Source organism: Puma concolor, chromosome E1 (genome assembly GCF_028749965.1).
Source record: "Puma concolor isolate L17-30 chromosome E1, mPumCon1.1.hap2, whole genome shotgun sequence".
In the NCBI taxonomy this organism is placed as follows: Eukaryota; Metazoa; Chordata; class Mammalia; order Carnivora; family Felidae; genus Puma; species Puma concolor.
In genome coordinates, this window is record NC_141680.1 from 9493447 (window position 1) to 9737239 (window position 243793).

The 243793-nt window shown below is 46.7% G+C and overlaps 5 protein-coding genes, 3 long non-coding RNA genes, 4 other non-coding genes and 1 pseudogene across 28 annotated transcripts; 7 read left to right on the forward strand and 6 right to left on the reverse strand.

Annotated features, from left to right (window-relative positions):
• The first annotated feature begins 15667 nt into the window (after positions 1 to 15667).
• On the forward strand, positions 15668 to 45391 carry ZNF286A (zinc finger protein 286A). Of its 2 annotated transcripts, XR_015243875.1 has the most exons (8): positions 15668 to 15764; positions 16163 to 16383; positions 17313 to 17401; positions 21457 to 21571; positions 22939 to 23031; positions 31318 to 32572; positions 42149 to 42324; positions 42800 to 45391. XR_015243875.1 is itself a non-coding variant. In XM_086686101.1 (6 exons), the coding sequence occupies exons 2-6, from the start codon at positions 16356 to 16358 to the stop codon at positions 32547 to 32549; spliced, it is 1557 nt and encodes a 518-aa protein (XP_086542227.1). In that variant the 5' UTR covers positions 15668 to 15764; positions 16163 to 16355; the 3' UTR covers positions 32550 to 34096. The 2 variants fall into 2 exon arrangements, 1 of the variants encoding a protein (XP_086542227.1); XM_086686101.1 differs by lacking the exons at positions 42149 to 42324; positions 42800 to 45391 and having other exon boundaries at positions 31318 to 34096.
• Positions 45392 to 48771: 3380 nt separating this feature from the next.
• On the forward strand, positions 48772 to 84800 carry ZNF624 (zinc finger protein 624). 9 transcript variants are annotated; one of them, XM_086686092.1, is made up of 8 exons: positions 48866 to 48887; positions 59636 to 59724; positions 60190 to 60277; positions 61747 to 61808; positions 61989 to 62054; positions 69961 to 70087; positions 70833 to 70928; positions 80201 to 84800. In XM_086686092.1, exons 4-8 carry the CDS (start codon positions 61785 to 61787, stop codon positions 82417 to 82419), a joined length of 2532 nt encoding a protein of 843 aa, XP_086542218.1. In that variant the 5' UTR covers positions 48866 to 48887; positions 59636 to 59724; positions 60190 to 60277; positions 61747 to 61784; the 3' UTR covers positions 82420 to 84800. The 9 variants fall into 9 exon arrangements, with proteins under 9 accessions (XP_086542215.1, XP_086542219.1, XP_086542216.1 ...); XM_086686091.1 differs by lacking the exons at positions 60190 to 60277; positions 61747 to 61808 and adding an exon at positions 49617 to 49742 and having other exon boundaries at positions 48806 to 48887; XM_086686095.1 differs by lacking the exon at positions 61747 to 61808 and having other exon boundaries at positions 48867 to 48887.
• Positions 84801 to 95660: 10860 nt separating this feature from the next.
• On the forward strand, positions 95661 to 110302 carry LOC147574054 (mesoderm-specific transcript homolog protein-like; annotated as a pseudogene).
• TRNAW-CCA (transfer RNA tryptophan (anticodon CCA)) lies at positions 97286 to 97357 on the forward strand. Its single transcript has one exon. It is a non-coding gene; the product is annotated as a tRNA-Trp (tRNA).
• Positions 110303 to 119049: 8747 nt separating the features above from the next.
• ZNF287 (zinc finger protein 287) lies at positions 119050 to 139315 on the forward strand. Of its 3 annotated transcripts, none has more exons than XM_086686098.1 (6): positions 119050 to 119205; positions 120486 to 121086; positions 121718 to 121818; positions 123636 to 123762; positions 124248 to 124334; positions 133172 to 139315. In XM_086686098.1, exons 2-6 carry the CDS (start codon positions 120684 to 120686, stop codon positions 134737 to 134739), a joined length of 2286 nt encoding a protein of 761 aa, XP_086542224.1. In that variant the 5' UTR covers positions 119050 to 119205; positions 120486 to 120683; the 3' UTR covers positions 134740 to 139315. The 3 variants fall into 3 exon arrangements, with proteins under 3 accessions (XP_086542224.1, XP_086542226.1, XP_086542225.1); XM_086686100.1 differs by lacking the exon at positions 119050 to 119205 and adding an exon at positions 119265 to 119445; XM_086686099.1 differs by lacking the exon at positions 119050 to 119205 and adding an exon at positions 119793 to 119845.
• A 7304-nt stretch (positions 139316 to 146619) lies between these two features.
• LOC147574056 (uncharacterized) lies at positions 146620 to 170555 on the reverse strand. 4 transcript variants are annotated; one of them, XR_015243878.1, is made up of 5 exons: positions 170301 to 170555; positions 167475 to 167635; positions 166901 to 167059; positions 152449 to 152584; positions 146620 to 146982 (listed from the first exon to the last, which is right to left on the reverse strand). It is a non-coding gene; the product is annotated as an uncharacterized LOC147574056 (long non-coding RNA). The 4 variants fall into 4 exon arrangements; XR_015243880.1 differs by lacking the exon at positions 152449 to 152584; XR_015243879.1 differs by lacking the exons at positions 146620 to 146982; positions 152449 to 152584 and adding an exon at positions 159286 to 160685.
• A 149-nt stretch (positions 170556 to 170704) lies between these two features.
• Positions 170705 to 217927, forward strand: LRRC75A (leucine rich repeat containing 75A). Its single transcript, XM_086686102.1, has 4 exons — positions 170705 to 171146; positions 202226 to 202354; positions 212692 to 212807; positions 215853 to 217927. The coding sequence occupies exons 1-4, from the start codon at positions 170895 to 170897 to the stop codon at positions 216391 to 216393; spliced, it is 1038 nt and encodes a 345-aa protein (XP_086542228.1). The 5' UTR covers positions 170705 to 170894; the 3' UTR covers positions 216394 to 217927.
• Positions 217928 to 217930: 3 nt separating this feature from the next.
• LOC112857113 (uncharacterized) lies at positions 217931 to 220663 on the reverse strand. 2 transcript variants are annotated; one of them, XR_003223296.2, is made up of 6 exons: positions 220600 to 220663; positions 220298 to 220390; positions 220041 to 220142; positions 219591 to 219652; positions 218512 to 218614; positions 217931 to 218275 (listed from the first exon to the last, which is right to left on the reverse strand). It is a non-coding gene; the product is annotated as an uncharacterized LOC112857113 (long non-coding RNA). The 2 variants fall into 2 exon arrangements; XR_015243881.1 differs by lacking the exon at positions 217931 to 218275 and having other exon boundaries at positions 218297 to 218614.
• On the reverse strand, positions 218346 to 218419 carry LOC112857171 (small nucleolar RNA SNORD65). The gene has a single exon (XR_003223309.2). It is a non-coding gene; the product is annotated as a small nucleolar RNA SNORD65 (small nucleolar RNA).
• On the reverse strand, positions 219736 to 219806 carry LOC112857166 (small nucleolar RNA SNORD49). The gene has a single exon (XR_003223304.1). It is a non-coding gene; the product is annotated as a small nucleolar RNA SNORD49 (small nucleolar RNA).
• On the reverse strand, positions 220147 to 220217 carry LOC112857167 (small nucleolar RNA SNORD49). Its single transcript, XR_003223305.1, has one exon. It is a non-coding gene; the product is annotated as a small nucleolar RNA SNORD49 (small nucleolar RNA).
• An 854-nt stretch (positions 220664 to 221517) lies between the features above and the next one.
• LOC147574057 (uncharacterized) lies at positions 221518 to 227727 on the forward strand. The gene is made up of 2 exons (XR_015243882.1): positions 221518 to 221951; positions 226760 to 227727. It is a non-coding gene; the product is annotated as an uncharacterized LOC147574057 (long non-coding RNA).
• On the reverse strand, positions 222084 to 240709 carry TRPV2 (transient receptor potential cation channel subfamily V member 2). Of its 2 annotated transcripts, XM_086686104.1 has the most exons (16): positions 240691 to 240709; positions 240057 to 240120; positions 238004 to 238321; positions 235513 to 235646; positions 234017 to 234310; positions 233098 to 233396; positions 231396 to 231569; positions 230869 to 231024; positions 230159 to 230254; positions 229207 to 229277; positions 228560 to 228725; positions 226481 to 226547; positions 226034 to 226371; positions 224979 to 225106; positions 224135 to 224214; positions 222084 to 222291 (listed from the first exon to the last, which is right to left on the reverse strand). In XM_086686104.1, exons 3-16 carry the CDS (start codon positions 238201 to 238203, stop codon positions 222197 to 222199), a joined length of 2298 nt encoding a protein of 765 aa, XP_086542230.1. In that variant the 5' UTR covers positions 238204 to 238321; positions 240057 to 240120; positions 240691 to 240709; the 3' UTR covers positions 222084 to 222196. The 2 variants fall into 2 exon arrangements, with proteins under 2 accessions (XP_086542230.1, XP_086542229.1); XM_086686103.1 differs by lacking the exon at positions 240691 to 240709 and having other exon boundaries at positions 240057 to 240587.
• Positions 240710 to 243793: the final 3084 nt, after the last annotated feature.

The window sequence follows — 243793 nt, forward strand, 5'->3', positions numbered from 1 at the left end:
CCTACTGTAAAAAAAGCAAACCATGACATACTTGTGCTGGGATTTCAGAAGAAATGCTGAGGCCTCTGTTATTTTGGGGGAGGGGTGTTTTTTTAATGTTGGTTTACTTTGAGAGAAAGACAGGGAGAGAGCAGGGGAGGGGCAGAGAGAGAGAGAGAAAGAGAGAATCCCAAGCAGGCTTAGCACTGTCAGCACAGAGCCGGACGTGGGGCTCAAACCCATGAACCGTGAGATCATGACCTGTGCCAAAACCAAGAGTCAGATGCTTTACCAACTGAGCTACCCAGGCACCCCTACAATTTGGGATTCAGTAGGGAGATCCCACAGAACATTCTACCAGCTGGACTCTCCCATCCCCACACTATCTCCACCCCCAAATCCCAAAGCCCCCGGTTGTCTAATGGTCCGTTTTAAACGTGTGAGCTGATGGATGCAACAAGAATGGAAAATTGTTGAAAATTGTTGGCAGTGGATGACAGATAAATGAGGGCTTATTAAGCTATTGCCTCAACTTTCGTGTGTTTGAAATTTCCATAAATTTTAACAGTATAAATTAAGTTAAAAAATAAAGCAGGTTTGATCATATCTCTCCTATACTCAGAGAATTTTTAGTTGGCTTCCCATTGCAGAATAAAATCCAAAGTTCATACTGCTAAGGGTTCTTGTAATCAGTTTAGTGCCACACCACCAGCATTTTTAGAGAGTGATATAGAACACAAAAGAAGAAAAACACTAGAGTGCATTACATGTAGTAAGAATATGTCTTGTTCGATGCAGTGTTCTGTGTATGTGCGTATTTGATTATGATGGGGTGTGTGTGTGTGTGTGTGTGTGTGTATGTTCTGTGGGTCATATCAATAAAGTTTCAAATTATTGCTGTAGTGATCCAATCTCCAACCTCAAAGCTTGCGTGGGGGAGGGGCAGAGAGAGAGAATCCCAAGTAGGCTCCCTGCCACCAGCACAGAGCCCGACTCAGGGCTGGAACTCACAAACTTTGAGCTCATGACCTGAGCTGAAATCAAGTCGGTCGCTCAACCAACTGAGCCACCCAGGTGCCCCTGCTCCCGCCTTTATACTTTCGTAATGATACTTATCTCTATTTGACATACATTTATGGTTATCTGTTTACTACCTTCCTCTCTCCTCTCCAAAGGGAAGCTCCTCTGTTTTGACCAATGTTGTATCTGAAGTAGACACTTAAGAAATATCTGTATTGTCCTGGGCATTCTTTATTAGGTTGACACCTAGGTATTTTTGTTGAGCTTGTGACCGGCGTCGTACAACATTGGCCCCTTCCACCATGTGAGGACACAGCAAGAAGTCCACAGTCTGCAGCCTGGAAGAGGACTGTCACCAGAACTCAACCACACCAGCACCCTGATCATGAACTTTCAGCCTCCAGAACCGTGAGAAATCAATTTCTATTGTCTGTAAGTGACCTGTTGTATCCTGTTACAGCAAAACAGGCTAAGACATGTTTTTTTTATTCTTAGAATTTGAGAAGTAGGCATTATATCAAACATTTAAAAATGATACTTGGTGGCGGGGGGGGGGGGGGAGGCGCAGTGCACCTGGGTGGTTCATTCGGTTAAGCGTCCGACTTTGGCTCAGGTCATGATCTCACAGTTTGTGGGTTCAAGCCCCATGTTGGGCTCTGTGCTGACAGCTCAGAGCCTGGAGCCTGCTTCAAATTCTGTGTCTCCCTCTCACCCACTAGTGTGCTCTCTCTCTCTCTCTCTCTCTCTCTCTGTCTTTCAAAAATAAATGTTAAAAAAATTCTTTTAAATGATATTTGGGAGTGCCTGGGTGGTTCAGTCAGTTAAACATCTGACTCTTGATTTCAGCTCAGGTCGTGATCTCACGGTCATGAAATCAAGCCCCATGTTGGGCTCCACGCTGGGCATGGAGGCTGCTGAAGATTCTCTCTCTTCCTCTCCCTCTCCGATACTCGGAGAATTTTTAGTTGGCTTCCCATTGCAGAATAAAATCCAGAGTTCATACCACTAAGGGTTCTTGTAATCAGTTTAGTGCCACCCCGCCAGCCTTTTTAGAGAGTGATATAGAACACAAAAAAAGAAAAACACTAGAGTGCGTTACGTGTAGTAAGAATCTGTCCTGTTCTCTCCCTTCTCAAAAAGAAAAATATTTCAAATATGGTCATGGTACGAATATTATTAAGAAAATATAATATATTTTAATACAGCTACACAAAAATCATTACATAAATTATAGAGCCCTGGGCAGCAGCTTTTAGTATTTTCCCAAAGGGAAGTATTGTATTTCATTGTAGATTATTTTTGTGTTCTACAGAGCATCTGTGCATACACACTCCAGGAGGAAAAACAATCCGTATTGCAAGTTGCAACTAGCATAGCATGGAATTGTTTTTTTTTTAATTTTCACTGGTAGTTTACAGCCGAAAATCGTTTCATTAGGAACAACATACAGAGTCTTGAGTAAGACCATCTTCATCATCCTGAGTTCTATTTTACAAAAGAAATCTATCTGGAAGAAATATAGTGACGTATAGTAGCTTATGGTTTACTTATTTCCCAGATAGGAAAAAAAGAAAGAAATTAATACTTAATGGCTGCTTTCCAAGTGCTCAGTACACCATGCTTTATATGTATATTATCTTATTGCTCTCTCTCTCTCTCTCTATATATATATATATATATATAGTCTTATTTACTCTAAGAAGAATGTTCCTTTTTTTGTTAAGTTTTATTTATTTGAATAATCTCTACACCCTATATGGGGCTCAAAGTCACAACCCTGAGATTAAGAGTCACATGCTCTTCCAACCAAGCCAGCTGAGTGCCCCAGAATGTTCCCATTTTAAAGATGGGGCTGAGGTACCTGGGTGGCTCAGTCAGTTAAGTGCCTAATTTGGCTCAGGTCAAGATCTCACAGTTTGTGGACTCGAGCCGGTATCGGGCTCCGTGCTGACAGCTCAGAGCCTGGAGCCTGCTTCGGATTCTGTGTCTCCCTCTCTCTCTGCCCCTTCCCCACTAGTACTCTGTCTCTCTTTCTCTCAAAAATAAATAAACATTACAAAATTTTAAAAAATAAAGATAGGAAATATTTCCTTTTTTTTTTAATGTTTATTTGTGAGAGAGAGAGCACAAGCAAGGGAGGGGCAGAGGAACAGGGGGACAGGGGATCTGAAGCTGGCTCCATGCTACAAGACAGCCCATTATGGGGCTCGGACTCCAGAACCATGAGATCATGAAATCAAGAGTCAGACACTTAACTGACTGAGCCACCCAGGGGCCCCTCATCATCTCCTTTTAAAGACAAAAAAGTGGAGGCTCAGGGAGTTACAGTAAATAGTCCAAAGTCACACCAGTGGAAAAAGACATTCAAGCCAAGAACCAGGTACCATTTAATCCACAAATCCTGTGATATGTTCACTATGTTCTGCCTAACTGAGAAGAGATTATCATTTTCTGATGAAGATATAATTATATAGACTATTAAAATATCAAAGCACTTGGTCTGGTTGAGCGAGAGCTCATGTAGAGTCCCCTTCAGCTGCCTCCCAGAGACTATTTTTGGGAATAGAGGCACTACTGAGTGTTTAAGAGCCGGGGTTGTAGAATCTGAAAGCTTGCATTTGAATGTGGGCCGCTACCATTAATAAATCTTTCTACGTCTGGGTTTTCTCATCTGTAAGATGGAGATAATAGCATCCAACTTAGGAGTTTGTTATTAGGAATGAATGCAATAATACAGAGTTCTTAGCATGATTCCTGGCGTGTAAAAAATGTTCAGTAAATATTAGCTAAATTGATTTTTGTAGGAAATTTTATTTTCCAACAGTAAAGGGAAGGAAAAAGCTTTGGGAAGAGAGGAACCTGAATAAAATGCAGTGGGATAGAATGGTCCCTGGGATTTAGTGATTAGATGGTAAAGGCCAGCAGTCAAAATGCTGTTATGGGCACCTGGGTGGCTTAATCAGTTAGGCATCTGACTCTTAATTTCAGGGCAGGTGAAGATTTCACAGGCGTGAGATCAAGCCCTGCATCAGGCTCTGTGCTGGCAGGGAGCCTGCTTGGGACTCTCTCTCTCTCTCTCTCTCTCTCTCCCTCCCCCTTCCCAGCTTATGCTCATGCACTCTCTTTCTCTCTCAAAATAAATATATATGGGGGAAAAAAAAGATTTCTCTATCTTAAAAAAAAAAAGACAACCTGTCTTGTTGAGAGGCTTTATATAAAATCAATCAGTAGGAGAACCCCTCCACATCCAGCTGACCGGCAAAGAAAAAGCCATCCTTCCCCACCTCTTCATGAACTTAGTACCTTCTAAACACTGTGAAGATTGGCAACTTGGGAGTACCAAGAGGTAGAATAGTAGAATAGTCCGTGGTTTTCTTTACTACTGCCAATAATGAGTCTCCTTCAACATTTGAGCAGGCCGTGAAATGTTCTCCAGGGGAGCCAGAGCATGAACAGGAGAATGAGGTGAACCCCCAAGTCTGGTTTATGTCCGTGTAGCTTCTAGAACCTCACTGTGCACTCCCAGAGATGCCTGGGGTGACCTTGAAGGAGGGAATACAAGAACAGAAGGCAAGAGCAGCAATTCGGGATTATCAATTGTAACATGGTATAATAGCATATCTTCACGGTGTAAGATCTGACACTTTTGGTAGATTTTAATATTTATATTATATACACACATAGGTTTATATAGATGGATATATTGGCATCATGATCTCTTTCTTCTGCAAATTCATTAATTAGCCCCCCCCACCAAATAAATGTAATATAAATGTATAATGCGTTGGGAAAGCGAATTTTGTAGAGCAAAGATTTATCTAAATGACAGAACCCCTGACTTCCACAAATTATCTTTAGGTTGTTAGAAAATAGGAGAAAAAAAGAACTCCCTTTAAAAAAAATTTTTTTTAATGTTTTTATTTATTTTTGCGACAGAGAGAGACAGAGCATGAGCAGGGGAGGGACAGAGAGAGAGGGAGACACAGAATCGGAAGCAGGCTCCAGGCTCTGAGCTGTCAGCACAGAGCCCGATGCAGGGCTTGAACCCACAGACTGTGAGATCATGACCTGAGCCGAAGTCGGACGCTTAACCGACTGAGCCACCCAGGCGCCCCAAGAACTCCCTTTTAAAAGCTTATGATATAAATATGACACATGCACATGAATGCATACTGCTTCAAATAATAGTAAAACATGCCCGTGTACCTACTACCCAGCTTGACATTCTGTGACCAGTATGTTACTTTCTGTGACAGTTGGTGTAGAGGAATGTTACTGGTATCAGTAAACCAACTGAATCTAGAAACTTGGCTAACCGATTTTTTACGGTTTTAAGGATTTGTTGCTTCTTTCAGGTTTTCTCTGTAGATATTCGTATCCTACTACATCATCCGCAAAGAACTAAATAAAATACATATGAACCCATTTAACCCTCACCTGTATAACTCATTTATCTTCACAACCATCAGGGAAATAGGTATTACTTATTGTCCTCACTTTACAAAAAGAGAAATGAGGTATAGAGAGGTTAAGTAACGTGCCTAAGGTCAGACAGTATGCAGCAGAGTCAAGATTTTAAATTTAAAACCTGGCAGTCTGGCTCTAGGGTCTGTGATTTCAACTTCTTTTTTTTTTTTTTTTATTTAAAAAAATTTTTTTTAACGTTTATTTATTTTTGAGACAAAGAGAGACACAGCATGAACGGGGGAGGGGCAGAGAGAGAGGGAGACACAGAATCGGAAGCAGGCTCCAGGCTCCGAGCTATCAGCACAGAGCCCAACGCGGGGCTCGAACTCACGGACCGCAAGATCGTGACCTGAGCTGAAGTCGGACGCTTAACCGACTGAGCCACCCAGGCGCCCCTCAACTTCTATGTATATAAGTAATTGCCATTCAAATTTTGTCTCTTCCAGCATCCTAACCAGCCCCTCCTCCCTTGCCCCCCCCCCTTCCTATACTGGAGAGTACTGTACTCCCTCTTCTGTATTTAACATCAACAGTGCTAACATTCTCGTCTCATTCCCTCCCAGGCTGAAGGGACTACTCCTAAGCATCTGTGTTAAATTCACATTTGCTCTGGGCTTTTGGTAAATAGATTGTACCAAGTTAAGGAAGCTTATCTGAGTTTTTAACCTAATCATTTATAGATAATGAACTTCGCCAAATGAAGTTTCGGCTTCTATTGATGTCATCATTTTATTTAATCATGTCATCATTTTATTCTTATCCTTTAGAGTCCATTAATGTAGCAAATTGCACAGCTAGATTTCCTGATGTTAAACTCTATTTGATCATGGTACCAGCTAAATTCAGTTGCCTTAAGATACTGTAGATATAGGATTTTTGCATCTCTATCGAAAAGTTGAATTAGTTTATAATTTTTGTGTTCCACATAGTGTCCTTATCCATTTTAAGAACGAAGGTGATCCTGAGTCACTAAAACAAATGCAGCAGCTTTGTCTCTTTGTTTTCCTGTTTTTAGAACATCTTGTACAAGATAGAGATTTGTTCCTTGAAAGTTGGGTAGAATTTGCAGTATGGTCTCTTATTTCAATTTCTTTTATGGTAATTGATTTCCTAAAGTTTCCAATTTAATTGTGTACCAATATTTTTTCATTTTATATTTTCCTAAATTTATCTACTTTATGTTTTCAAATGTATCGTTTAATAATTTCTGTTGTGTCTCTATTTCTGCTGCTTATTTCATCTGTCTGCTTTCTTTTTTATTCCTTTTTTTAAAGTTTGTTTATTTAGAGAGACAGAGCATGTGCACAAAACCGGGGGAGGGGCAGAGAGAGAATCCCAAGCAGGCTCCCCATTGTCAGCTCTGAGCCCCTACACAGGGCTCAATCTCACAATGAGATCATGACTCAGCTGAAATAGAGGTGGACGTTTAACAGATTGAACCACCCAGGCACCCCCGCTTTCTTTTTTATTTTTAAAAAAAATTTTTTTAACGTTTATTTATCTTTGGGACAGAGAGAGACAGAGCATGAACGGGGTAGGGTCAGAGAGAGGGAGACACAGAATCCGAAACAGGCTCCAGGCTCTGAGCTGTCAACACAGAGCCCGACACGGGGCTTGAACTCACGGACCGTGAGATCATGACCTGAGGTGAAGTCGGCCGCCTAACCGATTGAGCCACCCAGGCGCCCCTCCCGCTTTCTTTTTTTTTTCTTTTAATTTTTTTTTTTTTAACGTTTTATTTATTTTTGAGACAGAGAGAGACAGAGCATGAACAGGGGAGGGGCAGAGAGAGAGAGGGAGACACAGAATCTGAAACAGGCTCCAGGCTCTGAGCTGTCAGCACAGAGCCCCACGCGGGGCTGGAACTCACGGACCGCGAGATCGTGACCTGAGCCGAAGTCGGACGCTTAACCGACTGAGCCACCCAGGCGCCCCCCGCTTTCTTTTTTAGATTCATCGTTCTCTCTGGAGATTTGTGTAACTTATTAATGTATTCACCAAACCAGTTTTAGGTTTGTTTTTTTTTTTAATTAATTAATTGTTTTTAAGTAATCGCTACAGCCAACATGGGGCCATAATTCACAACCCTGAGATCAAGAGTTGCACACTCTTTGAACTGAGTCAGGTAGGCACCCTACCAGCTTTAGGTTTTGATAATTTTCACTACTGGTTTTGGGGTCTAGTAGTTCATTTATTTTAACTCTTTATTATTTCTATATTTCTTATTTCTTTGGCTTAATCCATCCTTCTTTTTAGCTCCTTGAACACACTCCTTAGCCCACTTGTTTCTAATTTTTCTAAAATGTGTTTCAAATTACATGTGTATCTCTGGGGGTTCCTGACTGACTCAGTTGGTAGAGCTTGCAACTCTCGGTCTCGGGTTTGTGAGTTCAAACCCCACGTTGGGTGTAGAGATTACTTTAAAAAAAATCTCTAGGGGCGCCTGGGTGGCGCAGTCGGTTAAGCGTCCGACTTCAGCCAGGTCACGATCTCGCGGTTCGTGAGTTCGAGCCCCACGTTGGGCTCAGGGCTGATGGCTCGGAGCCTGGAGCCTGTTTCCGATTCTGTGTCTCCCTCTCTCTCTGCCCCTCCCCCGTTCATGCTCTGTCTCTCTCTATCCCAAAAATAAATAAAAAACGTTGAAAAAAAAATATCTAAAAAAATTATATGTGTATCCTTTCAAGTATCCTTCTAGTTATGTCCTCCAATATTTGAATGAAAATTTTCAGTGTGGTTCAGTTCTATGTATTTCTTTATTTTTTTTTCATTATTTTCTCTTTAACCCAAAATTTATTAGTAGTATATTTTATTTTGCTCTTAATATTCAGAAGTAGAGAATTTTTAGCTCCCTTTTCAATTTTTATTTCTATTTTATCACATACAAAGAAGATAGATCTGTGCTATCCAATATGATAGCCAACAGCCACATGTGGGTAAGGAGAACTTAAAATGTGCTTAATCTAAATTGAGGCGTGCTCTCAGCATACAATACACAACAGATTTAGAAGCCTTAGGACAAAAATGTGAAGTGTCTTATTAATAAGTTTGATACTGATTAAAAGTTAAATATATTGGATTTGTTGAATTATTTAAAAAAAATTTTTTTATTTATGTTTTGAGAGAGAGAGCGTAAGTGGGGAAAGGGCAGAGAGAGAGGGGAACAGATGATCCAAAGCAGGCTCTGCGCTGACAGGCCGACAGTAGCAAGCCCAATGTGGGGCATGAATTCATGAACCGCGAGACCATGACCTGAGTTGAAGTCGGATGCTCAACCCACTGAGCCACCCAGGTGCCCCTGGATATATTGAATTAAATAAGTATATTTATTTAATGCATTTTGCCTCTTAAAAAAAACCTTAAAAAATATGGCTATTAGAAAATTTTCAATTACATATGTGTCTTGCATTCTATTTCAATTATCTATAATATATGTAGTAACATAGATATCTGATACTCATTTTGTTTATTTATTTTGAATTTTTTTTTTTTTTTTAAGGAGACTCCACACCCAGCATGGAGCCCAATTCAGGGCTTGAACTCATGAGTCTGAGATCAAAACCTGAGTTGAGATCAAGAGTCAGGTGCTTGGGGCAGCTGGGTGGCTCAGTTGGTTAAGCATCTGACTCTTGGTTTTGGCTCAGGTCATGATCTCACGGTTTCATGAGTTTGAACCCCGCATCCGGCTCCATGCTGATGGTGCAGAGCCTGCTTGGGATTCTCTCTCTCTCTGCCCCTCTCCCACTCACGCTATCTCTGTCTCTCTCAAAACAAATAAACTTAAAAATGTATATATTAAAAAAAAAAAAAGAGCCAGATGCTTAACTGACTGAGCCACCCAGGCATCCCTGATACCTAATTTAATTGAGGCATCTTCTGTATTTGAGCATATAGTCAGTTTTTCTGAATAATGCATGTATGCTAGAATAGAATGTGTATCTGTTTGTTGCATGACAAGTTGCTGTAAATCTATTATCTTGTGCTTCTTAATCCTGTTATTAAAACTATAGCTCTCCTTCCTCTTGTCTGCTTGGTGTATAATTTCTCAGGGGTTATGTAAACTTTCCTACTACCATTACTGACTTTTCTGTCAGTCATTCTATCTACTTGATCTCTCATTCATTTTTTTATAAGTATATAATGGGTTCAGACAAGAGGATACGTAGACTGATTTCTCCCTGATCCTTCCTGCTGAGTTCATTGTAAGTGCTAGAAATAACAAACGAGAGCTCTGATAGGTAGAAAGAGGAGGGTGGACTGGGTAGAGAGACAGACCTCAGGACTAGAGGAACCCCACGGTGGCAGAGCAACTCACAACCCAAACCTAGCATGAGAAGGTGGCCCAGGTAGGCTCATTCTTCTCCCAGATCAAATAGAGGCCCTACCTACAGTACCAGAGGAGCCTGATAGCACTGGAGGGGGAACTTATTGGAAGGCCCACTGACCATAAGAACCAGGGAAAGCATTCTCTTTCCCTACAAGCCTGACTCTCCTCACCCATCCAGAACACCAGCTGTATGGGGAGCACCTGCAAGTGGGGAGGGGGGAGGCCTGTCACAATCACACAGCCAGGAAGCCTCTTTGTCCCTTGGACCTGAAACTCCCCTCCCCCGCCTAGAGCTGAAGTAGGAGGGCAGTGTCACTTAGAAGAAATGGCACTGACAAGGGGGATCCCACCACTACAACTGATTGAGAAGCTTCCATGTTCCCCCAAGCCTGAGACCCCTCTCATGCACAGAGAGAAAACAGGCTTTAATCTGCACATACTGAGGGATCTGACCAAGACAATCAGCTGGCCCAGAAAGCACTCTCTGTCCCAGCCACCCCTGGGAATCTCCACCTCCACACCCAACACACATCCACACTCACATCTGGAGACACCAGGTGGTTGGACCACCAGGGGAATGCCACCACATGAAGGGCCCAAACTAGGAAGCACTCTTTTCCCCCATGAGCTGGAGACCCATTTCCCCACCTTAGCCCAGCCTGCGGAAGCTCTTTCTACCCACTCGGGCAGGACCAGCAAGGACCAGTGGGAGCCCCAGCCAGATCCGATAAACCAAGCAGACCAAAATAGTATCACAAAGGCTCTGAATGTTAAATGCTTATTGAAATTACAGCCCACAAAAGTAGGCCAAGACTTGTATGCTAAACCTAAACAGGGTGACAGCGGTCTAAAACAGAAGATTTAAATAGGACCCAGAATCTCCTAACATAATCGACAGAATATCCAGGAATCAATACAAAATCACTCATCATACCAAGAACCAGGACAATCACAACCTGAAGGAGAAGAGACAGTTGACAATGTCAGCACTGAGAAGAATCAGATGTTTGATCCATCCAACAGGGATTTAAAGGAGCCATCATTTGAAAAAAAATATTTCAGTAAGAATTTACAAATTCTCTCAAAACAAATTTAAAAATTTTAAATCATAGCAAAGAAAAGAAGTTATACAGAAACAAATGAACATTATAAAACTAAAAAATACAAATACTGAAATAAAAACCTCACTGGATAGGCTCAATAGTAGAGTAGAGATGACAGCTAATAGGATCTATGAACTTAGGTACAGATCAATAGAATGAACTCAATCTGAAAAACAGAAAAATACACTGACAAAAAAAAAAAATGAACAGAGCCTCAGGGACCTGTTGGGACAATGACAAAAGATTAAGCAATGTTAACATGAGTCCCAAAAGAAGAGGAAAGACAGAGTGAAGCTGAAAGAGTATTTAAGGAAATAATGGCAGATAAGTTCCAAAACTTGGTAAAAGACATAAATTTACAGATTCAAGGAGCTGAACAAATCCCGAATAAATAAACATAAATAAATCTTGAACAAGACACATCATAATTAGAATTCTGCAAACTAAATGCACAGAAGAAATCTTGAAAGCAGCAGAGAAATGTCACATTACCTATAGGGGCACACCACTGAATGACAGCAGGTTTCTCATATTTGAAACCATAAAAGCCAGAAGGAAATGGTACATTTTCAAGTGTGTCAATTTGAAGGGAAAGAATCGCCGACCATGAATTGAATACCCAAAGAAACTATCCTTCAGGAATGAAGAGGCATTCCAGACATTCTCAGATGAATGGTAACAATGAGAATTTGTCACTTAGCAGACCTACCCTTAAAGAATGGCTAAGAGAATTTCTAACAACAACAACAACAACAACAACAACAACAACAACAACAAAAGACATGATAAAGGAAGGACTCATGGAGCATCAGAAAAGAAGAAAGAACAATGGAAAGAGTAGAAATATAGGCCAATACAATAGATTATACTTCTCATGAGCTTTATAAGTATATAGGGTCCCTCTTTTGTCCATTATGTTGTTTTTATCTTGAGTCTAATTTTATTAATAATAACATTTTATCTGGGTATTCTTTTAGTTCTTTGCCTGGTATATCCTTTGCCATCACTTTGTTTTTAATACTTCTCTGTTGTTTAGTTTCCAGTGTATCTTTTGTAAAAAATATATTGCTGCATCTTGGGGTTCATGTTAGTTTTTTGTTTGTTTTTAATTCAGAGATTCTCTGCCTTTTGACGGATGGGTGTGACTCATTTACATTTATTGTGATAAATTCTATAATAAGTCTCATTCAATGTTTTCCCTTGATCATACTTTATTGTTGTTTCTTGTTTTCCTGTTGTCTGGGTTCATTAAATAATCAATTATTTTCTTCTGGTTTGAATGTTACATCTACTTTTACTCTCATGGTACTTGTACCTAACTTATTAAAACTCACACCTATGTTTTTCCCCCAATTCCATCCATTTATTAAGCTTGTGAATATGTGTATTCTCCCTGTAATCAAGACAAGTAACTTAATTACCTCACTTTTGCATTTCTACTTCCCACCCTCATCCCCAATGGTATTAAAATTTTAGTACTGGATCGTTGGGTACACGTAGTTGGTGTCACCCTGTCTTACTACCTCTGTTCCTTCGTTATGATGATAAACTCTTTACTAAATTCTTTCCAAGATGATGATAAACTCTTGGCTAATTATTTCTCTTTATTTATATCTTGAAGCATCTTCTTGAATTTTTTCTTCTTGCAGAAATACTTCGTCCAAGAATATTTTCAAGGTCTTGTATGCATAAGAGCGTCTTTATTTTGCCTCAATTACATGGTACTTAACTAAAATTCTAAGTTTTATCTTTTCCAATTTGAAAACACCATTACACTTTCTTCTGCAGTCAGTACTACGATTGAACAATCAGATTTATTTTTGCGATTATTATTTACTGAAGGGCCACACAATTCCAGGTGCTGTTTTTGACACTGGGGATTTAGCATTGAACTTTGTTTTGTAGGTGATCTGTTTTGTTTCTGGGAGTTTTTAGAGTTTCTTGTTATTTATTGTGGAAGAGATAATCAAGAGTGACTGCCAGTTGAGCTGTGAGTTAGACCCAAACAATGGGAAGCTCCTTGCCCCATCCCTTGTCCTTGGAAATATATATTCTGCCCACCGTTGCCACAGTAAGGGTCATTTTGGGGATGCAGCCTTTAGAGAGTAATGTGTTATTGAGACCATGTGGACTGAATATGTGACTGAACCCAGTTAAGGCCTCTTTATAAACTTTAAAGATTCTGGTGGGTGGGTGCAGAGATAAACTTATCTTGCAGCACTCAAGACAAGCTGGTATATAATTTCCTTTGCTTATTAAAATTGCTGCTTATTGGGGCACCTGGGTGGTTGTCGGTTAAGCATCCAACTCTTGATTTCTGCTTTAAATTTTTTTTTTTTTCAACGTTTATTTATTTTGGGGACAGAGAGAGACAGAGCATGAACGGGGGAGGGGCAGAGAGAGAGGGAGACACAGAATCAGAAACAGGCTCCAGGCTCTGAGCCATCAGCCCAGAGCCCGACGCGGGGCTCGAACTCACGGACCGCGAGATCGTGACCTGGCTGAAGTCGGACGCTTAACCGACTGCGCCACCCAGGCGCCCCTTGATTTCTGCTTTATATGTTATAAATTGTTCAGTTTATTTTCTTTTTATAGCAATAAAATTCTTCAGATATCTCCCCCCCCCCCCCCCCCCGTGGGCCCAACAGGTTATAAGCCGATAATAATAGGGAGGGAAGAGAACCAAGCCCTGGAGTGTTTCCTTTATCCTCTTCAACTTACCAGGAAGGGCACAAGCTGTAGATCATATGTTTGTCTGTGGAGATGGCAAGGGGCACTTAGGGGGATCTGAGTTATTTTTAAAGCAGAGAATCTATTGCGGTAACATTTGGGCAAGGTCACTCCCCATATACCACCCTCTCCCTAACAGATTACCTTTTCCCTCAGAGGACCTATCTCTACCTCTTTTTTTACAATAATCAGCTGGCTCACTGTGTGTGTGTGTGTGTGTGTGTGTGTGTGTGTGTGTGTGTGTGTGTGTGTGTCGGGGTGGGAGAAAGCTGAATAAAATCCTTTTGAGATGAATATACTTGCATCTATCAGTATCCACTCTTCTCCCAGCTCAGCTCTAAGGCTACCCTGTGAAATGGTGAAGGAGTAGGCAAGGAATTACCCAGCTCAATGTCAGAGTAGATGGAAAGGACCAGAAAAAACAAAAAACAAAAAAAAAACTAAAAAGCAGCCCCACTCCCTATAGCACCTACCTGCAGTCTCCTTTTGGCATCTGTCTTCCACTGCTGCTGCCATTCTGTCCCCACCTACACACACACACACACCCTAGGACCAGCCGTAGCCATTAGTGTTCCAGAGGGTTTCCAATCAATTTTTCAGTAGTCCCTCAATCCAACAACCTCCCCCCTGCCACAGGATATCCAGGTTGGGTTTGGGTAAAGGAGCTAGACATTTAAGTTAGGATGCTGTATTAGTTAGCTTTTCTTTGCATGACATTGCTATACATTTAGTGGCTCAAAACAGCATGCATTTATCATCTCATACTGTCTTCAGGTGAGGTCTGAGCACAGCTTAACTGGGTCCTCAGCAGCCAGCTATTAAGCTGTCAGCCAGGGCTAGGTTCTCGTGTGAAGATTATCCTAGAAATGATCCACTTCCAAGCACCAGGGGGTTGTTGGCAGCGTTTGGGTTCTTGCTGGCCACCCACAGTTCCTTGTCATGTGGGTCCCCCCCCCCCAACACCAACCCTTTTTATATCAAAGCCAGCAAGGAGTCTCCTAGCAAGAAGCATTAGAATCACGTGACCTTTGTCGTGTGCAATTGTTTAACAGTGAGTCACCGGTCCTACCCACGCTCAAGACGGATTACACAAGGGTGTGAATGATGGGAGCTACGCCGGATAACGGGGGCCAGAGAAGGGGTGCCTTCTTGTGGGGACTAAAAATCATTTTTCCCCAAAGTTTTTGAAAACCATTTCAAAAGATTTTGGCAGTAAAGTAACGTTATATTCTTGCTTTAGAATGATCCCTGACCAGAAAGTGAGCAGAATACACTGGTGGGAAAGAAAACTTGACTTAGGGACTTGGAGATAGACCGTGAAAAAGAAGAGTTGAGCATATTCTGGTTCTGGCTTTTGCAGAGGGGTTTGTGGGCAAACGACGAATGAAAGTCATTCGTCGAGATGAGGAAAGGCAGTTTAGAGGTTTTAGAGTTTGGTTAGTTAGAGGTTAGTGAAAGAATACAATAAAAGACTAACCACTCTCCCTTGGGCAAACAACCTCTTTTGATAAATTTCAATTAATTGTTATGGCTGCAAAGAATCTGCTGCTCCCACTTGTTGAAACTGGCCGAGTCTTTTCAACTCATCTATCTCACAGAAGTCAGTGTTCTGCATCACAAGCAGTCTATGGATGCAACGAACAGCGGTTTGGGGATACAACCCGCTGTTCCCCAAAATACACCTTTCACATTGTTTGAAGGCAAAGGGGGAGTTTGGGAGGACAAAAATACGGGGAAAGCCACATGCCCTCATATAATCTGACAGCTGAGTCGTCAGGGTTGAAGTCCTCAGCGGCCCTAAGCACTGCGCGGCGCTCCCACGAGGAGACAAAGCGCGGGTACCCGCCGACACGGCTCAGTCTCTCGGCGTCCGCGGTCTCCCCGGGGTGAATCCGACACGAGCGTTGCGGCCCGATACTCTCGCGAGAGGAAAGGAGACCACAGCTCCTTCGAGTCTCCCAGCCGCGCCACGTGTGCTCCCACCTGCTGAGAAAAGGAGTCCGGCAGCGCCCAGAGGCTTCTGGGATTCGTAGTTCCGGGGCTGGCTGAGGCCTGCCAGCCTTGCCCCGCTCCTTCTTACGCATGCGCGACTCCGAGCTGGCCCAAGAAGTTCGTAGCCTTTGTCAGGCCCGGGATGGGAGGTGAGTTGGACGCTCGCCTGCCGCTCTTCTCCGCCCAGCCTAGATGGTGGCCCCTGGGGCATCCTTTCGTGCCGAGTCGGGGCTGGAGTGCGCGTTTGTGGAAGGGGCCTCGAGGGAGGACCATGAGCCCCATCCCTTCGCGCTCCGGCCCGAATCCCTCCCGCGGTGCCGCCTCCCCGGGACGCGGGTGCGAGCGCGGTGCAGGCGGGGGCGCGACGGGCGGGGCGCGGGGCAGTCGCGGGGCTTCGGGGAGAGGTCGGAGCGCGGCGGGGTTTGTCTGCGCGCCTGCTACCTTGGCTGGACCCGTGCAGCCGCTCGGTGCCCCCAGGGACAGCTGCGAGCTGCAGGGACAGGCACCTGGCACCCAGCCTCAGGGATGCTCTCCCCGGGGTTTCCAGGTTCCAGCCTCGCGGCACCGAGCCAGGCTCGAGAGTGAGGAAGAAACCCGACCCGACCAGATCGAAACCTTTCAGCGGAGCCCCCCGAGGGAAGGCAGGAGGGAGGACGACGAGGCCACGGAGGCTTCTCACTGTTCGGCCCGGAGAAGTCTGAACTGGCGGGGGAGATCGGAACCGGGAGCAGGTGGTGATCATGGAGACCGATGTGCACGAGAAGAGAGGTGAGAGTTGCAGAAGTATTGAATTTGTGTTGTGGAAGGGCCAAATTCCTTCCTCCTGAAGGGAAATCAGTTGGCCTCACAGGAGGTGGCTCTTGGTTGAGAGTGCTGTCCGTCTCCTTTGTCTGGGGGACGGATGGCCTCTTTGAGTGAGCAGGGAGGGCTTGGTGTGGGATCCATCCCCCTTTCCTCTCCAGCTGGGCGCACAATGGACCCTTCAAAGCCACCCCCAAAGTCCGAACGGAATGTTAGCTTCTAAGGCGTGAACATAGCCTCGATTACTTTTTCTCCCACCTTCTTCTTCCCAGATGATTATGCCATCCTAGCCTCAATCATCGGTCTGAGAACTTAGCTTTTTGCTTGGCAAAAGTATTTCCCATACCTTTGATGCCTTTTTGTCTGGACAACAGCCCTATGATTTCAAAAAGCAAGTGATTTTTGTGTTACACAGGAGAAAACAGGCCTAGAAGTCCGTGACCGACTTCCAGTGCTACTAGAACAGTCTTTGTTGAAGTTTGGCTTCCTACATCAGAATTACATGCCCGGGTGCTTGTTAGATTTCTAGATCGCACCGCAGACTCAACTAACGATAATTATTTGGAGATGGGATACAGCAGTCTCCGGTTTTCGGTAAGCTTGCAGGATGCTTTTTGAAAACCGGTTGAGTCTGTTTTTCTGATAGGGACGTTCGGCTCAGGGATCAAACGGACTTATTTTGCTTCCGAGATCAGAGAGTGCCATCTTCCAGAATGTGTTATAATTGTAGCAATGCTTCTGGACGTTGGCCGTGACGCTGGAATCCTGGGTTGTTTGGGGCTCCCTTCTGTTACGGTGCTGGTAGGGAGCTTCATTCGTATGGTGGGGGGGGAATTTGGCTGATCGGAGTCACAAGATGGATCCAGGCCCCATCATCACTGCTTTCTTGCCCTTAGCTCTGTCTTCCCATGATGCTCCCCTTTCCCAAGAGCGGAGCACAGAAGAGGGGGAAGTGGCAGCTCTGCGACTCACAGCTAGATCCCAGGTGAGTGGGAGTCCCTCCCGATTATTGAAAACGCCGCCTAAAAAAAAAAAAAAAGAAAAGAAAAGGCCGCCTGATTTCTCAGAGTACACACGTACCCCCTTGTTTTTAGGGTGGGCTTTCGTTTTCCGCTAGAGCTCAAGTAGAGAGCTGGGTTCCAGTTCTAAGAGACTGCTTGGGTATCTAATGCACTCCATAGAAAATGTCTTCTACTTACCCCGGGTACCCTCTCCAGCTAGTATTTATTGTCATTCAACAGGCATAGGAGGAGCATTGTCCTTCTTGGACTGTTTATGCTCTTTCTGTGCTTGGTAACTTAGGGAACTTATTTATTTATTTTTTTAAATTTTTTTTTTAAGGTTTTATTTATTTTTGAGACAGAGAGAGACAGAGCATGAACGGGGGAGGGGCAGAGAGAGAGGGAGACACAGAATCGGAAGCAGGCTCCAGGCTCTGAGCCATCAGCCCAGAGCCCGACACGGGGCTCGAACTCACGGACCGCGAGATCGTGACCTGAGCTGAAGTCGACACTTAACCGACTGAGCCACCCAGGCGCCCCGGGAACTTATTTTATTTTTAAACGTTTATTTATATCTGAGAGAGAGAGAGAGACAAAGTGTGAGCGGGGTAGGGGCAGAGAGAGAGAGAGGGAGACAGAGAATCCGAAACAGGCTCCAGGCTCCGAGCTGACAGCACAGAGCCCCACCGTGAGATCATGACCTGAGTCAAGGTCGGTTGCTCAACGGACTGAGCCACCCAGGCACCCCCTGAAGGCTTAATTTATTTTTTATTTTTTTTTAATTTTTTTTTTAATTTTTTTTTTTTAACATTTTATTTATTTTTGAGACAGAGAGAGACAGAGCATGAACGGGGGAGGGGCAGAGAGAGAGGGAGACACAGAATCGGAAGCAGGCTCCAGGCTCTGAGCCATCAGCCCAGAGCCCGACGCGGGGCTCAAACTCACGGACCGTGAGATCGTGACCTGAGCTGAAGTCGGCTGCTTAACCGACTGAGCCACCCAGGCGCCCCTAATTTTTTTAACGTTTATTTATTTTTGAGACAGAGACAGAACATGAACAGGGGAGGGTCAGAGAGAGAGGGAGACACAGAATCTGAAACAGGCTCCAGGCTCTGAGCCGTCAGCACAGAGCTCGACGCGGGGCTCGAACTCACGGACCGCGAGATCATGACCTGAGCCGAAGTCGGACGCTTAACCGACTGAGCCACCCAGGCGCCCCTGAAGGCTTAATTTAAAGAATTAGAATCCAGCCCTCCAAATTGATGAATGTTGAAGTATTTTAGAGGTGAAGTGTTACGTCTGCAGCTTACTTCCCGATTCGCCCCCCTTCCCGAGGGAAAATACTAAGAATTGTTGAATTCGAGTGGTGGTTGGACTGTGTGGGCAAACAGTGTCTTAGTCTCTTAACTATTTGTATTTTGAAAAGTTGGGGAGAAGACAGAGCTCCCCATGATGTGTGTGGTATACCTCAATTAGCCTTTCTTTTTGCTACTATAATCCGAAGCGAGAAAGTAGACACTGGCACATTCGTACTGTTTGAAAAGTGACTTCTCAGGATCCTTTTTTTTTTTCTTTAAGTTTTTTAGTTTTTTATTTATCTAAGCAATCTCTACACCAAACATGGGTCTCGAAGTCACTACCCCGAGATCAACAGTCACACGCTCTTTGGGCTGAGCACCCCTTCTCACGATCCTTCTATATACTTGCTTGTCTCCCTTGGTTTCTCCACTGCGTTACATGAATCTCAAAGCGTGTATTAGTCAAGAAGTTTTTTTTTTTAATTTTTTTTTTTCAACGTTTATTTATTTTTGGGACAGAGAGAGACAGAGCATGAACGGGGGAGGGGCAGAGAGAGAGGGAGACACAGAATCGGAAACAGGCTCCAGGCTCTGAGCCATCAGCCCAGAGCCTGACGTGGGGCTCGAACTCACGGACCGCGAGATCGTGACCTGGTTGAAGTCGGACGCTTAACCGACTGCACCACCCAGGCGCCCCAGTCAAGAAGTTTTAAGATGCAGCTCATGAAAACTCAAAACTGGCTTAAGCAAAAAGAGTTATTGACTAACATAAGTGAAACATCCAAGCGTGGTATGGAGTTCAAACAGTATTATTAGAACTTACTGTATCCATTTCAGTGACCTTTTTTTCCCTCTCTCATTGGGTTTTGCTTTCAAGCAGACTTTTTTTTTCCTAGTGCTGGCTCCTAACATATTTAGGCTTACGTCTTCCCATGTTGAAGACCAGAGGAAAAAAAGGCATTTTCTCTCCTACTGGTTCCAACAAGTCCTGGAATTAACTCTTTAATGGGCACTAGGCACATTCTGGCACCATTATTGGCCAGATCTGTTGGTAATTTTCCAATTGGTTAAACCTAGGGGGTATACCTGCACACACCCTTATAAATATATGTCCCACCCATGAGTCAGGGATGGAATTAATACCACCTGAACTATACTAAAAGTAGCCAAGCATAGCAGCCAGAGGAAAATCGGGGTATAGGTACCAAGGGAAAGGTGAGCGCTTTATATATTTCAACACTTTGATAATGGATTCAGGATTGTTATCGCTTCCGGGTGTATTAAACCTTTTATGGAATTTTTTTTTTTTTTTAATGTCTTTTGCAATGCATTAGATTTTGCTTGATGCCAACTTTGCAACTTTCTTACTAGAATTTTCCTGGGCTATTTTTTGTCTTTAACTTACTAGATTTCTTAAAACATTAAAGTTTTAATTCTTGCTCGCTGTAACCAGGTGAACAGCACAGACATTTATAAAGATAAAGGTAATATTACTTCCTCCCATTCAGTCCCCCACTTCTCCCTACTGAGGATAACAGTGTGATGTATATTTCACTTCCCTCTCATCCCAACTTTGGATTTTTTTTTTTTTGAGAGCCCTTTCTGTAAAGAGGATGCAACATTTAAAAAAAACAAAAACAAAAAAACCCCACCTTTTTATGAGATAAATTAAGTAATTCATATTAATTACTTGTTATGTTTCAGATTTTTACCACGTGATTTTTATAATTCTGTTTGCTATGCTTTGTTCTTTTGTATTGTTTCCTGCCTTTTGTGCAATAGTTGGCATTTTTCTGGGTTTTTTTTTCTTTTAATCTGGAAATTAATTCCCGTCGAGTGTCATTTCAGCTATAGATATGCAGATTATAGGACCAAGTTCATTTTTTACTCATAATATCTTGTCTGTTTAGTGGCTACTTAATGATTTTTTTTATATTTCATTTTATTTTTCAAGGACGATTCTTGTTGTTTTTTTTAATTCTTGTTATTTAAATCTCAGATCATTTCCACTTTGGAAATGTTATTTTGAAATAATTTTAGACTTAAGGAAATGTTGTAAATAAGAGTTTTCATATACTCTCCATTCAGATTCTCTGAAAGTTAACATTAATCTCACTTATAATAATTCATTACAGCTTTTATATATTTTGTGTTATATAAACTTAATCCTATGATATTTACAACGTTTATAAGTTATATCTGTGCCTTCAGTTTGTTGCTGGTAGTTTCCAATTTAATGCTTTTTGCCTTGAATTCCATGCCTACCTGGATTTGGTGCCTTTTGCCAATCTTTCATTCCATAACTTCTTCCTTTGCAAGTTTTGCATTTCAATTCATCTTCTGATTGGCTAGGTTAATTGAGTTTTTATTGAGGACTCACCAGGAGAATTATGCAGACATGCATCATTTTTCCTCTGCTCTTTTTTTGTTTACTTTGCCAAATTGCATTGTTGACTCACTGGTTCATGTTTCAGCTCTTCATTTCCCAGAAGAACTGTGGTCTCAATGGAAAAACCACAGTCTGTCTTCTTTCGGTTCTCATATTGAATCCAGGACATAGGTGATACCCAGTGACTTTGGAGTATTCCGAATTTGAATACATGACAAGGCTTGTCATTTATCACAACCATTCCCCTCATGCATGTATTTTACACATCTACTCTAGGGCCATCAGAAATTGGGGGAGGTGAAATTGAGTCTGTTGAGTGAAAGATGTGAACAAAAGTATGTTTGTGTCTTAGGCATCAGTGACATTCAAGGATGTGGCCATGGACTTTACCCCAGAGGAGTGGGGGAAGCTGGATCCTGCCCAAAGGGAGGTGATGCTGGAGAACTATAGGAACCTGGTGTCGCTTTGTAAGGATGGGTTCTCATTGTGACTCGAATCTGCTTTGGGGACGTCATTACTTTATTGAAAGTGAAATAGCTTAACAAAGCATTCACTTTTGCATTCAGAAATCATGAAGTATTGATCCCTTTGGGCCCAGAGAAAATCTATTTCTGCCCTTGGTTCTTGGTAAAATGTCTGTGCTTGTTTTACATCAAAATTCTTTGGATTCAAATGACAGAAACCTATTTCACACTAACTTAAAGGGCATAAGAATGTTGGTTCAGGAAATTATAAATATTGTCAGATATCTCCTTTATTTTGTTTTAATCACGTGGCTTGGCTTTGCCCTATATTAGCTTTATTCTCAGGCTCTCCCCATGTGGCAAAGATGGCCATCGGCAGCTCTAAGGTGGCATAAGTCTCTCAGAGAGAGAAATTACTCTCTGGCCAGTGTGGATCTTACGCTCACTTCCGTGAAGGGTGTGTGGGTGTGGGAATGTGCGAATGGGTACTCCCACATGTATGTGTTCTTTCGGGGGTAGAAGGAACTATGTTATCTTCTCCCAGTGATATTTACACATGAACATTCAGAAGTTCTATTTGTATCAGTAATTTGTTGCCATCATTTTCTAATTTAGTACTTTTTGCCTTGAATTAATTTTATGCTTGTGTAATAAATTCCGTAAGAAAGTGGGTTCTGATAAATGAAGAAGGAAGAAAGGGGAAAACTATTAAAAAGGAGACAAAAACTCTAGTCGCCACAGGGCACAACTTTTTGGTGCTGCCACTGAGGTCCCACTTTCTCTACCTCTTCCCTAAGCTAAGGACTCACCTGCGGTGTCTCTCTGGAACTTCCTCAATAGAAAAATAAAGAGAAATTGTCTTCTTCCTTTTTAAGTAAGCACTACACCCAACGTGGGGCTTGAACTCATGACCCTCAGATCAAGAGTCATGTGCTCTCCCCACTGAGCCAGCCAGCCAGGTGCCCTGAGAAATTCTCTTCTTTTTGACCGGCAGATACATTTGCCTTTTCCAGTGCATGTAAACTCCTTACCAGACCCAGACTCTTGCTGCAGATATTTTGAGTTCCATTCAAGGTCCATCCTCCCTTATTTCTGATCTTCTTTTAATATCCTATCCTTGTAGATCAAGGGGTTGGGACTGTGCTCTAGAATAGACCTTTGTGCCCATCACAAATAGTTAAGTCCTGTTTCTTTTTGTTGTTGTTCTTTCCTTTCCTTTCCTTTCCTTTCCTTTCCTTTCCTTTCCTTTCCTTTCCTTTCCCTTCCTTTCCCTTTCTTTCCTTCCTTCCTTCCTTCCTTCCTTCCTTCCTTCCTTCCTTCCTTCCTTCCTTCCTCCCTCTTGTTCTCTCTCTCTTTCTTTCTGTGAGCAGGGCTTCCAGTTTCCAAATCTGAGAACTACAGTTTGGAGAGCGGAAAAGAACCACTGATGCTTGAGAGAAAAGCCCCCAAAAGCAGCTATTCAGGTGAGTCAGATGCATGGGAATCTTCAGAAACAGTAACGCCACAGGACGGCGAAAAAGTGACACTTTTCCGTGCTTAAAAAAGAATACTAGCAATACCTACGCGCTTTTATTTTTTAATATCTTATTTTAAATTGTACAGCTTTTTAAATAATATAAAAGTTGAGAAAATAAAATAACACATGTGTTCACTGTCAAAACCAGACATATGCCAGTACTTCGCTTCTTTTGCCTTTGTTTCTTTATTTTGCAATGCAAAATAAAAATATCATAACTGTACAGTTCTTCGAATTTTCGCAAATGAACACGTTCATGTAACTACTGCCCAGATCAAGAAGCAACCTCACCAGCCCGGAAGCACCCTTGTCCCTTCATTCCTTCCAAGGGTGACCTTATCCCAACTTCTAACACCATAGAACTTGTTCTTAAACTTCATTTAGACAGAATCCTATTGTATATTCCAATGTCCGGCTTTCTTCACTGAATATGACTGTGAGATACATCCATGTTCCCGCATGTACTTATAGTTCATTGTCTTTGTTGTGCCATCTTTCATTATGTCAATATACCAGTTTATCCGTTCTCTTGAGATGGGCGTATGGGTAGTTTCTAGGTTGGGGCTAAATGAAGAAGACTGCCCTGTATATTCTTTTACATATCTTCTGGTGAACCCATGCAGGCATGCCTTGGAGATACTGTGCGTTTGGTTCCAGACCACCAGAGTAAAGCAAGTGTTGCAGTAGAGGAAGTGAAATGAATTTTTGGGTTTCCCGTTGCATGTAAAAGCTATGTTTATATTACGCTACAGGGTACAATAGCATTATGTCTAAAAACCAAACGACACGCATACCTTAATTAAAAAATGTTGTCTAAAACTCCTGTCATATGAGCCTTCAGCAAACCGTAATCACTGATCGCAGATCGCCATAACAAATACAATACTAATGAGAAAGTTTGAAATACCGCAAGAATTACCAAAATGTGACCCAGAGGCACCAAGTGGGCAAATGCTGCTGGAAAAATGGCGTTGATGTACTTGTTTGATGCAGGGTTGCTACAAACCTTCCATCTGTAAAAAGCAAAACACAAGGCAGTATCTGCGAAGCACAATTAAGTGGGATGAAACAAGGTATGTCGGTATATGCATTTCTGTTGGACAAACACACAGGGAGAATTGTTGGATCCTGGGGCCGGTATTTTGGTAGATGGCACCAAATAGGCTTCCAAAGTCATTGTCTTAATTATAGTTACCCTCCCACTAGCAGAGGATGTGAGTTGCCCCACATCCTCACCAGCACTTAATATTGTCTGCTTCATTTTAGCCATTCTTACAGGTGTGTGATATCTTTTTAAGAAGTAAAAAATGGGACAGATTTAAAATCCTTTTATTTGCTCTGTCCCTAGAAGTAACTAGTTGGGGTGAATCATTCTAGTGTGTGTGTGTGCGTGCGTGTGTGTGTGTGTGTGTGTGTGTAGTTACTCACACATATACATATACACACGTCAAAGAACAATTGTAGGGGTGCCTGGGTGGCTCAGTCAGTTAAGCGTCTCAGTCTCGACTTTGGTTTAGGTCACGATCCCAGGGTCATGGGATCCAGCCCCGTGTCAGGCTCTGTTGAGTGTTTCCTCTCTCCTACTCTGTCCCTCTCCCCCACTCACACTCTTTCTCTCTCTCTAAGATTAAAAACAAAAAAAAATAGTAATAATTATGTGTGCATAGTATTATGTTGTACTTTTTATTTTGTAATCAATTATTTTACAGCTTCACACTGTATTTTGATAGTACCTATGTTAATACATGTGAATTGTGTTCATTTTAACTGCTGTGGAGTAAGTCTATTGTGTAAGTGAACTGAACAGTTTAATTTCTCTGCTGTTACTAAGAGAGTTGCAATGATCATCCTTTTATTGAGTCTTTATATTCGTCTTGAGATTTGGTTTAGGTACGTAACCAGGATAAGATGGACTGAATCTTCAAGTATCACATGTTTGGCTTCGTTAGGAACTGCCAAGGTCCTACCTTCATCCGGGCCAACAGGTGATGCTATGAGATGTAGTAATTTGTGTCAGTCTGATGGGTGTGAAATGAAATTTCATGTTTTTTAATTTATGGTTCTCTGGTTATGAGTTTTAGTAATTCATATGTTTCATTAGCTACTCAGGTTTCCTCTTTTGTAAATTACCTACTTACATTCTTTGCCTTATTTTTTTTTTTGAAATTGGGCCATTCACACCTTTTTCTTGATTTGTTGGAGTTCTTTACATATTTTAGATACTAATATATGACCGGTACCATTACGAATCAGTGAGAAAAAAAATATTGGTTCTTTTTCTCTGCGGCTTATTCTATTTTATGGTGTCTTACGCGTGCAGAATTTTAAAATTTTAATGTTAACAGATTTATCTTTTTTTTTTAAGTTTATTTATTTATTTTGAGGGAGGGGTGCAGAGAGTGAGGGAGAGAAAGGGAATCCCAAGCAGGCTCCACGCTGTCAGCACGGAGCCAGCCGTGGAGCTCAAACTCACAAACCACGAGATCGTAACCTAGGCCGAAATCAAGCCTCAGGCACTTAACCAACTGAGCCACCCAGGTGCCCTGTCTTTTAGTTTTTTTTAATATACTTTATGCTTTTTCTGAGTTGTCTTCTTATTCCAGCGCCAGGAAGATAATCTATACTTTATTCTAAAATGTTCAAGTTTTATCTTGCAGGTAGATACTCGGGGTTTGCATACTGTGTGAAATAGGAACTACTTTTCTCTTTTTCCATGTTTAAAACTGATAATTCAGCATCTTTTTATTGAAAAATCTATATTTTGTCACAGATTTGTAACCCTAACTCTGGTAAACTCTGGTCCCATATATACTTGGGTCTGTTTCTAGGCTCTCTGGTCTTACTTACCTGTCCATGCTGCAATAATATGTTCTAATTATCACAATAATTATTTTAATTATACTTGATAGTGTGTATATCTCCAAAAGGAAATCTTGTCTTAATATCCTTTTTTAAATCCTCTTATTCTTTGGAATACTGAGAGTTCTAAAATCTTCCCCTGTGATTATAGATTCATCTTTTCCCCATGTCGGCATATCACTTTTTGAGCCTTGCTTGTTTGTAACCCTTCTTCCTTTTTTTACAGGAGATTGCCATTTTTCTAAATGAGCTACAAGAACTCTTCATACATGAGGCATTTAATCCTTGTCAGACGTTTTTTCTAGGTTTTGTTCTTCAGTTTTGGGTGCTTTTTAATGTACAAATTTAATGTATTACAATCTTCTAAATATTCCAGTTTTTTTTAAGTTTATTTATCTTTGAGATGGAATAAGCAAGGGAGGGGCAGAGTGAGGGGCGGGGGGGGGGGGGAGACACAGAATGCAAAGCAGGCTCCAGGCTCTGAGCTGTCAGCGCAGAGCCTGATGAGGGGCTCGAACCCACGAGCCTTGAGATCACGACCCGAGCTGAAGTCAGATGTTTGACTGAGCCACCCAGGTGCTCCTAAATTTTCCAGTTTTTGATTTGTGCTTGGAAAGATCTCTCTGGCGTGCTTGGGTGGCTCAGTCGGTTAAAATCAATCCAACTATTGGGGAACCTGGGTGGCTCAGTTGGTTAAGCGTCCGACTTCGGTTCGGGTCATGATCTCGCGATTTGGGAGTTCGAGCCCTGAGTCAAGCTCTGTGCTGACAGCTCAGAGCCTAGACCCTTCTTCAGATTCTGTGTCTCCCTCTCTCTCTGCCCCTCCCCTGCTCTCTCTCTCTCTCTCTCAAAAGTAAATAAAACGTTAAAAAAAAGATCAACTCTTGGGGCACCTAGGTGGCTCGGTTAAACATCTGACTTCAGCTCAGGTCATGATCTCAGGGTTTGTGAGTTCGAGCCCCACGTTGGGCTCTGTGCTGACAGGTCAGAGCCTGGAGCCTGTTGGGAATTCTGTGTCTACCTCTCTCTCTGCCCCTCCCCCGCTCACTTGTGCTCACTCTCTCTCTCTCAAAAGTAAATAAAACATTTAAAAAAAGTCTATCGAACTCTTGGGGCGTCTAGGTGGTTCAGTCGGTTGGTGTTCGACTTTAGCTCAGGTCATGATCTTGTGGTTTACATGTATGAGCCCCATTTTGGGCTCTGTGCTGACAGCTCGGACCCTGGAGCCTGCTTCAGATTCTGTGACTCCCTCTCTCTCTCTCTGTCCTTCCCATGCTTGTGCACTCTCTCTCTCTCTCTCAAAAGTAAATAAAAACATTTAAAAAGAATTTGGAGTCAATCCAACTCTTGATTTTGACTCAAGTCATGATCTTGCAGTTCGTGAGTTCAATCCCCACTTGTTAGGGTCTGTGCTGACGGTCTGGAGCCTGCTTGGGATTCTCTCTGTCTCTCTGTCTTTCTCTCTGCCCCTCCCTCCCACTCTCTCTAAAAATAAATACATAAAACTTAAAAAAATCTGTATAAATAGGGTGGGCCAAATACAGTAAGTCTGAGGGTCAGATTTGTCCCACTGGCCACCTGTTTGCAGCCTCTATTTTCTCCCACAACCAAATGATCATCACTATCTAGATGAATCCCAAATTTGTATTTCCAGCCTAGACCTCTCCTTGGGCCAACTGTTCTAAACATTTGTGTAACTATTTGATGTCTTTATTTGCTTATGTTAAAGACGCCTCAATACAGTATGTTTGAAATTGGTTGCCTGATATATGCCCAAATTCTCCATCCACCCAGGAGAATCCTTTTCCAATCATTGTCTTAACGACACCCGCTGTCTTATCAAATTGCGCAAGCCAGAATTCTGTGAACGGTTTCTACCCTTCCCTCCCTCTCCTTTTCCAATTTGTCACTGCATTGATCTAATTTTATTGTAAATATTTCTTCATTCTTAGTTAGCATCCCTCCATCTCCCTTTTGTTTGCCTGGACTACCCAGATAATCTCAGTTCTACCTTTGCCCCCATAGATTTCCACCATTCTTTATATTACAGTGAGAGTGATGTTTTCAAAATAAAAATCTGATGGTGTCATCTTTTTGCTTGAAACATTGAAGTGTCTTCCTGTTGCTCTTAGAAAACAATCAAAATCCTTGAGGTCGACAAAGTCTTGTAAAGTCTGGCTTTTCGTCATCATTCCAACCTTATCTCACACGTACTCTCCCTGTTTCTGTACTCTTAGCAGTTCTTAGGTACCCTGGTGTGAAAGGATCCAGTTTAAGATTATTGAGGACCCTCACGAGCTTTTGTTTATGTGGTTTATATTTACCAATACTTCCTGTATTAGAAATGAAACTGAAAGCAATTTAAACTATTAAGTTATTCATTTAAAAATAACAAAAATAGGGGCGCCTGGGTGGCGCAGTCGGTTAAGCGTCCGACTTCAGCCAGGTCACGATCTCGCGGTCCGTGAGTTCGAGCCCCGCGTCGGGCTCTGGGCTGATGGCTCAGAGCCTGGAGCCTGTTTCCGATTCTGTGTCTCCCTCTCTCTCTGCCCCTCCCCCGTTCATGCTCTGTCTCTCTCTGTCCCAAAAATAAATAAGCATTGAAAAAAAAAAAAAAATAACAAAAATAGGCGTCAGTTAAGCGTTCGACTTTTGGTTTTGGCTTAGGTCATGATCTCACGGTTTTGTGAGTTCAAGCCCCGCATCAGGCCCTGCGCAGCTGGCAGGGCAGAGCCTGCTTGGGATTCTCTCTCTCTCCTTCTCTCTCTGCCCCTCGCCCACTCACACTGTCTCTGTCTCTCTCAAAATAAATAAACTTTAGGGAAAAAAAATAGGGGCACTTCGGTGGCTCAGTGGGTTAAGCGTCTGACTTCGCTCAGGTCACGATCTCACGGTTTTTGGGTTTGAGCCCCACATCAGGCTCTGTGCTGATAGCTCAGAGCCTGGAGCCTGCTTAAGATTTTGTATCTCCTTCTCTGTCTGCAACCCCTCCCCCCCCCACACACACACACATTCTATCAAAAGTAAATAAACATTACAAAAATAATAATAGAAAAAAATAACAATTACACGGGCACCTGGGGGGCTCAGTCAGTTGACTAGCTCTTGATTTTCCAGGGTCATGCGATTGAGCCCCATGTCGGGCTCTGTGCTGAGCGTGGAGCCTGTTTAAGATTCTCTCTCTCCCTCTGCCCCTCTCCCCCACTCATATGCACTCTCTCTCTCTCTGTCTCTGTCTCTAAAATTAAAAAAAGGGACGCCTGGGTGGCTCTGTTGGTTAAGCATCCGACTCAGCTCAGGTCATGATCTCACAGTTCATGAGTTCAAGCCCCGCATCAGGCTCTGTGGTGACAGCTCGGAGCCTGGAGCCTGCTTCAGATTCTGTGTCTCCCTCTCTTTCTGTCCCTCCCCCGCTCGCACTCGGTCTCTCTCAAAAATAAATACTAAAAAAATTTCTATGTAAAAAAGCACTTATAAACCCATTACATGTTAATGCAAATGATATAATTTTTATGAAAACAACTATTTGCTGCAAAAAAAAAAATGTACTGAAAACACACTGTTTTACATTTTTGTAAATCTGTATTCTCCTGCTTCTGAATGCAGTTTGTTGTGATATGTTGTTCTGGTTGATTTGTGTGAAAGAAATCCAGCCTCACTCCAATATATAGTTGGAAAAGAGAGGAGTATTTTATAGGTGTTTTCAGATAAGTGTGGCTGTTCTGATCCACACTGAAACTGGACGAGCAGTAGTTTCTTAAAGATGAGATACAATGTGGTATCTGAAATCAGATCCATGAATTTTTCGTACTCTTGTTAAAATCTACTGATCTTTTCGAAAATAGTCGTTCATCGAGTTATGCAGATCTTCTGAGTATTGAGACATTACATCATACAATTATTTTTTAAATCATAACTTTAAAAAAAATTTTTTAATGTTTCTTTTTGAGAGAGAAAGCGTAAGCAGGTGAGGAGGGGCAGAGAGAGCGGGAGACAGAATCTGAAGCAGGCTTCAGGCTCTGAGCTGTCAGCACAGAACCTGATGCCGGGCTCAAACCCACGAGCCGTGAGATCACGACCTGAGCCAAAGTCGGACACTTAACCACCTGATCCACCCAGGCGCCCTTAACTTAATTTTCTTCTAAATGTTTAATCAGTTGTCATAGCGCCATTTGTTGGAAAACAAATTACCTTTTACTGACTGACTGAAATATCACCTTTGTATTGTTTTTAGCCGCACATCCTTGACTCTTTCGGAAGTTGCTCTCCTGTTTGATTGACCAATCTATTCCTTTGACACACACTCTTTAAATTATTTTAGCTTTATGAAGTAGTTTTATATTGAATATAAAAATTCTAATATATTTAGAGAGATCGAGCTTCCATCCCTGCCCTCTTCTATTCTGATACTTTCCCCATAGGCAACCATTTTTACTAGTATTTCATTAATCTGTCCTTGGTTTTTGAAGATATAACTAAATATGTATGTATATTTGTATCTCCCTGCCCCCCCCCCCTTTTTTCCTACACAAAAAGTAGCAAACTATACACCCTTACTTGCAGCCTGCTGGTTTTTTTTAAAAATTATTTACTCTATCCTGGAGAGAACTTCACACCTATATATGGAAAACCTTTCTGACTTTTTAAAAAGTTGCCTAGTACTCCATTTTATGTCTACGTCAGAGCGTATTTAATGAGTTCTCTACGGTAGAATATTAAGATTTTCCAGTTGTATGTCTACATCATCATGTGTTTCATGAGTTCTCTGTTGTATAGGTAGGATATTAAGATTTACCAGTCTTTGGCTGTGTCAAGTAGTGTTATAATGAGGAGTCTTGTGTAAGTATAATTTCATATATTTGCCATTATATCTTCGGGCGATCATAGATTTTTGATCAGAGGTGTATATAAAAGCATTGTTAGGGAAGATTAGACTGGAAATGGGACGCATATTTGGACACGAGTGGGACTGGATGTCTGGAAACCTAGACGTCATGACCGTCCTCTACACTAAAGTGATAACCGTGTATTTATTACAGAAGTCGATGTTCAGTAAGAATTCGTTTCTCCCCTCTGCTGATCTAGTGTGCTCAGTACCTGCTCATCCAGTGATGTATTGCTCCATCTGAATCTCTCCTTCTCCTATATTTCTGGTCATCTTTATCCCCTTTTGACTGTCCTGGATAAGGTCTCCTCATTCTCTCCACGTCTGTGCATTTGTTTCCTTTCATTTGCTTCTCTTTGCAAATCATCTTATGAAAGTCAAATCCACCCACTCCTCGAAAGCATGCGTTTCATCTTCATTAGCTGTTACAGAACTGCTTTTTGTTGAGCACTGAAAACGAAGGAAATTTGCATTTCCAATTTCTTTCAGACCTGGAGGCTAAACCCGAGGGCAAAGATTCAACTTCAGTGCAAGATATTTCCAAAGAAGAATCATGCCAAGCCGCAGTAATAGACAGACTGACAGGAAACGGTGTCTATGACTCCAGCTTGGAAACAACTCTTGAATGTGAAAATTGGTTAGAGAATCAGCAAGGAAATCAGGAGAGACCCTTGAGAGAAATGTTCACCCATGTGAATTCACTCCCCGAAGAAGGAGCTCATGAGCATGACGTATATTGGAAAAACTTTGGTCAGAAGTCTGTTCTTCTCACTCAAGACAGAGTTCCCAAAGGATCCTATGCCTTCCATACACTTGGAAAAAGGTTGAAACCGAAATCAAACTTAATGAAAAAGCAAAGAACCTGTAAAGAGAAAAAACCTCATAAATGTAACGATTGCGGGGAGCTCTTCACTTACCATTCAGTGCTTATTCGACACCAGAGAGTCCATACTGGAGAGAAACCCTATAGCTGTAATGAATGTGGGAAATCTTTTAGCCACAGAGCTAATTTAACTAAACATCAGAGAACTCATACCAGAATTCTCTTTGAATGCAGTGAATGCAAGAAGGCCTTCACAGAAAGCTCATCCCTCGCGATACATCAGAGAATTCACATTGGGGAGAGACCGTATGAATGCAATGAATGCGGAAAAGGTTTTAATCGAAGTACACATCTGGTACAGCATCAGTTGATTCATACTGGAGTGAAGCCGTATGAATGTAATGAATGTGATAAAGCTTTCATTCATTCCTCAGCTCTTATTAAACATCAAAGAACTCATACTGGAGAGAAACCCTACAAATGTCAGGAATGTGGGAAAGCCTTTAGCCACTGCTCATCCCTTACTAAACATCAGAGAGTTCATACTGGAGAAAAGCCATATGAATGTAGCGAATGTGGAAAAACCTTTAGTCAGAGCACACATCTTGTTCAGCATCAGAGAATCCATACTGGAGAGAAACCCTATGAGTGTAACGAATGTGGGAAAACCTTCAGCCGGAGCTCAAATTTTGCTAAACATCAAAGAATTCATATTGGAAAGAAACCGTACAAATGTAATGAATGTGGGAAAGCCTTCATTCATTCATCAGCTCTTATTCAACACCAGAGAACTCATACTGGAGAGAAGCCTTACAGATGTGACGAATGTGGGAAAAGCTTTAAGTGCAGTTCATCCCTCATCAGACATCAAAGAATTCATACTGAAGAGCAACTCTGAAAAATTACTGAATGTGAAGAAATGTAAGTTGGTTTATCACTGTGTTAAATACCTGAGCATTTAGGTGGAATACCCATAAAATGCTGCTGGAGGACCAATCGTGTATGCATCTGATTTTACTTGCATAATACATAGTTTTGAGCCATAAACAGAATGTTCCTTCTATCTGCTGATTGAATCAGTATGAAAGCTTCTAGCTAGGGATCTCAAATTTTGATCCCCTTCCCCCCCACCCCCACCAAATACCCTTTCGTGGAAATTCAAGAAATCCTTGGGAGTGGATAGCAATATCATTGTGGTGAGATCTGGGTCCTCCCTCTCTTTGTCACATCAAAGCCCTGTTTATAGCTTCTCATTCTGTATGGAAATTCTTGTTTGTTAACTTCGGCAGAGGACCCATATCTTTATCATCAGGAAGGCACAGAGTTGTTCCTCTTTGGATCCAAAGTAGATCTCCAGATAATACAGGTAGTGTCATTTCTCCAGAGAGGGTCATTTCTTTTATATTAGCTATAAAACTTAAAGGTTAAAAGTTGAAATATGCTTTGGATCCTCTCCTTGCCCCAAAGGCTACTGCCTCATTTGATGCACATAAATAGAATGTATTTACAGCAGGTTCCAAGTCGCATTCATTTAAGATTATGCTGGTCATCAGTTTAGATAATTGTTACCCTCTACTGTGTAGATCTTCTTTTTCTACTTCCTTGGAATTACCCTGAAGTTGAGACTGGGTCAACCTCTTAACTGTAGTTTTCAGTCAAATGCCTCTTTTCTCATCTTTGGCATTGAAGGAATCCTGGTTGGTTTGTTTGTTTGTTTGTTTGTTTGTTTGTTTGTTTTTATACTCACGTAAAGATTTCATTTCTTTACATTATTCTGCTTTCTGTAAACTATGTCGCATTGAGAAAAGGCCCCTGGGATGTTGAGGGTCTGAAAAGTTGATGAGTTCGATGTGTTATTATATTTAGGGTCCCAGTCAAGAGGAATAATTGAAGCAACTGTGAGACACAAGGACACACCTTCCTGTCAGATATGGAAATTAGTTCACAAGGCAGTGACTCATTGGAGGATAAGCAGCCTCCCTCCTTGAAGAAGAGGTTGCCATTTCTCTGGCTCTTAAAAGTCTGTCCACACTTTTTGTTGTTATTACTGTTCTCCCTAGATGTGTGTTGGTCTTTGCTACATCCCAGAGCCCTAAAGAAGGTAGAGGGGTGCCTGAGTGGCTCAGTCGGTTAAGCGTCCGACTTCGGCTCAGGTCACGATCTCACGGTTTGTGAGTTCGAGCCCCGCATTGGGCTCTGGGCTGACAGCTCAGAGCCTGGAACCCACTTCGGATTCTGTGTCTCCCTCTGTCTGCCCCTCTGCTGCTTGCACTCTGTCTCTCGCGTTGTCTCAAAAATAAACATACATTTAAAAAAAAAAATTTTTTTTTTAAGAAGGTAGAAAAGACATGAAACCACAATGATAACATAAGTTACTTGGGTGACCAAAAACCAGCAGTGGGATTGGAAAAGCAAAAGTTGAAATAAATATTTAGCCAAACGCTATGCAAATGTCAGTTTTTATTGTTACTCTATTGTATGACAAGAAAATTATAGAAAAGGTAGAAGGAAAGTAGTGACAGATTTCTTTTCTCTTCTAACTTCTATCCTTTATGAACATTTCAGCAACCAGTCCGTGCTCTTGCCTTCTCCACCCTGTCCTTGTTACTGTAATTCCTTCTCTGTAAACCTTTGTTGTTTTATTGAAAAAAAGTAGAGGAATAGAGTTGAAAGAAGTGATAGTGGAGAGCAAACGAGATGGTTAAGGATGAAGGAGTTAAATCCAGCAGCAATGAAAATCAAAACAATAGGATATGGGGCCAAAAGGGCTAGAAAGAGGTTTTGGAAAGAACTAAAGATACGTTGAAAGGGTGGAGGCTGGTGGGAAGGCTCAGGTCTGAGAGGTCAGAATAGGGGGCTGGCACAGGAACAAGGGAAAGGCGCTTAATCCTTTCACCACCTCAGTGCTCCATACTCATGGTCTAAAGTAGGAACTGACAGACTGTGGCCTGGACCCATGGACCAAGTCCAGCCTTCTGCCTGTTTCTCCAAACACAAGGCTTAGTTGGATCTTGACCACACTCATTTGTTTATGTTTGTTGGTGCTACAACGGCAGAGTCAAGGAGTTGCCGTAGAGATTGTATGTCCCCCACAAGCCTAAAATGCCTAATATTTCTCAGCGTGCCCAACACTTGAGTGAAAATAAGGTCATAATTTGGGGGCCCAAATTTGACTAACAAAATAAGACCCACGTGGGATTTTCAAAGTTGGGATTGAATTCTGCCACCTTCACTTAGCATTTATGTGACCTTACTGAGTCTCAGTGTCTTTATCTGTAAAATGGGAATAAGTCATCCTTCTCTCATAAGATTGTGAGGATTAGATAAGAATGCATGTAAAAGACCTGGCACATGATAAATTATGTGGAAAACCTCTATATGTATATGTATGTTTGTAAATATATATAGACACACGTATGTATATATATGTGCGTGTATATATATATACGCATATGTATATATATATGTGTATATATATATTTACTTTTTTTTTTTTTTTAATGAAATGTCAGTCCATTTGGGCTGCTAACCAAATAACTCGCCGTAGACTGAGTGGCTTATAAACAACATTCTCACAGTCCTGGAGACTGGGAAGTCCAAGATCAAGGCCTCAGCACATTCAATGTCCAGCGAGGGCCTCCTTCCTGGTTCTAGGACAACCATCTTTTTGCTGTGTTTTTTGGTAAAAGGGCAAGAGGGCTCTCTGGGGCCTCTTTTCTAAGGGCACTAACCCTATTCAGAAGAATTCTGCCCTCGTGACCTTCCAAAGACCCCACCTCCTAATACTATCACTCTGGGGATTAGGTTTCAAGATAAATTTGGGGAGATAAAAACTCAGTCTATATAATAAGTGGCTAAGCATCAATCAAGCAGAAATTACTTAAGAATGAATGTATCTGACACCTCTTGTTTACCGGTCAAGAACTGTGACCATCCTACTGTCTAGCTCATCATAGAGAAGGGGCTTCTCTATTCTTCCTTCCATCTGGTGCTGCTCCCTACAGAGCCTCCTTGAGACCTTGGGGAATCTGCTTTTTTCCCTTCTGCATACCACTCTACTGGGAACTATCTGACAGTTCCAAAGACTCAAGTTTGTAATCTATTTACAGTTTCAACAGCATTGAGAGATGTGCTCTAAGTTCGTTTTGCTGAGAACTCTGATCCTTTACATTTCAGTATTTGTTCTGTTTATGCTCGATGTTCGACCTGTGTTGTTTGTACTCCAGTGTGATTGTTGGAAGTTTTAATGTTCCATTTTTCAAGTGTTTTTGGTTACGTATAAAACCAAATTGACTGCTCTTACCAGTCCACTGTCAATAAAGATGTTTATATATATATATTGTCAGAAACTTTTGTAAATTGCTTCTAAGTTTTCCTAATTTAAGCATATTTTAAGAGGCAAAGAAAGACCTACCGTAAAATCCTTCAGGAAACCGATCACGCTTCTAATTGTTCATCTGGGCTCCACCACTTGTCAGACAGGGGATGGGGGAATTCCCTCCACAGCCCATGGATCTGCAAGAAGGTTAAAGAGTAGAGAAAGGTCGTTTCTACCAGCTGGTGTTGAGTCCTCAAGCCAAGTGCAGGCTCCACTCCCTTAGCAGGGGGTAATGGAGAAAAAAGGGACCACTCATTTAGCAAGAGTACCTATAGAAAGTACAGTTACAACTAGACAAGATCAGATAGACCGATTTAGCATAAATCTTAAACTACGTCTGGCTTTTGGGAGGAGAGTGTAACCACCCAAAGAATAAAAACAATAGTACTGTATAAGAACACCAAACAGTACTCATATTCGTTGGCAATTAACCAGTTCAATTGTCTATTGAAAGTTTCTAATAACTTTGTTTTCCTAGGTGAGTTTTTACTTTTTAATATTGCAACAGGACTCAACAGGAAGCTCTTTGTCCCTGCTTTGTCCTTTTCTTTACCTTTTTAGGCCCCAACAGGGCAGTCTTGGAATCCAGAACCACATGAGCTATCTCTCACCATAGGCTTTATTGGCAAGGGGAAAGCGTGTGCCCCTCTGGTAATACATATAAAATGACATCTGTGGATTACCTTCCACTTCCAATTAACGCCCTCAAAAAATCAGATGTTTTCATTGAATTGTTCTTTACATGTTTCACAGTGGTAGCCTCTGTTAGTCCATAAAGCAGATAGTCTGCCCTTAGATTGAGTAGACTGTACATAAAATGTGCATACTTTACTCTCCCCCACTCCTGCCAATTCACCCATAAACGTTACTACCATGTCAGAAAAGTTCACGTGTCTGGGGAATTGAAGGGTTGAAACCAGAGACTCAGGCATTGCTTGGTCAAAGACTCCCATCTCTGCTCTGTTTTTTTTTTTTTTTTTTTTCCTGTGTGGGCTATATTCTATCTTCTCCGGTGATGACAAATACATCTACTGGAAATCCCAAGTTAGTATGGTTCGAAACATTTGCAATCCCAAGAGGAATACTTCTTTCTAAATAGCTCCGGCAAAATCCACAAGGCTGCTTCTCGGCTTTGCTTGAGATCATGCTGATTGATCACCGAGCCATTTGCTGCTTTGAATTGCGATCTTGTCATTGAGCAGGCCGAGTCCCTGTAAAACCGCGGAGCAGTGGAAGGTGAGGCCCATCCCACTCAACTTGCACTGCAGTGGGAAAGGGCTGCTTCCCTAAGAGAAATCCAAGGATGGTAAAACAAACAGGTCCACTGCAGTTGGTAGCAACCTTCAGTATGAACAAGTGTCCATCTGTGTCCCCAAAAGAGCTGTTCTTCAAAGATCAGTGACACACTGATAAAAAAAGGCCAAAACCTAAAAATATTTACAACATTGACTTCATAGGATTTCTGTGAGTGTTGAATATGTGAAAATGCTTTGTAAGCTATAAACGTGTTGCAGAGTTACATTGTTATGAAAATGGTCTATTCTTTGATGTCAGGCTCTGGTATATATACAGTAAGCATGGACTTCTCACCAGAGTGCCAATTCTGGTTTTTTGTTTTGTTTTGTTTTGTTTAATGTTTGTTTATTTTTGAGAGACAGAGACAGAGCATGAGTGGAGGAGGAGCAGAGAGAGAGGGAGACACAGAATCCGAAGCAGGCTTCAGGCTCTGAGCTGTCAGCACCCAGACTGAAGCGGGGCTCAAACCCACAAACTGTGAGATTGTGACCTGAACCGAAGTCAGATGCCCAACCAACTGAGGCACCCAAGTGCCCTGCCAATTCTGTTTAAAAAAAAAAAAAAAAAAAAAAAAAAGTTTATTATTTTGAGATAGAATCCCAAGCAGGCTCCATGGTGTCAGTACAGAGACCTACTTGGGGCTTGATCCCATGAACTATGAGATCATGACCTTAGCTGAAATCAAGAGTCAGATGCTTAACCGACTGAGCCGCCCAGGTGCCCCCAGAGTGCCAGTTCTTTTCTTTTTTTTTTTTTTTTTTAATGTTTATTTATTTTTGAGAGAGAGCACAAGCAGGGGAGGGACAGACAGAGGAAGACAGAGAATCCGAAGCAGGCTCCAGGCTCCGAGCTGTCTGCATGGACCTGAGCCACCCAGGCACCCCCAGAGTGCCAATTTTTAATGCTAACTTGTCCTATCTGTCTATCATGGGTTGGCAAAGAGTCTTTGCTCATCAATAGTTATGTTCCCAAGGTGATATGTTACTTTTGCCATAGCAAAAATGTGGTTATTTTATGTGGAGTTGAACTCAATTCCCAATTTTATTGACCCATGCAACTCATGTTATAGTGACTTAAACCTACTGAACTATCCAGGACTCTAATCAGTGAAAACCCATTTCAAGCAAGCATAAACAAAAGGGCTACCATGATTAACTTAAGATATGACTGCATCCAGGGGTTCAAATATGTCATCAGATCGTGCTCCAGATTCGTTTTATTCTCAGGCAGACAGAATGGCTGAGATGGCCATTGGCAGCTTTTGGCTTGAGTTACCCTGGCAGCTGTTGATGCCAAAGAAAATATTTTATTGTCTATGGGGCCATTCAAAGTTGCAAGGTAGATTATGATTGAATGGCTTGGATCACGAACCCATTGAACCAATCACTATGGCCAAAAGAATTGGGTATTCTGACATGGGGCGAGGTAGGGTGGAATTTAGCCTTATCCAAAATGGTAGCATGGGTTTCCCACAAGGTCTCTGTTACCAGAAGGGGAGAAGGGAATGTGTGCTGAGCAGAAAATAAAATCCACTATCTCAGGATCTAGGCCCACCCAATCCAGGGACATGGGCTTAAATTACTAAGTACAGGATGAGGGCATTATGCCTACTATAGACCTGGAAGGAGGTAGAGCGAGAAAACAAGTAGTGTGAACATGGATCTGTCCTCTTCGGGATCTGTAGTTTCCCTCAAATTTATGGCATCTCAGAAGGGTGGAAGAACTTGGCTTTTTACCTCCAGGGATCTTATTTCAAAGGACCTCATGTACACGTGGACATAAATATTGAAACAAAAATCTTTCATGCCCCCACAGAAAAGGACAGATTTAAGTGGATTTTAGCCTCTTAGTTTGTAAGTCCTTAATTACATCTCCTTTTATATTTAGAGCCATGTATACGTAACAACTCAGCTTAAGTCCCATTCTATCGTATGTGACAGGCACAACCGAGGGAGAGGGAAATCTAAGGTTTACCTGGTGGGGGTGGAGACTGACTACATCTACTTCCAGATACTCTCAAGCAGTAGGAATGCTAAGAAGAGAGAGAGAGGATGTGGAATGTGATATTGTCCCCCTGCATTGAGATCAGAGAAAGCTCTCCCAGATTTCCTCCCCTCCCCATCGCATAACTGGATTGTGAGGTTAGCAAACCACAGCAGTATCATTGTTTTCGCCTACTCACTAGAACACCCATTCTCGATGCTTGCTTGTGTGACCTATTCAGTGTGGGCTGGCAGGAAGGTTCTCCTCATTATAATCATTCAGAAAGCCAAGCTGATGAAGCAGCCATCATCTCAAACACTGCTTTTGCCATGCTAGAAGGAGAGGAAGGATCTAAAGGGTCTTGCACTGACACATTTCATTTCCACTCACGTTTTATTTCCCTGAACAGGTCATGTACCCCAATCCAACCTCAAGTGAGGACCAGGAAAAACTATCTCCTTTGCAACACTTTCCTGGAAAGGAAGCCCACTCTCCTACTCTCCACTCGTTGTAGGATTAGTAGAAGGTGGCATGGCATCCTTGTGTGTTTTAAGCCTTCCTCATCACCCCTCATATGTAAACACCTTCTCTGAGCCTCTGACTATGTAGCATTTCTTACCTTTTGCTGCCATCTCAGACTCCCTGCTCACTTCCCCATGTTCATTGAGCCTTTGGTCTCCTATCTTTTACCATTGCTCCCAATATCTACACCCAGGATTGTTCAGCAAGGACTTTGGAGCGACTGTTCTAGGTGCCAGGCACTATATGCTAGGCCTAGTATGTGCTAGGTGCCAGGGATAAAATGAGGAGTCAGACACAGACTCTGCTTTTAGCTAAGAGACTTGGCCAAGTCAACAAGCGATCACAATGTGGTGTGATAAGAGCTGTCATACAGACGTGTGTAAGAGACCCAGCCTTTCTTGGTCAGAGAAGTTGGCATCCAAAAAGCCAGGAAGATGTCACCGTAGCTGAATCTCAAGGAAAGGGAATCACATGCTGAAGAAGTTAAGTGGGAAGGCATGACGTTGCAGGCAGAGGGAGCCATGTGTGAGGTGGAGAATGGCGTATTTTAGGAACTATGTGTGGTTGAGCACATTGTGCCTAGAGCTTAGAGACGAAGAGTAGCACTGGTGGTAACTGAGGACGTAATGACCATCAACAGGCAGATCTTGAAGGGTCTTGTAAGTTCATTTGGAGTTGATTCTGGAGTATGGATATGGAAGGGAGGGAAGAGGCTTTCAGTTGCTATGTTTAGCAAGTGAGAGTTCGTATGTCAGAGATTCCCATGACTGTGGTGTGGCGAATGCACTGGAGAGGGGTGAAATTGACGGCCAGGAGCAAGTTCAGAGGTTGTGCAGCGGTAATGTGGGAAAGAGACAGTGACTCTAGATTAGCCTTTCTCCCTGTCCCACCCTTCTGAGTAGGGTTATTCATGTTCTTCCATTGCTCGTCTAGGTTTCAAAGCTATGATTAAGGGCTCTTAAAGGTACAGATACACACTCCTTTAGACATTATTTGTATTTTTATTATCCCACTCTTGGAACAAAACCGGTGTACGTTATCCAGTACAGAAACAGAAGCATTACATTTTGCTCTTTTTTTCCGCCTGGGAGACAGGATATGTTAAATTTTTGTTTTTAAGTTAAAAGTATGACTGTTCTATAGTAAGCCTGTGACGAAGATTTATTGGACTCATTAATGAGGGACCTACCTGGCTAATAATGCTCGTTCAAAGATGGATACCAGAGACGGTGTAGAAACGGTCAGCGAAGGAAAGCATGTTGGGATAAGCTTGCTAAATGAGATACAAAACTGGCCAGTGTCGTACAGGGCAATAAAACCACAAACTCTGAGGTCATCTTTTCTACCAAGTAGAAATCCTTTGCAACTTATCAAGGGTTTTGCTTTTGTTTTTAACAGGGCAGCAAATGGCTTCACAGAGTTAGGCCCTAATCAATAGTAAATAGTAAGTCAAACAAAGTTATACTACCCCAAGGAGTCAGATAGCCTTTTCTTTTTTTGAATGTTTATGTATTTTTGAGAGAGAGCGAGCATGAGCAGGTGAGGGAGAGAGAGAAAGGGGGACAGAGGATCTGAAGCGGGCTCTGCACTGACAGCAGTGAGCCCAATGTGCGGCTTGATCTCACCAACCTCAAGATCATGACCTGAGCCAAAGTCAGACATTCAACCGACTGAGCCATCCAGGCGCCCCCTGAAGAGCCAAATCACCTTTCAATGGGCTTTTCAGACAAAGTCGCATCTTGATGTTCACATGTAACCAGACTTTTGCCTTGTTTCCAAGTTTTGGATAAAATTTTCTTAACAGTCTGCCCTGTGTTCATAGATGTTCTCTACAGATTTTTTTTTTATTAAAAAAACAAAACAAAACAGATTCATTGTGGTTTTGTTACTTGGTTTCATTTACATGGTACAGCTATAGGGCACTTTGTTAGGATGCCAGCAAGTCTCAGGCCGTCTGGTTCTGAGCAACTACTAAGGCCAGAAAACACATTTCTCACTGGAGACTTTATAAGGAATTTGGGGTTCCATCCTCAATGGTCCCCATCATCCTAGAGATTTTTCTAATGTTTTTAAATGTTTGTTTATTTTTGAGAGAGAAAGAGAGACAGAGTGAGTAAGAGGGAGGCAGAGAGAGAGGGAGACAGAATCGGAAGCAGGGTCCAGGCTCTGAGCTGTCAGCACAGAGCCCAACGCGGGGCTCGAACCCGCAAACCGTGAGATCATGACCTGAGGCGAAGTCGGACGCTTAACTGACTGAGCCACCCAGGTGCCCCTGGAGATTTTTTTTAAGATTGCTTTTATTTGTTCTTCTGTTCCAGGGCTAGAAAACTAAACCCAATGGATTCATCTCTATCAAGTTCCACCTGTAATACCTGTAAATATGGATGAATTCCTCTCCTTTTGCGGTTCCCCAGATCTGTTACAGCTCCTGTTCTACCGGAGAGTGACCTTCTTTTCGACTTGTAGGGCTGGGATCTTGAAAGCCATAGCATAGGTACCATAGACATTTCCTAGACGGCTTCTCTAGGTATTGATTCTATATATGAAATAAAACATTCTTCCTTGATGGTGGACTGCTCATGGCTGAGCAGGATAGATTCTTAAATATAACTCCAAAGCTGTATTTGCATAATTGATTTGTTCACTTTTATCTTGGTAAAAAGGAGGACGAATGCTTTTTGCAGTTACTCTATACAAATAACTGCATTGTTATGAAAAGAAAATAGACTCCATAAAAGTATATGCTCCTTAATTCTGAGTGATAATGAGAACAAAATCCCATTTAAGCTTTAAATTTTCACACTTTAAGGGATATTTTATTTCCATTTGCAAAGGCACAGTCTACTAAATTGAGCGTTAGAAACAGATCAAGAAGAGAAAGGGCTTCCTCATATGTCTATCAGATAGAATATTTTTTAAATTACCAAAATGCTCTAAACAGATAATCACAAGTATATTTCATCTAACAGGTCGTTCATTCCTCCTCAATTAACTCTTTGTCCTCCACTGAATCGTCGGTTAACAGTCTGATCTCATGAAGTAATCTGCTTCCAGACAAAAAAAACAAAAACAAAACCAAAAAAACAGAATCCCGGAAATCTGACAGTTCTCTAAGCAACGTCAGCTTTGGCTTGGAAGTGTGCACCCTTGAGTCTGTTCTTTGAAGCAGCGGTAGCTGATATCCGGTGAGGTTATTTCCACGGAATGTTTACATCTTCCTTCTTTTTTTAAAGACTCCGTTTCTGGCTTGTAGCTTATAGAAGAACCTTCAGACAAGGAAGAAAGGAAAGCATAAACCACTTATTCAGAATCAGACTGGCTAGCCCTGCTTAATTTATTACAGTAACCAACAATATCTCAATAGAGGAGAATAAAATCCTTTCTTGGTGTATAATACATGAGTCTTTCAAGGAGTTGATTAGTGTTTCCCCAGAGGTTAAGAACATATTAAGGGCCATGAGGACCATCTCCAGGGATTTCAACCATAAATAAAGTGACAACCTCTGAAACATACTTATCTTAATAACATATTTGTATCAAGTCAGTCTCAAGAAGGCTTATATTCTCTTTTATTTGGTATCTCTTCCCATAAGCTGAGCAGCTGTCAACAATAATTCTCAGCTAATTAATAACTATGAAACATACCAAACAAACCTAAATATTTCTTGCATTTCTCCTTTTGTGGGTGCCATATCACAGGCTCCTAGGTAAAGGACTATTTGGGGCCTGTTTATCTTTTTTAAATCAAGAGTATGACAAAGTTAGCACAAAGCACAAAACATAATTCTGGTGAGAGACTGAATCTGTAGTACGTGGACAGATTATGCAGAAAGTTAAGAATGATTTTTCACCTCCTCTTGTTAAGAGCGGACTATCACTGACACAAGGATATAACCAAACTCTGATGTTATATAAACATAATATTTAGAGTTAAAGATTTTGGGGGCACCTGGCTGGTTCGGTCAATGGAGCATGTGACTCTTGATCTCGGGGTCATAACTTTGAGTCCCACATTGGGGGTAGAGTTTACTTAAAAAAATAGAATCAAAGATTTTGCAAACATATAATGAATAAACCCATCAAAATCAAGCCAGTTTTTGTCAAAATTCTAACACATTTTATTGCTTCTTTTCAGTATTTGCAGCCATTATAAAGTACAACAAATAAAGTTCACTTTTCCTCAGACCTTCTAAAACTTACTGTATCCACTCTAATTTTGTCTCTTACTATCTTTTCACATCTTAGAACAACCAGACTCTAAGAAAAAAGTATTTGTGCGGCAGCTGGGTGGCTCAGTCATTTAAGCTTCTGACTTCGGCTCAGGTCATGTTCTTGCGGTTCGTGGGTTCGAGTCAGGCTCTGTACTGACAGGTCAGAGCCCGGATCCTGCTTTGGATTCTGTCTCCCTCTCTGCCCCTCTCGTGCTCACTCTCTCTCCCCCGCTGTCTCTCAAAAATAAATAAGCATTAAACATTTTTTTAAAAGGAAAAATTACTTTTTCTCTTGAAAAACAGAAGCAACATGCCATTCTCTTTTATATATGTCTGGGGGGGGGTCCCCAACATGACCCCCAGCCTCCATGATTGGCTAGAAGGATTAACAGGGTTCAGCATATTGCCATACTTGTGGCTGTGATTTATTACAGTGAAAGGATACAAAGCAAAATTGGTAAAGGGAAAAGGTGCGTGGGACAAAGTCTGGAGAAAACAAGGAATAAGCTTCCAAGAGTTCTCTTGGCACTAGAGTCACACAGGACATGCCCAATACCCCCTGCAGTGAGTCGTGATAACATGTGAAATATCGTTTACCACAGGAGTTCACTAGAATCTCTCTCTCTCTCAGATAGGAAGGAAGGAAGAAAGGAAAGAAGGGAGGGAAGAAGGAAGAAAGAGGTAAATAAACAAGGGAGAGCAGAGGCCCTTGCTTGCAGTAGAATGCCCAGTGCAAACTGGTAAATGTGACACTGGAAAATCATCATTTTGCAGCCATGACGATCAAGATTGGTCAGACAAGAATCATCAATGGATGGTAAATCCAAAAGGGGAAAGTGTGATGAGGAACAGGATATTTACATAGTATTAAAGTATCTTCTCCATAAATTGCTTGTTACAATTGGCAATTGCAAGGGAAAAAATTATATACTCATAATTTTATACTACTATATGGGAAGCACCCTGATTACATGATCAAAATTAATATATTGAACAAGTGGCAGATGGCAATTGTGTGCCTCAGACGTGATACCATGGGGACACAACATAATTTATGTAATATTAGAGAATGCGTAACTGGAATCCAATCATGAGGAAACATTCAACAAACCTCAAAATGAGGACTATTGGCAACAAAAGATTGGGGCACCTGGGTGGCTTAGCCAGTTAAGTGCCCGACTTCAGCTCAGGTCATGATCTCATGGTTTGTGCGTTCAAGCCCCATGTTGGGCTCTGTGGTGACAGCTCAGAGCCTGGAGCCTGCTTCAGATTCTGTCTCCCTCCCTCTCTGCCCCTCTCCCACTCATGCTCTGTCTGTATTTCAAAAATAAATAAAGGTTAAAAAAATTTTTTTAAAGATTGCATTCTTTAAAAATGTTACTGACATAGAAGACAAAGAAAGGTGGAATCCCTGTTCCAGGTTAAGAACTAAAGACGTGATGACTATATACAATATATTATCCTTAACTGGATCCTACGCAGGAGAAAAAATACTACGAAGGACATATTGGTTCCGTTTTTCAAAAGTGCAATACAAGCAGTAGAGTGGATAAAAGTATTACATCCATGTTAAATTTATTGAAGTTGATAACTATACCATGGTTATGTAAAATAATATCCTTATTATTGGGAAATGCACATTGAAGTATGTAGAGGTATAAAAGCATAATGCATGCAATTTGCTCTCAAATGATTCAGAAAAAAAATATGTATATATAGAGAGGGTACATGATAACACAAAAAGAATAAGATGTTAAGAATAAGTGAATCTTGGGGCACCTGGGTGGCTCAGTTGGTTAGGTATCTGACTTTAGCTCAGGTCGTGATCTCGCAGTTTGTGAGTTTGAGCCCCACATCGGGCTCTGTGCTGACAGCTCAGAGCCTGCAGCCTGCTTCGGATTCTATGTCTCCCTCTCTCTCTGCCACTCCCCCACTCATGCTCTGTTTCTCTCTCTCTGAAAAATAAACATTAAAAAATAAATGAATAAAATCATCTTCAGTATTGCTTTCTCTAAGCTCTTAGGAACCATATTAAGTCAATAACTGAACATCGTGGTAATGCCCAGCACATACAAGATTTTTTTTTGCTACATTATGCCTAAAGGCAGCTGTAGTTTGCATTAGGCCAAGAACTAATTTATTTTCTTTTTAATTTTTTTTAACGTTTATTTATTTTTGAGACAGAGAGAGACAGAGCATGAACGGGGGAGGGGCAGAGAGAGAGGGAGACACAGAATCGGAAACAGGCTCCAGGCTCTGAGCCATCAGCCCAGAGCCCAACGCGGGGCTCGAACTCACAGACCGCGAGATTGTGACCTGAGCTGAAGTCAGACGCTGCCTTTGGTCCAAATTTCAGAGTCTTCTTATATTTGTTTTATCTATACAATATCAAGGGTTTTTAGCTATAATTAATGGGGGATACAGGGAGAAGCATGCCTATTCCATCTCAGCCCATTATCTGTTCACCTTCATATATGACACTGTTTTAATGGGTATAAATTTCTGGGCTGACAGGGTTTTGTTTTTTTTTTTCTTTTTCCTTTTTTTTTAATGTTTTTATTTATTTTTGAGAGAGAGAGAGAATGAGTTGGGGAGAGGCAGAGAGAGGGAGAGACACAGAATCTGAAGCAGGCTCCAGGCTCTAGGCTATCAGCACCAAGCCTGACCCAGGGCTCAAACTCATGAACCACAAAGTCAGAAGCTTAATGGACTGAGCCACCCAGGTACCCCTCTGCTTTCTTTCAGTACTTTAAAAGTGCTCCATTGTCCTCTGGCTTGCTTGCTTTTTTTCTTTCTTCCTTTTCTTTTTTTCTTTCTTCCTTTTCTTTTTTTTTTTTTTTTTTTTTTTATCCTGGTGAAAAGTAATTATCTTAGAACCCAGTAAATAAAAGACCTTTTCTCCTCTGTTTTTAAGATTTTCCTTTATTAGTGGTTTGTAACAATTTGATTATGATGTGCCTTGGTGTGATTTTTTCACATCTTTGAACTTCACTGAGCTTCTTGGATGTGTGGGGTTATAATTTTCATCAAACTTTGAAAGTTTCTAGTCATTATTCTAACTAAAATTTAAATTTAAAAAGGGGGGGGGGGCGCCTGGGTGGCGCATTCGGTTAAGCGTCCGACTTCAGCCAGGTCACGATCTGGCGGTCTGTGAGTTCGAGCCCTGCGTCGGGCTCTGGGCTGATGGCTCAGAGCCTGGAGCCTGCTTCGGATTGTGTGTCTCCCTCTCTCTCTGCCCCTCCCCCGTTCATGCTCTGTCTCTCTCTGTCCCAAAAATAAATAAAACGTTGAAAAATAAATAAATAAATAAATTTTAAAAAGGGGGGAAACAAACATATTCAGTCATCCCTCACTCTCTCCTTTCCTTCTAGGATTCTAATTACACTATAACTCTCCGGTGCTCCATTCATTCTCTATTTTCTCTCTGTGTTTCATTCTGGGCAGTTTCTATTTTTATGCCTTTGAATGCGTGATTCTTCTCTTTTGCAGTGTCGAATCTGCTCTTCATCCAATTTTTTTTTTTTTTCATTTCAGCTATCATATTATCTCTAGTAGTTTGATCTCCCGCTTACATTTTTTTCCTTTCACAGTTCAAGAGTCCCTGGGTTATGTCATATTTCCTCCAAAGGTATCCATTGGCTGTTTGCGATCCCAAGAGCCCCCCTTTACAGGGTTGCTTCACGGAGATTTATATTTCCCTGCAGATCCCCATAGGCAGGGGCTCACCATGGTGGGCCTCACACACAAACAAAGCAGCAGAGAATCCAAGTCACAGAGCGTAGGGGCGGGTTAGGAAGGAAACGGTGTCATTGAGGGAAACTGCTCTACAGCCCCAATGGAATCTGTTTCACTATAGAAAATATGGCCTCCTAGTATTAACACCACGGAATTGAGGCAAAGGAAAACACGCCTTATAATATATATATATTATAATCTGAGATATAATAACCTCAATATAAAAACTTGGAAGGGGCGCCTGGGTGGCACAGTCGGTTAAGTGTCCGACTTCAGCCAGGTCACGATCTCGCGGTCCGTGAGTTCGAGCCCCACGTCGGGCTGTGGGCCGGTGGCTCAGAGCCTGGAGCCTGTTTCCGATTCTGTCTCCCTCTCTCTCTGCCCCTCCCCCGTTCATGCTCTGTCTCTATCCCAAAAATAAATAAACGTTGAAAAAAAAAATTAAAAAAAAAACTTGGAAAAATAAATGTCTATTTAGATTAATATCAATCTCAATATTAGTTAAACTTTTGTTTTTATTATTTTACTATTACGATTTGGATGCGCTGAGGAAGGAAGCTCTAGTTCAAAGAACCAGAGATTATAAGGAAGGCATCATGGATTCTTCAGTCAAGAACTTGAAAGACAAGCACAAGGGTGCACACGCGCTCACCAACTCCACCGGCATCCGAGGTTTTCGCTAATTTTCAAAAGGCCCGTATCTTCTATCAATGACTGGGCCTTCAGCCACACTGAAATGGTCAGTGGCAAGAGCTGGCGTCATTCTTTTTTGCGTCGCTCGTACCTGATGGTAGCGCTTGACAGGTAGTCGCGGCCTCTCAATACAAGTTTGTTCGATTTGATCGGATTTTTTTAGGTCACCCAAATTGTCGACAAACACAGCCCATTCCCGCTTAAACGCAGACAAGAGAGAAAAGGGGGGAGGGGGAAAAATGGAAGAAAAAAAAAAAAGCTCTGGCGCTGAGGATTCTGGGCGCTGGAGTTCTGGCGCCCCGGCCGCGCAAGCGCATTGTCTTGCCTGGCGGCCGGCCCCGCCAAGCCGGCGCCATTGCTGGAAGCGTTCCCGCCCTGCTCTGCGAGTGCCCTCAGTTGTCCTCAGTTCGGCAGCCAGGTACTCGTTGCCCCGGGCGCCGGGCCCCGGTTCCCCGCCGCCCCTCCCTCGGCGCTGGGCTCCTGGCGGCGTCCGGGGCGGGGCCGTTCCCTCCAGAGCCCCTGTCCCTGAGCCGACACGCCCACTCGAGAGGCGACTGGGGCTGGGCCTCCTGCCTGGCTGTCGGCGCGGTCTCCCCCAGGCTTGGCTCCGGGGCTGGCGGTGCCCTCGGCGGCGGGCGCGGCGCTGGGGTTGGGGTGCACGGGGCGCGGCCGTAGGCTTAGTAGGGTTCGACTAGGGCCTGCTGGCCTCTGACCTGACTTTCCGCCTCTTCCCAGCCCCGCACCTTTGATGGAGGAAGTGGGGGGACCCCGGATGGGCACTTAGGGAAAAAGGGCGAGGCTGGAGGAAGGACAGTCTCCGTCCTGGCTTCTGAACCCGCAGGGATGGAGCGATTTCACACCTGATGGCCTGACAGGTGGATGAACTCCTGTCCTTTCGGTAACCGAGGCAGCTTCCCCCCCTCCCCCCGCCCCGTCTCATTTTATGGCATTTCACGGAATCACTTTCAAATCACCTGTCTCTCCCAGACCTGATAATGGCATTATTGCTTTGGCTGGGAAATGCTGGATTGGTCCGTGGCGCTGAAGTTCTCAACAAGAACATGGACCCCTTCGTTATTTTAAAATAACAAAGCTAGCTGAGGACCCACAGCAAGTGACATTTTTCAAGTCTTTGATACTTGCGCAGTGCTTGGGAAGACAGACAGGGACACTATCCGGAAAAAAATATCTAGGCAATTACGACTATGGAGAAATGTCGGCCTGGATTAGATATCTTCTGCGTAATGGCAGAGGTGAAAGGAGAAACAGTGCGGTAAGCCTCATTCGCTAATAACGTGTGCTCAAATGATTTTGCCAATGGACACATTTCTACAGTAGCTAAACCAAGGTTAGAACCGGGGGGGAGGTGGACAGCCACTCTGGAACTTTATTACTACACCAGACTCCTATGGATATATACATACCTCTTATTGTCTACTTGGAAAGTGTAGAAAAGTAGGAGTGTAAACATCACAGGCCCAGGTCTCCGAGGTCACAGTGGACTTCCGTTTGTTGACTTGCTGTCTTTTTCTCTATGCGTTCTTTTTTACACAATAGAGATCAAGCTGATCTCGATTAAATAGCGTTGGCTATTCTGATTATAAAATTTAAACAGATGCTTATTGCCCGGTTTGGTATTAAACGTATTTGACTAGCATTATCTATATGGCATATTGCCAAGGAGGCGTTCATTAATCTTTAAAAATCTATGGGATGCCTGGGTGGTTCAGTCGGTTTTGCATCCCACTTCAGGCTCGGGTCATGATCTCACTATTCGTAAATTTGAGCCCCGCAGAGGCCTGCATCGGGCTCTGTGCTGACAACTCAAAGCCTGGAACCTGCTTGGAATTCTGTGTCTCCCTCTCTCTCACTCTGCCCCTCCCCACTCATGCTCTGTCTCTAAATAAAAAACAAACAAACGTTGAAAAAAATTTTTAAAAAGAAGAGTATTTAATTTGGGGTGAGGAATTAGTTTGCTTTAGAACAATATTTATCAAGGTAAATGTTTGAGGTGCTTGTTGACAATGTAGATTTCTGTGTCTCATACCTAGAGATGGTGATCAGATCTTGGATGGAGCTGAGGAATTTCCTTTTTTTTTTTTTTTTAAGATTTTTTTTCAGTGATCTCTACACCCAAGGTGGGGCTTGAACTCTCGACCCTGTGATCAAGAGTCACACACTCTACCGACTGAACCAGCCAGGCGTCCCAGAATTTCCTTTTTTTTCTTCTCTTACTTTGAGAGAGAGCATGAGCAGGGGAGGGGCAGAGAGAGAGGGAGAGCAAGAATCCCAGGCACTGGGAGCACAGAGCCTTATTCGGGGCTCAGTCCTGCAAATCTTGAGATCATGACCTGAACTGAAATCAAGAGTCAGATGCTCAACCAACTGAGCCACCCAGGTGCCCCCAGAATTTCCTTTTTAATGAGCTTTTTGCATCAGATTTAAGATGTGGGAGTTTTCTAATTATATGTAGGAGTTTTCTGGGGAAAAAATCATCTTCATTAGATTTGCAAAGGAACCCATGACCTAAAATAAGGTAGAGAAACACTGAAGTATGGGAAAAGCACTTTTATTAACTCTGAGACTTAACTATAAAAATCAAGAGTCAGGGGCGCCTGGGTGGCTCAGTTGGTCAGGTGACCGACGTCGGCTCAGGTCATGATCTCACAGTTTGTGAGTTTGAACCCCACGTCGGGCTCTGTGCTGACAGCTCATAGCCTAGAGCCTGCTTTGGATTCTATGTCTCCTCCTCTCTCTACCCCTCCCCTGCTCACGCTCTGTGTCTCTCTGTCTCTTAATAATAAATATTAAAAAAAAATTTTTTTTGTTACATCAAGAGTAAGATGTTCAACTGACTGAGCCACCCAGGCACCCCAAGAAAGACTATTTCCTTCTCATAAAAGTCTGAATTTTCAGGTGACTGGCAGTGATAAGGGTGGGTAGGGGTAGGCAGCTCTATGGCATTAGGTCATCTAGAAACCCAGGTTCCATTCCTCTTTTTGCTTCAGCACCTCCTAGGGGCTGTTGTCTTTCCTATGGTAGAAGCTGGCTCACTTTCATACTGTTGCATTGCAAGCCTTTTGCAGGGGTTGGGGGGGTAGGGAACAAAGAACTGGAGGACAGACAGCTCCCTGGTAAAGATGTGATGTCACCTGGGGGCACTTGGGTGGCTCATTTGGTTAAGCGTCAGACTCTTGATTTCGGCTCAAGTCACGATCTCACAGTTCGGGTGTTCGAGCCCTTCATTGTGTTCCGCGTTGGGGGTCCATGTTGGGCTCCTTGCTGGGCTCCATGCTGGTAGTGCAGAGCCTGCTTGGGATTCTCGCTCTCCTTCTCCCTCTGCCCCTCCCCTGCTGACACACGTATGCTCTCTCTCTCTCCAGATAAATAAGTAAACTTTAAAAAAATAAACTAAAACTCCTTTAAAAAAAGAAAAAGATGTGATATCACCCCTTTTATTCAAATCCCGTTTGTTATAATTTACTGACCTGGGCACACCTGCCTGCAAGGTGGCTGGGAAATGTCTGTAGTTGGGTGGCCTTGTGGCCAGCTGAGATTTCAAACCTTTGTCAAGGAGAAGGGGAGACTGGATGTTGAAAGGCAATTAGCAGTCGCTACTGCATTGGCCTGCCTAAAGTTTTCTGCTGCTTGAGTCAGTCTTAGAATATTTTTTAACAAAAATTGTTCTTTGGAAAATTTTATTTTTATTGACCTACAGTTTTAAGATGATTTATATGTTATAGCCCCTTTCTTGTTTCTATTTTTGGTTTATTGGTATTTTTTCTTCTTTAGCCAGTGGCTTATATGTTCATTATTTAGAGAATCACCTCCTTCCGTTCTCAGCTGTTTTGTTTTCTAATTTATTAGTTTCCTTATTATTTCTTCCTTATGGTTTGCTTGTAAATTATTTTTCTTATTTCATTAGATGTTTAATATTTTTATTCTTTAAAAACATGTTAGTTGTGGGGCACCTGGGTCTCTCAGTGAGTTAAGCATCCAACTTCAGCTCAGGTCATGATCTCAAGGTTCGTGAGTTCGAGCCCCACGTCGGGCTCTGTGCTGACAGTGTGGAGCCTGGAGCCTCCTTCAGATTCTGTCTCCATCTCTCTGCCCCTCCCCCGCTCGTGCTGTCTCTGTCTCTGTCTCTCTCTCGCTGTCAAAATATAAATAAACATTAAAAACATTTTTTAATGTTAGTTGAATGTCTTTAGGGATATAAATTTTATCTTTTTAAAGTTTTGGCAGGAATCAATGAGTTTTTAATCTATTATTCTCTCACTTTCTAATTCACTGGCAATTAAAGTTCTCTCTTAGACTTAATAGGTATTCAGGAGGGTTTATTTTATTTTCATTCCCTGGTGATTGAGTTTTTCCCTTCCTCCCTTCAGACTTATGTTTGTAATTCTACCACATCATGGTTAGAGAATGTCATTTATTCAGTTTCTTGTTTTTGATTGAGATTTTCTTTATTGTCAGTAGTCTTTGCAGTATATGATTAATATTAGCAAATGCTCCTTGAATACTTGAAAATAACTTTTGAATATGTTCCAGTATACTCCATATTTATTTTAATTTCATCTCTAGAATTTGTAACAGCCATGCTTTATACAGTTCTTGTTTTTCAGAAGATACTGGTTAATTATTGCAAGTATCATTTCGGATGAGCTGATTGGCACAAACTTTAAGATTAGGTTAATAACGTTCTGCTGTTTATTAAGCCAAAGCTCCTCAATCTTATGTGAAGTAAGGTGTTCATTCAGGACAGGAGGACACTGAGCATGCTTATTAATCATAACAGAGTCCCTAACTGAGGGTCCATGCAACTGCTGGTAACACATTTTGCACAAAGTAGGGTTTCAGAACTTGGTATGTCACTGCCCTTTTTTATACATGAAACTGCTATTACCATGTTGGATGAATTTATATTAACAATCTGTACCATTGGGTGTAAGGAAATCTCATTTATCAGGCACACCTGGTTCTTGAACCAGACTCAGCATCAGCAAGGTCGCATCCTCATTTAAGAAGGGGGCCGGGAAGGGAAACGGTGCCTAGGTGTCTCTACTGGCTTAGTGGATGGTCATATATCTAGCCATCAGGTTGCATATATTTGTTTTTTTGATTCGCTACCGGTCAGCTAAGTCATATTTGTAGATAAGTATTCCCTTACTTTTTATTATTTGTACCTTTCTGTCTCATCATAAACCTGTGGCCTTTCTCTGTTAACCATATTCATTGTTTCTTTTTCTTTTTATTATATTCTGTATGTGTGCTATTCTTCTTCTTTCCACCAACTTTGATGAATGCTATTATATGTTGTCATACCAAACAGTGTGTTTAAATTGCACTGCCAGTCCCAAATTTAGGTGTCTTCATTTTCTTTTTGTTGTTGTTGTGAATTGTGGCTTGAATATTTTGGAATGTATCCTGACATAATGATCTGTTTTAGTGTGTGTGTGTATTTGTAGTGAGAGCTTTCTTTCGTTCTTTTTTTAATCCACAAATATACTTATTACTTCATTTTTTAATTGAGATATAATTGCCATATTATATTAGTTTCAGGCATACAACATGCCATACAGCGTGGTTCAATATGTGTATATATTGCAAAGTGATCACCACAAATCTAGTTAACGTCCATCACCACACCTAGTTACAAATTCTTTTCTTGTGATGAGAACTTTTAAGATTTACTCTCTTATCAACTTAAGATATACAATACAGTATTATTATGAACTTTAGTCACCATTATATATATTACATCTCCAGGACTTGCTTATTTTATAAGTGGAAGTTTATAGCTTTTGACCACCTTCTTGCCACTGTTGATCCCTGCCTCTGGCAACCACCAATCTGTTTTCTGAACCTATGAGTTCAAGTTTAGGTTTTGTTTTGTTTTGTTATATTCCACATAAGAGTGAGGTCATACTTGTTTACATCTGTCTGACTTGTTTCACCTAGCATAATGCTCTCTTGGTGCATCCATGTTTTCACAAATGGCAAGATTTCCTTCTTTTTTTATGGATGAATAATAGTCGTGTATCTGTGTCTCACATTACCCATTCATCTGTCAACAAACACTTCCATTCCTTGGCTTTTGTAATTAATGCTACAGTGAACCCATGGGTGTGGATATCTTTTTGAATTAGTGTTTTTGTTTCCTGTATGTAAATGCCCAGAAGTGAAGTTGCTGGGAAATGTAGTACTATTGTGAGTGTGTGTGTGTGTGTGTGTGTGTGTGTGTGTGTTGGGAAAATGCAGTACTATTTTTGAGAAACATTTAAGGCAATTTTAGGTATTATTCTAGTTTTGTGAAAAATGTTGGTATTTTTATAGGGATTGCATTAAATCTGTAAATTGCTTTGGGTAGTATGAACATTTTAACAATATCGGTTCTTCCAATGCACGAGCACAGAGTATTTTTCCATTTAGTGTCTTATGGTTAAATCTTATGTATAGATCTTTCACCTCCTTGGTTAAATTTATTCCTAGGTATTTTATTCTTTTTTGATACAATTGTAAATGGGATTATTTACTTAATTTCTCTTTCTTACAGTTCATTGTTAGTGTGTAGAAACACAGCTGATTTTTATAAGTTGATTTTGTGTCCTGAAAATTTACTGGATTTGTTTATTCAACAGTTTTTTGGGAGAGTCTTTAGGACTTTCTATATATAATATTATGCCATCTGCAAATAGCGACAGTTCTTTTCCAATTTGGATGCTTTTTATATCTTTTTCTTGCCTAATTTCTCTAGCCAAGACTTCCAATGTCATGCTGAGTATAAATGATGACAATGGACATCCTTGTCTTGCTCTGTTCCTGATCTTAGAAAAAGTTTTATCATTTCACCATTAAGTGTGTTAGCTGTGGGCTTGTCATATATTGCCTTTATTATGTTGCATTATGTCCTCTCTATACCCCCTTTGTTGACAGTTTTTATCATAACAGATGTTGAATTTTGCCAAATGCTTTTTCTGCGTCTGCTGAGATGATCATACGATTTTTATTCTTCATTTTGTTAATGTGGTGTATCACATTGATTGCCTTGCAGATATTGAACCATCCTTGCATCACTGGAATAAATCCCAGTTGGTCATTGTGTATGATCCTTTTGCTATATTGTTGAATTGAGTTTGCTACTATTTTGTTGAGGAATTTTGCATCTGTGTTCAACAGGGCTATTGACCTCTAATTTTCTTTTCTTGTGTGCTTGCCTGGATTTGGAATCCAGGTAATGCTAGCCTTGTAAAATCAGTTTGGAAGTATTCTTTCCTCTGTTTTTTCAAAGAGTTTGAGAACAGTTGGTATTAATTCTTCTTAAATGTTTGATAGAATTCAGCAATGAACCTACCTAGTCCTGGACTTTGTTTTTTGGGGGAGATTTTTTATTATTGATTCCATCTCCTTACTAGTAATCGGCCGTCAGATTTTCTCAGTCTTCACGATTCTGTCTTAGTAGATCACATTTTTTAGGAAATTACTTGTTTCTTCTAGCTTGTCTAATTTGTTGGCATGATCTTTTTTAGATCCATATTGCCTTCAGATTTCATGTGTGGCATATGAATCAACTAGGGATCTTATGAAAAAGCTCATTCTGATTCAGTAGGTTCTGTAGTTGAACCTCAGATTTTGTATCTTTCACAACCTCCCCAGTAATGTTCATGCTGCTGTTCTTCAGACTACGCTTGTGAATACAAACCTCTTGGATGCATATTCTTTTAAAAAAAATTTTTAAGTGTATCTATTCATTTCAAGAGAGACAAAGAGAGCAAACGGCTGAGGGGCAGAGAGAGAGGAAGAGAGAGAGTCCCAAGCAGGCTCTGTGCCATCAGTGCAGAGCTTGATACAGGGCTCAAACTCATGAGCCACAAGATTATGACCTGAGCTGAAATCAAGTGTTGGACACTTAGGCTGATTGAGCCACCCAGGTGCCCCAAAGTGGTTCATTTTTAGATGAGTCGATGATTGTGGCAAAGGAAGATTGAATTATTTTTTTTTTCACATCACACAGCAAATTGATTTAGTGGAAAAGGTGTGAGCATTGGAGTTAGACTGATTTGAGGTCATATATGGCCTCAGGTAAATTGTGTAGTTTTTCTAAGCCTCATTTTCTTCACAGTGGAGTGGAAATATAATTACCATTGGGTTGATGTGAAGTTCTAACAAAAAGGTATTTTTAGGGGAACCTGGCTGGCTCAGTACAGCATGCAACTCTTGATCTCGGGGTCATTGAGTTCAAGCCCAATGTTGGGGGTAGAGTTTACTCAATAAAAAGTAAATAAATTTTTTTTTTAATTTTTTTTTTCAACGTTTATTTTTTTTTGGGACAGAGAGAGACAGAGCATGAACGGGGGAGGGAGACACAGAATCGGAAACAGGCTCCAGGCTCTGAGCCATCAGCCCAGAGCCTGACGCGGGGCTCGAACTCACGGACTGCGAGATCGTGACCTGGCTGAAGTCGGACGCTTAACCGACTGCGCCACCCAGGCGCCCCTAAATATTTTTTTAAAAGAAAAGATATTTTATTATTTTTTTTTTTTATTGTCAAGTTAGCTAACATACAGTGTATACAGCATGCTCTTGGCTTTGGGAGTAGATTTCCATGATTCATCATTTACCTACAATACCCAGTGCTCATCCCAAAAAATGCTCTCCTCAGTCACCCATTTTCCCCACCTCCTGGGTCCCCAACCCCCATCAACCCTCAGGTTGTTCTCTGTATTTAAGAGTCTCTTATGGTTTACGTCCCTCTCTGTAGCTATTTTTTCCTTCCCTTCTCCCATGATCTTCTGTTAAGTTTCTCAACCTCCTCCTATGAGTGAAAGCATATGTTATCTGTCTTTCTCTGACTTATTTCATTTAGCATAATACCCTCCAGTTTCATCCACATTGTTTCAAATGGCAAGATTTCATTCTTTTTTGTTGCCAAGTAGTATTCTATTGTATGTATGTGTGTATACATATATACACCACATCTTCATCCATTCATCAATTGATGGACATGTGGTCTCTTTCCATAATTTGGTTATTGTTGATAGTGCTGCTATAAACACTGGGATACATGTGGCCCTATGAATCATCACTCCTGTATCCTTTGGATAAATTCCTAGTAGTGCATTGCTGGGTTGTAGAGTAATTCTATTTTTAATTTTTTGAGGAACCTGCATGCTGTTTCCCAGAATGGCTGCACTAGTTTGCATTCCCACCAATAATGCAAGAGGGTTCCCCTATTTCCACATCCTCATCAATGTCTGTTGTTTCCTAAGGTTTTAATTTTAGCCACTCTCATTAGTGTGAGGTGGTGTCTCAATGTGATTTTGATTTGCATTTCCCTGATGACGAGTGATGTTGAGCATTTTTTCACGTGTCTGTTGGCCATTTGGATGTCTTCTTTTTAGAAGTGTCTATTCATGTCTTTTGCCCATTTCTTCACTGGATTATTTGTTTTTCGGATGTTGAGTTTGGTAAGTCTTCATAGATTTTGGATACTAACCCTTTATCTGATACGTCATTTACAGATATCTTCTCCCATTCCGTTGGTTGCCTTTAATTTTGTTGATTGTTTCCTTTGCTCTGCAGAAGCTTTTTATCTTGATGAGGTCCCAGTAGTTCAATTTTGCTTTTATTTCCCTTACCTTTGGAGATGTGTCAAGTAAGAAGTTGTTGCGGCTGAGGGCAAAGAGATTGTTGCCTGTTTTCTAGGATTTTGATAGTTTCTTGTCTCGCATTTAGGTCTTTCATCCATTTTGAATTGCAAGAAAGTGGTCCAGTTTCATTCTTCTGCGTGTTGCTGTCCAGTTCTCCCAGCACCATTTGCTAAAGAGACACTTTTTTTCTATTGGATACTCTTTCATGCTTTGTCGAAGATTAGTTGGCCATACATTTGTGGGTCCAATTCTGGGTTCTCTGTTCTATTCCATTGGTCTGTTCTTTTCCATGTGTCTGTTTTTGTGCCAAATACCGTACTGTCTTGATGATTTCACCTTTGTAGTACAGGCTAAGGTCCAGCCAGGATTGTGATGCCTCCAGCTTTAGTTTTCTTTTTCAACATTACGTTGGCTATTTGGGGTCTTCAGTGGTTTCATACATATTTTAGGATTGTTTGTTCTAGCTCTGAGAAGAATGTTGGTGCTATTTTGATTGGGATTGCATTGAATGTGTAGATTGCTTTGGGTAGTGTCAACATTTTAACAATATTTGTTCTTCTAATCCATGACCATGGAATGTTTTCCCATTTCTTTGTGTCTTCAGTTTCTTGCATAAGCTTTCTATAGTTTTCAGTGTACAGATCTTTTACCTCTTTGGTTAGGTTTATTCCTAAGTATTTTATGGTTCTTGGTGCAATTGTAAATGAGATCAGTTCCTTGATATCTCTTTCTGTTGCTTCATTATTGGCAAATAGAAATGCAACTTGATTTCTGTACATCGATTTTATATCTTGTGACTTTGCTGAATTCATGTATTAGTTCTAGCAGTTTTGGGGTGGAGTCTTTCCGGTTTTGCATGAAGAATATCATGTCATCTGCAAAAAGTGAAAGTTTAACTCCTTTGCCAATCTGGATGCCTTTTATTTCATTTTGTTGTCTGATTGCTGAGGCTAGGACTTCCAACACTATGTTAAACAAAAGTGGCAAAAGCGGACATTCCTCTCGTGTTCGTGATCTCAGGGGAAAGCTCTTAGTTTTTCCCCATTAAGGATGATATTAGCTGTGGGTCTTTCATATATGGCTTTTACGATGTTAAGGTATGTTCCTTCTTTCCTGACTTTCTTGAGGGTTTTTATTAGGAAAGGATGCTGTATTTTGTCAAATGCTTTTCCTGCATCTATTGACAGGATCATATGGTTTTTATCCTTTCTTCTGGTAATGTGCTGTATCACATTGATTGATTTGAGAATATTGAACCAGCCCTGCAGCCCAGAAATGAATCCCACTTGTATTTTAAAAGATCCTCGTACAATGTCTGGCCTACTAGTTGTGACTACATTTAATGGTATTAAAAATGTCACAATATCCAGGAGCAAGGATCTTTTTTTTCTCACTGATCTTGGGGGTTAATCTTGTGTCCTTTAGTCATGCTTCCTTGTAATGTCAGGATTCCAATGAGGTAATTCTGAGATTTCCAAGGCAGGATTGATTTTCATTGCTTATTTCTCTTTCTCAGCCATGTCTTTGCAGGACCCCACTCTCGGCAGAGAGGGGAACACAGAGGAAGAGATTATGGCTGCTGTGGTTTTCTCTGTTGGACCTCTGGTAAGTTGGGGTTTCCTCTAGTGCTGACCTGCATCTTGGTTTAAGAGCATGTCTATTTTTCCTGAATTCTGTGACTTCTGTATCTCGCCCAGACCCCTTCTGGTAACTGAATCAGATGGTTTCCCCCATGAAAATTGGGTTTATCATAGTGAAGCTTGTAATCTGTAAGAAGTTTCACTCTACATATGGAACCAAATATCAAGACACATGATCTTTCAAAAAATACTTTTGCTATTTTTTTATAAACAGTCTAGGAAATTTACTTTTGATGTTAAATTTGTATTGTTCCCAGGAAATTTCAGTTATTTGTGGGGTAAAAGAATCAAATATTTTAAATTGGAAATATTGCTTAGGAAATTTTGGGGAAAGTATGTACACACACAGACACACCCACACCCTCTTAATTAAGAGGGACCGTTCCCCTTGTGCCCACTCTCAGTGATCTCCTCTTTTCTACCCATTAAGAAGTGACCAAGTTTAATAGATGACATGGAGAGAAAGAAGATGTTTAAGACACAGAGCTTGGCTGTAGGGTGCTTACAGTCTCATTGAGGTAAGGCCTACAAAAGAAATAGTTACATAATTTGTTTAGGTGAATGATAGTTCCTGCATCTATTGCTAGGAATTTTGCTAATGATGCTTAGCTGTATGATAAACATGATGAGTGCTATGTAAGAAAAGAAATGGGCATTAGTATGGGCAAAACTGGTCACAGAAAGCTCATGAGGACAGTTAGACTTAGGTAGTACTCACAAGTGGGATTTAAGTTGTCGTAAAGTATTTAGAAGGGTACTTCAGGTGAGAAGGGAGTTTAAGGGCAAGAGAACAGTGGGGTGAGCTAGTGATTCCAGCTGGAAAGCATGGAAGATAGTACTGGAAATTAGATATTGAAGCTGAATCTTTTAATGTTTCCCTGAAGACATTTAAGTATATATATATATATGTATGGTGTGTGTGTTTGAGGTGGGTGTCAGTGAGGTACAATCCGTGTCTTAGCAGTGACTTTTTGAAATAGATTCCGAAGAAAGGTAATACCAACAAATACAATTTGTCTAGTCGTGATCTGCGGTAACCTATAGTAGTGACCTTTCACTCTTTATAGCCAGGATGTATAACATGTAAACAGTCCTTAAAACATGCTCTTGAAAAGATAAATAAAAACCAAAATGTTACACTTGATCAGCATATCTGAAATATTTGTCTAGTATTGACATGGTCAGACCCATCCCTAATTACCAGAGGTTGATGTTCACATCATTAATTTTCTGGAAGCTGAATGTTTTTATTTTTTAGATAAGAACTTGGAAGGGCAGAAATAAGATAACAGTTTTTCTCAATGGACTTTCAGTAGTTTTATTATCCATAGTTTTTTTATTTTTTTTTTTTTTAATTTTTTTTTTTCAACGTTTATTTATTTTTGGGACAGAGAGAGACAGAGCATGAACGGGGGAGGGGCAGAGAGAGAGGGAGACACAGAGTCGGAAACAGGCTCCAGGCTCCGAGCCATCAGCCCAGAGCCCGACGCGGGGCTCGAACTCACGGACCGCGAGATCGTGACCTGGCTGAAGTCGGACGCTTAACCGACTGCGCCACCCAGGCGCCCCATATCCATAGTTTTTTTAAATGGCACACACAAAACCTAAAATCATAAGTACTAATCGAAAGAGGTAGTAAAATACCATCTCATTTATAAAATCAGGCCCTCGTAGGGATACAGCTTATAAGGTTAAGAAAATAATGTAGTGAGAAGTCCCTGAAATGCTACCTGAGTAACTACAAGACGTTCCCCCTGACCCCCCACAACACTGAAATGATTTTCAACTGTACAAAGTACATAGTGTTAGTAGGTTTTGAATACTATTCTTAAGATAGATACTTTCTGAGAAATACATTTCAACTCTATATGAAAAGGGAAAATTATGTAGGATCTGAAGGCCTCTTACTATAAATCTATTTTTTTTGTTACAATAGGTTCTTTGTTGGAAGCCTCCTTTAAAAACTATGCGGTTGTATCTTTCTCAGTCTTGTGTTTGTCATTGTCTCAAACAAAGTTGAAGAAGATGACTGGATGTTACTGTGGGACGGTAATTTCAGCACTAAATTAACCAATAAAAGGGGCCACCCTGTTAATTTCAGCCCTAAATCAAACAATAAAAGGGATCATCCCATGTATGCCACATCCACAGTGGACCGTTGGTACTTGAGGCTCTGCTGTGAGTCATCAGCAGCCTATCACTGAGTGATCGTATCCTGTATCCCTTCAGAATCCTGAAGTTTCCAAGCCAGATGAAGACCTTCACCTTCAGGCTGAAGAACCAGAATTGGAAAAGGTAATGCCTAACATGTTACATGAGGGGAATAAAGTGCCTCTTTTACTGTGCCTGGTTCTTAATGTTCCTAGTGCCTTGCAAGTTTGCAGTGAATATCATCTTGCTTGATAGCTGTAGTAACCCCAGGGCTGGCCGCATCAGTTTGACGGATTTCATTTCCCTTGGTGGCAGCCCTAATGTGGCAGGTCACATTGTAAGTACTGATGATAAAGTATCCTATATCACATGCTCTGATTCTTGCTTTGCATCGTGAGACTCACCACCATTAAAAATATCAAGAATACATGAACATCAGTGGAGCTATTTAAGGTGTGTTTAAATTGGTTTAGGTTTTTTAATTCATTATATTAAGCTGACTTTCTTATTCATGAGTATAGAATTCAGCTGATTTTTCCAGAAAATACCAAAGTCAGAAATGTATGAAATAAAAAAAGTTATCTAAAACTTAGAAATAAGGCAAAGGTAAATGTATGCCCTTTCAGTGTCGCATTAAACCATTGTCTAACCAGCCTGTGTAAGAGTCACCTGACATAGCCCGGAGAGTTACGTTGTTTGATGTACTAGTTACTGTTGGTTAATATCCAGAACATTGAAAATTTGCAAGTTATTTTACCTTGGAGAAAAAATAACCCCCAAATTTATGGTTTTATTGTCCTTGTAGGACATTCACCAGGTTTCTAACTAATTTTGCGGTCTTATTCCAGCATTCTTTTTTCTGCAGTCAGTAGACAGCTGTTTTTGTGTCTCCTTTGAACCAGGTTTGTCAGGCAGCTGATCTCTCATTAATGACTTAAGTAAATCTTTGGCATGTGTTGACAATACTTTTAGAATTACAGGGGTTAAATTAAAAAAAAATTTTTTTTTGAAGTATAGTTGACATACAGTATTATATTAGTTTCAGTTGTACAGCATAGTGATTGGATAACTCACACAGTGCTCATGGCAATAAGTGTAGTTACTGTCTGTTACCATACAAAGTTATTACAATGTTATCGACTATACTCTCTGTGCTATACTTTTCATCTCTGTCGTTTATTTTATAACTGGAAGTTTGTACCTCTTAATCCCCTTCACCTATTTCACCCATCCTCTCACACACCCCCCCCAACAACCACCATTTTGTTCTCTGTATTTAGGAGTCTGTTTCTGTTTTTTGTTCTTTTGTTTTCTTTTTTAGATTCCACTTATAAGTGAAATCATATATTTATCTTTGATTTATTTCACTTAGCATAATAACCTCTAGGTCCATCAATGTTGTCAGGAATGACAAGGTTTTGTTTTTGTTTTTTCTTTCTTATGGCTGAGTAGTAGTTCAGTGTGTGTGTGTGTGTGTGTGTGTGTGTGTGTGTGTGTACATGTGTACATACCACATCTTCTTTATCCATTTATCTATCAGTAGACACTTGTGTTGCTTCTATATCTTAGCTATTGTAAATATTGCTACAATAATTATAGGGGTGCGTTTATCTTTTTGAATGAGTGTTTTTATTTTCTTTGGGCAACAACCCAGTGGTGGAATTACTGGATCATATAGTAATTCTAGTTTGAATTTTTTGAGGAACCTCCACACTGTTTTCCATAGCAGCTACACCAGTTTGCATTCCCATCAACAGTATACACAAGTGACTCCTTTTCTCCACACCCTTGCCAATTCTTATTATTTCTTGTCTTTTTTATTTTAAAGCCACTTTGACAGCTGTATCTCATTGTGATTTTGATTTGCATTTTTTTTGTTGACCACATGTTCTCTTTGGGAAAATGTTCATTCAGGTCACCTGCCCTTTTTAATTAGATTATTTGTTTTTTTGTTATTGAGTTGTGTGAATTCTTTCTAGATTTTGGATATTAACCCTTTCTCAGATAAATCATTTGCAGATACCTTCTCCCATTCATTTGGTTGCCTTTTTTCTTTTTTTAATTTTTGCAGGTAAACTCTATGCCCAATCTGGGGCTTGAACTCACGATCTGAAGTCAAGAGTTACAAGCTCCACTGACTGAACCAGGCAGGGCCCCTCAGCAGGTTGCCTTTTTGTGTTGATGGTTTCTTTGGCTATGCAAACACTTTTAGTTTCCTGTAGTCCCAGTTGTTTATTTTTGCTTTGGTTTCTCTTGCCTCAGGAGACAGATCCAGAAAACTGTTGCTAAGCCCTATGTTTTATGGTTTCAGGTCTTACATTTAGGTCTTTAATTCAGTTTTTCTTTATTTTTGTGTATGGTATAAGAAAGTGGTCCAGTTTCATTCTTTCATATGTAGCTGTCCAGTTTTCCCAACACCATTTTTTTTGAAGAGACAGTCTTTTTCCCATTCTTGCCTCCTCTCTTATAGATAATCGTGGTTTTTTGTTTTTTTTTAATTATGTAGAAGTTCAGCTCCTTTTTTTTAGAATTACGTTTTGAAGTTTTTTTAAATTATACTTTGAAAGTTGGTTTTATTCTAAGAATGTTTTGTGTAAAACTGGGCTTTTCTTTTTGCTTTTAGGAGAAAATACATTCTGACACTCAGTCGTACACATAATTTTTACATAGGTTTTTTTTTTTTAATTTAGTACTGGGCCAATCATCCTTAAAATTGTCCTTTAACATATGATAGTTTAGACTTAAAATTTTTAAGGTAAAGGGGCGCCTGGGTGGCGCAGTCGGTTAAGCGTCCGACTTCAGCCAGGTCACGATCTCGCGGTCCGTGAGTTCGAGCCCCGCGTCAGGCTCTGGGCTGATGGCTCGGAGCCTGGAGCCTGTTTCCGATTCTGTGTCTCCCTCTCTCTCTGCCCCTCCCCCGTTCATGCTCTGTCTCTCTCTGTCCCAAAAATAAATAAACGTTGGGGAAAAAAAAAAAATTTAAAAAAAAAAAAATTTTTTTAAGGTAAAAATATTAATAGTTTCAGACTTTGAGTCATGAACTATAGGAAAGTGCCATTATTTTTGACCTGGTGAATAATTCATATAGTTTATTTTTGTTCTTCTGACAGGAAATCCCTGACAGAAGAGTAATTCTGTGTGGCTCTTTCTTAAATTCTACATCCTGTTGATAAGTACTGAACTTAGTTTTATTTAACTTAGTTTTATTTAACTTTAATTCTAGTAAAACCAGTTTTTCAGTGATAATTTTTAACATTCCCATATCTGCAAAAGTTGCAAATAGAATTTTCAGGGGCGCCTGGGTGGCTTCATCGGTTGGGCGTCCCACCTGAGCTTAGGTCATGAACTGATGGTCCGTGGGTTCGAGCCCCGCATCAGGCTCTGTGCTGACAGCTCAGAGCCTGGAACCTCCTTCAGATTCTGTGTCTCCCTCTCTCTCTGCCCCTCCCCACTCGCTCTCTGTGTCTCAAAAATAAATAAGCATTAAAAAAAAGTTTTTTAATTAAAAAAAAAAGAATTTTCATAGCACGTGTATTGAATCTGTTGATCAATTTGGGAAATATTAAAGTCTTAATATTAAGTTTTATAATAAGAATATGGAATGTTTTCCCATTTAGGTATTCTTCAGTTTCTTTCAGTGATGTTTTGTCATTTTCAGTGTATGTGTCGTGCATATCTTTTGTTAAATTCATTCCTAGGTGTTTTATTCTTTTTGCTATTTTAAATGGATTTTTTTCTTAATTTCTTTTTTGGAATGTTCATTGCTAGTGTATAGAAATGGTTGACTTAACGTATATTGATCTTGTGTCCTGAACCTTGCTGAACTAGTTTATTTAGTTCTAGAAGGGTTTTAGTTTTTGTTTTTGTTTTTGTTTTTGCATGGGCATGTGTGTGGATTTTTGTTGGGTTTTCTATATGCAACATAATATCATCTGTAAGTGGAGATTATGTCATTTCCAAATAGAAATTTACTTCTTCCTTTCCAATCTGGATACCTCATATTTCTTTTTCTTCTCTAGTTTCTCTTGCTAAAACTTATAGTATAATGTTGAATAGAAGTGAGGAGAGGGGACATCTTTGTGAGGTTTATGATCACAGAGGGAATGCATATGGCCATTCACTATTATGATGTTTGATTTGGGTTTTCACAAATGGTCTCTATCATGTTGACGAAGTTTGCTTCTATTTCTAGTTTGTTGGGTTTTGTCACATACTTAGTTGGGTCTATTAACATCATTGTGTGGGTTTTCTTTATTAATATGGTGTATTACCTTGACTGACTTTAAGATATTAAATGAACTTTGTACACATGGGATAAATCCCATTTGGCTATGGCATATATTATGTTTTCTTTGTTGCTGTTTTCAAACTGAATCAGACTGAATTAATTCTGTCTCGCTCTTCCTTAAATTCTACATTTGTCTTATTGTGGTAATACTGGCCTTACAGAATGAGTTGAGAATGTTTCCTTGTGTTTTTTGGAAGAGTTAGTGAAAGATTGGTGTTAATTCTTCTTGAAATGTCTGGTGGAATTCACTGAAGCCACTTGAACCTGGGTGTTTATTCGTGGGAAGTTTAATTATAATTTTCATATTTTCTATGTCTTCTTGAGTCACTTTTGGTAGTTTGTGTCTTCCTAGGAATCTGCCCATTTTATCTAGATTTTTCTAATTTGTTGGCATACAGTTGTTCATAGTATATTCTTTTATAATCCTTTTATTTCTGTAAGGTCAGTAGTAATGTCTCCTTTTTCATTCCTGATTTTAGTAATTTGAGTCTTCTCTTTTTTCTTAGTCAGTCTACCTAAGGGCTTTGTAATTGTTATCTTTTCAAAGAACTGACTTTTGCATTAGTTGATTTTCTCTATTGTTTTTCTATTCTCTGTTTGGTTTATCTCGATTCTAATATTTATTATTTCCTTCTGCTTTAAAAAAAATTTTAGTTTGGGGCACCTGGGTGGCTCAGTCGGTTGAGCGCCAACGTGGGTCATGATCTCACGGTTTGTGGGTTTGAGCCCCACATCGGGCTCTGTGCTTACAGCTCGGAGCCTGGAGCCTGCTTTGGATTCTGTGTCTCCTGTCTCTGTCCTTCCCCTGCTCACGCTCTGCTTCTCTCTCTCTCTCTCTCTCTCTCTCTCTCTCTCTCTCTCAAAAATGAAGAAACATTAAAAAAATGAACAGGAGGGTCATTACCTTGGTGAAGTGTCCCTTTAAAAAAAAAAATTAGTTCACTCTTCCTTTTCTAGTTCCCTAAGGTATATATTTAATTTTTTATTAAGTTCTTAATTTGAATTCCAGTAGAGTTAACATACAGTGTTATATTAGTTCATGCCTCACTTTTCTTACTAGCACCTTCCTTATTGTGAGGATTCAGTCATTATGTAACAAGCCCTTATTAGATCAGTACCTGACAAATATTATGCACTATACATATACATGAATCCATTTGCGCCTGTTGCCTGCCTCCCAACAATTATTGGACCATGGATAATAATCATGTTTCATTTGTAATCTTACCCTCTCTCACTAATTATTTTGAAGCATATACAAGACATTATATAATTTATCTATAAATATCTCATTATATATCTATAAAAGATGTGTTTTAATGTTATATATACTATCATGGTTACAGCTAAAAAATCAGCAGAAAGCCTTAATATCAAATGTGGAGTTGGTATTTGTTTCCCCAATTGATTCACATGTTATGATTACTTACTGTTGTCTCTTAGGTCACTTTTAGGCTAGAGGTCCCCCCCCTCTTTTTCCCCCTTGTAATAATTCATTGAAAAACCACGTTATTTCTACTTTAGAACTGTGTTGTCTAATACAGTAGCCACTAGCCACATGTGGCTTTTGAGCACATGAAATGTAACTAATCCAAACTGAGATATGCTGTCAATTTAAGATGCACATCACTTCAAAGACTTAATACAAAAGATAGAATCTCATTAATAATTTTTACATTGATTGCACATTGAAATTATATGTGCACTAGTCTGAATGTATTATTTAAAATAATTTCACTTGTTTTCTTTTATGTTATTTATTTATTTACTTTATTCTGAGAGAGAGAAAGAGAGAGCATGAGCAGGGGAGGGGCAGAGAGAGGGAGAGAGAGAGAGTCCCCAGTGCATGGCTTGAACTCACATACTGTGAGATCGTGACCTGAGCTGAAACCAAAAGTCAGACACTTAACCAGCTGAGCCACCGAGGCGCCCCTCACTTGTTTTCTTCTTAACGGGGCTACTAGAAAACCTTACATTACATATGTGACTTGCAATATACTTCTTTGGACAGCATTGATTTAGAATTTCACACAATTTGGATTTTATTTATTGTGTCTCCATGGGGATATTTAACATGTTCATCTGTTCCCTGTATTGTTAGTCAGATCTAAAGGCTTTATCAGATTCCAGTTTGACTCTTTTAAAAATGTTTTTGACAGTAGTATTTCATGTGTCTGGTGTATACTACCAGAAGGCACCTATGCCTGGTCGAGAGGCCTCTTTGATATATTAGCAGCCACTGATGACCCTTTAATTCGTTAAAAGTTACAAAATGATGATACTCTAATTCTTTTATTTCTTTTCATGTATTAGCTGGAATCCTTCCATAAAGAGAAATCTCTCCTCATCAACAATGTGATCACACTTGATAACCATAAAAATTATAATATTTTACATGGGAAAAGGACAAAAGGTTAATTCTTTCTCTTTATTTGCCAGTTTCAAGGCATCCTCCAAAAATGATCAATGAGTATTTTTATAGTATTATTATGAAATCATGAGCTTAAAGGTATATTTTGAAACCCATTGTAGTTTATTATTCTTACTGATGTTCAAATTGTCCCATTATTAGCTAGAGGGAGACTCTTCAAGTAGTGTTTGATAGCTTGTTTGCATTTTGGTATCACAGAAAGTTCCAGGCCCTGATTCCTTTTAGTGGGAGGTAAAGTCTAGCTTACATAATGTTACTTTATTAGCTATTGTTTTTATTTTTAGGACTTTTCAGTGGATGAAGCTAGGAAAAATATTTTTCTTTCCTAAAAAATAAAATAATTCATGAGTTTATACTGATACTTCCAATTCAAATTTGGATCTATGGAATTACTGTATAATCTCATCAGTATTACATTTATATCTTCTTTCTCCCCTGCCAAATTTATCTCTTCTCAATGACAGCAACGTAATAATTTGTTTTATCAAACACTACACACATAGCAGTTACAAAATACCATTTTCATCATTACCACCAACAATCAGGCTATTTATTGAAAACATACAGTTTTTGCACTTCTTTTTCTTCTTGGGGTATATCTCACAAAGGATGAACAGAAAAATTGCTATGTTTTAAAGTTACTTAAAATAATTTCTCTTTGATGAATGCATATACTTCAAACTGGTTGCATTTTACTTTTAATTTTTAGGAATGACTTTTTAAATTTAAAATTTTTCTTTTATAATAATACATTTACATGTTCAAAAGTAAAATCTAAAAAACAAGGAATATTCAAAAGAGTCTAGCCTCTATTCCAGTCCTTTCCATTTTCATGCTCAAAGTGAGAGCTTACAATATTCTGTATCTGCAATCTGATTGATAAACTGCATCTTTTATGAAGCCATATTCTATAGATTTGGAACTGAAAAAGAGCTGATATTGTAGATACCTATAGATAAGCCAGGGTTTTGAGGGAGAAAAGATTACTTGGGTAGAAACTACTAGCTGTTACCAATATTAAGACTTTCTAGAGAAGGAGGAAACCATGCTGTTTGATTCCAGATAATGTAGTAAGACCAATATTTCAGAGTTAGAGAAAGCCAGATTTGAATTAGTGTGAAAAGAACATTTTCACAGGAGGAGTAAAACTCCTCTTGTGGTTTTAAGTTCTTGTCACTGGAGAGATTCATCCTTTAAGGGCTGAACTGGTTGACTTCAGTGGTCATTTAGTGGCCATGAGTTCCAGAAGTTTCCTCCAGTTTTGTATGTGTTATTCTGCCCAACAGGTCTTATTATATAGTCCCCAGGTGATCGTAGTATATTTATTTTAGGATTCTGTGACATTTAAAGATGTGGCTATAGACTTCTCATTAGAAGAGTGGAGGTTGATGGACCTTTCCCAGAGGAACCTGCACAAGGACGTGATGCTAGAGAATTACAGGAATCTTGTCTCCCTGGGTAAGAATAACTTCTTTGTTCGTTTACTGACCATTTGACCGGGTTTGCTGAAGACAGAGAACCTTCAAAGTACTTAAATGAATTTGGGGTTAGAGCTTAGGCATTAAACTCTTCTATTGTGGGGATGTTGGTGGGAGCCATGCCATCCCTTGTGCTTAACTAAGCGGTCTGCCCATTGTAAAGTAAGAAATACACATTTCGTTGGAGTCTTGGAGATTGTTGACAGTCCCCAGATTTAGGACTAAAGTTTTTTCTGATCACGTTTATAAATGAGGGCTATAGTTATCAGTACCTCCAGGAAGAAAGACACAAATGCATTCATTTTCTTCCTAAACTCAGATTACTCCCATGTTCTATTATCCCAGAAAACCTGGGATCATCGTGTTGAACTCCTTTGAGATAATGTTTGTAATTCTCTATAACTCCAGTGTACAATAGAATGTTCTGCTGTGATGGCAATGTTCTGTATCTGTGCTCTCCAATATGGACACACTAGCCACTTGAAGCTACTAACAGCTTGAAATCTGGCTAGTACAACTGAAGAACTGAATTTTAAATTTTACATAGTTTTAACTAATTCAAATTTAAATAGCCACCTGAGAGTACTGAAAAGTGTATTGGACAGTCCGTCTCTAGAACTTACCATAATAGCCACTCTGCACAGAAGATTAAGAGCTGAGACTGAGTTTGGCAATAGTTCTTACTCCTAAACACAGTCAAATCCTATTCATTCCTCTCTAACAAGGGCTTGCAGTTTCCAAACCAGACATGATATCTCACCTGGAGGATGGCAAAGGACCGTGGGTGGTAGTGAGGGAAATTGCAAGAACCCCCTATCCAGGTGAGTTCAAAAGAACCAGGAGGATTGGATTTATTGCAAGTTAGTAGGTTATGGCTGGAGCAGAACATCTGAAATACTTGGAAGAGTATCATCTCTCCCCCACCTTGCCTGCTCTCTCTTTTTGCCTCTCTCTCTGTTCTCTACTTTTGGTTCCTGTCCCATCCTATGTTGCTGTCTTGAGGACATGATTTTCATAATTATTCCTTCACTCAAACATGCATGAAACCTCCCTTTCAGTTCTATCTTCTCAGTTAACTTTACATTTTTCTCATTTGTTTAACTATTATCTGACCTTTCTTCCTTCATTAATCTTCCTAAAAATGCTTTGTTAAGGGTCACCCCTGATTTTAATGTTTATTTATTTTTGAGAGAGAGAAAACACAAGTGGGGGAAGGGCAGAGAGAGAAGGAGACACAGAATCCAAAGCACGCTTCAAGCTCTGAGCTGATAGCAGAGAGCCCCATGTGGGGCTCAAACCCACGAACCGCGAGATCATGACCTGAGCCAAATTCAGACATTTAACCTACTAAGCCACTCAGACACCCCTCTGCTGATTTTTTTAAAGTTTATTTATTTTGAGAGAAAGAGAGAGAGAAAAAAAAACGAGTCAGGGAGGGGCAGAGAATGAGGGAGAGAGAATCCCAAGCAGGCACTGTCAGCACAGAGCCTGACACAAGGACTAGATCCCACAGACCGTGAGATCATGACCTGAGCTGAAACCAAGAGTCTCATGCTTAACTGACAGAGCCAACCAGATGCCCCACCACTGATTTCGTTTAAGCTAAACCTATTTACTCATTATTTAACTTGCAGGTGAACCTGCAAGCCTGCCAAAACTTTGGGGGAACCCTCCTGTTCTCCTCCAGTTTCTTAACTAATTGAAAATACAAACTAGGTATCAGTTGAGAATTAAATACAGTATTTATTCATATATTTAATTGATATTTATCACACATCTCTTTCCTGCGTACTGGGTTAGGTACTAGGTCTACAACAATGAGTGAGATGGACCAGGTCCCTGCCGTCATGAAGATTATATTGTGAGAAGTTGACAAGTATATAAATAAAAACAAGCTAAATAGCAGATATAACAACCTTCAGTTATGAGATAAACTGGGTGAGCTATGAGATATGAAAGAGTGACTGGGATGGGGATGAGGGTACCTCCCTCAGAGAGTGTGGTCAGAAGGCTTCTGAAGAGGGGCTTTTAAGCTGAGCCTTGAAGATTCAGAAACAACCGGCCAAAGGAAGAGGAAAGGAGAAGCATTCCAGACAGAGGACCTGACACAGAAAAGAATGAAATGTGTTCTAGAACTCGAAAGGAGTCTGCTGTGAGAGGGAGGCTGGTATCAGAGCTAGGCAGCAGCTTGCCCATCCAGGGCTTTGTAGGTGACGATGATGAGTTTGGATTTTAATCAGTGAGTGTGAAGGCATTGACAGACTTTAATCAAGGATTTTAGGAAGTAACTCTGCGGAGACTGAACTTGAGGGCACTAAATCAGGTAATCAGTTAAGAGGTTGTTACAATAGTATGAGCAGAGATGATAACTTTGATTAAAGTAATAGTGGAGATGGAACAAAAGAAATGGATTCTAGTTCACTTGAACATTCATTTTATCATGATGCCGTGCATAACTCACGTATGTGTTACATATATTCTTTTCATATGTCAATATTATGTATTTTTTGTTCAACTATAATATATAGTTTTTTTTTAATTTTTTTATTACGTTTCTTTATTTTTGAGAGGAAGAGAGAGCCAGCACGAATGGGGGAGGGGCAGAGAGAGAGGGAGACACAGAATGGGAAGTAGGCTCCAGGCTCTGAGCTGTCAGCCCAGAACCTGACGCGGGGCTCGAACCCATGAACCGAGATCGTGACCCGAGCCGAAGTCGGACACTCAACCGACTGAGTCACCCAGGCGCCCCAACATATAGTTTTATATGAATTTCAGGTGCACAGTATTATGATTCAGCAATTCTGTACATCTCTTAGTGCTCGTGAAGATAAGTGTATTCATAACCCCCTTTATCTATTTCCTCCATCATCCCACTCACCTACCCTCTAGCAACCACCAGTGTGTTCTCTGGGAGTCTGGGAGTTTTTTGCCTCTTTTTTTCTTTATTCATTTGTTTCTTACATCACACAATGAGTGAAATCATATGGTATATGTCTTCCTCTGACTTATTTCACTTAGCATTATACCCTCTGGGTCCGTCCGCATTGTTGAAAATGGCAAGATTTCACTTTTTTGATCACTGAGTAATATTGCATTCTATATATACACCACATCTTCTTTATCCATTCATCTATTGATGGACCCTTGGGCTACTTCCATATCTTGGTTATTGTAAATAGTGGTGCAATAAACATAGGGGTGCGTGTATCTTTTCAAATTAGTTTTTTTGTTTTATGTGAGTAAATACCTAGTAGTTGAATTACTGGATCATATGGTATTTCTGTTTTTAATTTTTTTGAGGAACCTCCACACTGTTTTCCATATTAGCTGTACCAGTTTGCATTCTCACCAACAGTGTGTGAGGGTTCCTTTTTCTTCACATCCTCACCAACATTTGCTATTTATTGTGTTTTTTTATTTTAGCTGTTCTGACAGGTGTAAAGTGGTATCTCATTGTGGTTTTAATTTGCATTTCCCTGATGAGTAGTGGTGTTGAGCATTTTTTCATGTGTCTGTTGGCCATCTGGATGTCTTTAGAAAAATATCTCTTCATGTTTTCTGCCCATTTTAAATTACATTATTTGTCTTTTGGGTGTTGAGTTGTATAAGTTCTTTATGTATTTTGGATAGTAGCCCCTTATCAGATAATGTCATTTGCGAATAATCTTCCATTCAGTAAGTTGCCTTTCTGTTTTGTTGGTGGTTTCCTTTGCTATGCAGAAGCTTTTTAGTTTGGTGTATTCCCAGTAGTTTAATTTTGCTTAGATACCCTTGCCTGAGGAGACAGATCTAGAAAAATGTTTCTATGCCTGATGTCAGAGAAATCACTGCCTGTATTTTCTTCTAGGAATGTTTCGGTTTCAGGCCTCACATTTAGGTCTTTAATCCATTTTGAATTTATTTTTTGTGCATGGTGTAAGAAAGTGGTCCCGTTTCATTCTTTTGCATGTAGCTGTCCAGTTTTCCCAGCACTGTTTGTTGAAGAGACTGTCTTTTCCCCATTGTATATTCTTGCCTCCTTTGTTATAGATTCATTGACCATACAACCATGGGTTTATTTCTGGACTCTATTCCTGTTCCATTGATCTAGGTCTGTTTATGTGCCAGTGACATACTGTTTTGATTACTGCTGTATCATAATATATTTTGAAATCTGAGATTGAGATACCCCCAGCTCTGTTCTTTTTCAGGATTGCTTTGGCTATTTCTGCTCTTCTGTGGTTCCATACCAATTTTAGGATTATTCTAGTTCTGTGAAATACGTTGTTGGTATTTTGACAGGGATTACATTGAATCTGTAGATTGCTTTGGGTAGTATAGACATTTTAACAATATTGGCTCTTCCAACCCATGTATCATCTTCAGTTCCTTTCATTAACGTTGACTGTTGAAAATACTATATATTTTTAAAAGAGTGAATGAAAAGTAGACATTGGAGACAGTTTTAGGTGACTCTTTAGAGAAGGATTTCCCCCTTCCCCCATCAAGAGGGAAAGAGAGATGGGGCAGTGGCTATAGGAAAGTGTGGAATGAGGGAAAAAACTCTTGTTTTGTATTTAAGATGGGAGTATTTATGGCATGACTGAGTAATAAGAAAGATACCCTGATGGAGAGGGAGAAATTGACTTTGGAAGACCAGTGGGATCACTGAAGAGTTCACATGTCTGAGGAGGTTAAAGAGGATAAACTCAAGAAAGGAAAAGGAAGGAGGGCTTCACCACTGATAGGCAGAGAGGCCACCTTTTCTGTTATAACACTAGGAAAGATGGAGAAGGCAGGCGTAGATAAAAGGTCAAATGGTGGTGAGAAGATCAAGGCATTCGATTTTAATAGGCTCTGAATTTTCAGTAAAATATGAAGCAAGGCCACCAGCTTATAGTGAGGATAAGAAAGAGTTGTAAGAGAGGGAAAGATACATATAAAAAAGCTTAAAATTAAAAACAAAAAGATACATAGATTTCACTAGGGAAGCCACATTGACCTCATGCTTTTATTAGGGAAGGAGTTTAATTATAGTTTCTATTCCTTCTGTAGCTATAGGACTATTAACATTTCCTATTTCTTTCTGTTTTAGTAAATTATATGTATCTGGGAATTGATCCATTTACTCTAAAATTTAAATTTATTGGCATACTGTCCTCTCCTTTAAATGTCTATGTGGATCTGAAGTAATGTTTCCCTTTTCATTCCTGATACTGATTTTTTTTTTTAATCTTCTCTCTGTTTTCTTATTCAGTCTGTGTGGAGCCTGATGTGGGGCTCAAACCCACGAACCAGGAGATCATGACCTAAGCCAAAGTGCCCCAATCTTATTTGGCTTTTAAAATAACTTTTTTGTGTGTTTGATTTCTCTATTATTACTTTCTTCTCTTTATTTTATTATTTTTAACCTTTTTAGCATTTAATTTGCTGATCTTTTTTAACTTCCTAAGTTGGGTACTTATATCGTTGATTTTCAGCCACTCTTTTTTTATAGCTTATTTAAGGCAATCTAGACTGCATCACACCCCATTAAAAGACAAGAGAAAATTCTTCTTGACAACACCAAAAAAAGAAAAGTAGACTACATCACATCTTTTTTTTTTACTGTAGCAACTTCATAATTATTGAGTTCAAAACATTTGATAATTTCCATTGTGATGTCTTTGTCCCTTGTGCTCTTTAGAAGCATTTTTCTTAATCTTGTACCATCTGGGATTTTCTAGTATTCTTTTTTTTTTTTTAGGTTTATTTATTTATTTTGAGAGAGAAAGAATGAGTGGGGGAGGAGCAGAGAGGAAGGGAGAGAGACAGAATCCCGAGCAGGCTCCACACTGTCAGCGAGGAACCCAATGCGGGGCTCGAGCCCACAAACCCGTGAGATCATGACCGGAGGCAAAATCAAGAATCAGGCACTCAACCAACTGAACCACCCAGGTGCCCCAGGAAAACAGATTGTTATGAACTTATGCAAAGAACTATAATTGCTATGAAAGAAAGAATGAATACACACTGAGATATCTGAACTCTGGGGTTCAGGGAGTATTCTTGTTACCTTAATTTTTCCTGTGGTCAGAAAACATGCTATGGATGATTTTAGTCTTTATAAGTTTCTTAAAATTTGCATTACCACACGGCCAATTTTTGAAAACGTTGTATGTGCACTTGGAGAAAATGTGTAGCCTATTGGTATTAAGTGCAGTTTTAGTTATACCAAATATATTATGTTGCTAAAATCTATGTGCTTACTGATTGTCAGCTTATTCTGTCAGTTATTAAGGTTTTTCAAAGTCTCCCAGTAAGACTGTAAACTTGTCTGTTTCTTATTTTAGTTGCTTTAATTATTGCTTTATGTATTTTGAAGCTGTCCTATTAGGTAAATGCAAAGTTATAACTGCTACATCCTTCTGTTAAAATGGACCTTTTATCCTCATGAAGTGTCTTTATCTCTGTACTGGTTTTGCCTCATCCTAATATTATTATAGCATCTTTCTTCTGGTTATTGTTTTATCGTATATCATTTTAATTCTGTTCACGGTCATCTTTTATATATCCTTGTATTTTGTTTCTCTGATAAGTAGCATATTGTTAGATTTTTCTTTTCACCAATCTGACAGTCTGTATCTCTTGGAGTATTTAGTTCCTATACATATAATTCAGTTACGTAATGTTTAAATCTATCATCTAACTGTGCAAGTGTCTTGCACGTTCTGTATTCTTTTTTCCCCCATTCATGCATTTAGATTTATTATCTTATTTTTCTATTTACTTGGTAATTACAAATTTCCAAAATTAGTTGTGTAGTGGTTAACTCTGAGATTAAAGCATGCATCCTTCATTCAGCAGTCTAATGTAAATTGTCCTTCTTCCTAAACAACACAAGAATCTTACAACCACTTATTTCATTTAACCTGATTTATATGTTGTTGAAATTATGTATTTTAACTGTGTCTATATGTCAGATCTCATAAGAGCATTATTAATGTTCTGTTCCGTCAGTGTTCATTTAGATTTGCCTATGTTTTTGCCTATATTTTCTCCTCCTATTTCTCTTCATTTCTGAGCTTGTATCTAGGATTATTTTTCTTCTGTTTAAAGAGTACCCTTTAATATTTTATTTTACCCACATCTTCTAGTGTCCTACTCCCTCCATTTTCTTTTTTGTCTAAAAATATCTTCAGTCTTCATTTTTAGATAATAGGCTTTCTAGGTTGGCATTTACATTCTTTCAGCATTTTGGAAGGTATCATTCCGTTGTTTCCTGTCTTACATCTACTCCCTTGACAAGTCAGTCATCTGTCTAATTCAGGAGTCAGTAAACTTTTTTCTGTAAAAGACAAGACAGTAGATATTTTAGGCTTTGTAGAGACATAATCCCTCTGTTGCAGCTACTCCATTCAGCCATTGTAAGTGCAAAAGCCTCCAGAGACAAAATGTTAACCAAAGAATATGGTTATATTCCACTAAAACTTTATTTAGGGACCCTGAAATTTGAAATTCATAGTTTAATGTGTCATAATATGTTATCCTTTTAATATATTTTTCAACCATTTAAGAATGTATATTCTTATCTCACCGGCCACACGAAAATGTAGTGGGACAGATTTGCTGTAGTTTGCAACCTCTGATCTGTTGGCGCTCCTTGATAGAACTCTTAAAGTTTTTTTTTTTTTTAATGTTTATTCATTTTTGAGAGAGAGAGAGAGAGAGAGCGTGAGAGCGTGAGCAGGGGAGGGGCAGAGAGAGAGGGAGACACAGAATACAAAGCAGGCTCCAGGCTCTGAGCTGTCAGCACAGAGCCTGACACGGGGAACTGCGAGATCTTGACCTGAGCCTAAGTCAGACACTCAACCGGCTGAGCCACCCAAGTGCCCCCAAAATCTCTTAGTTTCCATTATTTTTTCCTTGTATTCCTCCCACTTGGAATTCATTTGGCTTCTTTTTTTTTCTTTTCTTTTATTTATTTATTTTTTTTCAATATATGAAGTTTATTGTCAAATTGGTTTCCATACTTCATTTGGCTTCTAAAATCTATGCCTTGAGGGGCGCCTGGGTGGCGCAGTCGGTTAAGCGTCCAACTTCAGCCAGGTCACGATCTCGCAGTCCGTGAGTTCGAGCCCCGCGTCGGGCTCTGGGCTGATGGCTCAGAGCCTGGAGCCTGTTTCAGATTCTGTGTCTCCCTCTCTCTCTGCCCCTCCCCCGTTCATGCTCTGTCTCTCTCTGTCCCAAAAATAAATAAACGTTGAAAAAAAAAATTTTTTTTTAAATCTATGCCTTGATATTTTTTATTCTGTTTTGGAAAATGCTTCAGCATTATTTCTTTGAATTTGATTTCATCCCATTCTCTCTCACTTCTCTTTCGAGCTTTCTGGGACTCTTTCACATCTGTGATAGACCTTATCACTCTATCCCATGTGTCTCTAATGACTTTTGAAATTAAGTTTTCAAGTTTTTCATCATTCTGTACTTCAATATGCATATTTTCTACTGACCTGTTTCCCATTTTGCTAACACTCATGTGTCAAATCTGTGTTTTTCAGCCTATCCTTTGAGTTATTTTCCAGTTCTAGAATCACCATTTGGTTCTTATTTTATACTTTCCAATTATTTGGTGAAATTACTGGTCTTGTCTTATTTTCTTGAATATACTAATCATGATTATTTTGTAAATTTATGTCTGAGACCTCAACTGTCTGGATTCCTTCTAGATCTGTTTCTTCTCTTGACTTTTTTCTAATTAGACTTTTGTCTCCTTGTATGCCTATTATTTTCCACTGTCAAGCATTGATATGAAAACCTATAACAATAATTTGAGGTTCTGGATTGTGTAAGCTTTTTTCATAGAGGATTGTTTGCTTTTGGCAGGCTGCCAGGATAAAGGTTCTAACAGTCCTCAGTTACCTTAATTCAGTTAGACATTTAAAAGAGCTGGGTTCCAGAGTTGTCCTCTTTGGTGGCCCTAAACTTAAAACTTGGCCTATTTTGAAAAAGATTACACTGCAGGGTGGTGGTCTTACAACTTGTTTGTATATACAGTGTAAAATTTTACTATTATATTTCTTTTAAATTTCTAAACGTGGGTGCCTGCATGTCTTAGTGAGTTAAGCGTCAGACTCTTGGTTTCAGCTCAGGTCATAAACTTGCAGTTCATGAGTTTGAGCCCCACGTTGGGCTCTGTGCTGACAGTGCAGAACCTGCTTGGGATGCTCGCTCTCTCTCTCTCTCTCTCTCTCTCTCTCTCTGCCCCTCCCCCACTCATGCTCTCTCTCAAAATAAACTTAAGAAAAGTTTATAAATTTGCAAACTCTATAAATTTGCAAACTATAAATTTGCAAATTCTATAAATTTGCAAACTCATTTACAGGCAATTTTTTCTCAATGTTTAAAAAAACAAATTGGATCAAAACCTTTTGTGGATAGTTTTTTACTTTAAAACTCAAGGTATAAGTAGTTTTGATCCAGTTTTTGTCAGACATACAGGAATGTTGTTAAGATATAAAAAGGTTGCAAAACTACCTTCGGTGATAATTATTATCACTATTTAGAATATTAATAGCTATAAATACTAATTTTTACTAACTTACTGTTCAGACTACTTTTTGAAGAATCAAAGTGTCTTTTTCCATAAACATTTGATTAATAAGTACATAAAAAGACTTGAATAAGCTGATCTCACATGAAAATTTGAGAAAGCCGTCATACAAAAAAGCTAGCAAACAAAGAATGAAAACAAATAGAAAGTATGGTTGGAAACAACTGCCTGGTTTGTAGAGTAAATGGAAAGAAAGGAAGTAGTCGTGACTATGAAGAATGCTCTATAAATGCTGACTATAAAGGAAATGAGAAAAGAAGTATTTGAGAGGCTTAGATTCTAGGGGGTTACCGTAAATGAATTTGTTTAGTAGGGGAAAAACTCTGAATTTGTTACTTTGGTTCTTGGCTCAACCAGTCTCCCTCAAACCTGTCTCCTCCTTAGAAAATAAGGCCAGTTTGGAAGCAGTTAAAACTTTGTATTCGTTATCAGCTCAGCTTTCCCTTTTCCCTGTTTACTGAGATCTTCCTAACTTAGGAAATAGGAGTCATTTGATTTGATTTTTATCTTTTTTCCCCCCAGAGCTGGAGACCAAACCTGCAGCCAAGAATGTTGTATCAGCAGAAAATACTTCTGAAGATGTATCACAAGAGACCATAATAGATAAACTCACAGAGAACAGTCTGTGGAACCCCAGAATGGGAGGATTATGGAAATGGAATGAAAGGATATTGAGATTGCAAAATAGTCAAGAAAATCATTTGAGTCAAAGAATAGTTACTCACAAGAAAATTTCCACTGGTCAAAGAGGATTTAGATTTGGATCTATTCTTTTTCCAGAAGCGGGAGTTATCACAGAAGGGCCCCACGGCAAATGCCAAACACGTGAAAATTTCACTGAGAATTTAGATTTGATTACAGATACCCATCTAGGAAAGAAAATCTGCAAGGATACAGAAGGCAGCAAAGCTGTAAGGCCTACTTCAGAACTTACTTTAGGAAAAAAAAACAATAATAAAGAAAAACCCTATCAATGTAGTACCTGTGAAAAGTCCTTTCGTTACAGGTCATTACTGATTCAACATCAGAGAACGCACACTAAAGAAAAACCTTATGAATGTAATGAATGTGGGAAAATGTTCAGCCAGCCTTCATATCTCAGTCAACATAAAAAAATTCATACTGGAGAAAAACCCTATAAGTGTAACGAATGTGGAAAGGCCTTCATTGCTTCTTCATCACTTATGGTACATCAGAGAATTCATACTAAGGAGAAACCTTATCAGTGCAATGTCTGTGGAAAATCTTTTAGCCAGTGTGCTCGCCTTAATCAACACCAGAGAATTCAAACTGGAGAGAAGCCCTATAAATGTAGTGAATGTGGGAAAGCTTTCAGTGATAAATCAAAACTCACAAGACATCAGGAGACTCACAATGGAGAGAAACCCTACAAATGCAATGATTGTGGGAAAGCCTTTAGGAATAAGTCCTATCTTAGTGTACATCAGAAGACCCATACTGAAGAGAAACCATATAAATGCAATGAATGTGGGAAATCTTTCAAGAATACCACAATTTTTAATGTTCATCAGAGAATTCATACTGGAGAGAAACCCTTTAGATGTAATGAATGTGGGAAAGCCTATAGAAGTAATTCAAGCCTTATTGTACATATAAGAACTCATACCGGGGAAAAACCTTATGAATGTAATGAATGTGGGAAAGCATTCAATCGTATAGCAAATTTCACAGAACATCAAAGAATTCATACAGGAGAAAAACCCTATAAATGCAACGAATGTGGAAAAGCATTCATTAATTATTCATGCCTTACCGTACACCACAGAATGCATACAGGAGAGAAACCTTATAAATGTAATGAATGTGGAAAGGCCTTCATGCGTTCTTCATCCCTAATTATACATCAGCGGATTCATACTGAAGAAAAACCTTACCTATGTAACGAATGTGGGGAGTCTTTCAGAATAAAATCACACTTAACTGTGCATCAGAGGATTCATACTGGAGAGAAACCATATAAATGTACTGACTGTGAGAGGGCCTTTACCAAAATGGTAAATCTCAAGGAGCATCAGAAAATCCATACTGGAGTGAAACCTTATAAATGCTATGATTGTGAGAAATCTTTCAGGACTAAGTCCTACCTTATCGTACATCAAAGGACCCATACTGGGGAAAAACCATATAAATGTAATGAATGTGAAAAGGCTTTCACTAACACATCGCAACTTACCGTACATCAAAGAAGGCATACTGGAGAAAAACCCTATAAATGTAATGAGTGTGGGAAGGTTTTCACAAGTAACTCAGGCTTTAATACCCATCAGAGAACACATACTGGAGAGAAACCATTTAAATGTAATGACTGTGGGAAAGCATTTAGCCAGATGGTACACGTCACAGAACATCAGAAAATCCATAGTGGAGAGAAACCCTATAAATGTGATGTCTGTGGAAAAGCCTTCAGGAGGGGTTCCTACCTTACAGTGCATTGGAGAACACATACTGGAGAAAAACCCTATACGTGTAAGGAATGTGGAAAAGGTTGTATCACTCTATCACAGCTAACTCTTCATCAGAGAATTCATACTGGGGAAAGGCCCTACAAATGTGAAGAATGTGGAAAAGCCTTCAGAACCAACTCAGATTTTACTGTACATTTGAGGATGCATACTGGAGAAAAACCCTATAAATGTCATGAATGTGGAAAAGCCTTTAGGAGTAGCTCAAGCCTTACTGTACATCAAAGAACCCATCAGAGAGAAACTCAATTAATATAAAAAGTAACAAACCATTCATCCAGATGTCAGCTCTACAAGGAGAATCTTATAAACTGTGTCTTTTATGAATGTGGGAAAACTTTCAGGAGCAATTCACCAGAAAACACACACTTAAGGGATACTTTATAAACATAAAAATGTGGAAAACTCATATTAAATCTTAGAAGTTACAAGCAAATTCACAGTAGAGAAAAATAGTGGACAAATGAAAGCCTTCACCCAGATTTCATACTTTGTTCACTTAAATTATCTTCAATGAATTGCCTATAATTTTTTACCTATTTTTCTATTGGTTTGTCTTTCTTACAAATCTGGAGGTGCTCTTTATATACTTGAAATATTAATCCTTTGTCATGTGTGTTTGAAAATTTTTTAATCTAGCATTTGTTTTTATGCTTTTTTATATGGTAAAAGAAGTTGCCACATTTTAATTTTTCATAGATATTTATTTTCCTTTTTAGATTAATTTACTCTTTTAGTTAAAAGAGTCTCCTTAATCCCTAGGTTATACATAGTGTTCTAAATTTGTTTCTAAGATTTTGTTAATTTTATATTTTATATTAAAGTCTTTAATCTGTCTGAACTAGATGGCTAGTCATAGAAGAGCAAATTGCCATTAATCTCTGAAAATATTATGAACCTAAGGTAGTACTCAGGGAAATGCAAATTAAAACAACCAATGAGATGTCACCTCCACTAAATGGAGTTGACAAAAATTAAGAGATCTTTTGGTAGTGGGATTTGGGAAACCATGTACTCTTAACACAAACGGTTATATATCAACTTCTATTTCCACCAGCAATTAAGCAATATGTATTCAAATATTTTAATAACATTTTAAAATAAAAATACTTTGACCTAGCAGTCTCACTTTGGGGATCTTCCCCACAGAAATAACAGCATCAGTGCATAAGAATACACATAAGTCAGGATTTTTGTTGAAGTATTGTTTGTAGAGGCAAAGTAGAAAACCAAGTGGAGACTAAGTGAATGCCCATTAATTGGGAAATGGTTGAATAAAGTGTGATATAGCCATTCTATGGAACAGCATGAGAGTAATTTTTAAAATTAGTTATATCTACACTAGTTGATCTCAAGGTATTTCCACAATTTTTAATAACTAATTGCTTTATTGCAGAGCTTTATGTGTACAGGATTTCATTTTTTGTTAAATGATCATTCCCATTTATGTATATATGTGTATGTGATGAGCATGGAAACAAGTATATATACTTGGCTGAATATATACCAAGCTGTTAATATTGGTTACCTTGAAGGAAGGGAGAAGAGAAGTAGGGGAAAGGACTAGAAAAAAAAAATTTTTTTTAATGTAAGTGCAGCATGTATGGTATAAAATTCTATATAAAACTGTATTTGTATGAACTTTTGAGAACTACGAATGAAGGATGGTCTCCAAAAAGTTAGATTGTTTTAGAGTTGGGGGAGTATGCAGTACTTTTTGTCCGATTACTGCACTTCTATGTATTTTATAAGCTTTGCTTCCCAACAAGCATGTGATATTTAACATAAACAGGAAACACCTATTTTACTTGTGAAGGTAATTTACTGGACACCTGTTATGTACCAAGAATTACCCTAATATATTGGCATGGTAGGGACAGTCAGGAATCTAAGAGCATGGGAATTTGTTCTGATGCTGCATAGATTCCAAACAAGTTACCCAGCACCTCATTACACCCACCCTCTCGGTTTCATTTAGAAGAGGTAGTAATTTCAGACAAATGAGAAACGTACCCAAGAATATCTGGGACTTGTGTTCAGGCTATAAACCAGAAAACTGCAAGCCTCAAGAGAAGCTCCACCTTTAACATGGCACCAAAGGAAAGGTCACAGTGATGAAAAGTTCCATGTACAGCCTCATAGAACATTACATGATGGAATAGAGAAAGGGAAACAACCAGACACCCAAGTCCATAAAAAAGGAAGTCTTGGGAGTTCTGGAAATACTAAGAGTCCTGGAACAAAGATGAGAACCAAAAGGCTATGGCCCTGATATCAGAAGGCCATAACAAACCATGGACCTGATACCCAAAAAGGACAAGACATGATGAGCTATACTTCAGTGGAGGCTGAAGAAAAGAGAATCCCAGTACTCCTCCCACAATGTTGGAATATGTATATATCCAATATTGGGGAGGAGATATTGGATAAATGATAGGAGCTACCTCCCATTACAAGTAAATAATTTGACACTGGTTAAAATGACCATTTCTGATTGAATTTTAATAATGGAATTTATGAATTGTTACCAAGAGACATACCTCCTTTGGATGTAATGTATGGGTTTCTGATTGGAAAGTTTAGAGTTACACCTTGACATACTATCCTTAAGAAACCTTGCTGTTAAACAGTTGACATGACTTGATGCCTACTCTGTCGGCTGCTTCTTTCTACCTCCTAACCCTCACCACACATAAAACCCTCTGCCCTGCTTTAGAGCCAAACATTTCAAGAAGAGGAGCATCGTCAGCAGGTTCAAATGACATAACTGAAAAGTGTCCACAGGGTTAGGGGACGGAGATGGCACAGGCTACCTTTACAAGAGCAGTTTCGGGGCGCCTGGGTGGCTCAGTCGGTTAAGCGGCCGACTTCGGCTGGGGTCATGATCTCGCGGTCCGTGAGTTCGAGCCCTGCGTCGGGCTCTGCGCTGACAGCTCAGAGCCTGGAGCCTGTTTCAGATTCTGTGTCTCCCTCTCTCTGAACCTCCCCCGTTCATGCTCTGTCTCTCTCTGTCTCAAAAATAAATAAATGTTAAAAAAAAAATTTTAATACAAGAGCAGTTTCAATGGAGAGGTAAGCCTGGTTCTAATGTATGGCAGTATCTCATTATAGGTTGAATTTGCATTTCCTTTATGGCTAATGATGTTGAGTCTCCTTTTAGGTGCTCTTTGAATATCCTCCTTTGAGAAGTGCCTGTTCAAGACTTTTGCCCATTTTGGGAGGCACCTGGGTGGCTCAGTTGGTTAAGCGTCTGAGTTCAACTCAGTTCAATGGAGTGCAGCCTGGAGCCTGCTTTGGATTCTGTGTCTCCCTCTTTCTACCCCACCCCCGTTCGTATGCTGTCTCTCTCAAAAATAAACGTTAAAAAAAACCTTTAAGACTTTTGCCCATGTTTTAAATTGGGAACTCTGTTCATTTGTAGGATTCTTTCTATATTCTGGGTGCAAGGTACCTTTTTTTTAATATTTTTTTTGGGGGGGAGTGCAAGTGGGGGAGGAGTAGAGCGAGGGGGACAGAGGATCTGAAGCAGGCTCCGCGCTGACAGACTGACATCAGTGAGCCCCATGTGGGCTTCAAACTTGCAAACCACAAGGTCATGACCTGAGCCGAAGACAGACACTCAACCAACTGAGCCACGCAGGTGCCCCACAAGGTACTTTTTAGATACTTATATCACAAACATCATCTCCAGCTTGCCTTTTCACTCTCCAAATGATGTCCTTCAATGAACAGATGTTTTTAATTTTAATAAAAAATAATCTGGGGCGCCTGGGTGGCGCAGTCGGTTAAGCGTCCGACTTCAGCCAGGTCACGATCTCGCGGTCCGTGAGTTCGAGCCCCGCGTCAGGCTCTGGGCTGATGGCTCAGAGCCTGGAGCCTGTTTCCGATTCTATGTCTCCCTCTCTCTCTGCCCCTCCCCCGTTCATGCTCTGTCTCTCTCTGTCCCAAAAAAAATAAAAAATAAATAAATAAAAAAAAGTTGAAAAAAAAAAAACTATTAGTGCTTTTTGTGCCTAGTTTAAGAAATCTTTTCATAATCCAAGGTCACAAAAGATATTTTCCTACATTTTCTTCTACATTTCTACTATTTTAATTTTTAGGTCTACAATCCATTTGAAGTTAATTTTTTTTTTTTTAATTTTTTTTTTTTTTTCAACGTTTATTTATTTTTGGGACAGAGAGAGACAGAGCATGAACGGGGGAGGGGCAGAGAGAGAGGGAGACACAGGATCGGAAACAGGCTCCAGGCTCTGAGCCATCAGCCCAGAGCCCGACGCGGGGCTCGAACTCACGGACCGCGAGATCGTGACCTGGCTGAAGTCGGACGCTTAACCGACTGCGCCACCCAGGCGCCCCTGAAGTTAATTTTTATGTGTGGTCTGGGGTAGAGGTCAAATTAATATTTTCCATACAAATATACAACGTATTCAACATCATTTATTGAAAAGACATTCTCTCCTCCCCCTCGGGTTGTAGTGGTATTCTTACGATAAATCAAATGATTATGTTATATGGGGGTCTATTTCTAAATTATTCTGTTACATTCTAAGGAACACCAGATGTTTTTAGTGTAAGCAGATTTATAGCAAGTCTTGGTGTCTGGTGGTGTGTGTCTTCTAATTTTGTTCTTGTTCAAAGTTGCAATTCTAGACCCTTGGCATTTTCATGCATTTTTTAATGATTTTTTTTCAATTGTTCCACACCAAAAAGTTGAGGTTTTAATGAGCATTCCATCAAATACGTAATTGTGGAAGAATGCATACTTTAACAATATTGAGACATCCAGTCTGTGAGCATGCTTTTCATTTATATATGTCTTTTAATCTCAGCAATTTTTGTATTTTTTCAGTGCAGATGTTTTGAACATTTTTATTAAGTTAGTCCTATGTATTTGGGGTTTTGATGTTATAAATGCTATTATTTTAGTTTTCTGATTTTTGCTAATATTTATTAAATACATACAGTTGGTCCTTGAACAATATGGGTTTGAACTGTCCAGGTCCGTGTAATAGATGGGTTTTTTTTTTCCCCAATAAATGTATTGGAAAATTTTTTAAGAGACTTGCAACAATTTAAAAAACTCACAGATGAACCATGTAGCCTAGAAATAATTGAAAATTTAAGAAAAGGGTACAAGTGTACGAAATATATGTAGATAATAGTATTGTATCACTACCATAAAATATACACAAATCTATTGTAAAAAGTTAAAATTTATCAAAACTTCTGCACACAAGCAGACCATACATAGCACCATTTGCATTCAAGACAAATGTCAACAAAAAGACGCAGCAGCAAATGAGAACTGTGTAAAATTAACTGTAGTACATATTTTACTACTGTAATAATTTCGTAGCCACTTCCTGTTGCTGTTGAATTGAGCCCAGTGTAGTGAGTATCCGCTTAAAATGCCTGTGACACTAATCGTCACTGAGCAGTTCATCTCCAATAAGTTGTATATCACCGTAAAAAGTCATCTGTCCTACTTCTCACATATTTTTCAACATGTCTAAGTGAAATACTGTAAACCTGGAGTAATACCAGGGGACCCATAGGGAGCACCACTAATGATGTGGCAGTACTCCCCAAAAGCAAAGAAAGGTTATGAAATTATAAGAAAAAGTTGAATTTCTTGATACGTACCAGTGATTAAGGTCCACAGTTGCAGTTGCCTGCCATTCCAAGACAAATGAATCCAGTATAATCCTCAGGAGGAAGGAAGGAAGGAAGGAAGGAAGGAAGGAAGGAAGGAAGGAAGGAAGGAAGGAAGGAAGGAAGGAAGGAAGGAAGGAAGGAAGGAGAAAAGAAAAAGAAAGGGGGGGGAGGGAGGGAGAGGAAGGAAGGAAGAAAGAAAAAGAAAGAAAGAAAGAAAGAAAAGAAAAAAAAGAAACTTTCATGAAGCCATCACTGCCCCTAAGCCAGCCGGTGTGAGAACCTTGCACTTTTTGTGAAATACGTTTTTATCCTACTGAAAATAAAGCTTTTTTCAAAAAATATTTTGAGAGAGCACAGGGGAGGGGCAGAGAGAGGGAGAGAGAGAATCCCAAGCAAGTTCCGTGCCATCAGCACAGACCCTGATACAGGGCTTAAACTCATGACATCATGACAGCCAAAATCAAGAGTCAGATGCTTAACCGACTGAGCCACCCAGGCACCCCAAAAATGCAGCTTTTATGTGGGTGTAGAATTGTTAAAAGAAAGGCATACCTATAGACTGTACTATGATTTGAGAAAAAGCAAAGTCCATATGGCAACTTTCAAAGAAAAAGGAAGGTGAAGGATCTAAAGCTGGAGAATTTAATGACAACAGTGGATGGTTTGATCATTCCAGAGGTTTGGCTTTTAAAATGTCAACAGAAGTGGCTTCTGCCTACCAAGAGGCAGTAGATGAGTTCCTAGACACCATTAATGAAATCATTGAGAAGAAAGAATGTCAGTGAAACTTTTTAATAAAGACAGAAGTGCCACATTCTGCGGGGGCGGGAATCCACATTATTAGGAAGAGAATCGAGCACCAGGATTTAAGGCATGAAAGGATAGGCTAACTATGTTTTGGGCAAATGTAGTTGGGTTCATGATCAGGACTGCCCTTACCTATAAACTGCTAACCTTTATTGTTTTTTTAAATGTTTGTTTATTTTTGAGAGAGAAAGTGTGAGCAGGCAAGAGGCAAAGGGAGGAGACACAGAATCCGAAGCAGGCTCCAGGCTCTGAGCTGTCAGCACAGAGCCCAAAAGGGGGCTCGAACTCACGAACCCGAGATCATGACCTGAGCCGAAGTTGGATACTTAACCAACTGAGCCACCCAGACACCCCAAAGCTGCTAGCCTTTGAAAAGCTATTTAGCAGCTGCCATTCTTTTGGTTGTACAGCAAGAAGGTCTGGATCCCCCCTTTTTTAAAAAGACTTCTTTTATTGGTTCCAACAGTACTTTGTCCCTGAAGTCAGGAAACGCCTTGCAACTAAGGAAACTTCCTTTTAAAGTTCTTTAGAGGGACACCTGGCTGGCTCAGTCAGTGAAGCATCCAACTTCAGCTCAGGTCATGAGCTCACAGCTCCTGAGTTCCAGCCCTGCATTGGGCTCTGTGCTGACAGCTGGACCCTGGAGCCTTTTTCAGATTCTTTTTTTTTTAATGTTTGTTTATTTTTGAGAGAGAGAGAGTGCAAGCTTGGGAGGCGCAGAGAGAGAGAGAGAGAGGGAGACACAAGAATCCAAAGCAGGCTCCAGGCTCCAAGCCGTCAGCACAGAGCCCGACAGAGGGGCTTGAACTCACGAAACGCGAGATCCTGACCTGAGCCGAAGCCTGACGCTCAACTGACTGAGCCACCCAGGTGTCCCAAGATTCTGTGTCTCCCTCTCTCTCTGCCCCTCCCCAGCTCATGCTCTGTCTCTATCTCTCTCAAAAATAAAAACATTAAAAAAATTTTTTAAGTTCTTTTTTTTTTTTAATTTTTTTAATGTTTATTTATTTTTGAGAGACAGAGCACAAATGGGGAAGGAGCAGAGAGAGGGAGACACAGAATCCAAAGCAGGCTCCAGGCTCCTAGCTATCAGCACAAAGCCCAATGCAGGGCTCACAAACCATGAGGATCATGACGTGAACCAAAGTCAGCGCTTAACCGACTGAGCCACCCAGGCACCCCTTAAGTTCTTTTGATACTGGACAATGTCCCTGGCCATCCAGAACCCCATGAGTTCAACACTGAAGGTGTCTAAGTGGTCTTTTTTCCCCCAAACACAGCAACATCTAGATCACAAGGACCTTTAAAGCTCATTGCACATGGTACTCTATGGAAAGGATTGTCAGCTATGGGAGAGCCCTCCAAGAACAGAATAAAAATCTGGAAGGATTACACCCCTGAAGATGCCATTGCTGTTATAGAAAAAGCTGTGAAAGCCATCAATCCTGAAACAATACATTCCTGCTGGAGAACCTGTGTATCAGCCTATCATCACAGGGAAGTAATTTTCCAAAAAAATGTAATAATGTTTCCAATACTGTATTATGGATATGACTGTAATACCTATGTCATAAGAATTTTATAACAATTTATTCAGTAATATACAGGCTAAGCTACCATGAAACAATCACACTGGGCTACCAATAAAGCCATCATATTGCTGCTTTTTTGTTTTCAGTGCATGATTTGTAATACCTGTAAATAAATGTACATTTTTTTTCACATTTCGTTTTTGAGATATGTTAGTAAAGCATATAGCATCACAGTGTTTTGTATCCTATAAGACAATATTGACAGGTACTGACAAATGATTTATCTTGTAAACAGACCATGTAAACTTACAGTATCAGTAATTTTAGTTCTGTAAACGTATTTTCTCTTATGATTTTCTTAACACTTAATTTTCTCTAGCTTACTTTATTATAAGGATATAGTATATAGTATAATATACAAAATATGTGTTCATCAACTGTTAATGTTATCAATAAGGCTTCTGGTCAACAGTAGGCTATTACTAGTTAAGTTCTTGGGAGGTCAAAAGTTATATGTGGATTTTTGATTGGGGGGGCAATACCCTTAACAACCACATTGTTCAAGGTTCAACTGTATAAATAATATAAATATTTGTATATTACATGTTATAGTATATTATATGTATTATAATATTATATATAACATGTAATAGATTCATATTATACCCAAAGGAATGAGCAAAGCTACGTAATAATTATAATTATTATAACATATTATATTACAAACTGACCTTCTATCCAGTGACCTTGATAAATACACTTGTTAATTATAATTAAGTTTATTTTATTGGACTTTGTATACAAAATGTCATCTGCAATAAAGTAAAATTTTTTACTTCATCCCTCCAATTTTTATACCATTTTTTTTTTTCTTGCTTTTTTGCACTGGCCAAGGCCTCCAGAAGTAGTGATTGTGGGCATCTCTGCGTTTTTCCCAGAATCTAAAAGAAAACCCTAGACGTTTTACCATTAGGTGTGAAATGAGGTGTAAATTTGTAGATAATTTCTATCAGATTAAGAAAACTTTCCTCCAGGGGCGCCTGGGTGGCGCAGTCGGTTGAGCGTCCGACTTCAGCCAGGTCATGATCTCGTGGTCCGTGAGTTCGAGCCCCGCGTCAGGCTCTGGGCTGATGGCTCAGAGCCTGGAGCCTGTTTCCGATTCTGTGTCTCCCTCTCTCTCTGCCCCTCCCCCGTTCACGCTCTGTCTCTGTCCCAAAAATAAATAAACGTTGAAAAAAAAAATTTTTTTTTAAAAAGAAAAAAAAAAAAAGAAAACTTTCCTCCAATCTTAGTTTGCTGAGATTTGTTATCATGGGGAGGGGTTAAATTTCACTAAATACATATTTTGCATCTATTGAGATGATATATGGTTTTCTCATTCTGTTAATGTGCTTGAGTTATATGGATTGATCTTTTTTTTAATTAAAAAAATTGTGAAATGCACACAACATAAAATTTACCATCTCAACTTTTTTTTTTTTTAACGTTTTATTTATTTTTGAGACAGAGAGAGACAGAGCATGAACAGGGGAGGGGCAGAGAGAGAGGGAGACACAGAATTGGAAGCAGGATCCGGGTTCTGAGCCATCAGCCCAGAGCCCGACGCGGGGCTCGAACTCACGGACCGCGAGATCGTGACCTGAGCTGAAGTCGGCCGCTGAACCGACTGAGCCACCCAGGCGCCCCTCAACTATTTTTAAGTATATAGTTCAATGAAATTAAGTGCATTCATATTGTGCAACCATCACCATGATCCGTATCCAAAACTTTTTATCTTTCTAAGCTGAAACTCAATACCCATTACACAATAATCCTCTGTGCCCCCTCCCCTCAGTCTCTGGAAACTACTGTTCTATTTTAATTATTTTGAATTGGACTACATTAGGAATCTCATATAAATTTTTGTTCTTTCGTGACTGGCCTTATTTCACTTAGCATAATGTTCTCAAAGTTTGTCCAATGGATTGATTTTTGAATGTTAAGGCAATCTTCCATTCCTGGAAGAGATACCATTTAGTCATTGTATATTATCTTTTTAATATATTGTTGGCACCTGGGTGGCTCAGTTTGTTAAGCATCCAACTTCGGCTCAGGCCATGATCTCACCATCCGTGGGTTCGAGCCCCGCGTCAGGCCCTGTGCTGACAGCTCGGAGCCTGGAGCCTGCTTCGGATTCTGTGTCTTCCTCTCTCTCTGCCCTTTCCTTGCTCAAAAATAAGCATTTAAAAAAATTAAAATATATATATATATATTATTGAATTAGATTTTTAAGTTTTTATATAGGATCTTATGTCTACGTCCTTGTTGTTTTGTATGTTTCCTTTCTTGTAGTAGCTTTGTCAGAGATTAGTATCAGAATAATGCTGGTCTTATAAAATTAATTGGGAATCACTTCCCTTTTTTGTACCCCAGAAGAGTTTGTGTAAGACTGTGCATTATTAGTATTGGTATTCTTTTTCCCATAAATATTTTCTGTAAAAATCATCAGTAAAGCCATCTGGGCTAGGAATTTTCTATTTAGGAAAGTTTTATGTTTTTATTTTTATTTAAAAAAAATTTTTTTAAGTTTATTTATTTGAGAAAGAGAGACAGAGTGAGCAGGGGAGGGGCAGAGAGGGAGGGAGCGAGAGAGTCCCAAGCAGGCTGTTTACTGTCAGCATGGAGCCCAACATGGGGCTTGAACTCATGAACCATGAGTTCATGACCTGAGCCGAAACCAAGAGTTAGATGCCTAACCAACTGAGCCACCCAGATGTCCCTGTGTAGAAAAAATTTCAATTATACGTTCAATTCCTTTGATAGACATAGGACTATTGATATTTTCTGTCTCTTGTGTCATTTTTGGTAAATATCATTTAATCTCCATATCATTTCATTGAAATATCTAATTATTAGCTTTAAATAGTTTATATCTGCTTGTTATATTTTTAATATCAGTAGAATCTAAAGTGATATTCTCTTTTCTGTCTCAGTATTGGTAATCTGTGAGGTCTCTTTGTTTTCTTGATTAGGCATTCTAGGGATTTAACACTTTATTAATCTTTTCAAAAGGTCACCTCTTAACTACTATATAATTGATTTCTTTTTCAGTGGTTCATGCTCTTTTCTAAAAACAACCTAATTCAAGTGAGCAAAACTTGCAAATATTTCACAAAAGAGAAATATCAATGACCATTAAACACACGAGCCTTTCTATTTTATTTGAGTTTAATCCACTGGGGTTTTTTTCTAGCGTCTTGAAATTTAAGTCTTAGATAATTGATTTTTTCCAACCTTTCTTTTTGGCTAATATTTTCATTTAACAATCTAAATTTCTCTATACACATCCATTTCACTGCATCCGGTAGAGGTTTTTATCACCTTTATTGAGTCATAATTATACATATAATAAGTTGCGCTAAATTTAACTTTACATTTTGATGAGTTGGGGTAAATACACACTTTAATATAACTACCACTAAAATCAAGAAATATAACAGTTTCATCACCCCAAAAATGTTCTATATCCCTTTCCAGACGATTCTCCCCACCTGACTCCAAGAAACCATTAATCTGCTTTCTGTCACTATATGTGAGAACTGTCTTTACGAGAATTTTATACCAGTGGAATTACATTGTATATACTGTTCTGTGCCTACTTCCTTTCACTCAGCTTAAATTTTGAGATTTATTTATGTTGTGTATGTCAATATTTCATCCCCCTTTATTGATGAGTGGCATCCCATTGTATTAATATGTCACTATTTATTTATGTACCCATTGATGAACATTTGGATTGTTTCCACCTTGGAGCTACTATGAATAAACCTGCTATGAACACTCATGTATAAGTTTTTGTGTAAACATATTTTCATTTTTATTGTATAAATAATATACATCGCTGGGTCATATGGTAAATGTATGTATATCTTTTTTTTAAATTTTTTAATGTTTATTCATTTTTGAGAGAGAGAGCGCGTAAGTGGGAGAGAGGCAGAGAGAGACGGAGACACAGAATCCAAAGCTAGCTGTAGGCTCTGAGCTGTCAGCACAAAGCCGGATCTCGGGCTTGAACCCATGAACTATGAGATCATGACCTGAGCTGAAGTTGGGCACTTAAATGACTGAGCCACCGAGGCATCCCTTAGAATAGCCTTTTATTTAGTTCTGACATTTGGAACTATGGCAATATTTTACAAATGCAAAAATTTAAAGAAAGCAATGAAAAACAATTGAGGTATGTATGTGCATGTGAACCTGAAATGGAATACAGAAGTAACAACAGCCTACTGTATTACAAATGAATAACATAACCAAGAGTGAAGGGCTCAGGAAAGAGACCTAACTGAAATTATTTTTGCAAAACAATGTCCTGACTGTAAAGCCAAAGACATAAAGAGCTGTACATATGTAAGGTAATCGTCTTTTTCCTTAAGCTGTCGTGTTAGGGTTTTTTTTTTTTATGTTTATTTATTTATTTTGCGAGAGAGAGAGCACAAGTGGGGTAGGGGCAGAGAGAGAGGGAAGAGAATCACAGGCAGGCTCAATACGGGGCTCGAACTCATGAACTGTGAGATCATGACCTGAGCTGAGATCAACGCTTACCGGACAGAGCCATCCAGGTGCCCGAAGGTAATCCTTTCAATGAATCTTTTCTTACAGGTATACACACAAGTAATTCTGAAACACACACATACGCACACATGTATAAATACACAGGCATACATATACATATATATTTACAGTAAGTACATACATTATAACTAATGAGAGCTGGGCTTCTCAGGGTCAAAGAGAGAAGTCACAGATAAGGCAAAGGGAAATGACTCCAAACTTCAATGAGCACACCTGACACCCAGATCTTGATTTCAAACACCACTCTCCAACAAGAACCAGGGCCCCTAGGAGAAATGGTTGATTCCAGGACCCACAAGGGAAACATACAAGATGAACACTGGCATATCTTGTGCCACAAAGTAACGAAGTGCTCAAAAGAGGATGGTAGGGAGTCAAGCAAACAAAAAAACTCCTGAGCCAACCTGAAGGAGCTCATGACGACCAAAGCTGGAATAATTTTGGAAACAAAATAAGAAATGATATTCTGTGGATTAAACCCATAGGATTAAAGAATCCCCGGGCGCCTGGGTGGCTCAGTAGGTTAAGTGACCAACTTCGGCCCAGGTCATGATCTCACGGGTCGCGGGCTCGAGCCCCCGGTGAGGCTTTGCACTGACAGCGAGGAGCCTGTTTCAGACTCTCTCTCTCTCTGCCCCTCCCCTGCTCGCTCTCTCTGTCAAAAAATAAACATTAAAAATAAATAAATAAACCACGAGTCTGTATTGATGCAAATGAGTAATGGAGTCTATAATGTATTAAGTAAATGGGAGAGAAGAACCAGCTCTTTCTTATGGAAGGATTATGATGATAAATGTAGAAGGAAAAAAGAAATAGAAAATCACCATGAGGCAAACACCACAGTAATCGTTGCTGCAGTCAAGATTGATGATAAACATTAGCAGGTGCAAGATGGAGGAGGAAGAGGATATTTGCACGGTTTCAGAGCACTTACCCCAAATAGTTTTGTGGGGTTTTTTTTTTTAACGTTTATTCATTTTTGAGAGACAGGGCATGGGCGGGGGAGGGGCAGAGAGAGGGAGGCATAGAATCCAAAGCAGGCTACAGGATCTGAGCTGGCGAGCACAGAGCCAGTCCTGGGGCTCGAACTCACGAAACCGTGAGATCATACCCTGCGCTGAAGTCCGCGGCTTAACAGACTGAGCCACCCAGACCCCTCTACCCCCAAGTGGTTATTAATTACAAAGAGAAACAGCACAACGGTGGAGAAACAGCAGAAACCACGTTAAGTAAATGATCTAAGTCATAAGACACACTGGGAGGTACTGAGGTCACGACGTCATTTCATTGGGGTTGGGGGGACGCTGTGAAGGGAAAAGGGAGGGAGGGGGAACCACCAGCTGATGAAAATCGACTTTAACATCAAACCAAAGGAAACTGTAGTGTTTACGCATGCGCGTTTGGGTGATAACAATATTAAAAAAAAACTTTTTTTTTAATCTTTATTTTTGACAGAGAGAGCAGAAGCAGGGGAGGGGCAGAGAGAGACGGAGGCACGGGATCTGAATGAAGCAGGCTCAGAGCCATCAGCACAGAGCCCTGAGCGGGGCTCAAACCCACGTATGGTGAGCTCGTGACCTGAGCTGAAATCAGACGCTCAACCGACTGAGCCACCCTGGCGCCCCTGGGTGACAAAGGGTGTAAAGAAAAGCCGGGAAGTGATTAGCATAAAGGCGGAGAGTGGTTGCTGCCGCGGGGAGACGGGGCGTTCGTGGACACCCGCGGACCTTGCGGGTGGCGGGCAGTTTCTGTTTCTTGACCTGGCTGGCGGTGGTCAGGGTGTCCTCTTGGCGATGATGATTGATTAAGTCGTACCTTTGTTTTGTGCAGCTTTCTGAAACGGTGGTGCACTTAACAGTCACCGAGCTTTAAACGTTGGGCATTTGTGCGGAGCCGGGAAGAAGGAAATGGAAAGAAATACTTCCAAAGACTCTCCAAGAAATCATGGGTTTCAAGTTTTATTACCCTTTTCTAGAAGAGCCAAATTTTCAAAACTGAGACTTCGTTTTATAGCTGGGGGCGGGGGAGGGGCTCGTGAGCATTCTCTCTCTATGCCAAGTTCCAAAGTCACTCGGGGTTTTTTTTTTCCCTTTACTCCTGTCCGTGGGGACGAGCGTCCTCCCAACCCTCGCCTCTTGGCGCTGACCCGGTTGCGGGTTGTGCGGCCGCTTCCTTCCAGCTGCCCGGCCCCCCGGGGACCGGGCCCCCGCCGGGTCCCCAACTCTGGTGGCCCCCGGAGACAGCAGCCCGGCCCGCTCTGGGGCCCCTAAAGCCGCCTGTCCCAGGCGGAGATCAAGCACCACGACCGGCAGGTGGCGGCGGCGGCGGCCGCGGCTCCGGAGATACTGGCCCTGCGGCGGGGGAGCCCCGGGCCTCGCGGGGTGCAGCCCTCCGCCCGCGCCTGCGCCCTGTCCGCCCTGCGCCCCCTCCCGGGGGGCAAAGGGGCCAGGCAGGTACGAGGCCGGGAGGTGTAGGACGGAAGAGTCTTAAAAGATCAAAAGTCACGGGAGTCTGGTGACCTCGTGGCGCAATGGTAGCGCGTCTGACTCCAGATCAGAAGGTTGCGTGTTCAAGTCACGTCGGGGTCACGGCTCTCCGTTTTCTCTCCAATGCAAGGAAATACAAGGTGTGTTTGTAATTCCGACCCCTCCTTGACTCCCGGTCAAATCCCGCTCCTTAATTCCCTTGCAGCAGACCAGCCAGAGACCTGAGCTTCAGGAGAGGAGCGGTGTCCTTTTCCTAGCTCGTGGGGGCTGGTCTGGGGACAGCAGGAGGCGCCGCTCGGTGGGGACTCCCCTGAAGGGCACCCCGGGCACTTCCCGGTGCACCTTCCCCCCCCCCCCCCCCCCGCCACCCCCTGTCACAGAACTTGCCACCAGAAGAGAGGTTTTTTTTTGTTGTTGTTGTTTTTTTTAAGGCCAACAACAATAGAAAACAGGTACAGGACAAAACTAGTTATCAGAAAATGAAATGTAGGGGCGCCTGGGTGGCGCAGTCGGTTAAGCGTCCGACTTCAGCCAGGTCACGATCTCGCAGTCCGTGAGTTCGAGCCCCGCGTCAGGCTCTGGGCTGATGGCTCGGAGCCTGGAGCCTGTTTCCGATTCTGTGTCTCCCTCTCTCTCTGCCCCTCCCCCGTTCGTGCTCTGTCTCTCTCTGTCCCAAAAATAAATAAACTTTGAAAAAAAAAATTAAAAAAAAAAGAAAATGAAATGTAAATTGTTTTTAAACATAGGAAAAGAAACAACTCCCATAAATAAATAAATAAATAAGCTTTCAATGAGTTCTTTTTAACCTATGAGGTTGGCTAACCTATGATCAAAAAACTCTCATTAAATCGCATTGCTCACGACCTTGACGCTGGGACGGAGAACAAGGACATTAGCCCAGGAATGGAGGAAACTAAAATAGTTGTAAGAAATATGTTTCATTCAGCCATTTTAGTAAAGTTTTCTGCTGTGTTTTTCCACTTTGCTTCTGTTCTTTTTTGTTCTAGACTTTTCCCATAAATGCCATCCACCCTTCCATATGGTGGCTAATTAGCACCATGTGGACAGATACTTATGCTTCTCTGTACTCTGCATCTGTAATCTCTCAAAGTGTTTCCTGTGTTTTCCCATTTTCCCCACATTTGGGGGGTATCTTCTCAGATTTGTCTGTCATCTGGGATTCCATTTTCTGCAATTTCACTTCTGCTCTTTAAAGAGAGGGCATTGTGGGAGGCCTGGGTGGCTCCGTGGGTTAAGCATCTTGACTCTTGATCTCAGCTCAGGACTTGATCTCAGCGGTCATGAGTTTAAGCCCCACATTGGGCTCTGCACTGCGTGTGAAACGTAATTTTTTTTTTTTTTTTAAACAAACAACACTTGCTTTTACCTCTTCCTCACTGAAATTAGACTCAGCAAGTCAACTGGGAATGTGGCTAGCTTGGTCCTGCTCTCCGCCCTTTCTCAGACTGATGAGATAGAGGGCAGGTTGAAGGTGGAGCTCTCAACCCCATTTCCAGAGTTTAGAAGCCACTGCCCTAGGGGTGCCTGGGTGGTTCAGCGGGTTAAGTGTTGGGCCTAGGCTGTGGGCTTCTGAGTTGTGGGTTTGAGCCGCTCATCAGGCTTCGTACTGGTTTTATTGCAGTGATATTTTCTCCCCCTTTCCTGTGTTGTCCCCTTGCTGTTGTGAACCAGTAAACAACCACGAAATCAGTACTAGAGATCCCTCATCTCAACATGAGTTTTAACTTGAACGTCTGAAATGGATTGTACCTCCTTGGCTAGGACAGAAAACACCTTTCTGTTCACTTAAATCTCCTATAATTAGCATTTTAATTGAACGCAAACAAAAACTTGGAAACACCTAGATTCCTTTCAAGAATTTTACACCCAAAGAACCTCTTTTGTAGCTATTACAGCCTAAGAATTAGTTCCGTGCAAACCTTATTAATCTTAACATTTTCCCAATGCCCTTCAAGTCTCTCATGTGAATCAACAAAATTCTCTTTTCGTACATTTATGAATCAAATTTTAAAAGGTCTACTTCTTAGATAACATTTGACCATTACAATCTCCTTTTGTATTATAAAAGCAGCTCCTCGGCCATCAGTTTTAACCCTCAGCTCATTTATTGCAGATGAACAAGTACCTATTCCTCCAACACTGAGGAAACAGAATCAGCGTAAACTTCTAGAAAACCCGAGGCAAGAGTATTTTTTTTTTTCTGGGCAAAGTATCATTTCCTAGAAAGAAAAGGTACAGAAGAGTAGGAAGACAAAGTCGGGGAAAATGCCTTACACTTACTTTCAAAGGTTTGTCCCACCTGACCCAACACATTGGATTTTTTTCTTTTTTCTTTTTTTTCTTTTTTTTTTAATTCCTCTAGGGACGCCTGGGTGGCTCAGTCGGTTAAGCATCTGACTTCAGCTCAGGTCATGATCTCACAGTTTGTGAGTTGAGTTCGAGTCCTGCATTGGGATTCTTTCCCTCTCTCCTCTGTCCCTCCCCAACTTGCGTGCTCTCTCTCAAAATAAATAAACTTAAAAAATTTTTGTTTTTAATTTTTTTAAATAAAGGAGAGGAAGGAAAGGAAAGGAAGGGAAGGGAAGGGAAGGAAGGGAAGGGAAGGGAAGGGAAGGGAAGGGAAGGGAAGGGAAGGGAAGGGAAGGGAAGGGAAGGGAAGGGAAGGGAAGGGAAGGGAAGGAAACTTTAAAGATGGCAGAGTATTTCCACACAGTATTTGATCCATTTTGTGGCCCTGTGGTCCCTCCCAGTGAGGGTGCTTACTTAGCTCCAGCCAGCCTGGGACTCGGGAACTGCTTCTTTAGCCAGAGAAATGCTCTCCTGACACGACCTAAGCCAACTGCTTTTGAGCTCCAAGGAATCTGGATTGGAAATAAATGGAACTCGGTATTTGCTTTGGAGGGCGTTCTAAACGGGCACCGGTGTGAGATAAAAATCGTAGAGTGACTTTGTTTTCTATCATTCCTTACAATATGTATGGTTTGCTAGTTTCCCTCATGGTGAGGGAGCGAAAGGGGGGTGGGGAGAGGGGAGGGGAGTGAGGGACAGTTGCCGCGAACTTTCTGGTCACTTTGTGATGAGAACCACTCCCCAGGCTATGACGACAGCATCCGTCCATCCGTGTAATAGGGCAGGTAGTGTCATCGGCAGGGGATCCTACTCTTGGGGACTCATGGAATTTGGAGGGACCCCCTCCGCGCCTACATTTCGCTTAGCCCGGATGAACACATTTTTGTTTCAGCTGCTTGTTCTTTATTGGGTCAACATCTAGGTCTGTCCCCTTATAGATGTGATCGGCCCTCCAGGCTGCCCCTGTAGATAGCACCTAAGAAGGCACACAGATCATGTCTACACCACGAGAAGAACTCGTGTGTCTCTTGTCTCCCAGTACGTCCCCCCAAAGGTACGCAGACGCCTTCTTTCCACCTGACTCTCTCTTGCCAATTAGGTTTCTTAAGTAAAGATATGCATCAGGCCACCGAGACTCCCAAATCCTGCGGACACATATCAGGCTGTCCAGGGGGTGGGGGGTCCCGCTGGCCTAGCCCCTCTCACTAGGTCCGAACTGTGGCGTGAGCAGCCTCGCCTCCCCTTTGGGCAGCTCTTTCCCAAAGTTCAGAAGCCACATTCAGTCTCTTCTCGGACCCCTTCGATGCTCTCAGTATGGGCGAGGACCTTACTCGGCTCACGGTTTCTCGGCCACTACATTTTTTTTTCTTTTTTTGCCAGTTCTGCGGTGACTCACCTCTCAACTCACTTTAGCTCTATGTTCTCTCTTGTTAGAGTCTCAGCACAAGCTTCCATTTGAACAGCGTGCTGCACTTGAGCGGTGGAAGGGAAGGACTGGGGTGGAGGCGGGGGCATTTCTCTTCTCTGCACAGGAGCGGGGTCCCCCCAGGGTTCCAGGCCTGGCATGCTACTCCGGGAGGGCAGTAAGAGGGTCCTAACACGTACATCTCCAGCTGTCTACCCTCTGCTTCTGCCCGGTCAGCAGAGCAGGGCTGTGCTCTGACAGAGGAGACCCTCAGTGACCCTCCACCTTGCCTCCCGGACCCAAGCTCTGGTGGAGGGAGTGAGGACACCCCTTTTTGGGGGGCTCAGTGCTGCGGCATCTCGGTTCTCTCCACGCTCGAAGGAAGTGGCCCGGTCTCCATTTCCACGTGGCCGAAAATCCAGACCCGGGCCACACAGACCCAATTATTGCCAGCGACCCTCCACTGCCCTCAGCCTTCTGACCACTGGGCCTTTGAACCAGAATCTCCTGGGGAGGCCGACCTTCCCTGAGGAGGCCCAGAGAGAGCCAATGGCTCTGTGAGAGACTCAGAGGGTGAGAAATGGAGCAGAGCCCCCCCCAACCCACTTCTTGGAACAGGTACACACAAAGGACATCCTCACCAACCTCAGACCTTTCCGAGTTGTGAGAAGGGGCTGGGCCCAAGGGAGCACCTCCCACTTTCTAGGGACTCGAGAAAATTCCTCAATTCCTCGCCCGCACCTTCCAAGCCAAAAAGACACCTCCTCTAGTCCCAGCCGACTCTCAGCTGCGTGGACACTCCCATCCCTTGCCCCCAAGTCTAGGCAGGGAGATCATTCAGGCATCCCCAGTGAAGGGGAGAGAGAAACTCTGGATCCAGACTCTTGTCCTGGAGCGTGTCGATGGCAAGGTTGCCTTGGAATTTTTGCAGAATCTGGACGGCAGAGATGTTGGGGAGCACGAAGAAGACCAGTGCAGCTCCTATAGGCAGCGACCAATTCAGAAAGGAAGGGGCTAAGGGAAGCCAGCATGGGAACTGATGGCTACCACCGAGCCCCCCAGTACTCACCAGCTCCCCTCTCCCTGGCTGCACACCCCCCCCACACACACACACACACTTTGCAGCAGTCCACACTTCGCACCTCCTTAGTTAGCATCAGCCAGCTATCAGTGTGCGACCAGAAGGGAGACGGGGTCGTGGTCGAGAAAAAAGGGTTTGGAGAGAGTGTACCAAAGGAGCCTGCATCTGGCTCTCAGGTGGCTGGGCAAGGGTCGCTTCTAGAAGACGGGAAGCTGGGGCTCCTGGGTGGCTCAGTCGGTTAAGCGGCTGACTTCGGCTCAGGGCATGATCTCGCGGTCCGTGAGTTCGAGCCCCGCATCGGGCTCTGTGCTGACAGCTCAGAGCCTGGAGCCTGCTTCGGATTCTGTGTCTCCCTCTCTCTGACCCTCCCCCATTCATGCTCTGTCTCTCTCTGTCTCAAAAAATAAATAAACGTTAAAAAAAAAAAATTAGAAGGCGGGAAGCTTCCCAGGGGGAACGGAGTCCAATCACCACCAGGTGGCGCTCCAGTTGAAGACTCCCGCAGGTGCAGGATTGCTTGTTTGTTTGTTTGCTTCAATATAATTTGTCAAATTGGCTTCCATACAACACCCAGCGCTCATCCCAACAAGTGCCCTCCTCAATGCCCATCACCCATTTCCCCTCTCCCCCACCCCCCATCAACCCTTAGTTTTTCTCTGTATTTAAGAGTCTCTTATGGTTTGCCTCCCTCCCTCTCTGTTTGTAACTATTTTTTCCCCTTCCCTTCCCCCCTGGTCTTCTGTTAAGTTTCTCAAGATCCACAAATGAGTGAAAACATATGATGTGTGTCCTTCTCTGACTGATTTATTTCACTCAGCATAGTACCTTCCAGTTCCATCCATGTTACGGCAAATGGCATGATTTCCTTCTTTCTCATTGCCAAGTACTATTCCATTGTATGTATAAACCACACCTTCTTTATCCATTCATCAGTTGATGGACATTTAGGCTCTTTCCATCATTTGGTTATTGTTGAAAGTGCTGCTATAAACATTGGGGTACACGTGCCCCTGGGGTACACAGCACTCCTGGATCCTTTGGGTAGATCCCTAGTAGTGCTATTGCTGGGTCATAGAATAGTTCTATTTTTAATTTTTTGAAGAACCTCCACACTGCACCAGTTTGCATTCCCACCAACAACACAAGAGGGTTCCCCTTTCTCCACATCCTCGCCAGCATCTATAGACTCCTGATTTGTTCATTTCAGCCACTCTGACCGGGTGTGAGGTCCCAGGATTGTTGAAGCATCCCCAGGATGAGGTTTTCTAAGATGGGGTATTGCAAAGCATGTTGCTGGACCCTCACGGCTTGCATCCTTCTTCTCCCGGGAGACCAGTTGGAAAGAGGCACTTCAGAAGTCCTAAGTCCTAAGCCACACACAGGCGAGGAGGTAGTTCAAGCCTTCACCCTCATCTATGTGGATCGTATTCAGGACACGCATTTACTTACTCAAGAGGGCAAGTCCTTGGTGGGAAAACATCTTGATATTAACCAGGGCCAGACGGTTATTTTGAAATGTGTAATTTTGTTACGCCTTAATATAGACCACGTTAACAATTGACTTGATGTTTTTAATTGAAAATTGTGTTTTCCCCTGCTTCATTGAGGCATCATTGGCAAATCGTTTTGCAAACGTTTTTGTTTTAATTTTTTTAACGTTTACTTATTTATTTTATGTTTTTATTTTATTTTTATTTTTTTTTTTATTTTTGAGAGAGAGAGAGAGACAGGGTGAGAGTGGAGGAGGGGCGGAGAGAGAGGGAGACAGAATCCGAAGCAGGCTCCAGGCTGTGAGCTGTCAGCACAGAGCTCAATGTGGGGCTCAAACTCACAAACTGCGAGATCATGACCTGAGCCGAAGTCAGATACTTAACCAACTGAGCCACCCAGGTGCCCCAAGATACACTTATTCTTAACATTTTATTCTTTTTGGGTTATCATGTACCCTTTTTGTTCTGAATATACATATTTTGTTCTGAATCATTTGAGAGCAAATGCATGCATTATGCTTTCTTACCTCTACACACTTCACTGTGCATTTCCCAATAATAAGGATATTATTTTACATAACCATGGTATAGTTATCAACTTCAATACATTTAACATGGATATAATACTTTTATCCACTCTACCACTTGTATTGCACTTTTAAAAAACTGAACCAAGGGGCGCCTGGGTGGCGCAGTTGGTTAAGCATCCGACTTCAGCCAGGTCACGATCTCGTGGTCCGTGAGTTCAAGCCCCGCATCAGGCTCTGGGCTGATGGCTCGGAGCCTGGAGCCTGTTTCCGATTCTGTGTCTCCCTCTCTCTCTGCCCCTACCCCGTTCATGCTCTGTCTCTCTCTGTCCTAAAAATAAATAAACGTTGAAATAAATAAATAAAAAACTGAACCAATATGTCCTTCATAGTATTTTTTCTCCCGCGTAGGATCCAGTTAAGGATCATATATTGTATATAAGCATCATGCCTTTAGCTCTTAACCTGGAACAGGGATTCAACCTTTCTTTGTCTTTTAGGTCATTAACATTTTTAAAGAATGCAATCGTTATTTTTAAAAAATTTTTTACGCTTTATTTATTTTTGAGAGAGACAGAGCATGAGTGGGAGAGGGGCAGAGAGGGAGGAAGACAGAATCCGAAGCAGGCTTCAGGCTCTGAGCTGTCAGCACAGAGCCGGACACAGGGCTCAAACCCACAAATCACGACCTGAGCCGAAGCTGGATGCTTAACTGACTGAGCCACTCAGGCACCCCATTTAGCAAAAGTTTTTTTTTTTTTAATTTTTTTATGCTTATTTACTTTTGAGAGAGAGAGAGAGAGAGAAAGAGAGCATGAGCAGGGGAGGGGCAAAGAGAGAGGGAGACACAGAATCTGAAGCAGGCTCCGGGCTCTGAGCTGTCAGCACAGAGCCCGACGTGGGGCTTGAACTCACGAACCGCAAGATCATGAGCTGAGCCGAAGTTGGACGCTTAACTGACAGAGCGACCCAGGTGCCCCTTAACAGAAATTTTAGTTAAGTACTTGGCATTGTTATTCGGCAATTTCATGGCTATGAAAAATCATAACATGTAAATGAAATTAACACGTACAGGCATACCTTGGAGATATTGTGGGTTCTGTTCCAGACACAGCAATAAAGTCAGCCACATGAATTTTTTTGGTTTCCCAGTGCCTATACAAGTATGTTTATATTATATGTAGCCTATGAAGTGTGCAATAGCATAATGTCTTAAAAAACAACGTATATACCTTAATTTCAAAATACCTTATTGCCGGCCACCTGGGTGAGGCATTGGTTGAGTGGACGTCCGACTCTTGACCTTGGTTCAGGTCATGATCTCACGGTTCATGGGTTCAAGCCCTGCATCAGGCTCTGCACTGATAGGAATTCTCACTCCCTCTCCCTCTCCCCAACTCGAGCTCTCTCTCTCTCTCTCTCTCTCAAAACAAAATAAATAAGCTTTTAAAAGTATATGAAAATACTTAATTACTAAAAATGCTAACGATCATCTGAGCTTCCAGCAAAGCAACATCCCTGCTCTCAAATCACCATAACAAATATCACAATGAAAAGGTTTGAAATATTGCAAGAATTACCAAAATGTGACACCAAGACGACAAGATGAACAAATGCTGTTGGAAAAAAATGGCATCATTAGATTTGCCACGAACCTTCAATTTGTAAAATGCACAATATCCACAGGGGCGCCTGGGTGGCTCAGTCGGTTAAGCATCTGACTCTTGGTTTCAGCTCAGTCTCAGGTCATGATCTCACGGGTTGGTGAGTTCGAGCCCCACATCAGGCTCCGCACTGACAATGCAGAGCCTGCTTGGGATTTTTTCTCTCTCTCTCTCTCTGCCTGCCCCTCCCCGCACTGGCATTCACGCTCTCTCTCTCTCTCTCTCTCTCCCTCAAAATAAACTTTAAAAAAATAATTTAATACTGATGATTATAAAATAGACACACAGATAGATGTGGAATGACCCCCTCATAAAGGACAATATCAAGGGCCAACTTGTAAACTTGAGGAAATTACTAGTGTTGGAATATTATCGCTTTGCCATCATCATAGTAAAAATGGATCATGCAAGAATCATCCATGAATGTTAAACGTTAGGGAACCAGCGGGAAATTATACTGAGGAGCAAGATGTTTATACTGTCTTGAAGTATCTCAAACACACACTTCTTATTAGTTGCAGGCAAAAAGACATTATAACTTATAGATATGGGATAAAACTTTCACTGGGTAATCAAAGTTATTACCAAGGAATTTTTTTTTTCTTTTTACCGACTACCATAAGGGACAGATGGACGTCGTGTTCCTCTGTAGGCGAGGCAAAACTTTACCTCTACCCTCTTAGAGTCTTTGGCTGGACCTGAGAATTAAATTGAGACAGATTAAGGGGGGGTGGGGGGGATACGGATTTATTTAATGTAAATTTCACGTGCCCCCCCCCCCAGCTCTCATAAGAAAACAAAGACCCAGAGAAATGCAAAATCTAAATGCTGTTTAACTAGGTTAAATTGTGGAACAAAGACAAGCAATTGTGGAAAAGTAACTAAAATGTAGGGGGAGGTTAAGGGAAGATAAGAATTATCAACAAGGTCTGTTTGCAAAGAATTCTCTCCGCTGTGACTCCCAGTCTGTGGTGATAAAAATGTCTCGTTCCTCCTCCTGTAGGGAAGATATCTTTCACATGGGTTTTACCGTCTATTTCCAGGAAGAAAGTGAGGGGGGGTAAGTGTCAGAGTCTTATACCCGCTGTTTAGCAGCATATTTTGGGTGACATATTCTGCCGCCCTTCACTTCCAATTGTCAAACCCTGACAAAGAACCAGGATCACCCATCTTGTCTTTCTTTCTTTTTTTTAAATGCTTATTTGTTTTTCTTTTAATTTTTTTTTTTAGATTTATTTATTTTTGATAGAGAGACAGAGCACAAGTGGGGAAGGGGCAGAGAGAGAAGGAAGACACAGAATCCGAAGCAGGCTCCAGGCGCTGAGCAGTCAGCAGAGAGCCCGATGCGGGGCTCGAACTCACAAACCATGAGGTCATGATCTGAGCCGAAGTCGGACGCTCAACGCTCAACCGACTGAGCCACTCGGGCGCCCCAGAATTTTTTTTTTTTTTAATGTTTATTTATTTTAAGAGAGAGGGAGTGCGCATGAATGGGGGAGGGGCAGAGAGAGAGAGAATCCCAGGCCAGTTCTGCACTGCCAGCTCAGAACCTGATGCGGGCTCAACCCCACAAACTGTGAGACCATGACCTGAGCCGAAATCAAGAGTCAGACACTCAACCCACTGAGCTACCCAGGCGCCCTATAGTCTATACTGGGTCTTCACTTCTCTGATCAATTATCTGAGATCCCTCCCTCTTTCCATGATAGCCTTCCAGCTTATTCCTACAGTCCCAGGTTCTCTGACCACATGGGAACTCCCAGGGCATTGAATTCACTTCTCTCTTTTTTTTTTTTTTTATTTTTTTTAACGTTTATTTATTTTTGAGACAGAGAGAGACAGAGCATGAACGAGGGAGGGTCAGAGAGAGAGGGAGACACAGAATCTGAAACAGGCTCCAGGCTTTGAGCAGTCAGCACAGAGCCCGACGCGGGGCTCGAACTCATGGACCGCGAGATCATGACCTGAGCCAAAGTCGGCCGCTTAACCGACTGAGCCACCCAGGCGCCCCTGAATTCACTTCTCAAGAACGAGTTCCCACCTCTCCTCTTTTTTATTGCCCAGTTTCATCCACAGTTATCTGGAAACAAACACTAAGTGGACCATGACCTCCTTTTGAGAGAGTTCTTTTTCCCCTGCGTCCTTTGACATCTCAGGCTCCTGACTGTCCTCAAGCTACCATAAACACTTCTTGCCAGTGTCTGCTGCAAGGCCCGTCTCAAAAGGACTAGTTGAACCATTCCAAGATTGTCCCCACCCCTGTGCTCTCTTCCGACTATACAGGATCTTGGAAATCTCGTGCATTTCTTCAACTGCTTCAGTTTCTTCCATTGGTATCTCTCTGGTGACAGGGTCTAAACACTCAGGTCTATATTTCATTCCTGCAGTGCTATATCTACACAAAGTTAAAATGAAATGTATCCCAAACTGAAAACCTTAACTCCCTCCTCTACACAAATACAATCCAGCGCTTCTGTTATCTCTACACAGAGCTCTATTGTGATCAGTTCATTTCCACACCGACACCCAAACAGTTCTCCCACCCCATGTTCGTAACACCTCTTGGGTCTCAGATTCAACGTCAGCTCCTCGAACAATGCAATCGTTGGTATTGAAATTTAAAGGATAATGTTTCAACCTCCAAAAAGCAATTGGAAAACCGATTTCACCCATTTCTTTTTCACATGAGGGAGTGGACTTGGTAACATAATTTCTAACCACTACCGGTCACAATGGGCCCCCCCCCCCCCAAGAGAGAAAGCTGAAAAGCTGAAATTAGTGAAGTCATCTGAGATTGTCACTGGGTCATGAGCAATCTTCAAACATGTCAATCGTGGCAAGTGAACACGAGGTCAGGTTAAGAAGTATACTTTTAAAGTAGTAATTGATGAGTTTGTTTCCATTAAAGCCAGGAGGGTCCATTTATTATCAATTTTCTTTTGCTATAAGCTGAATTTAAAATCACGTGACTTTTAAATCCTCTGCCTTTGCAATTTTTCAATCCGTTTCCAAGCGCTGCGGCATTCCGTGCTCTGAGAGCGCTGGGCTCCCCTCGGGTTCGGGGCTTACGTGGGACGGGAAGGCACGACACTTCGCCCACTCCCGCCACCGCCGTCCGCCCTGCTCCCCCCCTCTGCATTTTGCAAACACTCCCAGGGACGTTTTTCCAAAACAGCGAATGCAGAAGCTTTTATTTTTCTGGAGTGTGCTCGTGTGTCCTGTCGTATGCTTCCTCACGTCATAGTTTATCAAGGCTTGCTTTATAACAGCAGCCGTTCACCGAGGCGTGTGAGACGAGGGACAGAGCCCCGCACTCAGCCGCGGGGGCTGGGTGGACACCCAGCACTTTCCTCCCGTCCAGGGGACAGAGCGCCCACAGCCCTGGCAGAACGCGCAGGCGCGCTCCGCGGATCAGAAAGGGCGAGTTCGCGCGCCCTCTTGTGGCCGTCGGGGCTCAGCGCACGGAGTTTTACAGTGTTGGCGTGTGCCCCCTGCTGGCCGTCTGCTGAATCACTGGACCTGAACTTTCCATTTCCTCTAGAGGACTCCATTTGTGGGTGTGCGTTATTCACCGTATTCTCTTACAATCCCTTTTCGTCGTGTAAAGTGGAAAGCAAGCATGCGCAACCGTTTCCCCCAAACATGGAGCCTTACCTGAATCGGGATGGGTTCAGGTGGGGCTACTGGCTGTGCCCCTGCGTGCGGCCTATCCGCATATCCCACCCCCCACCCCCAAGCTTTCGCCTGCCCTTCACTCCAGGAGACCGTCAGGCAAATTTTTACCTGCCAGGGACTGCGCATCTTCTACCAAGACTCTGTGGGTGTGGTGGAAGTCCTGAGATCGTTGTGCTTTTACGTGGCTTTCCAGCATCCAGCTCTGATTAGTACAAGATTTGGAAGGTCCGACCCTAAGGATTCATCGAGTGATCACCCTTGATTTCTCGAGCTTTGGCTTTAGTGACAAACGGAGACCACATCACTATTCCATATTTGAGCAGGCCAGCATCGTGCAGGCACGATGTGGCCCCTGGGGGCGACAGAACCGCAGGGTCAAGCTTTTGTCTCCTGATTGTGGAGATACCGCTGCTCAGGAGTCGCTCTGCAGGTTCGGGCAGAATCGAGCCGTCGGACTTACCATCAAGAGACTGTGTCAAATGGAGGTATCTTTGCTGAGACTCGCCGGGGTCACCTTCTCTAACAGCTTCTCCAGGATGGGGGTGTGCTCTCACCCCTCCTCGCGCGATGTGTTCTTTGTATTCTCTCGAGGTCTCACCCCAGTCTTTGGGCCTGCCCCCCCCCCCCTCCCCGAGGGTGAGCCGTGGGACATGTGGGCAGGGATCTGGCACAATAACGGAAACTTAGTTGTCGACGGTCTCTTACAGTACATCCACCAGAGGAGGAACTTTAGAAGACCCTGGGTGGGAGCTCTGGCTTCTGTGACGATTCCCAGACTGGTGATGAGCATATAGTAAAAAGCCCGCCGATGCTCTGGCTAAGGATGGCCCTGACAGTCCGCCTCCATTCTTCTAACATCTGAGTCAGGGTATGGACTTGCCTTGGTGTGCTATTAGAAAATCCTGATGAGGGGTGCTTGGGTGGCTCAGTTGGTTAAGCATCTGACTTCAGCTTAGGTCAGATCTCGTGGTTCATGGGTTCGAACCCCACTCGGGCTCTGTGCTGACAGCTCAGAGCCTGGAACCTGCTTCAGATTCTGTGTCTTCTCTCTCTCTGCCCCTCCCCCCTCATACTCTGTCTCTCTCTCAAAATAAATATATATATTTTTTTAATTTAAAGAAAAAAAAGAAAATTCTGATGAGCCCTACTACTCACAGCTACAGAAAGACGGACGTTCCTAAAAGTCTTTTTAACAATTCTGTGGACTTTTCTGGAATATTTAGAAATGTTCATTTCTGGCCCAGCCTCGATAGGAATCCTATGGTAAAGAGTGAGGAGAGGGTGTCTCCTTACCCGTCCTCAAATGGCATTAAGGGCACATGCTTTTGTAAGTTGTCTAAGCAACACAGCTTAGTGACAGTGAGTCTCCCTTGTCATAACTTTGGATTTCATTCCATCAGCTGCTTTTTTTTTTATGTTTATTTTTGAGAGAGAGAGAGACAGAGACAGAGCATGAGTTGGGGAGGGGCAGAAAGAGAGGGAGACACAGAATTGGAAGCAGGCTCCAGGCTCTGAGTTGTCAGCACAGAGCCTGACATGGGGCTCAAACTCACGAACTGTGAGCTCATGTCCTGAGCCAAAGTCCCGTGCTTAACCGACTGAGCCACCCAGGCGCCCCTCAGCTGCTTTTAACTATAGGCATTTTGTGGATCTAGGTTTGGGTTTGAATATGCAATATTCTAAGTATATTTTTAGACTCTGATTTACCTGCATCCATTATATACATATTTTTAAGGATACTAAACCAACAGACATCCTGGTAGAGTAGTGAACCTCATTCGCCAGGTTTAATTTCTGAATATATTGAATTAAATCCAAACTATGTACAGAATTTCCTAAAATCACAGGATGTTAAGGGCCAGTAACATCCGTGCCAGAGATTTACTGCTATTAGCTAATTCTAACAGCAAATAACAGTCTGACTCTTCATGCGTCAGTGCTTGGAAGCATGTCCCTCCTGAGCTGGAGGGGGAGGGGATTGTTGTATCGTCCGAGTTACCCTGCTGAAGGTACATGGGCTCCTTTTACGATGACTGCTTAACGTCTCATTGGTTGTCCTAGAGAAGCTTCCTCTTGCAGCTCAGTAATTCCTGTACTTTCCAGACGGGAAAGTTCCAGAAACTTTAAGAACAATTTCTGAAAGGCCTGCGAGCAAATAGTGCTGAATACTTTTGTTTAAGCCACCGCTTCACTGTCTTAGTCACAGGATGATTGAGGGGCCCCCGGGGGGGGGGGGGGGGGGGCTCAGTTGGTTATCGCCAACTTCGGCTCAGGTCAGGATCTCAGGGTTGGTGAGTTTGAGCCCCGCCTCGGGCTCTGTGCTGACCGCTCAGAGCCTAGAGTCTGCTTCAGATTCTATCTCCCTCTCTCTCTCTGCCCTTCCCCCCTCGTGCTCTGTCTCTCTCTCAATGATAAACATTAAAAAAAAGAGGGGCACCTGGGTGGCTCAGTCACTTGAGCGTCCAACTTCGGCTCAGGTCATGATCTCAAGGTTCACGAGTTCGAGCCCCGTGTTGGGCTGACAGCTCAGCGCCTGAAGACTGCTAAGGATTCTGCGTCTCCCCCCCCCCCCCCTCTCTCTGGCCCCTTTCCCACTCATACTCTGTCACTTTCTCTCTTTCAAAAATAAATAAACCTTAAAACAGTTTGTTTTTTTTTATTTTAAAAAAGAGAGAGTGACTGAAAACAAATGAGAGGTGGCTTGGGGAAGGAGGGGGAGGCCACGGGGACAGAAAGAGACTACAAAAGCGTCCCTAGGAAACATTTGAGGGTGACTGTGCTGATGGCTTCACAGGTATGTCCGTAAGTCAATACCGAAATTGTGTATTTTAAGCACATGAAGTTCACTGCCTGGCAATTATGCCTCAGTGAAGCTGGTTTTTAAAAATTCTCACCAGATTTTCTGATCATTCATTGCAGGCACTTTCATGAACCTGTGGACATAAGATGTACTTATACGAAAGATAAGTCAAATAATCACTCGCAAACAAAAAACGAGAAGAAAAAACGAGAAAGAATTTTACAAGGTGCAGGCAGTTCGGACCCCTGGGTGCCCCAGACTGAGCCTGGGTAGTGGGAAGACTTGCTGAGCCCCCAGCAAACAGGTCCTTTTCCACCGCTGTGGGCACTTCGAGGGATTTTCTGCAAAGGAAGTGTCGCTATCTGAGCTGACTTTAGAACTTAAGTCTCTATAAAACAGCCTTTTGTAGAAAAACAAATTTCAATGCCGTGACCGCTGGGATCACTGCACGGATGGGTGTGAGAGCTCAAAAGGTATCTTAATTCTTCTCCTTTTCCTGTCTCGGGCTGAATCTGTCAGCCCCTGAATCCTGGTTATGGAGGAACACACCTGCTCCTCCCTTTCCTCCGTCTATAAGTGGGATCATCGCCCTCAGCCTACATACAGCATGAAAGAAAATGCATTGATTCAGTCTCATGACTGCGCAGACCTCACATCTCAGGAGAGGAAAGGAAACAGTTTGCACCCATGGGTCCTCACCTCCCTGGTCTCTCACTTCCCCCCTGGGAGGCGGCCCTGGGCCCTAGTGCTCCTGGGAGTTGAGTTAAGGCTGCATCCATTTCTACCACACCTCCATCTAATCTCATCATATGAAGTCTCTGCTGAAGCACGGGCACATAATCCCTAAAGACAAACACTAGGGGAAACATTGTCCCGTCCTACCGAGACGGTTAGGGACCAGAGGAACCATCCCCAAGCGGTAAACATCATACATCGGGGGCGTTTGGTGTTGGGTATTACTGCTAAACAGCCCACCTCTTAGAGAGAAGCAGGATGCGGGCCCATACACAAGCCGGATTTAAAACGGAGGCTCGGCTCCAAAAACCACCAATGAGCTGCCTGAGTGGCCTGCCAATATCAACCAATCGGGGTGAGGCCCTTCTGACCAATCAGGACGAGGCCCTTCTAGCCAATCAAGACAAGGCATTTTCCTCTCTCCACCCCCCCCCCTCCTTATTAGCATATGGGACCTGTAGTGGGAATTTTCTCTACTGAAGCAGAGCGTGCTCAGGCCAGTGCCTTAGATTCGGGGGCGGCCTCTTTTCAGTCGTTGGGCGCAAGAGCCTGACTCTGGTAACACTACCCTAAAACTTTATGTTTACAGCCTTTGGGTGAGGGTGAGAAGGTTTGGGGTATAATTGATGTTGTTCTTATGAATTAACAGGGCTCACTAAAATTTTTACCATATAGGCTTTCTCTCCATTATTTTATTTATTTATTTATTTTTTTTGGTCTCTGTTATTTAGATAATCTTTAATGTTTCTCAAAAGCGTTGACTGGTTTTCTCCATAAAATGTTTGCCCAAACGGTGTCTTATTCATGCCTTCCTAGGTTCCTATTTTTATTTTCATTCTGCAACTTTTTCTTTGGATATAAGGTTGAAATTCTTTCCTGGGGGGAGGGGGAGGGGCGGCGGGGAGAGGCACCTGGGTGGCTCAGTAGATTAAGCATCTGTCTTTGGCTCAGGTCATGATCCCTCCGTTCAGTGGGTGGGTTCGAGCTCTGTGTCGGCGGAGCACGCTTCGGAACCCGCTTCGGGTTCTGGGTCTGAACACTGACTAGGATCTGGAGGTGGGGCAAAAGATTGTGACATTGGATTAATCTCAGCCTCTTGATCATCCATCTTTTATTGCATTTGATTGTATATAATGAAGCACTAGCCCCTGTCGTCTGCCCATATGGCTCATGCCTGTAGAGACGCCACACCCTATTGTCCCCACAACTCTCTGAAGATAAAGCACTCTCCCCTTCCACTTTTTAAAAAAATGTTTTATTTATTTTTTGAGAGAGAAAGCGCATGCGCTGTAGGAGGGGAAGGGGAGAGAGGATCCGAAGGGGTCTCTGCAGTGAAAGTAGTGAGCCCCACGTTGCAGGGCTCAAACTCATGAACCATGAGATCATGGCCTGAGCTCAAGTCTGACACAACCGACTGAGCCACCCAGGTGACTCATGCCAGAGTATTTAAATCCTGTATCACAGGAGTGTGCTCCTTTTCGTTTTCTTTTTAATAAGAAAGCGGCATTCTATTTATTTTTTTTTAATTGAGATATAATTGACATACAGCATTATGTTAGTTTCAGGTTGTAGGACATAATGATTCTATATTCGTAAATTTTGTGAAATGGTCACCACAATAAATATAGTCAACATCCATCATGACATAAGTACAACCTTTTTCTTGTGATGAGAACTTTTAAGATCTAGTCTCTTAGCAACTTACAAGTCTACAACACAGTATTGTTAAGTACAGGTTCCATGCAATACATGACATCCCCAGGACTTATTTATGTTATAACTGGAAGTCTGTGCCTTTGGCTAACCTTCACCCATTTTGCCCATCCCCACCCCCACCCCCAATCCACCCCTTACCAATCTGTTCTCTGTATCTCGGAGTTCAGATTTTTGTTTTTGTTTTTTTGAGATTCCAAATATAAGTGAAATCCTATAGTACTTGTCTTTCACTGTCTGTTTCACTTAGCATAATGCCCTTAAGGTCCATTCATCTTGTCTCAAATGGCAGGATTTCCCTCTTTTGTGTTTTTTTTAAAATTCTTTTTAATGGTTTAATAATATTCCATTGTTTTGTATTTATAGAACATATATATATGTATACACACACACACACACACACACACCACAACTTCTCCATCCATTCATCTGCTGATGGACCCTTGGGTTGCTTCCATGTCTTGGCCTTTGTAATTAATGCTGCAATGAACATGGGTGTGTAAATATCTTCTTGAGTTAGTGCTTTTGTTTCCTTTGGGTAAATACCCAGAAGTGGAATTGCTGGGTCAAGTGGCGGTTCTGTTTCTAATTTTTTGAGGAACCTCCGTTCTGTTTCCATAGTGACCACACGAGTTCATATCACCACCAACAGTGCACAGGGTTCTCTTTTCTCCACATCTTTGCCAACATTTATTTCTTGTGTTTTTGACAATAGTCATTCTAACGGGTGTGAGGTGATAGCTCATTGTGGATTTTATTTGCACTTCCCTGATAATTAGTGATGTTGAGCATCTTTCCATGTACCTGTTGGCCATCTGTATGTCTTCTTTGGGGAGGTGTCTATTCAGATCCTCTGCCCATTTTTTTTTTAATTGGATTGTGTGTTTCTTTGCTATTGAGTTCCTTGTATATTTTGGATATCAACCCCTTATCTATGGTTTGCAAGTGTTTTCTCCCGTTCACTCACTTTTCAATTTGCTGATGGTTTCCTTTGCTGTGCAGAAGCTTCCTAGTTTGATGTAGTCCCACTTGTTAATTTTTGCATTTGTTGCCTTTATTTTGGTATCAAATCCAAAAAAAAAAAAAAATCATTGCCAAGACCGATGTCAGAGAGCTTACTGTCTCTGTTTTCTCCTGGGAACTTTATGGTTATGGGTTTTAAGTTCAAGTCTTTAGTCCATTTAGAGTTGGTTTTTGTGTATGGTATAAAATAGTGGCCTACTTTTATTCTTTTGCATGTGGCTGTCCAGTTTTCCCAACACCATTAAAGAGATGGTTCTTTCCCCATTGTACATTCTTGGCTGCTTTGTCGAAAATTAATTGAAGGGCACCTGGGTGGCTCAGTCGATTAAGGTCTGACTTTGGCTCAGGTCGTGATCTCACGGTTTGTCGGTTCGAGCCCCGCGTTGGGCTCTGTGCTGTCAGCTGGAGCCTGCTTCAGACTCTGTGTCTCCCTCTCCTCCTGCCCCTCCCCTACGTGTGCTCTGTCTCCCTCCCTCTCAAAAATAAACAAACGTTAAAAAAAAATTAAAATTAATTGACCATATCTCTATGTGTTCCTTTTCTCTTTTTTTAAAGATATTTATTTCTTTTTGAGAGAGAAAGGGCACGAGAGGAGCAGAGAGAGAGGGAAACAGAGGATCTGAAGCAGGCTCTACACTGACAGCAGAGAGCCGAGTGCGGGGCTCGAACTCACAAACCATGAGATCGTGACCTGAGTCGAAGTCAGACGCTCACCCAACTGAGCCACCCAGATGCCCCTATGCTCCTTTTCAATAAGTTCTCCAGCACTTGCTATATGTTCTGCCCTCCTTGATCCAGCCCCCTCAGGATCCAGACCCACCAGCTTCAGAGGATATTCCTTTTCCTACCTTATCAGGACCAGAATTTCTCCTGTTGGGTTTTGTGGTCACCTGACCCTATTAATGGATCTAGTGGTCAGGAGGGGAGGAAAGGACAGATCCTCAGAGGGGCACAGGCTTTATTGCAAAGGAGAAGCCTCTATGTGCATCATCTTCAAGCCAGCCTGGAGGGAGTGGGCCACTTTTGCGGGCCCAGAGAATTCAGAGGGATGGGTGTTTGCAGGTGTTTGCCTGTATCAATCCAAATGTCCCATCCTGAGTCTCAGGGCTCTACAGGGGTACTGTTAAGTAGTGTTCTCTAGAAAAATAACCTGTAACGGAGTGATGTAAGGAGGACTGGGCCCAGGAAAAAGTTGAAATGCTGTATGACTGCAACCGGGGCCTCATCTGATCCTATGGGGAGCTCAAGCCAGGATGGCCCTTTAGAGAAATTGCACGTCGAAGCAAGGGGACCAGGTCTTCGAACCCCTGCAGTGACGCCACTGGGTGTGGACTGCTCTGGAGGGGAGAAACCTGGGACGGGCAGCTCTGTTCAGCCAGGACAATTCCCAGAGAGGTGTTTTGTCATGAGCTGTTGGCAGCCAAACACACTAGCAACCAAGGGAACAGGTGCCCCAGCCCTGAAAGGGGATCCTGGCAGCCCAGCACGGTGGCTCTAGAGGGTGTGTTAAAGTTTCCAGCTTCAGTTGTTAATTTATGTTTTGCGCCCCGCAGTTATCAGTTACTGCTAGTATCTCTTGAGGCCTTATCGTTAGGGACATACCTCAATGGTGGCTATATCGTCTTTGTCAATTTTTCTTTCTATAAGTGGATAACATGCTTATGTATTCCCTTGTGATTGTTTAAAATTCCATCTTGTCGGGGCACCTGGGTGGCGCAGTCGGTTAAGCGTCCGACTTCAGCCAGGTCACGATCTCGCGGTCCAGTGAGTTCGAGCCCCGCGTCGGGCTCTGGGCTGATGGCTCAGAGCCTGGAGCCTGCTTCCGGTTCTGTGTCTCCCTCTCTCTCTGCCCCTCCCCCATTCATGCTCTGTCTCTCTCTGTCCCAAAAATAAATAAACGTTAAAAAAAATTTTTTTTTAAATAAAATAAAATAAAAAGGGCCTTTCAACTGATTGAATCAGGCCCACCCAAGTTATCTAGGATAATGTCCCCTCCTTAATTCAACTGAGTTTGTGGACTTTAACCACATCTACAGAATACCGTTACAGCAACACCTAAATTCGTGTTTCGCTGAATAGCCGGAGACTGTAGCCTAGCCAAGTGGACACATGAAAGACCATCACACTCCCAGTTTCTTTTTTGTTCAAATGTGCCTATTGTGGTAATATTAAGACTCTATGACACTCCTCCCGTCAAGAGATGGAATCTACATTTGCCTCTACTTGATTCTGCACAGACTTATGACTGCTTTGATCAAATGTGTAACAGAAGTGATGTTATGTGACTTCCAAAGCTATGTCGTCATCAGCCATGAAGATTTCTTATTCACTAGAACATGTGCTCTTGAAGCCCAGAGACGCCATGTAAGAAATCCAACGATCCTGAGTCCTTCACATGGAAAAGGCCACTGTGTTCAAATCCAAACTGAGCTCATCCGTAAGCCATCTCAGCCCATCCATAATACATGTAAGTGAAGAGGCCATCTTGGAAATGGACCCTTCCTGCCATCAAATCATCTCCGCTGAGCCCCCAGACACAGTGGAGCAGTGAAGAGCCGTGCCCACTGTTCCCCTTCCGAATTCTTTACCAATGAAATCCATGAGCATAATAAAATGGTTGTTCTTTAAAACCGTTTAGTTTTGGGTGGTTTGCCAACACAGTAGTAGACAACAGGAACACCTGGAATGTTTTTCTATCCTTTTATTTTCAAGGGTTTTATGGAGGTTTGTTGTGTCTCCATAAACAACACGCTCTCTATCCCTTTCTCCGATCTGAGTCTCAAGATCAGATTCCTTAGGAGGGACTCAGAACATTTAAGAGTGAATGTGTACACACAGTAAAGCCCGAAAACGCACTTTGGGTTGTTCTACCTTTAGACCCACATCTTGTCTGCCCATCCTTCCTGTAGGAACTCTGGCACCAGGTTTTCTCTAGTTAATTAGCACGGAGCTTTAACCACCCATCCGCAGCCCCCTCGCCCGGATGCTAGCTGCTCCCCGACCTCCCAGTCATCTACCAGACCTGCTTCTGACCAGGGAAACTTTAAAGTTCCTTTCAGACCCTTGCAGCCTAAACGAGCAAGTCGCAGTGATGGGTGGAGGAGGTTACCATGGAGACAGGTCCAAGGAATGAGGCTCCGGCGGGAGGGAGGGCCGGGACGCGGCTTCCGATTGGCTCAGCGGGCGCGCAGCGTTCTCCTTGCGCACATGCGCAGTGGCGCTGAGGCGAGGTCGCGGCGGAGCAGAGGCGCGGCGCGTTCTGGGCCAGGCTTCTCAGGCGCGGGCTGGAAGGTGAGGCTCCCGGCCGAGACACGTCGTGCTTTCCGGGTTAGGGAAGTGGCGGAGCCAGAGGCCCCTCTGCAGCGCGGGGCTGAGCTCGCCACGCAGGCGCCCGCGTCCTCGCCGCCATTGTTGCCCCGGGCCTCTCGGGCCGCTCCGGCTGCGCGTCCGCCGGGTCCCCGCGACAGGTAATGATGTCGAGGGCGCCGGGCGCGAGTGTCCGCGCGGTCAGGCCGGAGCCCCAGCCCGTCCACGCGCGGGAGCCCGTGCTCGCGGCCTGCGGAGAAGACGAACGCGGGGTGGAGGTTGCTGTGGGGGGCCCGGTCCCAGCTCAGCGCGTCGTCGGGTCCCCACTCGGTCCCCCGCTGCCCGCGACCCCCTGGCCGAAGAGGTGTTAGGGAGACCCGACCGCGAAGGGCAGGCGACGGGTGAGGCCGGCGCGTCTCCCCTGCAGGGCCTGGTACACAGTTGGCTTTGGTTACACGACTGAGCTTTGAGGAGGGCTCAGAACTGGGGCCCGCGGACAGGTGGTGTCCGTGCTCCAGGTCTTCTGGCCTGTTCCGAGGTTTTCTTCGGGAATCCCGGTTTCATATTTATTCCTAAGGAATTGTCTCCTGTAGAAGCATTTAAAAGGGCTTCAAATCACACCAGCCTCTTCTACTCCCCGCCCCCCCCCCGGTCTTACCGGCTCGTCTCCCCAGCCCTCTGATGATAGCTAAAAGCTAGAGTAGTCTGGCATTAATATGCAAAGCAGGTAAATGGCTTGCCCTTTTTTCCTTGACAGTTTCCTTGGGAACCTTGAGCACTTTATTAAGAAGAAATTCTCAGGTATCGTTTTAAGTACCTAATAGATTCGCTCTGTTGTTCTTGAGAGGTAGTTCCGTCCTTTACAGCTTCTGTAAGTAACAGGAAAATACTGAAGCTTTCTTGCCCCCTCTGTAAAAGTTTAATTTCTTTTTCAACAAGTTAGAAGTTTGATCTGTTGTTTGGCTCATGATCCAGATGACCACCTTTGCTTTTATGACCACCTTTTTTTTTTTTTAATTCTTTAGAAATATTTTTTTAAATGTTTATTACTGAGAAAGAGACAGAGCGCGGGTAGGGGAGGAGCAGAGAGAGAGGGAGACACAATCCACAGCAGGCTCCAGGCTCTGAGCTGTCAGCACAGAGCCGACACGGGGCTCTAACTTACGAGCCAGCCGTGAGGTCATGACCTGAGCCGAAGTCAGACACTTAACCAACTGAACCACCCAGGTGCCCCTCTATCACCACCTTTTGATGGCAGTCCCATCCCCTGTCCCCAACAGATTGCACTTATCATACAAATCTAAGGATGTAGGGGAGGAAGACCAAGGTAAAGTCCGATTGTGTTTATCTGTGCAGACTGAGTAAGCAATCTCTGTTGGTGTATGCGCATAGCAAAGAGCACCAGGAATTCTTGACTTTGTGGTCTGTTCTTGTGTTTTAGGGTCTCTTAACCATCCCTGCAAGTTCTGGGCTCCAAATTTGTAACTAAGGCTGCTGACTCTACCTTGACCTTGTTCTGCCCCTGGCTGCAGCAGCCCTTGAGAGAATGTCTTTGTGGCTCTAGCATGAGACTTCAAGCAGTTGGCTCACTACTGGAAAAATAAAGGATACTGCCAGACTGACCTTCCTGTCTGTAGCAATGTTCTCCCCGTGCAAGAGGATGACCAGTTCTTCACGCTCCCAAATCCTTCTAATGTGGAAGCCAGACAAGGTTCAGAGTGGACCCCACAATGTGGAGAAGGAAACGCATGCTTTGAGACTCTTGCGTGACACTGAGACCTGTCGACAGAATTTTCGAAATTTCCCATATCCAGACATAGCTGGTCCTCGAAAGGCATTGAATCAACTCCGAGAGCTCTGCCTTAAATGGTTAAGACCTGAGATTCGCTCCAAGGAACAAATCTTGGAGCTGCTGGTGCTAGAGCAGTTCCTGACCATCCTGCCTGGGGAGGTTAGGACGTGGGTGAAGTCCCAGTACCCAGAGAGCAGTGAGGAAGTGGTGACTCTGGTGGAGGATTTGACTCAGATTCTAGAAGAGGAAGGTGAGGATTGTAGGGCAGAGAGGGGAAGAGTCCTGGGTGGTTAGAGAAGACTAACCGGGACTGTCACAGAGCAGCCCTTCAAAGAAACCGGCAAGAGCAGAGCTCAGTGAGTGAGAACACACTTGAACGTGCGCCCCGTCCTGCCTGGTGTGCCCCTGCCAGACTGCTGGAGACCACACACACATATTACCCAAAGGCTTAAACCAAATTACCCCTGTGGGAGCCCTCAGGAATTTCACCTGCAGAGGTTTGAACCATTCTGCAAAGAAACCATTTGCTTTTGTGAATTAGGTTTTACAGTAACATGCTTGCAGAAAGGTAGAAAAGGGTCCAGAAAACATTTCCTTGTTCAGACACAACACACAAAATTTACATCACATGACGCTTTAGTAGAAAATTGTGAATTTAGTACGTATCCTTAGCCGTCCCAGAACAGACTTGTTTTTGAAGCCTGGTTTGACATCTTAGGACAAATCATCGGCCCTTCCCTCTGCTTCTTTGAAGTGTGGGTGCTGGTTTTGGTTTCTTTCTCACTTCTCACTGTAGGAAAGTGTAGGCATCTATCTGGTGAAGAATTTTGTAGGCTGTTCAAATAGGACTAATCTCCATCACGGTCTCCCTTCTTCCCTAGCTACTCCTCAGCACTCTGCCCTTCCCCAAGAGACCCCAGAGGAAGACCCCAAAGGAAGACCTGCTTTCCAGGCAGGATGGTTAAATGACTTGGTGACCAAAGTAAGTGTTGGTTTCTTCTATGATTTTAAAATGGCTTATTAAGAGGTGTATGTATGAGGACGTTTTCTGTCCTGGCCCTGTAACTTCTTTGTCCCCTAAAGCCCAATCTAGGACTTAAACATCAGTTTCTCTCTTTAAATCCACCCTGTTTGTTAAGGTAAGTGACTGCCCTGTGTAGGAAATAAGCTCCCCAGAGCCTTCCCCAGATATGCCCTTCCTCACTTTTTGACTGTAAGGCAGCAACCATAGAGGTTAAGGGATTGACCTCCACAGCCAGATGATCAGATTTAGTTCGTGGTTCTGAACCTATGATTTGGAGCAAGATACTTGACCACACTTGGCCTGAATTATTACACTCTAATAAATAGAATTTACCTGTTAGATTGGGAGGATTAACTATTATGCGACTTGTGGTTAGCCTGGACTACAGTAAGCCATCAATAAGCAGTGGTTGCTAATGTTATTTTTCTCATTAACAAGTAATTAAAGGCCATGTGTTTTGTGGTGTAATGTTGATCGTAAGTCTGTGTTACGTCAGGCCATCTTAAGAGAAAGTTTTACTGTAAAAATACACACCTGACACTGGCAGCCTGGAGCCTGCTTCAGATTCCATGTCTCCCTCTCTCTCTACCTCTCCTTTGCTCATGCTGTCTCTCTCTCTCTCTCTTTCTCTCTCCAAAATAAATGTTTAAACATCACTTTTGTACATACACATTAAAATCAGGCAGATGTTAAGATGAAATAAAAGATTCCATGCACAGGGGCGCCTGGGTGTCTCAGTCAGTTAAGCGTCAACTCTTGGTCTCAGCTCAGGTCATGATCTCATGGCTCATATGTTCGAGCCCTGGGCTCTATGCTGCTAGCATGGAGCCTGCTTGGGATTCTCTCTCTCCCTCTCTCTGCTCCTCCCCTTCTCTCTCTCTCTCTCTCTCTCTCTCACTCACTCAAAATAAACTTAAAAGCAAAAAAAGATTCCCCACCCCCAAAATTTAAGATCTCTAGGACTAAACATAATATAAATTTTATAGTACATCCATATCGTGTATCATTCTGTAAGACATGAAAGAAGCTTTAAAAACTATAAATCGTCTGTTCTCCCGAAATTATAAATTGAAAATGTAATTTGAAAACCCAATATAATTTTTTTAAGAAACGTAAAGTTCATTTGAAAGACATGGAGAAGTAATCAGTTTTGTGTAACAAAAGGAAGAAAAGAGCCAAGAGGAATACTAACCTTGCCAGATTGAGAAATGTATCTAAAAGTATAACAGTTCAACAGTGTGAGTTTGGTCCCAGTTTTAAAGATTTTTAGATGTTTTTTAATGTTTATTTATTTATTTTGAGAGAGAGGGTGGGTGGGCAGAGAGAGAGAATCCCAGGCTATCTGCACAGAGCCCAAGGCAGGGCTCCAACTCACCAACCAGGAGATCATGACCTGAGCCAAAATCAAGAGTCTGACGCTTAACCGACTGAGCCACCCAGGCGCCCCAATAACACACTGAATTCTTGAGGCAAAGCTCAAAAAAGCACAACCATTCAAGGGTGTCATCTTTGTAAAGCCCTTTCTTTAAGATGCAGTCACCAACGCATGCGCCAGTGCCAGCCGAAAACGTGATGATAAATGTTGCTTTATTTTCAGACTCCCCTGTAGGACCATTCAGGTGTTCTCATCCATAACTCGGGTGAGGGTGTTAACTAGACCTTCAGGGTCTTACTGAAGCTCAAGATTCTGCGAGTCCCCTCACCACACACACACTTGGCATTTTCACTGTCCTCATTCTACGAGTTCTTCAACCAGGTTATATTTGATGTTTTAGGAATCAATGACATTCAAAGATGTGGCTGTGGATATCACCCAGGAGGACTGGGAGATCATGCGTCCTGTACAGAAGGAATTGTACAAGACTGTGACATTACAGAACTACTGGAACATGGTTTCTCTGGGTAAGCATCATTTACGCCCGCTCCTGCCAGCATACCCTCCAAGTCTCCTTTCCTCTCTTGTTAAAAATGGGTTGGTCTCTAAAGTATTTTGCCAAGAATGGGGCCTAGAGGTGAGCGTGCTCATCCCGTTCAGGCACAGAAATGTTTTCCCTTTTCCCAAATAAAAGGTTTCTAAGTGAAGGGTCATTGAAAACTGTGATGTCCGGCTTCCCTGGGCTTCCACACAGCACTGCGCCTTGCCCATTTCCTACCTTTCCTGTGATCTCCTCCCGCCATGATCTCTATGCACATATCCTCTTGGGTGGCAGGAAATGTTCATTTTAGCTCTGGAAAGGACAGTGATCTAATTCTCCCACTACATCCTGTCCGTGAACCATTGTTTTCCCGTAGAAGTCTGTCCTCACAAATAAGTAGAAGTCAGGTAATTAAAATTCGAACAACCGTTTATCTCCGGGATAAAACTCCTTCTGTTTCCTCATGAACAGGACTGACCGTGTACCGACCAACTGTGATTCCCATGTTGGAAGAACCATGGCTGGTGATAAAAGAAATCTTAGAAGGCCCTAGTCCAGGTGAGAGCACAGCTGGCGTGGGATTGTTTGTCCTTCAGAGCCTGACTGCAGTGAGATCTGTTTTTTAAGTATGGCCAAGGCATCCCCCCAAAGACATCCCAGCCTGTCAAGAGCACTGAACTGTTCGGCGTTGCTTCCTGACAGATGCCATTTTCAGGAAGAGACAACACAAGCAGGACAGGAGCAGAGGGAGAGAGAGAGAATCCCAAGTAGGCTCCGCACTGTCAGTGCAGAGCCCGGTGTGGGGCCTGATCCTACGAACCACAAGATCATGATCTGAGCCTAAATCCAGAGTTGCACGCTCAACAGATGGAGCCACCCAGGCACCCCTCCTGCCCTCCTTTTTAAGCATGCATGAATATCCCTAAGATTTGAAGTTTCAAACCTTCTTTTTAAATTTCTTTTATTCTGTTTCACCAGCAAACCCCTGTAGCCTCCTGCCTCCACTTTCCTAACTTACTCTATTTTCTAATTTAAAAATGTATAAATTCAGAAGATTCAAAAACGTTCTTTCGTTGTATAGCACGTTCACCCAGTTCCTGCTTCTCCCAGCACCCAAGAACTGGTGCTTGTTTCTAGTTGTTTCTGTTAAGGTGTTTTGTTTGCGTATCAAGTCAATATAAAAAGGGCTTCTTCCTAGGGTGCATGGGTGGCTCTGTCATCAGTAAAGCGTCTGACTTCAGCTTAGGTCATGATCTCGCAGTCCACGAGTTTGAGCCCAGGCCCTGCGTCAGGCTCTGCTGACGGCTCAGAACCTGGAGCCTGCTTCAGATTCTGTCTCCCTCTCTCTCTGCCCCTCCCCTGCTCACCCTCTGTCTCTCTCTGTCTCTCTGTCTCTTTCTCTCTCTCTCTCAAAAACAAACGTTTAGGAAAAAAAATTTTTTTGTAATGTCTTCTCCATTTTCTAACAGAAATGGTAGCAAAGTACACACAGTTTTGTACTTTGCTTTTGTTTACTTAAAAGTATATCTAGGGGCACTTGGGGAGGCTCAGTCAGTTGAGTGTCTGACTCTTGATTTCTGCTCAGGTCCAGGTCCCAGGGTCGGGGTCAAGCCCCACGTCAAGCTTCACACGTGAAGCCTGCTTGAGATTCTCTCTCTCCCGCTCTGTCCCTCCATCCCCAAGCTCGCTCGCTCTCTCTCTCTCTCTCTCTCTCAAAAAAAAATTTTTTAAGTATATTTTGAAAAGTGTTCCAAGTGAGGATATAAAGAACTTCCTCATTGTTTTTTTTTTTTTTTTTTAAATTTTTTTTTTCAACGTTTTTTTATTTATTTTTGGGACAGAGAGAGACAGAGCATGAACGGGGGAGGGGCAGAGAGAGAGGGAGACACAGAATCTGGAAACAGGCTCCAGGCTCCGAGCCATCAGCCCAGAGCCCGATGCGGGGCTCGAACTCACGGAGTGCGAGATCGTGACCTGGCTGAAGTCGGACGCTTAACCGACTGCGCCACCCAGGCGCCCCGTCATTGTTTTTTTTTTTAATATCTGCATCACATTTTATTGTGTGTCTCCTAAATTATTGAACCTGTTTCTTGTTGATGGGCTTTTTGGTGTTCCCATTCCTGCCTTCCTCCGCAAGAACTTCAAACCTACAGAAAAGTTGCAGAATCAGTACATTGAACACCTGTGTAATTGTCACCTGGAACTACCAGCTACCATTATTTAGCCACTTCTGCTTTTTATCTCTACACACACACACACACACACACACACACACACACACACACACACACACTTTGCTTTTGCAAAGAACCATCTGAAAGTTAGTTGTTGCAGGGATCATGACATCCCCCCACGTATTTCTGCATGTATCTCCCATTCTTCGACATAGGCTCATCGTTCTCTCCCCTCACATATTTCACATTTATACAAGATGTGTATCTTGTATAGTCCCATATTCAGACTTCCCCCACTGTCCCCAAATATCATGCAGTTTTTCTCCCCCTTCCGGGATCTCCTGTCAGGAATCCTGTGCTCCACTTAGTTATCCTGTGTCTTTAGTCCCTTTTAGTCTAGAATTGTTTTCTGCCTTTCCTTCTCTTTCTTTTCTTTTTGTTTCTTTTCTCATTTCTTTTCTGTTTTCTTTTCTCTTTCCTTCCTACCTTTCTTGGAGCATTTTTTGAAGGATCCAGGCCAGGTTTTTTTTTAATATATTTTTTTTTAATTTTTTTTTTTCAACGTTTATTTATTTTTGGGACAGAGAGAGACATAGCATGAACGGGGGAGGGGCAGAGAGAGAGGGAGACACAGAATCGGAAACAGGCTCCAGGCTCCGAGCCACCAGCCCAGAGCCCGACGCGGGGCTCGAACTCACGGACCGCGAGATCGTGACCTGGCTGAAGTCGGACGCTTAACCGACTGCGCCACCCAGGCGCCCCTTTAATATTTTTTTTAATGTTTATTTATTTTTGAGAGGGAGAGAAACAGAGTGTGAGCAGGGGAGGGGCAGAGAGACAGGGAGGCACAGAATCCAAAGCAGGCTCCAGGCTGCAAGCTGTCAGCACAGAGCCCGACATGAGGCTCGAACCCACGGAGCATGAGATCATGACCTGAGCCGAAGTTGGATGCTTAACTGACTGTGCCACCCAGGCACCTCAGGCCACGTTTTTTTTAGAATGACCCACAACCTAGATTTGCCTGATTGTTTCCTTACGTTTAGATTCAGATCAAATATTCTTACCAAAACAACCTCAGGTGTGTACCTTGCGTTGCCATTTGTCTCATTAGTGATACTCATTTTGCTTAAGGTGCTGTTGGCCAGATCTCTCCATTTTAAAGGTGCAGGGTTTTTTTCTTTATAATCAGTAAGCAATCTGTGGAGTGATACTTAGAGGCCACATGACTATTCTATTCCCTGGTAATATTTTATTTAAGCATTTTTGGCCTCCATTGTTGATTCTTGCTTTATCATATTGCTGGTTGCAAGATGGTGATTTTCCAATTCAGTCCTCTCTTAAGGATTACTAGCATTCTCCTGTAAAGCACAGTTCTCCTTCTGTCTCATTTTTATGTGTACATAGCACTGTAGACTAGTGGAATTTTTCCAACTACAGGGTGTTATTAGTCCACTAATTCCTGGTTTGGTTTGTTTTTTGTTTTTCATGCTCATTTGTCCCCAGTTTGGGTAATAGCCCTGCAAACCAAGTCCAATGTCCTTTTGACAGGTCCCCATTAGTCTTTAATCCTTCTCTTGCTTTCTAGCACAACAGAATGTTCTTTTGACTCATCTTGTGCCTACCTTAGACCTGGAGGCTCTCCTAAGTACCCTGGTTCATTTTGATAGGGAATAGTACTTAGAAACCAGAATGTGGGCAGGAAGTGTGCTCACTACTGTGGGTACCGTTGCTTCCAGTGGATAGAGCTGGGAAGTATGCATATGTATGTATGTGGTTCTCTTAATCATGAGTTCACGCTGATAACTCTAACTGATATCCAGCACCGCAAGGCTATTCCGTCTTGTATTTCCTTTTCCATACGGTGAACAACCTGGTTCTCAAGAGCACTAGTATATATTGATTCGCCCTGTCATGTAACACACAGAAAAATGGTTTCAGAATTAGGTCACTACCTATCACTACCAATAACAAACTGGGTAACTTTCAAAATTTCTTCAAAGTCCTTTCTGTCCTTACAGTATATCCCACTAAGGGTATACAGAATACTAAGTTCAAAAGTTCCTTCAGTTCTTTCCTTTTAGCTGTCTTAAGGGTTTGCTGAACGGCTTAAGGGTTTGTTTGACTCTATTTGTATTCAGTTTTAGTGTTTTCTTGTTTTCTGGTTTTTAATCTTCCGTTTTTGAGTATGTAGAAACATTAACTTGGTTCAGAAGTCAAAACTCTGTAGAAAGGTATATGCTCCCATCCCTTCTGCTCTGTTCCAATCTACCCCCTATTTATTTCTGGTTTTTCCTTCCATGTTTCTCTTTGCAAATAGAAATCATAAAGATACTCTTACGTGTCTTTCTGTCTACAAGAGAAGTGCACTAGACTCTTGATTCTTGCTTGTCTGTTGCCTTTTTTTTTTTTTTTTTTTTAAGTCACTGACTTCTAATACTTGTTAACTTACCTGGTCATTAGATATTTTAAGGGTCACGCTATTTGAAAAGCTAATTCTTCTCATAATTTATAGCAGAATGACCTATATATACCTATAGCACAGAACGTGCCTCTACCACAGTAAATTCTTTGTGGAATGATTTTGGCACACTCTAGACACTGAGAAAATATGCATGACATAATGGAAGTGAGCCTGAACTAGAAGTCAGGATAGTCTTCTGGAGGGTACTGCCAGTCTGGGACCGCTTGTTTTCTTAATGTTTATTTATTTTTGAGAGAGAGAGCATGCGTGCGTGAGGGGCAAAGAGAGAGGGAGACACAGAATGTAAAGCAGGCTCCAGGCTCTGAGCTGTCGAACTCACATATTGCGAGATCATGACCCGAGCTGAAGCAGGACGCTTAACTGACTGAGCCACCCAGGCGCCCCTGGGATCACTTTAATTTGAACCTGAGAAGTTTTTTAGATTGATTTTCAGGTAGCATGCATTGGCACTGTAAATTCACAAGAGGGGACAGCTTATGGTTATGTATTTTAGGAGGAGAATTTTCTTCTTCCAAAGAGCACCAAGACTGAGAAAAGATTATGTAGAAGTGAGGGTTGTTTTTTTTTTTAAGTTTTGTTTGCTTTTTCTAGCCAGTCCTTCAGCAGAGTGTAATCCTCTATGCTCAGGAGTCCTGTGAGCACCCCCTCCTTGTTAGGGCCTCAGGCTTTGTTTTTTGGCCCTTGGGCCCTTGCCCCTCAAAATGGAAGTGTAAGGTCAGTAAACAGATGGAGGAGCTGTCTCCGTCAGCTCTTGCTGATTTCCTGTCTCCCTGCTTTTGCCTGAGTTTTGGCCTCTGAGGATTTTCCTTTCTTACCAGTGTAGAGATACATCATAAGTTGAGCCTTTGGTTTGGATACCTGATTAGTCATGCTTCAGGAAACGGAAACTTTGATAATTCACAAATAGAACAATAGTATTGGTCTTCACTGGCCACTCCTGTCTCAGAACTTTGATAGTTGTTTATTCAGGACCTATAGCCATTCTTTCAGGTTCCACTCCAATCCTACCTCTCCCTGAAGCTTTCTTTGGTTACCTAAGTCAACACTGATCTCATCTGCTAGAAGTATTGCACCATTTTTTGGCCCTGTTGACTAGACACTCAGCACTTCCAACCGGCCCTTTCTGGTTAAATACATAGATTTAAGCACAGTTTAGTAACATCGGTTTTTGAATTTCCGGTAAGCTGATTGGTTTTAAAATGTATAGGGGCGCCTGGGTGGCGCAGTCGGTTAAGCGTCCGACTTCAGCCAGGTCACGATCTCGCAGTCCGTGAGTTCGAGCCCCGCGTCAGGCTCTGGGCTGATGGCTCAGAGCCTGGAGCCTGTTTCAGATTCTGTGTCTCCCTCTCTCTCTGCCCCTCCCCCGTTCATGCTCTGTCTCTCTCTGTCCCAAAAATAAATAAACGTTGAAAAAAAAATTTTTTTTTAAATGTATATTATATCCATTTCTTCATGGTCATGATTCAGCCTTGTTATTTTAAGCTTGTTCTCACTTTAGTACTTTTCAGGTATACGGTGCACTCTGCCATAGACTGTCCGGTTTCCTGGAATCAGAATAAAACTCAGCTTCTGGTCCTCTCATTTGTGTGTGTGTGCCTGCACACCTCTACCTGTACAGTCCCTTAACATTCTCATTTTGTTCTTTTGGAGGGGAGAGGGACAAATCCTGGTTTGAGAGAGTTGTGTTTAAATATTTTTGTTATATAAAAATATTATAACTACATTTCTAGTACTAAATAGCAATAAAAGTCATATATCCAATTTATTGAAAATTGGAAAGTATTTTTTAAAAACCTGTAATCTTGTTAGCACTTTGATATTTGTCTAGTTCCAGTGCATTTTCATGCTAGTTATGATACTACTTTTTTCATTTAACATCACTCCCAAGCATTTTCTAATGTCAACTATGATGTTTGTGTTTGAATCAAAGTAATAAAAGTCATTTGTAAATTCAGTCAGTACAAGGAAGGAAAATGAAGTATTTGTCTACCTCTCCTCACCCATTACCAGGATTTTCACCCCTTAGATTGTTACTCTCTGTGTAGGTGTATCTATATTACATATAGCACATCCTTACACAGAGTGGATCTTGTTCTACATAATGTGTCCTATACACCCTTACATGTCAATGTATGTGAACCTACCTAGTTATCTTTATCAGTTATCAATATTCCATTATCCCTACTCTCATCATTTATTGATCGATGGCAGCTCTTATTTTTAATGACTGCATATGAGTCTGTGGAATGGATATATTAAGGTTTTTTTTATTTTTATTATTTTTTTTATATTTATTTTTGAGAGAGGGAGAGAGCGCGCACAGGAGAGGGGCAGAGAGAGAGGGAGACACAGAATCTGAAGCAGGCTCCAGGCTCTGAGCCGTCAGCACAGAGCCTGATGTGGGGCTCAAACTCGTGAACTGTGAGATCATGACCTGAGCCGAAGTCAGATGCTCAATCAAGTGAGCCACCCAGGCGCCCCATTTGTAAGGTTTTTATATTTTGGTCTGCATCTTAGAAAATTTCTGAACTACCCGGCGTCACTTTTGCTATATTATAAAACCCATATTTGATTATATTCCATTACACAATTCTTAATATTTGGAAGTCCTATGTTTTTTACCTGATTTCAAGGGAAAAAGATACCATAATTTAAATTTGTTTTACACCCTCCTACTGGAAACAATAGGCGTCAGTACCTATGATTGCTTTGCAGCTAGGTTTGAAGTCAGGGATTTTTGTTGTTGTTGTTTACTTTGTTTTTGTGTGTATGTGTATGCTTTCATTTGGTTCACCTTTTTTTTTTTTTAAATTTTTTTTTTTCAACGTTTATTTTATTTTTTGGGACAGAGAGAGACAGAGCATGAACGGGGGAGGGGCAGAGAGAGAGGGAAACACAGAATCGGAAACAGGCTCCAGGCTCTGAGCCATCAGCCCAGAGCCCGACGCGGGGCTCGAACTCACGGAGTGCGAGATCGTGACCTGGCTGAAGTCGGACGCTCAACCGACTGCGCCACCCAGGCGCCCCTGGTTCACCTTTTTACAACAAATTATTGTCATTTATTCCAGCAATTCAGTTGAGTGGGCACCATATCAAGTCTTGGGCCATTTTCTGAAGGAAGCATAAAAGAAGCATAAGCCTTTCCCAGAGTTTGTGTCTAAGTTGGAAATAAAAGAAACACACAAAGTTCTGAAGTAATAATGCAAGGCCAAGTGCTGAATGGCCCCGACATATATGGTTGAATCATGAGACTGCTGGTATTTCAGTCACGTTGACCTATAGAAAGGCAAGCTCATATGATTCAAGCTAATCTGTACTTAGGATTCCTAGAAGGACAAACAGCAGCTGGGCCGTACCATTGTTTTAATGGGTAGAGAAATTACCTTAAGAGAATGCCTAAGTCTGGTTTTCATATGGCCCCCGTATGAGGTGCTATGAGGAAGTAGCTTGAAGTTACGTGGAGAATTTAAATGTTAAGCTAACTATGCAGTTTGGTAGAAGATACAGTAGAATAGGCAAAGCTGGATTATTTAGGGACAGAGTATGTCAAGTGGAGGTATTTTGAACTTTTTAAACGTTTCTCCTTTAAGCCACTGGTCCTCAAACCTTAGTGCACATCAGAACCGCTTGGAGGGCTTCCTGAAACAGGTGGCTCAGCCCTACCTCCACAGTTTCTGATGGGGCTTGTCTGGATGGGCACCAGTTTAACACACTCCCAGGTGATAGTGATCCGCTTATGCTGCCGGTCTGGGGACTATACCTTGAGAACTATTACTAGGAGAGATTTACTAGAGATGTTTGAGCCTGGAGAGCACTCCATGGAATTGCTTTTGGAATATTATGTAGGATTGTGCTGAGCAGGCTGGGAGGAGTTAATGAGAGTTAGCATCTACTTTATACGAATCAGTCCATGAAGTGAGGCCACGTTATCCCAAGTCTTACTAGTGTTTTCACTTCTCGTAATCCTGTCACCTGACCTAACCTATTTTATTGCACTGTGCCCATGTTGAATAGTGAGGAACCTCTCCTTTTTCAACGGTTTGGTCTTCCGGTTTTCTGCAGTCACTTGTCCCAAGTTTTGTTTTGTTTTGTTTTGTTTTGTTTTGTTTTGTTTTGTTTTTGTTTTGTTTTGTTTTTTAAGATCTTATTTATTGAAGTGCCTGGGTGGCTCAGTTGGTTAAGCGTCCGATTCTTGATTTCGGCTCAGGTCATGATCTCACGGTTTGTGACTTCAGGTCTAGCATTGGTCTCTGCCCTGACAGTTGGGAGCCTGCTTGGGATTCTCTCTCCCTCTGTCTCTGCCCCTCCTCACTCGTACTCTTTCTCTTTCTAAATAAAATAATTTTTAAAAACTTAAATAAGGATTGTATAATAAAATTAAAATAATAATTGTAAAATTATAATAAAACCTTTATTTCTTTTTAGAGAAGTGGGGAAGGGTAGAGGGAGAGAGAAACTCTTAAGCAGGCTCCCCACCCAGCACAGAGCCTAATGTGGGGCTCGATCTCACCACCCTGAGATCATGACCTGAGCTGAAATCAAGAGTCGGTTGCTCAACTAACTGAGCCACCCAGGCGCCCCTCTCTTTTCCCAAGCTTTAAGTACCACATTGTGAGGTTGTCCAGGCCATAGTCTTTTTAGGCATTTTATTCCCATTCAGTATCTTGTTTCTGTTTTGGCAGTTTCCTTTCTCCAAATAGAGGATAACTTTTTATATTTTTATATTCTTTTTATTTCAGAATGGAAAACAGAAGCCCAAGAGTGTACTCCAGTTACAGATACTTCTAAGTTCACAAAGACTGGTACTCAGACCATCAAGTTGGAGGAACCATATGACTACGATGACAGATTAGAGAGGCAAGCAGCAGATACCTTCAGGAAAATTCCCACCAGCGGAAGAAACTCCCCTTTGAAGTCCGTCCTCTCACAAGAAGATGACCCTATGGAAGAGTGTCTTAGTAAATATGATATATATAGAAATAGTTTTGAAAAGCATTCGAACCTAATTATTCAGTTCGGTACCCAATCAGATAATAAAACTATGTATGATGAAGGCAGGGCAACCTTCAATCATGTCTCATATGGTATTGTACATAGAAAGATATACCCTGGAGAGAAGCCTTATAAGTGTAACGTGTGTGGGAAAAAGTTTAGGAAGAACCCGTCCTTCGTGAAACACCAAAGTACCCATGCCAAAGAAAAATCTCATGAATGTGAAGAATGTGGGAAAGAGTTTAGGCATATCTCATCCCTTATTGCACATCAGAGAATGCATACCGGAGAAAAACCATATGAATGCCACCAGTGTGGTAAAGCCTTCAGCCAGCGTGCACACCTTACCATACATCAGAGAATTCATACTGGAGAGAAACCCTATAAGTGTGATGACTGCGGAAAAGACTTCAGTCAGCGTGCACACCTGACTATACATCAAAGGACACATACTGGAGAGAAACCATATAAATGCTTGGAATGTGGTAAAACCTTCAGCCACAGTTCATCACTGATTAATCATCAGCGAGTTCACACCGGTGAAAAACCTTATATATGCAACGAGTGTGGGAAAACTTTCAGTCAGAGTACACACCTTCTTCAGCATCAAAAAATACATACCGGAAAGAAACCGTATAAATGCAACGAGTGTTGGAAAGTGTTCAGTCAGAGTACTTACCTTATTCGACATCAGAGAATTCATTCCGGAGAGAAGTGTTATAAATGTAATGAATGTGGAAAAGCCTTTGCTCATTCCTCAACTCTCATTCAACATCAGACTACTCACACTGGAGAGAAATCCTATATATGTAAGATCTGCGGAAAAGCCTTCAGCCAGAGTGCAAACCTCACTCAACACCATAGAACACATACTGGGGAGAAACCATATAAATGCAGCGTGTGTGGAAAAGCATTCAGCCAGAGCGTACACCTTACTCAGCATCAAAGAATTCATAATGGAGAAAAACCCTTCAAATGCAATATATGTGGGAAAGCATATAGACAGGGTGCCAATCTCACTCAACATCAGAGGATTCATACCGGAGAGAAGCCGTATAAATGTAATGAATGTGGGAAAGCTTTTATTTATTCCTCGTCACTTAATCAACATCAGAGAACTCATACTGGAGAACGGCCCTATAAATGTAATGAATGTGATAAAGATTTTAGCCAGCGAACATGCCTTATTCAACACCAGAGAATTCACACAGGGGAGAAGCCCTATGCATGCCGTATATGTGGTAAAACCTTCACCCAGAGTACGAACCTCATTCAGCATCAGCGTGTTCATACTGGTGCCAGACATCATAATTAATGGATGTGGCAGATGACTTGACTTAGGTTTTACAGTTCACCCGAATTTTATTTTGTGCTCCGTTAAAACATTATTCAAAAGAAGTGCAATATATGTTAGATATCAGCAGAAGTATCAAAAGAAGTATCAGAATTAGTAATGTGGATATAAGCTATTTAAATTTAATGTGAAATTTAAAAAGAAAACTTTATTCACTTCTTAACCTTTATTTGACACTAGTTCAATTCATTCCAGAGAGAAACCCAATCTGTAACTCATCAACTCTTAGTGTATTTGAAGTACTTCTTAATGAGACCTTATGAATGTAACTTGGGAAAGCTTCCATCAAGTAGGGATTTCACACTAGCAGGGAATCTTGGGATAATTGAAAAAGCTGCTTTAAGGCCTTTATTACTTCCCAGCTTTGAAGCCTTAAATACATAAGGGGTTCCCTTCCCTTTTCCTATTAATGCCATAACTGCCATGTGGAGCCAGTAGGTTTGCAAAATATATACAGTGGAAGGTATCTTAATTTCTATGTGACAACTGTGTAATTACATTTTCCTTTACTGAAATATTCAAGGAAGAGAAGCTTAATGAAACATGATCTGTTAGGATAACTAACGTATATATAACCTTTAGACGTGTACAAATTAAACAGGCAAAAATTAAACACCCATCCTTAAATTCACCTTTAAAACATATTAGCCTTAGTTTCACTAGGTTTTGACATCTGTCATCCTAAAGGAAAAAATAAGAAAGTTACCTTTTTTTTTTTTTCACCTGACTCCTAAACTCATAACTTGAGGTTCCCCTGTGGCTATTTTGCCATAGAAAGCCCATTTCCATTGAGACCCATTTCTCGAGTGCCTACTGTGCTCAGGGCCCAGACTTCCCAACTGGATCTTCACAGGGCTTGTGCTGAAAACCACAGCTGATTTAACAACAGAAAGCTTACTAAAGTAGTGAAATGTGACAAAGGACATGGTCTTAACTATTAAGTACTGTCACAGAATGACATAGGAAGCGTACTAAAATGGGTCGCCAAATGCAATCCCATATCCCAAGACAAAGCAGTAGTGAAAGCAGCTATTTACATAGTGTGAGGGAAAAATCATGGAAAATAGATTTAAGTTCACTACAGAAAGTGGGTCAGGGAAAAAATCAAGGGTGAAAACTTAGCAGTGAAGAAAGAATACACAGGTAACTTACCATATGAACTATTGTCGGACTTGGGTTACCTAAGAAAGTAAGAGTGGCTAATTAAGACCAAATTCAGCCTGTTTAGAAGAAAGAACTAAAAATGAAGCAACTGATTTGAAAAGAATAATTGGAATTGGTTCTTTTTCATACATGTAAGTAAAATAGGGATTACTCTTAAAATGTCAAAACATTTACTGGAGAAAGCATTGATGCAGAAACTCATTGATGCAACAATCACTAGACAACATTAACTAAGTTTGTGGGGTCCTGAACATAAAAGGAAAACAGGCAGAAATGCAAATAGAAACAGGTAAAGATACTATTGTGCTTAATATCCACAGCATTCCACGATCAGAATAGAAGACCATATTCTGAGAGCTGAGATTTCATCTTGCTCTTAATTGTTTCTTCAGTGCCTTGCGTGTAGGTTGTGGTCGATCTGTGTCGGTTGAATTAATAAGTAGGTAAGTTAGAATTGAGTAATAAGGTATAATTAACGGATATGGAGTGAAGGTGGTTGAATTTAAAATGCTTTTGTGCACACATGCAAAGAAATACTTAAATACTGGTCATTCGCTGGGTAAGAGGAACTACTTAAAATTGAAGAATCAGAATTCTTAACAGTGGGGATATTCCTAAAGAAATCGTGGGACATCATTGCACAGGAAGTTTTCCTGAGCTAGATGAAGAAAAACTGATCTAAATTCTGGTGCCATAAATACCATTTTAAGCATATGATTGACCATTGCAGTCTCGTTTGGATGTTACTGTTGATAGCAAACGTCCTGCAGACAGGTGCCGAAGGAAAGACCTGGGGTGCTAGCATCTTCAAGGCTTTCTTGTTGAGTGTTTTCTTCAAGAAGCTACTGCTTTCCCTTGTCTTCACCTCAGTTAACCCTGATGTCATGGAATCCTCCTTCACAAAGTGTAGATTGTCTTCAGGTTGCATAATACTCGAGTTAGGCTTATGCCATAGTTACCATGTTAGAAATAACCGTTGTACTTAAGATGCAATTTTTATTTATAATGCCACTTCAAATCTTACACAACACTTTTTCCCCTCCTGGCATGAATGTGTGGAGTATTGCAGTCCATAGCGCCTTTTTTCGCTTTGATTTGTATTTCCTGCCTTTGTTTTATGTAAATAATGCATTTATAAAGTCTTCCACTGATACGCTGAGGCAATGGATGCCCTTAGACAGTAACAGAATAGTGGAGAATCATGGATCTTTGTGTATTTTTCCCACTTTTTACAGTTGTCTGATCCACATGTAATTCAAGTTTTTTGGTTTTTTTTTTTTTAGCAGATAGTCTTATTTTCCACAACTTTTTATTACAAAGATGTTGAAATATACAGAAAAGTTAATAAAATGAACGGTATATCTACCACCTAGCTTTAAATTTTAACATTTTTTACTGAACGACTGGAAAGTTACTTAGACGTGACATGTCACCCCTAAATACTTCAGCATGCATCTCATAAAAATAAGGACTTTCACATTACCACATACATTACATACCTTGAAAAATGAGTAAGAATTCTCTAATCTTTAATGTTTCATGTTTAAATTTTCCCTGCTGATCCCAACAAGTTTCACACATTATGTTCAATTACTATGTCTGTTTCATCTGTCCAGGTGTCTCCACTTCTGATTTTCTCTAGGACTTTTTTTTTTTTTTTTTTTTTTTAATAGAGCAGGTCAGTTGTAGAATGTCTCACATTCAGGATTTAACGGATTGTTTACATATGGTTTATCTTGTTCCTGTACCCCCTGTGGCTTCTGTAAATTAGTATTTATGGCCAAAGCCTTGATTGGATTCAGGTTAAATATACATGTTTAATATTAACACTTCACTGATGTGTCTCCTGTTGCATCAAATCAAAAGTCTTATTAGTATCTGGTTGACCATCCGTGATGTGAATCATGGTAATCACCGTATCTTCCCAATGTGCAGATGTGTTTTTTCCGTTGCAGTTACTCCGGACTGACGCTGGCAGGGTGTGGATAGCTTGTTCAGCAAGAACATTTCACCTGGTACTTGTAGTACCCAGTGATGACGATCGTTCCCCAAATCAGTTATTTCCTTAAGATTGGCAAAACGGCAATTTTCTATCATTCTCTCAACGTTTCCCGATGCGTAAGTCTGTAAGGCAGAGCTTTCTGTCATTTGGAAGCGCACTAGAGGCAAGGTGCTACTTAAATTCTTTACTTACCAGTTTTCAGAGTGAGGAGTTGGCAGTGATGACCGATTATTCCATGTGTTTACGTCAATCATGGCCATTGTTTCTGTTGCTCAGATTGTCCCACGTGTGGCCAGTTGGAACCCTTCCAGTAGCTCTTACGTCCCTTGTCATTCCTTGTCTAGCCTTTGGGGACTTCACTGCCTTCTGACACACGAGATCTCAGGTTCAATGCCCCAGATGCGGAATGAGCCATGTCTCCCGCAATCCCTGGCTAAGTCAGCAACTGTTTAGAAACCGAGATCTGGACGCTAGGTACGCTCGTTGCTGCTGGGGTGTCATTAGCAGGTAGCCTTTGGGTCTTAACTGTTCAACTTAGTTCTTGTAAAGGCAACTCTGCACTCATTTCGTCACTTACAGAATCTCTAAGAGCCGCCATTACATACCGGGACAAACCAGGGAGCAGACAACTTAGCCTTTTAAGCATACAGCTAAACTGGAGAGGACGGAAGTGATAGGTATACTAAAAAGCAGTAAGCGCAACCCCAAGACGTCTTGTACCAGGACCAGCAGAGTTTAAGGAAGGGAGCATGTCAGTTAATATGTGGTACCTAGTATGTCTTAACTATTACATGTCTTGGTAATTCATGTATTTATAAGCTAATCATCTTTCCCATCACATTCCTTAAGGCAGGTTTCTGATAAGATCTAAATCTGAACCCTGACGATCTGTTTCCTGCAAATCTAAGTGCCAGTTTTTCTTGCTAAACTTTTATTTGGTCTTCAAAACTAAGAGTGTTAGGTTTCATTCTTCAACTGTATCTTCTGGTATCGATTCACTTGCATGTGCCTGTAAATGTGCTTAGTCCTCTATTTTGTTACTCTCTTCCTGGCTCTATATTTCACTACAGTTACCAGCCCCTTGGAACACTGTAGCCATTAAGAATGGCAAGCATGTGCACTACAGTGATCTGTGTAAATATGTGTGTGAACTCGCAAGCAACGCTAAGTCCTCTGTATGGATGGGGAAAGTGATACCCATGATGCTGAAGTGTCTTGCCTGAGGTCATACGGTCCTACAGCGACAGAATAAGGGTCCGGACCCATGCCTCCGGCACTTAGTTGAATTCTTCCTGTAAAATTAATGCTAATGGAAATCCCGAGCACAAACAGTATGTACCTACAATTTTATAAAACTGTATTTTGATGAGATTAGAGCATGGAAGGTTTATTTTTGTCTCCCCTTCTCTGTAGTTTCCTAAATTCAGATCTTTCAATGAGACTAGCCCCATCAAGAATGCACTCCTCTCTCCCCTCACTTCAGTTTTGGTCTCCCACCCAGATCTTTCCCCAGCTTCAGAACCATATAGTCAATGTTATCATCTGGAACTATCTCAAAAGTACCTTCAGTGGTTTAATCTAAAACAGAACTTTCATCCCCAAATCTCTATGTTAATTCACGGTAACTTTGAGAGGCTAGTTCACCTGTAGTTACCATCCTATTGGCTTTACTTTCCATGTGTTCCAGTCCAGTCTCTTCTCTATCCCCACTGCCACTACCTCATTTCAGGCTTTTAATCAGCTTTCGTTTTGATTCTTTCATAACCAGGTAAATGTTCATCCTGCCCCCGATCTACCCCTTTCAGTGTATCTGCCACACTTTGCTCAAGTCATGTGAAAACGTGTGAGGCCACCACATAACCGCTCTGCAGGTTGAGTAGTGCATTTGACCACGTCGCCATTTGCTCGACACGCCACGATATCCTCTCATTGTCAACGGCAGTGGATTCTCACTCTTAGCTGCACATTGAAACGACCTGGGGAGCTTCTACAATTACCAACGCCCGGGCCCCACGTCGAGGGATATTGACTTACTTCATTTGGGATGGAGAATTATCCATCTGAATTATCAGTATTCAATTCCCCAGGTGATTCTAATGTCTTAAAGTGCAGCAAGGGCAGAAGCAGGAATTCCAGTGATTCGGAGGAGAAATGGTGGTTGCAGCAGAGGTGGTAAGAAGTGACCCAACCCAGGATGTATTTTGAAGGTAGAGCCTCTAGAACTTGCTAAGGATTTGGATTGGGAGTGAGGGGCATCAAGAGTGACTATCTTAGGGGCACCTGATTGGCTCAGTTGGTAGAGCATGCAGCTCTGGACCTCGGGGTCGTGAGTTTGAGCGCCACGATGGGGGCAGAGGTGACTTTAAAAAAATAAAAAAAATAAATAAAAACCTTCAGAAGAATGACCATCTTTCCAACTAGAATATATGCTCCTAACAAGGCAGAAGGCTCTATTAGACTCATTTCTGTAGCTCCACAGATGGGCCCAGATGAGTTCCAGCACAAACCGTGGGCTGCCTTACAGGAAAGCAACGCTGAGTTGGGGGAATCACTACTTTTATAGCGAATTGTAACCAAACATGCTCTTTGCCTTCCCTGACCCTCCTCCAGCCCCTGCTTTGCCTGTTTGCTTGCTGTGAACACAAGGCTGAGAAATGGCCCAGGTAAAGCATGATTAAGACCTCGCAATCTTGGCATACCCAACAGGAACACCTAGGGAAGTGCAGGGCCCTTGGCATATCGCCTCTCCCGATATTGTCCATTCTAGTGTAGAAGAGGGGAAACCTCCCACCAAGAATTCGGGGCAGTTAGGGTTTATATGCAGGAAAGACAGAAACTCAAAAGAGTTGCCTGTTTCAAGACTGCAGAGTAGAGGCCTTTCCCTGAAGAAAAAATCTTTGGTCATTCCAAATCTGATCCATACGCAGAGGCTGAAAAGTAATGATCTCACTCCGCGGTACACTGATTAAAAACTACATCTGGGATATTCATTCATTCATATTTTACACTGGAGTAGAATATACTACATTTAAAATGGTTGGGGGAAAAAAAGAATTATTTCCTGATCCATGAAATTCAAATTTCAGTGTTAATAAAGTTTTATTGGAACACAGCCATATTCATTTAAGTATGGTTTTTGCCCGCTTTCCTGCAACAACCTCAAAGTCGTGAAACCCAAAGAGACCGCAAAGCCTAAGATACTTACCGACCTTTTATGAAACAAGTTAGCCAGCTATGCGTCCACACAGTGGAGTGGGGGTTTAGGTCTACTGGCTGAGCCAAACACCAGGCAGATTAAGGAAAGGAGCAAACGCTCATCGGACGTGTGGGAGAGGGGCGAGAGTGTCAGTAAATAAAAGAAGAGCTCTGAGGCGTGAAAGTAAGGGGATACGAAGGCACAACGCCAGGAGTCCGTCCGGTCCCGAGGGACAGAACCCTAGCCCTGAGGAAGCAAGCGGTCAACGCTGCCCTCTGCCGACCACACTACGCCTGTGCGCCTGTAACCCTTCGTCTTAAATCAGAGGAGACACCCGGTAGGTGGGGAACGTGGGTTGAGAAGTCTACGTAAGCGGGTTCCAGGTCTTCCCTTTCTGGAGTTTCCAGTGTTCACGTACTCGTGTTCCAGTCTTGCTTAAGGGAACGTGGGTTCAAGACTAGCACTCGGTTCCTAACCACCGTGTGTCTCGGGCATCCTCCCCGCCCTAACTTCGGTCGCTCACTCAAAGAAGACCGCAGGGAGGGTAGCTTCTGGGAAATGAGCCCTCTTTGAAACTCCTTGTGACCCGCACTCCGCATCGGCATCCAACTTCCTCCCGCCTCTAAGAGGCTGCAAGTCCACACCCGTGTGGCGGGGCGAGCCGCCGTCTGGCTGACTGGGAAGTGACAGCCAAAGGACTAAGCTCGCCTCCTGCAGGAGGGGCTCGGGTCTAAAACCCGGCCAAAAGAGGCCCCGGTGCAAGAGCTGCCGCTCCCCGAACTATGATGCCGCTACCCGCAGGACAAACAACTCCGCAGCCCAGCGAAGGCCAGGCAGAAGCCAGGCTCCGGCTTGGAAAGGATTCTGGGGCACTGGGCGGGGCCAGGCACGCAAGCGTTCCTGGGAAATGTGGTCCGTAGCCTCCGCGGCGCGTGCGCACCTGCCCCTCTTGGTGGCCCCGGCCGTGCGCATCCGGGCGCGCCTACGCGCGCCCTCCGCTGGCGAGGAAGAGAAGCGGCGGTGGGAGCGGAGGTCCGGAGCTGACGGTCCACCAGCCGCTTTGGGCGCGCCCCAGGCCCCCTGCAGCTGAGCTGCTTTAGGAAGCTCAGCTTTCAGGGACCGAGGGACTTGACGCGGTCTCTTCAGGTGTCTGCGTTGGCAGCCATTATAGCAGCTACCCTCGTCTCCTTCCAAGAATGCCGCTGCCTTCTCATTGGCGCCCCCACGCGCCCTTGGCTGTACCTGCCCACCAGCTTCAAAGGTCATCCTGTCGCGTTCGATCGATAGCTCGCCGCGGTTCCACCACCGACACACACCGTCCCCTTTATTTGGGAGCACGTCTCAGCATCATATTATTTTACGTATAAACGCTAAAGTTCACATTTCTAAAGATGACCCTTGAAACAGTGACATACCTGTATTCGTTTAAAACAAAGTCCTGGGGTGCCTGGGTGGCTCAGTCGGTAAAGCACGCCACTCTGGATCTCTCGGCCCAGGGTTCAAGCCCCACGTTGGGCATAGAACCTACTCTAATATATAAATAAGTCCTAATGTTACTAAAAATCAAGTGATTGTTGAGATTCTCCTGCCTGCTGTAAATTTCTTTGCATTCTTCACAGTTTGAGTCAGGATCCAAATAAGTTCTACACTTTGAAGTTAATTGGTATGTCACTTGAATCTCTTTCTATAACTCCCCCTGACATTTATTTCTTTCAACATATTTCTTGGAAAAACTAGGTCTTTTGTCCTGTCAAGTTTCCTACAATCCAGATTTTGCTCACTAACTGGGACGATATGTTAATGTTCTTCTGCTTTCCTGTGTTTCCTATAAACTGACGGCACGAGAGGCTTGATCCCATTCAAGTTCGATTTTTTGGCAAAAATACTTCATAGGGGACTTGTGTTCTTCTATCGGAAGGCACGTGTCTGGATTTCTCTCTTCGCTGGTATAAGCACCTGCTGATCATTACCTAGATCTGTTAATTTATTAGGAGTTGCGAGATAGTTATATTCTATAATCTGTAATTCCTTCCTTTATAAATGGATTGTTCCTATAAAAAGAAACTTCTCATCAACTATTGGGCTACCCTGGGGTACAGTTTGTTCCCTAGGGTGCTCCAAAGGTGACCAATGAGGTTTTTGTTTATTTAGTTGCTGTGTATTAAACGCAGGGTGGTGTCTAAGTAAAAGATCATCTCTTACTTCCCATCAGAATCCAAACTAGGAGAGAACTCCGACTGCCATGAATGTAGGGTGTCTCTCAATGTTCACAAAATCCGATGTGAACATTAGAAAATTTACAGTGGGCAAAACCTTATGAATGCATCACCTGTGAGAAAACCGTCACTTAGAGCATTGAATTTATGCTCTGGTTGAGTGCTCGCACCAGAAAGAGAACTTATAAATGTCACAACTGGGGTGCCTGGGTGGCTCAGTCAGTTGAGCGTCAGACTCTTGATTTCAGCTCAGGTCCTGAACCCAGGGTGGTGAGATCGGGCCCTACATTGGGCTCCACACTGAGCATGGAGGCTGCTTCGGCTTTTCTCTCTCCCTCTGCTGCTCTCCCCCTGCTCTCTCTCTCATTAATTAATTAATTAATTTAATTTAATTTAATAACCGTGAAAAGCCTTAATCATACCACTTCCTTCATTGCCATCAGAGGAGTCCTTTATGGGAGGAAAACCCTTGAGATGTCCTGAACATGGGAGAGTTGTCAAAGTAGATATCTTATTGAGGATCAGATCAGAGATGGTGTGGCCCCTGGAGAAACAGTATGGAGGTTCCTCAAAAAATTAATTAGAAATGCCATAAGGCCCAGTAATTCCACCACTGGGGATTTGGGGAGAGAAAACGAAAGCACTAATCTAAAAAGGTCTATGCACCCCTATGTTTATTGCAGCATTACTTACAGTAGCCAAGATAGGGAAGCGCCCACTGATAAAGGAATGGACGAAAATGTGGTGCGTAAACACAACGGAATAGTACGCAACCGTAAAAAATACTGAAATCTTGCCCTTCGCAACAACATAGATGGACTTAGAATTACTTGTGCGAAGGGAAATAAGTCTGACAGCGAAAGACGAATACCATGTGATTTCACTCAGCTGTGAAATCCACAAAACAAAACAAAGGAGCGAACAAACCAAAGCAGAAACAGACCCACAAATGCAGAGGGCAAACTGGTGGTTGCCAGAGGAGGGTGGGCAAAATGGGCGAAGGGGAGAGGCCGTTCCAGGCTTCCAGTTCCCCGCCCCACCACACCAGCCCCCCACACACTCACGCTCTGTTCATAGCTGCCTCCCTCTTCCTTCTCAGCTGCCCGACTCTTATCATAGATTTTTGTCTCCAGAAATATTTGGAGAACGGTGCCAAAAGGAAATACACTCCATCTTCTTCTTCAGTTTTGCTAATACTGGCCAGTGTACCAGACAGACCTTGACCAAACGGCTTTGACCCCTTCGTGGGATCACTCTTACTGAACGGCATTTGGCATCACGCCCTGGGTAAGCGTCCAGGCCGGCAGGAAGCAGCGGTCATGGGGAAGGACTGTCGTTTTTTATTGAAACGATGTTGTTAGATGTGCTGTTTATCGGTGTCTTCTTTAAGACTCCCCAAAGAGACATTTCTGGTAAGCTTAGACCAGGAAAAGCTGTCCTCCTGAACAACTGGTAGGTTTCTAACTTACAGACCCCAGGCATCTTCTGACTGCCGACTCACCGAATACTCCAGTAAATAAAATCTTTTTTTTTTTTCAACGTTTATTTATTTTTGGGACAGAGAGAGACAGAGCATGAACGGGGGAGGGGCAGAGAGAGAGGGAGACACAGAATCGGAAACAGGCTCCAGGCTCTGAGCCATCAGCCCAGAGCCTGACGCGGGGCTCGAACTCACGGACCGCGAGATCGTGACCTGGCTGAAGTCGGACGCTTAACCGACTGCGCCACCCAGGCGCCCCAATAAAATCTTTTTAAGGAAACAGCCAGAATACGTGATGTTCACGTTCCTGCCGACTAATGTCATCAAGTTAATGGGCTGCAACTGACCTTAGAATAAGATTATTCTCTGTCGCCGATCCTGAACCCTTCCAGAGACTTGAACTGGGATGGAGAAAAGTGTTTGGTTTGAAGCATTTCCATCTATAAGAGATATTGATGCTTCCAAGTAGATGAGGAGGAGGCTTTATTTTTAGGAAATTTTTGCCCCTACTTTTCCTTCTCTCACCTTCTCATATGATTTCAAGGATTTTTGCTCTTAGTTAATGGACAAGAAATTAAAGGTGATGAGGAGGTAAATGATAAATGTAGAAATTCTGCTGGTGGTAAGGCAGAGAAATTGCTCAGATAAAGAAAGGAAATAAATCTCAGGGACCATGAGGCTCCAGAGATTTTACTCTAGGTATTGAAATGTTCATTGGCTGATCTACTTTGTGTCGATAACGATTAATTAATGTGTAAACACTGGCATGAACACCTAAGCCCACTTTGACCTCAGGAAAGTTGTACTGGAGACAAAGCCCATGAAGTATGTGCAAAAGCCTTCAGCCAAGATTCGTATCTTACTGCATATCTGAAGATTAATTCATATCCATTGCTTATCATCATGTAATATGTGGTGGAAAGAACTTCTGAGATGGTATTGAATGGCACCTGGCTGGCTCAGTCGATGGAGCATGGGACTCTTAGTCTCAAGGTTGTGAGTTCAAGCCCCACGTTGGGTGTCGAGATTACTTACACATAAAATCTTTTTTTAAAAATAAACTAAAGTGGTATTGAATGTAAGAAATCCCCAAAGATTTTTCTCCTCTATGGTATGCTCCCAGGTAAAGTTGAATAAATCAGAGGGAAAAGGGCTATTTTGTAATGTACCTTTGTGAAAATCCAAACTTCCCATAAAATCAGAAATGTATTATAATATTAACAATCTTAAACTTAAAAATAAAATAACCTTTTAGTGCAAAAAGATATATACACACATTAACCTATAACCACGTTTCTAATATTAGATCATTTCCCAATCTGATTACTAAAACTTTTTATTCCATTGAAGAAATAAATAGCCTTTAATGTTATGGTAAGTTTTGAAGTTGTGTTTGGCCCAAAATACAGTAGTCATTTTTGTACAGATTTTTTAAAGGTAATTTCTACCCACAAAGTTGGGCTTGAACTTATGACCCAGAGATCAAGAGTTGTACATTCCTCAGCTGAGCCAGTCAGATGCCCCAATAGTCATTTTAAATTTTTTAAAGTTTTTTAAGTTTATTTATTTATTTTGAGACAGAGAGAGAGAGAGAGAGAGAGAGAGAGAGAGAGAGAGACAGTGTGAGTGGGGGAGGGGCAGAGAAAGAGAGAGAGAATCCCAAGCAGGCTCCACACTGTTAGTGCAGAGCCTAATTTTGGGCTCGAACTCCTAAACCATGAGATCATGACTTGAGCCAAAGTCAGATGCCTAACCGACTGAGCCACCCAGGTGCCCCCAGTCATTTCTTTTTTTTTTTTAAGTAAACCTGGGACTCAAACTCAAGACGCTGAAATCAAGAGTCGCGTGCTTTACAGACTAAGGCAGCCAGGCACCCCGATTTTTTTTAATGGGGGCTCAAAATCTAGGAAGTTTATAAAGAATTCCTAGATCACCATTCAGAACTTTTTTTGGGTGTCCATTAAAGTTCTATAATCACTCTTTCATTCTAGTGTCTAAAACTCCTAGATTATATCATATAAATTGTTCACGAAATCATCTTTTTTGCGTGCAATCAAAATGTTAAATAAGAGATTAATTTACAACTAATTGATCATAGCCAGTTACAGATTTCTTTGTTCCTTCTCCACTGCTTCACTTGACTAACCTTGGGGGAAAAAAAAGAGAAAAAAGAAGAGATTAATGGAAATTTCTGGAATTGCTTAACATTTCAATATTTTAAATACAGTCAGTTCTTTTTTTTTTAATGTTTATTTATTTTTGAGAGAGAGAGACAGAGCACAAGCAGGGGAAGGGCAGAGAGAGAGAGACAGAATCAGAAGCAGCCTCCAGGTTCTGAGCTGTCAGCACAGAGCCAAAACGGGGCTCGAACTCCAAGATCATAACCTGAGCTAGAGTTGGACGCTTAACAGACCAAGCCACCCAGGCGCCCCAGTCAGCTCTTCCATACTTGTTTTGAAAGCACAGATTCGTTCCACCACAATTGCTACATAGAGCAACATTTGAGTGTGAGTATGTGTGATTTCAGGGCGCCTGGATGGCCAGTTAAGCATCCAGCTTTGGCTCAGGTCATGATCTCACAGCTTCTGAGTTCAGCCCCATGTCGGACTCTGTGCTGACAGCTCAGAGCCTGGAGCCTGCTTCGGATTCTGTGTCTCCCTCTCTCTCTCTGCCCCTCTGTCACTCATATTCTGTCTCTCTCTCTCTCTCTCTCAAAAAGAAATAAACATTAAAAATGAACACTAATGGGGCGCCTGGGTGGCGCAGTCGGTTAAGCGTCCGACTTCAGCCAGGTCACGATCTCGCGGTCCATGAGTTCGAGCCCCGCGTCAGGCTCTGGGCTGATGGCTCGGAGCCTGGAGCCTGTTTCCGATTCTGTGTCTCCCTCTCTCTCTGCCCCTCCCCCGTTCATGCTCTTTCTCTCTCTGTCCCAAAAATAAATAAACGTTGAAAAAAAAATTTTTTTAAAAATGAACACTAATGAACAGGGATCTGAAGACGGAATCATGTGCAGAGATTGGTAAAATCCAGATAATGTGAGCATGTTGACTTCTCCCAGAAGGGAGATGCAATTAATCACCTTGTCTATCATATTTCTCTTTGTCTCTCTTTCAATTCACTGCTCCTCTCTGTATGCCCAAGTGTCAAGTTTACCCCATCTACAGACTAATTTCTAAAACTTCAGTGACTTTTTCTTTCCACGATTGGAAGATTTCAGTTTGTTTCTTTTTACCATCGCTTGTTCCTACTTTGTTTCTGATGGCTTTTTATTTTTTTAAGACTTTTTATTTTTTTATTATTTTTTTTAATGTTTATTCAATTTCTTGAGAGACAAAGAGAGACAAACAGAGTGTGAGCAGGGGAGGGGCAAAGAGAGAGGGGAAAACATAGAACCCAAAGCAGTCTCCAGGCTCCGAGCCATCAGCACAGAACCCTATGCGGGGCTTGAACCCACAAACCGTGAGATCATGTCCTGAGACGAAGTCAGACGACTGAGCCACCAGGTGCCCCAACTTTTTAAAAAGATTTTATTATTTAGGGGCGCCTGGGTGGCTCAGTCGGTTGAGTGTCTGACTTCAGCTCAGGTCATGATCTCACGGTTCATGAGTTCAAGCCCTGCATGGGGTTCTCTGACTTCTGCTCAGAGCCTGCTTTAGATCCTCTGTCCCCCCCCCCCCCCGCCCCTCCCCTGCTCACTCTCTCTTTCTTTCTCTCTCTCTCTCAAAAATAAATGAACATTTAAAAAAATAAAATTTTATGATTCAGTGATCTCTACACCCATCGTGGGGCTTGAACCCACAACCCTGAGATCAAGAGTCGCACGCTCCATCGACTGAGCCAGCCAGGCACTCCTCTGATATCTTTTTAAATAATTTCTTGCTCTAGTTTAAAACAGAAGTCATTCCTTTTTGTATCTCCCTGAGCATGCCACATACATTTATTTTGAAGTCATTATCAGTCTGTTCCAGAGGGTGAACTTGGAGTGGATTCAGATTCCAATTTTTTATTCTCTTGGAAAGTTCTCTCTCTCCCTCTCTCTCTCTCTCTCTCTCTCTTATTCTGGGCTCACATCCCCACCCATCTAGTCTTTATGCAGTTGCTTCCACCTCCCCCCTGGCCAAGCCATAGTCTTACAATGACGTTTCAGGACTCCCCTGTCCCCTCGCGGTCTTCACGTTATGCAAAATCAGGTAACATGCCAACTGGTGACTGTGTTCTGAGGCCATCTCTGACTTCCTACCTCCCCAGTCTTGTGGCTTATAAATGCCACCTCCCTAGGTGGCGGTCGGCCAGGGTTGTTTCTTTTTTTCCCCACTTCCTTTCATGACCTAGTCTGCCCTTCACTTCCAGCAGTGAGCCCGGCGCGAAGGCTCAACATTTTTAGTTCTCTCCAATCATTTCCACTGACTTCCGACCCCCCCCCCAAAACAGCAAACCCGGGGCTGCGGTGTGCTCTCTGCTTTACATTTCCGCCCTTGCAATATTCCACCTCTTCCCCACTTGATCTTTTCTATCTTCCAGCATCGTCTTACCTTTGAGTGTATCCAGGCATTTGGGGTTTTCTGTTTCAATAGTTTATGTGTCGCTGCTGTATGTTTGGAGCAGAGATGGTCCATCAAAGCATGAGCTCCTGATCTTATCCCTTCCCTCTCTTCTCTGCCCTGGGTTTTCATGTCTAGCGGCTACTATGCAGGGGAAGTTTGGGGTCTATTGACGGGATGGTGCATCTAGGCGTGCCTTGACAACCCATCGCTTACCAGCTAGTTTAATGAACTGCCAGATCTTTGACGAGATACATAGGGAAGGCTTCTCACGGTTAGATTATCTCTGAGATTCTGCAAGATGTTAGATTTTGCGCCAACTCTCTATCTCACGCCCGGAACCACCAAGAGACCTTGGGTAATGAAATTGGAGTGATCTCAACCGGATTTAAATGATCTCCCATATTCGGTCATTACTTCAGGGGAGTGCATAGCAACCACGTTCTTCTTGAGTGGTTTTGTAATCACCAAACTTGATTATGAGTTTATGAGGTCATCGCGTCCTGGGATATAGAACCCGGAGAAACATGTTACAGCGTCGCTGCGGAAGATCCGAGCCTGTGATGGACTGGGTTGAAGCTAGTCACAGACAGCTGACCTTGGTGACCACCTACAAGTAGGATGCCGCTTATTCAGGAAGTTCTTTTCCCCCCAACCTAAGGCAGGGCCCTTCACCCACCAGAGCGAGGGAGCCTGCCGCCCTTCCGGAGAAAAGCCAATATGGCACAGGACTCCAAAGCATGGATATGGGGACCTGGTTGGCTTTATGAAACTGAGAAAGTAATATCTCTTGAGAAAGGAATATCGTTCTTCTCCCTCCTAGGATTATCATGAGCATTCAGTGAAATCGTGTATGTAAAATGCTGTCCTGGAACAGTATGTCTGTTTCTTTAAAAAACTAATCAACGCAGGGGCGCCTGGGTGACTCCGTCAATTAAGCATCCGACTCTTGATTTCAGCTCAGATCACGATCTCCCACTTCTTGAGACTGAGCCCCACATGGGGCTCCACGGCGTGCAGCCTGCTTAAGATTCTCTCTCTCCCTCTCCCTCTCCCTCTGCCCCTCCCCTGCTCACTCGCATGCCCTCTCTCTCAAAAAATAAAAATAAAAATAAAAATAAACACAGAATTATAAAAGCACACGCAGAATTATCATATGACCCAGCAATTCCACATCTGGGTATATGCCCAATAAAATCGAAAGCAGAGACTCGAACAGCTATGTGTATACTCATGTTTACAGCAGCATTGCTCATAATGGCCAAAAAGTGGAGGCAACCCGGGCGTCCCTTGATGTACGAATGGATAAACAAAATGCGCTATATCCACACAATACAATATTATTCAGCCTTGAAAAGGAAGGAAACTTCTGACACACAACACCACACGGATGAACCTTGAGGACGTTACGCTCGGTGGAAATGAGCCAGTCACAAAGAGACAAATAGTGTATGATTCCACTTGTGGGAGGTGCCCAGAATATGGGTCTGTCAGATTCATAGAGACAAACAGAAGAAAGGTGTCTGCCAGAAGCTGAGAGGGGAGAGGCATGGGGAGTGACTAAGATGAGGGGCACTTGGGTGGCTCAGTTGGTTAAGCGTCCGACTTCAGCTCAGGTCATGATCTCACGGTTCATGGGTTCGAACCCCGCGTCAGGGTCTGTGCTGATAGCATGAAGCCTGCTTGGGATTCTTTGTCTCCCTCTCTCTCTGCCCCTCTCTTTCTCTCCAAAATGAGGAAACATTTTTTTAAACTTTTTTTTAATGTTTTATTTATTTTTGACAGAGAGAGAGAGAGAGACAGAGCATGAGCAGGGGAGGGGGCAGAGAGAGAGGGAGACACAGAAGCGGAAGCAGGCTCCAGGCTCCCAGCTGTCAGCACAGAGCCCGACGCGAGGCTCGAACTCGCAAACCGTGAGATCGTGACCTGAGCCGCAGTCGGACGCTCAACCGACTGAGCCACCCAGGCGCCCCGTAAATATTTTTTTAAAAAGAAAAAAATAAATAAAATGATGAAGACGAAAATAAATTAAGTAAATAAAATGATTAAGATGGTGAATTTTGTTATGTGTATTTCACCACAATTGAACAAAGGAAAGAGCCACATGACAGAAATTTCCGTTCATTGCTCTGCTCAATAAACTTCTATTACACAAACATTCTCCAGATCCTCTGTTAGGCACTGTGGCTCCCAAGAGGACTTAGACACTGGCTCTGACCTCAGAGGAGAGGCGAGGCAGACATCTAAACAATGTGTGAAATAAAGTGCAGACGGGGGCCTGGGTCATAAAGTCCTATCAATGACATGAGGGACCCAGGGGAGCGAGTGGCCATTTCTTCTTGAGAAGCCACAGTGAAAGTCAGGAGAGCTTTCTAGAAAGCAGAACATGTGGCCTGAATCCTGAAACCTGCAGAAGTAGTCATCAAGCTTTGGGGGGTTTGAAAGGGAGAAGTTTGAGCCACGCCGGGGGCCTGACGTGTCCTGGTGCACTCATGGCCATGCACTTGGCATTGCTGGTTCTAGGTGACAGAGGCATCCTGGGCTGGCAGCAGATAGGGCTCTAAAAGGAGCCACAGGGGGCTTCTGGGCCTGGCGAGGTGTTTGGACACTCACTTGCGGGCAATGGACAGTGACTGGGAGGTGCTGAGCAGGGGACTGACTCAATCATATTGGAACGAGAGCAATCACTTGGTAACGCAAGACTAGCGATCCTATTTGTTCATTGTTTCCAGGCTAAACAGCAACTGATAAGTAGCCAGAAGTCTAGTGTTTTCAGGCCTGCTCAGAAAGGATGATACACGTGGGCCTGTGAATCTTCAAATGCTTATTCAGACCCACATTGCTCATAATTGGAAGGAGGACTTAGGTCATGATCTCATGGCTCAGGTCATGATCTCACGGTTGATGGGATCGAGCCCCGCGTTGGGGTCTGTGCTGACAGCACAGAGCCTGCTTGGGATTCTCTCTCTGCCTCTCCCCCAAATTAACCATCTTTGCTTAATGTTCAAGAGCCTTGCATATTGCCAGTGAATCAGGAAATGAATACTTTGTACTGACAGCCACACACAAACCTGGAGTTCCCTGTCTGGGACTGCAGCCCAAATGCTGAAGCTCTTCCCAAAGATCCCCACGGAATGTGAAGGAATACCCATCCGCTGTAACCAGAAAAGCCATTTCCTCTGAAGTCAGAACAGCGCTGTTGGGTTTCTAGAAGATAAAACCAAAAACTTTTGGCATCCTAACGCTTTGCTGGATGACAGTACCTCCTGTTTTTACCAGGCTGCAAGGACTTCTCACCAGTTTTTCCCAGACACCCCATTTCCAGAAAACAAATATCCTTCTTAGGCGTCTGCCCACCCTCTCGTTTGCCATGTCCACACAGAACAGGGACTTTCCAGATGCTGACACACATTGTCTCACATTAGGCAAGGTATCCAAAAACAAAAACAAAAACTTATTTCTCACAGAAATTTCAGAGAATCTGCACCAAATAATCCAGAAAGTGTGTTCTTTGCAAGCAAGCTGGTATGGCTTTGAGATTCATATTGAGTGAAGTGAAAAGACTTAATAAAGCACGTCTCTGCGTGCTGCTCTGGCTGTGACAAGCACTTGGGGATCTAGCATGATTCTCGTCCTGGGCCTGGAGAGCCTGAGGGCTGGAGTTTGTATCACTCTGTTCTCTCTGGAACTTCAAGTCAGCCCCTCAGCTAAGCTGTCTGTCAATTTTGTGAGCAAAAACGAGCAACGACTCCATGAGTTTTCCAAGGGACAAAGTGTGGGCAGGTTGTTTCGTTGCAGTTTTGTCCCAGGTTGACAGAAGATTCTGACCCATGCTCTCGTTGTCTAGAACAATGATTCTCAACTGGGGGGGTGATTTTGTGCCCCAGGGATATTTGGCAATATCTGGAGACATTTTTCATGTCATGACCAGGGCTGGGGGAAGACAAAGGAAGAAGTGTTACTGGCATCGGGTGGGTAGAGGCCAGGGATGCTGCTAAATGCCCTGTAATGCGCAGGGCGGCCTCCCTCCCACCGTCAAAGAATTATCCAGTCTCCAATGTCAATGGCGTCAAGATCAAGAAATCTGCATCTAGAATTAGAATCCAAACACCAGAGTGCCTAACATTTAGTGCTCTCAGAAAGTCAAACTTTCCTGCCCACGAAGATCATTCTCTCGTTTTGTAGTCATGGGGGTTATAGCAAAGTGCAAGTTTAGACTACACTTCCCAGCCTGCTTTGCGGTTCAGTAGGAGCGTGTGACTAGTTCTCACCAATAGCATGTGACTTGAAGAGATTCCAAGATAAGGCTTTGAAGAATTATCTTTCCCCTTCTGCTGGTAAGATGTAGATGATAACTAGGCTATGTTAGAACCATATATGGGATCCTGGATCCCTGAGTCGCCCTATGGGAAAGAACCACCCATCAACTAAAGAGCACTTGCTGCAGTCTGTTAGGTGAATGAAAAACAAACTCTTCTTGTGTTTGAGCCAATACATATTTTTGGGTCTTGTTTGTCACGGTCGCTTAGCTCATCCTAGCTGATAAAGAGCCATTCCCCACAACCCCATTTTGGCCCTAGAGGCCGAGACCCCTGAATGGGGCAAACATGGTGGGGATCTCTGCCCCTAGGGTTAGCTTGGGGTTCCCCCTCCTCTAAGTGGTAGGGCTGCATGTGTCAAAGCCCACTGTTGAGGGGTCCTTGCTTTGCTGTGTACAGCATTGACTCTTGGAGTAACCTGTGATATGATCCCAGCTCTATGTGACTTTGGTTACATCTGGCAGAACCTCAACAAGAAGCAGCTTTGGCAAAAAAAAAAAAAAGGGGGGGGGGCAGGGGGAGAGACTCAGGCAACCAAACCACAGGAAGCATCATGGCGGACCTGGCTACCAAGAGAGCAGGACTCTCTGTCTTCACCTCTTATCTCCACTGCTCTGGGTGTGTTGGCTTCATTCTCTCGTTCTGCAGTTAAACTTCTTCACACAAAGGGGAAGAGGCACCATCATCCTTGAACTCATATCTTCACAACTGCCAGTCCAGAGAAGAAAGATCCTCCCTGCCTCCAGTTTGAAAAACCCTGGGAGGGACTTGGGTGGAGCGTTCCTGCTGTGGCTGGAGGCAAATGTTATCAGTAGGAGGTGAGGAATGGTGTTGCTCCTACACAAACCTTAGCCAGGTGCACCTTCTATTAACTTGAAATCTTCCCAAGGGCCCATCTTGCCTCTGATCCCTGAGCTAAGGAATCAGGGGGTAGCCTCAGGGTGTGAGCAGTTCACAGAATTCTTTTCCCACCACCGCTCCCCCAACTCCTACCTTTGGCAGCGAAGGTTGTCCCAAAAGTGACAGGGGAAAATTCTCTGCGCAAGATATGATAAATCATAAAACACGATGGCTCCTGAAATCTGCTGTGTGCCAAAGCTGGGGATTTTTCAGCAAGATAAACCATGTATCTCAATCAATTTGTCTCCAGTTTCTACTGGTTCACCCTAGTCTGTTTCATTCATGGCGTATATCACACTTGTTTCTTGTCCATCTGCCCTACTAGAATGTAAGCTCCCTCAGGGCTGGGATCTTGTCTGTCTCGGTCCCTGCCTTGTCCCTCATGGTCGTCACGGTGCCCGGCATGACCCCTGCTTGTGATGTGTGCAAGAGAGTGAGCCTTTTGCCAAAGTTTGGAGCGTGCCGTGTTTCGCTGAGGGTCCATCCGCCCTTTCCTCTGTGTGTCATGACTCAAATGTCTGTGGGATCTTCTTTGAATCTACTCTCGCTTGCGTGAACCCTTGCAGAAGTCTCTCTCTCAGACCAATGGCAGCTTTCTCCTTATTCTGGTGGGATTTCCCACTACTTTTCATCATTTCAGCGATAACTTGGGAGAAGGGGGTTCCTGGTACAAACAGAGGAGTCAAGGTTAGAGAGATACAAACTGATAAGACAGTGGCCACTCTTTGGAGATGGTGTTCATAGTCTCACCTCCCAAGTTTCTTCCATTCATTCCATATTTATTTAGGGGCGGGACCTCAAGTCACTCTCTGGAACCCAAAGTTCTAAGTCCTCGTGCTGACCTGTTCCCATCTGGTACTTTCTCCATCTGTGGCTTCCACAGCACAATCATCCTAACCCTGGGGGTTGGGTTTCTATCTCTTATTGCCAATTGTTAACTAGGGGGCAGAATATTCATTACTTAAGACAGGGATGCAGGATTTCATGCTTTCTTCCTTATTTGGTCGGGGGTTTCCTGTGAGGGCGCCCGCCATCTTGGGCCCGTTTGGTTTGATCCGGCTTCTTGCAGAGTACTGCTCTGACCGGCCTCTGTCCTTCCAGAAAGCTGGCCAGTATTTCCTCCTTTTGGCCTCCAAGTGCACTGTCAGAACCTAACTGCCTCCTCCAACGGCTTTGCTATCTTCCCCCTTTGACATCACCTCCAGATGCTCTTCCAAGCTTCCACTTCCTCCTCCAGCACATGAAGTGACACAATGCCCCACTGACCTGTCCTTGTCCATCTTCTCATCCCAGGTCACCTCATCCACTCACCGTTATGGCTACATGTGGCCCTTCTCAACGGCACGTGTCCAGTTAGACCGGGGTGCGGCGCCTCCACAAAATGCGTCCCAAACTCAACAGGTGTGGGACGCGAGTCATTTTCTCCCCACACTCTTGCTTGTTCCTCCAGCTTCTTCTCTTTCCCTTCACATTTCCCTGCACCTCCATCTAACTTGTAGTCACGTCCTGTCAACACTGCATCCTCAGCATCTTTCTACGACCCTAAGGCTCCCTCCTGGCTACCCTCCCTTCGGCTCCCGCCTGCCTTTCCATCTCCTTACCTCCAGTTCCGCACTCCCATTAGCCACCCCCACACCTCCTCTAGAATAATCTTCCCACAACACAGGAGTGTCGTTTCGCTCTCTGACTTCAACTTTTCAACACTTCAGTACCTTGACTGCAGGATGAAGCACCAAATCCTTGTCCCCTAAGGCTTTCATGGCCAGGCCCCTGCCCACCTCTCCAACCTCCTTTCCAGCCCTTGCACCCATATTCCAACTCTATGGGACTATTGCAGGTGCCCAATGTGCCTCATTGCAGAATGCCTCTCCTGAGTCAATCTGGAAAATGCCACCCATCTTTTTTGTTTTTAATGCTTTGTAAACAGTTTATTTTTGAGAGAGAGAGAGAGAGAGAGAGAGAGAGAGAGAGAGAGAGGCAGAGTGCGAGTAGGGGAGGGGCAGAGAGAGAGGGAGACACAGAATCCGAAGCAGGCTCCAGGCTCTGAGCTGGCAGCACAGAGCCTGACACGGGGCTCGAATTCATAAACTGCGAGATTATGACCTGAGCTGCCCAGGGCCCCAGTGCCACCCATCTTTCAAGTTTTATTTGGGGGGGCACCTGGGTTACTCAGACAGTTAAGCGTCCAACTTTGGCTCAGGTCACGATCTCATGGTGCATGGGTTCAAGCCCCGTATCAGGCTCTGTGCTGACAGCAGGGAGCCTGGATTCTGCTTCAGATTCTGTGCAGGTGTGTGTGTGTCTCTCTCTGCCCCTCCCCTGCTCACATTCTGTGTCTCTCAAAAATAAATAAACATTAAAAAATTTTTTAATAAAGTTTTCTTTTTCTTTATTTTGAGAGAGTGAGCGAGCAAGGGAGGGATAGAGAGAGAGAAAGAGAGAGAGAGAGAGAGAGGGAGAGAGAGAATCCTAAGCAGGCTCCCCACTGCCAGCACAGAGCTCGATGCGGGGCTCAAACCCACAAACCACAAGATCACGATCTGAGCTGAAATCAAGAATCAGACGCTTAACCGACTGAGCCACCCAGGTGCCCCTGACATTATTTTTCATTTAAAGAACCTCTACCTCCAACGTGGGGCTTGAACTCATGACGCTGAGATCAAGAGTCGCATGCTCTATCATCTGAGCCAGCCAGGTGCCCCTCACCCATCTTTAATAACCAGTTCCTCGGAACACCTCTCCGGCACCCTCTTCCTTCTTTACGACTCACTGCACCCCAACCTGTGTTCATCCCCATCAGAGGCCCTGTAACACTTCATTTCACGTATTGGATTACAAGTCTGTCTGCCCTGCCGGACGATAAATTTCATGACACATAGTAGGCTTTCAATAGATGCGCCATGAGTATTATACACACATGGACTCCGCGAAAGGGAGACCGAATACAAATAAAAATACACACACCCAGTGTATATCACGGACACGGATTCTAGAGACCGACTTTCCACGAGGCGATGAACCCGTGGAATTTTTCTTCAAAGCGAGCCCCCAAGGAGACATCACTTCTCCCTTCCCCTCAATGGCCAAACACCAGCAAAACAACGTCAACTGCCTCCTGGGCCTCCCGGATGACTCACTGGAGAGAGCTTTCTTGGGGAGGCGTGGGAAGAGATGATGGTTGACAAAAATAACCACAAACATTTGAAGCATCACCGACCGAGCCTCTGTCTGTGGGGTGAACAACAGGGGCGAATCGCAAGGTTTCTCCCAGGCAGGGCAGCAACCCTCCTTCCAGCACAAGTGGTTCTCAAACACTCACGTGGGCAGAGACCCAGACGAACGTAGGGTAAGTGAAATTCAACAGCCCCTGTTCCTATGCAGTCAGCCGCTCGTGTTCGATGTGCCCGTTCTTGGTAAATGACGAAGGAAGCACCCGTGTGAGCAGTGATGACTGAACCTCATCAAGCTGATAATTCCCTCCGTGTCTTTTTAAATTGTCACGAAGGGCTTTCCCCACCCTGTACATCATCTCGTTCGAAGAGCACATCAACCAGGACAGAAGGGCGATTTTACAGACGAAGAAAAAGACTCAGCGAGAATCAGTGATTTACCTGCACAGAGCATGATGCAAAGTGGTCCAAAGACCGGCAGCATCAGCGTCACCTGGGAACCTGTTGGACACGTGACTTCTGAACCCCGCCCAGATCTACTAAATCCGAAAGCTGCCACGGGGCCCAGTAATGTGTTGTAAGAAGCCCTCCAGGTGATACAAGTGCATGTCCAACTTTGAGAACCACTGACCGAGGGTGTGCAGGTAGCAAGTTATAGACCCTGGGTGAGAACCCAAGGATGTCTTTAGTTGTCGTCGGACTACGTGAATGTTAGTAAATAAGAGTTTCCTGCTTTTGCTTGCTTCATGAAGCCCTGCAAAGACCAGCTCCAGCTATAGCTCAGCCTCTCTCCACTCCACTCTCCCTCCCACCGGCCTCCTCCATTCCTTAGACATGCCACACTCTTTTCTGGCCCCAGGACCTTTGCACATACTGTTTCCGCTGCTTGGCACGCCATACCTCCCGGCTGGATTCTTCTCACTTTAAGTGCCGCCACAATGCCTAGCACAAGGTAAACACTCAGCAAACACATGTTGAATAAATAAACCACAAACTAGAGGCAACTCAGAAGAAGGAAAAGGCAATTTCCTCCATTCCTGCCTCCACTAAGAATGGCCAGTCTAGGCTGTCCTTTGGGGAGGGGAGCATGGAAAGCAGTTAAGAGTTTGAATATCAGGGGTACCTAATGAAAGCTCCCACGTAGGACCTGGTTTCTAAGGATAAGCACATCAGTGGATTAAGCTGCAGTGACCACAGATGGGAGGGAAGGGAAGCTGGCTTTAGTTGGGAAAAGAAGAGTGATGGGACCCAGGAAAGGGTGTGGCTTCCTTGAGACTCTCTTCTTAATTGTGGCAGAAAACATAGAACATGAAATCTACCCTCAACATTGTTTTTCACCCTCAACAAATTATTTTTCGTCTTTTGGCTCAGGTCAAGGTCTCAGTTCGTGGGTTTGAGCCCGGCGTTGGGCTCTGTGCTGACAGCTCGGAGCCTGGAGCCTGCTTCCGATTCTGTGTCTCCCTCTCTCTCTGCCCTTCTCCCACTCGCGCTCTGTCTCTCCCTCTCAAAAATGAATAAACTTAAAAAAATTTTTAAATAAATTTTTATTTATTTTAGAGAGAGCGTGAGCAAGCAGGGGAAAGGGGCAGACGGAGACAGAGAGGGAGAGAATCTCAAGCAGGCTTCAGGCTCAGTGCAGAGCCCAATGCAGGGCTCGATCCTACGATTCTGAGATCATGACCTGAGCTGAAATCAAGAGTCAGACACCCAACTGATTGAGCCACCCAGGCGTCCCTACCCTCAACAAATTTTTTTAATGTTTAGTTATATTTGAGAGAGAGTGATGCACAAGTGGAGGAGGGGCAGAGAGAGAAGAAGACAGAATTGGAAGCAGGCTCCAGGCTCTGAGCTGTCAGCACAGAGCCCAACGTGGGGCTCGAACTCAAAAACCGCTAGATCATGACCTGAATCGAAGTCGGACACTTAACCGACTGAGCCACCCAGATGCCCCTACTTTTAGTTTTTCGAGGAGCCTCCATACTATTTTCCACAGTGACGACACCATTTCACATTCCCACCCGCAGCACACAAGGCTTCCAATGTCTCCACATCCTTGCCAAATCTTGTTATTTTCTGCTTTTGCTTTTGTTTTTGATAGCAGTTATCCTAATGGACATGAAGGGGTATCTCCTTGTGGTTTTGATTTGCATTTTCTTTTTTTTTTTAAATTTTTTTTAACGTTTATTTATTTTTGAGACAGAGACAGACAGAGCATGAACGGGGGAGGGTCAGAGAGAGAGGGAGACACAGAATCTGAAACAGGTTCCAGGATCTGAGCGGTCAGCACAGAGCCCGATGCGGGGCTCGAACTCATGGACCGCGAGATCCATGACCTGAGCCGAAGTCGGCCGCTTAACCGACTGAGCCACCCAGGCGCCCCTTGATTTGCATTTTCCTAATGAGTAGGGATGAACACCTTTTCATTGGCTGTTCGCATATCTTCTTTGGAGAAATGTCTGTGCAAGGCCTTTGCCCATGTTTTAATTGGGTTTTTGCTTTTTGTGGCCATCCATGGAACCTTCTATCTGGCTCTTGATTCTGCCATTTATGAAGTACCACATGTCAGGTAGTGTGTAAAGCCAGTCACACGCGCAACCTCATTTTATCCTTACGACAACCTTGAAAGGCAGGTACAGTAAGAATCTGCATTTCACAGACGAGGTTCCAAAGCCCAGAGAGGTGCAGAGATCATGCCTGCGTCTCTCAGCACCTCAGAACTCGGGACTGTCTCCCCGCCGGTGGTGGAGACAGTGTCTTGCTTTCTGATGTGTCTCCTCAAACACCCACAGGCGCCCAGCAGAGAGGGTGGGGAGCTGTTGAAACCCGGTGCTGGCCCCTCGGGGGCGGGGGGGGGGGGGACTAGCCTCTACTGCCCGTCAGCGTTCAAGGGGCAGAGTCATGTTCTTTTACGTGGCTCTTCTTATACGAACCATGAGAAAGGAAAGAGCGCAGTGTGAGAACACAGGCAGAACAGCGGTCCCCCAGAGATGTCCACGTCCTGGTCCCCCAGAACTACTGAATGTTACCTTACGTGGCAAAAGGGTTGCTGCAGATGGGATTAAGTTAAGGATCTTGGGATGGGGAGATTATCCTGGAATACCTGGCTGGGCCCAATGTAAACACAAGGGTCCTTATAAGAGGGAAGTAGGCGGGTCAGAGAGAGAGGAGATGTGACAACGGAAACAGAGGTCCGGGTGATGTGATGGCTGGAAAGGAGGCGTGAGCCAAGGAATATGGGCAGTTTCTAGAAGCTGGGAAAGGAAAGGAGACAGATGTCCCTCCTGGGCCTCCACGGGGAGCGCAGTTCTGCCAACACCTTCGTTTGACCCAGTGAGACCCCCTCTGGACCTCTGGCCTCCAGAACCGTAACTCAGGAAAAATGATGTTCTTTTAAGAACGTGGTGATTTGTTATAGCAACAATAGGAAGCAAATGGACCAATAGAAAATGGACCAAAAAACCCCAATAGAATATGGGCAACCCAATAGAAAACGGACAAAATGGGCACTTAACACACAAAGGAAATGCACGGGTGGGGAACCAAATGAAGAGATAGTCAACATCAGTGATTGTTGTGGTTTGCCTGGGCTGCTGCAACAAAATGCCATAGACTGGGTGGTTTAGAATAGAAATCCCCCTTCTAACAGGGGGCAATAGGAACAAAAAGGGAGGGGGTGATAGATCCCAAGCAAGTCCCAAACCTAGTGTATGGTATTTTGTTTGGCAGCCTAAGCTAAGACATCAGTAACTGAGGAGATGTAAATGAAGGCCCCTGAGATTACATTTTAATTGGAAAAAATGAATACATCTATCAACAACCAGCATGGGAGAGAAAATACGAATCCGGGGAGGGATCTCTCATATGGTGCCGGGGTGGGGCAGCACTTTGATGGGAAGCAATCCAGCATGAATCCTAAATGTTTTGTTTGTTTTTGAGAGAGAGTGCATGAGCAGGGGAGGAGTGTGTGTGTGTGTGGGGGGAACAGAGGATCTGAAGCATGATGTGGGGCTCGAACTCATGAACCATGAGATCGTGACCTGAGCCGAAGTCAGATGCTCAACCAACTGAGCCACCCAGGTGCCCCACAATCCAGCATTAATTCTAAAGCTTAACAGTTCCACTCACAGAGCTCTACCAGGTGTAGGACAAGAATGTACAAGACCATTCATAAAAGCACTGTCCACAGTGGCAAAAGGCTGGAAACACTTGAATGGCCGTCGGTGAGGGAGTGGAGAAATAAACCAAGGTATGCTCATAAATGGACTATTACACATCATCAAAATGAATTAACTACAGTGACGGGCAGCAACAAGGATGATACTTACCAACACAATATTAAATTAAAACAGTGGCTCTGAAAAAAAATTGCACAGGGCAGCATACCCTTTGATAACATTAGCGACAGCGGAAATAAAATATAGATAGCCTTTAGGAACACATATGAATCCAATTCAACTCCCCAGAGGGTGTGGGAGTAGAACAAAATGGATGAAACAAGATTCGGCATGATTTGAAAAGCTGGACTCTGGACAATAGGGGCATATGGGTTCACTTTATTAGTCTCCCTAGTTTTGTGTGGGTTTGACGTTGCCCATTATACAAAGAAATTTTAAAATAATATAAAGAGGGGCGCCTGGGTGGGTCAGTCGGTTAAGCCTCCGACTTGGGCTCAGGTCATGATCTCGCAGTTCGTGGGTTCGAGCCCCGCGTCGGGCTCTGTGCTGACAGCTCGGAGCCTGGAGCCTGCTTTGGATTCTGTGTCTCCCTCTTTCTCTGCCCCTCCCCTGCTCACGCTCTGTCTCATTTTCTCTCTCTCTCAAAAAAATAAATAAAACATAAAATTTAAATTAAATTAAATTAAAATAAAGAGGGAAGCAGGGAATGATGAACACAGGAATCAGGAGTTAGGGCAAAGGTCTGGAAGAGAACCCTACGATGAAATGGCTGCCTTGGCTTTGTTCTGTGTTGGGTGTTGAGTTCGGGAGCACTGATTACATAACTAACTAAACAGCTAGATTAAAGCAAATCATGCATGGAGCAGTGGAGAAAGAATGAGAGAAGTGGAGGGGAAAAAGCAGGAAGTCAGCCTTGTGAACAGTTCTCAGCCGCCCTAGGTGGATGCGTCCCTCGGGTGTCCTGTTTGCATGGAGGTACTTGCAACTCATGGAGACCTGGCCCCTGGCCCCACCGGTGGCTCTCCTCCTCCTCAGACGCCATTTCTCTGGCCATCTGAGAGTACCCTTTCTGGAAAAGGCCTGGGCAAGGTATCCCACAGCTCTGAGGGTCCCGAGAAGGGCTAGATCCACAGACTGGGATCTCACACAGGTGGTCGGCTTGACCCGGCAGGCTTTCGGACTAAAACGTAGGGGTTCACGTTCATCCCCGGCACATGCCGCCAGCCATCGGGGACCCTGGTGCATTTACCTGGTGGCCAAAAGAAGGCCCCAGGTGTCAAGAGAGCTGCTGAGAGAGTAAGCTAACTGGTCACCCTGGAAAGGAGGAGGGTTGTTCTTCGAAAGAAAATGAACTGAGAGACAGAGACCCCTTTTGTGCGCGCGTGTGTGTGTGTGTGTGTGTGTGTGTGTGTGTGTGTGTGTTGTGAGTGTTCCCCCCGGGCCAGTTCTTTCAGTAACGCCTAAATTCCTCAGAGTCAAGAAATGCTTTTTCTGTCCCCTTTTGCAACCTTAATGAGCTCTCAGGAGACAACAATTTACCTCCTTCCTGCCCAGGCCCCAGCTCTTCCGGCTCTTCTCAAAGTTCGGTCCCCAGACGCACCTGACTGGCAGCATCAGTATCCCGGGGAAACACATTTAAAAAGCCGCTGCCCCTGATTTCCTGAATCAGAAATTCTGCGGGTGGCGCTAGGGGGATCTGTGTTTTAACAGGCCCTCTAGGGCACTCCGATGGGAGGGAAGGGGAGGGAAGGGAAAGGAAGGGGAGGGGAGGGGATGGAGGGGAGGGGAGGATAGGGGGAGGGAAGGGGAGGAAAGGCGGGCAGGGAAGGGGAGGGAGGGGAGGGAAGGGGAAGGAGGGGAGGGAAGGGGAAGGAGGGGAGGGAAGGGGAGGGGAGGGAGGGGAGGGGAGGGGAGGGAAGGGGAGGGAAGGGGAGGGAGGAGAAGAGAGGGGAGGGGAGGGAGGGGAAGGGAGGGGAGGGGAGGGGAGGAGAGGGAGGGGAGGGGAAGGGAGGGGAGGGAAGGGGAGGGAGGGGAAGGGAGGGGAGGGAAGGGAAAGGAAGGGGAGGGGAAGGGAGGGGAGGGGAGGGAAGGATAGGGGGGAGGGAAGGGGAGGAAAGGCGGGCAGGGAAGGGGAAGGAGGGGAGGGAAGGGAAGGGGAGGGGAGGGAGGGGAGGGGAGGGAGGGGAGGGAGGGGAGGGGAGGGAGGAGAAGAGGGGAGGGGAGGGAAGGGGAGGGAGGGGAAGGGAGGGGAGGGGAGGGAAGGGGAGGGAAGGGGGTGAGGGGAAGGGAGGGAGGGGAGGGGAGGGAAGAAATCCCGAGGAGCTCCTCCAATGTCTCTTCCAACTGCAGACTTTCCTGTGTCTTTCCCCTTCCTTTCCCCAAATCGTGCCAGAGTCTACCTGATTCTCGTCTGAGTCCAGCCACATTCTGGGTCACCTCCCACCCACCTCCCCAGGGGCCTCAGGCCGCCCAGCCTCCTGCCTCCTGTTCCTACCTACATCCTCTCCTCACATTCAAAGACAAACAGCAACTACATGGCAACAACATTTTCACACAAAAATGCTTAAGATATACATTGAGCATCTATATTCTCAAAAGCAGTGGGGACTTGGTTTTGAATTCCCGATCTTCAGTTCCTACCAAGGAGGCATTGGGCAAATTCTTATTTGCTTCAGCTTCTCTTTAAAAAGGGGCATCATGGGGAGCCTGGGTGGCTCAGTTGGTTAAGCGTCCGACTTCAGCTCAGGTCACGATTTCACGGTCCGTGAGTTCGAGCCCCATGTCGGGCTCTGGGCTGATGGCTCAGAGCCTGGAGCCTGCTTCCGATTCTGTGTCTCCCTCTCTCTCTGCCCCTCCCCCGTTCATGCTCTGTCTCTCTCTGTCTCAAAAATAAATAAACGTTAAAAAAATTTAAAAAATAAATAAATAAATAAATAAAAATAAAAAGGGGCATCATGGGGAGCCTGGGTGGCTCAGTCGGTTAAGCCTCCGACTTTGGCTCAGGTCATGATCTCAAGGTTCATAGGTTCGGGCCCCATGTCTGGCTCTATGCTGATAGCTTGGAGCCTGAAGCCTGCTTTGAGTTCTGTGTCTCCCCTCTCTCTGTCCTTCCCCTGCTCACTCTCTGTCTCTCTCTCTCAAAAATAAATAAACATTAAACATTTTTTTTACAAAAAGGAGGCATCATAACACTTTTTGCAGGATTATTAAAAAATGATAAATATAATCAATGTAAAACCTACTGCAGCAATAAAAGATTGCACTGTTTGATCCATACATTAGATATTTTGATTTAAAGATTTATGCAATCCGAATGATCTTCAAATTCCATTAGGCGTCTTATACTTCAAGTTCTTACAACATGAGTAGAAACTGAAATGAATGTTCAAAGAGAAATCATGATGTGAATTCCTTAATTCCAGGCTTGAAGATGACAAAACACCAGTGCTTCTGATGTTATAAAAAATTACTTGCTTAGGGGCACCTGGGTGGCTCAGTCGGCTTAGCGTCTGACTCTTAGTTTCAGCTCAGGTCATGGTCTCACGGTTTTGTGGGTTCGAGCCCTGCGTGGGGCTCTGCACTGGCCCCACTGAGCCTGCTTGGGATTCTCTCTCTCTCTCCCTCTCTCTGCCCCTCCCCACTCCTGCTGTCTCTCTCTCAAAATAAATAAACTTACAAAAAATTACTTGCTAAAAGAGAATGACGAAAGGAGAAATTCCATGATTTTCTCTTAGTAAAGTGATCTATCTCCCTTTAAAAAAACAAACAACAGGGGGGCACCTGGGTGGTTCAGTCGATTAAGTGTCTGACTTTGGCCCAGGTCATGATCTCGCAGTCTGTGAGTTCAAGCCCTGCATCGGGCTCTGGGCTGACAGCCCCCTTTCTCACAAAGGGGGTGCTCTGCATCGTAAGGTGTTGGGAGGTGAGCTACTGGTACCATTAGTTCATTTAAAGTGAATTAGGCATTTTCTAATGAATCAGCCTGGAACCTGCTTCCTATTCTGTGTCTCCCTGTCTCTCTGCCCCTCCCCCACTCGCATTCTGTGTCTCTCAAAAATAAATAAACATTAAAAATGTTTTTTTAAATAAAAAGAAGGGGTGCCTGGGTGGCTCAGTCGGTTAAGCGTCCGACTTCGGCTCAGGTCATGATCTCTCAGTCAGTGAGTTCGAGTCCCGCATCAGGCTGTGTGCTGACGGCTCAGAGCCTGGAGCCTGCTTCCTACTCTGTCTCCCTCTCTCTCTGCTCCTCCCCCACTCACACTCTGTCTCTCAGTATTGTCTCTCAATAAATGTTTTTTAAAAATGCATTTAAAAAATAAATGAAAATTAAAAAATAAAAATCACCACCACCACAAAAATAGCAGTCCCATTCACAAGTTTCTTGAAAGAACAATCTCCTTAATTCTCTGCAAACTGATTTCCGGAGGCTCATCAGTAGCTTCCCTGTCAATAAACGCAACCTCCGTTTTAGTGCTCTTTGTGGTTCGTTCAATCATTTTATCGAGCGCCTGCCATGGAGTGAGTTCCTGCCACTAGGCTAACACATTGGAGGTGGCCATGTGTGGTTTTGGGTTTTTTCTCATTCAACAAGTATTTTCTGAGCTCCTCCCGTGTGCCAGGCACTGTGCTCTGTGGGCACCGGGGGACACCCTGGCCTGGAGGTGAGCCTAGGTCGTTACAGCTACGTCTGGCGCAGACAGTGAGACCCGAAGAACACGCAAGATGGACACCTAACTTCAGCCCGTGGGAGGCAAGGGAATCTCAGAGGCCATCCCCGAGGAAGCGACATCCAAGTTTAGTCTAAAGGATAAGAAGGGACGATGAAGAAGGAATCTCTGGGTGGAACAGCACAGGCCAATGAACAGTAGAAACATGGTACAAGCTATGTTGTGGTGGTCACAGGGAATTCGAGTCACACAGAGGAGGGCACGGGGGTGTTCAAGGGAGGTGACGCCTTACCTGGATCTTCAAGGATGATGAGGCGTCTCTTAAGGAGGCGAAGGATGTCCTGGAAAGACCATGCTGCGTGTGCAAAGGTACAAAGTATGGCATCTTGGGAGAGGTGTAAGGGAGTACGAGATGATGGCTGAAGGGTAGGGCATGAGGACAGTGCAGCACCTGGGGGACACGAATGCCATAGTAAGTAGTTTGGACTGAAAGTGATAGGAATTGCTGAAAAGAGGAGAGAGAGAGAGAGACAGAGAGAGTTAGTTCCCTTTTATAGTGATGGCTCCAGCTGCTACATGGAAGACACATTAGGAGAGTAACACCGGAGCGGGGGAGACAAGTTAGAAAGAAGACTATTGTAATCCAATGATTAGGGTGAAAAATGACAGGTCCTACAGGTCCTGTAGGTCCACAGGTCCTACAGCAGTGGCTGTAGGATGTCAAATGTAAACAGCTGGTTCACTGATATAAAGGAATATTAACAACATGGGCTCTCGAGTCAGACTGCCCAAAGTGTGAATCCCAGTCCTGTCCCTCCCTATCTGTGAGCAAGTCACTTAACCTCTCGAAGATCCCATTGCCTCACCTGTGAAATCAGGACAATGATAAAGACCTCCGTTGTTGAAAGGGCGACATAGCATAATATCCACGAGGAACACAGCCTGAGGCAGCACTCGGTGAATGTGCACAAATGACAGCCACCGTCCTTAGCACCATTAACGGCACTTGGTTGACCAGATGTAGATCCTGAGAGAGACCAGAGACCGCAGTGACTCCAGGGTCTCTGGCTGGCCACAACTAACAGAAAGCAGAGAGAGGAGAAGGCAGGTGGGGAAGGAGGCCCGGGAGAGGATGCGCTCATTTGTTGAGAAGGAAGTGCCCACCGTTGGAAGAGATAATCCTCCAGTCTTTCGCACCCTGGATCTTGCTGTGTGTGCCAAGAGGGCAAGACCCTGACCACTTGTTACCTGGGCCACTTCTCAGTGTTGTCTTTGTGGCGAGCAACCTTGAAAGATGAGGTCGTGTCTCCCTCCAGGCTTGCTTCCTGCTTCCTGCATGAGCAATGGATTCCCAAGCTCTATTCCCAAGTTCCCCCATGAGGCAAACCCACTGCTTGCAGAGCATCCCTCTGGGCCCGTCGTGCTGCCCCATGGGAACTCAGAGGCAAGGGAAATTGATGCAAATATGCAGCTTCTCATGCTGTGTGCGCCTGAGTAATAAAGTCCTGTGTCTCTGACCCCGGAGTCTCGTGTCTTCTGCCAACATCGATGAATCAGTAACAGGTTAACTTACTAGCTTATGAGTTGGAAAGAGAGACCTGGGGACATCGGTGTGCGCACGGCAGGTAAAGCCATGAGTATAAATAACATTGCCTGGGAAGAGGTCTGGGGCGTAGTCTGGGTGACACCAACAAGGAAAGGATGAAAGTAAGAAAAGGAGCTCCCGGATGACCTCAAGAAAGAAATCTAGAGGGGAGTAATGCCTTACAAGCCAAGGGAGTAGAGTTTCAATCTAAACAAAATAGGAAACAGGAAGACACGCTGCTTAAAAATCAAGACTGAAAGCAACCACTGAACTCAGCAACTAGGTGACTGGCAGAGACATTTCAATGACATAGTGTGGCCAGAAGCCGCCCCCCCCCCCCCCCGCCCACTCCAGAAGAGGAGAGAATGGAGGTAAACATCTTAAATAAATGTCTCCAAAAAGCTTAGCTGAAAAGGAAAGAGAAAGGCGGAGCATTGGTGACTGGAGGGGATGCAGGCAAATGAAAGCTTTCCCTGTAAACAGATGGGAGAGATCTGAGCAGATTATACACGAAAGAGAACAAACAAGTCAGGAAAGAGGGAAAAGTGGAGTAAAAAAAAAAAAAAAAAAAAAAAAAAAACCTCAGAGTAAGGAAAGATGGAATCAGGTCTCTGCAGAAGAGGAAAAGGATGACATTCAGATCCCAAGTGAGGGACTGGCCGGGACCCTCTTCCACTGAGGTGGCATTTGCCCCAACCACACGCCCAACCTGCCCGCTCAGATTGTGGTTTGCCTGCAGGTGCGTGGAGCCCCTGGTCCCTAGGGAGGGGCCTGGTCAGCAAGTTTCCCTGCTGGTCACCATGCCTGGCAGTCCTCCAGGCCAGAGATGACAGGCACCAGAGTGTTTCCCAGCCTGGGTTATTTGGAGATGCCATCAGTCATACTCCCCACACAAAGGGTCCAGGCAAGTTTGGAAGGTGTTGGGTAAGGCCTGTGAAGCCAGCCTCCAGGAAGACTGAGTGTTCCCTGCCAGTAGAGATGGGCATTTGGGAGTGGGGCATCCGAAGGGAAAAGAAAGCCTTCTGGGGGAGACACAAGGGCTCATCCTCCGGGTCCTCGGGGTTGGCGGAGAAAACACCCATGGGAAGACCCCAGTGCGGCTCGCAGAGTAGGGAAAGGAACTGTCCTTTGCAGAACACCTGCACTCTGCTTGGAGATTCTGCGGCCCCTCCTCCTACCCTCCCAATTCTTGACACAGTGTTCTTATCCCCACATGACAGAGGAAGGAGCTGAGGGCTTGCCTGATGTTCAGCACGCAGTGCGTGCCGGGTTCCAGCTCTCTATGACTTGGGAACTGCTCCCTGTCCCCGTGGCCCCCACTGTCCTCCGCACTAAAGCGTCAGCCAGGGCCTGGGTCAGGGGCAAGCGCACACAACGTTAGCACTCCTGCAGCCCTGCGGACGACACGGGGGCAGCCACCACCGCCTACGAGCATGCTCTGTGCCAGGGAAGGTGCCCCAAGTGCCTTAGCCTTCTCTCCCGCAGGGCCCTGGTTGGCTTCCCAAGCACCATCAGACCTCACGGGGGTCTGATCCCTTAGGGGCTAGACCTGGCAGAGGGAGGGGGCCAGCAGGACTGGGTAGTTGTTGGCCCTACATGCAGGCATGCCTCTGCTTTTTTGCACGGGGTGACCCGGAAGAACCTCGCCCAGAGGTGTGAGAGCAAGAACATGAGGAGACAACAGTTCTTTACATCTTGATGGTCCAGAGCCTTTAAGGGACTGACGGGAAGCAGCCAGAGGGGCTCTCTCCATAAAAGGGCACGCCCACGACACACAACCTTGGACACAGTTTACGCCTCCGAGTGCCAACTACCGCCACCCCCACCCGGCCCTCCCCCGGCGCCCCCTCCGCAGGCCAGGTGTCAAAGGAGCCTAGGGGCTGGCTAAAAAAAAGCAGATCCCCCGGCCGCACCGCGGAGACTCTCACTCAGTGGGTCTGGGGCCAGGCCCGGGAGCCTGCGTTTTTAACCAGCACCTCAGATGACTTCGGCACCGACGCGTCGCAGAGCCCACTTTGAGAAACCCGACTCTGGGGCTGAGACACCCGCCCCCGCCATGTTCCAAAGTTTCCCCATCTCGTCGGGCGCACGGACCGCCTCCCCTCACCTCCCGCGGGCCTCGCCCTCGCGCGCGGTCGTGGAAGCGTCTGGGAAACCCGGCGGGGGCCCAGAGCGAGGGTCCTTGGGGCCTGCTCGCCCCCGGCGCCAGCGCGCCACGGCCCCGGGAGGCGCCGCGCGGTGGCCGGCAGGGGGCGCGGTACCGAGGACGGCGCCGGAGGGGTGTCCGGCGGCCCCAGCCCGGAGCCGAGGGGCGGGAGGGAGATGGGAGGGGAGCGCAGGGGAGCGGGGGAAGGGAGGCGGGAGGCGGGAGGCGCGCGGCGGCGCGGAGCCGGGCGCGGGCGCAGGGGCGGGAGCGGGAGCCGGAGCCCGAGCCGGGGGGCGGGGCCGGCCGGGGCGGGGCCGGCGGGAGGGCGGGCGGGCGGGCGGCGAGCGCCCGGGGAGCGCGCCCGGGGAGCGCGGAGGGAGGAGCGAGGGGAGCGCGGGCAGCCGCTCGCCCCCGCCCCCGCGCCGCCCGCGCGCAACAGTTCCCCCAAAGTTGCCGCGCGGGAGGCGGGCGCGCCCGGGCGGCCGAGGGGCGGGCGGCGGGCCGGGGACGCGGCGTCGCGGCCGGGCGCGGGCAGTGCCGGCGGGCGGCGGCGGCATGGGCACCCGGCAGACCAAGGGCAGCCTGGCGGAGAGAGCCAGCCCCGGCGCGGCGCCCGTCCCCCGCCGCGAGCGGCCCGACTTCTGGGCGTCGCTGCTGCTGCGCGCCGGGGACAAGGCGGGGCGCGCGGGCGCCGGCGCGGGGCTGCCCCCCTATCACCGGCGCGTCGGCATGGTCCAGGAGCTGCTGCGGATGGTGCGCCAGGGCCGGCGGGAGGAGGCGGGGACGCTGCTGCAGCACCTGCGCCAGGTGAGCGCGGGCAGGGGGCGCGGGGGGCGCGCCGGCCCCGGGAGCGCCCCGCCCCTTGCCGAGCAGGCCCGGAGCGCCGAGGGCACCGCCCAGGGCCCCCCTCTCGCGGGGATGGAGCGGGTCTGGCAGCAGGTGCCTCGGCGCTCCCGCTGAATTTGAGGCCTCGCGGGGCGGGGCGGGGCGGGGGAAGGCTGGCCCGGTGAGGCCCGGCCGAGGGGGACCTGTTGGAATAACGTCCCCGCTTCTCTCCTCCACGGGCAGAGAGGGAGGCTGGTCCCAAGGATGGTCGGTGGGAGCGGGTGCGGGGACGGATGCCTGGTCTGCGCCAAGGCGCTTTCCTTCCTCTCTACCCGCTGGCCGTCACCAGGGGTCCTCAAGGAATGCGCAGTTGTCAGTTTTCCCCTGGGGGAGTCCAAGGGCGCAGCCCTGGGACTGGTGAGGCGCCGGCCCCCAGGTCATTTGGCCACCGGGAGGCATCCTGGATTACGGGTGAGGTGGGAGACAGCGTTGATCTCCCCTGGCTTACTTTGACAGGTGCTCAGCCAGGAGTCCCTGCTGAACAGTAGAGAGAAAGGAGAGGGGGGCTGGCTTGGTTTCCCGTGTGAGTAACCTGGTGCAGGAACTTCGGGAGGCGGCCAGTACTCTGCCTTCAGCCTGTTCCTGTCCCTGCCCCATTGGTTGGGGACTGACTTTGCAGATCTGGGCAGGCCCCTTTGCTTTGGGGCTGTCCTGGGCGGCCGCTGTCATCCACCTCTCTGGCTTGTTTTCCACCCGCTTTCTTGTGAGGGAGGGGGGCCCCCCTGTTCCATGGATTTTGTTGAGTGAGTGAGACAGAGGCAGGAGTGTATACGTCCCCCATCACCAAGTTGGCTTGGACCAGCTTTGGGGGGTGGGGGTGGGTGACAGAGTCCAGGCCCCGAGGTATTCTCCATCGGTGGTGGAGTCCAGTGCGGATCAGGGAGCAGGAGACCTCAGGTGGCCTTTCTGAAGTTTTTCCATCACTAATGAAAGAGGGTGTAGGAGTGCCTTCCTTCTAGGAGCTTTCAAAATCGAATGAGACGCACGTCCCTTGTGGATTTTATACCCCCCACCCCCACCCCGCCACACACACCTTTTATATCTGGTTTATCCTGGAGTATGTTCCCAAGATGTGCGCTGCACAGGGAGAAGGAAGCAGAGGCTTGGGGACTTGGGGAGACTCGGAGCTTCTGCTCTTGCCTTAACTTTTCCAAACAGCATCCAGAATGATGCCTGAGATAGCGCCGGATCTCTAGGTTTCCTCTCTGGATTGAATCATTAGGGAAAGATGACATTACGCGCAGCGTAACTTCGGCAGTGTGTGTTTCTGTCCTCCGAAAATTGGAAACCAGCGTATGGCCTCTGTGGAAGCTCGTTCGCTTCCAAACAGAATAATGGATTTTCCAGACCTTTGTAGCCCATTCGCACACCAGACAGTAAGAAGGTTCTGCTGACCACAGGCTATTCCCCCAGCATTGGGGTGGGTGCTTCAGGGGGTCCAGAAAGAAGAGGGGAGAGGGCTGACAGGCGGGGGTCGAGACAAGCCCCTGCTTAGAAGGTAAAAGAACCAAGTAAAGCCAGCATTCTCGAGGGCCGTTCGGGCAGGGCCCGGCAGGAGTTGGCAGACATCTTGGGCTCCTCCAGTCCCCCTGAAACGGACTGTGATTCCACCTCCTGAAGCTGAACTTCTCCCTGGTTTTGGAGAGTCACAGGGTTCTTGAGACAGGGAGCATTTCCCGAGACACATTGGTCTTGTGTGTGGCCTGACACCCTTCTTCGTGGCGGGATTGACAGGGCTGATGGGGGCCAGGACGGGGTCAATCAGACTTGCCTCTTTTCTGTGACAGCACCAGAATAACTTGCCTCCCAGCTTACGTGGGCCAGGCTCCCTTGACCTCTGGCTTGTGGCTGAGGTCTGCAGGTCTCTCCCGAGCCAGCGATGGGCTTGCCCTAGGGGCCCGGAGCGCTGCCCCGTCGCCTGGAACGCGTACAGATCAGGGCTCCTCCAAGAATTGGCCACGGGCCCTGGGCAGTGCGAGAGGGGAGCGCGCCAGGTGGCCAGATGTCAGAGAGGTGGTGTTCTAGGATCCTGAGGCTGGTTAGAGGAATTTTGAGCTGGATCTGTGCTGTGCACCTACATGGCTCTTTCTCCCGAATTGTGTTTTCCTTCCCAGTTTGCTCCTCTCGTCTGGAGGTAGTGATGTGCAGAAAGGGAATGAGCAGTCACTGAGAGATAAGGAAACACCCAGGGCCCCACCAGGGGGCAGACCAGGTGAGCCTCTCTAGGGACACAGCGGGCCCAGACAGGTGAGTGCCGTGCTCAGGGTGCCGCATCTTGCAGGTGTGTGGACCCAGACCCCTAGGGCAGGGGTAGATGAATAGGAAAGGTAGGAAGCAACAGTAGCCAGGGCAGTAACAGCGCTGGGTTACTTATTTTGCGTGGCGCATTCTCCTGTGCTTGGAAACGTGTTTGGCTGCCGGGTTTGGGAATGCCCTGAGCGCTAGGGTCGGAGGGGGCTTAGCCTGGCGTCCTTGAGCATCTCGAGCCCCGGAAGAGCTCCGGACGCTCTTCCCAGACTAATGCACCAGATGTGCAATCTTGTGAGAATTCCCGAGGGTTCACAGACCCCAAGTTCAAGATTTGCTCCAGTCTGGTAACCGCCCCCCACCCCCCCACCCCACCACCACCACCACCACCACCACCACCACCACCATGTGACTTGCTACAGGCTCAGGAATGCTGTTTCCATTCCTCAGGACCTCGCGTGGCAGTTTGTGGTGGCCGTTGGTGTCATTTCTTCTGAATGCCCCTCGTTCGCCGCTAAGATTTGCAGGGTAGTTTCCCTGATTGGAGACTTTCCCGCTAGTCCGTGCTTGGCACCTGTTGGAGAGGTGTCAGGAGGCTTTGCTTAATGGTCATGATCGTGAGCCGTGGCCCCTGGGGCTCAGGCAGGGTGCCTGAGTGGACCTGTTTCTTGAGGAGCAGTGTAATCGTGAGGGGAGCCTGGGGCCAAGGTTCAGCTCTGGCAGCTTGCCTTCCAGTCCTTAATCTGCTTTGACCTTGGACCCAGCAGATAACAGCTCTCTGAGCTGTATTTCCTCATTTCCCAAAGAGTTATCTGGGGTCCTGAGCAGAGCAAACGCTACAAAGTATGTGGAATTGAGTCAGCTCTGCACGTTCTCACGGGCAGTGATAAGACACGAGAGAATCTGCCCAACTTTGGGTCTGGCCAGGCTACGGGCAGCGTCTTGGTATCCTTTCTCAGGCCAGGCCCAAAGAGCTTTTGGGTCTTGTCTACCTGGCCAGGGCTCAGCCTGGACCAAAAAAGCTCCCTGCAAGTTCAGAAGCAGTGGGGGATGCGGGACTCACGGGGACAAAAGAAGAAGCCACCTATAGATGGAGGAGGCCATTCCTCTCCCCACCGCTGGATTCCATTCCTGCAGGATGTCTCCATTCTTTCCCCACGTGCCTCTCCTTAAGTCTTGGGCTCAGGCTTGCCATCTTTAAGGAGCCCTGGGGAAGAAGTACTTTTAGGCATAGAGAGAGGGCAAATGCAGCCTCTCCGAGTCCCACAGATGCAGACTGGCTCGTCGGCCGGCTTCATGGAGCACTAGAATAAGGGGTCAGTTTCCCTAGGAGATGCCAGGCTGCAGTGGCCCACGTCCTCCTGTTCACCAGCCTCCCCGCTCTCTCATAAAGAGAATCCGACCGGATCAGTCCATTGCCACTCAGTATGGCGCAGCCCTACTGGGCAGAGCTGTCCCAGGGTTAGCCTGTCCAGCCCCATTCAGTGGTGTGGCTTCGCCATGGGCGCTGGATTCAGTCCGCTGTGGCCAGAGTGGCAGGGCTGACTTCCCTCTGTACCTGGGAGCATGAGCCATGTCAGCTAATGCAAAAAAAAAAAAAAAAAAAAAGAACAACTCCCCTCCCCCTGCCCGGGGCCAAGGGTAACTTGCTTCCTAGGGGGACTGAATAGTAGGCAAGCATTTAGAGGCTCCCTGGGGTCCTGGATACTAGGCAGGTGCTTCCTGGCTGGAGACAGAAAGATGAAGAAAATAGCCTTGAAGGTCACCTTTTTCTTCTGACACCCCACCTGAGAAAATCTCTTTAGGTGAGCAGGTTGGAGGACACCGAACACGGAGGTCTCCCACCCTTGGCCTTGATCTTATTCTTCCCTGACTTGAAATGCATTTCCTTGTGTCCAATGAACGCTTCTTGCCTTTCCAAGGCCGCCCTCCGTGTCTGCCCTTGGCTCTGAGATTCACTTGCCTTTTCGGTCCTACCACAGTGGGTAGCGTTTAATCATCCGTACGCAGTTTCTCACCTGACATAGATTTTGTTTGTCAGACTAAGTCATATGCTTCCCGAGCGTGGAGACCCCACCATCTCCCCCACCCCGCCCCCGTTGTCCCTGGCATGATACTGAACACCCACAGGCCTATGACATTCTTCAGTAAGTCTGTGCACTGTGAAGATGTGCGTCCACATGTCACCACTGTCACGGTGTGTCCTCAGAAGGCTCGTGAATCCCCAGCCACAGCTGTGCATCTGGGGGCTTATTTATGAGAAGCATTAGTGTGACCGTGAGATCTGACACGTTTGCTCTCTGTGTCATTGGATGCCTGGGAACAGTGTCCGCGGGGCTTGGCTGTTCCTGGAGGCCTGCCAGGTGGTGGTGTTCTTGGAGAGAGGAGTGGCCCGCTGCCCGGCCTCCGTGGGCACCTTGGGGATCCCATCCTGCAGGTGCAGTCTGGAGCCTCTGCCGAGGTGGCCGCGAGGGGGGTGGGGGGTGGGGGCCGAGCCTGAAGGGAGAGCCTGGCCTCCACATTCCCGATCGGCTGCTTGTGCTGAATCATGTTCGTTTCACCCACAAAGAGAAACCTTCCTTTTTTAAAATCCACCGCTCTCTGACTGGGCTGGGCACAGGCATTTCCAGTAATAAAGGTGCGGAAGGAATCCAATGCCGGGGCCTGCTTTGCTGGTTTGCAAGGCCAGGGACACGGTAGCATCTGTATGGGCAGCCATGACCGCGGGGCTCGGGCCTGGGCCGGCTGTCCCGACTTCACATCTGGTGGGCTGGGGGCCTTCTTTCTGGAACACATGCCCACCTCCTCAGAGATGACCAGGATCTGCTTTGCTGTTTGTCTTCAGAGCTCCTGAAATACCCTGGGGTCCACGTATGGACACCCCTCCTTGGTGACCTGGGACACCCCCTGCCCCTTCCCCCAATGTCATTTCATTTCCGTGTGTGCTTCTCTCGAGCAGAGGCCATAGATCATGTACTGGGCACAGTGGGTTTTCAAGAGATCCTTGTCGAATGGATTTTAAACTTCTCGGGCATACTTCCCCGAGACCACTGCTCCTCTTTCTCAGCAACCAGCGTGGTCTGGCTCAGACTTCTGGAGTGTTTCCACCCCAAGCACGGAGCCAGGTTATCCTTCCAGTAACCTGCAGAGTTGGTATTGTCCCCGCTCCCCATTCTCTGGGTGCCAGCAGCTCCTGTGCACCCTGCACGCCCCCTGCAGGTGAGAGCCACCTGGCACAAGGGTCACCCAGGTGACCAGGGTCTTTTCTCTGGCTTCCCCACTGGGATGCTCAAGGGGTGGGGTCGACATCCCCACTTTAAGGAGGGGATCTCCGCCTGCCATTTCTCCCGCCCTTCCCCTCCAAGAGCAGAGCCGTGGGTGACCCTCAAGCAAAATCACACACACACACACACACACACACACACACACACACAGCACACACACACACACACACACACACACACACAGCCGCGTCCTGCACGAGCAGCCTGTTCTGATGAGGACGGTGACCTTGGAACACTCGGGGGGGTGGGGGTAGTGTGGGCTCGCCACAGTGCCTCTTCTCCCCACCCCACCCACCAGCCCTGAGTAGGGCCCACGTGGCTCTCCGGGAGCATTTCCCAGCTTTTTTTTTTTTTTTTTTTTTTAACTTTTATTAGCTCAAACTCCTGGCTGCCACAGCCATATGGAGTTCTGCTGACGGCTGCTGCTCAAAGGCATGTGGCATTTTGATGTTTCTAACTTCATCTTCACCAGCGTAGATGCAGGAGTCCGGCTGGGAGTGGGGGGGGGGGTGTCTGAATGTGTTGCCTGGTAGAGAGGTGGCCTCCTCCAGGCTGCCCCCCACCCCTGCTCAGCCCTGCATGCCCACAACTAGTTTTCTGCTTCTCTCTGCATTTACACGTTTCTCTCTGTGTCCCTTCCTTTCCTCGGGAGGGTTGGTGATGGGGGGCGGGGGAGAAGCAAACGCTTTGCCTCTTATTAGTCGGCCTGCTTTTGGTCAACTTCCCTCTGCGGCACACCCCAGCCTCCATGGAGAAAGGGGTCCAGCTCATTTCAGTCGCCTGCTTGGTGGGCCGGTGCCTTGGGCCGGAGAGTGGTCATTGGAGACACCCCTCCTGTCTGCACATTGCTTTCCAGTCCACAAAGCGTTCTCCCTCGTTTCTTTTGCTCCTTAAATAGTCTTGGGAGGTTGGCAGGATATTGCTTACAGTGAAAAAAAAAAAAAAAAAAAAAAGAATGGCGGGGGGGGTTTAATATTATGAAAGCACTGTATAATCATTGTAGTAAAATATGAAAAGGCAGATGAGCAAAAATAAGACAGCAGGAATGAATTCCTCTATTTCACAGTCGAGTGCCTGTTCTTCGAGGCACTCTTCTAGGCGCTGGGGAGGCAGGAGGCAGGCAAAAAGGAAAAGCATTACTCGTAATTGTTTCCCTGCCGCCTGGAGGGTTTGTGAGGACCCAAGAGGCAGGCGCTGAGCATTGGCCCAGAGAAAAGGGCTCCGCGGAGGTGGCTCCCTTCGCTGGCAACCGGGAACCCAGCTCAGACCGTACCGGGTGCCCAGCTCCTTCCCTTCTCTGGCCTCGGTTTCCCCATCTACAAAATGAAGGGGCAGTGTATGGTTGAAATGACCACTGAGGCTCTCTGCCATCGCTCAGGTTCCCCCAGGCTCCAGTGGTTTCACAAAGACCCGTTCATTCCCATCTGTGCCCAGTTATGTCTTCCAGGCCCTGAGCTGGATTCACATCCATGCCCTGAGGTCACTCCCTGGTCCCCAGCCAGTGGAAGAGCCGGGGACACGGGGAGGGGCTTCTGGAGGGAAACAGCCCCCTGGGGCTCTGGGGTTGACCCCTGCACAGCCCGCACACTGGCCACTGCAGAGACCAGCCTGTCACGCATGCAGCAGCCCTTGCCGACCTACCCTTCCTCTGACGGAGGAGGGTGGTAGTCACACAGTGTCAAGGGCAGAAGCCGGGGCAGCGGACTTGCACACCGTCCTGTAGCGTCCTGTAGGCTGCGATTCGCGAGCAAAGACCCGTGTTCAGAGAGGCCTGCGTTGTCCTGTGAGCCCTTCACCCAGGGTGTCACGAAGGACAATGAGGCCTGTCTCCAGGCTTAGCCAGGCCCTGCGGGGACCTGCAGCCTGTGGAACTCCCTCAGGCTCCCTCTCTTCCCCCTCTGCTCCCAGGAGGTCGCCCGCGCCCCTCTCACATCCGCCTCTCTCCTCTCCCTCCCGCAGGGCAGGCCTAGCTCAGTGTTCAAGATTCCGCTCCTTGGTGCCTCTCTCCTGCCCACAGAGACCCAGTCTCCCAGCCTGGGCAGAGCGGGGGTGGGGTGGGTGGCCCCGGGAAGGAGTGGGCAAAGCAGGGCCCGCCCCGGTGCTTGTTTTTAGCAGAATCAGAGGAGCCCCTGGTTCTGTAGACGGGCGGCGAGTGAGTGTAGGGCCAGCCGTAGCGGGTCACATTCCCGCTCTGCCATTGACTCTGGCCACAGACGCGGAGAGGTTGGGCTGGGCAGAGAGCCAAGGAAGTGGCCGTAGGGGATGGCGGGGGGTGGGGGTGGGGGTGGCATTCGCAGGTGCAGGGCACGTGGCACAGGCTAGCTGCTTTGCAAACTCCTTTTCCCCCACAGGGCTTCTGGGTGGACACAGGCGCTGAGCCTGGAGGCTGCAGGAAGCCAACCTCCCTCTCCTCCTCCCCTGCCCCGAGGGACCCCTCCCAGCAGCCCTGGTGCTTGGGTCTGGCCCTCTCCGGTGCATACCTCCCTCCAGGCCCTTAGCCTAGGCTCCCCAAGAGCATCCCAGTGCCTCACTGGGAGCTCCGACTCTCTTTTTCCCCTCCAGGAACCCCCGCCCCGTCCGCACACACACACAGCTGCTCTCCCCGCAGAGCCACCGGCTGCCCAAGGAGGCTTGCAGGACACCCCTCTCCCACTGAGGGCCACCAGGCAGGGGTGCGACCCCTGGGGGAGACTGGAAGCCCTCCCCACTCAAGCACGGCAACCACCTGCAGGGAGCCGGGGACTCGTACCGGTGAAGCAGCAGTCTGTGACCACCCACCCTCCCCACCCCTCCTCCACAGCCCCTGCTGCCCTTAGTTCTGTCCATGCAGCCACCGCCTCCGGATGCTTTGGGCTCAGGCCCCACATGGAGAGCCGGGAGTGGGGCAGGATTCCCTCCCACGGTGCCGGGGGCAGACAGAGACCGGGAGAGTCCACCCCGTCCCCCCCGCCAGATGTCAACCCGGCTGGTCCCAACACACCCAGCAGACCCACCCCCAGCGTGCAGAGCACCCTGAGGGTTGGAGGGGGGGTGGGCGGGTACAGGAGATGTGGGTGCTGCTCAGGAGAGAATGCTCTGTGGTCAGCTGGGAGGCCGTTCAGGCTTCCTTGGCCCCAGAGGAATCCCAGCCCGGAACACAACGCGTCTTTCTGATTTTCACTCCTGGCAAATGGTCAGACTGCCCAGCCCATAGCTCTGCACCCATAACTCAGAGACAGGACCAGGGCTCTCATCCCTCTGCCGCCCACGCGGGGCCGCCTCACCCAGCCCAGCCCAGCCCAGCCTGTCCTGACAATGACACCACCCACTAACAGTGCCTGACTCTGCTCCCCTCCCCATCCTCAGACGCTGCTCAAGCCGGCCATCCTGGGGGGGACAAGGAGGGTGTCCTCTGTCCTCTTTGCACCTGCCAGGGCCCAGGTGTTGAAGATTCCACCTCCAGCATCATACAGTAAACTCAGTGTGACTCTGACGTATTTGCCGAGATTGGCTTGTGATCTCTTAGGGCTCCTGGTGTCCTTCCCGTGGGGCTGTCACTTTCTCCCTAGGTAGGTGAGTGAACAAGAGAAAGCAAGGGCTACAGAGAGGAAGGAGCATGGGAGGGGGGGCTCTAGGCCCGCCTGGCACCAGCTGCTGGGCCAGTCCTCTGGCCTTTTGATCGGCCACTTGACCATCTTGCCTACCGTGGTCTCATCGGCTCACTCCTGGCTGTGGTCCTGGGTCCCAGCCACCAGAGAACAGGGAGGGCTGGGGTTTGAATGTCCTTAGAGCTCCAAGGGGGCTTGGCTCTGCTCCTTCCCTGCTCCCTGGAGGAATTGGATGGAGAGAAGGGGCTCCTGTGGTTCCTTTCAGTGAGGAAGCCTGCTGCAGTCAGAGCTGAGATGCTCTGTGGGAGTGCAGGCCCAGAGGGGAGTCGTGGCCTACACAGGATCCCACAAGACTGGGCCCAGGTCCCTGCCTCCCAAGGCCCTCTCACACCCCGTGATCCCTGGAGAAACAGCGGGGGCCTGTGTGTGTCCCAGGGAATAACCCCTGAGCTTCCTTGGGTCGGGACTCATGGCTCTGGGTCCCATCCTCAAGGGCAGAACGAGGGAAGGGCTCTGGGCCTCTTCGTGGGGCAGGAACCCTGGCCGTCCCCGCACCCTTGTATGAACTGGCAGGAGCAAAGGGGTGGGGAAGCCAGACCTCCAGGGAGGGGAAGGGTGGGGAGTGCCGTTCCTCCGAGCACATTCTCTAAGCGGGCTCCAGGCTCCGAGCTGCCAGCACAGAGCCCGACGCAGGGCTCAAACCCTCAAACAGCGAGATCGTAACCTGAGCGGAAGTTGGATGCTTAACCGACTGAGCCACCCAGGGTGCCCCCGTGGCAGTTTTTTTGTTCGTTTGTTTTTTACAGTGAGATCGGAGGGACTGACAGCACAGAATCCGCTTTGGATCTTCTGTCTCCCTCTCTCTGTGCCCCTCCCCCCCACATACTCCCTCTCTTTCTCTCAAAAATAAATAAACATTAAAAAATAAATAAGGATGTGGAGACCGTGGCGGCCCAGGCTATGGTGAGCTCATGGGGGAGGAAGCAGGGAACAGACCACGACCTGAAGACAAAGAAGGTGGTCATGAGCTCACCGCCCCCCACGTTAGGGCCACACCTCTGCTCCCGGTCAGCCTGAGGAAACCCCAGGGCTTTGGAGGTGTGGAGGCCATTCAGTGAATCCAGGTGAGCCAGGGATGCCTCGTCCCCTTGGTTTCTCTCCGTGAGATGCAGGGCAGCTCCGTGCCCCTGCAGGGCCTTTTCGGTTAGCACAGCCACAGTCAGGTCCTGGTGAGTTCAGCCCCACCCAGACATCCATGCCCTGCACGGCTGCACTTGGCCGCCTCGGCGAAAGTGCACACAGTTCAGCTGAGGCCAGTCAGGATCCTCGCCCCTTTCCCACTCGTCTCCTCGGAACAGCCTTCCCAGATCACCTAAGGCAGGGAATGGTAAAATGTCAGCCAGCACATGATTTCTGCCTCTGAGCCAGATGCTCACCCTCTTCTTCCTAAATCGGGGCGGTAGAGCAGTTGGGCATCTTCTGTAAGGTTCTGGCTCAACATTCCTGCCTCTCAAAGGGTGTCAGACAGAATCAGAAACATCCTGAGCGGGAGCATCGAGGGTCAAGCAGGGACATCACGGTGTCCCTTCCTCGCTGCCCTTCCCACGGGCTCCGGCCCCTCCTCTTTCCAAGGATCCAGGAATTCCCCTCCAGCTTCCCAGACTGTTTTTCCATTCCCGCCTCTGCTAGCGCGAGGGGAAATAAGGTCTGGATACTTCCCACCCCCTGCAAGTACCCCCCCACAACTCCAGATGAAATCAGTTCATTCGATCTGATTTCTCCTCTGCGGTGCCAGTCTCCCAAATTTTGTGTTGTTCTCAACCGCAGACCTGTATCTCCCACTTCCTCTGGAATTGTGGAGTTTGGGGGTGAAAACACTCGTGAGCAGGATGCTTGCCCCTTGGGGTTTCCAGACCACCGCTGGCCCGGAGACCGTCAGGAGTGTGGAGGGCTATGGCTCTTAGATATGGAAACTCAGACACAAAAGGTTCCAAGTTACCCGTTCCGAGAACTCCTGTCCCTCCAGAATTCACCTGCTGGTAGAGAATCCATCACATGGGACGAGAAGGATGGAAACGCTTTTGGTAGGACACCTCTCAAAGAGAAGACCCAGAAGTGGGCACCTGGGCGTATAGGGAACATAGGCGAGGTGGAGACGGCCATGCCCAAAAAGGAGAGGGGTTTGGGGATGGAAGTAGAGAAACTGTTTTAGAAAACTAGCCCGGGGCGCCTGGGTGGCTCAGTCGGTTAAGCCTCCAACTTCAACTCAGGTCATGATCTCATGATTTGTGAGTTCAAGCCCCGCGTCGGGCTCTGTGCTGATGGCTCAGAGCCTGGAGCCTGCTGAGAATTCTGTGTCTCCCTCTCTCTCTGCCCCTCCCCTGCTCACACTGTTTCTCTCTCTCTCTCTCTCTCTCTCTCAAAAATAAACATTAAAAAAAAAAAAAAAAAAAACTAGCCAGAGGTTGGTCAGGAAGCCCAAAGGAGTGAGGGCAGCCAGCTGGGAACTTGAGAGCAGGTGTTCTAGCATGGCACTCTGACGTCCCACCCAGCCATGATCTTGAGGAAGGAGGGCCACCAGGGGAAATCTTGCAGGCAGAATGCAGGGAGGCTGGGCTGGAAGGAGAGGCCCAGGACCCTGGTGGAAAGCTCTGAGGCTTCGCTGGCCCTCTCACCTCACCCGCCCCCACCTCCACCTGCACCCCTCCCTCCTGGTCCCTCAAAGTGGTGGACAAATCAGACAAAGCCCTCCCCCTTTCTTTGCGGTCTCTAAGTCTCACTGATTCCCTCTTGCTGCTGCTGCTGGTGGCCCTGTTCCTGCCGTCTGTGGGGACAACGAGGCCCTGAGGAGCAGGGCCTTAGGATGGGGAAGATTCCACCTGGCCCGGGAGCCCTCGGAGAGCACATCTGTGGCTCCCTTGCTGGGCCCCCTCCTGCCTTCCCCGCTGCCCAGAGAATGGTGCACAGCTCCTTAGCGATCCGCCGTCGACCTCAAAGATTCTAAATTGAAAGGTCTTGGGGGAATTGGCTGATTCTGGAGGTGCTGACAGGGCCAAGGCCACGGACGCTGGGAATCTCCTCCTCTTCCTCCCTCCTTGCCACTTCCTGCTTGGAGGTGGGAGTGAGCTGGGTCAGGCTGGATCCCTGCTCCAGTGTGACTCATCCCTGCTCACCCAGATCCCCGGAAGCTTTGCCTAGGCCTTGCCTCCGACCTGGAGATTTTAAAGTGGTAAAGACCCTCTGTTTGTTGGGACAGTTACTTTTATGTGTCATCTTGGCTGGGCCACAGTACCCACTTTTGGTCAAACCCAAGTCTGCATGTCACCGCAAATGGACGGTTAGATGAGACTAACGTTTAAATTAGTGGACTCCAGGGGCGCCTGGGTGGCTCAGTGGGTTAAGCATCCAACTTCAGTTCAGGTCATGATCTCATGGCTCATGAGTTCGAGCCCCACGTCGGGCACTGGGCTGACAGCTCAGAGCCTGGAGTCTGTTTCGGATTCTGTGTCTCCCTCTCTCTCTGCTCCTCGTGTGCTCTCTCTCTCCTTCTCAGAAATAAACATAAATAAATCAGTAGACTTTGAGTAAAGCAGATGCCCTCCAGAAAGTGGGTGGGCCTTGTCCAATCAGTTGAAGACCTTGAGAGAAAAGGCTGGAATTCTGCCTCCAGATCGCCTTCAAACTCAAGACTGCAAAATCCACTCTTTCCTGGGTCCTCAGCGTCCCAGTCTACCCTACAGACTTCAGACTTGCCAGATCTCATGAGGCAGTTCCTTCTCTCTCTCTCTCTCTCATATGCAAACACATACACTATTGGTTCTGTTTCTCTGGAGAACCCTGACTAGTACCCTTGTCCTCTATGAACTGGGGGCTGGAGAGAAGGAGTTAGAAACTTCTGGGGACTCTGGGGCCCTCCTGTCCCCGCTGCTCGCTCACTGTGTGAGACAACCGTCCACACCTCAGCTTCTCACTCCGAGAAATGGGCTGTTTCTGTCCTACTTGGAAAGCAGGTTGTTAGGAGCCAGAAGGAGCCTGTAAGTCACTCCTCCACCTCTTTGCCATTACCTACAGTTCCCTTGACCATGGACCAAAGCTTTCATCTGAAACAAACAAAACTTACCCCAGCGAGGACAAATGCATCCCCCGGAAAGCATAAACAACTCCTGCAGACTATTTCCCAAGCAGAGGGATCAGGAGGGCGCTGGGACTGATGACAAATTGCCGAGAATCCGTGGAATGTAGAAGCCAGGGGACCTCAGGGACCCTCTGGCCCCAGACTTTCTGCAGAGTCCCAGCCCCACAAGACGCACTGGGAGTGGGGGAGGGGCTCGGCAACCAAGTTTGGGAAGCAGTGCAAATGCCAGCACCCTTCCCGAAGTCCTGAAGCACAGTAGCCAAAGCGTCCGACAGGAGAAAAGAAATGGCTGTTTGTTGAATTCCTTGTGTTCCAAGCCTCTGATGGGCCGCTCTCTCTTACTTTCTGCTCGCTTTTTAGGAGGAATGAGCCAGTGCCATCTGCATTTGTAGGTGACGTTGCTGCCACGTGCAGGGGATGATTTACTCGGAGCCACACCGTTACTTGGGGCCCAATCCTGGACAGGGACCCGGTGGTCCCCTGTCCCACCCCGAGCAGAGTCTAGGTGGAGATGTGACCACAGGGGAGCAGACCAGACCCACCTCAGGCCCGCTACACCCTTTCCACTGACTTTATATCTTTCTAAAGAGAAAGTATCTTTGTGCTATTTATTTGTTGCCATTGCCGTTCCTTGGACTTTAATTCAGTGACACTTGGCAACAGCCAGGCATCTGTTTCCAGGGGACTGTTTCATGCAAAGAGTGTCCTTTTGAAAGACTTCGAAGATAACACACAAATCACACGCAGCAGCCATAAAGCCCTGCGCCTGGGGAAGCTGCTGACCGGCCCCTGCACCCTGGTGGGGAGGGCAGTTGCAGCAGCCCAAGCACTTGTCACAATTAAGGAGGGCCGGCCTGCCCGGATGCTGGCTTCAAAACCCTGCGGGGGGCCAGGTGGCCTAAGAAAAGCAGGAGAGTGGCCAGCCCCACCCCCCCCACCGGGGGACACAGCACCCTGAGATGGGACCAGAGAACCTCACTCCTTGCCCCACGCCCCTCGGCCAGGCCGGCAAGTTGGGCCAGGGGCATGCACACACACACACACACACACACACACACACACACACACCCCACATATACATATACACACATACATACACACATCCCACATGCATATACATATACACACATATATACACATGTATACGTACAAACACAGACTACTTGTGGGTGCTTGGCTTTTCTCAATTGCTATTTAATATATTGAAGTGGAGGGGTGCCTGGGTGGCTCCATCGGTTAAGCATCTGGTTTGGGCTCAGGTCATGATCTCACGGTTCATGGGTTTGAGCCCCGAGGCGAGCTCTGTGCTGACAGTGCGGAGTCTGCTGGGGATTCTCTCCCTCCCTCTCTCTCTCTGCCCCTCCCACACACCCATGTTCTCTCTTTCTCTCTCTCTCTCAAAGTAAATAAACTTATAGATAGATAGATAGATAGATAGATCGATCATGGGCCACCAAGAGGTGGATGCTTAACCAACTGAGCCACCCAGGCACCCCTGAAGTGGAAATTTTAAAGCCTACCATTTCACTAAGATTTTATGGTTAACATACAAATACCATTATTCTGCCGATGAGTCTAGTAAATTTAACCATTGCTTTTAAGGGTGTGGGGCTTATAACTTCAGTAACCAAACTTCTTTAGATATCTGAGTGATTTTACTGACTTAACATACCCAGCTTTCTTAAGTTGATAAGTAGCCTTCCTATAAGAAGCAGGACTTTCCCAAGTTCCTAAACAGTTCTTAAAATTTAACAGATGAAGCTTATAAATAGGGCGACTATCAACTTCTCCTAAACATTTTGAGTGGGCTTCATGCCCACCGTGGGGCTCAAACTCACGACCTTGAGATCAAGAGTTGCACACTCTACCGACCTGAGCCAGCCAGGCGCCCCAAAGAAGGTGGGGTTTTTTTTTAGGTTTTAGTTGTTTTTTGGTTTGAGGTGGTTGTTGTTCTGTTCTGTTTTGTTTTGTTTTGTTTGTAGGCTCTAGGCCCAAAGTGGGGCTTGAACTCAATACACTTGGACCCCAAGATAAAGAGTCCACCAACTGAGCCTGCTAGGCACCCCATGAGTTCTCTTCAGCATTTCAAAACTGTGGCAAACTCCGCCTAATCCTCTCAGCATTCCGCTGGAAATCATAAGCCTGAAGGCAATTACTCAATTACCCGTTTTAAATTGGAATTGCAAGGCTAATCTGTTAGGTACTCTAATATACCTAATTCTCTTAAATATTACAGATGTGTGAAACGCCAGATGCGTGTATTCCTAAATTTATCTGAGCTTGATTTGCTTCAGTATCTCAGGGCTTCATTCAACCCTTTCTGGGTGAAGGACACTTTGTTGCCACGGAAACGGTTTTACTGTTCAGGGCGCAGGAGCCTGGGGTCTGGTTGCTTGAACCTCGCACCTGCACCTAGGCCTAGGCGGTGGTGGTCTGAGCCCCATTGTTCCCTCTCTCTCCAGCACCCTCCTCCTCCCCCTCCCCACCCCCAAGCCCCACCTCCTCCTCTCTCTTGGATCCTATTGTTTCGCACTTCCTACCTCGGTAGGGTCAAAGGATCGCTTCACAGATTTCTACTTAGTGCTCCAGCCTTTCAGAGGTCCTCCCCCTCCCCCCCTGCCCCGCCCCGCATTCTTCCTGTCCTCAGGGCAGCTATCTAGAACTCCTCCTGTGGGGCACACACTCTCAACACCATCGGCTCCTTGGCTCCCAGATCTTCCCTCCAGGAGGGGTCAACGCCAACGACAAGAATCACAGGGAATCAGAAGGAAGATTCCTTAGCAGTTACCTTCCCTCATAGTACAGAAACCCACTGCAGCAGCATTGAGTGATTATCTTTCTGCTGCTTGCATACTTCCAATGACTGTGAGCTCATCACCTGATTTTTTTTTTAATTGCGGTAAAGTAGACATAACATAAAATTCACCATTTTAGGGGCGTCTGGCTGGCTCAGTCAGGGGAGCATGTGATTCTTCATCTTGGGGTTGTGGGTTCGAGCTCCACACTGGGTAGAGAGATTACGTAAAAATAAAATCTTCTAGGGGCTCCTGGGTGGCTCATTCGGTTAAGCATCCGACTCTTGATTCGGGCTCAGGTCCTGATGTCACGGTTCATGAGTTCCAGCCCTGCCTCGGGCTCTGTGCTGACTGCAAGGAGCCTGCCTGGGGCTCTGTCTCCCTCTCTCTGCCCCTCCCCTGCTCTCTCTCTCTCTCAAAATAAATAAAGATGAATTTAAATAAATAAATAAAATCTTTTTGAAAAATTCACAGTTTTAACCACATTTAGATGTACAGTTCAGTGGCATTAAGTATATTCACTTCATCGTGCAACTATCCCCTTCATCCGTCTCCAGAACGTTTTCATCTTTCCCAACTGAAATTCAGTTCCCACTTAACAACACGGCCCCATCCCCCTCCTCCCAGCTCCTGACAGCCACCCTTCTTCTACTTTGTGTGTCCATGCACTTGACTCCTCTAGGGACCTCATATGGGTGGAATCGTAGTCTTAGTCCTTGTGGGTCTGTCTTATCCCACCCAGCAGAGTGGGCATAGGGTTCCCCATGGTGCGGGGGCCGTCAGAATCTCCTTCGCCTCTTGTTTTGAAACGTTCTTTCTCATAGTGAGCTGGGAATCATCTCAGTGCAGGCGGTCTTCTGGGAAGCATTTCTCACCAGCCAGTCCCACCTCCTTGGGGGGCAGATAGCAAAGGGAAGGGTGCGGGGGGGGGGGCGGATACAGGCACCCAGAGAGGACCCAGGCTGGTAGAAACAAACGTAGGTTTCTTTTTTTTTTTTTTTTGATGTTTATTTATTTTTGAGACAGAGACAGACGGAGCATGAGCAGGGGAGGGGCAGAGAGAGAGGGAGACACAGAATCGGAAGCAGGCTCCAGGCTCTGAGCTGTCAGCCCAGAGCCCGACGCAGGGCTCGAACTCACGAACCGTGAGATCGTGACCTGAGCCCAAGTCGGACGCTTAGCCGACTGAGCCGCGCCCCTAGACAAAGTAGATTTCTGATGGCAGTGGCCCTTGGTCGCCCACGGCTGGAGGAGAGGAGGGGTCCCAGTCCACGTGCCCTCCTTGGCACACCCCCCGGGGAAAATGCCACCTCTGTTTTGGTTGGGGGTATTAATTTCCCAGAGCTGCCGTAACAAGGGATCAGCAGCCCGGGGGCTTAGAACGGCGGAAGTGTATTCTCTTTCGGTTCTGGAGGCCAGACGTCCAAATTAAGTTGTTGGCAGGGCCGCGTGCCCCGACTGCCTCTGCCTTGGTGTCACCTCCTTATAAGGACACCTGTCATTGGATTTAGAGCCCACCTGGATGATCCAGGATGATCCGTTACTTAACCACATCTGCAAAGACATCCACCCCCCAGCGGCCCCCTCCATTCCCTGGGGGGCTTTTAAGACTCCTTCCTGCTTCCTCGGAGACTTGCCGGCCTCCTCTGGTGAGCAGCTGCCTGGAGTCCTCACCAGACCCCCCTCTCTGGCTCCTCTCCCCGGGGCTGCTTTTCCCTCCTGGCACCTGCCAGTTCTCTCCCCTCCCCCCCTCCTCCTGGGAATCCCCAGGAAGGCCAGCCTGAATGTCACAGGGGAGGGGACAGAAGTTGAGTCAGCCAGTATTCCCCAGTCGGTGCCCACCCCCTCAGGAAGAGCTGCCTCTGATGTTCCAGGGCCGGGAGGGGAGAGCGAAGCCCGGGCTGCTTCCTGCCCGCCCTCCGGACTCTAATTAATCCCCCTCTGGTGGACTGTGTTTGATTACAACCTCATTAAGTAGCTTTGCACATTCAGGCTCTGGCGGCCTCCAGATTGAAGCTGTCTGCCTTGGCTGGTTTCTACGCAGAGCCTGCGGCCTGCCGCCTTCCTCCTTCCCCTGCTCTGTTGTCGCAGAAACGGTGGAGTCATGCCTGGAGGGGAGAGACCGCACTCATTTCCCGTGGGGCCTTCCTTCTGGGGATGAGTTTCAAACCTCAATCTGAAAGGGAAGGGGGTGGCTGCGGGTTTAAAATAGCGTGTGCCTGGCGGCCTCCTGTGCGGCTTCCCCCAGCCTTCCCCTAAAATCCCTAAGAAGACATGCCAAAAAAAGATGAAAAACACTGAAAACAGAGACAGGTGGACAGTCTGGGAGGAACCTCCCGTCTTCCTGCAGCAGCGCTGGCTCCCAGCTTCCCCTCAGGAATCTGAGGCCTCAGTGTGAGAACTCCATTAATCAGGAAGTCAGGCAGCTGCCTCTTTCCCCTCCAGCAAGCGGCAGGCGGGTGATTTGGGGATAGGAAGAGTGCTGCTTACCCCCTCCCCTCCGAGCCCTCCTCCCCTGTGCTGCTTCTGCATTCGGAGAAAGCAACGCAAGGCCCAGGAGGCCACCACCTCCAGACCGGAAGTGCAGTATGGCCACCGGGGCTGGGAAAGTCCTGGGATGCGGACACCACGGTGGATGTTCACGGAGGAGGCCGTCAAGGGCCCAGGCTGTGGGGGTGGGTGAGGATGTCCCTTCCCAAGGTCAGAGTCGCCTTGGCTCGGTGTCCCAGGCCTGGCCCCGAGCTGGCTTCTTCAGCAAGCCAGAGCCGGACGAGGTGGACTCCGTTCTTACCCAGGAAGCAGCCATGGGACAAGGTCATGACTCTGGTTCCCGATTGCAACGTGTGGGCGCAGTTTTCCACTGACACGCAATTCTCAGACACCAGCTGGGTGCCCTGGAACTCAACTCCATTCTGGCCCCGTTTACCTGGAGGGAGCATCAGAGCCCAAGGGTGAAGGGCGCTCAGCCCTACAAGACTGCGCCCGACCCCCACTTCAGAGGCCAAGTCAAAGTCCAGGTTGTCACTCGTGCTGTGACCCATGGGCTACAGGCTGGAGGTTCCCACTGATGAAGTTTTGGGGTGATGGTGGGGGGCGGGATCTGGAGCCGACAGCCAAGAAAGAATTCTTGAAGACGTCTTTGGTGCAAAAAGGTGATTTTATTGGGGCGCCTAGGTGGCTCAGTCGGTTAGGCGGCCGACTTCGGCTCAGGTCATGATCTCGCAGTCCGTGAGTTCGGGCCCCGCGTCGGGCTCTGTGCTGACAGCTCAGAGCCTGGAGCCTGTTTCAGATTCTGTGTCTCCCTCTGACCCTTCCCTGTCATGCTCTGTCTCTTCCTGTCTCAAAAATAAATAAAACGTTAAAAAAACAATTTAAAAAAAAAAGGTGATTTTATTAAAGCACGGGGACAGGCCCCGTGGGCAGGAAGAGCTGCATGGGGTCGTGACGGATAACTCGTTATATACCCTCCGGTTGGGAGGGGTCAGGGACGGAGTAAGTCTCGAAGGAACTTTGGGAGCAAGGTTTCCAGGACCTTGAGTGGCCAGCTGCTGTTAGGAAAACACCATTTATTACCGTTTAATAAAGCCTCAAGTCGTGAGACCCTTCGGGTGTATATTGGGGGGCCATAAGCTTGGAGTACGATTGCCAGCATATATCTTGGGGCAGTTGAGAGAGAGGAGGTTTCCAAAGGAATTTTTGTATGTTAAAGTAGGCTTGCAGGTTCCTGGGGGGTCAGGAAAATGTTAAGCCAAGATTCCGTTTTGGCCCTAGTGAAGGCTCATCATCAAGGCAGCTGAGCTCCTAGAGGAGGTCGCTGCCTGTTTCAAGGACTCGTCAGTGGGCTGAAGGCAGTAAGGGAATTTAAGTTTTCATGTGTCTTAGTTTCCCACATCGCCATGGCAAGCACTTGAACCCCTTTGTTCTTGGGCAGCCAGGAGTGTCTGAGGAATATCCCATAGATGCCACCTGCACGGGTTGTGGGGGGGGGGGGGTGGTTGCCGTTAGCCTGTACTCTGCCCTAGCTTGCCCTATGCTCCCTCATCACCACAATCCTCTCCTGGGGTTCAGTGAACTTGCCAGAGCAGCTCATAGGACTCGGGAAAGCAGTTTACTTGCTAGTTATTAAAGGATGTAACTCAGGAACCGCCACATGGAAGAGAGGGCAAGGTGTGGGGGAAGGAGTCAGAGCTTCCCCGCAGATGATCTCACTCTCCCCTGTGTCCTCGCGTCCCGAACCCATCTCTCCAAACCCCATCTGAGGATTTTGTGGACGATTCATTACACAGTCATGACTGATGAAATCATTGGCCACTGGCGACTAACCCAACCTCCAGCCCCTAACCCTCTCCAGAGGGCAGGGAGGTGGGACCGAAAGTTCCAACCCACTAATCACCGACTGCTGGACTGCTCTCGGGGCAACCAGCCCCCTTCATTAGGTGATCCTGGGGGGCTGTCCGAAAGTCACCTCATTAACACGACACGAGACACTTCTGTCACTCTCATCATGTAGGAAATTCCAAGGGTTTTAGGAGCTCTGTGTCAGAAATGGGGACAAAGACCAAATCTATATTTCCTATATATTTTTTTAATTAATTAATTAATTAATTAATTAATTTTTGAGAGAGGGAGAGGGAAGCCCAAGCAGGATCTGCACTGTCAGCATAGAGCCTGACGTGGGGCTCGAACTCACAAACCTTGAACCGAAATCAAGAGTCAGATGCTCAACCTACTGAGCCACCCAGGTGTGCCCCCAAATATATATTATAAGTTACTACAAATCACAGTATCACCACTAGACAGATGGGTCTAGTGGGTCTCACTAGATGGTGCCTCTTTCCAGGGTGAACAAGTGGGGAAAAGAAAAAACACGGGTGTAGGATAAATCAATGCCGCGGAAGCTGAACCCTGACCTCCAAAAATGATCTACAGCAGGATCCGGAAGAAGTGAACTTTGTGGGAAAAGAACAAAATGCCGCACAAAGAGGCCAAGCTGAAACGGGGGGAAAAACCAGAGGGTGAGATGAAAAGGAGATTAATGAGAAAAATAAGAATCGGAGGAAAATGCTAGCCCACTTGCCGTCCTTCCTGGAGAGACTGAAAGTACACTCAGAACATGAGATCAAGGATGAGGACGAGGAAGGCAAACTTGAGACACTCTGAGAGAGTGTTATGGAAAGGACATGAAAAAGATAAGATCAGGGGCCCCCTGCTGGCTCAGTTGGTAGAGCCTGCGACTCTTGATCTCGAGGTTGTGAGTTCGAGCCCCACGTTGGGGGTAGAGATGACTTAAAATCCTTGGGGCTCCTGGGTGGCTCAGTTGGTTAGGCATCTGACTTCAGCTCGGGTCGTGATCTCACGGTTCGTGGGTTCGAGCCCCGCATCGGGCTCTATGCCAACAGCTTGGAGCCTGGAGCCTGCTTCGGATTCTGGGTCTCCCTCTCTCTCTGCCCCTCCCCCACTCGTTTTCTCTCTCGCTCTCTCTCTCTGTCTCTCAAAAATATTTAAATTTTTTTAAATAAATAAAAGTTAAAAAAATAAAAATAAAATCCTTTAAAAAAATAGAAGCGACAATCACAAGAGACTGAGAGCCACCGTCGGTTTTCCTGATGAAAAGAACAGGTTGAGAAAAGGTGGGTGTTTGTAGATGGAAAGATGGACACAGTGGCAAAAAATTTTAGTAACCAAATGTGACAGAAAAAAAAAAAATGGCCAGATGCGCATGCCCCCTCCTCCTCCTGAGCCCTCCTCCCACCTCCAGAAGGTGTCTGTGTTTGCCTTCCTAGGCCTTTCCTTACGTTGTTGGGAACTACGCAGAACATAAAATGTACCATCTTAACCATTTTCTTTTTTTTTTTTTTTTTAATTTTTTTTTTTTTAACGTTTATTTATTTTTGGGACAGAGAGAGACAGAGCATGAACGGGGGAGGGGCAGAGAGAGAGGGAGACTAGAATCGGAAGCAGGCTCCAGGTTCCGAGCCATCAGCCCAGAGCCCGACGCGGGGCTCGAACCCACGGACCGTGAGATCGTGACCTGAGCTGAAGTCGGACGTTTAACCGACTGAGCCACCCAGGCGCCCCCCGTCTTAACCATTTTCAAAGGTCGGTGTTGGTGGGTGCATTCACATTGTTGTGCAATCCCATCTCCAGAACTCTCTCATCTTGCAAAGCTGAGACTCTGTGCCCGTTAAACACTAACTCCTCAATCCTTGTCCCCCCAGCCCACGGCAGCCACCTACTTTCTGTCTCTGTGAATTTGATGGCTCTCAGAACCTCATGTAAGTGGGACTATCCTTTTGTGACCGGCCTATCTCGCTTAGCATAATATCCTCAATATCCACCACATCCGTGGTGTAGCACATGTGGGGTTTCATTCCTTTTCATGACTGAATAATATTCCATCGTTGTATATACACCACGCTTTGGTTCTCCACCCATCTGTTGGTGGACACTTGGGTTGTTTCCACCTTTTGGCTATTGCAGATAATGCTGCAGGTGTGCAAATGTTGGCTTGAGTCCCCGCTTTCGGTTCTTCGGGGGCATATATGGTAATTCTATTTTTAATTAAAAAAATGTTTTTAATGTTTATTTGTTTTTGAGAGAGAGAGAGAGAGACCGTGAGCTGGGGAGGGGCAGAGAGAGAGGGAGACACAGAATCTGAAACAGGCTCCAGGCTCTGAGCTGTCAGCACAGAGCCCGACATGGGGCTCGAACTCACGGAGTGCAAGGTCATGACCTGAGCCGAAGTCAGACACCTAACCGACTGAGCCACCCAGGCGCCCGTCTACTTTTAATTTTTTGAGGAAATGCCATTCTCTTTTCCACAGTGACTGTGCCTTTTCACATTCTCATCAGCAAGCACAAGTTTCCCGTTTCTTCCCATGTTTGCTAAGACTTGTTACTTTCTGGTTGGGGAGCGGGTTGGTCAGCCAGAGAAGTTAAGTCGATTTGTGTCAGGAAGGGAAGCCTGAGAGGGTTGGCAGGGTGGAGATGAGACACTGAGGAACAGTTGGGGTCACAGGAGAGGTACCACGAAGGGATTTTTGGAGTCTTAAAGGGCATCACAGAGGGATGCCCCTTTGGTGACTTGGAGACATGGTTATAAAGATACCAGCTGTTGGGGCTCCTGGGTGGCTCAGTCAGTTAAGTGCCCTACTTTGGCTCAGGTCATGATCTCACGGTTCGTGAGTTCAAGCCCCGCACAGAGCCCGTTTCAGATCCTCTGCCCCCGCTCCCGCCTCCCCCCTCTCTGCTCAAAAATAAACATTAAAAAGATTATCTCTCTCTCGTCCTCTGCCCCTCTGCCCTTCTCACACTCTCTCTCTAAAATAAAAAACTTAAAAAAAAAAAAAAAAAAAGACCTAGTCTCTTAGCGAGGTTAACGTTTGTAATAGTGGTGTTGTCTATAATCACCATACTGTGTATTAAATCTCCCAGACTTACTTATCTACTGGTTGCTAGTATATACCCTTAAACCACATGTCTCACCCCCAGCCCCTGGTAACCACCATTATACTCTGTGTTTTTGAGTTTGGTCCTTTCTAGATTCCACACAGAAGTGAGATTATGCAGTATTTGTTTTCCTGTCTGACTTATCTCCCTTAGCATAATGCCCTCAAGGTCCTTCCGTGTGGTCGCAGATGGCAGGATTTCCTTTTTCTTAATGGCTGAATAGTATTCCAGTGTGTGTGTGTGTGTGTGTGTGTGTGTGTGTGTACCACATCTTTATCGATTCAGCCAACACTTAGGTTGTTCCCACCTCTTGGCTATTGTGAATAACGCAATGAACATGAGAATGTGTGTAACTCATCAATGGTCTGTTTTCGTCTCCTTTGTATATATCCCCAGAAGTGGGATTCCTGGATTGCACGGTAGTTCTATTTTGAATGTTTTGGGGAAACTTTATGCCCTTTAAAATTATTGAGGACCTCAAAAAGAGATTTTCTTTATGTGGGTTACGTCTAGCAGATGCTAGTCACCATATTAGAAATCAGACAAGGGGCGCCTGGGTGGCTCAGTTGGTTAAGCATCTGACTTCAGCTGAGGTCGAAGTCCGTCTCCAGCTCTGTGCTGACAGCTCAGAGCCTGGAGCCGGCTTCGAATTCTGTGTCTCCCTCTCTCTCTGCCCCTCCCCCACTCATGCTCTGTCTCTGTCTCTGTCTCTCTCTCTCAAATAAATGTTAAACAAACAAAAAAAAAGAAATCAAACAAAAGTGTTTTAATTTTTTTTTTCAACGTTTATTTTTATTTTTGGGACAGAGAGAGACAGAGCATGAACGGGGGAGGGGCAGAGAGACAGGGAGACACAGAATCGGAAACAGGCTCCAGGCTCTGAGCCATCAGCCCAGAGCCCGACGCGGGTCTCGAACTCACGGACCGAGAGATCGTGACCTGAGCTGAAGTTGGACGCTTAACTGACTGCGCCACCCAGGCGCCCCCAAACAAAAGTGTTTTAAAGATTTATATATTCATTTCGGGGCACCTGGCAGACTCAATTGGTAGAACGTGTGACTCTTGATCTCAGGGTCGTGAGTTCAAGCCCCGCGATGGGTGTAGAGTTTACTTAAAAAAAAAGAGAGAAATGGGGGGTGGGAGGGAGGGGAGGGTGGGTGATGGGTATTGAGGAGGGCACCTTTTGGGATGAGCACTGGGTGTTGTATGGAAACCAATTTGACAATAAATTTCATACATTAAAAAAAATATATATGAGTTCGTAATAAATTAACCTCCAATTCACAATTAAAAAAAAAAGAGAGAGAGAGATTGGGGCACCTGGGGCACCTGGGTGACTCAGCCGGTTAATCACTCCACTCTTGGTTTTCGGCTCAGGTCATGATCTCATGGTTCGTGGGTTTGAGCCCCACGTCGGGCTCCGTGCTTGGGATTCTCTCTCCCTCTCTCTCTGCCCCTTCCCTGCTCACTCACTCGCTCTCTCAGCATACATAATTTTAAAATTTTTTAATAAAAATTAAAAAGATTTATTTATTCATTCTTTTAAAATTAATAATCTCACACGTGCAAGAAATAAATTTTTACAAAAATAACTACATTTTTCAAACGGAAAACACTTCAGTGAGGGACGTGGCATTGTTTTACAGTTTTTCGAATCTCTGTAATGTGTGGCTTGACAGAAGATAGCTGGATTCTCATACCTGCTGCTTCTTTTTAAAACATTTTTTTTTCAACGTTTTTTATTTATTTTTGGGACAGAGAGAGACAGAGCATGAACGGGGGAGGGGCAGAGAGAGAGGGAGACACAGAATCAGAAACAGGCTCCAGGCTCTGAGCCATCAGCCCAGAGCCCGACGCGGGGCTCGAACCCACGGACCGCGAGATCGTGACCTGGCTGAAGTCGGACGCCTAACCGACTGCGCCACCCAGGCGCCCCATCATACCTGCTGCTTCTGCATTCGATCTCTTGCAGCGGCTTGTCGGGGTTGAAGTCTGCAAAGAAAATCTAGGTCACGCTGACATGTCATTAGAAAAGAGGATCTCGCAGAGCCCCTGAACGGGACTATAGACCACACTTGGAGAAATGCTCGTCTACGCGGATCTCTGCTCACTTTTTGGAAAGCCATACCCCTACCCCTAACCTCAGGTCCATCACCTGTCTTCCTACAGGAACGAGTCCCCAAACCTGGTTCTTCAAGCTCAAGTACCATGGGGCCCCCGCTTACACGAGATGGAGTGTGCCAGCCACTGGCCACCTTGGTCCCCTGCTGGTGACACTCTTCAAGCAAAGCTGCCTATGGCAGTGACCCAGGGACACCCGCTGTTGTCCCTAAGCTTTCTGATAAGGAACCCTGTTTGCCCAGTTCCTAGAGATGCCGCTGTTTAGACCATAGCGAGGAAGCTGTTTTCCTTACTGCCTGGTACTTTGCAAGGCAGACCAGCCCCTCCAAGTCCAAGGCTGTGCCCGGGGTGGCCCAGAGGAGCCCCGTGTGGATTTGGGTCTTTTCCCCGTGCACGCAGCAGGCACCACTTACCTCCCGCCTCATCCCTTCCCGAGAGCCTCCTAACGTCGGAGGCCCCTGTTGGGCAGCATCAGTGGGGCCATCAGAGCAAAGCTGTGACACAGTCGTCCCCCATGAATTAGCCTCGGAGAGCGGGGTGGGGAGGACAGCTAGGAGCCCAGAAATATCCTCAAGCAGCTCAAGCATTCGCGGGCCTAGATGGGGTCGAAACAAAGAAATAACAGCAATAAAATGTGCAGCCGCCCTTGTCCAGCCCCCATTTGGTTTTCCGGGTTGCAGCTTCTCATAACCCGTAGCCCTGGGACCTTCAGGAGCCCCACCCCGGCTGCAATTCACGGGGAGGGCTGTGGCATGACCCACAGTTACCCAAAGCACAGTGAGCAGGGCAGGGCTGAGCAGGACCACGTCTGCCTTCCTGGGGAGACCCTCCTCTCCTCCCCCTGGGCTCCCCCCCTCCCAAGCAACAGCTAAACGAGTCCAGACAACAGCAGCCCCCACAGCTGGAGCCACCGTCAGCAGGCTGGGTGCCCAGAGTGAGCACGAGGGGTTCTGGGAAGAACAGTTTGCGCCTCCCCAGACCTGCTCCAACCCCGGGGTTAACAACGAGGGTTTTCTTGGTCCTCCCCGGCTGGCATGGCCTCTACTGGCCTGGAAAGGAGGGAAATGGGAAGAGGGGGCAGGGCCGGAAGGAGTGCAAGAGCCCGGGCCGTCAACCAGTCCAGGGTTTTCAGACTTGGCTTTGGCAACAGAACTACTTTGGGGGGTTGTTTGTGTTCCTGTAGTTTCTAACTGAAGGGTGGCCTGCTCTGTCGAGAGCTTGCTGACCCCTCTGGCCTGTCTGTTGCTTGCTTTCAGCCCCAAGATCTTGGAAATACAGTTTGGTAACTACTAGTGTGGTTCATCTGCCCATTTCACAGATGGGGAAACAGATCCCAAGAGGGAAGAAGTCTGTTGCCCGCAGACTGACAGTGTGTGGCGGCTGGGTAGAACCTAGAATCTGGTGCTTTCTGCAGGGACATCCAGGCAGGGACAAAACGGGGGAGGCAGAGGCTGGCGTGAAGTCGACATCTCACCAAAGGACAGGCAGGAAGAGAAAGATAAATGTATCTTCTGTCCTCCTGTGGCCACAAATCCAGCCTCTGGCCGTGGCAATAACCACCCCTCCATTTCCACCCATGGGACCGTCCGCTTCCCTCACCCACGGCCCCAGGAAAGGGGAGCCTCGGCACTTTGACACATGGGCCTTCTAAGACCCTAGAACACAGGCCCTGTGACTCCCCCTTCCTACATTCCCAGCCTCTTCCTGCCACAAGGATGCATTTTTGCACATTACTGAGTAACAGTGTGTGTTCTGAGATCACACGTGCCCTGACCCTGCTGACCATGAGGCCTAAGTCTCGAGTTTTCTAAAGAGAGAGGTCATGGCTTTTGTCACATTCTCAAATGGGTCTGTGGTCCAAGAAGTGGTTAAGAGCAATCGTGTAAGGAGAGGAGGGGCCTTGCAGAGGGGAGGGGGGTGGAGGCCAGGAGGGTAGGGTGGGGAGGGCTGTGTTGGTGGTATTCTTCCCCGCCAGAGGCTTCTTTTTTATGAGAGAGAGAGAGAGAGAGAGAGAGAGAGAGAGACAGAGGGTGCAAGTGAGCGAGAGGCAGAGAGAGAAGTAGGACTCGAGGTCACCCGATGTGGGATTCAAACCCGCTAACCTTGAGATCATGACCTGAGTCAGATGTTTACATATGTTACTTGGTTTCATTGCCCTCACCTACTCATGATGGAGGGTCCCTGGCTCCATTTTACAGATAAGGAAACTGAGACCCAGTGATATGAGGTAGCTTGTCCAGGACACGGCGCTGGCCGAGGGATAGAACAAGTCAGGCCGGAGACCGAGATCCGCAACAGTGTTGTATCTGGGTCTGCAAAGGCCTTCAGCTGTGGAACTTGGCAGCTGGCACGTCAGAAGCCTCCCTGTGCCAGTATGCACACCAGACCTTGAGCCCTGCATCTAGGTCCCTGGTAAATTATTTCAGCAGCCAGAGGCCCTGACAGAGGGCTCCTTGCCTCTGAGATCCATTCCTGCTGGGTAGGCAGCAAAGCCCCCCTCACTGGCCCTTGGAATCGATTCTTTCCTTCCTTCCTTCCTTCCTTCCTTCCTTCCTTCCTTCCTTCCTTCCTTCCTTCCTTCTTTCCTTCCTTCCTTTTCTTTCTTTTTTCTTTCTTTCTTTTCTTTCTTTCTTTCTTTCTTTCTTTCTTTCTTTCTTTCTTTCTCTCTTTTTTTCAATGCTAATTTATTTTTGAGAAAGAGAGAAAGCGGGGGAGGAGCAGAGAGAGAGGGGGACAGAGAATCCAAAGTGGGCCCCGTGCTGACAGCAGAGATCATGACCTGAGCCAAAGTCAGACACTTAACCGACTCAGGTGCCCCCGGCCGGATCCACAAAGCAAAGATCCTTCCTTTCTTTGCTCTTAAAAATGTCACCACCAAACCTCAGGACTTCAGGACGGCATTCCCTGCACGTTCATCCGGCCTCCAGCCCAACTCACTTCGGATAAACCAGATAAACCAGAGCAATCCCCAAAGAGCTCCCCGCCCCCCCCCCACTGACACATAGCCACCCCCCCCACCCATTCCTGAAATTTTTCTTTATTTTTTGTTTTTAACAAATTTTTTTAATATTTGTTTTGGAGAGAGACAGACAGAGCACGAGCAGGGGAGGGGCACAGAGAGAAAGGGAGACACAGAATCTGGAACAGGCTCCAGGCTCCGAGCTGTCAGCAGAGCCTGATGCGGGGCTCAAACCCACGAACCGTGAGATCACGACCCGAGCCGAAGTCAGACACTTAACCGACTGAGCCACCCAGGCGCCCTGAAATTTTTCTTTAAAAACATCTTTATTATAGGTGATTGTTTGTCTTCCACTGTGACTGGGATATAATTTAAAAAAATTTTTTTATGTTTTTATTTATTTTGGAGAGAGAGACTGAGCACTAGTGGGGGAGGAGCAGAGAGAGAGGGAGACACAGAATCCGAACAGGCTCCAGGCTCTGAGCTGACAGCACAGAGCCCAATGCCGGTCTCGAATTCATGAGCCAGAAAGATCGTGACGTGAGCCAAAGTCGGACGCTCAATCAACTGAGCCACCCAGGCGCCCTGTGACTGGGAGATAATTGAGTTACGGCATTGTGTAAGGTTAAGGTGTACCACCTCACGGCTTGACTTCCAGCCACTGTGAGATGGTTACCACAGTAAGCTGAGTTAATCGCCTCACCTCATGTAGTTACGGGAGAAAAAAAAGAAAAACCATGTTTTCTTCTTTGCGATGAGAGCTCTTAGGATGTGCGCTCACTCAGCAGCAATGACCACAGTCGTCATGTCGTACGTTCCATTCCTGAAGTCCTGGGCCTTGGTTTCTTCATCTGTAAATTGGGAATAATGATGCGCAGCCTACTTGCCTTATGGGATTTCTTTTTTTTTTTTTCTTTTTTTTTTTAACATTTATTTATTTTTGAGACAGAGACAGAGCATGAACGGGGGAGGGGCAGAGAGAGAGGGAGACACAGAATCGGAAGCAGGCTCCAGGCTCTGAGCCATCAGCCCAGAGCCCGATGCGGGGCTCGAACTCACGGACCGCGAGATCGTGACCTGAGCTGAAGTCGGACGCTTAACCGACTGAGCCACCCAGGCACCCCAACCTTATGGGATTTCTAAGCATCACACGGGAAGGTGTTTGGAAAAGTTCAGGACCCCCCCCCACCACCACCACCAAAATGGCAGGGAGCAAACCCCTCCTGGGACTCACCCACTAAGCACACATTTCCTATGCCCCAGGGCGCTGGCCCCTGGGAACTCAGGCTGGGATGCTCCCTTCTCTGGCCTGTGCGGGGGCAGCTTCAAGTGCAGCTCAGGGGACCAGGGGCCGTAAGGTGAGGGCGGCAGAAGTGGGTGGTACTTGCTTTCCCTGCCCACCTTCAGTGGCCCCAGTGGTCCTCAAAGTGGGCTGGGGGCAGTCCCCGCCCCCCCCCCCCCCCCCCCCCGAGTGGAAATGTTACCACTGCCTGGTTCAGGCAAGACACCAAGCTGAGAACAGAAACCGTAGCTCCCACCAGAGGACAACAGAGACTGGGGCGAGGCGCTCGAGGAAAGACACAAGGTTTACCCCTGCTTTTTCACACAGAGAGGGCATAAAGTTTATTCTAACTCTCTAGGGTAGAAACCCATGTTTCTATACTTCTCTAAAGTGATTAACGCTGTTTCAAGCTTCAGCAGGCTTGACTGGTGGGGAATTCACACTTAGTCCTGTTTGGGTAGCCTGCCCTTTCCCTGGGGCTGTGTAAGAATCTCTGGGTCTTACACAGTCCAGAACATTTGGAGTCGGGCCCCTGGGTCCTAATGCACACTGGTCACTGTTCTGGGCCAAGCCCATGGGGTCCATTGCTGGGAAGGCCAGGGGTGTCTGCAGAGGCCCCCAACTGGGGCTCTCCGTGTGTGGTGACTCCCAAACCCTTGTCCCTCCTCAAGCTTGGGGAAGCTCTGCCCCCACTTGATGCCCTTTCTGTGGGAGCCCCGGTGGGGTTTTCTTCTGGGCACCTGACAGCCCACGATTCAACTCCACGATTCAGAAGCCCCTCAAGACAAAGGACCACCAAGAAGGAGGAGTAAAAATGACCTCAGGAAGCATGAAAACCTTCGACCAGAGGTTGGAGGGCTTGAGATAGATACATCCCTGCACTGGGAAGGCCATCTCTGCAGGGGCTTCCCTGGCCCCCTGGGGAAGTTCTGCAGCTGGGAAACCTTGAAGGGAGTGTGTGTGTGTGTGTGTGTGTGTGTGAGTGTGTGACGGGGTGGGGGGGGGGTCTCCGTCTTTGCCCGGGTGCTGGAGCGGGGCACTGAGCCACCTCCAGAGCAGAGGGCTGTTCTGGGCCTGTTGGGTGGGACTCGAGGGGTAGGGCTGAGCCGCCCCTGACCTCTGGACGTCCTTCACTCTTGCAGGACCTGGGCATGGAGTCAACCTCTCTGGACGACGTTCTGTACCGCTACGCCAGCTTCCGGAACCTGGTGGACCCCATCACACACGACCTCATCATCAGCCTGGCCCGTTACATCCACTGCCCCAAGCCGGTAGGGCAGCTGTGGTCTGAGCCCGCCAGATCTGGGGGTGTGAGGCGGGCGCCCTTCTGCCAGAGAACCCAGTGCCCAGGAGGGTTGGTTGATACTGCCCGGGGCCAAGGGCACAAGCCCCTTGTGCAGACATCAAGCCAGCGGGCCTGATGCCTGCCCTGTCCTAAGGCCCAGCATCCATAGCAGAGATCAGCATGATCAGTAGGGGATTTGTTTGGCTCCTGAGTGTATTAAATCCGAATTCACTGCCAACATGTAAAACTCAGAATATTTCACACGTTCTCCATATTTAGCTACCCTTGAAAAACGGGAAGTTCTGGTAACACGAAGCCCTCATTTCTATAGGACTGGAGCTGAGTAGCCTCCCCTATTACGTGGGGCCAGGGCCACCGCGTAGAGTCACGTAGGTTGTACCTCGCACAATGACACGTAAGAGCAGAGGTGGCAGGGGTGAGGGCAGACAGGAGACCACTCAGATCCAGCCCGGTCTCCACCACCAGGCCTTAGGCGCCGGTGCAAGACTGTGTCCATCTAGAGGCGGACGTTTCCTTATGTGCACAAAGGTGCCACGTAAATCTCGCAGGGACCCTGCTTGCCTCCGGCCTCAGTCCCCCCACTCCCAGCGGTCTCCCTGCCTAAGGCTGAATGTCATTTTCCACCCACCCACTTTGCTCACGTCCACTGGCTTCCGAAGCTGAGAGGGAAAAGCTCCGGGGTCCCTAGCTCCGCAGCCAGGTACTACTTAGACATTTCCGGATGGGAGGCTCTGCCCCTCTCGAGGGGTTCGGGGCCGGCTCACCCAGAGCTGCCCTGGCAGGGCCCGGGAGGGCCGGGGTGGGGCAGCCCCACCCTGGAGCTTTTCTCTCCCATCCCTCAATTTCTAGCAGTTTCCAAAAGAAGCGCGGAACAGGGGCAGGGAAGCCGGAGCAGGACCCAGGAGTGCCTGAGGGAAGCTCGTGCTTTCAAAGTAGGATCTAGGATAAGAGGGAGGAGGTGATTTTCAGACCCACAGTCGTCCAGGGGGCTGGGACCTTGCTCTGGAGCTGAGCCTCCATCTGGGCCTTTGTCTAGGGCCTTGACTTTGGCTTCTGGGGCTGTTTGGAGCCAGGACTCCGAGGTGAGGAGTGAGTTCTGAAGGGCTGGGAGACGGTCGGCGGCAGGCGTGGGGGAGGGTTGGTGGTGGGACGCAGCAGAAGGCAGGGATGCTGGGCTCAAATATGTGCCGGTTAGAAAAAGCTGGCAGTGACGGTTGGCAGGCTGGGAGCCTCGGGCCCGGGGAAGAGGGGCGGGTGCCAGGAGCCGTGGGGGGGGGGGACCGGCTGGGCCTGGAGTCACCTTCACTTCTCATTCAGATTATACCTGGCTCAGCCTGGAGCAGCTGAGACCAGAGTCCGTAGGCCTCGCAGGTGCCAGACCTCTGCCTTTTCTAGAACTTAGATGCCCGCAGGTCAAGGGGTGACACTCAAAGCAGCTCATTGGGAGAGATGTTATTTTCATGCCCATTTTAACGTTGAGGAAGACCAGATTCAGGCAATGAAGTCATCGGATAAAGGTTACACTCCAGATGTGATCTGGACCCCAGTTCCGGGCAGAGTGGGGACCGGTTGTTCAGGATCTCTGCACTGTCCCTCAATGGCCAGCAGCTTCTCTCAGGGCTTGAGTGGGGGCTCGCAGGGTTGCATGGGGGCTGGAGGTGGGGGGCCTGTGCGGGAACAGCCTGATCACCCGTCCCCCCTCCTCCCTCCCTGCCCGCCCATGCCGGACCTCAGGAGACTGGACGGGGAGGGAAGGAGAGGTGGCCCAAGGGATTCTGTGCTGAGTTCCATCCCTTCTGTCTGGGCGGCGACCACAGGGCCCTGTTGTTGTCTTAGCTCACGCCGCTACAACACGTTACCACTGACCGCGTGGCTTATAAACAACAGAAATGTGTTGCTCACAGTTCTGGAAACCGGAAGCCCAAGATCAGGGTGCCCAGCATGGTTGGGTTCCGATGAGAGCCCTGCTCTGGGTTTGCAGACAGCCACCTTCTTGCTGTGGCCTCACGTGGCAGAAAGAAAAAGAACTGGCTAGCTCTCTGGCCTCTTCTTCTTCTTCTTCTTCTTTTTTTTAAGGTTATTTATTTATTTATTTATTTTGAGAGAGAGAGTGGGGGAGAGACAGAGAGAGGGAGAGAGAGAATCCCAAGCAGGCTCTGGGCTGACAGCGCAGAGTCCCACGTGGAGCTCGAACTCACGAACTGTGAGGTCATGACTTGAGCGGAAACCGAGAGTTGGCGCTTAACCAACTGAGCCGCCCAGGCACCCCTGAACTTCATCTTCCTCCGCTCCAAAGGGGGATAACAACACCGTCTCCTGTGGGCCCGTCGGAAAAATGATTCTTGAGAAGGACGCCGTGTGTCTGGCATGGAGGAGCCCCTGTACGCAGAAGCTAAGGTATAATTCAGTCATCGAGCACCAATCATGTGCCAAGCAGGGTGCTCGGGCCCAGCACGTCAGTTGTGGGGCACGGAGGCCGGCAGTGGCCTCAGAGTCTTGGAGGACAAGGGTCTGGCTTCTGATTTCCGGATTTCCGAGAGCCAGCCGGTGGCGTCAGCCCTGTCGGAGGCCCGGGAGCCTGGCAGGTTCCCCTGCCCATATCTAAGGCCATGTGGCAGGAGAAACCCTTCCGAAGGACTCTTCCGGTTGGGGTGGAGGCCGAGATGGGCGGTCCCGACTCTAGGGCCCCGAGCCTGGTGGTAAGGGCAGCCCCCAGGCCCACCCCCAATACATGACTGCCTTGGGGCTGGCCAGGACCTCCCGTTCTTAGCTCTTTCACTCAAGTGTGAGCCTTAAGGTTATAGGCAGAGATGTCAAGACCATCAACTATGAGGGGGCGTCTCCCTCAATTGTGAGACGGGACAAAGGAAGCAACCCTTCCTGGTCCAGTCTTGGTGGAGCATCCACCAGACAAATAACCCTTCCCACCACTAAGACGACCCCCTTGAATGAGTCCCATCCATTTTCTTGACCTGTGTCCCAGCTGGAGGTGGGCCTGGGCCCTGGCAAAGGGGTGGGTCTGTGCCTGTCCCGAGGTGGAAGGGGACGGGCAGAACCCCATCCCACCCGTGACCGTGTGCTCAAAAGTCACCCACCTCTTGGACATTTGTGCCCTGGAGCCCGTGAGTCACCACCCCTCCCCCACTGTGAGCACAGATCACTTAGTGGGAAATTTGAGGCTCTTTCCTTCCCTGGGCCCCAGCTCCAGCCCCGCACATCTATCCCATCGTGTCTACAGTAGGGTTCCCCGCACGCAGACGCTAAAATGAGGGTGTGTGGACAGCAATCTGTTAAGGAGGTGTCCCAGGGAAGCCAGGCCAGCCCAGGCTCCATCCTGAGGAGGGCAGGTGGCTTTGGCCTGGTCCCTCGAGGACCCCGGGGCTCGAACCATAGATGGGCTCCCCTGGGACGTAAGCTCCCAGGCACATCTGTCTCACTGGCTCGCCTGGGCCGTCCAGACAGAAGCACAAAATTGGGAAACGTGGATCCAAGGGCGTTTGGGATGGAACAGCCATGTTGCCCGCCACAGCCAGCAAGTTCCAACAGCCCTGATTCCCCAGTGGTTGGGGTCTCTCCAAGGCCCTCCTGGTCCCCGCGTCCCCCGTCTCAGGGCTGCTGTCAGAGTCTCCACCTGGACTCTGGGCCTCTGCTCCTGCCCTCTATGCTCTGGGAACACCCAGAGAATCATCTGCAAGGTGCCCTGGATCACACGTGCGCCTCCCTGAGATACCTTCCATTGTGGCGTCGCATTGTAGGCTGAAACCAAACTCTTTATTTGCCCCTGCCTGCATTTCCTGTATCATTCCTTATTTCCCTGTCCCACGCTCCAGCCACGTGGCCCTCCTGCCTGTGCCCAGAGCATCCAGATCCTTCCTGACCTTACGGACCCTGCTCCTGCCTGTGACCACACCTGCCCTCTCTGGCTGGGCTGCCCTCTCCTCCGTTCAGGCTCAGCCCGACTGTGTCCTCTCCAGGGCCACCTTTGACCAGCCTAGCTCGCAGAGTCGTCCCGGCCAGCCTTTGCGCTGTGTATTGCGTTATTTCACTCGCGGGTCTCCGAAGTTCTCTGGCTTGCTTACTCGTGAGCTAACCTACTGCCCGCCTTCCCCACCAGAATGTCAATTCCGAACGGGCAAGAGATGACACCTGTCTCGTTCGCCGTTACTTCTTGCGCCAGGCAGGGCCCCGGGGAGAAGCAGGCCACACGGAAGCCAACAGGGGATGTTGAGACACCCAAAGATGAGCAGCAGTGGGAAGCTGTTACCAGAAAGGGCCGTGGGTGCAAGCCATGACATGGGAGCCAGAACCCTGCTTCTAGAACCATGCAGTATTTCTATTTATTTATTTATTTATTTATTTTGAGACAGGGACAGAGAGTATCAGTGGTTCTAGCTTAGGGTCCCTTAAGACAGTGGCCAGAGTTGCAAGCGTCAACAGGCTTGGCAGAGATTGGCAGACCCCCTTCCCGGATGGCACATCCCTTGGCTGTTGGCAGGAGCCCCCAGCTCCTTGCCACACGGGCCTCTCCATAGGACCTCTTGAACTTCCTCACATCGTGGCAGCTGGCTTATCGCTGAGCAGGTGATCCAATAATGAGCAAGGCAGACACCACAATATCTCTTATGACCCAGCCACATTCTGTGGACCGCTCAGGTCAGCCCTGATGCCGTGTGGAAGGAGACTACGAAAGGGGGCTATTACAGGAGGCCAGGATGGGTGGTGGGGGCCATCTTGGAGGCTGACTACCACACAGGCTGAAACAAGAAGGGAATGAGAAGAGAAGGGCCTTTCCTCCTGTCCTCTGATCTCGCTCCAATCGCTCTCATTAGCTGAACCCGACTGGAAGCCGGGGCCAGAGGGTCAGTGATGCTGTCTATAGGCTCAGCCTTCCAGGCACCGAGAAGAGTAGATAATGGACTCCAGGAAGGGAGTAAAGAGAAAAGCCAGGAGAACTCGGTATCTGGAGCAGCATCCAGCGTGCGGTAGGAAGGACAGTCGATATCGGATGAATCAATGAATTTGTGAATGAGTGAGGGAAGCCTTGGGGCTGTAGTAGTGGGGGGCTGTGCTGGTTTGGGGCCTGCGGGAGCACACAATGGTGCCTGGGGCAGCCAGGATGGCAGGTGGGAGCCACCATCTGACAGGGAGGTGGGGCAGTGTCCGAATGCTGGGACCCCCTCCTGGAGGGGACTGCAGTCGGCCTTAAGCATCTTTCCTGACAAGCCAGTGAGAGGCCGTCAGGTTCTTCCCCAGGGCCCGGGTCAGAGGCAATGGTCAGGCCGCAAGAGGCACTGCGGGACCCGCACCCCACCCTGCAGTGCCCGGTCCCCCCTGGCTTGCACCATGTCCCTCTCCTTTCTTCTTCCTTTTCCATGGGTGGGAGGAAGGGCTGCAGAATTGATTCCACAAACCGCCTTTGAGCCTCGGGCGTGGGATAGGACTGTCGCAAGTAACAGAAGCCCACTCACGCTGCCTCAGGCTAAGAAGAGAATTTATCCAGCTGTCTTGTGGGGCCCAAAGACAGCCACGCTTGGAAGGCGGGGCTAGAACTTACAGTGCAGGGCAGACATCTCTCCGTCCCGCCTCTCTGCTCACCCCGGCCTCCCTCTCCATTCCAGGGGCTCCGGGTTTACTCCTGGAGGTGGGTGGAGGTGGGGGGTGGGGGGCGGCGTCCAGCCCGGGGAGGAGACGGGGGTGTGTCTCGTCCCCAGGACACGGCTGGTTGGCTGCGGTCTGCTAGTGCCCGCTTCTGGGCCAATCAGCTGCGGCCCGGGATGGGGTCTGGTTGCACAAAGGGGCTGCTGGGCCTCACCACTTTGGCGAGCAGAGCGGGCCCTGCAGAGCGCGCATTGCTGGGTGCAGGGCGCGCGGACCCCGTTCCTTTGCGGCGCCGGTGTTCAAACTCCTCGGTCGAGGTTGCACAAGGGGCGCGTGGCTGCTCTGTACCGAGAGGCGGCTGTTTCTGGAAACCACGCAGAAACGGCACTTCCTCCTCCTCCTTTGCCGCCTCCCTCTCCTTGCGTCCTCTCCCTTCCCCACCCTCTCCTGACTTCTCCAACTCGGGGCCAGCCCTTGCTTTGTCCTGTTCTCCGCAGGAGGGAGGCCGGGAGGGGCCTTCGAAAATGGACGGAGCTGGGGGAAAATTAGATGGGCTTGCTTAAGGCGGCTTTTGTGGGTGCAAGTGAGAGAAACACCTTGAACCCACCGAAAGCAAAAGGCGTATCCCCGGGAGGGCAGCGCAGAGCGCAGCGCGGGATGGCAGGTCGGGAAGGATGCCAGCCTCAGAGCCGAGCTTGGAGTCCCCATTCCATTTTACAAGCTGTGGGGCTTGCCAGTCTATTCCACTTCCGTAAGCCTCAGTTCTCGTCTGTAAAGTGGGGATAATAGCGCCCGTTTCAGGGGATGGTTGCGAGTTAACTGCATTGTGACGAGGTTGTGCATACAATGCAGGGGCGACGCCGACCAGTAGATGAGCAGCAAATGTTGGCTGTTGTGTATGTAGTCCAGACAAACTACATAGTGGAGGGGAGCTCTCACTTCTGGAAGGACACTAGCTCGCGCTGAGTCTCCGATCAGCGGTGAGGTGACCGTATCCATTGTCCTTGTTGGTGAGGAATCGGGCTTGCTCAGTCTCCCAGGTCGGGGAGCGGCCGCGCACGGACCACGCGTTGCCGCGCCTTGCACGCTGCTGCCCCCTTGTGGCCGTGTCCGCGCACTGCGGCGGCTGCTTTGCCGCCTTTTCCTCTCTTTGTTTCTTCTTTCCAAGGCCCAGCCGCTCAGACCCAGAGGATGACCCCGGACTTTGGCAACCCTGGGAAGTGGTTGGAGGAGGAGCCCAAGCTGAGGAGCTCGGTTCTCAGCTTTGGGGCAGGTGCCGTGGGAGGGTGGCGATGTTCTTTCCCCGGAGTGGTCCCAGGAGTGAAGCCGGGCGGACCACCCAGTCTCACGCACGCACTCGGTCCGTCTTGTCTTTGAAGCGTTTGAACTGGTGCTTCTCCACCTTGGCGACACAGGGGAATCACCTGCGGAGCTTTGAAACAAGCCCCGCACGCAAGCTGCAGACCCATGCTGGGGTTGGCCACAGGCAGCAGGGATTTTTATTTTTTATTTTTATTATTTTTATTTATATTTGAGAGAGACAGAGACAGCACGAGTGAGGGAGAGGCAGAGAGAGAGGGAGACACAGAATCTGAAGCAGGCCCCGGGCTCTGAACTGTCAGCGCAGAGCCCAATGTGGGGCTCGAACTCATGAACCACGAGATCATGACCTGAGCCAAAGTTGGACACTTAACCGACTGAGCCACCCAGGCGCCCCTCCCTGAGCCTCTTCTGGCCGAGGCCTCCTCACTGGAGTCCCGCAGACTCTTCCCTTTTCCTTGGCGCTCAGGGCTACACTGTGCCTTCTCCATCCCTTTGTGTCCAGTGTGTCCTCCCCCTTAGCTCATTCCATGGCCGGGGGGCCGAGGGGGAGGGTGTCATCAGAGGCTGATGAATGTGATGAATGTGCCTTGAGCCCCAGCCTCGTAATTCCAGTAGCATCTTCCAGGAGATCCTTCACGTGGCTCCAAATGAGCTGGACACTAACCCTGCCCTGCCTTTCTGTCCCTTCTCCCCTGGAGCCCCTTGCCTTTCACCCAGCTCCCCAGCCCAAAGCCCGGACCCGTCCTCATCGCCTCCCAGCCCACACCCTCTCCACCCCGTGCCAGGTCAGGCAAGCGTGGCGGCCCTGGTCACTTTCAGCCCTTCCCGACACACCCATATGACGAGGTTCAGCAAGAGACTAAGTCTAGGAATCAGAACGTGCAGTCCAGGGGTTTGCACGTGTAATCGCCTGAAGTGATAGGTGACATTTGTTTATCAGAAGGCGTGGGCAGTAGGAAGTGAGGTTCTTGGAGAACCAGAGACCAGAGGTGCTGTCTAAACCGACTGCATTCACTCTCGAGCCTGTGTCTCCTGGATCCCCATTCGGATGCCTCGCCTCTTTGGACACTCAACACCCCCTTTACCTGCCTCTTCGCTCTCTCGTCTCCCGCCCTCAAGGTCTTCTCTTGCCTTCCCATCAGCCCCAGCCCTGCTCTGTAGGCCTCAGTTTCTTCCTCTTTAATGAATTAATTATATATTTTTTTGAGAGAGAGAGAGACAGGGTGTGAGTGGGGGAGAGGCAAAGAGAGAGGAAGACACAGAATCCAAAGCAGGCTCCAGCTGCCAGCACAGAGCCCAACACGGGGCTCGAATCCGTGAACTGCGAGATCACGACCCGAGCCGAAGTCAGACGCTCAACCGACTGAGCCACCCAGGCGCCCCAGTTTCTTCCTCTTCAAAATGGGGATAATGAAAGTGTTTCTGCTCTGGGGTGTTGTGGGGATTCTGTAAAGTCCTAGCATAACGTCCGTGTGCAGTAATCCATGTGACAGATGGTGGTGGCTTGGACCAAGTGGTAGCCGTGGAGGTGGCGAGAAGTGACAGGACCCCAGGTTGTCACCTACTCCTGCCCCCGTAATACACCCAACACCTAAACCTTTGCACCCATTTCCTCCTCACTTAGGGATGCCTCGTTTCCTCTCTCCATGCAAAAATCACAAACCCATATCAGCCCTTAAAAGCCAAACTCAAATCTGAGCCTTGGATGGAAGTCCTCCTTCTTTACCCGCTCAGGACAGCACGGTATTTACCCAGTGGGCTTTCCTGGAGAGTTGCGTGCTGAGCTACAGTCAGAGCACTCTACAAGTTGTAACTGTTTTCATCCTCACAAAATGCCCCGCGACTCTGGTTTGTTATCCCTTCACAGTCAAGTGACTTCCTGAGGTCACAGAGGAGGTACCAAAACGAGGGGGAAGATCCACCGGGTTTGGCTCTGAGTCTGTGCTCTTAACGACTCAATACACTGCTTCTCCGTTAGCAGAGTGACGATGGTCACAGGCCATCAAGTTGGCCTTTACTGAGCGCCGGGCACTCTGCTGAGCACTGGTCACAGGTTCATGGTTGAACCTCACCACATACATGTTGCTCTCCGCACGTGGGTTTGCATCTGAGCCCCAGCACTTGCTGGCTCTCAGCTTTTAGCACTGGGCCACCTGGCAAGAGCCCGCCCTCTTGGCCCTCCCTCCCCCAGGGCTTGGTGACCATCTGTGGGCTTGACGTTCCTTGGGACAGAGCTGGCGTCTCTCTAGCATCTCTCTGATGCCCCCTGGAACCCAGTGTAAGTTCATTAGGCCCTCCATAACAAAATACCACTTAAACGGCAGAGATTTATTTTCTCATAGCTCTGATAGCTGGAAGTCCAAGGTCAAGATGTTGGCAAGGTTGATCTCTTGAGTCCTCCCCTTGGCCTAGAGATGGCCATCTTCTCCCTGTGTCCTCACATGGTCTTTTCCTCTGTGCATGTCTGTGTCCCAATCTCTTTTCATGAGGACACCGGTCATACTGGCTTAGGGCCCACCCCCAATGACCGCATTTTACCTTAATTACTCTGCACATACAGCCACATTCCAAGGTACCTGCGATTAGGACCCAAATTTAAGAACTTTGGTCGGGACACAATTCAGGACAGTTATTTCAAACTCCAAACTGCTGATGGGACGGGCCTGCAGTGCCTGGCTCAGTCCGTAGAACATGCGACGCTTGTTCTCGAGGTCATGAGTTCGAGCCCCACGTTGGGTATAGAGCTTACTTACCAAAAAAAAAAAAAAAAAAAAAAAGCCGATTGTCCAGATAGATTAGAGTAGATGAATGAAGTGGGCTGGGAAAAGACTTGGCCTCCCCATTCTTTTATTTTCCCACTTTTGACATTTTTCCCCGAGGCACCACAAAAGCATTTCCCTTTCGTCTTTACTATGTGAAAGACCAGTGCGGGACCATCTGTTCACGGCTGTATCCCCGGCTCCTAGAACAAGTGCCTGTCACCTAGAGGGGGTGCTCAGTCAGTATTTGTTGAGCAAATGAGTGAGCAGAAAGGCCCTGGACATTGGGGAGAGGCAGAGACCAGGGTGAATACTAGCTAGGGGGTCAGCCAAGCCCTCAGCTCTGCTCAACGGTCAGATTGTCTGGAATTCAGAGGTCTCTGTAAATCTCGATTTTGCCACGACAGCAACGAATTCACAGAAACGAGAACATGAGGCAGATCCGTTGGCAGCACTGCCCTCTACTAAGGGGGTCCCTCCGTGAGCCGGCAGGACAGGCCTCTGTGAGCAGCCCGGGGGCGTCGTGCTCCTCCAGTGGAGACGGGAAGCTGGGGGTGAGGGCCTGGGCCCCTCTGCCTGTTCCTGCCCCTCAGGGACCCCCTGCCTGTGGTCGTCTCTGCAGGAAGGCGACGCGCTGGGCGCCACGGAGAAGCTGTGCAGGCAGCTGACTTACCACCTCAGCCCCCACTCGCAGTGGAGGCGGCACCGGGGGCTGGTGAAGAGGAAGCCACAGGCCTGGTGAGTCTCCGTCACCTGAGGTGGAGCTGCCCTGCCCCCCGCCCGGCCTCCCCTCCCCCTCCAGGGTAGCCCAAAGTGAACCCATGCCAGGCCGGGTGTTACACCACGTTCCCTCCCCCGGGGGTGAAGGGAGGAGCTGAGACCAGAGGGCTGGTCTTGGAAGGTGCCCGAAGGAGGGGAGACTGAAGGAGGGCATTCCACAAGGGCGAGAGCCGTGAGGGGAGTGCAGGCGGGACCCCTGTCTGTGGATGGGGAACTGGGGAGTGTGGGCCCATTCAGAAGGGGTGGGTGGGGAGGCCGACGGGAGGAGTTTCTATTTCCTGGTGTGCGGAATATGGGTGATGAGGTTTTGGGGTGATGGTGGGGTGGTCCGGAGCAGACGGCCAAGAAAGAATTCTTGAAGACGTCTTTGGTGCAAAAAAAGGTGATTTTATTAAAGCACAGGGACAGGACCCACGGGCAGGAAGAGCTGCATTGGGGTCGTGAGGGGTAACTCATTATATACCTCAGGTTGGGAGGGGGTCGGGGACAGAGTAAGTCTCTAAGGAATTTTGGAAGCAAGGTTTCCAGCACCTTGAGGGGCTAGCTGTTGCTAGGGAAAGGCCATTTATTACCGTTTGATAAAACCTCAGCCATGAGACCCTTTAGATGTGTATCAGGGGCCATAAGCTTTGGGAGTACAATGGCCAGCATGTATCTTGGGGGAGTTGAGATAAAGGAAGTAGACTTACAGGATCCTCGAGGTTGGGGTAAGTTAAGCTAAGGTTCTCTTTTGCCCCTAGCAAAGTGTCATCATGGAGGCAGCTGAGCTCCCAGAGGACCGTCACTCTGCCTGTGCCAAGGACTTGTCAATGGGCTGTAGGCAGTAAGGGAGTAATTTTTCATCTGCCTTAGTTTCCCACATCACCATGGCGAGCACTTAAACCCCCTTTCCTTTGTTCTTGGGTGGCCAGGAGTGTCCGAGGAGTATCATGTAGATGCCACCTGCGGGGGGGGGGGGGGTGCCAGCCTGTATTTTGCTCTGAACTTGCCCCAAGCTCCCTCATCATGGGCACTCCCACTGGATCCCCCCTGGTTCTCCTGGATGGCTCCTAGGGAGATCCAGACCCCAGCCATGCCCCTGGCCCACACAGCAATGGGAACCCTCAAGGGGTTTTGGACCTTCTAAAGATTGGGGGGTTCGGGGCAGCTGGGACACAGAACCTGTGGACCGAGACAGGTAGCACCATAGGAAGCCAATTAAAGGGGAGCCTGGAAGGAAGGCTTTCTAGAGAGAGCGCCCCTGCCTTCCTTGTAAATGATCCCGGGGCAGAGTGGCTTGTGTCCTTCCCCTAGACTGGGTAGGGGCAGGACTGCCCTCCCTCACCCACAAGAACTCTGGTTCCTCTTTCCCTTCTGGACTCCCCCACTCCAAAGCCAGGAGAGGAGCCGGATCCTGGAGGAACAGTGTGAGGCTCTCACGAAGCAAGCCCTCAACTGGGCTGAGGTCAGGGGGACAGAGCAGGACAGGAAGACCCGTGGAATCTGGAATGCCATTTCGGAGTCTGTGAGCTAGGTCTTTAGGATTGAAAAGCTGGAAATGCGAGCTCTGCTGGAATCCAGGCGCCTCCTCTCCTGTCTCCCCAACACACATGTGTGCTCAGCCCATTCTTCATTTCAACAGCTTCGCTCCCCTCAGGCGGCTTCCCATCACACTTGAGTCTAAACAGGGCCCTCCGTGATGGGCCCTCTGCTCCTCTGTGGCCTCTCACCTCTCACTTCCCCTCACTGCAAACAAGGCGGCCTTCCTGCTGGCTCGCAGACACCAACTCTTCCCAGCCTCAGGGCCTTTGCATGTACCCACTCTGCTGGAACTTTTACCAGACTCTTCTGATGGCCCACTTCTTTAAATGTCAGCTCAAATTAAGTCCTCAGAGAAGGCTTCCTTGAGCAGACCCCTCTCACTTCAATCTCGTTTGTTGTCTGTCTGTCTCACCCTCCCCCCACCCTCCCCCCGCAGTAGAGTGAAAACAGGGATCTTGTCCATCTTGTCCACTACTGTGACCCCAGTGCCTAGGACAGGGCCTGGCATGTAGTGGGAGCTTAACAAACACTTGCTGAAGGATTGAACGAGGGAGGGGATGTTACTGTCGCCATTTGACTGGCCACGATCACCCAGCTGCTAGGAGCCTTCCGGCTTCAGATCCCAAGAATAGAGACTTCTGTCCAAGCCGCCATCTTTGGGCTGCTGCTATTAACATATGCTCTTGAAACAGGCCGAGCCCCCTCCACCTTCCTCTCCTGCCCACGGTTGGAGCCCTGGGGCTCATGTGGTACCTGGAAATGGGGAGCTCTGGCCACAGAACGAGGAGCAGGAAGAGCGAGGAGTAGCAGATGGGAGAGTGGGTGGGGGTGCAGAGCACTGAGCCTCCAGGAGTCGGCAGCTACCTGCCCCCCAAGCCCAGAGCCCCTGCACCCGACCCCTGCCTGTGGTCCTACAGGGCTCTCCCTAAGGATTCCCCCATCTGGTGGGCAAGATTATCCTGCGAGAGAGGCCTCAGGAGACTTTGTGGCACTCTTGGGGACGCAGGAAGCTCAGTCCAAGTAATGACAGCAGCAAATACTTCTTCATAACTCACATGGACAAGGCATTGTCCTAAATGCTTTGTGCCTATGACCTCATTTCATGAACAACTCTGTGGTACGCGATTAGCTCCATCTGTTCAGGTGAAACTGAGGCACAGGGTTAGAGGTCACGTGACTAAAGATCACACGCACAGGAAGAAAAAAAGAGTGAAGATGCAAACGCAGGCACTATGGGTACCCAGAACGTACCCTTAGTCACTGCAGAAACATCTGGGCCCTTCTTTCCCTTGTGGCCCCTCAAGCTCTGAACAGCCGGGCCCAGCCAGGCTGAGATGTGAGGTAGTACCACGGGGACCAGAGGGCCTGGTCTCTCCCATCCCTGGCATTGCAGAGCAGAAGGTGGCCCCGTGGTGGCGGCCACTGCTGCCCCTGGGGAAAAGGCCCCCTGCTTGAACGTCGCTTGTGCCTTCTCCCCTTCAGCCTCAAGGCTGTCCTGGCTGGGAGCCCTCCGGACAACACGGTGGACCTGTCGGGCATCCCGCTGACCTCGCGGGACCTGGAGCGGGTGACCAGCTACCTGCAGCGCTGCGGGGAACAGGTGGACAGCGTGGAGCTGGGCTTCACCGGCCTCACGGACGACATGGTCCGGCAGCTGCTGCCGGCGCTCAGCGCCCTGCCCCGCCTCGCCACGCTGGCACTCAATGGCAACCGGCTGACGCGGGCCCTGCTGCGTGACCTCACCGACACCCTCAAGGACCCCAGCAAGTTCCCCAATGTCACGTGGATCGACCTGGGCAACAACGTGGACATCTTCTCGTTGCCCCAACCCTTCCTGCTCAGCTTGCGCAAGCGATCCCCGAAGCAGGGCCACCTACCCACCATCCTGGAGCTGGGCGAGGGCCCGGGCAGTGGGGAGGAGGCCCGGGATGGGCCAGTGGGCCAGGAGGACCCTGGAGGCGGCCCTCAGGATCCTGCTGAAGACCATGAGGGCAGGGAGAACATAGGCAGAGCTCAGACATGACACAGACGTAGGGGGGCCTCCCCAGGGAGTCCTGGTGGAGTAAGGTGACTGAGGCAGGCTAGGGGGCCCCACTAGGGGCCTCAGGCTGTCCCCCAAAATTGGCCAGGGCAGCCCCAGCCACCGGAGCCAGACTGTAGCATCTGGAAAGGGGGTTGTTAACACTTCTCTTCGGTCTCCACTGCCCCCTTGCTAATCTCCTCTGCTCCTGAGAAATCATCCTTGGCAGATTTGTGGGAGCAGTCTGTTTGGAGATGCGGAAAGCTTAACCTAATGTAAGAACTCACCCACAGGAACAGAGTGCAGTTCTGGCCCTACATCTAACTTCCTATTTCCTGATAGAGAATTTTTTTCCTATTCTGGGAAGCAAACTCCAGCCAGATGCTACCCTGATAGCCCAGATGTGAGCCCCCGCTCAAGGCAGGTTGGAATCTTTACCCTCATACCTGGCTGAAGGTGGGGGGTTCGGGCACTGGCTGCCCAGAGACTCCAAGAGCCTAGTCTCCATCCTGACTCCAGTAGGTTCTACCTCCTCCCTGTAAAGCCCTGGGGGCTCTGAGGAACCACTCCCAGTCTCCGCCTCCATTTCTGAAGCCGCACCTCCACCTGGGATTCCAGGGCCCCAGCCCAGGCCCAGCCACCCCATACCCTTCAAGAGCATCCCAGAATGCCTACAAATACCGGCATGCATAAAAAGGCCCACCCAGAAACCCTACACCATAACCCCTGCCCCAAGCCAAAGTCTACCAGCCCTTCACTAGGGTTCAGTGTTGCTAGTGTGCAAGCCAGAGTACTGCCCCTTTAAAAGGATCTTAAGGGTCTTTCTCAGAATTTCTCAAAGTCCCCAAAGTAATTCGTGATATGGAGCACACTCCCAAAACCTCCTATGGAGGGCTCCTTAAAAAAACCCAAGACCATGAGATCAAACTTCAAACTCTTGGCGGATCTACTGCCTCCCAAAAGTAGAGGTTCCCAAGGAGAGGAAGCAAAGGTTTTTTTCACCCTCTCTTCTTACTCAAGGCCTACAAGCCTTCTAGGCACAATAAGCCTAGACCCAAGGCATAGACTTCAAGTCCAGGGAGATTGGAAAACAGCCCTTTTAAGCTGAGAAAAAGCCCATAGATGGTGACCAGACTGCTCAGGCAAATGGCAGACAGCTGGGAAGCACGGCCTGACAGGCCTCCAGCCTCGTTGACAGGCAAGATTCCAACTCAGGAAGGCAGCAAGATGGGGGCTAGGTCAAGAACCAGACTATGGCACCTTGCCTGCCACTGCTCAAAGGTTGGACTAAGCATAGTTTCAGGAGGTGGAGGCTATGCAAAAGGACGTGGCCCAAGGGCAACAGACTGGAATCAAAGGTGTGGATGCCTTAAATGCTTTGGAACTTTCACCCTTAAAGTCTGAAGGTGTTACAGGAGAACAGCTTAGACCGGACCATACAGATGTTGACAAATGCCAATACCTGGACTGCTCATATCTAACAGCAGTAATCAAACTTTTCTCCAAATACATTTTTAAGAATCAATACTAAAAACCATCCTTTATTGTAGTACTGGTTTATTGTAATTGCATGGAAATGCTAATTTCAGGAAGAAATAAGCTTTAAGCTTAAGAACTCAGACCCTCACCCAACAGAATTTATACAAAATTAAAAAGTGCAGAAAGCTCTTTGGGCAAGGGAGAACTAGAAATATCTTTGTTAACACTAGAAAACCAACAGTGACAAAAACACATTTGTTGGTTCTACTGCTGGTAACGGAATGGGCTCTGAATCTCAGCCTCAGGTAAGTACTGTTTCCACACCAACTACTGAAGTCTAGGTTTTCAGTCCAAGCTGATGGTGGTCACTGGTCCTCGCATGGCTGACCATTCTCTGGAAGATAGCCTGCAAAGACACTAAGTATCAGTCTCACTCTCTACTCCGACCAACGGTTATTCATAGCATACACAGATATCTTCAGAAAACCACAGGTTCAACACTACACAATCTGCCGGTAATTCCAGCTATTTTTAGGCGATTTCATCACTTGATATCCTTTTTCTGCGTATCAGTTTACACAAAATTAGCTTATTCATTCTACCAAGGAGGGGGAGGGGGCCCTTGTCCAGACAAAAGCTTACCTCTACTTGGGCTGAGCTGTGGCACCACCGGCTTCAACTCCACACTGCTGATCGCTGATTTTCGACAACCCAGCACTCAAAACCTGGGGCAATTCAGGCACCCCTAGACAGGCAGCAGACACCAAAGACAACACAGGTAGGCCTTATCAGGATAGCCTCAACAACAGCTCCCAAGTTCATTGTAATAGTTCTTGGAAACGTTCTGGAGATGCTTTTTTGTAAATTAAACCACAGAAGTCTAGAAGTTTTAAGTGGCTTCTTTGGATATCGTAACCTCCACTTAAGTCACATCAGTTTTTAAAAATACTTAGTTTTATTTATTTTTTATTTATTTATTTTTTTTTAATTTTTTTTTCAACGTTTTTTATTTATTTTTGGGACAGAGAGAGACAGAGCATGAATGGGGGAGAGGCAGAGAGAGAGGGAGACACAGAATCGGAAACAGGCTCCAGGATCCGAGCCATCAGCCCAGAGCCCGACGCGGGGCTCGAACTCACCGACCGCGAGATCGTGACCTGGCTGAAGTCGGATGCCTAACCGACTGTGCCACCCAGGCGCCCCCAAAAATACTTAGTTTTAAAGATAGAGAGCAAGCACGGGCAGGGGAGGGGCAGAAAGAGGGAGACAGAATCTGAAGCAGGCTCTAGGTTCTGACCTGTCAGCACAGAGCCCAATGCAGGGCTGGAACTCATGAACTGCGAGATCATGACCTGAGGCCAAGTCAGGTGTTTAAATGACTGAGCCACCCAGGTGCCCCTAGTCACATCATTTTAAAGATCCCAGACCTAAAGCTGCCATTTTAAAAGACGAAGAAAACAATCTCAGCAAATAGGCGATTTGCTCAGGATTATACAGCAGTGAGATGAAAAGGAAATTCCTGGGTTTCCTCTGCACTCAGCTCCACAACCACTATGAACCATAATCAGGATCTCAGAGATGTTGCCAATAAAGGTCAAGGGCTACACGGATACAAGGGATTAGGTTAACCAGATAAAATTCCCACTATCTAACGGGAACTTCACCTAATGTAACAGGGAGGCTCACTCAACCACTAAACTTCTCCAGAGATCAAAACTCACCTCAAGGCAGGCCACTCATCACTCGAATCTTCAGCTGCTACGATCGCACGCTAACTGGCAACCTGGGTGAATACAGAAAATAAAGGTCACTGCTCAAACCAAGATCCGCCAGGACACCGGCAGCTGGGGAGGACTTGTTGACTGCAGTCAGCCAGGAACTGTTATCGTCAGTTATCGCTTCTGACGGCACTTCCTATAAGTGATTTCATCAGAGCAGTCAAGCACCTCCCCACTCCCCAGTACCACTCCAGAAACCTGGACACCACCTGGAAACAAGCCGTAATTGCTCCACAAACAACCAGGCCGTTGGCTGTTCTCAGCAACACATTGTGATGGTGCGGTGTCCAATGCACAAACCTTACAACTGTAAACTATCAGCCAATTCCGCTGCATTTGAGCAACCAAAACGTTCCAAATTATAGCTCCAACCCCACCCGGACTAGGTCCTACCTTAGGGAGGGATCCTGCTCCCGGCTGGCACATGGAGGGCGACGCGTGTTAAGGGCCAAGTTCTGGCGGTGATGTTCAATCACCCTGTCGAGGTTTCAGCGACTGCGGTCAGACAGGCATAAAAACCGTCAGTTGTCGATTCTGACTGCACTTCCTAATCTCATTATCATGGGGACAGTCGGCCAAGTTCTCCTCGTGGCCCCCATTACCAACCTCACCCGCGAAGCGCGCTCACGTGCAGGCCGACCCACACTTACCCACTTCTCCAGGGTTGGCGCGCTCCCCACGGCGGGTCCGGGGAGCGGGGGCCCGGCCTTCGGGGACCTCAGGTTCCTGGGACTGCAGCAGCCCTACGGGATAAACAGGCACGCGGCCCTTGAGCCTCGGTCCCCCGCGGCCCTACGCCGACTCTCCCCCCACTGACGCGCCCGCCACGAAGCCCGAGACGCCCTCCACTCCCCACATGAGCCTCCCGAAACCTTCTTTGCAGAAACTAGGAAGCTTCTAGCTCATTTGCCCTTGCCGCCAGCTACTAACCTAAATTACAAAACTCGCTTACCTCCATAGCGACTCTAAGGGAAAGGTCGCTTTAGCTGCGTGCCTTGCCTTTAAGGAGTCGGAATATTCCATTCTTCACAAGAGGGCGGGTAATGCTGGCAAAGACTCACGGGAACTTCCAGCCCATTTAACGATGCAGACTCCGCCCCACCACCCCAGGCCACCCCCCCTCCTTTAGAGCCCATGGTCTCTTCCATGGCCCAGGATAATGTGACTCGCGGTGCCAGGAGTGCTCCAGGGCGCATGCGTGGGGGCTGAAACACGGTAGCAACGAGGCGTTGGGGCCCCAGGCGCTTGTTAGCTGCGTGGTTTTGTGCGAATCACTCAGCCACCCTGAGCTTCTGTTGCTCCTCTGGTCGTGAAGATACCGGCACCGCAGAGGTTACTCTGAGGATCACATGAGATATCACACCTGAAACAGCAAGCATTCACAAATAGTAGTGCTTCTGACTAAGGAGCGCTGCCAGTTTGCTCTCTTCCCGCAGCTATTTCAAAACATCCACGGAGTCTCTCAAAATCCCTTCTTGCTGACAGCTCTCATCACTCTTGAGAATGACCCCTAAGGAGCAAGCAGACGTCTTATCTGGATCCGCTTCCATCCTCTTTTTTCCTGTGCCTGTTCTTCGATCTCACCAGCAATGTAAACCTCTCCCTCTCCGCAAATGCTTTCCTTTCAGCATTTGCACACCCTTAGGTCTTCCCCACTTAAAAAACACTCAATTCGTACGCGTTTTATAAACACTTAGGACACCAAGGAAGAGCAATTCATTTGGACTGGAGAAAATTGGGAAAGCTATAGCGAGACCACTTGTGGGCTGGTCTTAAGGATTTGGGTGGGGTGGGGGGCTTCCAGCAAGAGCCAAGTGGGGGGTGGGGTGGGGTCAAATACACAGGCCCATCAGTCTACCTGAAGAATACAGTAAAAGTGCTAAGGACAACATGGAGGACAGCAGGGGTATAGGGGAAGGGGTGTCTGGAAATACTTGGGCAAAACCCTGGAGGACTGAGGATGCCAGCTAGGGTGTCCTGTGGGCACTGGGGGAGCCTTTTAAGCCTTCAGAGCACATGGGTAACATGTTTCTCTTCCCTCGTAGGAAGTCCCCTCTGGCGGCCTTGCAGAACAGCTTGGAGGGGTAGGAACTGAGCAGGTAGCCCAGCAGGGAGGGAAACTAATAATCCAGAGCCTGAAGGAAACCAAGGAGCTCAAAGGCTTTGAGAGAGATCTTGGATGTGGCTGGAAGCTGTGGGAAAGGACAAAAGGTGGCTGTGTTGCCGGCGTCCCCCACCACACATCTGTCACGACAGCAGGTACGGCACTCAGGAAGAGACAGCCCCGAGGCTGGGGGCCAGCAGGTGAGGGTCTCCTGTGCCTGGGTTGAGGGCAACAGTAACCCAGTCCTAGACAGAGAAACGCTCACAGAGACATGCAGATGTCAGTCAGCCCGAGGGCCCATTAACTCTGCTTAAATAATGCTTCCAGGAGAGTTAGTCATGAGAAAATATTTATTTATGTTTGCCAGCGAAGTTCCCTGGAGCCCCAGAGCCAGCAGGTAGGGCTGGAGAGATTCCCTGGCTCTGTCCTGCATCTGGGCAGGACATCAGCAGGACTCCAGGAGCTGGAGGGGCAGGTGGTCATCCTCTGAGGCGGTGTCCTCCTCCAGTTGGACGGCCAGGACAGGCTTCTTCACGGTGCCTGTAAAAGGATGAAGAGCCCTGTGGCTTGGGCCTGGGGCTGTGTCCCCAGGAGGCAGGCGCCAGGGAAGCAGGAGGAGGCCACAGCCATGAAACCACATCCACACGCTCCGTGTGCAGCAGGTGATCCCAAAGTCGCCAGCAACCCTTCTCCCTATGTACCCCCTCCTGCGGGCATTTACTGAACCCCTGCTTTGTGCCTGTCAGGGACTTCCTCCCAGGAGCTTAAAGTCCCTGGAGGTGACAGCCTTTTGTGTTAGAATCTGGAACACCTGGCGGGAAGAAGAACCGGAGGGAAGTGAGAAGTAGGTGTCCAGGGAGCTCAGGGGAGAGAAGAGAGACGCAACCTGTGAGTAAGGCAGATTTGGACACCCATAAGGGGCAGGAATGACACTTGGACAGAGAGAACAGGGAGCACTGTGGGGGGACTGGCTGTCACATGGAGGGACAGAGGTGTGCGAAACGGGCTGGACTTCAGCGATGTGTCTTCCCCCTGGGGGGTGAGGCCTTCCAGACAGTGAGAGGCGTACCGGGCGGGCCTTGTGTAGTTTTTGACTGCACTGGGGGCTAAGCCTGGAGCAGGAAGACTTGCCTAAAGGAGAGGGTGCAGACGGAGCCTTGCAGTGGTGCAGAAGCTGAAGACAGGAGGGCTGGGGGCAGAGGAGTGAGTGGCTGCCTGAGAGGTCCTGATAATACTCAGCACCAGGCTGAGAGGGACACTGAGCAGGTGTCCAGGCCTCCTGCCCAGGTGAGGAGAGGGAGGGCTGGCACACGCATTACCCGGAAGGGCCAACCCAAGGCCGTCCCTGTTGGGGATGTCCAGTTGGAAGTCCCAGCAGGCAGTGGGTATGGGATACTTGGGGCAAGATGAAGGGCAAGGTGACTTTCAGAGTCTCGGCCTCGAGGTGATAGGGTGGCAGGACTCAGAGGAAGGGAGGCACGCAAAGAGGGCAAGCAGGAAATCTATCGGTTTGCGAGGCCACAGTCAGGGCCCCAGGAGCCTGGGAAACCAGAGGCTGGAGGAGTGTCCCTACCCAGGGGTCAGAGGTGACGCAGGCGCTGTTGTGGGGAGGGGTCGCGCGCCACAGTCACAGACAAGTGGAGTCTGCTGGAAAGAGAACGAGAAAGAGGAGAGCCAACCGCAGACCCAAGTGGGAGCTACTGAAGATTCCAGAAAGGGCATGCTGTGGAGACAGCTAATCCTCGAAACGGGTCTCCAGATGAGAGGAAGGAGCCAAGGCTGGTCTTGGTGGCAGGCAGCAGGGTGGAGACAGGAGGGGCCTCCACACACTTGAACGGACAGGACGCAGGCCGTGACTGGGGGGAAAGGCCTAGGAAGTGGCTTCTCCTCAGAGGGGTGGGGGCCGGGGGCTTGGGTAGGGGGGCAAAGCCGGGGATCAGCAAGGCTGGCCCTGTAGACGGGGCAGAGCCAGTGGGGGCTCAGAGAGATGTCCCCTGAGCTGTGGGATAGGTGGGGGGGGGGGAGCTCTCTAACTCGTTCCCCCAGGCGCAGCCCAGGCCTGGAAGGGTGCAGCTGAGTGGACCCGGCCAAGAGGAGGGCACGGGGAGGTGAGGGCAGGCAAACGTCCTCAGAGTGTCTCCCGGCTGACCCCCTGAAAACAGGACGGTGAGGAGGTGGGGCTGGAGAGAAAAGGAGGGAAGGGTTTTAAGGGGGACTGGGAAGTGGCCATGGAGGTGGTCCTGCCCCAGACTGTCTGTGGCTGTGTGGCTGAACAGACAGAGACGCGCGCGCGCACACACACACACACACACACACACACACACACACACACACACGGACATCTCTCTCTCCAGAGCAGGGGCTCTGGTCCATGGCTACTCACCAGGGACACCAGGCCCTGCTGGCTCCTCACACACCGTTGGCAGCGTCTGTTCCCACGCAGCCCAGTTCACTTCCTCCACCCTGAGGACAACAGAGCAGCCCTGAGGCTCTGGGAGGCCACCTGTGCAGCTTGCTTTGCCCCGGGAGCGGGGCCCAGGTAGACACGGGGACGGTCAGGAGAATGGGGTTTCTCCGCCCTTCTCGCTGGACACTGGGCCACCCGTCATCCCACCCGGGCCCCGTCCGGGTGGCCACCACCCCGCTGCCCCCTGGGCCACGTGTCTGCGTTGGCGGAAACGGGCATCTGTCCCTTCAGGCCGTTCACAGTCACCTGGGTTGCCCTGAATACCCAGAGAAGAGTTTAGATCCTGTGTGTCTTTGTGTTCCTGGGTTCTGGAGCCCTTTTGTGGCCGCTCTGCATGCCCAAGACCCTCCCCTCTCCCACCACAGACTTTGTTTTCTGTGGAAGGGTCGTAGCCTCTGTGGTCGGGCTGGGGGAGTTAGGAGGGCAGAGCAGACCAGCCCGGGCAAGGCTAGTGTGCTGGAACCTGAGGGTCCCTCTGGCTTCTTGGCCTCCTGAGTGTTGCCCCATTTCAGGCCGGAAGGAGCAGGTCAGGGGAGGGAAGGGACAGGACCGGCTGGGATGGCAGACCGGCATCCCTGACCTCGCCTGTCCAGGGCGGAGTCCCCTGGTGCTCTTGGGCCCTGCCTTTCCCACCAGACCTGACTCCTGGTGGCTGTCCCCTGGCTTTTGCGAGAGTCAGGCCGACCTGTGGTGTGCAGTCTCCAGGGATCACTGGGTCAGCAAGGCCCCCGGGCCACCCTCCCCTGCCTCCCTCACTCACCGGAAGCACCAGCGCTCATCAGGGCTGCCATCTGGCCTGGTGCCAACGGTCAGCTTCACGCCTGCCCGCCGCTTCTTCCTTCTGCACCACCAGTAGCCATTCTCCATCTCCAGGACAGAGATGGCTTTCTGGGGACAAAGGACACATCAGACGGTAGCCAGGAGGGTACTCCACAGCACTTTGTAGAACCCAAAGTCTGCTAAGCATGTGGGTTTGAATCCAGCTCCCGTGTCTGATTACCTGTGTGATGTTAGGCCCCCAACCCCTCTGAATCCCAGTTTCCCCGCTTGCAGGCGGACGGGTGTTGGGAAGTCAGCACGTGGTGAGTGCCCAACGGTTACTTGCGTTGTCACCGATTCCAGAATTCCACACCAGCAGGTGCGGAATTTGATTTGCTCTGCCCACATGTGTGCCTGCCCGCCGGCACACAAGTGAATTAGGTGGGGCACAGAACTTTGCCCATGAGGGCACGGCTCGGAGAAGATAGGGGGCTTGCCCAAGGTCAGCAGTGAATCAGTGGGAGTCCAGCGTTCGGGGCAAAGCTTTCTGAGCACCAACTGCCCACCCTCAACCCTCCAGTCAAGAAGCAGCTATTGCTTCTTCCATGGAAGGCAGATGTCATATCAGCCCCCAGCTATAGGGCCCTCTGCTGGGGCCCAGGATTGCACGTCCCGCCTGCCTCACCCACTAAAGCAACCCCATTGACTGTTTGATAAACACAGGACGGGAACTGCATGAGGGCAAGGACGCGATCTTGTTCTCTGCTGTGTGTTTCGCCCCAAAGAACTGAGAACTAAGCTTAGCTCGTGGTAGACACTCAAGAGATACTTGACAATGTTAACCGTTAACCCTTTCAGCACCTACTACGTGCCAGGCACCGTCCCCAGGGCTTTAGATCTATGAGCCCATTCGATCCCCACAACAGCCCTAGGAAGGAAGGAATGGATCATGGGGCCCAGCTCAGCTGGGTCCTGCACACTCCTCACCGGGCCCAGAACTTGGGGAAAGGGAGGGGAGCGCCCCCCCCCCCCCCCGCCACCGTCGCTCTGCAGTACCTGCAGCTTCCAGATACTCCAGCTGTCGGTGGCGACACTGTTGACGGTCTCGCTCATGAGGGCGATGAGCATGTTGAGCAGCAGGATGTAGGTGAGCAGCACGTATGCCAGCAGCAGCAACAGCACGACGCCGCGGAAACGCAGCTGGTCTTGGAAGGCCAGCTCCCCCATGCCGATGGTGAACTTGAAGAGCTCCAAGGAGGCGTCCAGGATGCCACCGTATGGGGACGAGCTGCCCCCCTCGTCCTCCCGTCCCACCCCAGGCTGTGCTGCCTCCGTGACATTGGGGCCCGTGGGGACCCCGGAGTCCAGGGCTTCCCGGCTCAAGCTCACCAGGGCTGCAGGAGGGAGAAAGGGGGATCCTCAGCCTGGGGAGACCAGGGGGCAGCCTCGAGGGTGTACAGAGCGGGCAAGGAAGAGGCAGGGGCCAGAGTGGGGAGCCCTTACCTACAGCGAAGCCGAAAAGGAAGACTAAGTAGACCAGCAGGAAGCGGAGTAGGTCCCGCAGGATGACCTAGAACACACACACCCAGGAGCCGGAGTGGGTGGCCGGCCCATTGGGCATGACCTACAACCCCTGCCTCCGCCCTGAGCATGGGTTCCCTTGTACACACCATGCACACACACACACACACACACACACACACACACACACACACAAATCTGTGCATCCCACACTGAACAGACTGGTCTTTTAACATCACTTTCTTGCTTACAACCATCCAGGGTGAAAACATGAAGCACAGAATTACCCTATGATCCAGAAATTCCACGTCTGGGCAATAGACCCAAAAGAACTGAAAGCAGAGACCCAAACAGGTACTTGCACACCCCTGTTCACAGCAGTGTTACTCACAATAACCAACGCAAGCATCCACTGATGCATAAAGGGATAAACAAAATGGGGTATATACACACGGTGAAATGTTACTCCGTCTTAAAAAGGAATGAGATTCTGAGACGCGCTACAACATGGATGAACCGGGAGGACACTGTGTTGACTGAGCCTAGCCAGTCCTAAGAGGACACAAACTGTAGGATCGCACTTCTATGAGCTACCTAGAGGAGTCAAATTCATAGGGACAGAAGGAAGAATGGTGTTGGGGCGCCTGGGTGGCTCAGTTGGTTTAAGCATCTGACTTTGTCTCAGGTCGTGATCTCACAGTTCATGGGTTCGAGCCCCACGGCGGGCTCTGTGCTGACAGCTTGGAGCCTGGAGCCTGCTTTGGATTCTGTCTCCTTCTCTCTTTGCCCCTCCCCCAATCATGCTCTGACTCTCTCTCTTTCTCTGTCAAAAAATGAATAAGCATTAAAAAAAAGAAAAAAAGAATGATGTTGCTAGGGGCTCAGGGAGGGGAGTGGGGAGTTCATGTTGAATAGGGGGACAGAGTTTCAACTCTGTAAATGGATGATACTTAATACTGTCCCCTAAAGGTAGGATAATATTATGAGGGTATTTAATATCACTAAACAGTACACTTAAAAATGATTAAGATGGGGGAGGCTTAAGCCCCCAACTCTTGGTTTTGGCTCAGGTCATGATCTCGTGGTTGGTGAGATCGAGCCCAGCATCGGGGTCCATGCTGAGTGTGGGAACTGCTTGAGATTCTCTCTCTCCCTCTTCTCTGCCCCTCCTCCACTTGTGCTCAATGCATGTGCACTCTCAAAAATAAAAATAAATTATTAAGATAGTACATTTTGTAATGTATATTTTGCCACAATTAAAAACATTTTTTTAAACCTCTGGGGCTTCCAGACCCCTCCCCATGGACAACGAATCCCCAACTTCCTCCCTCCACTCACTCTCCCCAGCCTCCTTGCTCTGTCCCAAGTGCTCCAAGCTTGTTCTGGCTCCTGGCCTTTGCCTCCGACGCTGCTTCTCTGAGTCTGCGCTGGCTAAGTCATTTTTCTGGTCTCATCCATCACCTCTTCAGAGAGGTCTCCCAGACCATCCCATCTAAAGCACCCGCTGCCCCAGTCATTCCCCAAGGCATCGGCCTATGTATTTCCTCCATAGCATTCAGCAACCTGTAATGTTCTCATCTATTTCTCTTAGTGTTTCCATTTCCCCCACCAGAATGTCAGATGCAGGAGAGTTGAGGACTTGTCTGTTTTGTTAGCAAACAAAGGAGCATATTCCAACACTTAGAACGGGACCTGGCCCACACCTCAACTTCTGTTGAATAAATAAACGAACGCAGACACATCCATATGCCCAGGTGTCCCAGGACACAGGCACATGGATGAGCTCATGTGCATCGTCTCTGCTCCTTCGATGTGCAAGGATGCACTAGCAAACACACAGATATCCTTGTGTTTGCTCAAACCCATGCAGAGCGCGGACCGCTGAGGGCAGGTGTGTGCACGCTGGGACTCATGCTTGTGCTTGAACTTGGGTTTGTGATGCACAGGCAGACATGCTCGTGTTCTCCTCTGCCCAGGAGGAGGGCACCTGCCTGCTGAGGCCAAGAGGGTCCTGTCGGCACGGTGTCCAGCTTTGCCTGGTCACCGCGCCCCGTCTCTCACCTTCTGGATCATGACACTGTAGATGCCCGTGTGTTGCAAGCCACGTGTGTAGTAAAGTAGGTTCAGCCAGCCCAGCACCAGCGAGGACACCAGCAGGGGCAGGTACCACTCGACGGCCAGGAAACGCAGCACCTGGGACACCACCGTGAGCAGGGCCTGAATCAGGCTGCGTGGGAACAGAGTTCAGGTCAGCTTGCAGGCCACCTGGCGAGCTCCCTCCGCCCCCGCTTGCCCCCACTGGCCGGCACCGACCACCCCTGCCTCTCCCACCATCCATCCATCTAGATGGATGAGAAGTCCTCCATCTGCCTGGGACTGGACCCAATCAGGGGTCATTTAATCCCTGTGGGCCTCAGGTCCCTCCCCTGTAACACGGGGGTACTAGGAACAGCACCTGACTCATGGGGCATTTGTGCAGATTCAGTGAGCCACAACATGTAAAGAGTTCAGGCTCCGCTGGCACGTAGCGCTCAGGGCACGTAACTATCACGAGCACAAGGAGCCCCAGGCCAGACAGCCTGCACTTTGGTCCAGGCCCCAGGCGCTCCCCGGCCCCTGTCCTCGCCTCTCCAGCCGGCCTGGCGCCTGCTGCCACACCAGCCGCTCCCCGGGGCTGAGACAGGGGAAGGGAGTGAGGCCCCACGTACAAGAGGATTTCAAAGTAGCTGTCCAGGAACGAGATCCAGATGAACAGACGGCGTCTCCAGAAGTACCACAGCTGTGGGGGGAGGAGGTGGGGGGGGAGGAGGGGGGAAGGAGAGGAGCAGGGGGTGGGGCAGAAATTTGCTGTCCAGGCCACAGAGCAGCCCTGCTGGGCTCCCCACTGCGTCCCCTGCCTGCCGGCCTGGCTTTGTGGAAGTCTGGCCAGGACCACCTCACAGGCTCAAACAGCATCTTGGACTTTTGCGGGGTGGGGACGGGGGCTCATGCTAGCTGAGAAAGCTGTGAAGCCTGTTTCCAAAAGGTGAGGCCACCCACAGACACCCGGACAATGCCAGGCGCCTCCTCGCTCCCTGTGGACCCAGGCGAAGAACTCACTCACTACTCAGGCCTAGGGGAAGAGCTCCTTTGCCTCTCCTCACCCCGGCCCCACGGGGACCCTCCTGTACTCCAGCCAACCTGGATCTGGTACCAAAGTCCCACCCACTCTGAGACAGGCTCCATGGCACAGTGTCCAGCCTGTCTCCTGCACTTTCACCTGAAAAGGAGCCACCGGGGGAGTCGGGCTGAGCGCACCTGCTCCAGCCTGTCTGTGCTCCCCCCAACCCCCAGGAGGAATGTCCCAGCCGGCCGAGGGACCTGGGGGTGGGGGGCTTCCTGCTCCACTTTCCAGGGAGCAGAGCCGGTGTGGCGAGGAATCATGGGAGTCATTTGCTGCCCCTCAGAAACCCCAGAAAGCACAGCAGGGAGATACTGGCCCCAGAACCCAAGGCCCTCAGCTGCCCCGAGGCTGGTAGTGATGGGACAGTTCCCCGGAAATGAAGGGATTGTGGTTAACTCAGTCTAAGTCTCCTCCTAGGGGAATTCTAGTTTGTTTCTGGGAGCCACACGGAGTGCTGGGGTCATGGGGTGCGGAGGGGGGATGGGAGGAGCCCTCACCTGGCCCACGAGGAGGTAGACCCCCCCAAGCAGGATCAGGATGTGGCCCAGCAGCAACATGGAGCCTCCAGTCGTCACTTTCAGGGAGAGGAAGGCCTGCGAAAGAGACACTCTGGTAGGACCTGGGACCCGAGTCCCCTCCCAACAGTGACGCTCCTCGCTGAGGGCCCATTCTGAGCATGAGCTGTTGGAGAAGCCACGCAGAGCAGCACAGGGAACATGGGCTCCCGGGCAGGCCCCCCCCCACCCCAGATTCTAGCCTGTTGTAGAGGCACGCTGTATAGTGGTTATGACGGTGGGTTCAGATCCCATCTCCCCCACTGACAGCCTGCATGAGCCTGGATAAGCCACTTAACCTCTCTGTGCGTCCCTCCCGTCAACTGTAAACCGGGGATGCTAACAGTTCATGGTTCTCAGAGGGCTGCTCTAAGCATTAATTAAATAAGCTAACACATGTCACTCCCTGGAAATACTTTGTCACCTATGGTGAGCACCCAGCCCGTATTAGTAGCGTGGTTTTCATCTCTGCGGTGCTGGCTTCGGTACCCACTAGCTGCACGAGAGCTCGGGTGCGTCACAGTGTTATCAGGTGCAGGTGGGGGTTGGCAATCCCTGCCCTATCTTCTTCCAAGGCTGGTCCCAGGAGGCCTCCCTCCCCCAGCATGCGCCCCATCCCCTCCCCCCCCCCCGCCCCCCACCACCTGCTGTACCTTCTCCAGGGCGGGCTGGTGGTAGGCAACAGCAGTGAAAAGGAACATGTACATCAAGTAACACAGGAAGTTGAAGAAGAATCTGGGGATTAGCAGATCCCATTTCGCCTGTAGCAGTTTGTTCAGCGGCTCCAAAACCACCATCCGGTGTCGGTGCTGGGGTGGGAGTGTGAGAGCTGGTACATACAGGGGTCTGCTCATGTCAGGCTCAACATGAGGGCTGAGGGAAATGGGGGGGGGAGCCCCAAATGACCCTGCCCCACCGGCCTCTACCCAACCCTCATGGCTATGGGCTGGCGGAGCGCCTCATCCTCCAGTCCAGAGCAGGTGGCCACTGGGACCCCCGCATGCTCCCCATGGGCGTGGGACCGGTGTGTGTGGAATGAGCATGGGCTCAGAGGCTGGGGTCGGGGCATGCAGCCACATCCCCACTGGCACAGCCACAGGGCACGTCCAGGAGGCAGCCCTGAAGTATGGAGCTCTGCCAGGCCCCCTTTGCAGCCCTCCCTGGGCCCCAGTGGGCTCACCAGGCTTCTGCAATGAAAGGCGATGATCTCCAGCACTGAGTTCTCCTCCCAGCTGTCCACAGAGGCCAGGTCATACAGCGACACCCGGACAGGCCCATAGCACCACTCGGTAAACTTCCGGGAAAGTGGCTGGCACGGCCCTGAGAACTCCCGCTGCAGGATGTGTCTGAAAATCTGCAGGGTGAGGCATGTGATCTTGGCCTGCGTGGCCACCTCCCAGCACTGACCAGGAGGCTGGGAGCTAGTCGGTACCCTGCAGACCTGCCCACCATCTACAAAGCTACAAGCAGACACCCGCAGGGGTGCCTGAGTGGCTCAGTCGGGTAAACTTCCGGCTCTTGGTTTCAGCTCAGGTCATGATCTCATGGTTCGTGAGTTCGAGCCCTGCATTGGGCTCTGCATTGACAGTGTATAGCCTGCTTGGGATTCTCTCTCTCCCCTCTCTCTCTGTCCCTACTCCGCTTGTGCACTCTCTCTCTCAAAATAAATAAACTTAGGGGAGCCTGAGTGGCTCAGTCAGTTAAGTGGCTGACTACGGCTTAGGTCATAGTCTTGCGGTTTGTGGGTTCAAGCCCGGCATCAGGCTCTGTGCTGACAGTTTGGAGCCTGGAGCCTGCTTTGGATTTTATGTCTCCCTCTCTTTCTGCCCCTCCCCAGCTCATGCTCTGTCTCTCTCTCTCTTTCTCTCAAAAATAAATAAACACTAAGAAAAAATTTTTAGGAACACTTGGGTGACTCATTCAGTTAAGCATCTGACTTCAGCTCAGATCATGATCTCACGGTCTGTGGGTTCGAGCCCTGCATCGGGCTCTGTGCTGACAGCTCAGAGCCTGGAGCCTGCTTCAGATTCTGTGTCCCCGTCTCTCTCTGCCCCTCCCCAGGTTGTGCTCTATCTTGCTCTATCTCTCAAAAATAAATAAATGCTAGAAAAATATAAAATTTTTTTTAATTAAAAATAAAAAAAAAAAACAGATACACGCACACAGCCCGTACACACAGATCCTTGTGTGTATAAACTCTTCTCACACATCCTCACATGCTCAGCCACAGTGTAAATATTCTCATCGGCTCACATATGTTCAGACCTGCCAGTGAACCTGGCTCTTCCTTCCCCACTTCTGCCCTGAGGTCTCTTCCTTGGAGCCCCTACATGGCAGAGGGACCCCAGCCCAGAGGTCCTTGAGGCCCCTCGAGACCAGAGGTTCCCGGCTACACAGGTGTGTACCCTTCTGTGGTCAGAGCTCAGAGCTTCCACCAGAGTAGAAAGTATCCCTAACTCGAACAGGTTAAGAAGCAGTTTGTTTTGGGGTGCCTGGCTGGCTCAGTTGGTGGAGCATGTGACTCGTGATCTCGGGATTGTGAGTTCAAGCCCCAACTTGGGTGTAAAGATTACTTTAAAAAAACGGGGGGGGGGGGTGCTTAAGTGGCTCAGTTGGTTGAGCAGCCGACTCTTGAATTCAGCTCAGGTCATGATCCCAGGGTCATGGAATCAGCTCCAAGTTGGGCTCCATGCTGAGCATGGAGACTGCTTAAGATTCTCTCTCTCTCTCTCTCTCTCTCTCTCTCTTTCAAAATAAAGAAGCTTAAAAAAAAAAAAAAAAGCAGAGAGACCAATGATCTAGAATGTTGCTCCAGGCTCTTTCTGCAGAAAAATCAAAGGGGATCCTGTTGCTTCCTGGAAAGGTGGGGGCCAGGCACTCACCTCGATTTTGCCCTCCTTGGCGGCCAGCTTCAGGGGTGTGAGGCCCTGCAGGTTGGGGATGTCTTCGAGCTGCACTGTGGGGCAGAGGCGGGCGCCGGCTCGGAGAAGCCCATCGTACATGCGGATCACCAGCGCACTGTTCTCGGCCGAGTTATCTGCGATCATCACCAAGGCGTGCAGGGCAGTGTTGCCCAGTGAGTCGGCCGCCTGCAGGCTGGCAGGCTGATGCCGGTTCTCCAGGAGGTAGGTCACCACATCCCACTGCCCGGTGCACGCGGCCAGAGAGAGGGGCAGCTCGCCTGGGGGTCAAGAGGGACAGCTTGAGCCTCAGGCCTCCCAGCTTCCACCTGACTACGCCTCACATTCCCAGGACAGAATGCCAGGCCCCCTTTAAGAGAGTCAGCGCTCGGGACCCCAGGTCTGCCCGGGCCTGTGCTGAGAGGGAAGATGGTCCCAAGCCCCATTTAGGGCGGCTGTGCCTTTTCCTATGAACCCTGGTAAAGTCATTTCTGTCCAGCTCTTGACCCCAGGGAGAGGTGACGGAAGCTTTTTACCATCTAAAGGCTCAGAACAGAGGTCAGCCAACCAAGGTTCCCATCTCCTTGCCTCCTTCTCTTTTCTTCACCAGAGCCCAGCCCCACTGCCACCTGGCATCGACACCCCTTTAGACTTTCCCCCACACCGGTTCCGCCAGCCCATTCCCCTGTCCTGGTCTGGGAGCGGATGTGTGACGAGCTTCCTCGGCCAGACAAGGCTAAAACATCTCCTAAGACAAACTGCTTTTGCAGGCAGCCCGGTGACTAGAAGCACGAGCCCTTGGGGGTCAGACAGATCTGAGTTTAAGGGTCAGCTCTGCCACACATTTACCGTGCGACCTCGTCCCCTCTGCACCTCAGTTTACCCAAGAAAGGCTCCTCACCGAAGTAGAAGCAAGTCCCCTGGCTCTTCTTCTGGAAGAAGTGGCCACAGGCCCGGGCATGCACATTGGCCCCATTCTCCACCAAGAGCTTCACACACTGCAGGCTCCTCTTCTCGATGGCAATATGCAGGGCACTGTGGCCTCGGTAGTACTCATCCGTGCACTGGGCGTTGACCAGGGGCTGGGGATTGCCAGAGTCCCGGTCAATCCGCAGCAACGGCAGGATGCAGGCGTTGGCCCCATCCCGAAGGTTCAACACGGCCTTCATCAGGCACGTCTTACCCGTGGAGCCCTCTGTGGGAGAAGGGGAGGGGAAGGGGCACCGGGGTGCTCAGACCTGGAGTGGCCGGGCTGCCCACCAGCTCCAAAGCACCCCTTGGGAGGATAAAAAAAGATTGTCACACACGACCGGTGGAAACACAGCCATGCGATAGGGTATTAAGGCTCCAACCAACAAGTATTAAACTACCAACAGGTATGGCTACAATTTCTGCCCTAGAAAATAGGTTTCTAGGACGTAATTTGTCCTGTGCGCAACGCTGTCTACAGAACACCCGGAGCAATATTCGTTAAACGGCTCCATCATTTGATAGCTCTCTCCTTAGGCAAGTCACTTGGCCTCTCTTGACCTCGGTTTTCCTGACTGTAAAATGGGAATGTTCCAGGGCTGTTATAAGGGTCAAATGGAATCACATACAAAATTCTTGGCACACAGAGGGCCTGGCACCCAGTACGTTGAGGTCAAAAACGACAACCAACCTAAATGGCCACCATTGAGGAATAGTTAACTAAATCCTGGTAAATGTACGCAACAGAAAAGCTCTGCAGCTGTTAAAGTGACCGAGTTAGAAGTCTATGCACCCAAGTGTAAGTTGTCACAAATGGGTATATATGGCCCAACCCCTTATGTAAATACATACCTGATAGATTTAAATGGTTTGAAAAGATATATCCCAAATCATGAACAGGGATCCAGGATGTCGTAACGTTTTTAACCTCACCTTATACATTTCATTATGGTCAGAATCTTCTGGAATGCACAAATGTTACTTTTCTGACATTGGGGCTGATTTTCTAATCAGGCCAAACCATAAAGATGTTTAGATTTGGGGCAAGAATAATGACACTGTTATTTTAAGATGAAAGGAAAAGAAAAGAAAAGGAAAGAAAAAAAAGGAAAGAAGAAAAGAAAAGAAAAAAGGAAAGGAAAGGAAGAAAAAAAAGGAAAAGAAAAAAGACAAAAGATGCACTGTGAACCAGTGAGTATCCATTTGGCCACCAAAGTGGGCTGAAGATGGCAGAGGTTGGCCAGGAGCCAGGGGGAGGGGAGGGAGCGGGAGGCACAGTCATGACCTCAATGAGCTGCCCTCAGCTCTGTCGGCAGGGCCTCCCTGCAGCCATTTAGGCAGGAGGGCTGCTAAGAACAGTCACCCCTTGGCTCCTGACCACGGTCAAGGCCACCCATTCAGCCGAGTCTCAGCACAGGGCAGGCCTACCTGTGTACTCTGAGTCGGTGAGGTACTTGCTGGTCCGAGACAGGTACTCTGCTAACCCAGCCAGATCCTCGGGGACGCCCCGGGCCACCACGCTGAAGAGCCGGTCACGGTCAAAGCGGTTTGGGTCTGGCTGGCTGTGGGGATGTGACTTGTGTCTGATGCTATGGAAGAACCATGCTTCCCCCCACCCCGAATGCCCCCCATCCCAGGGAGTCCTTCCAGGGCATCCTGTGAGCACTGGGCACCCTGCAGGCCTGAGAGCCCTCTGGGAGCCTTTCTGAGGGCCTCTGCCCAGTGCAGACCAAGGAGACCCCAAGTGCCCAGAGTCCTAGGCCTGTCCAGGGCACTAGTCCCCAGCATCCCCACGACTCCAGATTTTTTTCCGCATCAGGCGCTTATCATTTGCCAGGTGGCTTGATGGTCTTAAAACAGACTCGTTATCCCAGAGAGGATTTCAGCACAGGAACCTGTCATGCTCTTGAGCGGGAGTCCAGGTGGGGATGGGACCACAGGAGGTACCCACAGACTGTTAGGGGCTGTATGCCCTGCTGGCCTAGACAAAAGAATCAAGAAAAGGCCTCATCCTCTCAGAAACCAGCTCTAGGGGCGCCTGGGAGGCTCAGTCGGTTAAGTGTCAACACTTGATTTCACGGTTCAGGTCATGATTTCACAGGTTGGTGAGTTCGAGTCAGGCTCTGCAGCAGAGCTTGCTTGGATTCTCTCTCTCTCCCTCTCTCTCTGCCCCTCCCCTGCTCACACACTTCCTCTCTCTCAAAATAAATAAATAAACCCCAAAAAAGTTAAATAAATAAATAAATAAGAGAACCCCCCGATCCTCTCAGAAACCATCTCGAGACTGATAATGGTGTGGTTGCACCTTTAACCCTCACTTCAGCCCTGGGGATCAGCAATCTCTATTTTCTCCATTAGATGAACAAAGAGGTCAAGTAACTCGTCCAAAGCCACAGGCGCAGGACTGGGGCTCACCTGGGGGAAGTCGTCTAACTAACTCCAGACCCTGACTCCTAACCCCCAGAAAAATTCTAGGCTGGGCAGACAGAAGTTTCTCAGAGACACAGGGGCCTAGCGCTGAAACCTATCAGATGCTCACCAGAGTTTTACTGAGAAACCACACTTCGGGGAAAGGCCCCAGAAGAGGTCTGGTAGCCCCTCAGCATCTAGCAGTTTCTGGTGACAGGGGAGGGAGGGGAAGGAGTGTGGGGTTCCCCTCCTGGGCCTGACGCTATTTACAGAGGCCAGCCTGCCCCTGGGGCTTCTGGAACCGTCACCAGTGGATATAAAGGGACAAAAAGAGGTGGGAGACCATTGGAAGCTCTGGGGACCCTCAGGTCCCAGCTTCACCAAGTAAGGGTTAGTGACTCTCTAATGAGCAGGGGACTGTTGGGCTCAGTCATGCGTTAAGCTGCGGCTGTGTGACTGATAGAGCCAGGCCCTGCCTCCCCCACACCAGTTAGTCGCGCGTCTGCCTGGCCTGGCCAGACATACCAACCATCATCTGCCTAGCAGACCACGTGGCCGCGACATGCCCGAGAGGACTCTGTGGCTGACTGGGGAGCCCTATGGGCAGTCTGGCCGGGAGAAGGGGCCATTTGGACAAAATACTTCCCGTCACCGGGTGGCATCACAGTCTTGGGGCAAGGAAACCCAACAAGAGCACAGACTGAGGCACTGAGGGGCATCGAGGGACCTATTCCGCCTGCCAGGGGGACTACTCAGCTCCCAGAAGCCTCACCCGCAGCCTCCCCTGCCCGGCTCTGAATCTGACCGAGGCCTTCCGACGCAAACGACACAGGGGCTCTGGGCTGGGAGCCAAGACTGGTGCCACGTCTCAGACACGAGGAGAGAGGAAGGGGCTTTCCTGGCAGAGTCCCGCCTCGCCCACGAGGATTCTCCAGCCTCGCACATCAGACCTCACGCTGAGGGGGGATGCCAGGCGAGCCCCCCACGCACCCAAAAGCTGGGAAGTCATATACCCCCGGCAAAAGTGGGCTCGCACTGTCTGAACTGGTACTGATCACAGGAGGCTCAAAGTGAAGCAGACTCCTAGCATAAGCCCCCCCAGAGTCCCCTGGGCAACAGGTCCAGCCCTCGAGCAGAAGAGCAGAACCCAGGAGCACCCAGGACACTGCCAGATGTCCCTGACTCTCAACTTGGACCGGAGTGTGGATCACGCTAGCATCCCCGCAGGGACTGTGATGCACAAGGGTCAGGGCACACACAAGGGGTTGCAAGGGTCTGTTGAGTACTTCCAGATGGAAGAGCATGTCCCTGTGAAGAAGAACAGGACCTCAGAAGGCAGAAGGCCAGGAATGAGGAAGGTTCCAGAGGGATCAACCCCAGAGAGCAGAGCAGGGTTATCCCTGTCAGGCCCAGGAGCCATCACAGCCAGACTGAGGACCTCCCTCCACCCCTCGCCATCAAGTCTGACTCAGGGTGCTCCCCTGGGCCCCACCCCCATTTGCTGCCTCACCTGACACCTGTTCCTTTGCGGTAGTTGAGGTTCACTTTGATCTGAGGGGGGCAGTTCCGGTCTTCGCTCTGGAATGGTGACTCCATGGGGGGCGGCCCTTCCCCAAGGCCCAGCTTTCCTTTGTCCCCCTCAGTGCCATCTTCTTGGCCTCCGTCTGATGTCTGGAGCCTGAAAGTGGGAGAGCTGGAGGGCGAGGCCATCCTAAGGGGAGGAGGCTGCTCTGTCTGGCTCAAACCTCAGTGGAAACCGAGTTGTCAGAGGCTCCTCCTTCCCTCCTTCTTCCCAGTCCTGGGTTGGGGTAAGAGGTCTGGCTGGGGCCTGCAAAAAGAGAAGTTTAGGGGGCACTTGGGTGGCTCAGTCAGTTAAGCAGCCGACTCTTGATTTCAGTTCAGGTCATGGTCTCACAGTTCGTGAGTTCGAGCCCCACATCGGGTTCTGTGCTGACAGTGTGGAAGCTGCTTGGGATTCTCTGTCTCCCTCTCTCTCTGCCCCTTCCCCACTTGTGCTTGCTCTCTTTCTCTCTCTCTCAAAAAAAAAAAAAAAAAGAATAAACATTAAAAAAAGAGAGAGAGAGAGAGAAGTTTAGATAGAAGCTGAGTACAAGTAGACCCACCCACCGAGTCAGACCGTCGGGAGGGGGAGGAAGGCCAGGGTGAGGAGAGGGAGGGAGGTTTCCGGTGTGAGGATGGAATGGGGAAGAACAGGGACCCAGTGGGTCTGCCTACTGACGTAGTCCCACGGGAAGGATTGAGACTGTCCCTGACTTTCCCTCCCTCTGATATCTGAGAAGCCACAGCCCCTGGTCCGGGGAAACAAACGTTTGGGGTCACAGCACAAACACAGCATTTCTCTACATAACATCTTGCCCAGTGTCCAATCTTCGCAACAGATAGGCTGTAGGCACCAGAGGCGGGTCATCGAACCTCTTGCCACAGGACGGGAGCATTCTGGGAGAGGCGGTTGGAAAACCGCTGGTCTCTCAGACCTCCTGTTTTGCTACCAGGACAACTAAGGCTCAGAAAGGGGAAGTGACTTCCCCAAGGTCGTCAGCTGTTGGCAGGGCCTGGTCTAAAACCACAGCACTCTGCCATGATGTCCTTCTTCAGTTCTCCAAATCTTTCAGAGCCCATCTGTGTTTTCAGTCTGACTCATCTCTGAGGGCATTGAATGCCACCTCTCTGTGCTTTAGGGTCTCTGGGGGCTACAGAGTGGGGAGGGAGCCCCCTGGCTGGCTGCCCAAACTCCCTCTGACAGTCCCACCTCTCGGGCCCTAAGTGGGGCTCTGGGCCCTGACACCTCTTCGTGGGAGAATGGAAACCACAGCCTCCATCACATGGCAAGGGGTGGGGCCCCGGTTGGGGGCAGGGGGAAGGCCCCGGAGCCCCCTAGTGGGTAGAAGCAGAAAGAAGGAAGACAGAGTCAGCAATGGGTGGGGAGACAGCAGGGTGGGAGAAGGGGACAGGGAGCAGAAACAAGGGCGAGAAGATGAGAGGCTGGATGGTGACAGGGCTTGGGCTGGGCCCCGTCCAGCTTCAGGCTCCCACAGCCCTCAGGGACCTGGGGTTGGGGGGCATTTTCCCACAGAAGCAAGAGAGGCAGGGACCTGGCTAGCTGACTCAACATGTAGACTTGTTTGTTTTAGGTTTTTTACTTCAACATGACCCACCATCTATCTAGAAAGATGGACAGCCACTCTGGGGCGTCCTTCCCAAGCCACACACCGTTTAGCCTGGCTTATGTCCCTAACCATCCCCCCGACCCCCGATCTGCCTCCCCGGCTGCCCCCCAGCCCACTGTTTCCAAGCCTCAGCAGCAACAGCTACCTGTCGGGCCCCTGCCGCCTGTCCTGCAGCCCTTACCCTCACCGGCAGGGAGGAAGGGGTCTGGCAGTCCAGGTAGAGGCGGGAGCCCCTTGAAGACCCTCACTCGGGGCTGGAGAAGCAGGCAGCCTCCCCCCACCCCCCCACTCCGGCTTCCCCGCCCGGATCGGTCGCTGTCAGGCTCCAGGCACCTCCCCCCCTCCCCAATGTGCCCCGATCGCCCACCGACTTACCCCGCGGGCCGAGGCCAGGTCGTGGCGGACCCGCCGGGATCCCGTGCCTCCGGGGTGGTGGGGGCTGCGGGAGGAAGTGAGGCAGGGAGGGCGGCGGGCGTTGACAGCCGGGAGCCGCAGAACCTCCCCAAGCCTGCTCTGAGCTCCGCCAGGGGCTGCGGTCTCGGGGTGTTGCGCACCCTCAGCCCACCCGGCCTGCAGGCATGGTGGGGAGTGGGGTTAAGTCTCCCGGGTCAGGACGGGCTGGCCATCCGCGAGTGACCGGCTGGACCACTGGCCACACCCTGCTCTCGGGGAGACACGCCCCGCCTCCCCACCCCCACTGTGTCTAGCCGGGGATGGCCCAGGTGCGGGGGGGGGGGGGGGGGTGGCAAGCAGAGGCAACCCTCGGGTGCTGGGGCCTTACCGCAGGTGGGAGCTGGCACGGAGTGGGGGGTCCTTGCCCCGCTGTGCCGACCTCTGCCTCCTCCCCTTCCCCACCACATGCCTTCTCAGGCTGGGAACTGGTTGACCCGTTCCAGGGCAGACGGAGCTAATGTGGACGGACCCCAGGGAGAGGACAGACCCAGCCCAGCTCATGACTCTGGGAATGCACGCCACCCGACCAACTAGGAATCTGAGGGGATTTTCCCACCTCTCTCGGGCTTTCCTCCTGCCCCCCTAGCAGGGGGCCCTGTCAGCTCCACACCCCTTAGCGAAAGACGCTTCCAGCACCTACCAGCAGGGGGGGACAGGGAGGCCTCCAGGCACTGCAGAGATGAGAACTCCCTGCCCCCAGCTGGGTACGGATTCCGCACTGGGGCTTGAAGTCACGGTCGCCCTCCAAGTAGCCCTGGGACACCTTCCTCTCCCGGGCTCCGTAACACCCAGTCCCTGCCCCAAACCTACCAAATTGTCTCCATCTCTGTCCGGTCGAAACCACTATCATCTCTCCCCTGGGAGACTGGAGGCACCTACAAACGGGTCTCCCTGCTTCACTCCAACTCCACCCCTCACCCTCATAATCCATTCCCCGCGCAGCAACTGGAAGGATCTTTCGAAAATGAAACCCAGATCACCCCCAGTCCCCACTTAACCCCACCTGCCACCCCAAACGATGGCTTCCCTTGGGACTTAGAATCAAATGCAAACTCCAGGCCCTGCAACCCTGGGCAGTCTAGATGCTCTTTTCCATTGCTTTACCTCCACCGTGTCTTACACGTTGCACTCTAGGCCTGCGCTGTCCCACACGGTAGACACCATCTGACTCTCTGAATTTAAATCAGTTATAATAAAATGAAATTAAACATTCTGTTCTACAGTCAGAGTAACCACATTTCGAATGCTCAGTAGCCACATGTGGTTGGTTAGTGGCTACCATATTGGACCGCACAGATACAGAACTTCTCCATCACTGCAGAGCATTCTATTGGACAGCACCGTTCTAGACACTGGAACACATTTCAGTCTCTCCAGCATGCCCTGCTCCCTTATGTTGCCTCCAAGCTTTGCACAGGCTGGTCCCCCTGCCAGCAACAACCCTCCCCCACCAAACACACACACACACACACACACACACACACACACACACACACACACACACACACACTGCCCTTGTTCTAGCCAGCTCCTATTCATCTGTTGCCTCTCCATTGAAACATCAATTCCTAGCCTTTCCTAGACCCTGAACTGGGTTGGAGGCCCCCACTAGGTGCTCCAATGACACTATGTACTTCTCTGATCATAACTCACTATCCATTATTTTTAACGTTTATTTGTCTGCCTTCACCTTTGACAATAACGAATGCCTACCTCACAATGTGCCAGACATTGTGCCTAGTGCTTTACATGCAACTCTCAGAGCCACCTTATTTCACAGACTGGGAAACTGAGGCTGAGCAAGATTAGGCACCTTGTCCAAGGCCACATAGCTGGGAGGTGACAAAGCAGGGGTTTGAATCCAGGGACACACCCTTATGCACCAAGCTCAACAAGGGGCAACGTTTTGCCCCCCCCCCTTTTTTTTTACTGTATCCTCAGGACCTAGCAGACAGCTTGTGCTCAAGGCTTTTTTTCCCCTTTTTTTCCTGCAAGCAAGCTCTGAATGACTGCGTGGTTAATCATAATCATAATGCAGAGGACATTATTGTGCTGTTGGAGAAAAACCGAAAAGTGGACACCCTCAAGTCCTTCAGAGCCACTTCAGATGACAATGACAATTGGGCAGAAAACCCTAATTGCAAATGCAGTTTTTAAAAAGTTCTCAGATCATCAGCCATCTGGGACATGCAAATAAAAACAACAATGAGATACCTTCACACTGCTAGGATGGCTACAAATAAAAGATAATGACAAGTGTTGGTGAGCCTATGGGGAAATTGGGATGCTCATACATTGCTGATGAATCATAAAATCAAACAGCCACTTTGGAAACCAGTCTAGCTGTTCCTCAAAAAATTAAACACTAAGGGTGCCTGGCTGGCTCAGTTGGAAGAGCATGCAACTCTTGATGTCGGGGTCATGAGTTCGAGTCTCATGTTGGGTGTAGAGACTATGAAAAAAAATAAACCAGGTAGTTACCATATGACCTAACTATTGCACTCATTTCAAAAGAAAGGTAAATGTATGTCTACACAAACACTTGTACACAACTATTTACGGCAGTGTTATTCATCATGGCCAAGTAGAAACTAAAATGTATAAGGCTTCTTTTGGGGGAAATGAAGATGTCCCAAATTAGACTGTGATGACAGCTGCACAACTGTGTAAATATGTTAAAGACCATTGAACTGCACACTTCAAAACAGTGAACTGTATGTGATTTCTATCTTAAAAAAAAAAAAAAAAAAAAGGCCCCTGAGCAGAAAATAATGCCTGTGTTCTTAGTGGGAAATGAATCAAGCAGAGAATAAAGTCTTCCTCAGTTCCAAGGTCACTGGACTTCTATTTCAACAAGTTTTGTTCAGTCCAGTCTCCATGTAAGGAAAAATCTTCTCCAAGCAGCCTTCACACCTCTGTGTTTCATTTCACACTTAGTAACTTTTTATAAAGGCATGTTTCTTTTTTTGGAATTTATTTTCAGAATTGATTTTAAGAAAAGGAAGAGAAAGTTCACAAAAATGTGTAACAGACATATTCTTTGGAGGAAGGAATTAAGGATCAACGATGGGGGGCATGTGGCTTGCTCAGTCGGTAGAGCAGGTGACTCTTGATCTCAGGGTCCTGAGTTCAAGCCCAGGTTGGGGCTAAAGCTTACTTTAAAAAAGGGGGGGTGGGGTGCCTGGGTGTCTCAGTTGGTAGAGCATCCAACTCTTGATCTCAGGGTCATGTGTCATGAGTCCACATTGGGCATGGAGCCTACTTAAGAAAAAAAAAAAAACAAGGATCAAGGATGAGAAGGCAACTTCCTTTTCAAGGTGTATCCTTTGCACTACTTGATTTTTTTTTTTTTTTTTTTTTTGCCATTGGCTTAAAAAACAAACAAATATGGACTGTCTTGTGGAGTTAAAAAAAATTTCAACTCGTATGTGCAAGCTATGGCCAAAGCCTGTACATAATTAGTGTAAATTCTAAAGAGAGGTGGGGGAGAGGGGTTCAGAGTCTATAAGATGAGAATTATTCTGGCCTTAGAGGGGAGGAAGGGTAGGACTTGGGGGGAGGGAGGTGGACAGGCCAGGGCCTATGCCTAAAACTTTTGATTTCCTTATGCCAATCCCAAAACTTGGTCCGGAGCCTGGGCCAGGCCATGTTTACTGGTC

What these genes read in the sequence shown, in the direction of transcription:
- ZNF287 (XM_086686098.1), top strand. Translation starts at nt 120,684, where the DNA reads ATGTTCTCCCCGTGCAAGAGGATGACCAGTTCTTCACGCTCCCAAATC. An exon ending in CTGGAACATGGTTTCTCTGG is followed by an intron (nt 123,763 to 124,247) that starts GTAAGCATCATT and finishes CCTCATGAACAG; the next exon opens with GACTGACCGTGTACCGACCA. An exon ending in CTTAGAAGGCCCTAGTCCAG is followed by an intron (nt 124,335 to 133,171) that starts GTGAGAGCACAG and finishes TTTTTATTTCAG; the next exon opens with AATGGAAAACAGAAGCCCAA.
- ZNF286A (XM_086686101.1), top strand. Translation starts at nt 16,356, where the DNA reads ATGGAGACCGATGTGCACGAGAAGAGAG. An exon ending in GACTCACAGCTAGATCCCAG is followed by an intron (nt 17,402 to 21,456) that starts GTGAGTGGGAGT and finishes TTTGTGTCTTAG; the next exon opens with GCATCAGTGACATTCAAGGA. An exon ending in CCCCAAAAGCAGCTATTCAG is followed by an intron (nt 23,032 to 31,317) that starts GTGAGTCAGATG and finishes AATTTCTTTCAG; the next exon opens with ACCTGGAGGCTAAACCCGAG.
- LRRC75A (XM_086686102.1), top strand. Translation starts at nt 170,895, where the DNA reads ATGGGCACCCGGCAGACCAAGGGCAGCCTGGCGGAGAGAGCCAGCCCC. An exon ending in ACATCCACTGCCCCAAGCCG is followed by an intron (nt 202,355 to 212,691) that starts GTAGGGCAGCTG and finishes TCGTCTCTGCAG; the next exon opens with GAAGGCGACGCGCTGGGCGC. An exon ending in AAGAGGAAGCCACAGGCCTG is followed by an intron (nt 212,808 to 215,852) that starts GTGAGTCTCCGT and finishes TCTCCCCTTCAG; the next exon opens with CCTCAAGGCTGTCCTGGCTG.
- TRPV2 (XM_086686104.1), bottom strand. Translation starts at nt 238,203, where the DNA reads ATGGCCTCGCCCTCCAGCTCTCCCACTTTCAGGCTCCAGACATCAGAC. An exon ending in CACCGACTCAGAGTACACAG is followed by an intron (nt 234,311 to 235,512) that starts GTAGGCCTGCCC and finishes CTTCTCCCACAG; the next exon opens with AGGGCTCCACGGGTAAGACG. An exon ending in AGCAGGGCCTGGTGTCCCTG is followed by an intron (nt 222,292 to 224,134) that starts GTGAGTAGCCAT and finishes ATCCTTTTACAG; the next exon opens with GCACCGTGAAGAAGCCTGTC.
- ZNF624 (XM_086686089.1), top strand. Translation starts at nt 59,638, where the DNA reads ATGTCTTTGCAGGACCCCACTCTCGGCAGAGAGGGGAACACAGAGGAA. An exon ending in AAGAACCAGAATTGGAAAAG is followed by an intron (nt 62,055 to 69,960) that starts GTAATGCCTAAC and finishes TATTTATTTTAG; the next exon opens with GATTCTGTGACATTTAAAGA. An exon ending in CAGGAATCTTGTCTCCCTGG is followed by an intron (nt 70,088 to 70,832) that starts GTAAGAATAACT and finishes CTCTCTAACAAG; the next exon opens with GGCTTGCAGTTTCCAAACCA.